The following is a 288,358-nucleotide window of genomic DNA, read 5'->3' as shown; positions in this document are numbered from 1 at the left end:
TTAATTTTGTTTTTTTTTAATATTTTAATTTTTTTAATAAATTATTTTACGTTAAAAATATATATGTTTTTATATTTTTTTTGTTTTTTTAATTTTGTTTATTTAATAATAATTTACTAATTAAAAATGCATCTTTATATAACTATTAATTTCTTTTTCTTGAATTATTCGCTCTGAGATAAAAGTGAAAATGATTTTATCTTTATATGGTTTTATTTGATTTGTTTCTAATTTTGTTCTATAGAATATTTTGATTCTCCTAGTGATAATTTGTTTTACTTATCGAAGATGGACCAATGGACTGTTTGTACGAAAATTTGCATATATCTGTCATGTTATTAGTTCATGACTATGGCATGTGACTATAAGAATCAAAATGGTTTGCTTAGCATTAGTTTAATCTGGTTAGTCCCTGCCCCACTGTGTACTTACCATAGCTTTGTTGTGCTCTGACCATATTACAGTGCACTTCGTCTTATTTGGCCTCTTCCTGAGTTGGAGAGGTTATAACCATATATAATGTGGATTTGTTTTTTTTTTTTTTTTGCGAGTGTAAACTAATGCTAACATTAGTTTATAGGTATTAAATGTTATGTTATTATAAGGAAAGACTCTACTTTAACGTGACCGTTGATAAACTTCCAGGTATGGTCAGTGCATGTTGTTGTGGTGTCATCTTTTGTTTCTTCTCTTTAGCTCCTTTCAATGCATTGTTTGCCTTTGGTTCCTCCTTGGAAACTTCTTCCTGCTGAACCTTTTTTGGAAAGGGATCTTTTATACCTAGCTCAAGTAATTTGTCTTTCATTGTTTCCGGTGCTTTCTTCCTAGCTTACATTTTGGATTGAACTTCTTTGAAGGTCAAAGATCAACAATGGGCTTCTTCATCAAACAAAATACCATGCATATAGGGCCACTGCAGGTCCACCTTAAAGAAAAAATATTTAACAACTCCAAGCAGATCATGGATCTTAAATATTCCTTACTTGAAATGGAAGGAACGTAAGGTCTTCAATTCCACTTCAATATCTTCTTCGGACTTGGAAAAATAAGATCAAATTGTGAAAGAAAGTTTCGACGACATTTTTATTTTCTCTCCTGATGAGCACAACTCCCACCCCATGTTCATATGTGCGATATAATATCTCTTGTAGCATGATTCGGTCAGGAACTTGTCTTGCCTCTTCTAACATGCATGGAGGATTTTGAGTCAGTAGAATGGACCAAATTGGGGCCAAAAAATAGTCAAAAATTCTCACATATTCATTCCTATACTTATGTTCCCATAATAAGTTATAGTACACATGCATTGGGGGATCACTAGTTGTCCACCTCCAATTCATGTTCATAAAATAATGACTGGCACAAAAGGCATCCATAAGAGAAGAAGACATGTAAAAATTAAGATAAGGACTCCCCATATCTCGATGAGTGAGTATCATTGCTTCATTGATGTTTTGGGATATTATATCACCCCAATTGAAGATTGGTCCCGTATAGGATATCTCTTCCATTAATGGTATCCAAGACTAATGGAAAGCTCTCGCAGTTTTCTTCCCATGTAGCCTACACATCAATGCAGCTAGAATTTGGATATGCTTTTGAAACAAAGAGGTATGGTATAGGCCTGATTGTGATGACCTAAACTTTGTATCTTTTCTCAGCCATTCCTGTAGTGTAGCTGCGATATTAAACTTTGTATGGGCTTTACTTAGTCATTATTCATCCATAGATTTCTTTGCAGGAGGGAAGAAATATATGTTGTCAAGGCTGGAAGGTTGATAGGTTGCAACATGAACTCCCTTTGAATTCGTGATCCATCTTTTCTTAGTATCTTTCTACCTGATCATGATAGCAATGATCTCTAAGCATGGAAAGATAACAGATTGAGCAACAATATTATGGTAGCTATGTTGCACTAATTTTTTGTATGCTACAATGGTTACACACTGATACTTGTAATTATGATTACTATTATTTCTAAGGAAATATGTAGTTGGCCATTGTTATAACCCTTCTAAGAATCATTGATACTTTACTGTCATAACATGCATTGAACTCATCCTCTTATCTTGTGTTCAATGGAGTATAGTGATGACATGTTTTCACTTTTGGACCAATGAATGTATGGCACCTTTGGGACAATTATTTAGAGTCATTCTATTGTTGTAAATGTGAACAGAGCTAAGTGATTCCATTCTTGCACATAAAATTAACTATTGACCTTTGTGAAATGTTATCGTTCTATATTTTTGAGGTTGAGGGAGTAAATATATTGGACAACATCAAACAACTTTTGAAGCTTGGATCTAGCCCTACCAGCTTCAGAGTGGGATCTCTCTTTATGATTTAGCTTGGTTTTTAAGTTGATTTTAGGCAAATTATAATTATGGTAGTTTGTTTGATTGAGTTTTTTTGATTGGTTTGGTTGGTTGATCTAATGAAATTAACTTCTTTCCATTGGGCTATGGAGTCAAATAAAGCTGGATGTTGCATCAAATATTTAAAAGAGTAATCACAGGGCAAGCTAGTTACGTTTACTAGATCTTTAAATTGAATTATGAAATGGACAAAAGTTGTGTTTCAGTGGTGATTAAAAAGCATTTAAGAATTTTTTAATCAAACTTTAGAAGAAAACATACAGATTATAAAACAATCCAAATAAGGTGCTCAATTAACAAATCTTATTTTTCACATTTCTTATTTTACAATTAGATTTCAGATGATTTACATACAAAGAACAACAGTGAAGACAACAATTACAATAAGAAAAACATCAGCAATAAGTCACAGCAAAATTGTCCTATGAAAAGTATTTTTATTAATGATTCTCTAGCAGCATGGAAAAAGTATAGTGCTTGATAAAAAGAGTTACAATGACCAAGAACCAACCCTCAATACTTCGAATGAATGAAGTATTTAAACAAAAATTTCCAAAAATATTACAATCAATGCCGCATTGACATGGCAATCTATAATTTATTACAAAATAACTAAACTGGCTAATATGATCAAAAGAGGTGAATTTACCGAAGTGATTTGGAGTTCTGGCACTATTTTGGTGGAGAACAGTTGTTGTGTTGCCACTATTTGGGTGTTGTGCTAGTGAAGCTAAACTTTTCTTTAGTCCTAAAATTCACACAATTTATCCCACCGCTCTTCATCTGGAATGGTGATTTTTGTTGCCTTACAGTAGATCTCATCTACCTCGGTATACCGAGAAAATGTGGGTTTTACTACAAAAATATGCTTTATCTCATGCTGGATGAAACTCATGTTGTTGATAGCTTCGAAAAAATCTCTTCCTATCATAGCACCTTTAATGTGGGAAGACTTGGCAGTATCCTTTGCAATGTCTTGAAGCTTCTTCTTATAATCTTCCCTGGTCATCAGTTTGTCATTGATTACAAATAAAGAAGGCATGCCCTTCTTATTTAATGCTTCTATTCTGGTGAAAAATCTATTGACTCCTATTTCCAAACTGTGACATTTTTCTGTAAGCTGCACAACCAAGTTCTTCTTTGTCAGAACTTTCTTCACTTCTAGGATTGTTTTTGTCTTGTCAACTATTCCAACATCATCTAGCTTATATATGTTTTTGGAATTGAGAAACTTGATGATGTTGTTGGTTGTGGCAGGCATATCTCCCAATTCATTGTTAATAGTGGAAATGGCCTAATTGGCTTTCTCAATCAAGTCTTTCTGTTCAAATATAATCTGGATACATGGCCAGATTTCATCCATTGCTTCAACAATATTGTTCCATATAATTTCTTTAACTTGGGCCAGTGTGTGGCCAATAGAGAACTTAGTTGTTGATTTACTCCATACTTCCATCTGGTTTTGAGCTCTCTGTAGCTCTGGTGCATGGAAAGTTTCAGTCTTTTCCTTCTAGTCTTGTAGAATATTGACTTGAGCCTGAAATATTTTGATTTCTTCTGTTTGGAGAGACATATTCTCCACTTCACTTTCCTGCAATATTCCCTGTGTTTTTTGTAGAAGATGTAGCTATAGGAATTGTTGTAAGAGGCACTGCTTGCAAAGGGACAATAGACATCCTGGAAGCTTGCTCCTTTTCTTTGATGATTTTCTCCATCTCTGTTTCCATTTGTTTCAACTGTGCACTCTGCTCCATGATGAGCTTCATCATGTCGCCTTCTGTGACTCTGTCTCTTCAATGTCTTTGGCCAGAGGGTCTTCTGTGGCCAGTAACTTTAATTGTTTTCTCAATGCTGCTATGTCAATATTCTTCTTTCTTACAAGTTCTTCTGTAACATTGATATTTGCAGGATCATATCCTACTTTGACTACCAAGTCTTCCAAAGCTTTGATCCTTGTGTCTTTAGCCAGTGAAGAGACTTTCTCCATCTTTAATTGTGACTAGACGTTAGCTAAAGTAACCTGCAATTTAGACAAACTCATAGTAGTGTTCATGAGAGTAGATGAAATAATTTTCCTAATCTTCTTGTGCATCTCCATTTGGTCAATGGGATGTATGTCTTTCACATCAAATTCAAATGAAGTCTTCTTGTAATCTGATGTTGCCTTGGGTTGTGGGATCTGTGCTTGGAGGAAGGCCATTTGCATTTTTCCTTTCTCTAAATCAAAGGCTGACAGTAATATGCTTTGAGAATTGGAAGTCTTCTTCCAGAACTGGTTATACGTGTCGATCTTCAAGGCCTCATTTCTCACTTTAATCTCCTTGAAAATATCAAATATACTCTTTTTTGTCTCCCCTGTGGTAGATGTGCTAGTTTGCATAACCTGTTGCTGATCCTGTGAAGTTGTCAAAGTAGTAGGAGAAAGTGTAGTCTAATCACCTACTAGTGAGGAAACAAGTGGCTCTTTGGTGGTGATAATGTTCTCTTGATCTGAATCCTTGCTTAGGCTTAGTTTGGAATTGAGCTTGGTCTTCTTCCTGTACATGATTTTGAAGCCTTCACTAGAAATCTCAGTCACTGAAGGTGACTCCTCTTCTCTGTTTCTTTTCTTTGTTTTCTCCTGTGTGACAGGAGTCTGTACTGTCGAAGTGGACACCAACTTCTCCTCTACCTCTTGTAGAGTGTTCTCAGTCCATTCTAGCTAGTTTTTATATTTTTCAATCTTTGGTCTGGATGTATGAAAGTAAGCAATAGATTTGTTCTCTACCCTTAACTTGGAGATGACCCCTAATGGATCATATGACCATGTGAAACTGAGACTGAACTGCATTTCTTTCAGCAATTTGTCTACTTCTTCCCCTACTGCCCTATTGTTGCAAATAAAAGGCCCTATTTGTGTTTTAATTTTGAATTGAGATTTCTTCTTGGTAGCTACAAAATGGATCTCATCCATATTGAGCATTTGCCTAATGTATTCTAGAGAAAAAATCCTCATTGGGAGGAATTTTGGCAGTTTGTAAGGGGCAAGTTCACACCCAAATATCCTTAGCTCTGTGTAATTCTGATAAAGGTACCAATCTCCTGTCTAGACTTGGTCTGATAACTGCAAGATTTTTCTGATTTCTTCACTAATTCTTGGTTCTAGAGTGCTACTTAGGAGACTGAGTGCTGGATGTACAAACATTTCTATGAATTGTTTGTATGAATACTATTTTTGTTCCTTCATTACCAGCGTAGTCTAGAAGATGATTGATTTTTGATTTCCCTCTTCATCCAATTTTTGTAAGGCAAGCTTGAGGTTGTCTCCCTGAAAACACAAAAACATGTATACTAACACAGAAGCATATTTGAATACTTCCCCAGTTTGGAATTTTACAAACTGCTCATGGATGGAATCTACAAGAAATTGGCTGAAGTTCAACAAGATGGAAGGCTTGGAATCTACAGAGAAAATGGAAAGAAATTCTATAATTGCCTCATCTACCCACTGATGTGAATAATAACCAAGTAGGTAGGAGATAATTGTAATTATTTTCTTGGCTCTCTTAGGGAAAATGGAGGATGGATAGGGAGGATTTTTCTTGGGTAATGGGGCATCTTCAGTGAGGAAAATCTCAAGGGTTTTGGCTCTTTTTGCAAAGTCCAGTTTCTGATATAATTCAATAAGTGCTTCATGAGAGAAAGGAGTGGCATTCTCTGTTGTAGGAGCTTGCATCATTTGGTCTATAGTTTCAAGATTTACGGTGAATATAATTTCTCTAGTAGGGGCAATAACAACTCTTTGGCTAGGTAGATAACAAGCATGACATTTCTTGATGAATTCAGGGGTGTTGTGGGTACGGGGAAAGATATAATGGGGAAAATTGGATTCCCACAGTTGAATATCATCAGACTTATCAATGAACTTGTCCTCCAGCCAACAATACATTTCAAATAGATCAAACTCGCATAGGGTTTCATGAATTTTGTAGTCTCTGTCTGCCAAGGGAATATGATGAAAATAAATGATACTGTGGATCAGAGGACTCACAGTTTCCTCTTGTCCCTTTTCTTTTGGAGGCATGATTGGATAAAGCTAATATCACTGGCAAAATATGGATTGTGTAGGTTTACAGAGAGCAGACTTCGGATTTAAGTAGAGAGGAAAATAAAGGTAATGGTTGGCATGGCAGTTAACTGGTGTGATGCTCGAGCAAGTGAAACAATAGAAGTTTTGATTGGTAAACTTGTAATAGAACAACGGAGATGGCAGTGTATGAAATCAGTAACCGGTGAATGGGTGAAAGGGGTGACTTTATAAAATTATGGCTTTCCCGTTGATGGTGGCGCAAGTCGGTTGGATTAACAGTTAAGTAATTTAATTACTTAACGGTTTGTTTTTGGAGGGATCATATGTGATTGGCGGGAGCAATGGGCAGACGAGGTGGCAAGAGGGTATTGGCGAGAGCGTAATGGACAGAGCAGTGGTATTGGAAGGCTGAGAAACCACTTTTCTGGGGGGGGAAGGTGGTTAATGGTTTCGGGCAGGGGGTGTGAAAACACAAAATGGTGCCACGTTGCAGTGAGGGAAGGTTTCAATACCGCCCATTTCAAAGCCCCTCGCACCCCCCCCGATGGTAAAGTTCGGACGGTGAGTGGGGGTTGAAACGTAATGTAGGCCTTTGGATTTTGAGAGGTGGGCACAAATGAGGGGAAATGTGGTGGGACATTATCGTGATGTGATGGGGCATATGGTGGGGTAGGGAGAATGTATTTAATGGGTTATGATTAGATATGTAGTGGGGAAGACAGATGGATGGAAAATATGAGCGGAGGGGTGATTTTGGGGTAACAAAACTTTGGGAATAGTGGAATAATATACCAAATATGATTTGATATACCGCAATTTAGGGTAAAACTTTAATCCTTTTGCCCTTTTTATGTGCATGAAAGTATATTTGAAATTAAACTTAGGATAAAACTTTCATGCTTGCCCTGAAATCATCATTGTGCTTCTATCTACCCTTTCTCATTTCAATTCTTTTTCTAAGCTAACATTTCTCTTCTTGCTTTGCAGAGTGCATTTAAACTAGTATACCCAAATCATTTTCCTTTATGAAAATCTACCTTATCCTATCACTTATCTCACCATTGATTCAAATTAAACTGTTGAATCATTTTTATTTCTACAGAGCTACTGACTTACCAAGATTAAGTTGTTTGTTAAATCTTTATTCACTAACCTATTCAACAAAAAATTAAATGTGTTCAGTTATGATTTAAACTAGATGATCTTAACATAATTTTAGTCATTGTGGCATTCAAAAACAATTTTCACACAACATTATTTGATAATAAACTAAAAGAACTAACTTATCAGTAGTGGCATTTATACTTGCAGCACTTTCTGTATTATTTTCTATTTTTTCTTTTGTGGGGTTCTTATTTCCTTTTTTCTTATTTATTTTTTAACATAACCTCTTCTTATTTTCTATTTTTTATATATTTTTGGAAATCATTTGAATATTGAAATTATGTACAATATGCAATCACAAATACAAAATACTCAATCACCTTGAGATCCTATAATTTATAGGACCCTAATAGTGGCTCAAGCTAGGGATGGCACTTCTGCAAGCGAAGTGTCAAGAACATATGATCAGTAGCCTTGAGCACTCCATGTCTGTAATGTCTTCATCTAATTTCTTTGCTATTTTAAGATACTATTGGTAGCTCATCAATCCAAGCTTAGGGCCTTCACTGTGGGCTTCAACCTTTGTTAATAAGTTACCCAATCAAAACCATAAAGACTATGATATTTACAATGATGTAAGAAAAATATGTAGGCTAAGAAAAGTAGTGCTTCAGCATCCTGCCATTTACAGGACCTCCAAGTATCTCTGCTCCATCTAGCTCTTTAAGGAAAATGCATTATTTCCCCTGAAAGAATGAACAATATATGGCCCTTTCCAAAGATTGTCAAACTTTCCATGTTTTCCTTTGTCCTCTCTCCTAGAATCCCATCTCAAAACTTGGTCCCCAATGTTAAAATCATCATCTTTTGTTCTTCTGTCAAAGATCTTTTTAATATTTTCCTGAATAACTTGGGTCCTGTTGTATACTTCCTCCCTGGACTGCTGTAACTGGATAGTTTGATTAATCCTTCTCTGTACATCATTGGGTTCAACTTGCACTTCTTGAATGATCTTCATGATTGGAAATCCTAAGGATGGAAAAAATTCACCCATTCAATAGACCAATTGGTATGGTGACATGCTAATCGATTTTTTTCGTAGTAAGTCTGTCAGCCCAAAGTGCATTGACCAACTTGTTATGCCAAGACTTTTTGTTGTCTTCTAACAACTGTTTCATGATATTTACCAAAATTACATTTGAGGATTCAACCAACCCATTACCCTAAGGGTAATAAGTTGTTGAATGTCCCAAAGTAATGTGGTATTTATGGTAGAATTCAACCATTTTTTTAGATTTAAAGGTTGCAGCATTATCAGTGATGAGTTTTCTAGGACAGCCAAATCTGGAGAGGATATTAGTCTCAAGGAATTTAATAATGACAACATTAGTAGCAGCTCTAGAAGGGGTGGCCTCTATCCATTTGGTAAAGTAGTTAGTGGCTGTGAGAATCCACTTATGTTGGGCAAAGGAAGAGGGATGAATTTCACCAATGAAGTCCAATCCCCATTGCTAGAAGGGACTTTCAACAGAGATAGGTTTTAATGGCAGGGGAAACAATTTTCTCTTTCCCTAAAAAATATGGCATTTATGGCATGAGGTGACTTGTTTGTGAATATCAGGGAAAAGAGTAGGCTAGTAGAAACTAGCTCTAAGGATTTTATTGGCAGTGGTTTTCCAATAAAGATGTCCACCGCAATCTCCTTCATGGAATTCCTGCATAAATTTTTCTGCATCATCCTTTAACAAGCATTTAAGTAAAATACCCCCAGCATCTTTCCAATACAAAACATTATCTATAATGCAAAATTTAATTGCTTTTAACTTGAGAAATCTTGCCTTTGTTTTTGTCAAACCAGGAGGAAAATTTAAATTAAATAAAACATAAAGCAAGTCTGCATACCAAGGTGAGTTCAGAAATGCCTCATCAATTTGTGGAGTCACTTGTTCCTCTTGATTATCTAATGAATCAATCAAGTTAATGTCTAATGCATGGAAATTTGATTCAGCCATCAATTTGGCTAGTCCCTGACCTTTGATTAACTTAATGGGCTTGATTTCTAAGTCATATTCAAGAATGACAACAATCCATTTGCCTCATTTTCCATCAGGTCCATTATGTGTCAAAATGTCCTTAACCACTGCATTAGGTACATAAGCAATAATATGGGAATGCAAAATATATACTCTAAAATCTTTTATTGATTTAACCAATGCAAAGGCCTATTTTTCCATAATTTTGTATTTCAAAGACACAACTCTTAAATATTTACTAAAGAATGCAATAGGTTGCTCAAAACCTTCACTATTTTTCTACATTAACACTACTGGAATAGTGTGTTCAGAAGCAAAAGAGAAGATTATGAAATCTTTTGTAAAATCTAGGTTGATCAACACTGGTGCTTTGGTCAATGCTTGTTTAACTAAGTCAAAGGATTGTTTAGCCTCAATACTCCACCTGATGAATCTTTTTTAAGCATGTTTGTTATGTTTCTAAGAAGTTCTGTCAGGTTAGGAATGAATCTCCTTAGGAAATTTATTTTGTCAATAAAAGATTGAAGCTCTTTGATATTTCTTGGGTGACTGATTTTTAATATTGCTTCAATTCTACTGGGATCAATCCTAATTCCATCCTTGGAAATGATGTGACCAAGAAGTTTCCCTTCCTCCAGGCTAATGTCTTCTTAGGATTTAGCGAGATGCCAAAGCTTCTACATTTTTCAAACACTCTTCTCAGATGTGCTAAATTTTCCTCATCAATTTTAGAATAGATAGTAATGTGATCTAGATAAATTACAATAAAATGGCCAATTTCATCAACAAAGGCAATACAATTGCTCTTTCGAAAGTGGCTCCAGCATTCTTTATCCTAAAGGGCATTTTCACATACATGAATGTCCCACATGGTGTAATGAAGGCAGTTTTATCCTAATCATCAGGCTGCACTAAGACTTGATTATAACCTAAGAAACCATCTAATAAGGAAATTCGACTAGACCCTACTATCTTTTTCAATATATGATCTGTTTTAGGTAAGGGGTAGTTGTCCTTAAGGGATACCTTATTAAGATTTATGAAGTCGATACACAATCTGATTTCTCTAGTTTTCTTTCTAGTAGGAACAATGTTAGACACCCATTTAGAGTATCTAAGAGGAAGTATAATTTTAGCATCATACATCCTTTTCACTTCTTTTTCAACCAAAGGCATCAGGACAGGATTTATCCTACGAAGTTTTTGTTTGAATGGTTTTTGATCTTCCTTGATTGGGATTTTGTGTTGTATGATACTAGTATCATATGCTTTTAGGTCCTCATAGCTCCAGGAAAAGACATCTATGAACTCTTTGAAAAGGGCTATGTATCGTTGTTTTGTGACAATAGGAAGTGATTTTGAGAGTTTTATCATTTTGGGATTTTGCTCACTACCTATATTGCATTCTTCTATGTTTTCCCCCGTGGCTTCCACTTTTGGCTTCTTTGCCACATCATTGAAATATTAAGTTCCTCTAACGGAGCCAGACCCATAGGAAAAAATTATCCTTAAGCTGAAGTAATTCAAATTATTCATTTTCTGGATCTGTTTCATGCAATTCTAATTTATGCATATCTTTACTAACTAAAATATTTACATCAGTATCATCAAACTGCTTATCTACATTAACATATTCAACAATTTGATTTCCTAATTCACACTCTAAATATATGCTACTTTCTTCATACTCATCCTTATATTGCAAAAAGTTTTCAATTTTCTTGTCACTTCCAAACACCGGCCAATATCTCATATTATTGGGTATAGCTGGACGGTGTTTAACTTCCACTGTATATTGTCTGTTGGGGTGAGGCATTTTACATGAGCTAGCTAAAAAAGCTAAACCATTAGCTAGGACATTCTGATTTCTAGGAATGACAACAAGATCATATTCTAAAAAGGTTCCTAGAAAGTCAAGAACAACATTTCTATAGGCTCTCATCCTAGTATGTTTTGCAGCATATTCTCCTTTAATATGTTTTAGAATTAATTCAGAATCCCCTTGAATTGAAATCATTTTAGCACCTAGTCTTTTCAATAATTGAAATCCCAAGAGAAGCGCCTCATATTCTGTTATTTTATTGGTGCAATGAAAGTTGAGTTTATAGGAATGACCTTCTGCATGATCGTTCCTTGAATTGGACACCCAAACCCTTGCCCCTGAACATGCTTTTCTATAAGAGCCATCAAAGCTCATGTTCCAAAAAGGTTCAGTTTCAGTATTTTGTTGCACAATTTGTGTTTGATTTTCATGTTTTTCATCAATGTCCTTTTCTGCTTTAGTAACCTGTGCATCAATGTATCCATGATTATAAAGAATGAACTATTCTGGGTCATAATGAACAGAGTAAAGAGGATAGTTGTGTGGTTTCTCTTGACTACTGACCATATACTTCATTAAAGTTTCCCTATACAGTCTTCTATATTGACCAAACACTAGTATAGTGGTGTAAGTCATGTCCATATGTAGGGTTCCTTGTAATTTTTCTCCCCATGATCATGAAAACAACATGCCATACTTAGGGGGAATGTCCATAACTGCTATATCCATCACTAGACTTTTAAAAAGGATTTGGGATAAAGTAACACATAGGTCTTTGATAAGACCTAGGAATCTAACTTTTCTTGAATCAAAGGAATACAAATCTTTGTATTGTCTAGTAATGTCAAGTCCTAATTTTTCCATGACTACTTTGGGCATTAAATTATGGGATGCACTTGAATCTAGCATAACATTATGGAGAATTTTATCATGAATATTCAAACTGACATAAAATGGAGGGACTCCTCCTTCTTATGGTTTTCCTTCTACTTCTGGCCCAAATAAGAGTTTAGGCTGATCATCATTCAAATTTACATCATTAGTTTTCTCCCCAATGTTTAATGCTTTCATGACCTGAGTCTTGTATGTATTTTTGTTCATTAATTCAGTTAAGGGGATAGAGATTTTCAGTTTGGCAAGTTCATTTTCTATACTAAATGGTGTTTGATTCTTAAGAAGATTTGGAAAACTAGACTTATCAACAACTACTTTTGTGGCCAGTTCTATTTGTTGACTAGTAGAAGGGAGATCAGTTTGAGTAGTTCTGGAAGGAGTATCAATGGTCTTTTTCATAACAGCTTCTGCTGGCTTTTTTCCAAGGTTTTCAATGGTTTTCTTAGGAAGATTTTCTACTGTTTTCTTGGAATTAGAATCAAAGACCTTTTTGACAGGATTTTCAACATTCTTTTTATTGGTAGTATCTTTATTTTTCTTACTCCTAAGATTATACTTCCTATGGACTTCCATTATGGAATTTTCAAATCCTAATTTGTATTCATCTGACTCTTCATATTCCATTTCAGTCTGGGCTATAAGAAAAAGCTTTGTCTCCTCTTGAGTGAGGAAAATTGTTTCCTCATCACTTATCCCTAACAAATTTATTTGATTATCATCCAAATATTCCACAATGTTCCCCTCATAATCTGTGTAATTTTCCTGAAAAGGAGGCCAGACTTGCTGGTCTGGTCCCTTTTGTTCTCTTTGTTTAATTTGGGGAACATTTCTTCTAAAGTTTTGGTTTCTAGTTTGTGGGACATTTTGGTTTTCTCTTGCTTGAGACTGATCATTAATGTTAACTATTTGCATCATTTGATTCACTACCTTGAATAAGTTATCAATCTTATGGTCAATAGCAGAAGTAGAAGGTTCTTCTTTTATGGCTACTCTACGTTCAAACTTTTGTTTGGCTTATTTGGCCAGGATGTTAGCTACAACTTTAATTGCATTTGCTTACATTTATTCCAAAGTTGTTGAGTCTCTTTCTCTAAGTTGATATTCCATGTCTACATTGAAACCATCTAGAAAATCAATCAGGGCTAGGCCAAGGGAGGGCTTGATGTCTTGTGGAATGGCATTGTAAACAATATTGAATCATTCATAATATTCTTCCATAGTTTCGTTGGGTTTTCTTTTTAACCTTTTATATTTATTTAAGAGTTGAAGTAGGTTCTTCTTGATCTCCCATCTAGCTAAAAATGTTTGATGGAAAGCCTCAAGGTTAGCTATGCTTCCTGCAGGTAAACCCTTAAACCATTTCTTGACATCACCTCCTAAGCTTTGGGCAAACAATCTCATTTTAACATCGGCTTCATCCACTTCTTGGAGGTCAAAAACATCATTCATCATATCCACGTGCTGTTGGGTAGTATTAGTATCGGTATTATCAAAGGTCACAATTTTGGATGGATAATCTGCAGGCATAGCATTTCGCTGGCCTGGTAACACCAACGGTGCATACCTTTCTGCCATAACTATCCTAGTAGATTGACTTGAGGATGGACCTAATGGAGGTGCATTTTTTATAACTACAGGGATAGTAGGGACAGTAGTTTGAGAAATCAACGGTAGGGAAGTTCAAACTACGGAATGAGTAGGACTGGGAGGCTGTAGATGTACAGATTAGGAATATTGACTAGACAAAAAGGCTGCTGCAATAGTCAAAGCATAGAATTCAACAGATTGTTGAATGAAAGCGTCTTCGATAGCTTGGTCCAACACTGAAACTAGATCTTGTAATTTGTCAAATTGTTGTATATATTCAAGATTAGGATCTGTTTCAAGGTCTTGGGTTTCGGGTAGATATGGTTACAATATGGCTTTATCTATGACAGATTGATCTACAAAAGCCTCAGACTTTGACCTAAACAAACATTGCTGGAAAGGTTTCAAATTTCTCTGGAAGAGAATTAGACCTTGACAGAGGAGTATTTTCCATAGGAGAATTGAATCTTGACAAGGGACCATTACTACCTTGACTCTTGGTAAATATTTTCTTTCTCACCAATTTCTCAAGGTCATCTACAATTTTAATAGGGTTGGGATCAGGATGAGATCTAATATAAATTCTTTTGGGATCCAGGGTTATGAAAAATCATCTCACAAAAATCAAAATCAAAATCAATGTTACAACATATATGTGCAAAATAACAACCTCAGATCATGTATTTCATATTGATAAAGCAATTGCTTACTGAAATATTGATTTTAAACCAGGGAATAATAATGTTTTGGATTGAAATGTATACAGTATAGTCACCACTATGTTATCGCTCTATATTTTTGAGGTTGAGGGAGTAAATATATTGGACAACATCAAACCACTTTTGAAGCTGGGATCTAGCCCTGCCAACTTTAGAGAGGGATCTCTTTTTATCATTTAGCTTGGTTTTTAAGCTGATTTTAGGCTAGTTATAATTATGGTTGTTTGTTTGATTGGTTTGGTTGGTTGATCTGATCAAATTACCTTCTTTCCATTGGGCTATGGAGTCAAATAAAGTTGGATGTTGCATCAAATGTTTAAAAGAGTAATCACAGGGCAAGCTAGTTACGTTTACTGGATCTTTAAATTGAATTATGAAATGGAGAAAAGGTGTGTTTCAGTAATGATTAAAAAGCATTTAAGAATTTTTTAATCAGACTTCAGAAGAAAACATACAGATTGTAAAACAGTCCAAATAAGGTGCTCAATTAACAAATCTTATTTTTCACATTTCCTGTTTTACAATTAGATTTCAGATGATTGACATGTAGAGAATAACAGTGAAGACAACAATTACAATAAGAAAAACATCACCAGTAAGTCGCAGCACAAGTATCATGTGAAAATTCTTTTTATTAATGATGCTCCAGCAGTGTGGAAAAAGTACAGTGCTTGATAAAAAGAGTTACAATGATCAGGAACCGACCCTCAATACTTCGAATGAATGAAGTATTTAAACAAAAAATTCCAAAAAGATTACAATCAATGCCGCATTGACATGGAAATCTATAATTTATTACAAAATAACTGAATTGACTAATATGATCAAAAGAGGTGAATTTAGCGAAGTGATCTGGAGGTCTGGCACTATTTTGGTGGAGAACAGTTGTTGAGTTGCCACTATTTGGGTGTTGCGCTAGTGAAGCTGATCTTTTCTTTAGTCTTGAAATTCACACAATTTATCCCACCGCTCCTCATTTGGAATAGTGATTTTTGTTGCCTTACGGTATATCTCATCTACCTCAGTATATCGAGAAAATGTGGGTTTTACTACAAAAATATGTTTTATCTCATGCTAGATGAAACTGATGTTGCTGATAGCTTCGAAAAAATCTCTTCTTATCATAGAACCTTTAATGTGGGAAGACTTGGAAGTATCCTTTGCAATGTCTTGAAGCTTCTTCTTATAATATTCCCTGGTCATCAATTTGTCATTGATTACAAATAAAGAAGGCAAGCCCTTCTTGTTTAATGCTTCTATTCTGGTGAAAAATCTATTGACTCCCATTTCCAAACTGTGACATTTTTCTCTAAGTTTCACAATCAAGTTCTTCTTTGTCAGAACTTTCTTCACTTCTAAGATTGTTTCTATCCTGTCATCTATTCCCAAATCATCCATCTCATATATGTTTTTGGAATTAAGAAACTTGATGATGTTGTTGGTTGTGGCAGGCGTATATCCCAATTCATTGTTAATAGTGGAAATGGCCTGATTCATATATATGTAGATGATCTTCTCTTAACAGGTGTAGAAGGTCGAATTGAAGAATGTAAGAAGAAACTAGCAACAAAATTTGACATGAAGGATCTAGGGCTGATGCATTACTATTTGGGACTAGAAGTTTGGCAAGGACCTGATGAAGTTTATTTGGGTCAAGGAAAGTACGTGATCAAGATGTTGAAGAGGTTTGACATGATGGATTGCAAACCTATGACCACTCTGATGATCACAAACTTGAAGAGACTAAGGAGTTCTGAATCGAGCCCTATGGATCCTTCCAAGTATAGACAATTGATTGGCTCACTGATGTACTTGGTGAACACTCGACCAAACATATGTTTTGCAGTAAACATTCTCAGTCAATTCCAAGTGGATCCAAACCATGATCATTGGACAGTAAAAAAATATATACTGAGATGTCTGTGAGGAACTATCCACTACTGCCTAAAATATTGTTAAATTATGGTATGTTCTATGCTTAGAGCAGTTTACTTATTTTTCTTCTTATTATCCACAGATTAGCAATCACATATACATTAAGTAAAGTGCAGATAGAACATTAAATGATCAATAGAAAACAAGCCAAGACAAGAGACACAAGATGTGGTGGCTAACTAAGGACAAACCCCAATGCGGGGAAACCCTTTGATCAAATCTTCTTTTATCTTCAATAGTTTAGCAGAGAGAAATAGTACAAAATCTGAATTCTATAATTTTATATTAGCAGCAGCAAACCCTAGATCAGCAAAGTCAAACTTGGTCAAACTAGTTGAAATTGACCTCTAAAATACTTGGTCAATTTTCGGTCAATTTGTCCTCGAACAACCTGAAGAAAAAGCTCTTGAACAACCCCAAAAGTTCAGTCAATTTGCAGATTTCTGAAATCAACTTTCAGCCCTAAACTAGGGCAATCAACACCGTTAAACCAGAGGTCAAATCACCTCAATTTTCACGCCAAAAATTGTGGCTTGCCTAGGAGAGGAAACCACACCCAATCCGCACTTCTGGATGGTCAACGCTTGGTCAACGCTGGTCAAAGAGATGACCTGCTGTCCTAGCGTCCTTTCTACGTCTTCCTTGCCCTAGGACTCTTCCTTTCAGCCACACGTGAGAGAGAGAGAGAGAGGCTCCTTTTATGCGTAGGAGAGAGAGAGAGAGAAGATGAGTGAAATGAAATTGTGCAAATGAGGAGAATGCTCCTTGTATTTATATGCAAATGTTGAGGATGAATAGACGTGATTGTTGGGCTTCTGAGCCTACATAAGTTTGTTGGCCGACCTTGACAATTTGTCCATAATCAAAAGAAATTCATATCTCCATAAATACTTATTGGAATCAGATTATCTTTAGATCAATCCTACACCTCTCAATGAGAGGAATCTAGGAAAAATATCAGAAGCCGTAAATAAGGTGATCCACATGGAGTTTGGCCCTAGTCGTCAATTTTAACACTCTCGCTCAACTGGGGAGAACTTCATCTGCAATCTGTCAGATCAGCGCTGTTATCCATCCATCAAATGTAGTGTCCTGTACAGCTTGACCCCACTCTGCTCTGCTCTGCTCGAACTATGAAGAAGAAGAAATGATCGAGGATGTATCATACCATCCTCCACTGACCCGAAGTCAGTCTCAGAGTGTGAACCACTCTCACTGATCCCAGATCAATGGACGTCATCCTAACATAGGGAGTATGGTAGATACAACGATGCATCCATCGATAGTACTACTATGGTCCCTATCCTCATTTCCCTGCTCATTGATCAGATGAGAGGTACTTTCCATGAGTCCTAGATTGCATGGGTACGATGCCTCGACAGGAGAACTAATCATCCTGTCCATAGGAGAATGAATCATCCTGTCCAGTGGATGCCACAAAGAACTAATCATCCTGTTCCACAATTGCCATGGAGAACGAATCATCCTGGCCCATAGGAGAACTAATCATCTTGTTCCACAGTCGCCACGGGGTGTCACAGGGGAAGGTTGAACCTTTCACCCTGTACATAGTGCACCACCAGGGGATGGTGAGTTGCCTTGTGGTCACATGTCACTCCAAGAAGTACCCTGCGCCCCCCTAGAGCTCCCAGAGCTCAATACATCATACTTGACTCTCATAAGAGGGTCTTTGAGTGACACCAAGTCGTTCTCGGAAAGTCAGGAATTTGACCTTTCCTAGGGGCTTTGCCAAAATGTTGGTGACCTGTTCATCTGTACCGATATGTTGGAGCCTTATTGCTCCTCACTGCACCATATCTCGAATATAGTGGTACCTGATATTGATATGCTTGGAGCAATCATGAAATATAGGATTATTTGATAAACGGATCCCGCTCTGGTTGTCAAACAGGATCACGGTGGTATCCAATGTAAATCCAAATAGCTCACTGAAGAGCTTTCACAACCTTGACAGCCTCACAGGAGGCCATGCTAACAGCAATGTACTCTACCTCGGCGATGCTCAAAGCCACTGACTTCGGTCCACCACACTGCCTGCCTAATCAGCATCAGTATACCCAAGTAGTCTCACATCTCTAGTAGTGTATCTTAACCCATGAGTGATTGTGCCACGAAGATATCTCAACAGATTCTTAGCACCAATCCAATGTGAGTGGTGAGGCTCAACCATATGTTGACTCAATGTGTTGACTGCAAAGCATATATCCGAATGAGAGTTCACCAAGAACATTAATGCTCTGACGAGTTGTCGATACTCGATAGCATTTCGTAAAATAGGTCCGGCAGCACTACCGCTTAACTTCTTGAAGTCAAGCTCCATTGGGGTAGTTACAGGCTTGCAGTCCACCATGCCGAATCTTTCCAATATCTTCACCACATATTTTCCTTGAGATAGGAAAATCTCCCCTGGTTTCTGCAGGACTTCTAGTCCTAGGAAATAGTGCATAAGTCCTAAGTCTTTCATCTCGAAATCAAAAGCCAGCTCCCTCTTACATTCGTGAATGAGAGGGTCTGCACCTATTAGAAAGAGGTCGTCAACATATAGCACCAGTATGAGAGGCTTGTCATCTATAACCTTAAAGTAAAGGTTAGGGTCAACTTCACTCCTAGTGAATCCCAACTTCATCAAGTAGCTATCGATCCTCTCATACCATGCTCGGGGTGCTTGCTTTAGCCCATAGAGGGCCTTCTTCAACCTGCACACATGAGATTCTCGATCATAAATCTCAAATCCTTCGGGTTGCTCCACATAGACCTCCTCTTTGATCGAACCATGAAAGAACGGAGTCTTGACATCCATCTAATGTAGGTTCCATCCTTGCGAAGCAACAAGGGATATGATCGAGTGGATGGTGGTATATCGGGCAACAGGTGCAAATATCTCATCATAGTCTATACCTTCCTTCTGGGAGAAGCCATGAGTGACAAAATGAGCCTTATAATTTTCTGCACTTCCATCAACTGCATGATTTATCTTGTAAATCCATTTTTAAGTGACAACTGCTTTGTCTTGGGGTTTGGGGACCACATCCCAGACATCGTTTTTCATAATGGACTCATATTCCTCAGTTATGAAATCCTTCCATACTTGATGCTTTATAGCATCTGTGTATGACAAAGGCTCATTTTGGATGATCGTGCTCATGATGGTCAGGTATCCCTGATACCTCTTCGGCTTCTTACTTTCACGAAAGGTTCCTCTAGGTGCAATGTGTCCTTCAACATCATCAAGTGTCCCCCTAAGCCATGAAGGCCTCTTCCTAGAAGAGGAAGGCTCTTGTGGAGGAGGATCAATAGGATCCATAGGTTCTTCCACATCAGGCATTGTCTCATCTTCCTTTTCCTTCAGTTCCCCGGTGTCAGCTTCTTTAGATCCCCTTAAAGTAGGAAGATTGTCTACTTTGCTAAGAGCCATATCTTCGTCAAAGGTGACATCATGACTAATCTCGACTTCCCTTTGACCAACTACATAGATTCTATAGCCCTTAGTATTTTCGCTATAGCCCACAAAGATTCCTTTCTTTCCAGATGCACCCAATTTATTCCTTTTCTCTTTAGGCACATGAAAATATACAGGGCTTCCAAAAATTCTAAAATGAGATACGTCAGGTTTCTTATCGGTGAACATTTCTCCGGGAGTCTTGGAACCCAAAGCTTGATGAGGGCATCCGTTTTGTACATATACAACAGTATTTGCAGCTTTGGCCCATAGAAACTTCGGAAGTCTTTGATCATGGAGCATAGCACGGACAACTTCCACAATTGTATGATTCTTCCTTTCCGCCACACCATTCTGCTCAGGAGTATATGGTGTAGTAGTCTCCCTCTTAATGCCAGCCTCTTTGCAAAAGTCATGAAACTCATTGGATTCATATTCAATCCCATTATCAGTCCTTAAGGTCTTGATCTTCTTTTCGGTTTGATTCTGGATCAAGGTTTTGAAGTGTCGAACCAAGGAGAACACTTCATCCTTCTTTTTCAAGAAGTATATCCAAGTCTTGCGAGAATAATCATTTGTAAAAGTGAGGTAATATAAATATCCTCCCAAGGAGTTCACAGGCATCATACCGAATATGTCTGAGTGAACCAACTGCAATATATTAGAGGTCTTGCTTTTCCTTGAGGGGAATGGTCCCCTTTTGAGCTTTCCTTCAGAACATCCTGGACATACACCTTCTTTCTCTAATCTGAACTCGGGCATCCCAGTCACCATTTTCCTTACATCGGGTAGAGATTTATAATGAAGGTGAGCAAACCTCTGATGCCATAGTTCGGACTGAAGAGATGTGTCACAAGACATGACACCCAGCGGACTTCTACCGACCTGATATAATGAATCAACTCGAAACCCAAGAGTAAAAGCATCTTTAAAGTTCTTTTTCCATACATGTACCTTGCCATTGTTGAAGGCCACCTTGTAGCCTTTGTCTTCCATTGTTGAAATGGACACCAGGTTCTTTTTGAGATCAGGTACATATAATACATCTTGTAAGTAGATAGTATCACCCTGATTCAATTGAAGAGTGACATTTCCTACGCCTTTCATGGGGTATTTTGAATTATCTCTGAGAACAATTTCCAGGTTGGTTTCCTTCTTTATCAAATTATAGAGAGCTTCTTTGTAACCAATGAAGTGCCTTGAGGCACCACTATCAATAAGCCAATTTCCCAGCGACTCCGAGGGAGCAGTAGTAGATAGAGTTGCTGGTAGATAATATTCATCTTTCTTATTGTTAACAGCGTTAGATTCATACCTGGAATTTCTTGCCTTCTTGAATGGTTTTTCTCTTCCTTGATTTCCAACACTTCTTTTACCTCTACCATTTGACCTGCCATTCCTTTGATTGCTTTGAGAGGGATTTTAATCATCGTCCCGGTGTGAGTCCCTTTTATCAGGGCACTCCCTTGCATAGTGACAAGTTTTATTGCAATTGTAACATCGTCCTTTTCTTCCACCTTTTGGTCCAGCATTTCCTTTGAATTTAGCCCTGGAATCGTTTCTTCTTTTAGTATGAGAAGAAAAGGTAGAGGGATGACCTTTAAGTATCAGCATTTCTTGTTCTTCCATCCTCGTTTCTTCTTGAATGCATCTAGCCATTAATTCCTCATATCCAGGAATTACTTTATTGTTGAGAAGAGTAGTCCTGAATATATACCATTCAGATGGTAGTCCTCCAAGAGTTGTGAGTGTCATTTCCCTGTCAGGAATTACTTCCCCAATAGATAGGAGATCATTCTTGATCTCGGTGATCCTTAAAAAACATGCTTTCATACTCTCATCTTTGCCCTTCTTAATTTCCTTAAGCTTATTTCTAAGAAACGAGACTTTATTTGCATCATTAACTTTAAATAAACTCTCCAGTCTATCGTAGATTTCCTTGGAGGTGTTCAGCTTAGAAACATAGGCCACCAAGCGCTTGTTGATAGAGTCTCGGATGATCTTCCTTGCTTTGACTTCTCACTTGGTCCATTTGTTCCTAGCAGCAGCGGATGCATTTGATGGAGGCTCAACAATTCCACCTCTCACATGGTCCAACACTTCCTATTTTTCTAATGTTAGATCGAGAGATATCTTCCATCCGTGATAGTCAGACTTCTCACGGAGTTTGTCTTTAATAGGGAAGTGTGTTGAGGACCCCATGATTTATTTCAGATAGCCTTGCCAACCTTCTCTTCGGTGATTGCTCTTGCTCTTTCTCTTGCTTGGGCTTTGTCTTCACCTCAGCTCTGATACCATGTTAAATTATGGTATGTTCTATGCTTAGAGCAGTTTACTTATTTTTCTTCTTATTATCCACAGATTAGAAATCACATATACATTAAGTAAAGTGCAGATAGAACATTAAATGATCAACAAAAAACAAGCCAAGACAAGAGACACAAGATGTGGTCACTAGCCAGGGAAAAACCCCAATGCAGGGAAACCCTTTGATCAAATATTCTTTTATCTTCTATAGTTCAACAGAGAGAAATAATACAAAATCTGAATTCTGTAATTTTATATCAGCAACAGAAAACCCTAGATCAACAAAGTCAAACTTGGTCATACTAGTTGAAATTGATCTCTAAAATACTTGGTCAATTTTCGGTCAACTTGTCCTCGAACAACCTGAAGAAACAACCCTTGAACAGCCCCAAAAGTTAAGTCAATTTGTAGATTTCTGAAGTCAATTTGCAGCCCTAAACTAGGGCAGTCAACACCGGTCAAACTAGAGGTCATATCACCTCAATTTTTGTGCCAAAAATTGTGGCCTTCCTAGGAGAGTCAACCACACCCAATCCAGACTTCTAGATGGTCAACGCTTGGTCAATGCTGGTCAAAGAGATGACTTGTTGTCCTAGCGTCCTTCTTTCTGCATCTTCCTTGCCCTATGATGTCTTCCTTTCAGCGACACGTGTGAGAGAGAGAGAGGCTCCTTTTATGCGTAGGAGAGAGAGAGAGAAGATGAGTGAAATGAAATTGTGCAAATGAGGAGAATGCTCCTTGTATTTATATGCAAACGTTGAGGATGAATAGACGTGTCTGTTGGGCTTCTGAGCCTACATAAGTTTGCTGGCCAACCTTGACAATTTGTCCATAATGAAAACAAATTCACATCTCCATAAATACTTATCGGAATCGGATGATCTTTAGATCAATCCTACACCTCTCGATGAGAGGAATCTAGGAAAAATATCAGAAGCCATAAATAAGGTGATCCACATGGAGTTTGGCCCTATTTTCCAATTTTAACAAATATGATAGGAGGAATGATGTTCACCTGATTGGATATACAAATTCTGACTGGGGGGCAATGAGCAGGATGGGAGAAGCACTACGGAAGGATGTTTCAGTTTGGGATCCTTTATGATCTCATGGATGAGCAGAAAGAAAGACACAATTTCTTTGAGTAGTGTTAAGGTTGAGTATGTTGCAACCTGTGAAGTAAGCAAAGAAGCGGTCTGGTTAAGGAAGTTGTTATCTGACCTATTCAAAGGATCGATGGACCCTACAATGATACATTGTGACAACACTAGTTGTATATGATTTTATGAGGACCCAATATTTCATGGAAAGACAAAGCATATAAACAACAAGTATCACTATATTCGAGAGCTATTACAAAATGGTGTGTTGCAGGCTGCAACTACAGTGTATCTTCACTGATGAGCAGGTAGCTAACATATTGATGAAATCTCTTCCTAACAAGAAGCTTGAGTACTTGAGAGACAAGCTTTGCTTTGTGGATATATCCTCCCTAGTTGAGAGGGAGAGATAGACACATCATTCTTGTCTTCAATTGGGAAGACATAATGGAGGATTAGGTAACCATCTAGCATCTGATACTCTTTGAGGATGAGGTAGGGCATCCAAGATAAGAGTAGTCGTGGACCGATATTATTTGATGACTAGCTATCCAAGACAAGAATATTCCAAAGAAGGTCATACTTGTTGAACACTCAAGTGGAGTATGTACCTTGAATACAATGATGATGGTGTCTATAAATCATTAGTCTCGCCAGCATTGTGCTCTGATCTTGTGGATAGATAGAATTGTTAGTAAAGGCCTTGCTATATGACAATGCTGATTAATATGATTCTAGACATATGGGTTACCAATCCAACTCTTCTTATGAGATAGCTTCAGATTGAGAATGTCCACGTACCTCTTATGCATACCTCCCTAGTTAAGAGGGAGCATTGAAAAAAATGTAACTAGGTTTAGTCTTCATAAGTATGAAATGTATTTTTTTCTTGTAAATATAAAATGAAAGAAAAAATTATTATTATTATTTTGGAGCATGGGTTTCATGCTCAAGGTATTTTATTTTATAGGTCAAGCACCCATTGAGTGCTTCTAGGGTTTGTCCTAGGTCAAGAAGTTAAAAGAGTCATTTTCATAAGTTGAAGACCCCATCGGGCACATTGTAACTTGTAAAGAAAAATATTTTTGTCTTAAAAGGTGTCTAGATACCCCAAGTCGGCCTGACTCCTAACAAGTCGACTTAATTAAAGAGCCACACCCACCCTTGAAGAAGCCTATAAATAGAAGAGGACTCGTTCTACTTGAAGCACATTCACTCACCACTCATTCTAGCGAAGGAAGAAGAGGGAGAAGGCAACGAAGAAAGAAAAGGACAAAGAGGATCTTTTGTTTGGGCTATTTTCTCTTATATGTGCTAAGTAGAGCTAGGGTTTCTGCAACAAGACCTAGGGTTTCTATCTTCAAGTTTGATCTTAGAGAAAAGGAGATAGGTAGGTCAAACGAAGGTCACCAAGGGTAATCCTCATGATCTTGAAGTGAGGGAAAGTCAAGCAAATGTCAAAGGAGGGCTCAAAAGGCGGATCGAAGCTCACATGTGTGGCAATAACAACTGTTGGGGGGGACGAAATTTCAAAACTCCAGTGGAGGACAAAATTTCTGCAAATGGAAGTCGAAGAAGTGCTACTAGAAGAGATTTGATTGGGTTGAGAGAATCAAGGTTAGCACATCATCCGGAGAGCTTGGTCTTGGCCTTGGAGGGTTTTGAAGTCAGTCTTAAGGTCTTGGAATTCGTCAATTGAAGAATCTACGAGGAAGAGGAGATCTGCGGGTTTTCTTCTCAAGTGGAGAGGTTTTGGCCTAGCTCATAGCCTATATTTTGAGTTCTTGTTCTTCTTGTTTTGGCAGTTGTTTGATGATTCACAAATATGATAATAAGTAACAAAGCTAATAAGTAAAATAACACCACAAGCAATTATCAAGTAGAGAGAATCAATCATAATTATTGCCCTATTGAATTCTCAACAATCAGCCACAGTTAAAACCTCTCCTCTTGAGAGGAAAACCCAAAAGAACTCTTCTCTTCTTATAGAACTTCAAATGATGAATTCCAAGACCTATGATGCTTGACCAAGACTACTCCAAGACCAAGTCAAACTTTTCATATTCTTGCGAAGACAAATCAAGTCAACCTTGCCTTGTAGTTGCTGCAATTTCTTCTTCGACCTCAACTTCAAACCTACAACCTTAACTATAATTTTCGGCCTCTTTTGACCTGCAACTATCAGTCTCTTTTGTAGAAACCCTAGGATGAAATGGTGAACTCTTCCTTCTTTTACCTTTGCTTGGTCTCCTTCTTTTTCCTTGTGAACTTGGTCCTCAAAACAAGTCTTATTGGCATCAAAGAATAATTTCTTGATGGTACTAAAACGCGACTTCCCCGCAATATATAGAAGCCCTAATATCTTCGCATGTGTGAGTTTTAGGTGACCTAAGAAACAGTCCCAAACTTTTTGTTTTCCTTCTCCTTCTTTTCGCTATCTAAGAGTCTCCTTGTTCTTCCTTTTTCGCATTTATTATTTTCTCTTGGATGTTGGATCGATGCTTTTTGTGTTGATTTTGGGTAGCATTGGGTGTGCTCTAGCCTTGACAATTGGTGGAAAGGCTAAGGCACATGAGATCTCCAGGACCCAGAAATCGTTTGGAGAAATTCCACCAGGATGAGGAGTTATTAAAATAATTAATATTTTTAATGGGTTCTCAAGTCTAAACTTAGGAAAATAATAATATTAATGTGTATTAATAAAATATGGGTGAGAAAGTTCTAAGTGGCGAGGATCAAGCTAGTTCTAATCTTAGCCATTGATTAGCGAGTTAATCTCGGTCAACAGGAAAAATATAAGAGGAGGCTTGAGGGTTAGTTGGAAATACACCAAGAGAGATCAAGAATTCGATTTTCTAGGGTGAGGTTTGCTGAGGAAATCGAGTTAGTGATTAGAGTTGCAGTAAGGGGCAATTCAACAAGGGATTTTCATCCGAGGCTGAAGAATACATAGAAGAGAGGCAATGAAGTGCCGAGAGAGACAACGCAAGCCCTAGAAGGGCTAACGTAGAGGGTCGTAGAGGTTGACGCAGAAGTCGTAGAGGGCTTCAGAGGCAACACTGGGGAGATTCTGTGGGGCAGACTGGAAGAAGATAAGCATATTCTGAGTCAGGATAGGGTGACACAGCTCCTAGAAGAGTGACACAGTTCCTGAGTAGTGCTTGGAGCAGCTTTCACTGTCTAGTATAGGGAACAACCAGAGTTGTTGTGGGGTTTGATCATCCGGTTGTTGATTTGCCGGAATATCTATCTCCAGATAGAGGTAAGATTGTCGAGGATATTCTCTATTGGGTGAGCCATTTTTGGCACCCTAGTTGTATTCACGAATATTTTTAATAATACAAACCCTCTATATGTTGCACCAGTTTTCCCGAATTGGGTTTTTCCGAGGACGATTGTCCAAAAAATAATGGTGTCCCTTGTGTTATTGTTTCTGTTTATTTCAGTGCATGATTTGTATTTCGGTGAAGGCTGCAATAGTGTTTACTTTGATGTTTATGCAATTAAATAACTTGTTAAGGTAAAGAACAAGTAGGAGATTGTAAACCAGTAATTGCAATAGGGGTTTTTGATGTGTTAGATTCAGGAATTTTCACATGGTATCAGAGTGATTGTAGATCATAGGCGACTGAAGACACCAGCCGAGAAATCTAAAAATTTGCAGCAGAGAAGCAGTTGTCCCGAGAGAAAATGTTGTTCGAGAGCTGAAGAGGCAAGAGGAGAAGTGATGCAGTGCATAGAGTGTGATGTAGAGGCTCACGTAGTGCCTGCGTCAGCGTTTTGAGCCAAGAGAGGAAGACGCAGTAGCTGGGAGGAGCCCACGAGTAGCTGTGTCCGTCATCAAGGCCAGCACAGAGGCAAAGGAGGGAAGAACATGCTCACGTAGAGCCATGTCATCCTTTTGAGCCAGGAAGGATTGACGCAGTTTCTTGGGAGGAGCAGATTCAACCCATACAGAGATTGCGCAAAGCCAGAAGGGCTCATATTCTTCAAGTTGCCAGGGCTAAGGGAGTTGTGCATATTTTGATTTGTGAAGCTGGTGGGACGTTGCTTCTATTAGTGCAGGACAGTGTCTAAGGAGACTGAACCAAGGTAGAGGGAAGCACTACCTCGACATATTTCTGACCAAGAAATCTAGATCCGGGTTGCAGCGACAAAGGAGGATTGGAGAGGAGTGATTCGACAGTTGGCCGAAGGATTTCTAAGAGGGAAATCAGGACTCAGAGGGAGTCTAGAGAAGAGGAGGAAAGATGGTAGTGGATGGATTGAGAGATCAGGACATATTGGATGGGGTGTCCAATTTTGTCATCTGGAAGGCCAGGATCCTGGCAATCCTAGATAGACATCGCATCAAGGACTATCAGGCCAAGAGGTAACTCCTCAAATGAAATTTGTTTATTCATTTAGATTGCTCATAGTTATATACATGAGGGAGTGACTCTTGGGTTCATCTCCCGATGACTCTTCCTTTTCCATTATTTATTATTTACACTATTTAAAATTGTTCACCCAATCCCCATGATTAGGTGTCAACATTCCCACCCTTAATCTGAAGGGATGTTGGTGAGTCCAAGCATCGTTATGAATCTTTCAAGTGTTTCTCTTCCAAGTGATTTGGTGAAGATGTCTACAATATTCTCATTAATCGAACAATGGCGTAAATGGATTGTCTTGGCCTCAACATGATGTCGAATCAGATGGTATTTTGTATTGATGTGCTTCGTTCGATCATGGAACTTTGGGTTCTTGGCCAACTTTATTGTAGAGGTGTTGTCAATCATGAGTGGAGTCAAATGTACTTGTTTACCTACAAATCTTCCAAGATTTTCCTGAGCCACACAATTTCTTTTGTTGCCTCAGCTGCCGCCACATATTTTGCCTCTGTTGTGGAATCTGTTGGAATTGATTGTTTGCGTGATCTCTAGGAGACAACTCCTGATCCAAGACTCATAGCATAACTAGAATCAGATACCCCAGTTTCTTTGTCTCCATCGAAGTCTGAATCAGAGTATCCAATCAAGCTGAAGTCGCCTACCTGTGTATACTTGAGCCCAAAGTCTTGAGTTCCCTTCAAGTACTTTAGAACTATTTTTGCAACAGACCAATGTCCCTCACAAGGCTTTTGCATAAACCTGGAGAGGATTCCAACAACAAACGAAATGTTTGGTCTGGTAGTAGTCAGGTAGTTGAGACTTCCTACAAGTTGTCTATACTTTGTTGCATCCTCAAATTATTTTCCTTCAATGGATGTGAGCTTTAAGTTTTGTTCCATTGGAGTAGTTAGAGGATTGCATTCAACCATGCCAAACCTGTTCAATAGATCTCCAATGTACTTATTTTGAGAAATGAATATGGACTTCAGATGTTGAGTTACTTCAATACCAAGATAGTAATGAACATAGCCCAAATTAGTCATTTCAAAACCTTTCCTCAATTCCTTCTTTATGGATGCAATGTAGCTCTCATTGTTCCCTATCATCAAAATATCATCTACATATACCACAAGATATACAACTTTTTTGCCAACTTTCTTGACAAACAAAGTTGCATCATCAAGATCATATTGTTTGAAATTGAGTTTCAGAAGATGCTCAGTTAATTTTTCATACCAGGTTCGTGGTGCTTGATTGAAGCCATACAAGGATTTCACAAGTTTTCATACTTTATGTTCATGTCCTTTCAAAGCAAATCCTTCAAGCTGGGACATAAAAACGTTCTCTTTTAGATCTCCATTCAAGAAAGCATTTTTTACATCCATTTGATGGACTTTGCAACCGTTTTGAGCTGCTAGAGCAAAGAGTGTCCAGATGGTAGCCCATTTTGATGTGGGGGAAAAAATATCCTCATAATTGACCCCTTCTTTCTGTGCAACACCTTTTTCCACAAGCCTGCCTTTGTTCTTGTCAAGTGAGCCATCATCTTTATACTTGTTCTTGTAAACCCACTTGCAACCAATTGGTTTTGTTCCCAATGGAGGATTAACCATCTTCCAAGTGCCATTCTTTATCAAGGCATCATACTCCTTTTGCATCGTTTCTTTCCATTCATCATGAGAAGCGGCTTCTTTGAAGGAAGTTGGTTCAAAATTTGTAGACAAATTCAATTCACAATCATAAGAAACATCCATATCTTTTTTTTTAAAGTATAGGGGGTTTACGCAGTGCATTATATTAGATATCATTTTTAGGATTCAACTGCGTTAAGTAAGTCATTCACGTATGACCATTTCCATGAGAGGTAGTCGTAAGTGACTAATTTCTCATGATTTGAATAGTTCACGTAGCACTCATTGCATTGGGTGATGCTCACAGGGGTGAAGAAGTGGGATTGAAACTGGTGAAATAAATCACATAGCGTCAATCATCACTTCCGAGGCTTGCACCCGGTAACCAGGACTTCCCGGGAGGTCACCCATCCTAGATCGCCTCTGGCTCAAGCACACTTAACTGTGGAGTTTTCCCCACAATCAAGCCCACTTAGCTTGCTACCCCATTTTCAAAACCTTAGCAAGTATTGTGCCTCATGAACCATTCAAGTAGAGATCCCTTCACTCTTTTTGAATTTAAGTATAGGGGGTTTACGCAGTGCATTATATTAGATATCATTTTTGGGATTCAACTGCGTTAAGTAAGTCATTCACGTATGACCATTTCCATGAGAGGTAGTCGTAAGTGACTAATTTCTCACGATTTGAATAGTTCACTTAGCACTCATTGCATCGGGTGATGCTCACAGGGGTGAAGAAGTGGGATTGAAACTGGTGAAATAAATCACATAGCGTCAATCATCACTTCCGGGGCTTGCACCCGGTAACCAGGACTTCCCGGGAGGTCACCCATCCCAGATCGACTCTGGCTCAAGCGCGCTTAACTATGGAGTTTTCCCCACAATCAAGCCCACTTAGCTTGCTACCCCATTTGCAAAACCTTAGCAAGTATTGTGCCTCATGAACCATTCAAGTAGAGATCCCTTCACTCTTTTTGAATTTAATTATAGGGGGTTTACACAGTGCATTATATTAGATATCATTTTTGGGATTCAACTGCGTTAAGTAAGTCATTCACGTATGACCATTTCCATGAGAGGTAGTCGTAAGTGACTAATTTCTCATGATTTGAATAGTTCACTTAGCAGAGGTAGTCAATAGGTGAATCAGAGTCATCTACATCACCTCCATTTTGTCGGGTAGAATTTCTTGTTCTTGTCTTTCCAACCTCATCAGGATGAACACTTTCAAGTGTCTTTGTCAGCCACTTTGGGAGACCTTTCTGAAATGGTCCAAGCTGCTCAGTTGATTGAGTTGGGACCGAATCAAGATTGAGTCTCCCAATTCTTCCAATCACATCACTCAAAGTATCATCAGTGATTGGAGTTTCATGTGGGGGAGAGAATGCTTCAGAAAAAGATTCCACAGATTGATCCAGTATAGGAATCCCCCCTTCAAGATGTGGAATCTGATTATCAAATTCTTGAAATGATTTTGCATTTGCGAATCTATCCAAGCGATCAAGTTGCTGCTCAACACCATTGTTAGTTTTGGAAGATTCAAGAAAGATTACATCTCTAGATACAACAGAATTTTTATTAACTTCATCATAGAGGTGGTATGCTTTGGAAGTGTTTGAATACCCTAAGAAGATACACTTACGACTCCTTGCACCAAGTTTGTTTCTATGTACTTTTGGTATCAAGGCATAACAGGTGGAACCAAAGACCCTAAGATGCTTTACCGAAGGAATGTGCCCATACCACATTTCATAAGGAGTCTTGTTTCTAATAGCATTAGATGGACATCTATTCTTTACATATACAGCACATAGAACTGCATTAGCCCAAAACATCAATTTTACATTCTTGAAAAACATCATGGATTGCACCATATTTAAGATTGTCCTATTCATTCTTTCAGCTACTTCGTTTTGTTGGGGATTATAAGGCACATTTGTTTGATGTTTGATCCCATGTTGGCGAATATAGTTTTCAAATTCATTTTAAATGTATTTTTTTCCATTATCAATGCAAATAGAGCCAATATGAGATTGTGCATCATTTTCAATCCATGTATGAAAGTTATTGAATGTTTGAAAAGCATCAGAATTGTTCTTCAATAAATAAACCCAACACATTCTAGTGTAGTCATCAATAAATGTCATCATATATTTATTTCCATTTGCAGAAGGAACAAGAATTGGACCACATAAATCTAAATGAATGACTTCAAGTTTTCTATGTGCTCTGGAATGTGAATCATGAAAAGGCTGTTTGCTATTCTTTCCTAGAATGCAAGCATCACATTGCTTAAGTTTCCTAGGAATTGTAGGAAAACCAATAACACCATTTTTCTTCAACAAGTGGAGGTTGTCATAGTTCAAGTGTCCAAATCTAGCATGCCATAATAAGCTTGATGGAAATGTACCTTCATCATAATGAGAATTGTATGAGAAATTTTGTGCACGATCAGAGGTACGTTGTAGCTTAAGAAGCCTTTCTTCTTCTATCCCCATCATGACAAGTGAGTGATCTAATGCTTTTCTCACCTCAACCTTGCCATCAAACATATGAATGGAGTGTCTTTGCTAGCGGATGTGGAACACAGACAACAAGTTTCTCCTCAGCTGTGGGAGATATAAAACATCATGCAAAAGAAAGTCTAGAAGACTATGCAATTTAAGCCTAATTGTGCAAGCCCTGATGGCTTGAGTTTTGATTTTTCTGCAAAGTATACTGCTCCATCAACATTGTCAATAAATTCTTCAAAAGAATCTCTTCTAAAAGTCATGTGGCAAGTTTACCTTGAATCAAGCAACCAACCATTTTTCCAATTACTCCAATATTACAATGTGCCACAACATTGTGAGCAACTCAGGTGCTTTACCTTTCTCTTTGTCATTAGCTTTACCTTTGGGTTGATTTATTTCCTGCTCAATCCTATCCTAAGGCAACTTGTATGTGGATGCATCATGTGATCCATCTCTATTACAACGTATGCAATGAAAATCTGACTTTTCTCCTTGAGAGTGTCTTCACCCCCTACCTCTGAAATTTCTTCTTCCTCTTCCTCTTCGACCACCTCTTCCTCTGGAAGAATCTTGAGCAAGATTCTTTTGTCTATGTGCAAGACACACAGCCTCTTTAGAAGACTAAGGAGTTGTCTTCTTCCCAAAATCTTTCTCTCTCTCAAAAAATTTATTCACAAGGGAGTTAAAGGTAATTTCTTTGAGGTTTCCATTTGCTTGCAATGACTCAAGATAATTTGAGTAAGTGGGATAAAGTGCCTTGACAAAAGCTATCAAAGGAATGTCCAGTTCAACATTAATGACTTTGATATCATGCATAATAGATTTTACTTCTAATGCAAGAGCAAGAGGATCATCATTTTGTAATTCAAGGCTGAACAATTTAGTCATGAGTTGAACAACTTCAAGTGCAGAGTGTGAGCCATAGAGTTCCTTCAGTTTTTGTAAGGCTTCGAACGAATTTGAAAATGGATAAATATGGCAACTCACCTCTTCATTTACTGATGCTGTAATCTAGGCATAAGCCTTGCTGTTCTTATTTTCCCAAATGGCGAATTCCTTGTCTAAGGTAGGCTTTTTTGGTTCTTTGCCTTCTTCTCCAACACACACTCCTTTCCACAGCTCATTAAAAATGAGAGTGTGTTTGACCTTCCGTGACCGTTCTGGATAGTTCTCCTTCCCGGTGAGAACCAGTCTCACAATAGATATCAATGAATTCATTTTAAAATTTGTGTACTATAAAAAAATACTTCTGGCACTATACTGTAAAAAAATTGTACTTTTGGTCGAAAACTCTGTTTAACTTCGAAAAAAAATAATCAGGGATAATATATCAGAGTTATTAACTAGGGGAGGGGTTATGTGGTGGAGGGAGTATTCAATGTATGGGGGAGGTATTACCACAGGAGGAGGAGCAATATGATGCCGGTGGTATGTCTGCAGGGGATGAATATAATCAACGTAGTATGTAATGCAGTATTGGCAGTATACTGTGGGAGTGTTAAAAGGGCTGCAGTGTTCCAAATAAACGCGAGTAGGACCAACAACACAGTTCTTCAGCAAGGGAATCGCGATTCTTCTCCAATGTAAGATGGGGCGGCACTCTACCTTCTCTCAACAAGCCTTTGGGCATTAGAAACCCGCAATTATCATAGTAAATGGCCGAGTCCTTCAAGCCACTACCATACTGGAATGAAGAAGAGCTTCAAGACATTATCGTAGCTTACTAGAGAAGCATGTGAGCCACAATTCAGGCATCGGCCCACATCAGACTGCAGCACTTGACAGAGCGGTAGTGTTTGTGCAGAGGTGGTGGTAAGCGGGCAGTATGGTGCTCAACGTTGTCTGGAATATTTTTAAAATGCATATGACAGCGTAATATGGGGCAGAGTTATCACAGTAAAATGAAATGTAAAAAAATTGAGAGTGGGAGTGGGAGCGGGAGTGGATTGGTATGGGCAGCGTGTGAAGCCGAGTGTGACACTCACAACAAAGGGTGCGAATGTTTTATAAACCAGTGCGTAGTACAGTTACAATATACAACACCTTATCACAGTCGCGATAGCACAACCAGGAAGAAACCACACCACAACACCTTCGGCTTCAATGCACCAACCACAACACACTATTCAACACAACAAAAATTGCCTCAATGCAACGAATCGACTCTTCAATAGTAGAATAAAATGCACAAAAGATGATGGTAGAGATGAGCAGATATGATAGACTGCAAAAAATAGCAGAAGAGAGTTACAAGGCAAAGAGGGAAGCCAAAAATGGCGCTTGCTCTGATACCATGTCAGGCCAGGAGGTAACTCCTCAAATGAAATTTGTTGTTGATTTGGGGTAGCATCGGATGTGAGCTAGCCATGAAATTTGGTGGAGGGGTTGGGGCACATGAGAACTCCAATACCCAAAAAGGGTTTGGGAAAATTCTAAATAGATCAAGAGATATTAAAATAATTAATATTTTTAATGGAGTCCCTAAGTCTAAACTTAGAGAAAATAAAATATTAATGTGTATTAATATGAATTTGTGTTAGAATGGTCCAAAAGACATGGATCAAGCCAGATCTAATCTTGGCCGTTGATTAGGGACTTAATCTCAGCCGTTGAGATTTCAACAGAAAAAGTATAAGAGGAGGCTTGAGGGGCACTTGGAGAACACACTGAGGGAGACCAGTGAGTTCAAATTCTGGAGCGAGGTTTGCTGAGAAATTGAACTATTGGTCTAGAGAGCAGTCAAGAGGCAGCAAGTATGGAATAGAGAGATGGGATATCAGCACAGAAGAGGCAGACGCGGAGCTAGAGGAAGCCACGCAGATGCAGTAGAGATTGTGCAAAGCTAGAAGGACCTACGTCATCCACGCAGAGGCTACAGGAGTGGCGCAAAAGCCTAGAGAGGCTGCGCAGAGCCTCGGTAGGTTGACACATAGGGTTTCAGACTAATGTAGAAGGTTTCAGACTGATGCAGAGGGTTTCAGGCTATAGCAGAGGTCAGTAGGGCCTATGCTAGGTAGGAAAGTGTTGGAAGTTTGTCTATCTGTGGATAACCCAGTTTGGCACCCTATTGTACATGAAAATTGCTGAATAATAAAATCCTCCCTTGCTGCACCAGTTTTCCCACATTGGGTTTTTCCAGGGACATTAGTCCAAAATAACTATGTCAATGTGTGCATATTTTTGTTTCTGTATTACAATGTGATAACTGCAGCAGTATTTATTTTAATGTTTGTTGAATTAATTTCATGAATAACTTATGATGAAATAAGTAGGAAAAGTAAATCAGTTGCTGCAGTGATAAAATTTTCACATAGTATCAAAGCAAGTAATCAGAGACAGAAAGGGAAAATTAGTTATGGGTCGAGACCATGATGCAGAGGCATCCACCTCAGGGGACTCACGCAGATTTTTAGAAGATTGCACAAGAGAGAGAGATTTCGATTTCTCTATGTTGGCTTCCAAGTTGGATGAAGAAGTGGCATGCATGAGTAGTGCTGCATCATCAGAAGTATGGTATATAGACAGTGGAGCCTCGTGGCATATGACAAGAATCAAGGAGTGTTACTCAGAACATTGAGAAGAGAAGATGAACTTTCAGATCACCAAGGGGAACAAGGCAAAGTGTACTCCAGTAACAAAGGGTACCATAGTTTTTCACACTGAATCAGGAGAGCGGTTCCATGCCACAAATGTGCTGCATGTGCCAGGATTTGGGATGAACTTACTTTCCGTGTCACAACTACAAGGCAAGGGCTATGACGTTTACTTCATCAAGGAAAAGGTATACGTCAAACACCCAAGCTAGGAAAAGAAAGCGCAAATTGGGATCAAAAGTAATAGGTTATACATATTACAACTAGAATCTCCAATGGCACTAATAGGCAGTCATGGGGACAAAGACTTGAACGAACTATGGCACAGAAGGATGGGTCACTTGCACCATGGAGCTCTGAGAATTCTCAGGAGCACTGTAACAGGAGTTCCGGATCTGAGTACGGAACGAGATGAAGTATGCAGGGGATGCGCCCTAGGAAAGTATGCCCAGGCGACCTTTCCTAGGAGCAACCACAGGGCCAAGAGTGTACTAGGATTGATACACTCAGATATTTGCAAACCTATGTCCGTCAAAGCTCTCAGTGGTGTCGAGAATTTCATTACTTTCATTGATGACCACTCGAGGAAAACTTGGATCTATGTTTTGAAAACCAAGGATGAGGTTTTCAGTCGATTCAAGGAGTTCAAGGCTCTCGTGGAGAATCTGACAGGTAAGAAAATAAAAGTCTTGCGCTCAGATAATGGTGGAGAATATGTTGATAAGGACTTCATTGATTTTTGCACTAAGGAGGGCATCATAAGAAAGTGGACAGCTCCCTACAATCTGGAGCAGAATGGGGTGGAAGAAAGGAAAAATAGGACTATTGTAGAAGCAGCTAGGGCAATGCTGTATGATCAGGATATGCCAAAATTCCTGTGGGTAGAAGCATGCAACACAACTGTCTACGTTCAGAACAAGACTCCTCATCGGGCATTGGGCAAGATTACTCCAAAGAAAGTCTTCACTGGGAAGACACCTGAAGTCAGTCATTTCAAGATATTTGGGAGTTTGGCATATTGTCGCATACCCGAAGAAAAGAGGAAGAAGCTGGATCAAACTGCAGAAAAGGGGTATCTGGCAGGATATAGCGAGAATGCTAAGGCATACAGGATCTATCTTCCAGGGAGTAGGAAGGTAGTAGTACGACGAGATGTAAAGTTCATGGAGGACAGAGCTTTCAGAAGATCTCACGAAATGCCTTCCAAGGCGCAGTCAAAAGAGGATCTGTTGGTCATGCCTCTTCAACCAATGGAAGTGAAGAATCCTTCCTCAGATCAAGAATATTCTCAGGATGAGGAACAAGAGCAAACAAAAGCACCTATTGGCAGAGGAAGAACCAGTAGGGAACTTCGTCAGATTCTGCGTGATGCAAAGAACTTCATAGGAGAGCTAGGGAACAATAAAAGGGAGCGAAAACAACCAAACAGGTACAGGCATTAGTAGCTCAAGATGGAGAGCTTGCCATCTTCAAGGAGGCAGCTCAGCATCAGGTTTGGCTAGATGCGATGTTGGAGGAGTATAACTCCATAATGTTAAATGATGTATGGGAGGTGGTTTCAAGGCCTCAAGACAGATCTTTTGTAGGTTCAAGATGTATCTACAAGATCAAATATGCTGCGGACAGTAATATTGCAAAATACAAGGCCAGGTTTGTGGCTAAGGGGTATGCTCAAAAGGAAGGGATTGACTATGAGGAAACCTTCACCCCAGTAGCCAAGTGTACCTCTATTAGGACTGTGATATCTCTTGCAGCCCAGATGGGATGGGAGATCCATCAAATGGATGTCAAGACGACATTTCTGAATGGGGTAATGGAAGAAGAAGTATACATTGAAAAACTAGAGGGCTTTGAAACTCATGACAAGAAGTCTCATGTATGCAGACTGAATAAAACCTTGTATCGGCTGAAGCTGTGGTATGGTCGAATAGATGGCTACTTGCATAAGATGGGGTTTTTCAAGAGTGACGCGGATCCGAATCTCTACTATCTGGTCATAGAGAGCGAGCCACTTATCTTAGTATTATATGTGGATGATCTCTTCCTGACAGGATCATCCAGACTCATTGAAGACTGCAAGAAGAATCTAGCCACAGAGTTCGATATGAAGGATCTGGGACAAATGCACTATTTTCTAGGGTTGGAAGTTTGGTAGCAGAAAGGAGAAATCTTCCTTGGGCAAGGAAGGTATGCTACAGAAATTCTGAAAAGGTTCGGGATGGGAGACTGTAGACCTATGGCTACGCCAATGATCACCAACTGGAAGAAGATTGATGCATCAGAAGACAAGGATGTTGATCCCACCCTATACCAACAACTCATAGGGTCCCTGATGTATCTAGTCAATACCAGGCCAGATATTTGCTACGCTGTCAACACCCTCAGTCAGTTCATGGTGGAACCAAAGAGGGCTCACTGGGTAGCAACCAAGCACGTTCTCAGGTATTTACAGGGAATAGTTGATTATGGGCTCTTGTACAACAAGGGGAAGGATATCAGGTTGAGTGGATTTACTGATGTAGATTGGGCAGGAAGTTCAATGGATAAAAAAAGTACCTCTAGGTATTGTTTCAACATTGGATCAGGAATAACCTCCTGGTGCAGTAAGAAACAGAAGTTCGTGGCTATGAGCTCGTCTGAGGCAGAATATATGGCAGCAAGCACAACTTCATATGAGGCCATATGGCTTAGAAAACTGTTGGTAAACCTATTCAGAAGAAATATGGAGGCGATCAGGATCATGTGTGATAATCAGAGTTGTGTCAAACTCTCTAAGAATCCAATATTTCATGATAGGTCAAAGCATATTGATATTCGGTGTCACTTTGTCAGAGATTGTGTCCAACGTGGAGTAGTACAGTTGAGCTACACTCCTACAGGAGAACAAGTGGCAGATATCCTCACCAAGGCCCTTGGAAAGTCAAAATTTGACTACTTCAGGGAAAATATGGGGATGGTAAAGAACCCCTTTCAAAAGTAGTGTGTTAGCAGCACGAATGAAGAGGGAGTTGCAATGCAGATGCAGTGTTGGGAGAAAGGACCAACATCAGCACAGATGCAAAGGGAGTTTCAGTGTAGATGCAGTGTTGGGAGAAAGGACCAACAGTATCACAGATACAGAAGAAGGTGCAGTGTGGATGCAGTGCTGGGAGAAAGGACCAACAGCAGCACGGATGCAGAGGGAGTTGTCGTATAGATGCAGAAGTGGCAATGGAAGAACCATGGGCAGCAGTATAGGATGCAGCAGTTCAGAGGATGTTGGGCAGGGAGGCCTAGCATCAGCACAGGTACCGATGCCGAATGATCAGAGTAATACTCAGTGAGGAGTATTGTTAGAGCACAGTCCTCACTAAGAGGGAGTGTTTATTTGGGGTAGCATCAGATGTGCTCTAGCCACAAAATTTGGTGGAGAGGTTGGGGCACATGAGATCTCAAATACCCAGAAAGGGTTTGGGCAGATTCTAAATAGATCAGGAGATATTATAATAATTATTATTTTTAATGGAGTCCCTAAGTCTAAACTTAGGAAAAATAAAATATTAATGTGTATTAATATGAATTTGTGTTAGAATGGTCCAAAAGACATGGATCAAGCCAGATCTAATCTTGGTCATTGATTAGGGACTTAATCTCAGCCCTTGAGAATCGAGATGTCAACAAAAAAAGTATAAGAGGAGGCTTGAGGGGCACTTGGAGAACACACTGAGGGAGACCAGCCAGTTCAATTTCTGGAGCGGTGTTTGCTAAGAAATTGAACCAGTGGTCTGGAGAGCAGTCAGGAGGCAGCAAGTACGGAACAGAGAGACGGGAGATCAGCGCAGAAGAGGCAAATGCAGAGCCAGAGGAAGCTACGCAGAGGTAGCAGAGACTGCGCAGAGCCAGAAGGACCTGCGGCATCCACGCAGAGGCTGCAGGAGTGGCGTAGAAGCCCAGAGAGGTTGCACAAAGCCTCAATAGGCTGACGCAGAGGGTTTCAAGCTGACGCAGGGGGTTTTAGGCTGTAGTAGAGGTTAGTAGGGCCTATGCTGGGTTTAGGAAAGTGTTGGAAGTTTTTCTATCTGTGGGTAAGCCAGTTTGGCACCTAGTTGTACAAGAAAATTGCTAAATAATAAAATCCTCCCTTGCTGCACTGGTTTTCCCACATTGGGTTTTTTCGGGGACATTAGTCCAAAATAACTATGTCAATGTGTGCATATTTTTGTTTATGTATTACGATGTGATAATTGCAGTAGTATTTATTTTAATGTTTGTTGAAGTAATTTCATGAATAACATATGATGAAATAAGTAGGAAAAGTAAATCAGTTGCTGCAGTGATAGAATTTTCACATCTGTTTATTCATTTAGATTGCTCATTGTTATATACATGAGGGAGTGAGTCTTGGGATTCATCTCCCGATCACCCTTCCTTTTCCATTATTTATTATTTACACTATTTACAATTGTTCACCCAATCCCCATGATTAGGTGTCAACAAGGACTATACCTTGAGAACAGTAGTTGTCCCAGTTGAGCCTAATGCAAATGAGAAGTATGAGGAAGCCCAGGTGAAGGTGAAATGCATGATCCTAGATGGGGTCAAGGACCATGTCATACCACATATTGCTGAGAAGAACACAGCAAGGGAGATGTTGCAAACGCTGACCACCTTATACCAGGGCTCTTCCGTGCAGCGACAGATGTTAATGGAGAATCAGCTGAGGTCATATCAGATGTAGAAAGGAAAGGGGATAGATCTGTTCCTTCTTAGGTTACAAGGGATTCGTGACCAACTTACTTCTATGGGGTCTACACTAGATCCAGAGTTCATGGTCAGGACTACCCTGAATGCAGTCTCCGAGGAGTGTGAGACATTTGTCCAAAGCATTTTGGGCAGAGCGACTCTCCCCAATTGTGAGGAGATGTGGGAAGCTCTTCGACAAGAAGAGCTTAGGAGATTGACCAAGGGAGTTCGAATCGAGAAGGAGGAGGAGGATTCAGCTCTCGCATCAGCGGGACAACAGGAGCTACAGAAAAGGAAGAAGAAAGATATCTCCAAGGTCAAGTGCTTCAACTGTGGGGAGCTGGGACATTATGCCTCTCAGTGCCCCAAGAAGAAAGGCAAGGGAGAAGATTCTAACTCAAAGGATGCTCTAGCAAAGGTGGAGAAGGATGTCGGGATTGATGACGATTGTGCCATGAGTGCTCATGCCTCTAGAGAAGAGGTGGGGAGACTTGGAGATATAGTCGAGAGGACTACAGAAGTGGGGTAGGATCCTTGAGGTGCCCAAACTTTTGGATCACATACGGCTACGAGAGCCCTTAACGATAATAGCATGATGATAGGTGTTAGGTGGAGCAAGGTTTGATGGAGCGACAAGGCAGTGCTAGAGTGAAAAAATTTGTAGTAGCGCAGTGGAGGTTGCAGCAGTGCGAGAGGCACAGAAAAGGTTGCAGCAACACAGTGGCAGCAGAGGGAGCACATGATAGCACAGAGGTAGCTTTAGCATCACAAGGCTTCTAGACTTACCAGGATATCAATGTTTGGGTGAAGTCAGTTACTTACTTCTCGGTAACTGAGTTGTAGTGCAGCTGTTAGCGGTGGCAGTGCTATGGGCAGCATGGGAAACATTTTGAGAGGGAGTTGGAGTACATATGTAGCAGTGACAGTGGTAGTGTCATGGGCAATAGTATAGGAAGCAATAGTCCAATGGATGTGGGGCAGCAGGCCAAGCATCAACACAAAGGACCGATGCGGAGGATGAGTGTGATGCTTCTATGGTGAAGCATTGCTAGAGGACATTCCTGTGAAAATTTCTAAATTGAAATTCTACTACTACAACAACTGATTTATTTCACCAACTTATTATTCACAATAAGTCATTTACGAAATCCCTTCAGTAAATATTAAAATAAATTCTACTACAGTTATCACACAATTACCCAGAGAAAAAATACATGCACAAGAACCAATCACATCAACACAGTTATTTTTGGACAATTGTCCCCCAAAAAACCTAATGTGGGAAAACGGTGCAGCAGATGAGGGCTTTATTAATATTCAACAGCAATTACTTTTACAAGGAATGATTTTACAAAGAAACTGAAAGAAAACACTCGAGACTTTCCCTTTGAGACCTTCTGATACTTTGGAGACCCTACTCCCACTTTTGCGTCACTTTGTGTGGCCCAGCGTGGCTTTGAGTGGCTTTCCATCCTCTGTGTCAGCGTGCGTAGGCTTCGCGTCTCTCATCTAGACTGTGGCTCTCTCTGCGATCTCTCCCATTGTCCCTGCGTCACCTCCTCCTCTGTCAATGCTTATTGTTGATGCCCTCCTCTTTCTCCACCCTGCAACTCTTCCTCTGAAATCGATCTCCTCTACTTGAAAATCGATTTTCCTTGAGATACTGAGTATCTGTTGGTGTCTCTCCAAATGATCCTCAAGTATTCTCTTATAATTTTCCTATTGACGAATCAACGGCCGAGATTAAGTCCCTAATCAATGGATAAGATTAAAACAAACTTGATCCTCGTCTCTTAGAAGCTTCTCACCCTTATCTTTGTTAATACCCATTAATATTTTTATTGTCCTAAGTTTAGACTTAGGAACCCATTAAAAATATTAATTATTTTAATAACTCCTCATCCGAGTGGAATTTCTCAAAACGATTTCTGGGTCTTGGAGATATCATGTGCCTGAGCCTCTCCTCCAAATTTCAAGGCTAGATCACAACCGATGCTACCAAAAATAAACACTCCCTCTTAGCGAGGAATGTGCTTTAGCAATGTTTAACTATAGAAACATCACACTGATCTTCTGCATCGGTACTTGTGTTGATGCTTGGCCTGCTGCCTTACATCCCCTGCACTGCTGCTTCATGTATTGCTGCCCATAGCACTGCCACTGCCGCACCTGTACTGCAGCTCCCTCTCAACATGTTGCATCATACTGCCCATAGCACTGCCACTGCTAACTACTGCACTGCAACTCTTGACACTTATCCATTTCTGCTACTGAAATGGATTCTTTACCATCCCCATCTTCTCCCTGAAATAAACAAACTTTGTTCTTCCTAGAGCCTTAGTGAGGATGTCTGCCACCTGTTCTCTTGTAGGAGTGTATCTCAACTATACTGCCCCTCGTTGGACACAGTCTCTGACAAAGTGACACCTGATATTAATGTGCTTCAACCGATCATGAAATACTGGATTCTCAGAGAGCTTGATGCAACTTTGATTATCACACATGATCCTGGTCGCTTCCATCCTTCTCCTGAATAGGTTCACAAGAAATTTCATAAGCCCTATGGCTTTGCACGAAGTTGTGCTAGCTGCCATATATTCTGCTTCATCTGAGTTCAGAGCCACGATTTCTGTTTCCTACTGCACCAGGAGGTCATTCCTGATCCAATGTTGAAACATTACATAGTTGTACTTTTCCGATCAATTGAACTTCCAGCCCAATCTGCTTCAGTGAACCTACTCAGCCTGATGTCATTGCCTTTGGTGTACAATAGTCCATGCTCAACTATTCCTCGTATATACCTGAGAACATGTTTGGCTTCTTCCTAGTGCACCCTCTTAGGTTCCACTATGAACTAACTGAGGGTGTTGGTAGTGTAAAAAATGTCTGGCCTGGTATTGACCAGATACATCAAGGACCCTATAAGTTGTCTGTACAAGGTTGGATCAATGTCTTTATCTTCTGATGCATCAATCTTCTTCCCGTTGGTGATCATTGGAATAGCCATAGGTCTACAGTCCTACGTCTTGAATCTCTTCAAGATTTTTGTAGCATATCTCCCTTGTCCAAGGAAGATCTCACCCTTCTGCTGCCAAACTTCCAACCCCAGAAAATAATGCATCTGTTCCACATCCTTCATGTCGAATTATGTGGCTAGGTTTTTCTTGCAGGCTTTGATGAGCCTGGATGATCCTGTCAAGAAGAGATCATCCACATATAACACTAGGATTAGAGTTTCATTCTCTACAACCAGATAGTAGAGATTAGGGTCTATGTTACTCTTGACGAACCCCATCTTCTGCAAGTAGCCATCAATTCGACCGTATCATGCCCTAGGTGCCTATTTAAGCCCATATAAGGCTTTCTTTAATCTACATACATGAGATTTCTTCTCATGTGTCTCAAAACCTTCTGGTTGTTCAATGTATACTTCCTCTTCTATTACCCTGTTCAAGAATGTCGTCTCGACATCCATCTGATGAATCTCCTACCCCATTTGTGTTGCAAGAGATATCACGGTTCTAATAGAAGTATACCTGGCTAATAGGGCGAAGGTTTCTTCATAGTCTATCCCTTCTTTCTGAGCATACCACTTAGCCACAAAATTGGCTTTGTATTTCTCCACACTGTCGTTTGCAGCATATTTGACCTTGTAGATCCATCTCGAACCTACCATTGATCTGTCCTGAGACCTAGGTACCACTTCCGAGACATCATTGACCATTATAGAATTGTATTCCTCCACCATAGCATCCACCCATACTTGATGTTGAACAACTTCCTGAAAACTAGAAGGTTCCCCAACCTGAGCTACTAAGGCATGGTATCTATTTGGCTGTCTTTGCTCCCTTTTATTATTCCTAGGTGCACCAATGAAGCCTTCTACATCACGTAGAATCTGTCGGAGTTCCCAACTCGTTATTCCACTGGTAGTAGGCACATTTGTCAACTCTTCCTCTTCCTGACATTCTTCCTGTTCTGAAGCTTTGTCTTTAGGAGAATTCTTGGTACTAGTTTCTACTGGTTGAAGTAGTTTGACCAATGACTTGTCTTTCAACTGCTCCTCGGAAGGCATTTCTCGGGATTTCTTAAAAGCTCTATCGTCCATGAACTTTACATCCTGCTGAACTACTACCTTCCTACTCCTTGGAAGATAGACTCTATATGCCTTAGCATTCTCGCTATATCCCACAAGATATTCTTTCTCAGCGATTTGATCTAATTTATTTCTCTTCTCTTCGAGTATATGATAATATGCTAAACTCCCAAATATCTTAAAATCACTGACTTCAGGTGTCTTCTCGGTGAATACCTTCTCCAGAGTGATTTTGCCCAATGCCCTGTGAGGAGTCATGTTCTGGACATAAACTGTCGTGCTGCACGCTTCTGCCGACAGGAATTTAGGCATATCCTGATCATACAGCATTGCCCTAGTTGCTTCCACAATAGTCCCATTTTTCCTTTTTGCTACTCCATTCTGCTTCAGATTGTAGGGATTTGTCCACTCTCTTTTGATGCCTTCCTTAGCACAAAAATCGGTGAAGTCCTTGTCAACATACTCTCCACCATTATCTGAGCGCAACACTTTTATCTTCTTTCCTATTAGATTCTCCACTAGAGCCTTGAACCCTTTGAATCGACCAAAAACCTCATCCTTGGTTTTCAGAAAGTAGATCCAAGTCTTCCTGGAATGGTCATCGATGAAGGTGACGAAGTATTCAACACCACTAATAGATTTTGTGGACATCGGTCCGTAGATGTCTGAGTGTATCAATCCTAGCACACTCTTAGCCCTATTGTTACCTCTGGAAAATGTTGCTTTGGCATATTTGCCCAGAGCGCACCCATTGCATACGTCATCTCATTCAATATTTAGTTCTGGAACTCTTGATATTGTTTTCCTGAGAATTCTTAGAACCCCATGGTGTAAGTGTCCCATCCTCCTGTGCCATAGTTCACTCAAATCTTTGTCTCCATTATTTCCTATCAGTGCCATTGGTGATTCTAGATGCAACCTGTACAAACTCTTACTTTTGATTCTAATCTTGGCCTTCTTTTTCCAACTCGAGTGTTTAACATATACTTTCTCCTTAATGAAGAAAATGTCATAGCCCTTGTTTTGAAGTTGAGATACGGAAAGTAAGTTCATCCCCAATCCTGGCACATGCAGCACATTGGTTGCTCGAAGCCGCTCTCCTACTTCAGTTTGAAAAACTATAGTACCTCTTCTTACTAGAGTACACTTTCCCTTATTTCCCATGGTGATCTAAAAATTCATTCTTTCTTCCTGATAATCTGAAAAACATTCTCAGATTCATGTAATATACCAAGAAGTTCCACTATCTATATACCAAACCTCCGAGGAGGCAGAGCTTGCTAAGCAAGCGACTTCGTCTTCCAATCTGGAAGCTAACGTAGAATAATTGTAATTTATGTCCCCTGTGCATTCTTCTGGAAATCTGCGTGAATCCCCTTGAGTGGATGCCTTTGCATCATGCCGTTGACCCATAATCGATTTTCCTCTCCTATTGTCGGATCTTTGCTCTGATACCATGTGAAAATTTCTAAAATGAAATTCCACTACTATAGAAACTGATTTATTTCACCTACTTATTATTCACAATAAGTTATTTACGAAATCCCTTCAGTAAATATTAAAATAAATTCTACTACAATTATCACACAGTTACCCAGAAAAAAATACAAGCACAAGAACCAATCACATCAACATGGTTATTTTTGGACAATTGTCCCCGGAAAAACCCAATGTGGGAAGACCGATGCAGCAGATGAGGGCTTTATTAATCTTCAGCAGCAATTTCTTTTACAAGGAATGATTTTACAGAGAAACTGAAATAAAAAAACCTGACTTTCCCTTTGAGACCTGTTGACCACTACATGTCAACTACCCATAGCAGTACACCCCCCGTTTTTTGCAAAAGGGATAGCGCTTGATCGATGTGTCCATGCCATTCAACTTCCATCATCAGCCTGATTGTGTTATGTTGTAAACCCAGTCTGCACGGGTAAATCGTAAATAATCTTAGCAGATATGAGTCATGTATGTTGCCTAGGTGGAACTAATTTTCTGGTGATAATCTACATTCTGGAAGGTTTTTTGTCTCACCGATCCATGATCGGCAGAGTTTTCCTTCAGCCTAACCCCAAAGTCGGAATGAATTTTGTCATTAGAATCTTAGGGGAAATCCTAGTGTGTTGATCTGCTAGATTATGTTTGGTCGCAGAACTGGGTGGTCTATGAGGGTCTATGTCAAATGGGTTTTCCCCCTTGAGATGTAAAATTGTAAAAGTCATGATGTAAAGTGTCTTGAGGGTTAGAAAATGTTTTAATCCCCTCATAAGTCTTAATTCCTAGGTCCTAGGTAATTTTTCCAAAGGCTAAGTTCGAGGATTGAAAAAATAAATATTAAAGAAATAAATTAAAAAATAGATAAAATAATAATAAAATTAAAATAATTAAAAAAATTAAAAAATAAATAAAATAAAATAATAAATAATAAATAAAAATAATAATAATAATAAGTCAAATTTTTGAGTAAATAAAAGCAGAATTTTAATTTTTAATATATTAAAATGGATTTAAAAATTCAACGGATGAGATTAAAAGAAATCTTGATCCTCATCGACGGTCGAGATTAGTTTGACATGGATCACTCGAACTAGCCGTTGGGATTTTTTCCTTTAAATAAGGTGCTAGGGTTATTTGAGATCATTTGATCTGTGAGTCTTGTGTTGAAGAAAGCTCTCTTGTAAACTTTTTTTTGTGCAAATAAAGAAAGACTTTGGGGTTGAAATCTTGCTGGTGTTACTCTCCTGAAGTGCTGTAAGCTGCTTTATTTTCTACATAATTCTGTTTTCAGCCATTGGTAATAGCTTGATGTAGAGTGATGTTTAACACAGGTATCTTGTTCACTTACTAGGGTTTGAATGGTAATAGAATTTCTGAAGTAATGGCAGGTATTTCCACTGGATCTGGAATTTAGTACTGTTTTTTTCCTCTTTATTGATGGTTGAAGTGAGTTGTGCAGGAAATCTAGATTGAGAAGATCAGTGGGCGTTTGGGGAAGTTCTTGGCTGAACCACCCAACTCCGCAAAGCATTTTCTTGAAGAGCCCAGCCAGTTTTAATTCTGGGTCTATAATTTTAATTTGTCTTTTGAATGCATGAGAAGTTTTCTGAAGTGCCTCATAGTAAATCTAAAGTTCTGAAAATATTTTAGTGGATCACTAAAATCTGGCTATTGGAGAGTCATAAAGCTGTAATTATTTAGTTAAATTATGGGTTTTGTCCTTGTATATTTTGCCTCTGGTTTTCCTGTTTTTGCAGATTACAGGAAGAGATTTCTGGTTGGAAGCCAGATCTGGGCCCTGGGGTAAGATCTGACCTCACAACCAATTTTTGCAGGTTACTGTTTTGTTGTTCGAGGGTTTCAAACTTCAGATCCGGAAATTTTTGTGGAATTTTCTAAGTTCCTTGGTTTTCATTTCAGTGGTTGAGAAATTTCAAATGTTTTAAGGCAAATTGTGTTCATTCACGCAATTTCTCCTTCATGTCCAGCCTGCGCACTATCCAATCTGCTCCATCCAGCCATCCCTCTGGCATCCTCATCTTCTCCTTTCAGTTACTCATCCACGCTGCCTGCATTCCCCCTCAATCGTTGTCTTACCATCACAAGTTCACATTTTCTCCAGCGTTCCAACCTGCAAGGAATTGATCTTTCTGCTCCATTTCTGAAACTCTTTCACCCTGCTATCCACGCAGCAAGCTTCGCCCCGTGCTTCCATTTCTCCTCCACGCAGCTGCTTACTACCTCATCCATCGAACTCATTCATCTGCTTACCCTGCATGCCAAATCTAGCCTCATCATCACCCTACCCATCTCGTTGTTGTCAAAGCGTTAATCCTTTGCTAACAGCGCATTCTTCTTCCACGCAGTAGCATTCTTTTGAAGCCCTTCTTCAACTTGTGTCTCCATTCCACGCCAAACTGCTGCTTCCATTCACGCTACCCTGTAGCACTCTCTCTCTGTGCTGCATTTTCCTGATCCACGCATTTTCAACGTGCTGCCCAGCATTCCCATCACTGTTCTCCTATTTCCATTTACCTGCAAGAAAAACCACCTACGTATTTCCTTGCTCTTCCACGCATCTTCTTCATCGATATCCTCTCACGCTGCCTCGTCCAGTTTTCTTCCTCAGCGTGCTGCTCTCCTGCTGCCGTCGAACGTCCAAACCTGCACACACAAAAACAGTGAAACTATATGCGTGGGTAAGATTTTAGGGTCACGCATTTTTTTATTTTTATTTTATTTTTTAATCTCAGGCTTGGATAGGTTTATTTCTATTTCATCGTTAGGTTTTAGTTTTAAATTTGAAGTTTAGTTTTAGGATTAGATAATTTTAATTTTAGTTTTGTCATATGTAAATTTCAAATTTAAGATTTTGATATAAAATTTTGTATAGCTTTAGAGTTAGACATTTTATTTTTTTTACTTTTGATTTTATATATTTAGATTTTAGAATTAATTTTTGTTTTCTTTAGTTTAATTTTTCTTATGATAAGCTTTAGTTCTGACAATTAGAATTTTCTAAAGTTTAGTTCTATTTTGATTTCAGAATAAATCAAAAAATCTCATATATATATATAATAACAAAAAATAAAATTTCGATTTCGTTCTTCTTTTTTTTTTTTAGTTTTAAATTTCATAAAGTTAGAATTAGATTTAGAATTAGAGTTAAGCGTTATTTTTGGTTTCTCTTTTAATTTAGTTTAGTTTGATTTTTATTTTTAATTTAGTTAGTTTTGCTTAAAGTTAGATTTTAATCATAAAAAAAAATAATAATAAAATTTGAGTTTCATTTTTTTTTAGTTTCGCTGTTAGTTTTGTTTCACTTCAAAAAAAAAAAAAATCCCAAAAAGCATACAAAATAATCTTTAAGCCTTTTTATTTTTTAGATTTAAGTTTCATCTATTTAAACTTTAGTTTTTGCTTAGCTCAGTTTTTTTTTATTTGAAAATATAAAAATACAAAAAATTTGGAAATATTTTGCCGGATTCAGTCTTGGCTCAAGGATTTGTCATATTTGCGATATATCTTTTCTGCTGAGGCTAAAATTTTGATGTGGGATTAATATCTATCATTTCTTTATGTAGTTAAACATGCTTAAATGTTCATTTGAAGATTAACTATATGAATGTGATCCCTGGTTAGCATTTAAAATTACGTGGTTATTTAAAGCATTTAATCTTTCGTATTTTTAATTGTTGGAATATCATTAAGCCATTGAGCATTCATCAATTATCTTGCATTTGGTAAAAGTTAATCTTTGTTTGAGTTATTTGATGGTAAATGATTGTTAATGAGCTCATATTTCTGCCAACATTTGATAAATAATCATTCAGTCATTAACTCTATAAGGCACTGGTCTATCAACTTAATAAAATCAATTAAGTGTTTGTTTCCCCTCGTGTCTCCCAACCCAACTGGTCCACAGTTGGTCATCCATTGTCCCATAAGGTCTACCCCCTTAGCCACGGGAGACAGGCTTAAACGGAGAGATCGAGGATCGGGGTGACAGCCCCCCGTCTGAGCGTTGTCGTGACAATCTGTGCGACAACATTTTTTGCAACCGTTGCTAGGGATAAAGTTTTTTCTATCCTTGGTTCTTTCCTTTCGAGCTTTTCCGTATATCACTTCTGGTCTGGGTGCCGACTCCACTTCATATATCATCTGCAAGAGTGTATACTAGAAGACATCCAAGTAGTCTGTGCAATCATGCTCCTGATCCTGGAAGGTCTCTCAGGGTATGATTACACAAACTCTCTTCTCGTACTCTTCTTGTTAACCTCAGACAAGAAGCCCTCTCTGATATCCATTTGCTTTTTACTAGTCCAGTTGGGCACGACATCATGGATATGTATGCCCCTTGTGATTTTTCTACTGTTTCAGGGTATCCCAATGATCTTCCATCACTTGGGATAGATAAGTTGCCTAGCTTTAAGGGAGATAATGCGATTAGTGCTAATTCGCATCTGAGAGATTTTAGTATATGGATGGCTAAGTACGCAAGGTCTACTGATTTTGATCATGAGGATGTTAGAATGACTCTTTTTATTTTAACCTTGGGGGGCGATGCTCATGAGTGGTTTACTAAAAAGCCTCGGAATTCATTTGATTCCTTACAATCGATCATTGATGCCTTTAAGGAAAAGTATGGAGATAAGAGAGAAGGAAGACACCTTGTAAAAGCTATTAGCATAATAAAAAATAGAGAGAATGAAACTGTTGAAGAATTTAACAAAAGGTTTAACGGTATTGTTAGAGAATTACCTCAAGTCTATAAACCTACCGACAAATCTCTTCGAGTTTTTTACATTGATGCCTTTAGTCCTGAGCCATCTTATGAATTGAGACGTGTTATACTTCATGATTATAGGGATTGCCAAGCCTTAGCTATAGAGCTTGAAAAGGACAAGGCAACATCTGGGAAGTCTGAGATCCCAGGTTTCGATAGGGCTGCTATGAAACTAAAAGAATCTAAAGGAAAAGCAGTTCAAGAGTCTGAAAGCGAACTTGTTCTCAAATTGCTCCAAAAGATTGAAACCATGGAAATTAATCATAATAAGGAGATAGCTACTTTGCAAAATAGGTTGGTCCAAATGGAAAGAGCGCAAACACAAAATTTCCAACCTCAAAATAATAATAATAGAAATAACAATTGGCAAAAGAAGGGTCAATCTAGTGAGCAAAGACCTCCTAATCCGTTCACTAATTTGGTCGATAATGCTCCTCCTTACTGTCGAGTTTGTGATGCTTTTCATGAAGAGGCCACTTGTCCCATCGTTAGAAGAATTTTAGATAATGGAATGTTTGGGGCAGGTGATCAAATAAATGTAGTAGGTAACAAGTTTCCTTTGTCTATGGATGATTGGATAGAGGTCAAGGAAAATAGTCGCGATGTTATGAATCCTTCATCAGCTTTTAGTATAAATAACCTTGAAAATGAAGATGACATTTTGGCTAGGTTATACGGTGAAAAACCCTCTCCAGAGCAAATCATGGAAATTGCTAGAGATAAAGGTTTAACCTATCAGAGAAGGGATAAATATCAGAGCAGGAATCAAATTCCCTCTCGAAGTTTTAACCCTGATTTAAACTCTGGATTAGATGTCGATTTGGGAAATTGGTTTAACAATGCGAAAATCTGGGTTCCTGTCTCCGAGATCGCTAAAATCCCTTCCCAAAGAGACTAGTTACTAAAATCTATTTAGGGTCCTCAAGTAAATATTTCTCAACAGAAGACTCGGGAAGTTGACTATCACGATGCTCCCATATATTTGCAAAGCTTAGATGCATATAACAAAGATCACCAACCTTTCTTTATCACCTTGTTAGTTAATGGATATAAATTGAATAATTGCATGTTGGATTCTGGTGCATCAGCTTGTGTAATGACTAAAAGGGTCATGGAACAGCTTAACTTAAGAGTTTCTAAACCCTACTATAATATATGTGCCATGGATTCTAAAAAGATTGAAGTGCATGGTTTGATCAAGATTTACAAGTTCATCTATCAGTTTACCCAGACATCATGATTGTTATGGATATAGTTGTTGTTGATGTGCCTGATGCCTGGGGTATGCTTTTATCCAGAAAGTGGGCCTCTGATCTAGGAGGAAGTATTCAAATGAATTGGTCATATGCTATGATTCCTTCTCCTAGAGGTGATGGTTTTGTAAGACTTAATAGAGAGCCCGAAAGAAAATTCCATGTTGAAGATCCTAAGAGACCTCACAACGAGATAATTAAAGAGCAATATGACATTGGAAATTACGCTATCACGTCTAATTTCATAATTCTTCCTGATGATAAGATTAAGGATCTCAATGATAGAGTTTGGTACATGTACTTTGATGGTGCATCGTCTAGGCATGGTAAAGGTGCTGGAATAGTGCTTAAATCTCCCCTTGATCACATTTTCAAGTTTGCCTATCAATTAGAATTTGAAGCAACCAACAATGTCGCTGAATATGAGGCTTTATTGTTGGGTCTTGAATTGGTGAAGTCTTTGAAAATTAAATTGCTTAGCATTAAAGGGGATTCTGATTTAATTATCATGCAGCTTAAAAATAAATTCACATGTAAAAATCAAAGATTAAGGAATTATCGAAATTCTGTGTGGGATACTATGGAGCACTTTGATGCCCTTGACCTCAAAGCTATCCCAAAAGAGCAAAATAGTTTGGCAGATGAACTTGCCGTAGCTGCTACTACCTTCCAGTTATCTAATGATCTAATTAAGGATAAGAGCAAAATGAAAGTAATATTTAGACCATCCATTCCAGTTAACTCAGAGCATTGGCAAGTCTTTAATGATTTAAAGCAAGTCATTCGTTTTCTTAATAGTTTGGATGAGTTTGAAGATTTCCAGATAGATTCTGAGGAGGATGGATCTTTAAATCACGAGCATATCATAAATCCTACTCCTAGGAATGTGGTTGCCTTAGAGCAACACTTTGATTGTCACAATGCCACGAAGTTGAGAGAGGAAAATAAAATGAACCCAGGCGAATATCTCGAGATAAACATTAGTACTTCTGAGAACCCAAAGATTGTTAAAATTGGTAAAGGTACTAGTGTGGAGGAAAGAAAAAAGTTAACTAATTTACTTCGCGAGTATCGAGATGTTTTAGTTTTTTCTTATGATGAATTAAAGGGCTATAGGGAAGATGTCCTGGAACATACTATCCCCTTAAAAGATGAAAATGCTAAACCCTTTCACCAGAAACTTAGGTAGATTAATCCCAAGTTAGCCCCTTTGGTTCAGAAAGAGCTTGCAAAAATGCTTGCGGCTGGAATTATAGCTCAAACAAGGCATTCAACATGGTGTTCAAATCTGGTGATTGTTAGGAAAAAGAACGGTACGATAAGGCTTTGTGTCGATTTTTGAAATCTTAATCTAGCTTGCAAGAAAGATTATTACCCTTTGCCAAACATGGAGACTTTATTGCAAAGAGTAACCGGTTCTGGAATGATGTCATTGCTAGATGGTTTTTCTGGGTACAATCAAGTATGGGTTAAAAAGGAAGATCGTCATAAAACCACATTCACCACACCATGGGGTACTTTTGAATACATTAGAATGCCGTTTGGATTAACCAATGTTGGGGCTACATTTCAAAGGGCTATGGATTGTGCCTTCAAGGGGTTACTCGAGAAATTTATTGAGATTTACCAAGATGATCTTACTGTATTTTCTAAAGATGGTATCAGTCATATAAATCATCTTAGGCAGGTTTTCGATAGATGTAGAGAATATGGGATTTTTTTGAATCCAACTAAGTCTGTTTTTGGAGTAACCGAAGGGAAATTACTTGGCCATATCATTTCTAAGGATGGAATCAAGATTGATCCTGAAAGAATTGAAGCAATCCAAAAGATTCCTCTTCCTCATAATCTTAAATCCCTTCAGTCTTTCCTTGGAAAGACAAATTTTCTTAGAAGATTTATTCCAAATTACTCAGAAATAGCTAAGCTTATTCAAAGTCTTCTGCAGAAAGATGCAAAATTTGTTTGTCAAGAAGACGGCAAAAAGGCTTTTCAAGAAATAAAATGCGCTATTGCAAGAGCTCCTGTCTTAGTTAGTCCTGATTATTCCAAGGAGTTCATGATTTTTTCTTTCGCTTCCGAAGATACCATTGCTAGTGTCCTGTTACAAAAGAATAAAGATGGTCATGAGCAGCCTATTGCTTTCATAAGTAGAGCGCTTCAAAATTCCGAATTAAAGTACAATACCATGGAAAAGCAAGCTTATGTACTGGTCAAGTCTCTTAAGCACTTCAAAACTTATGTGGGTTATTCTAAAATCATTGCTTCTGTCCCGCATTCTGCTGTTAAAGATATATTGACTCAAACCGATTGCTTAGGGACTCGCGCTAGGTGGGTTACTAAAATACAAGAATACGATTTAGAGATCAGACCCACCAAGCTAGTCAAAGGCCAAGGCTTGGCTCAAATGTTGACTGAAAGTAACGAAAAGACTCTTGGTTTGTTTTGTCTTAGCGATCTATCTTCGCCGGAATTGCAAAGATTAGGAGAGCATGAGTGGTACAAGGACATTGTTTATTACTTGATGAATCTTACATGTCCTAACCATTTAGCTGCTCATAAGAGAAGGGCTCTTAGACTAAAAGCCACTAAGTATTGCCTTATGAAGGATGGCCTTGGGTGGAGAAATCCTGAGGGCATAGTACTTAGGTGTGTTGATGAAATTGAGTCCAAGAAATTAATCTTTGAGTTTCATTCAGGATTTTGTGGTGGTCATTATGTTGCTAGAACTACCGCCCACAAAATTCTGAGAGCTGGTTATTATTGGCCTTCAATTTTTTCTGATGTGCATAAGTTTGTTAGAACTTGTCAAGCTTGTCAACTATTCACTGGGAAACAGAAGCTTGCTGCCCTGCCCCTACAACCTGTCATTGTAGAGGCACCTTTTCAGCATTAGGGTCTAGACTTCATCAGGAAGTTCCATGAAAATTCTAGCAATGGCTACTCATGGATTTTGACTGCGACTGATTATTTCACTAAATGGGTTGAAGCCATTCCTGCTAAGAATGCCACTGAAAAGGTTATTATAGATTTCATTGAAAATAATATCATTACTAGATTTGGTGTTCCTGCTAAGATCACTACTGATAATGCCAAGGCTTTTAGTTCTTCAGAGTTTTCATCTTTCTGTTTCAAATATGGCATTATCTTATCTCATTCATCAAATTACTATCCTCAGGGTAATGGTCTGTCTAAATCAAGTAGCAAGAATCTCATAACCATTATCAAGAAGATAGTAGGGGATAATAGGAGATCATGGGATAGCAAAATCAAGTATGCTTTATGGGCAGATAGGATCACTAAGAAGAAAGCTACTAGTAAATCTCCCTTTGAATTAGTTTATGGCTTGGATGTAACCTTACCTGTGCACCTGAAATTGCCAGCTTATCAGCTCCTTTAGAATTTTTCTACTAATAAAGATGTTGTTCAGAATAGAATAGATCAGATGGTGGAGCTAGATGAAACTCGTAGGACAGCTTTTGATGCTATATGTAAAAATCAATCTAACATTAAGAAAAGCATTGATAAATCCTCTCGATCTAGATCTTTGCAAGTGGGAGATATGGTACTTCTTTGGGATCGCAAGAATGAAAAACCAAGAAAACATAAGAAGTGCGACAGTTTGTGGCTGGGACCATACATCATTTGAGATACAGCTGGACCAAACTCATTCCACTTGAGCAGATTGGATGGGGCATCCTTTGTATTGTATTTCTAACCCTACTCCTTGTCATTTCAGCATTTTATTTCTGTTTTAGATTAGATTTACTTTCCTTGTTACTAGATAGCTAATAAATGAAGAGCTTATATCTTTCATGTGCTTAATGTTATATGATGATTCTTGAATGGACGCTACTTATTTTTGTTGTGTGTTGCGTGGGTGCAGATTATGAATTCTCACATTCCTACAGTGCAGCAACGTGTCCCCAAGTAGAGCTAGATGTTGACCACTACGTGTCAACTACCCATAGCAGTACACCCCCTTTTTTCATAAAAGGGATAGCGCTTGATCGATGTGTCCATGCCATTCGACTTCCATCATCAGCCTGATCGTGTTATGTTGTAAACCTAGTCTGCATGGGTAAATTGTAAATAATCTTAGCAGATATGAGTCATGTATGTTGCCTAGGTGGACCTAATTTTCTAGTAATAATCTACGTTCTGAAAGATTTTTTGTCTCACTGATCCATGATCAACAGAGTTTTCCTTTAGCCTAACCCCAAAGCCGGAACGAATTTTGTCATTAGAATCTTAGGGGAAATCCTAGTGTGTTGGTCTGCTAGATTATGTTTGGTCACAGAACTGGGTGGTCTATGAGGGTCTATGTCAAATGGGTTTTCCCCCTTGAGATGTAAAATTGTAAAAGTCATGATGTAAAGTGTCTTGAGGGTTAGAAAATGTTTTAATCCCCTCATAAGTCTTAAGTCCTAGGTCCTAGGTAATTTTTCCAAAGGCTAAGTTCGAGGATCCAAAAAAATAAAAATTAAAGAAATTAAAGAAATAAATTAAAAAATAGATAAAATAATAATAAAATTTTAATAATTGAAAAAATTTAAAAAATAATAAAATTTAAAAAAAAATAAAAATAAAAAATAAAAATGAAAATAAAAATAAAAAAGCATAAAAAATAATCTTTAAGCCTTTTTATTTTTTAGATTTAAGTTTCATCTATTTAAACTTTAGTTTTTGCTTAGCTCAGTTTTGTTTTATTTGAAAATATAAAAATACAAAAAATTTGGAAATATTTTGCCGGATTCAGTCTTGGCTCAAGGATTTGTCATGTTTGCGATATATCTTTTCTGTTGAGGCTAAAATTTTGATGTGGGATTAATATTTATCATTTCTTTATGTGGTTAAACATGCTTAAATGTTCATTTGAAGATTAGCTATATGAATGTGATCTGTGGTTAGCATTTAAAATTATGTGGTTATTTAAAGCATTTAATCTTTCGTATTTTAATTGTTGGAATATCGTTAAGCCATTGAGCATTCATCAATTATCTCGCATTTGGCAAAATTTAATCTTTGTTTGAGTTATTGGATGGTAAATGAATGTTAATGAGCTCATATTTCTGCCAGCATTTTATAGATAATCATTCAGTCATTAACTCTATAAGGCACTGGTCTATTAACTTAATAAAATCAATTAAGTGCTTGTTTCCCCTCGTGTCTCCCAACTCAACTGGTCCACAGTTGGTCATCCATTGTCCCATAGGGTCTACCCCCCTTAGCCGTGTGAAACAGGCTTAAATGGAGAGATCGGGGGTCAGGGTGACAACCCCCGGTTTGAGCATTGTCGTGACAATCTGTGCGACAACAAGACCTTCTGACACTTTAGAGACCTTGCTCCCACTTCTGCGTCACCCCTGCGTCACTCTGTGTGGCCCAGCGTGGCTCTGGGTGGCTTTGCGTCTCTCCTCTGGACTGCGTCTCTCTTTGTGTTGTCTCCCACTGTCCCTGTGTCACCTCCTCCTCTGTCGTTGCCTGTTGCTGATGCCCTCCTCTTCCTCCACCCTGCAACTCTCTTTCTGAAATCGATCTCCTCTACTTGAGAATCTATTTTCCTTAAGATACTGAGTATCTGTCGGTGTCTCTCCAAGTGATTCTCAAACCTTCTCTTATACTTTCCCTGTTGACGAATCAACGGTCGAGATTAAGTCCCTAATCAATAGTTAAAATTAAAACAGACTTGATCCTCATCTCTTAGAAGCTTCTCACCCTTATCTTTATTAATACCCATTAATATTTTTATTTTCCTAAGTTTAGACTTAGGAACCCATTAAAAATATTAATTATTTTAATAACTCCTCATCTTGGTGGAATTTCGCAAAACGATTTCCGAGTTTTGGAGATCTCATGTGCCTTAGCCTCTCCTCCAAATTTCAAGGCTAGAGCACATCAGATGCTACCAAAACTCAACAATTCCTCGCTAAGAGGGAGTGTTGATTTTGGGTAGCATCGGATGTGCTCTAGCCTTGAAAATTGGTGGAGAGGCTAAGGCACATGAGATCTCCAAGATCCAGATATCATTTGGAGAAATTCTACCTGGATGAGGAATTATTAAAATAATTAATATTTTTAATGGGTTTCTGAGTCTAAACTTAGTAAAATAAAAATATTAATGTGTATTAATAAAATATGGGTGAGAAAGTTCTAAGTGATGAGGATCAAGCTAGTTCTAATATTAGCCATTGATTAGGGACTTAATCTCAGCTGTTGATTCGTCAACAAGAAAAGTATAAGAGGACGCTTGAGGGTCAGTTGAAGATACACCAAGAGAGATCAAGAATTCGATTTTCTGGGGCGACGTTTGCTGAGGAAATCGAGTTAGTGATCAAAGTTGCAATAAGGGGTGGTTCAGCAAGGGATTTTCTTCTAAGGCTGAAGAATACATATCAGAGAGGCAGTGAAGTGCCGGGAGAGACAGCGCGGGCCCTAGAAGGGTTGACATAGAGAGTCATAGAGGCTGACGCAGAAGCCATAGAGGGCTTCAAAGGTAGCGCTGGGGAGATTCTGTGGGGCAGACTGGGAGCAGATCAACAAATTTTGAGTTGGGATAGGGTGACGCAGCTCCTGGAAGAGTGACGCAGTTCCTAAGCATGTTTGGAGCAACTTTCGTTGTCCAGCATAGGGAACAACTAGAGTCGTTGTGGGGTTTGATCATCTAGTTGCTAATTTGCCAGAATATCTGCCTCTAAATGGAGGTACTACTGCCGAGGATATTCTCTGTTGGGTGAGCCATTTTTGGCACCCTAGTTGTATTCACGAATTTGCTTAATAATACAAACCCTCCATATGTTGCACCAGTTTTCCCGAATTGGGTTTTTTCCGGGGACGATTATCCAAAAAATAATGGTGTCCCTTGTGTTATTGTTTCTACTTATTTCAGTGCATGATCTATATATCTGTGAAGGCTGCAATAGTGTCTACTTCAATGTTTATGCAATTAAACAACTTGTTAATGTAAAGAACAAGTAGGAGATTGTAAACCAGTAATTGCAGTAGGGGTTTCTGATGTGTTAGATTTAGGAATTTTCACACGTTGAATGAGGCTGAAAACTTCTATTTATAGGCTTCTTAGAGTGCCCTAATAGGATGACTTGTCCCTCTTGGTAGGTCGACTTGCTCCTTTTGAAGGCCGACTTGTTTGTAGCACAATGACAAGGTCTTGGAGGATCATTGACTCTAACTTTGACTCAAATAAATTTTCTTTACAATATGTAACATGCCCAAAAGGGTCTTGCATACATGACAATGACTCAATTGGCTCCATCAGAAACATGGAAGCACTCAATGGTTGCTTGACTTATAGATCAAATAATCTTGAGCATGAACCCATGCCTCAAGAATAACAATAATAATTTTCTCTCTTTTCATCAAATACATAAAATCATGATTACACATGTCATTACGAAGACCAAACCTAGTTACATATTTCAACACAAAGTGGATAGTGAAGCCTTCCACTGTAAAGGACATATTTGGAGGACTTCCAAGGATGACATAATAGTTGGGCGAATAAGTTACATACAATTTGGGGGCATTCTTACATAATGCATACAATTTGGGGGCATTTGGGGGCATTCTTACATAATGCAATCTTGGCACCTTGGGGGTAGGCTCAACACTAGGTTGAGGAATTTGAAAAGGTCCATTAGTGGATGGGAAAGTATCAACGGAATTAGTAGGTTTTGTCTTAGTTGATGTACATCACTAGGGATCATGTAATTAGGTTGATATTGTTTAGTTCCATGTAAAAGATTTGGTAAGTAACATCTCTAAGGGGTTTTGGTATAGGAAATTGTCCAAAACAAGTGGCTCCTAAAGTGGAAATAACTCAAGTTGGAAAATGGTTTCTCAACACAAATAGTTGTGATGAATAAGGCTACATGGGTGGGTTTTGAGGTTTCTTAACTACAACTTAAGCTTTTTCAATTACTTACTTCAATTTAAGCAAATTAGATAACAACAAACAATGATGGGTATAATGTCCATATGAACCACAACTAGAATAAGGTTCACAATTGTGGGATCTTTACTAGTTTAGTTTGGAGAGCATTACCTTAGCCTTCGGTTGTGGTTTTTTTATTTCTCCAAATATTGGCATTGGGTTATGGTTTTTTTATTTCTCCCAACATTGGCATTGGTTTGTTGGTTTTGATTCACCTTGTTTCCTTGGTTTTGGCCATTATATTTTCCCTTCCCCTTATTTTTTATTTTCATTATTATGATTGGGGTGGTTGGGAGCATTTGGTTGCACACACGCTTATCCTTGAGGAGGATGTGTATGGAGACCAATAGGGGCATGGAATACCATCACAAGGGGAATCATGACTACTCACAAAGCATCTAGGAAAGGGTAATACAGATTTATAGATACACCACTATAATATGAACTAGTACTAGCATGTTCGTGCACATGGTGAGGTGCATGGGATGACGCATATGAAGTGATAGTGCCTACTTGAGACGATGGATGAGATGAATCCTCAAGTGCGTTGGGGTAACTATAGGGTGTTAAATGACACCTTGCATAGGCTTGATGGTAAGGGGTATTAACACCACCATATGGGTTACTATATCCATGAGGCCCAGGAGGATTAAGATGTGGATGATTACAAGCCATTAACCCAATAACGCCATCAAATGCATGGGATGCCCCCAATACAAACAAGCCACTTGAGTGAGAGTGAGGGGAATCTAGGAGATGGAATATAATACCAAGATTAGGCATAAATGAGGTCATATTGTTGGGCCTTATGAATGGGTCCCCCATAATTTCTAGGTATAATCATGGTTACATCCTTAGCAATGGGAGGAAGAAAGGACTTGAAGAAACAATCCATATGGAATCCATCATTAATTTCAACTTTTCACACACCACATCTTATATGCCATTTATGAATGTGATTTGTCATATGGGTGGCTATATTTTGATGGAAATTGGTTAGAATTTCAATTCTTACGTCATGGTAGAATGGAAGTTAAAAGAAATTCAAGAAAACATTTTATATGGATTTCAAGGTTGTATGGTTACCAAGGATGGTCTATGTACCATTTGGTATGGTAGCTACACCTAGTGCATTGGAAAAATCTCAATCTAATTAAATCTTCCATTATGGTTTTGGACGAAGACCATAAGAGGAAGGATATAATGTGGTTGGAGGGATCTTCTTTAGGTTTACCATTAGTTTTAGGGATGACTAAGGGTAGATTAGTTGGCATATTGGCCAATTTGGATAATTATGGATAGGAACATTAATATTATTTGAGGAGATTCAAACCTGCCATATATGTAGAAGGCACTGGTTGGCATTATATCCTGTATTATATCTAGCATTGGTTCTAGCCATGATAATGACTAGTGTGGAATTTAGATTAGAGAAGGATGAATTAGATGAACTAGAACTAGTTCCAAAACTAGATGAACCAACTATCCTGGAGGGGGATGAGGATTCATAATTCAATGAAGATGAACTTCCCAAACCCAAGATGCAGGTAGTGAAGGTGGGCTCGAGCGAGGAGTAAATCAAACTCAACAAGTACATATAAAGAAGCCAATAATTAAAAAAAAACAAAGTTAAAAGGCCTTGTAGCCTTGTAGCCACCCACTTATTACTGTCATGTGATTATAACAATCCAAGTATTAATGAAGTTATTTTCAACTTAAAAGATTGGAGGCCGTATACTATATGCACTGTTAAAGCATGCACAGCACAGCTCAACATGATCTTTGACGATTCCTGATCTCTTTGTTTTGCCAAGCGTTCAATTAATAAATGAGATTGAAAAAATTTCTCATAATCTCCTCTCAATTTGACTTGAGGTTTATTTAATTTGGTAATCCAAGTTACATGTTCGATTATACAGATGTGAAAGTCACAGAGCCAAGTTGGAGGCTATTTCTGTTGGATTTGATCTGGTATTATACTATTTTATACAATCGATATCTTACTAGCTTGGCATATTATGAAAGAAACCAAGCAGAACGCCTATTTTACATCCGGAACAGTAACAAATATCATGACCCAAACAATGGTTTAGATATGTAATCATTCCACTCATCGGGCATCCTTTCTCGATACTTCAGCAGCTTGTAAGTTGCATATGTTAAAGGTATACCCCACGCATCATGATCTTTAGGTGCCTACATGGTCACTTACATCCCGTTAGAAACCTTTTCTGCCATGCATCAAAACTAACTGCAAAATGCTTCTAAGAAATAACAACCAAATAGTTCAACAGAAAGGGAATCTTAAAAACCTTAGGAGTCCTAATCAGTTTCATTTCTGCCTCCTCCAGGGTTTTGCGGCCTTTCTTTGAATTGCATTCGTTGCAAGCAGTAACCTGGTCAATAGATAAGCAGGAGTCCAGGCAGAATTAAACATAACTAGAAATACAAATATGATAAGCATGAATCCAGGCATACTAACTTCAATTGATAGCCGAAATATAAATGTAATTGTTCAATTCAGTCAATAAAACTTGCCGTAACATCAATGAAACTCAGCTGAAAAACATTCAAATGATATACTTTCTTCAATAATTACTTTGTTGGTGACAATCTTGAAAGCAGTAACCCAATCAGAATTTAACTCGCACATACCTCTATTATTTAAAAATAGCCTGGCTCAAAATCACCATCAAACCAAGCAATTTATAAAGTATGAAGCAGTTAAACCAGATTGTTTTTTAAGTTCAACCATTTGTTATGTTTATGAAGCTAAGCAAGTAGTGACCTTTCTTGCTAATAGAGCTGTAGTTGTTTTAGCACAGTACAAAACCAAAATGCTTAACAGATGGGGGATAGAGAAAATTATGGATATGCTCTACGTGAATGACCAAATAATTTTCCATAAGTTTATCACTTAAAGATGGATTAATATGCCTGCTGCAGATTGAAATGCCTGTCCAGACTATCAGTTCAAAAGCTTTTCCATTTTATAATTTATATAACAAACCAAGCATATAGAAATATCAGTTGTTCTATGCTTTTGACCTATCTATTGCAACCCAGGTTATTTCTTGTATATTATATCAAAAAGTAAGTGTACAAAATTACAAATATACTATTGTAGCTGCTTGCCTTCTCAAACTATTGGTTTAATGCATATGTTTCAGCCTACAATTACATACCTTTTACAATTATTATCTTTTGATGCAAACAGCGAATGAAACAATCAAATATGATTGAAAATGCAAAAATGTCATTTGTGTTGAACCAGAACCTCATGTGTACTTTCATGAAATCCATTTGAAAAGTTACAACATAAATGTTTTAACTTTCAACTTTTTAGTGGTCATTGTTGTGTTCAAAGTTCCTACATTTTAACTGTTATGAATAAAATATAAATATAATAATAATAAGAAATAGTTAATTAAATAGTAATTAGTTAATCAATAGGCATGTCCCTAAGGACATGACCATTCATGAAAGGGTACCTGCCTAGGTATATAAAGCAGACTTTCATTTGTAATTCAATCATCTCACTTGTATTCAAATATACTTTTATAATATATTATCGTCCTATCATGGATGTTTATATATTTCAGATCTTCTGAAGTAGTCTGCTGCGTATACGAACTTTGTTCGTTACATTGGTATCAGAGTTGTTCGATCCTCTGGCCGTTGAACCACTATAGTGAAATAGTCTGATCCGGTCTTTGACCATCAACTTTCGTCAACTTTGTTGCCATGTAATCAAGTGTTTCACTACATAGTTGGAGTTCTCCATTCTGCTAGTTTCCACCAATTTAAGCTTCTGGCTATTTAAAAAAAATAAAAATAAATAAAGTTTTATTTAAAAAAATTATAAAAAATAAATAAAAGGGAAAAAAACAATTCATAAATTAAGAAAATAATACTAATTAATTATATAAAAAAAACGAAGAGTCAAAAAAGCACACAGTCGTAACCTATCTTGTCATCTGCACTCGCTCCCAGCGCTGCCGCCAACAAACACCACCTAAACCACCATTTGCATCCGCACTCGCTACCCACGCTGCCTCCAATAGACACCACCTAAACCACCATCTGCATCCGCACTCGCTACCCGTGCTACCGCCAACAGACACCGCCTAAACCACCGTCTGCCCCTGTATCGACAGTTCAAAAAAACAATGTTGCAGACGCCCGTGCCATTAGCCAACCATTGCGTTGTCCTCACCCGTAGCAGCCATCTCTGCACCCTGACATCGACAACCAAAGCAATTCACAGTTGCGGTACACGCGTCAAATGTTACAAGCAACCTCAGTTGTGTTCGGTTTGTTGGTTCGTTTGGGTCGGTTCATTGGTTAATTTGTCGAGCATATTAAAGGTGTTTGAAATTCGAATGTAAATTGTGTTTCCGCCATATGAAAGCGCCTTTTGAATCATTACATAAATTTGTATCAGTCGTTCATTGAACTAGTGGTAAGTGTCAACTTCACCATTGAATTTTAATATTCCTAGATTATTCGAACAACAAACTCAATCTTTTGAACATAGCATACGGGTCATACCCTATTGTTTCCGATTCACTAATTCATTTGTCATCAGCCTTGATCATCTGTTGCCATTGTTCCTTTGAATTGACACAACTCCTCTAAACACACATAAAAAATTATATATATATATATATAAAATTAATTCGACAATAAATTAATTAAGTAAAAAGGGCAAAAGTAGCAACCCTTTGAAGTGAAAAGAAGGTGGGTGGAAAATTAATGAAATTTTGAAGCTGGGTCAAATATTAAGGTTGGTCAAATATCACACCTTCCCAAAGGTTAGTAAAGTCACCGTGACATTGAAGTGTAGTAGGTAAAGTTATTACAAACAACAAATATTATAAAACTACTTTATTATATTTTAGAAAATATAAATAGAATTCAAGGGATTGTTCAATAAAAAGACTTATTATATTTGGAAAAAAATAAATTTCTCTTACAAAAACTATAAACCCTTTGGTCAAAGTATCATTTGATAAAATTATCGACAACGACAAATGGGAGTAAATCTCTAAAGAAAAAGAAAAAGAGAAGTAAAAAAAATGATTTCCACAAAGAACAACGGTTTCTTTTCAAAATGTCCCTTTTGTTCAGAAGGATATTCTAATTGTCAAGAGTCATTCAGAAATCAAAATGTGGTTTGCAGAAAATGTTACAAAACTTTTACCTTAGTTGAATCTCTAAGTGATGCACAAAAACAATCAATCGCAAGAGATATAGAACAATTTATGGAAATATTTAAGCACAACATGCAGAGTTTAATAATGTAACAAAGAAAATGGAATCCAAATTGCAAGTGGAATGCCCATCATCACTCCTACAAAACAATGTAATCCAGTATACCGAGAAAGTGTAGTTGTAAGATCAAGAGAAATCCAAATAAACAAACTTGGCAAAACAAGAAAGCGTTACAACAAGAATATGAAGATCTTGTGGATATGCATTACAAAAAAGTAATGGAAAAGAACAAAGATTTCTCGCCTCAAGGACCACATTGAAAAATTAATTGCACAAGTCAAGAAGACTAAAGTCACAAAGAAGGAACTCAAGAAGTACTTATATGAACAAGAAGAGGAAAATTTACATTTAAAGAACCTTAATAAAAATCTAATAGAACAATCAAAAGTTTAAAAGATGAAGAAAAATATATTAAGGCTAAAGTCAACAATTCAGAAAATGAATAACTTCCACGTCTAAGGAATCATAATCAAAACCTTCTTACGCAAGTAAAGAAGCTTAAAAGTGACAAAAAGTCTATAAAAGACAAGTTAGAACAATGTACTTAAGAAGAAATATCGAAATCCCCATTCGTAACAATTCAAGTTGAAGATAATGGAACGAATATTGATCCAGTCAATATCACAACTCAAGAAGACAATATACTACTTGAAGTGAAGATGTACTCAGAAGTTGCAGTTCAAGCAATGGAAATTTCAAGTGAAGATTTTGCAATTAATCAAGCGAATGTCGTACCTAAAAGAAACCAGATTCCTTTAGTAAACCATGAAATTATCACAAACAAATTGAGAGATCACATCAGAACTCCTTATCGCCATCCAAACTAAAAAAGCAGATATCTCAACCAAAAGAAAGTGACTTATGTTCCCAATAATGTCGATGTCACCATAATTCAATCTTGTAATAAAAATCCATCTCAAGTTTTCAGTAACCTCGAGATTTGACAAAAGATTGATTTAGGATGGTCAGATCCCTTCTCAGTGCGACAATTTTGTTCATCTATTAAAAGATCCTATCATCTTGTATCAACAAAGATGACAACTCCAAGAATTCGAAGAGTTCCAAAAGATGCAAAATGATTAAAAGAAAAAAAACAGATGATACTCCTTGTCAACAATAAGCTTTGAGGACAAAGCTTTTTGAAGAGGAAAGCAATATTATGAATAATAAAGAATAGTTAATTAAATAGTAATTAGTAATCAATAGACATGTCCCTAAGGACATGACCATTCATGGAAGGGTACCTGCCTAGGTATATAAAGCAGACTCTCATTTGTAACTCAATCATCTCACTTGTATTCAAATATTCTTCTATAATATATTATTGTCCTATCATGGATGTTTATATATTACAGATCTTTTGTAGTCTACTGTGTATACGAGTTCGTTACATTATCTTGCATCAAAACCCATTTCAGAATGCAATCAAAGTTCCATTCCTCCTAATTTCTAAATTATATTTAAGAATGAAAACACACTCCCAAAACCTTCTCTCAAAACTACAAAATCTTTGAGCTCACTATTAAGTTAATAACAGAAGAACGGACATAAAAAAAATAGCCGTTATGCCATATAAAGTCACCTCAACTACCCATAAAGATATTTTTGTGTTGTACCAGAATTTCACTTGTATTTTTCTGAAATTAATTTGAAGAGTTACAACATACATATTTTAGCTTTTTACTGGTCAGTTCCTATGCTTAAAGTTCCTAAAAGTACTGCAACTATCCACAAAGATAATTTGGTGAACTTTTATTAATTAAATCATTATAAATATTTTATTACTCAGAATTATTGCTACATTGCACAAGCATACCTAACCAATCAAGATGTGTAACTTCAATAAATGGAATAAGCTAAAGCACATGCAATCTTACCAACATGGGATTATGATCTACATATATTATTAATTATAAAACCTCCAAGTCGACAGCTCAACACTACAAAAAAATCAAGCTACGTTGAACTCAATCAGCAAGAGAGTAAATTAGTACAAGACCACGCTATGAAAGGTGTATATGAATTTAGAGTTGTAACACCAATTGATGGATAATCTACTTTAGATAAATCACTATATATTGACAAGCTTGAGGAGTGGTTAAATTTGCAAGGGGGTGATGGTATCTATTTGGGCAAGTTTGTTATAAGGTTTTTTTTATATGTAGATGACCTTATTCTGATTACTAAATCTACTCTTGGTTTGCAAAAGCACTTACTATCCCTTAAGCATTTTTGTATAAGGGTGGGGATGCAAGTCAATATGAAGTCAATATTAGCAAAATGAAAGCAATGGTTTTCTCCACTGTTTTAAGATACGACCGAACTGACTCCGAAACGACCGAGCCAGACCAAGTCAAAGCCTGGCCGGGTTGGCTCGGTAACAACTCAACCGGATTGGTGGGTGCGGTCGAAAACTGGCTTTTTTTTGTTGTGTGATTTTTTTGGGAACCCAAAGCCCATTCTTATATGCCTTTGGGTTCTTTGGGGTCCATTTCCCTCTCCCAAACCCTATAAAAGCTACCCAACCCTTCTCATTTCCTCACAACCATCTCATTGCATTTGAGTGAGAATTTGTGAGGAGTTTGTGAAGAGTTGTGGAGTTTGTTTTTGGAGCAGCAGTGAGGAATCTTGGGCAAGAATTGGAGCAAGAGTGAGGAGCTTCTTGGACATCCATTGGAGCAACATTGAGGAGTTGGTTTGTTGGAGAAACTTTGAGGAGGCAGTTTGTGCCTAGAGGTATTTTTTTCTCCCTTCTAAAAATCTGTTTTTTTTTTAATTTATTTTTTTGTGCAAATCTGGAAATTGAAAAAAAAAATTGTGAAAGAAATGAACATTGAAGCAATGCTATTTTTTTTGTTTTCATTTTCAGAATTTTCCCTTTCATTTCCAAGTCAAAAAATAGCTCCTAGAGTGAAAGATGTTGCTTGGGCATATGCTGAAATGGTTGATAGTCAAATGCATTGCAAATTTTGCCATACAAAAATTAAGGATGGTCCTGGGGGCATTAATAGGCTGAAGCAACACTTGGCAGGGACTAGAGGCCAAATCACTCCATGTGAATCACCACAAATTGGGGAGATTAGGTAGGAGTTGTTAAATAGCTTTGAGAAGTTTCAAGAAGAAAAAGTTAGGCAAAAATAAATAGAGGTTGAAATTGGGAGGAAGAGGAGTATACAAAAAATGATGGCTAGCAACCCCCATTTTGATTTTGAGGGTTCTTCTTCTATCCCTTGTACTAATGCATCCAACCCCTTCCGCTATGTTCCTCCCTCTTTGGAGTCTATTCAAGAAAAGAATAAGGGTAAAATGAAAAAGAAGGGTGATATGAATATCAAAATTTATTTTACTGTCACACCCTCCTTTCCATTAGATGCACATGGTCATGAAGCTAGTAGAACTTTGCAACCCACTTTAGATGACCATTGGAAGAAAGAATTAAGGGAGACTGCTTGTGATTACATATGTAGATGGTGGTATGACGCTGATATCCCCTTCAATGCTTCCCATTCACCATATTATGAGCCTATGTTTGATGCCATAATTTCTACTGGAAAAGGCTTCAAATGCCCTACTATGCATGAGTTAAGGGGGTATCGTTTGCAAAAAGAAATTTCCTCCATTAATGAGTATTTGAAAGATTTCAAAACTCATGGGCAAAAACAAGATGTACCATCATGTCAGATGGATGGATTGATCAAAGGAACCGTACCATCATAAGCTTTCTTATCTTTTGCCCACAGGGTTCTCTTGGAAGTTTCTGAGCCTTCGACAAGGAAGCTCTAGCTGGCCCTTCAAGGGCAGCTCCTCTGGCACATTTCTTTCCATGGGAGGGCTCTGGGTCTAAGTCTGAAGATTCTTGGGTTGGTTTGTTATTTTGTTTTCCCTGTCCTGGGCGTCGGCTCTTATGGAATGCGTCTGAGTAATCCTTTTATTGTCTATGTCCCTCTGTTCCTCAATTCCGCCTTCCATCTGGTCTTCAATTTCGGAGGGAGGGAGATTGGTCTAGGCAATCCATCTGGTATTCTAAGGCATTCTCCCGGGTCCCCGCGTATTAGTTGTTCTGAGCTCCAAGCGCACTGCAACCTTCCCATTACCCCCTCTTCAATGGCTCGTCTATGTCAGAGAATGGGGTGCCGCAGAGGGCAACCCCGACACGCTCCAACTGGTTCTTCCTCGGACTCGCCCGCCCCCACCAGTGAACTCTTCACTAGTCGTTATTCGGGAACCCAAAGTGGGCGCAGGAGACGGCAGACTTCCAGCCATTATCGCGGGCCTCCATCCTCGACAGGCTCAGCCATTTTCACATTCAATAGCTCCCTGCATCGGCCTCGGATAACTGCCCACATTTCTGTGTTCTTCTATGAAACAACTCAGCTGGAAGGTTCTGATTCCCATCCGGGGGGCTCGGGAGCGGTTGCTGGTCCTTCCTCTGCGATTCAATTCGGCATTGGAGTGGCGCCACTGCAGGCTCAGGAAGCCCCAGGATGCAGCACGCAGGATGCTGAGATGGTGCCAGCGGATCCCGGACCCTCCAATCAGGTAGCTGCTCCTGTTGATGATGTGCCAGAGTTCGGTTGGTGCCAGATCGTGGAGGAAACGCCTGCTGACTAGTTTGTTCTCGCTGACGTGGGTTTGTCTTTTGGTTTTTGTAATGGTTTATTTCGGGCATGTCGACTATAGTTCTGGTGTAGAAAGGCAAAGGTCTGCCTATGTTTTTGTTGTTTGGGTTCATGTGGTTCTCCAGATAAGCTTCATCCCGATCCCCTGCGTGGGTTCTGCTACTGGTTTCACATCTGCTTTCTTGGGAATTTTGGCTCTTTTCAGAGCTTTGCACTGACTACGGTCCCTATGTAAATATTTTTCCTCTTTTTTAATAGATTTAGCCTTACTCAGAAAAAAATAAAAAAGAAATAAAAAAATAAAATTAAAAAATTAAAAAAAATAATAATTGTAAAAGTCATGATGTAAAGTGTCTTGAGGGTTAGAAAATGTTTTAATCCCCTCATAAGTCCTAAGTCCTAGATCCTAGGTGATTTTTCCAAAGGCTAAGTTCGAGGATCCATTTAAAAAATAAATTAAAAATTAAAAATTGAAAAGATAAAAAACAATAAAAAAGGAATATATATATAAAAGATATTAAAATATAAATAAATAAATAAATAAAAAATAAAACCTTAAAAATAATAAAATAATATTTTTGAGTAAACAAATGCAGAATTTCAATTTTTTAATACATTAAAATTTCGACGAATGAGATTAAGAGATATCTTGATCCTCATCGACGGTTGAGATTAGTTTGACATGGATCACTCGAACTAGCCGTTGGGAAATTTTCCTTTAAATAGGGTGCTAGGGGTCATTTGAGATCAGATTTAGATCTGAGAGTCTGGTGCTAAAGAAAGCTCTCTTGTAATCAATTTTTTTTGTGCAATAAAGAAAGACTTTGGGGTTAAAAATCTTGTTGGTGTTACTCTTCTGAAAATGCTATAAGATTGTTTTATTTTTCTGCATAATTTTATTTTCAGCCATTGAGGATAGCTTAATGAAGATTGATCTAGGCACAGGTATCTTGTCCGATCTTTGGGGTTTGAATGATAGTTTAGATTCTGAAACATAGTGGCAGGTATCTCCATTTGATCTGGGTTTCACTATTGTTTTCTCCCTCTATGTTAATGGTTGATTTTAAGCTGTGCATGAAATCCCTTTTTTCAGGTTACCGGGCGTTAGGGGAAGTCCTCGGCTGAACCAGCCAACTCCCGGATTGTGTTTTCTGAAAGAGCCCAGTTAGTTCTTGATCCCGGGCTTATCATTTGAATTTTTTTATTAATGCATGCAGGGTTTTCTGAAGCACCTCACATTAAGTTTGAAATTCTGAAAATATAACTGTGGATTATTGACAAATCTGGCTGCTAAAGAGCCTTAGATCTGTAAATATTGTAAATTCATAGCTGGTTTGTAGGGTTTTATTTTTAATCCTTGCATATATTTTCTGGGTTTTTTGTTTTCCATTTGCAGGTTGCAGGTCTGAGAAGAAATCTTGTGGGAAAATTAGTTTTTGCAGGGTCTCTGTTTTTGCTGTCCAAGGGTTTCAAATTTCAGTTGTTTTAAGATCTGGAGGGTTTCAATTGTATTGCAGGAAGAAATTTCTTGAAAATTTTTGTGACCTGGGCAAAGCCCTTGCCGCTTGGCCAACTACATGTACACTGCTGCCATCCGCAGCTCCACTCCCTTCCCTGCCTTCAGCAATCCCTTACTCTAAATTTGCCATCACTTCCCTCATCTCCACCTGCAAACACAAAGAAACCTACAAACACACAAAAAAAAAAAGCCGGCACTCTCATCCACTGCAATCCATTCCATCTTCACGCAGCCGACCCCACGTTAACTTGCAATCTTGTCGCTGTTGTCCCTGCGTACAGTTTTCTGCAGCCAATCCACCTACAAAACGCATCAAACTTGTTCACCCTTCCACGCTGTTCTTCCCACCTCTGCGTTTCCCTTACTGCTGCACATCCTCACGCTGCCTCATCCGCACTTGCTCATTGCCAAACCTGTAAATGTCCATCGTTATAACTCTGCAGCGTCCAGCATCCACGCGATTTCATTCTTCACGCCGCATTCCATTGTTCAGCTCCATTTGCAAACAAAACGTTGCAATCCCCGCCGTCACATCTCGTGCGTGATTCTCACCAGCGTACCTACAAACAACAACAATACACTTCTGATTTTCTTTTCTTTGTTAAGTATGCGTATAATTAGTTTAGCGTATTCCCTTTTTTACGGCTAGTTCTTTTTCTTTTTTTTTTTCATTTAGTGTTAGATATACATGTTTTAATTTTTGTTAAATTAATATGATATTCAAGATTCATTAGGTTCATTTAGAAATTTCGATTTGGTTCAGATTTTGATTTTAGTTAAGTTAGATTTTATTTATGTCTGGCTTTTGATTAATTTAGTTTCAGGTTAGCCTTTTTTTTGTATGTGTTAATATATAAAGATTTGAAAAAAAAAAAAAAATCGATTTTCATTTGAGTTAGTTTAGTTTAATATTTGTTTTTTTTTAGTTAGGCTTTTAGTTATGACCATTAGAAATTTTTTTTAAGTTTAGTTTCATTTTGATTTTAACATAAATAAAAAATCTCATAAAAAATATAAAAAGGTTTAATCTTTAGTTTTTATTTAGTTTAGGTTTAGTTATATTTTTGTTTAGCTTCTTTTTTTTAATTTTAATTTAGGTTTCATAATTTTTTAAAAAAATTTTGTTTTCATTTAAAAATATAAAAAAATTGAAAAATTAAAAAATGCCATAAAAGGTTTCTTTTTTAGATTTAACTTTTAGACTTTATATTGTTTTATAGATTAGGTGTTAGTTTAGATTTAATTAGTTTTGTTTGGTTTGAATTTTGACTTCAACAAATAACATTTAAAAAAATTAAAAATAAATAAAAATAAATAAATATAATAAAAAAAAGGATAATAATAAAAAATTAAAAATTAAAAAATATATATATAAAAATTAAAAAATATTTTGAAAAAGCTTAGCTAAAAATTGAAAAATCATTTTGGCGTCTTTTTGTGGTATTTTTCTATAGCTAAATGCACTTAAATGTTTATTTACAAGTTAGCTATATGAATGTGATCTCTGGTTAACATTTGGAGTTACGTGGTTGTTTAAAGCATTTATCTTTCAAAATTTTAATTGCTGGAATATTGTTATTGAGTTTTAATCGCTGGATTACTATTAAAGCATTGTGCGTTTGTCGAATATCTTGCATTGCTTGAGTTATTTGATGGTAAATGATTGTTAATGAGTTCATCTTTCCGCAGCATTCGATAGATAATCATTCAACGATTAACTCTATAAGGCACTAGTCTATTAACTTAATAAAATCAAATAAGTGCTTGTTTTCTCTCATGTCTCCCAACCCAACTGGTCCACAGTTGGTCATCCATTGTTCCATAGGGTCTACCCCCCTTAGTCGCGGGAGACAGGCTTAAACAGAGAGATCGGGGATCAGGGTGACAGCCCCCGGTCTAAGCGTTGTCGTGACAATCTATGCGACAACACTGTGTATACGTGCCTCCTTTGCTGCATAAAAACCTTTGTTGGCTGTGGCCTAGGGCACCCTTAAATGCGGTGGTTAGGTCTCTCCTTTAGGACTGCGTATGAAGCCTTCTAGGACAGCGGATTAGGGCATTCAATCTATGTCTTGAATCTTTCCTTTACTGCAGCAAGATCTCACTCAATTGCGGCTAGGATCCTCTCCTTCATGACTGTCATTTAGGGCTCCATTAATGACTGCGTTTAGGGCATCATCCAGCGTATATTTTAGGTGTCCCTCCTCCTCCAAAAACCCAAGACGTGGAGAGGAGGAGAACACATGAAGAGGATGTTTGTTGCAAATGATTTCAAGTCCTCTATATTTATACTAAAACGTAGATGATGAATAGACATGACTATTGGGCCTCTGAGCCTACTCAAGTTGCTGGTCGGCTTGATAATAATTCCATAATCAAAATTAATTCATATCTCCATAAATACTTATCGAAATCGGATGATCTTTAGATCAATCCTACACCTCCCGATGAGAGGTATCCAATAAAAATATCAGCTGCCATAAATAAGCTTACCCACATGGAGTTTGGCCCTAGTTGCCAATTTTAACAATGTGTCTTCCAAATGCCCATCAAGCCTCTTCTTATAATCTTTTCGTTCAGTAACCAACGGCCCAGATTAGATTCTAACCAATGGCTCAGATCATTTTATCTTGATCCTCGTCTTCTTCTAGAAGTTTCACCCCCAGTTTAATTAATATTGTTTAATTATTTTAATTTCCTAAGTTTAGACTTCGGCTTCCATTAAAAATAATTGATTATTTTAATAAAACCTTCTTCGGGTGAATTTCCCAAAACGATTCCTGGGTATTTTGGAATACATGTGTCCTAACCTCCCTGCAAATTTTGAGGCTTAGAACACATCTAATGCTACCAAAAATCAACAAGAAAGCATTTTATGCTTTTCAAAATAGGTGTAGAGAGGCAAAGTTATGGGACTGGAAAACCACTCAAATGCTTTTTTGGCTTCTAGTGATTCTAGTGATTATCTATGGTTGTGAACTGTGGACCAACAGTACATCCAACATGCAGTTGAAACAAATTGAGAAAATTCAGAAGCATTTGATTACAAAGAAATTCAAAATTAAAAGTGCAATTCCTTATGCTATCTTATTAAGTGAAATAGGGGTTGCTCTTATTGAAGCAATTGCTATGGTGTGAGTCATAAGGTATTTAAAAAAAATTGAGCAAATGGAAGAGGGCAAATGGTCTAAGATTGTCTTTAATGACATATTGTGCAAAAGAAAGAAGACTTGGATGCGGAAAAATAACAAATGGTTTAGTAAATGGGGTATTTGCTTGAATACGTGTCCCATAAATAGTAAAAAAATAAAAGCTTTTGTTATGGATAAGTTCCACAAGCATACTTGGGATAAGGAGCTAGGGAGAAATAAAAAGTACTATATTGAAGTGTTTAATCCCACTCATAATCATCAACAAAAAGCGTACATAGAGGCCAATATTTTTTGGAGAGCCAAAATTATTATTGCTCAATTAAAGACTAATTCTCATCAACTCCGTTGTGAAATAGGGCGCTAGAAAAGGCCAAAAGAAGTGTGGGAGGAAAGAGTATGTATTTTTTGTTCTTCTAGAAAAGTGGAAACAGAAAAGCATTTCATTTTAGAATGTGAGGCCTTCAAAGACAACAGGGAAAGTTATGCAGATATTCTGGCAACTAACTCTTGGGATAATATATTTAGCGAGGGGTTTGTTGAGAAGTTGGGAACGTTTATTGTGAGGCTTCACAGGAAAAGGGCCAAATACATCAACCAGATGAAAAAGCAATCTGTCCCATAGGCTATCTTTAGCCTCATGGATGTTAAAATAAATTTCTTTCTATCTATCTTTTCTTCTAATTAGGTAAACAAAGAGAAACAAACTGGAGCAGGCTCTACACCCACGAAGGTTTGAACCTGGGCTATTTGCATGGAAGCACCCCATCCCAACTCCTAAGTTTAATGTTTACAAATATTAAATAGTTTAAAATATTGGGACAAAATAGCCTTCTCTTGTTTTTGTATTAATTAAAGACAATTTGCTTCAACTATACATGTTGTGTTTGGACAACTGCCCAAGCAAATAAGTTGACATTCAAAAATTTGTAAGGTTGACGCTTAAAAGCAGCAAGATTGTTTCTTGTTGCATAAAAAATAAACTCTTTTACTAGAAGGAAAGCATCACACAAAACAAGCATCCCATCTGAGCCTAACATGTGTAAGAAGATGAAGTTGATTACTAAAAATCAATCATACTGGTTTCATTGATAGAATCTCTAAATATGTAATTTATTATTATGACATTCCTTCACTTACAGCATGATCTTTCCTCAATATTAAAATTAGGCATAGTCTAACCTTCTACATTCTGGTTTTTTTTGCCAGAATCTGGTGATACATTTTTGGGTAAAATCATGTTTTTTTTTTTAAATGTGTTTTTCAATGATAAATGGATTCAGTGCCCTAAAGAACCCCTGGAGCACCTAGATTATGAAAATTTTACAGATAAAACTTGTGATTTCAATAAATCACTACCTGCTTTTCTCCAAAATTGATCAGAAAATATGCCCTGAAAGGGTTAAAACGTAGGAAGAATTAGACTATGACTTAAGATTATATTGATTTTCTACTTGTGTAAAAAATTCAAAACCTATTTTTATATGCCCTTCCCCTATCCTGTAAACTAGTTTGCATACTCACCCATAAATTTTTAGTTGTAAGACATTTTTATTTTAGAATGTTGCATATCACCATCAAATTCAGCTCATAAATTTCCAGGGCTCTATGCCCACTAGGGTTTGAAACTGGTTTTTTAGCATGGCATTACCTTGTCTCAACAACTAAACCACAGACCAATGGACATTACAAGATTTTTCGCTATATGCATCCAAGAAGTAAATTCATAATTCAGCAAACATTCATAAAGAAGAAAAGATGACTCAGACTAAGGGGGTTTATTCATTTGGGTGGAGCGGTGGTGGTTTTGCAAGAGGTTTTGGGCCTTCGGGGTGTGCTACGACTACAAAGGATGTATTTGGATGGAAACGCTCATGAGACAAAGGGATTGGTGGTCCTGTGGGGGTTTCTGACTCGAATAATTATGGATTTTCAATGGGGGGTTTGTTGGTCTTGAGAGGTTTTTTGGCTTGAATCCTGGCGTGAGTCAATTTGGTGGTACATTGCAGCCTTTGACTAGGAAGAGCGATGGTGGTCTTGCAAGAGGTTTTGGGCCTAAAAGGTGTGCTGTGACTCTGGGCGGTTATACGGCTAGCGCTTGGTGGCTACATTCTTGGAGGTTCTAGTGTGTTGCTGGTTTTGGCACTCCCAGAGGCGGGTATGGCATGAGGGTGTTTCTTGGGGCCACGACACCTCCTCTTTGTGGTGGTTATGGGGGTGGGAAAGACCCCTTTCTGGCGACTGGTTTTTGGATTTCGCCTGCTATGCGTCCATAGTGCTTGTGGGAGGGAGGGGGTGCCATGCCGGCGTCAACCGTTTCAGAATGTTATCTGTCGGTTTTGGCCCAAAGGGTCTAATGGGTGCTGACTGTGGTTGGCAGTGTCTCATTAGAGTGTCTATCTATGGTGATGGACCCACGGCGGCATATCCTTTTGGCGATGGGGGTTACATCTTTGGTGCCCCTAGTGGTTTTGATCCTCTATATGAGATGTCGGTTGCACCTTTTTATATGGGATTGGTTGGAGGCATCAATGACTCTCTCAGGGCTCCCAGTGGGCTCCCAGTTTCTATTTGGGTGATAGAGGAGAGGGGTGACACTTCCAACGGTGCACCTATGGGTGGGTAGGGAATTGGTGGTGTCCGAGCTCCACATGCAAACGGGATTATGGAAGCACTTTCTGGCTATGGAGGAGAGAGCTATGGCACAACGTGGGATTATGGAAACACTTTCTGGCTATGGAGGAGGGAGCTATGGCGCAACAGGGTGACTGGGTCAGAGAGGTCTAGAACTAGTAATTTCTTAACCTACTTGGTTGTGATGGGCCTATCGGAGCATCTTCAGGCTTTTGTCGGTTAGAGTATCTTCCGGTTTGTTTCTTGTCGGTCAGAGTATCTTCCGCCATTGACAATGTAATGAGTGGTTGCGCGCTATCGGGTTATATTTGGTGCACCCTACGGGGTTCTTTGACGAGCCTGCACGCCCTGTTATTCGTCTTTTTTCACAGTTTTTGGTGCCCTTGGGCTTCTTGTTCTTTGGTTCATCTGTATGATGCTGAATATTAGTCATATCTCATATGGGGATATACTGGAAAATATGCTATATGCATACTATATGTAAACATCTTTTATTTAATAGAAAGTTGGTTTTTTCTTTCCTGAAAAAACTGCACAGTTGTCTCGCCTGTATGAAAAACAAGATAGAGAAAGCCCTTCATTACTTGAAATTAAAAATCAGCAAATTATTCTTTCAGATGTGGAAGTAATAAGAAGATAACTGCAACTAAAATGCATTTTACTGATTTTTCTTTGGTAAATTGTATTTGATAATTTCCATTGTAAAAGAATCTGTTGGTACAATCAGATATTTGTTTTGCAAGGCTAACTCAAGACATGGCTCTATGGATGAAGGAAAACCATAGATTTACTCAAAAAGAAACTATTTATGACTTTGACTTAGAAGACGGATGTGCTTTTTGAAAAACAATTTATCCGTTCATTTAAGAAAAACTAAACTCTTTAGGATCAGAATCAGAAAATGGATATATACCTTGAAATGCAACTCTTAATCTCTTGAAGGAACTATGGATGTATAATTGATACACTTAAAGTTGAATAGCCATGTATCAAGATGACATCCGTATTTCTCTGGACTGGAGCATATCTAAGGTCTATAACCCATCCTAGGGTTTCTCAATCTTCTGTTTGAACTTTGTGCTGTAATGCATAGACAATGGTGCCGAATCCACATGTTTTGTCCAAATGTTATTTTCTTTTTTGTAACTTGTATCGTATTCTTTTCTTGCAAGGAGTCATGGCTGGTTTTCATCCCCTCCACAGTTTTGTTGTTGACAAAACCCTGTCTGTGGGGTTAAGTAAGCAATCTGAGTAGCATGTTCTATAAAAAGAAACAGAACTGGGATATTGGAAGTTATCAATAACCATAAACTTTGCCATTCAATAATAACAGCTGATCAATCGTAGAAAGAAAACATACATAACTGGGAATACAAAAATGGTGTGCATCGAAAAGTTCTCCAAGCATGAAAACATTGTTTATAATAAGAGAATTATCAGTACCATAGGCAATAGCAAAATTGACTTGGTCACTGGACCATTTAGTTATAAGCAGGACTAATTTGAACCTCCCAAGCCATTGAGAGAACATGTTCATCTAATAAGTGCAAAGCTACGTTTGAGAATTGAGTCTCACCAGCTCAAAGTCAAAATAAAAAAAATAAAATAGTTACTAGAGGTTGCTGGACATATATCATCAACAGAGACTTCTACCAATTCTAAATATTTTAACCAAACAAAGCGGTCTGCTTTTTCAAGGTGTTTGTTGGTGCCTCTTTGGTGTACATCTCTCAGGATGTTGTCTTCTAGAACAGATATAACTTTATTTATTCAGCTCGTACATGAAGGCATCTCCTCATTAAGTTAGGGTTTTAAACATGGGGCATGATTTGCATCACGATATACTGGGAAATTCTTTACATGGATTTGAAAGAAAATACTCACCAAATTTTCCCAGATCCATTTTCCTCCCCGAGAAGCAGGAAAAACATGGTCAATTGTCAAATTATTCTTGGAACCACAATACCTGCCCAGATAAAGCAAAAAATGAATCCAAAAAAGTTAGCTTTTGTTTTTGTTTTTTCTTTCGTTTGAAAAAAAAAACCTTTTCAGAGCTTCTTTACAATTCTAGTTCTACCTTCGTTTTACTTATTTCTGAGATGCTCTTACATAGCAGTAGAGGCTATTGAGACACAAATGTAGAACCTTACCAAACCAGTGTGCATTAGGAATGAGGAATTATGTTGATCAAGGTTGTCTTAACAAACAATAGACTATCATGTCCCATGGATCCCACAGTCCATAGCAATATCATAAATACCATAATGCTGTGCCCCATTTCCATTTTCATCAAAGTACCCACGCTAGTTAATGAAGCTACATGAGTACAAATTACAAATACGAAGTTCCATAATATTAGCATATTCTAAGGCAATAATGTTAAAATCCAACTATAAAGGTCAAATAGGAAGCAGGTGCAAAGCAATCATATTGACAACTCTCCAGAGTTTTAGATTAGAGCTTCTTGGCCCTTGGGAGCTACTAAGACAGTTGTAAATGAATGCACTAAGCTCTCACAGCATAAGCTCATCACTAGTCCAATCTCAAAAGAAGCTTCCCCAGAGTATTGTGTAGTTGATGCTATATGGTTTTATGGTATTGGCAAGAGAAAGATAAATCAGTACATTATGGAATTCATACAGTAGCTCAGTAAAATGTCCCCGAGGGATGTCACCTCAAAGTTCAATGTATAATGGCCCCACTCCTTGTTGGTTAGATGGACAATTATCCAATATTCTTTCTTTGCCGGAAGCTGCCAAGTCGAAGTTGTTGTTGATGCCAGAATTGCCAGGGTCAAAGTGCTGCTGCTACTAGGTCAAAGGTTGGATCGAAGAAGAAGAGGTTGGCTTGGTGTGGAGGAGGTCTTTGTCTAGGTTGAAGAGTCTCAAGGAAAACTATTGAAGGAAGAGATTTTGATTGGGTTTTCCCCTAGATAAGGGTTTTGCCCTAGCAGAGTGCCTACATCTTGTGTCTTGTGTTTTTGTGATATTCATGCACACATAATTTGGTAATTGCTTGATGAAAGATAATATAACAAATAAGTAAAAGAAGCCAACATAATTCACAAGTAATTATCAAGAAAGAGAAATCTAACCCTAATCCTACTAGCATTGATTTCTCAACATGGTATCAGAGCTAAGGTCAAAGAAGATTGAAGATCACATCGTTGGCTTGAAGGAAATGATTACTCCCTCTATGATAAGAATGGGATTCAATACTGCAGGAAGCTGTATCAAAAAGATCTTCTACTACTTATTCAACAAAGTCAAAAGCCAAGGGTTCCTGGCTGCACTTACAAGTTCACTTAATAATGATAATGCATGGATTATTGACAATGAAGCATCTAGGCATATAAAAAGAAAAAGTAAACAACCTCACACTCTATCAAAGGAATCATCTTCTCATACAGTGGAATTGGGAGATAACAAAATCTATTAAGAAGCCTGGGATCAACATCATTAAAAGCTGGAGAATGGAGCAAAGGTAAAGGAGGAAAAAAAGACAGTTTTCCAAAAGATGGGGATCAAGCAAACTTTGCCAAAGAAGTTTCACCAAAGAAGAATATGATGGAAGGACTCGAAGTCAAAGACCTATTTTCTAGGAACTCTTAGGGACTCTATCCCTTGCATCCCTCAAGCATGGAAGGAGCCCTCACCAACTGCCAAAGATAAGTATCTTACTCCTTGTATTGTCTTTTATATTTGGTTTCCCTTACTTATCTAAGTTCGTTTAAATACTAATCACATTTCTAATCATATTTTTGTTTAGAAAAGAATTGTTGAATACTCAAGGAACATGGAAGAAGCCTTCACAAAAACAAAGCATTGGGTTTGTTAAGAAACAAGAGATATGTTTTGAATTACAAGTTTTTGATATTTATTCTTGATAAACTATTACTAACATCTTTTTGTCTAGCTTTCTTGAATCTTAAAGATTCTTGATTGGGTGATTCATCACTAGATAAATATACCATCCTTATATCTCTAATTATTCTTGTGGAACCCTAGAAAGGTTCATTGTGAAAACCCTAGCTTAAGGGTATGTCGATGATTATGTGTGAAACCCTAATATTCTTAGGGTTATTGTTGAAAGAAAATTTTTGATGTTTTGATGAAGTCATGTTTGGGATTTTGGTATGGTTATGGAAACCCTAACTTGTTAGGATTGAATGATAATGTCTGAAATCCCAAACCTTTGAAGTATTGGTAATTTAGGGCTTTCTATGTTTTGAAACCCTAGATCATTAGGGTTTGGTAGGGTGTATAAGAAAGACCCTTATAATGTCCTAGAAATGAAATCCTTGGCATGTGTGTGTTTGTCTAATCAAACCCTAGTCTGATCAAGTTTGTTATATGTCTAACTCTTATTAATATTTGATTACTTGGGTTTTACTAACACATGTTATGAGATGCCTATGCATGATGATGGAATCCTAGATGCATGAGTTGACCTATTTGTTGGTGGTCATGAAACCCAGGGTTTGGAACTAAGCCCTAGTTGAAATTTGATTATCTGATATATGATGACTATGTGATAATTTGCGATTTGTATAAGACTATTGAAATCTGAGATTTAGTTATGATTGTTTGAGAAAATCTAGGGTTTGCAACAAACCCTAGTGGAAGCTAGTCATGATGTTGATTGAGCTGTGATTGGTTTTGACTATTGAAATCTCATGTATAAAATCTAGGGTTTGTATCTAATCCTAGTAGGAAGTCTAACATGTGAATTCTGAAGTTGTTAGATACTTTGTAGATCTATATTTGTTTGAATTGTTTCTAGGGTTTGTTATATGTTGTAGTAGGGTATGTCATACCTTTGGAAGAAACATTGAAACCCTAGATGTAATGAAAGTTGTTATGAAATGCTCGAAGTCTTGATGAAGTAGTCTAGGGTTTATGACAAAATCCCTAGCAAGAAGTTGAAGAGTATGTGTCTCTTGTTTGTAATTAAGTTTGGGCATCTGATATATAAAGTTGAATGCTTCTGTGATTTTGATATGGTTAACTTCATGCTTCTATAGATTTGGTTGTACTTGCTATCTAAGTTGTGTAGGTACGTGATCTTCAAGATAGTGAAGATGTTCGTAAAGTAAAGTTGATGTGATAAGCATGATGTGAATAATGATGGTCATGACAACTCTAATGAGAAGGATGGAAGCCATGAAGGATTCTCTGATGTCATAGAAAATAAGTTGAGCCCCCTAAGTTAAGAGGGAGCTTGAATGAAAGGAATCTCCCTAGGATAAGAGGGAGCTTCGGTATATTCCTTGTATAGGAATGATTAGATCCTCCCTGACTAAGAGGGAGTGATGGATATGGTTCTCTACTTCATGTGTCATGCACTAGAGCAAGACTAACAGCCGTAAGTTTTAGTGAAGGCCATGAGTGAGAGAAGAAAATTGGAGAATATATTTTGAAGGGCTACTGAGATAAGAAAGTTCGGATCGGTTTGTGGAATATGTTGTTGCATGAGAAGTAGGAAAGGAAGTTGTATGGTTGAAGAGTTTTTTGTCAAGATTCATTGGGAAAGCTCTAAGTCCTACTATGAAAAGTTGAGAAGGAACATCAAGTTGTCTAGAAGACCCCGGAGGTTTGAATCTATTTATATACATTTGAAAGTTTGTTAATGATTGGGGTTGTGTTTACAGGTAAATCTCTCGGAAGTTTGATAGCATGTTTTACATGCCTAGAGTTGTTGATCAGTTTGATTAGGAGATGTTTGGTGTCGATCTGTTTAATCGGGGAGGATTTGTTACCAATTGAAATAATCAGGAAGTTGAGGCTTTGTGTGTGAGACATTGCCTGGGAGGACATCTAGTCAGCACTATGTGTTGATGTCTAGTTCCCGAAGTAGGGAGGGTGGCATTGGTCGTAGAGATCTGACCTCGAATACGCACCTAGATCCCTAAGTTGATGGTTAGTAAGTAAGCCTAATGGTACCTAGAGAGGCTGAAAGCTTTAGTCCATCTTATTCCCACTTGGATAGATTGCCTAGTCAGGAATCTAGTCTGTGGCATTGCGGTGCCTAAACTGTTGAGAGACCTTGGATAGATTGCCTTGGTCAGGAATCTAGTCCATGGCATTGCAGTGCCTAAACTCTTCATAGTTCATATAGTTTGAGATCTTCCATATGAATACCTCCTTAGTTAAGAGGGAGTGTTCAAAAATGTAACTAGGTTCTGTCTTCATAAAATGTATTTGTCAAAAGATTTTTTATTATTGTTACAATGACTTATTAAAGCATGGGTTTCATGCTTGGGTCATCATTTTATTAGTCAAATCCCCATTATGGACTTCTAGGGTTAATAAAGAGTCATTACTCATTAGAGTCATTGTATATTTTATGAGACCCTTCTTGGGCTTTCGAACGATGTAAAAATAATTATTTTTGAGTCAAAAACGAATTATGTAACCTCCACACCAAGTCGGCTTCAAGAAGATCAAGTCGACCTCAAGGAAGGCAATTCAACCTCATTGGAAGGCTATATATACAAGGCAGTTCGACTTCATTTGGAGTATCTCACTCACTCAAGCATAGTTCGATATCTGAAGCTGGGTGTTGGAAGCTGGAAAATTGCGAAGTTGAAGGGGCTTGTTGACCACTACGTGTCAACGACCCATAGCAGTACAGCCCCTTTTTTCGCAAAAAGGGATAGCGCTTGATCAACGTGTCCGTGCCATTCGACTATCATCATCAGCCTGATCATGTTATATTGTAAACCCTTTCTACATGTGTAAACTGTAAATAATCTCAGCAGATTCGTGTCATGTATGTAATTGCCTAGGTAAATCTAATTTTTTGATGACGATCTACATTCTGGAAGGTTTTTTGTCTCACTGATCCATGGTCGGTAGAGTTTTCCTTCAGCCTTACCCCAAAGCCGGAATGGATTTTGTCACCAGAATGTTAGGGGAGTCCTAGTGTGCTAGATCGAGTCTATGTAAAAGTGATTTGGGAATAATCCTAACTATTTGGTTAGGTTATTTTATTACAAATTGCTTGATCTGCTAGATTATATTTGTGTCACAGAAATGGGTAGTCTGTGAGGGTCTTGTTCAAATGGGTTTTCCCCCTTGAAATGTAAAAAATCATGATGTAAAATGCCTTGAGGGTTAGAAAAATAATTTATCCCCTCATAGGTCCTAGGTCCTAGGTAAATTTAAATTTTCCAAAGGTAAAATTCGTGGATCCTTTAAAAAATTAAATCTTAACAGGTCCAGGGACTAAGGTTAATTGATTATTTTGCTAAATTTTATGCCTTGGGTCCCTGGGGTTAAGTCAAAGTCAAAATTTTGAGGAAATAAATGCAAAATTTTAATTTTTGAATTTATTAAAATGCATTTAATTGAAAAATTCGAAATTTCCTCAATATTTAAAATTTCGACGGATGAGATTAAAAGAAATTTTGATCCTCATCAACGGTCGAGATCACTTTGACAAGGATCACTCGAACTAGCCGTTGGAGGATTTATCTTTAAATAGGAGGTCATTTGTCAGTCAGTGGGATCCGATCTTTTGATCGTGTACTAAGTGAAAAGCTCTCTCTTGTAATCTTTTTTATGAGCAATAAAGAAAGACTTTGGGGTTAACTTTTGTTGGTGTTACTCTTCATGGAAATGTTGTAAGATGTATTATTTTCATGCATATATTTCTTTTTTGGCCATTGATATAGCTTTTCTGAAGAGCGATTTGAGTACAGGTATCTTGCTCAGTCGCTGGGGTTTGAATGGTAATTTAAGTTTTGAATATAATAGCAGGTATCTCTATTAGATCTGAATTTTATTATTGTTCTCTCACTCTATGATTGACGACTGAATTGAGTTTTGCAAGGAAATCCTTGATTATCAGATCATCGGGCGTTCGGGGAAGTTCTCGGCTGAACCAGCCAACTCCCGATCCATTTTTTCTGAAGAGCCCAATTTGAATTTGATCCCGAGCTTATCATAAGATATTATTTTTATAGGTGATGCATGAAGGGTTTCATGCTTAGTACCTCCTCTAAAATTCAAAAAAAAAAATATCTATGCTAAATCGTTAGATCTGGCTGTTGAGAGCCACAAATCATCAGATCTGGGAGCGGAGTCAGACTCACACTCCCTAGATCTGATAGATCTGCCATTTTTGTACATAGATCTGTAATTAGTTTTGTTTTTTTGACTTAGGTTTTCTAGGGTTTCATTTATTTTTGCATATTCGGGTTCTGGCTGTTTATGTTTTCAGGTACAGGTTGCAGGTTGTGCAGAGTCCAAATCTAGGCCCCGATGGGTAAGATCTGGATCTCTGGAGGTCCATCAGCATCATTTTTATGGGGAATTAATTTAGTTTTCGGATCTGGAATTTCAGCGAGGGTTTTAGGGTCAAATCTGAAGCAGATGGAGTTAATATTTTATTCAAATCTGGAAAATTTTCAAGGGGTTCACTGAAAATCCTGAAACAGAAATGCAGCATTTTGATCAAGGTTTTATGGAAATTTCTAGGTTTTTATGGGTGTCATCTATCTAAGTTTGTTTTTTTGCTAGTTGGGTTCTTATCTCGTTGCAAATTTCTGAATTTTTTTTACGAAACCCTCGCTGGCAGCCATACCTGCAGCACTGTCGAAATCCCTTCTATCCTTGCAGTCCTCCTCTGCCTGTGCATAATTTCCTCCCTTCGCTCCTCGCTGCCTGGCTTTCTTCCTCTACGTTGCCATCAAACCTGCTTTGCTCCTTGTCTGTTGTCATACCTCTCCACGCTACTAGAGCATCGCTCCATCCCTGCTCTCGGCTATCCCTGTTCGCGCTTTCCTTCGTTCGTTGCTCCAGTTCACCCTTCATCCCCACCAACGTGCTGTCATCCCTCCATTCCTCGCTATTTTCTCCTAACCCGCAATCTCTTCATTGATCCTTCCTCCAGATCCGCGTGCCTCCCTTCCATCGCTACCCAAACCTGCATCCTTGCCTCTCTGTCATTTCCACGCTGCAAATCCATCCTCTCTACCATCGTAGCCTCCTCGACTGTTGCCATTCACCGCTCCTTCACCCTTCACTGCCCACCATATCACAGCCCTCTCTACCTACAAATCTCCTCAGCCACTACCCCTGCAGCTCATCCCTCTCCTCACAACAAACTTCTTTTCGCAGCCTCCTCCTTTCTGCCGTCAGAACCTGCAAACACAAACGAAAACATTCGAAACACTCTTTCTTTCTTATTTCTATGTACGTTGCATTAGTTGGTTCTGTTATCTTATTTCACTTGTATATATATTTAGGACTTAGGGTTAGTTTCATTGATTTTGATTTAAATTTGATTTTTTTTTTTTCGTTTTGATTTTCATGTGATATTTCTCTCATTCTATTTTTTTTTTTTGTATATACATTAATTCAGATTCTAATACTTTTTTTATTTTTTTTCATTTTGATTTTGAAAACCTTAAAAAATTAAAAAATCTAAAAATTAAATTTCTAGAATTAAAAAATTAAAACATCAAAAAAAAATTAAAAAAAAAAATCCTAAACATTTAAAAAAAAATCTAAAAATTTAAATTTGTGATTAAGGCTTTACATTAAGGGGTTTTCCGCTTAAATGTTAAAAAATTTAATGTGGCCTATGGCCCATTAAAATTTCGATTTTTGACCCGTTGATTAATTTTAAATTCCTTGGTGTCTCTGATGTTAAACGCTAAATCTTAAATTCTCTTATGGTCAGGGCACGATAGATCATATTGACTGTTCTAGATCTTTTAATTAATAGAAATCATTTTTAAATCTAGAATTTTCTTGCGCGCAGCAGTGTTGTGCATTTATATGGATTATCGTCACTTTTCGTCACATATTGAAAATTGTTCTGGGTCGCTTGTTTTATTGATGGTTAATTCAGATATCGAAGGCACTGGTCTAAAATTGTTTCTATCCTGTGGTCGTGTCTTGTTTACTTTGGCATCTAATATATCAATCTGATTTAATCATTTAAATTCATCAAGTTATCCATCATTAAAATCTCCTAGAGTCTGTTTTTCACAAGCTATCATCATCTTTTCACCTAGGGACTACCCCCTTGACTTGTCTAGGAGAGAGCCTAAACGGAGTAAGGATTTAAGAGTGACAGCCCTTACTCTAAGCGTTGTTGCACTACCTAGGCACTCTATGCGACAACATTTTTGGCGCTGTTGCCGGGGATATTTTATTCTCGGCGTTTCAACGACTTTTCATTTCTCATCTTTTCATTTGGGTCGGCAATGACAACATTTTTTGGCACCGCTGCCAAGGACCGATTTATTGGGCCTGGGCTTTACGACATTCATCATTTATCTTTCATCTTTCTATCATTCATTTGAGCCAGCAATGACAACATTTTTTGGCGCCGTTGCCAGGGACATTTTATTCTCGACGTTTCAACGACTTATCATTTCTCATATTTTCATTTGGGCTAGCAACGACAACATTTTTTGGCGCCACTACCAGGGACCGATTTAATGGGCATGGGCTTTACGACATTCATCATTTATCTTTCATCTTTCTATCATTCATTTGAGCTAGCAACGACAACATTTTTGGCACCGTTGCTGGGGAATATTTTATTCTCTGCGTTTCAACGACATTTCTTCATCATTCATCATTTCAATCATTTCATCTTTTCTGCCATTCATTAGCCTGTCAAGCGGCACAGCGTTTCTTGGCATCATTTGATCTTTTCATCGCCCTATCTTTCGTCATCTCGTTAATCTTTTCATCTGCACCTTAAGCACCTGGACTTCTCAGTTCATTTCTTATTTGGGTGGCGACTCCATTTCTTTTCATTTATTTTTTCTCAGACAGGAAGCCCTCCCTTATATCTGGTTGTTTGTTTCCTTTTGGATCCTAGAGTTAGATTCATGATCAAGTGGTGACTCCACTTCTTTCATTTCTACAAGAATTTCTACTCGAAGCTTGCTTCTTGTGGATCTCTTGATTTTCTTGAGCAGAGATCTCTCTCTATCATCCATTTGGCTCCTCGTTATTCATCATGGATTATTTGTTTACCCCCGTGTCATTTTACTGATGTTCTCCATGATATTCCGGAAGTGGCCATTCATAAATTGTCTTTGTTCTCGGGTGTTGATTTAGTCGATGTTAGAAAGCATCTATGCAAGTTTTCTCGTATAATGCTCATATATTGTAGTTCTCCCTAGTATGATCATGAAGATGTCAAAATGCGTCTACTTGCCTTTTCTTAGAGGGTGATGCTTTGAATTGGTTTAATAATTGTCCTGAAGATTCTTTCACTTCTTTACAAGACATCATTCATGCTTTTCAAGATAGATATGGTAATCAAGATAGCTTGCCTTGTGCCCCTAAAATTATGCAACGGAATGAAAGTGATTTTGTGAAGGATTCAACTGTCGATGAAAGATTTCAAGACAATTCTCCATATCAGAATGTGCCATCCACTTGTACTATTGCAGATCAAATCCATGACAGTGAAAAAACAGGAACAAGTTATCAAATCAGTGTCGACAATGAAAGGGAAAATGATAAGCAAATTATAGAAGAACTAATGCAGCTGGTAAAAAATATGGAGCTTAATCAAGAAAAATTTGTAACTGATTACATCAAGGATATGAGAATTTTATACACCCACCTGGAAAAGTGAGATAAGGAGATGGAAACCATGAAAGCTAATCATGACAGGGAAATTAATTCTATGCAAAACAAGTTATTAACTATGGATGAAGAAATGACGATCATGACATTCGACTATAATAATCAGTTGGCTACCATGCAAGCAAATCATAAGAAAGAGATAAACTATATGCAAAATTGTTTCATGGGCATGAAAGAAAAAAATGAAAAAGTAACAAAAGATGTGGAAGCTAGTCAAAAATGTCTTCAGAATAAGTTATTGATCATGGAGGAAAACATGCCAAGGAAGTCAGTGCTATGAAGCTTGAACACTCCAGCCAGATGGATGCCATAACAATACAGGTATAGAAATTTCAACAGAGGTCAGAGAATGAAAGAAACAAGGACATGTCGACAGATCAAAGCCTCTTTATCTGCTGCAAACAAGCTCCATCTTATTATGAGGAGGTCATTTGTTCCATTGAAAAGTGGTTAATTGAAGGTGACCCGAATAAAATTGACAACGATAAAAATCAAATGCAAAATGAAGAAAGACATGTCACGCATATCTTACATACTTCATCTAAGAGTTTTGAAGTAGAATGTTCCACGTCATCAATGATACAGCCTGCCACAAAGAAAAAGCACAAGAGAAGAGAAAGCGATTTGATGCATCAAATGGCCATAAGCAGTTTGATGAGAAAAAGTCCTACTTTATGCAGGATCGGACATGGCACATCCGAGAAACAGTCGACAGATTTTCCTGAAAGTAGGGAAATGCTCAGTATGCACTATATTGAACGCCTCTGATGCCATGGGGCATCTTTGTATTGTATTTCTAACCTTATGCCCTGTTATTTCAGTGTTTCATTTTGTAGTTAGATTTGGCTTTTCATGTTGTTAGACTAGTTAATAAATGAAGAGCTTATATCTTTCCTGTGCTTAACATTATATGATGATTTTTGGATGGACGCTACTTATGTTTTGTTGTGTGGATGCAGAGTCTGGATTCCCACATTCCTCCAGTGCAGCAACGTGTCCACAAGTAGAGCCAGATATTGACCACTACATGTCAACGACCCATAACAATACACCCGCTTTTTTCACAAAAAGGGATAGCAGTTGATCAACGTGTTTGTGCTGTTCGATTATCATCATCAGCCTAATCATGTTATATATTGTAAACCCTCTCTACATGTGTAAATTGTAAATAATCTCAGCAAATCCGTGTCGTGTATGTAATTGCCTAGGTAAACCTAATTTTTGATGACGATCTACATTCTGGAAGGTTTTTTGTCTCACCGATCCATGGTCGACAAAGTTTTCTTTCAGCCTTACCCCAAAGCCGGAATGGATTTTGTCACCAGAATGTTACAGGAGTCCTAGTGTGCTAGATCGAGTCTATGTAAAAGTAATTTGGGAATAATTCTAACTATTTGGTTAGGTTATTTTATTACAAATTGCTTGATTTGCTGGATTATATTTGTGTCACAAAAATGGGTAGTCTGTGAAGGTCTTGTTCAAATGGGTTTTCCCCCTTGAAATGTAAAAAATCATGATGTAAAATACCTTAAGGGTTAGAAAAATAATTTATCCCCTCATAGGTCCTAGGTCCTAGGTAAATTTAAATTTTCCAGAGGTAAAATTCATGGATCCTTTAAAAAATTAAATCCTAACAGATCTAGGGACTAAGGTTAATTAATTATTTTGATAAATTTCATTCCTCGGGTCCCTAGGGTTAAGTCAAAGTCAAAATTTTGAGGAAATAAATGCAAAATTTTAATTTTTGAATTTATTAAAATGCCTTTAACTGAAAAATTCGAAATTTCCTCAATATTTAAAATTTCAACGGATGAGATTAAAAGAAATTTTGATCCTCATCAACAGTCAAGATCACTTTGACAAGGATCACTCGAACTAGCCGTTGGAGGATTTATCTTTAAATAGGAGGTCATTTGTCAGTTAGTGGGATCCGATCTTTTGGTCGTGTACTAAGCGAAAAGCTCTCTCTTGTAATCTTTTTTATGAGTAATAAAGAAAGACTTTGGGGTTAACTTCTGCTGTTGTTACTCTTCATGGAAATGCTGTAAGATGTATTATTTTCGTGCATATATTTCTTTTTTGACCATTGATATAGCTTTTCTGAAGAGCGATTTGAGTACAGGTATCTTGCTCAGTCGCTAGGGTTTGAATGGTAATTTAAGTTTTGAATATAATAGTAGGTATCTCTGTTAGATCTGAATTTTATTATTTTTCTCTCGCTCTATGATTGACGGTTGAATTGAGTTTTGCAGGAAAATCCTTGATTATCAAATCATCGGGCGTTCGAGTAAGTTCTCGACTGAGCCAGCCAACTTTTGATCCGTGCTTTTTGAAGAGCCCAGTTTGAATTTGATCCCGGGCTTATCATAAGATATTATTTTTATGGGTGATGCATGAATGGTTTCAAGCTTAGTACCTCCTCTAAAATTCAAAAAAAATTAATTTTTCTGTGCGAAATCGTTAGATTTGGCTGTTGAGAGCCATAGATCATTAGATCTGGGAGCGGAGTCGGACTCACACTCCCTAGATCTGATGGATCTGCCATTTTTGTACATAGATCTGTAATTAGTTTTGTTTTTCTGACTTAGGTTTTCTGGGGTTTCATTTATTTTTTCATATTCAGGTTCTGGCTGTTTATGTTTTCAGGTACAGGTTGCAGGTTGTGCAAAGTCCAAATCTAGGCCCCAGAAGGTAAGATCTAGATCTTTGGAGGTCCATCAGCATCATTTTTACAGGGAATTAATTTAGTTTTCGGATCTGGAATTTCAGTGGGGTTTCAGGGTCAAATCTGAAACAGAGGGATTTAATATTTTATTCAAATCTGGAAAATTTTCAAGGGGTTCACAGAAAAATCTGAAACAGAAATGCAACATTTTGATCAAGGTTTTATGGAAATTTCTGGGTTTTTATGGGTATCATCTGTCTAAGTTTGTTGTTTTGTTGGTTGGGTTTTTATCTCGTTGCAAATTTCTGAATTTTTTTATACAAAACCCTCACTGGGAGCCATACCCATAGCACTGTCGAAATCTCTTCCATCCTTGCAGTCCTCCTCTGCCTGTGCGTAATTTCCTCCCTTCACTCCTCGCTGCCTGCCTTTCTTCCTCTACGTTGCCATCAAACCTGCTTTGCTCCTTGTCTGTTGTCATACCTCTCCACGCTACTAGAGCATTGCTCCATCCCTGCTCTCGGCTATCCTTGTTCGCGCTTTCCTTTGTCCGTTGCTCCAATTCACCCTTCATCCCCACCAGCGTGCTGCCATCCCTCCATTCCTCGCTATTTTCTCTTAACCCGCAGTCTCTTCATCGATCCTTCCTCCAGATCCGCATGCCTCCCTTCCGTCACTGCCCAAACCTGCGTCCTTGCCTCTTTGTCATTTCCACGCTGCAAATCCATCCTCTCTGCCATCGCAGCCTCCTCAACTACTGCCATTCACCACTCCTTCACCCTTCGCTGCCCACCATATCACATCCCTCTCTACCTGCGGATCTCCTCAGCCACTACCCCCGCAACTCATCCCTCTCCTCGCAGCAAACTTCTCATCGCAGCCTCCTCCTTTCTGCCATCAGAACCTGCAAACACAAACGAAAACATTCGAAACCCTCTTTCTTTTTTTCTATGTACGCTGCGTTAGTTGGTTCTGTTATCTTATTTCACTTGTATATATATTTAGGACTTAGGGTTAGTTTCATTGATTTTGATTTAAATTTGATTTTTTATTTTTATTTTCGTTTTGATTTTCATGCGATATTTCTCTCATTCTATTTTTTTTTTGTATATACATTAATTCAGATTCTAATACTTTTTTTTTATTTCATTTCACCTTTTTTATTTTTATTTTGAAAACCTTAAAAAATCTAAAAATTTAAAAATTAAATTTCTAAAAAAAAAAAAAAAACTTTTAAAAATTTTAAACATTTAAAAAAAATTCTAAAAATTTAAATTTGTGATTAAGGCTTTACATTAAGAGGTTTTTCGCTTAAATGTTAAAAATTTTAATGTGGCCTATGGCCGATTAAAATTTCGATTTTTGACCCGTTGATTAATTTTAAATTCCTTGGTGTCTTTGATGTTAAACACTGAATCTTAAATTCTCATATGGTCAGGGCATGATAGACCATATTGACTGTGCTAGATCTTTTCATTAATAGTAATCATTTTTAAATCTGGAATTCTCTTGCGTGCTGCAGTGTTGGGCATTTATATGGATTATCATCACTTTTCGTCACATATTGAAAATCGTTCTGGGTAGCTTGTTTTATTGATGGTTAATTCAAATATCGAAGGCACTAGTCTAAAATTGTTTCTATCTTGTGGTCGTGTCTTGTTTACTTTGGCGTTTAATCTATCAATCTAATTTAATCATTTAAATTCATCAAGTTATCCATCATTAAAATCTCCTAGAGTCTGTTTTTCACAGGCTATCCTCATCTATTCACCTAAGGACTACCCCCCTTGACTTGTCTAGGAGAGAGTCTAAATGGAGTGAGTAAGGATTTAAGAGTGATAGCCCTTACTCTGAGTGTTGTCGCGCTGCCTAGACACTCTATGTGGCAACAAGGCTAAAAGGAGTGCGAGTTTGGTCAAGAAGGAAGGGAAGAAGAAAATCGAATTTCTGGTGTCTGTATATCTCTCTCTCTCTCTCTCTCTCTTGTGGGCTAGTTTAGGAGATCAAAGTCTCCTTGTCAAGGTCAAAGTTGTTGTTGATGTTGGAAATTCGAAGTTGTTGCTAATGGCGGAAGCTGCCAAGTCGAAGTTGTTGTTGATGCCGGAATTGCTAGGGTCGAAGTGTTGCTGCTACTAGGTCGAAGGTTGGATTGAAGAAGAAGAGGTTGGTTTGGTGTGTTAAGTATGAACGGACTGAGGAATGTAATAAAGCATTCTTTGAACTCAAAAGACTACTGACCAGTGCACCATCTTACAAGTTCCTGATATGGACAAAGATTTTTCTATATGTATTGATGCATCCAAGCAAGGATTAGGTGCAGTGTTAATGTAGGATAGAGGAGTAATAGCGTATGCCTCAAGAAAGTTAAAGCCTCATGAAGAACTCTACGCCACTCACGATTTAGAGTTAGCCACTGTAGTACTAGTTTTAAAGATATGGAGACACTATCTAGTAGGACGAAGCTTTATGCTCAAAAGCGACCATCAAAGTCTACAGTATTTGTTTACTCAAAGAGACTTGAATGCTAGACAAAGATGATGGAGTGAATTTCTAAGTGAGTATGACTTTGGAATATCTTACATCAAGGGAAAAGAAAACGTAGTGGCAAATGCTTTAAGTAGAAGACCTCGAATATTTTCCCTCATACCTATCAAAGTAGATTTAAGGCAACGAGTACTAGAACATCTCATAAGAGATAGCTGGTATTTAAAGGTAAGATCTAGTCTTGATAGTAAAAAGTCAAAAGAACCTAAGTTTGAGGGGTATGAACTAGAAGATGATGGAATCTTGCGATTTCATGGAAGGATGTATATTCCTGATAATGGGGATCTTCGAGACATCATCCTTAAGGAAGCCCACAGAGCAGTGTATTATGCACATCCCGGGGTTAAGAAAATGTATACTGATACCAAGAAACTCTTCTTCTAAACAGGCATGAAACGCGATATTGTTCAATTCGTTGCAAAATGTCTTAAATGTCAGCAAGTGAAAGTTGATCATTGTCACCTAGCAGGTCTCTTGCAACCTCATGACATTCCTATGAGCAAATGGGAGATAATTTCTATGGATTTTATCATCGGACTACCTCTCACTCCACAAAGGCACAATGCCATTCTGGTTGTGGTGGATAAATTAACAAAAAGTGCCAATTTCATTCCCATAAGAGATACTTACGAAGTTGCCGACATAGCTCGAGTATTCATAAATGAAATTATCAGATTTCATGGAGTACCTAAGAAGATCATATCAGATAGAGACTCATGATTCACTTCAAGATTTTGGACTTGCATGCAGTCAACCTTAGGGACTCAACTAAATTTGAGTACAGCTTATCATCCTGAGACTAATGGGCAAACAGAAAGGGTAAATCAAGTACTAGAAGATATGTTGAGGATGTACATTATGGATCAGCAATCACACTGGGAAAAGTACTTATCCTTAGTCGAATTTGCATACAATAATAGTTACCACAGTTCAATCAGAATGTCTCCATTTGAAGCATTATATGGCAGACCTTGCAGAACGCCGTTAAGTTGGGACAGGTTAGAAGATCGAGTGATAATAGGGTCAAAATTAATCTAAGAAATGGAGGAACAAGTAAAACAAATTAGACAACAATTAAAAGAAGCACTGGATAGACAAAAGAGTTATGTTAATGCCCACAGAACTGATAGGAAGTATGAAGTAGGGGATCAGGTTTTCATCCACATCAAATTAAATAAAAGCACTATTCGATTCAAAAAGGGGACAAAGTTGTCACCCCGATTTATCGGACCATTTAAAGTCATGGAAAAAGTTGGACCTGTCACCTATCGTCTTGCACTGCCACCTCACTTGCATAAAGTTCATAATGTATTTCATGTATCTGTATTAAAGCATTATATAGCTGATAAATCTCATAATCTTCAATGGAAGAAACTGCAGGTATCGGACAAGGGAATCATTTCGGTCAAACCATTACGTATACTGGAACGTAAGGTTCGACAGCTCTGGAATCGTCTAGTAAACCAAATTAAGGTCCAGTGGGACAAGTATAGCCCTGGATCGACTACTTGGGAAGATACGGAAATCATATGTCAAAAATACCCCAACTTGTGTCAATTTTGAAGAACTTTAAGCCATATCTTGTATATATTTACTTTACTTTAAATTAGATACTCAAAACCATTTTTGGAAGGATCACATATAAACATGAATTTTTATGTTATTGAAATATGATATATGTTATCTGCTTAATTCTATTGGTACATGGATACCAAGATGAAATATGTTATTTAAATTAACCTTACTGAGTTATGGATACTAAGATGAAGTTCAATATTTGATTAACCTTGCTATAAAATCTAAATCATGAATTATGATAGGAATTAAGGTATTATAAATTTTGCTTCATTTATGCAATATCAATATGATTAATGTTGAAAATAGCAACAAGAAATGCTAAAAATAGAAATGTTATAAATAGCATTTCAGGTGCTAGTGTTGGAAATGGCAACGAGGAATGATAAAATAGAAATGCTAAAAATAGCATTGCTATAAATAGCATTTCAAGATAGGTTCCAATTTTAGTTAGTCCTTGAATTAAATTGAGAATTAAAATTCTAATTTGATCTTAGCAATTGTTTGAAAAATAATAAATTAATTCATCTTGATTAAATTAGTTGGAGAAAATCAAACATGAACTCTATGTGAAGACATGCAACAGTTATCCCTTTGATTAAGGAAGTTATCCATCAATTAAGGAGATAAGGTTGAGTTGTAATTAGTTAGCTCAGTTAACTAAGTTAAGTCCACTTAGATTAGTTCCAACAGTTGGAGGAACTAATTGTGAGTTCAGTGAGTTAATGCATGCATGCAACTAGTGTACTTCAGATAACTGAATATTCTCTCATAAATAACTCATGCATGTCAGTTCGGTCAGAGACCCAGTTGAGATCAGAGGAAGGGACAATGTACTATCAGTTGGAGGAATTTTCCTATATAGGAAACTCATCCATGCAGAAGGAATTATCTCCTTCAGGATTGCACAGTTAGATCAAAGGTCAGAGAGTGTGTGAGAGGTAATTCACACAGGTGGCAGCTTTTGGACCCCAAGAGAAACTACGCAAGGAAATAGGAGGCTTGGAGGACTGAAGGAAGGCATATGTGTTGTCTATTTTGTCTATGAGCAGAAGTGAGGGATTGTACTGAGAGTTGGATAGCTTGAGAGCTAAAGCTTTGTGTAATCTCTGAGATATTTCCACTTGTTTGATAGTACAGATAGCGGGGTTTTCTAGCTGAGGCTTTCCCCAAATTATGCTTTTGTGTTATGTGTGATTGATTTCTCATTCTATGTTATATGTGTTCTAAATTGATCGTGCTCAAATTGATTAAGCTTCCACAAGTTTGTTTGTAGAAGCAGATCTAGTATATTGCTTTAGTACATTGCATTTTCAAGTGATCTACAGTGGGAATTTCTACAATTAATGAGATAGAAATAAAAGAATGATTACAATTTCAATATGAAAGCCAATAACATGAGCAGGACATGACCAAATATGTTATACTGCAGATAACAACATGTATGAGCTATACAAAAACTGTTTATTTTATAAATATTGATGGATATGTTATAATATATGGACAAGTGTTTACATTGTAGGTTACCAAAATAACCACGGGATGACAAAAACTTCAGTACAATTAAGGCTAAATGAAGTTCCATGAAAGAGCATTAACTCAAGTCCCACTAGGAGGGGTGGAGGTATTGCCCACCATTTATCCTCCAAAACCTGAAGTCATGGGAGGACTGTACAAATCACGCTCCTCTAGACATGTGATGTTGACTGCGAGATGCCTACTGGGTAATCAGGTTGATATAATCGACGCTGATACCCTTAAGAGCCTATGAATGGTTAGTCAGTGTAGCTGATGCCATGTCACACTCTAGTAGAGGACGGATAGGAAGGAAGAGGATGAGATTAGGAAGGATAGGATGATTCTAGAGTAGCTTGGGGAACCAACCGGGGCAAAACATGAATATTATAGTTGTAAAATCTTAAAATATTCAAGAAAACAAATTTTAAGTACCCATATAAAACGAATTCAATCTTGAAATATAAAGACTTATATACTCACATTAATTACTATTATATTTTAGAAACCCTAACTTTGGGACGAAGTTTTTGAAAGGAGGAATGTATGTAATGACCCACCTATAACTATAAATAAAATACGAGTATTAGCATACATACGAGACCTCCATACGATACCTACATATGCATGGACCCGCATGTATCGCACTATATATAAGCTAGTTACTACAGGAGGAGATATAAATTAAGTTAGTGAATTAATATCTCACAAGAATATCATATATATGATAAATCCTTAAACTAATTTTACAAATTAAAATTTAAAATTTAAAATTAATAAAATAATAATATAAATTAATTAAAATTATAAATTAAATAAATCAAATTAATTCATTAAAATAATAAATAAACTTTATCAAATCAAATCTCCATACCCAAATAAAATCAACAAAATCAAATAAGATTTGATTTTATAAAATTACATGTAATAAAACAATGACACGAAGATAGAAGGAAGGCGGTGGATGAGGAATTAAAAGGAGGAAGGAAATCATGAGAAGGGGGGAGGAAAAATAGAGAAAAATTTTAACACAGAGATACAAACACTCTTGAGTTTTGATTGTACTTGAGTTTTTGGGCACAGGGGATCAAATTGCTTCAATTGGAAAGTATTCTGAGACTGAGTACCCAGGTTGTACCCAGTTCGGCAGGGTGGTTTTGGCCATTTTGGTAACGCAGTTGGAACAAGAATTGCAGCCAGAACAAGAACTGCAACAAAACAATTTGCAGTAGAGTTTCGCAGCAAAGCAAACAGGTTGGTATTCATTAGATAAATGAATTTAAATTCTTTAAATTTTGTGTTTAAATTACATATTCAAGTATTTGAATTTATGGGTTCTTACATTGGTGTGGAGGAGGTGTTTGCCGAGGTTGATGAGTCTCAAGGAAAACTATTGAAGGAAGCGACTTTGACTAGGTTTTCCCCTAGATAAGGGTTTTGCCCTGGCAAAGTACCTACATCTTGTGTCTTGTGTTTTTGTGATCTTCATGCACACATAATTTGGTAATTTCTTGATGAAAGATAATATAACAAATAAGTAAGAGAAGCCAACTTAATTCACAAGTAATTATCAAGAAAGAGAAATCTAACCCTAATCCTACTAGCATTGATTTCTCAATAGGGGCTTGGGGTATTTCTTGGAGCTATGAGCGACCATAGGGTGAGTGGTTCACCTTCCCCTATTGGTGCGCTATGTACATGGTGAGTGGTTCACCTTCCCCTGTGATACCCCATGATGGTTGACATGTGTGAAGAGTGAGAGGTTCACCTTCTGCTATGATTGATGACACGTGTGTAGGGTGAGTGGTTCCCCTTACCCTATGGTTGATGATACGTGTGTAGGGTGAGTGGTTAACCTTCCCCTACGATTGACATATGCATAGGATGTGTGGTTCACCTTCTCCTACGGCATATGAGCAGGATGAGTGGTTCACCTTCTCCTGCTGATCCCCTAGTATACATCCTACCCATGTAGTCCGGGAATCATGGGAAGTATTGTCGATTTTTAGTAGCTTGGGAGGTACTCCATGCCCTAGGATTCAGGGTTTGGAGGGTGGATCACCACAAGAGTCACTTGTGGGCTTGGAACGCAAGGTTGGGGTTTTTCACCCATCGGGATTTGGGCCAAAACCATGAAGAATTAGAGCATGAGAAAATTTGAGGTGATAGAGGATGGCGTGGTGAATCCAATGCTTCAAAGATCACTCAAATCGGAGCTCTAGAACTTGAGATATGAATTTTTGAAGTTGTCAATTAATTTTTAGACAGTCAAGTCATGTAGGCTTGAGGAGAATTCGTCCAATAGACATGACTCTTCACTAATTCAAGTAGCCCTTATTTTTGGTATAAATATAAAGTGAGGACAAGTCATTTGATCATCCAAGAGCATCAAGTCATCATCAATTCATCTCTGAACTGGCCGCAGACTAAGGAGCACAAGGCGTGGAGGATTAGGGTTGTTTAGGCAAGTTTTCTTCTTCATTGCAGGTCCAAAATAATTGCAAATGGAGGCCGCATTTCAGAGTGAGCTTGAAGACTGTTTTGAGTGCGGTTTTTGTGGATTTTTCTCTCCTTGCTAGGCCACAGCCCTAGCTTTAAATTCTGGGTAGGTCGCAGGCTTGAACTACTCTATACAAGAGGGCTGAGGGTGCAGTGGTAACCACAGTCAGCCGTAAAGGGTATAAGGAGGTGTTTTGGGCTTGTTTGAGGGTTGGTTTAAGCCCTATCCTTCAGCAAGTTGTGCAGCAAAGAGTGGGAGGGAGGCCGCATGTAATAGAATACTCTTTCGCCAAGTTTGGTAGGGTTGTTACCTAGTGACAAGTGCCCTAACCAGAAGCAGAACTAAATATCAATAAACAGACCTCAAACAAGGTATGTATTGATGAAGAGTTTTGTTGATTTGATGTTGGGGATCATATCCTAGTGTGGACAGATTGATTGCAACTTGTGGGAGCCAATTAGAGAGGTTGACTTAGAGAGTTAGAAGCCTTTCTTAGGAGCAGATCTTACAGTGAGTGGATTGGGCATCATTGGTTCATTGGAGGGCCTTTTGTGCATACCCCTTCGCCACGAATCTAGCCTTGTACTTCTCTACACTGCCATCTGCAGAGTACTTGATCTTGTAGATCCATCTGGAACCTACAACTAATTTGTTTTTTGGTCTAGGCACTACCTCCTAAACATCATTTGTTATGATAGAACTGTATTCTTCTACCATGGCTCCACCCACACCTGATGTTGTGCGGATTCCTGTAAGCTAGAGGGTTCCGTAACCTGAGCTACCAAAGCTTGACATCTGTCAAGTTTCCTGCATTGTCTCTTGTCTTCCCTACTGGCTCTACCACAATTAGTTGCCAGAGAGAGAACCAGTGAGAGTTGCGACAAACAAATGTCAGAGAAAGAGCCATTGAGATCGAAGCAGTGATTGAGGGGTAGGGACAATGAGCCGAAGGAAAGATTTTCTAGATCTGGGGAGGCAGCAACAAGTGAGTCGAATTATCCCAGAGAGGCAGCACAAAGGGACTGCGTAGTTCTTCAGTCAAGCAGATCGATTTGGTGAGGAGAAAAATTATTTCTCAGTTCCAAAGGCCGAGAAGGAGTCCCAAAGGGCCGGAGAGACGATTTTCTCAGCTTCCAGAGGTAGAACAACTTCATCTAAGCCCAGTCCAGAAAAAGTCGTCCAGCCAACTACGCACAACAGCGTAGAGGCTGACGCAATGCTGCAGAAGGCCAATTTTTTATAGGGAAAGTCCAGCCAGAGATTGCCTGTGGGCCAAGGGTAATTCCCTTCAGTATTTTACTCATATTTTCTCGCTGTTTGGATTCCTAGTTAGGTTTTTGCAAGACATTGGTCCAAAAAAACTTGTGTAAATTTATGTGTGCGCTAGCATTTATTCTTCCGCAGTTTTATTTGTGTAGGTTGCAATATGAGTTGTTCAGTATTTGATGTAGGAAACAGTAAATAAATTGTCAAATTTAATTGACAATTAGGAGATTAATTTAAAGTTGTTGCAATAGGATTTGGGTTTTCGAATTCTCACGTGGTATCAGAGCGCATATGATCAACCAAAGAGCTCAGTAGCAAAGGAAGAGAGAGTTTTGTTGTTTAGTGAGGGAAGCAGATCAAATCTCTTGGGGCAGCACATTCACCTTGGCCAAGAGGCCGAATTTCTTGAGGACATGCGATTTTTCTGTGTGAGGCAGAAAAATTTCCAAATCGAGGGATTCCAGAGGCAGAGGGAGCAGCCAGTTTTTTTCGCAGAGAAAATCTCTAGCTAGACGCAATAGTTTTGCAGCAATTTGCTAGTGCAGAACTAGAGTCAGGTGGAAGAAGAGCACACATTGAGGGAAAATTTTCCTCAAGGAACTTCTAGTCTTAAGAAGTTCGATTTCCCTTGTAGATCAACAGTCATTGTGTATAGATTTTCTCACCCCAGAAGGGAGTACGAATAGCTATGCAGCAGCTAAGAAGGGAAGAGGAGAATTTCGACATTGTTTGAGATGGCCACTGCGGGACTTCGAGATCAAGACAGGTTGTATGGTGCTTCCAACTATGTCATCTGGAAGGCAAGGATGTCCTTCCTTCTGGATGAATATGGCCTGAAGACATATATAGATGCAATGGTAGTTATCCCCACAGATGCAGATCAGCTGAAGGAGTACAGAAAGGAGATGGCATGGGAGAAGAGGTTGATCCTTGATGATGTTTGGGATCACATTGTTTCACAAATAGCTGGCAAAGGGACTGCCAGAGAAATGTGGGAGACTCTCACCACGTTGTACCAAGGCACTTCCGAGTAGTGGAAGATGTACTTAGAGGAGAAGATGAGATGAACCAAGATGCAGAAGGGGGAAGGCATAGACCCCTTCCTCATCAGGATTTAGGAGATCCGGGACCAACTTGCAGTTGTTGGGGTAGCGCCTCAACCCACGGAGCTAGTGCAATTGGCACTCAACAATGTCTCAGAGGAGTGCCAAGTATTCGTGCAAAGTATCTTGGGCAGAGACACCTTGCCAAGGTGGGACAAGAAGCGGATCGATTTGCAGTGGGAGTTGAGACGAGCTCTAGTAAAGAGCTCCATCAGTGGCAACAACAGTGGATCAAAGCAGGTGGAGGAAGAGGAGAATGTGGTCCTCGCATCGAAGGGTCCCAGTCAGGGACAGGGGGGAAGTGAAAGAAGAAGAAGGACCTGTCAAAGGTCAAGTGCTTCAGCTGTGGTGAGCTTGGACACTACAATACCCAGTGTCCTCTCAAGAAGAGAGACAAGGAGGAGAAGCAGGACCAACAGGAAGCATCAACAAAGATCAATAGGTTGTCCTCCAGGCTGGAGGAAGACTTCGCCATGTTTGCTGACATACCCCCAGGAGTGAAATGGGGTGATTTGGTGTTGTAGCCCCAGAGTGCTACAGATGGGCAAGATCCTTGAGGAGGTCCACCTCTTGGATCAGTGCCTTGCTACAGGAGCCCGCAGTATTCAGTAGCAAGATGAATCAGTGGCAGTAGATGCAGTGAGATGCCAAAGTGACAGATGCAAAGTCTAGTTGCAATTAGATGCTGAGAAGCGCAGTGCAGAGTTGGCAGCAATGCAGGTGGCACAATGCAAATTTAGCAACAGCACAGATGCCTCAGTGACAGCGCAGATACTAGCAGCAGTCAGAGACTCGGGTAACAAATGCATCGTACTGATGACAGTTGATTCAGTATTTAGGATGCTTTTCAGTTGCATATGTTACAATTGCAGCAACAACAGATGGAGAGGGAGTTGTAGTGCAAATGTAGTGTTGGCAGTTGTATGGCAGGGTCAGCAGAAGCAAAGATGCAACACATATCAGAGTTGCGCAGTGGTTGGTGGATAATAGCAGTCAGACATCAGCAGCGTGACAGGAGATGATGCAGAGACAAAGTGTTGCTATAGAAGGCAACAACACTAGAACACATTCCTCGCTAAGAGGGAGTGTTCTTTTTGTAGCATCGGATGTGTTCTAGCCACGAAATTTTGTGGAGAGGCTAGAATACATGAGATATCTAAAACCCAGAAATCGTTTCTAGAAATTCCGCCTAGAAATTATTTAATTAGATTATTAGTCAGTGTTTAAATATTTCCGAAGTCTAAACTTGGGAAATATGACTAATTAATCAGAATTAATTAAGTCAAGGTGTGAATGTTCTAGAAACTGACACGGATCGACTTCAAGTAAATCCTAGCCATTGATTAAGGTCTAATCTTAGTCATTGAAGTCTCAACAGACAATTATAAGAAGAAGTCGATGGGGCTTGGAAGAATTACTTCAGCAGTTCAATTTCATCAGCAGATCGATTTCCTGAGTAGCAACAATCAATTTCCAGAGAGAGAGTCAATGAGATCGAAGCAATGATTGAGGGGCAGAGACAGTGAGCCGAAGGGAAAATTTTCCAGATCCAGGGAGGCAGCAGCAAGTGAGTCGAATTATCCCAGAGAGGCAGCGCAGAGGGACTACGCAGTACTTTAGTGAGGTAGATTGATTTGGTGAGGAGAAAAATTCGTTCTCGATTGCAGAGGTCGGGAAGGAGTCTGAGAGGGCCGGAGAGACGATTTTCTCAACTTCCAGAGGCAGAACGACTTCATCTGAGCCCAGTCCAGAGCAAGTCGTCCAGCCAGCTATGCAGAGCAGCGTAGAGGCTAATGCAGTGCTCCAAGAGGCCGAGTTTTGATAGGGAAAGTCCAGCCAAAGATTGTCTGTGGGAGAAGGGTAATTCCCTTCAGTGTTTTACTCATATTTTCTTGTTGTTTGGATTGCTAGTTGGGCATCCATAGATGTACTCAAATTTCACTGTTGCATAATAAAATAAACCCTCACTATTGCACCGGTTTTCCCAAGTTGGGTTTTTCCGGGGACATTGGTCCAAAAATAACTATGTAAATTTATGTGTGTGCTAGCATTTCTTCCAGCGTTTATTCTTCCGCAGTTTTATTTGTGTAGGTTGCAGTGTGAGTTGTTCAGTATTTGTTGTAGGAAACAGTAAATAAATTGTTAAATTTAATTAACAATTAGGAGAATAATTTCCAGTTGCTACAATAGGATTGAGGTTTTCGAATTCCCACACTCCCATCATGACCTTGCAGCATCCACAAAACACAATATTAATGATTGTGATAGGGAGTTCTTGAGCTTGGTCATTCATTCATCCATTTTGTGTTTTCAATAAAAGCTCTGGACCTCTAAATTGGTATCCTTCCCCTCATCTAAGACTCCTTTCTACGTCATACGGATATCATACTTTCCTGCCTCCCACCAGCATCATCCTCTATGTGATTGTGTCTATGTCGGCTTTTGGATTTATCGCATGAGTAATCGTATAGGAAGGCATATTTATATTGATCTAATGATATGTTCATTGCACTAGCTCTATGATTACACTTAGTATTTGCTTGAAATGATATGCATGTTAGGGTAGGATGCATTGCATGCTGATTTTTTGCATTGAAAATAACAGCATATGGTATTATCATGTTAGAATAGCTGCATTTAGATTAAATTGCATAAATTTTATTTCCTGTTGATTTTTTTGGCTTAATACAAGCATGGCCTATCATGAGATGCTCCAAAAACATGTTGCCCATGTGCTTGGTCTTTGATATGTGCAGGCAACAGGTCTGTGATCCCAAGAGATTGTTGGTGTTCTCATGACCTCCCCATTCGAGTACGTTCGTGCACTCTTCTGAGAGATCATGTCCCAGTTGGAACCAGATGTTACGCACTACCTATGGCTATGGGTAGTATCCATAAGAGAACTTTTTTCTCCTAGATGGTCCTCAACCGGCAGACAACAGCCCTTTGTAGCCACCAAATAGCTCAATGTGCCACTATCTCCACCACCTGAGCCAGCCATATGCTCCCTCGCCCATCTATCATGATCGTATGTTTCAAGGTGGGACTTCCAACCCCAAAAGTATGGCTTTCCTTTGTATAGTTCGGTATTTTTGTTTACTTATCATGGACACTTTTGGGCATGGATTGGTGGGGGGATTTGGCGGAAAGAGTGGGATTGGTTTGTACTATTGTCTCCTCTGTCCAATTTGATGGTTAACCTTGTATACTAGCACTGTGGGATCTCCTTTATTGGCTACTAGCTTTAGGGGTGACACTACATGGGAAACCTTGATTTTGGATGTGTGGCCCTACACCCCGAAACCATATACATCACTCCCCTCTGCTCATTATAACCCCACTCACCATATTTCGCATCCGGGTCCACATTTGTCCATTGGGCCCACAAGGAGTTAGCTTCCCCATCCCCTTGTCCACACCTTGGGTTGGTCCTAGAGCGATGACCAAGAGTTCGACGCAGCTAAAAAGAAAGGAAAAAGCACAATTTGGCCACTCTCAATAGGAAATGTACCATAAAGTGCAAAAGATGGTCGTGACATACAAATTTAGCACGTGCGCAAAATCCAAACATGAGCTCTATCCCTATCATCATGGCCATCACCCTGGTTCCTAGGGCTCCCTATATTGGCCCCTTATATCATTAAGGAACACATGATTGTCCCAACCCCTGGTGGGCGATGAACTGCCCCACCTTAAAGGGTTATTCACTGTTATGTCTTACACATATGCTCTCATCTCCTGGAACCCCGAGTAGTTACAAAAGAAAAAACAATGAAAGGAAAAGGGCATATGAAGAAGGGTGGAAAAATGAAGGTCGGGGTAACTCATGTACCACGATTGATCCCTCCTACATTCATATACCCAAGTGTGGGCTTCTCTTATTATAGCTACCCTTGTACTGTGGCATGTGGCTTGGAGCCTTCCCCTGATGCCCCACTCCATTCCATCATTATATCACATGCCACCTGCCATTTGATGGATGTACCATGGACATGTCACTCCCTTTAGAGGCTGAAACCACCTAATAGGGTCCTTGGTTAACCTTCTTCTTGAACTTGGAGACACTTGTACGTTCTAAAGCCCACTATGGAAGGGCATGCCACTATGAAGTGTCCACTTGGATCCATGATTTGTAAGCTCATTTACTCAATTGCACTAATGTTTGGTTGTATTAGAAGGTGAGGGGACGCATTGGATCTTATACAAGATTGAAAATGGGTCTTCATCTGGGGTTTTGTCTCCCTATACGGTGTCCATGCCCTACAGAGGGTCATATGGGTTGTTGTAGGGTGAGCGTTGAAAGCCATGGGCCTCCACCATAGCAGAGAGTAGATTGCCACTTCATGGGATCCTTCAATTCCACTCATTGCTTGCTCGTGTTCCACCTATTTGACGATGATGATGCACTTGGACCACCTTGCCCAATCGACTACACTCTTACACCACACACTTGGAAGTTGATCCAGGGCCCAGATGAGGATGTGTCTCACCATTAGAGACAGTGGAAGGGATTGCATCATTCTTCCAGCCCTTATAGATGGGATACATGCTTTTTCGATCCATTTGGAGACCCATGAGGATGTTTTGTGCCCCCCAAAGCCACTTGGGGGCACCACATCTCATTTTCTTGGATATCAAGTGGCCACCCCCTTTATCACTATGTTTGGAGCTCACTCATTCATCTTGGCACACATTAGACTCCACTAGGCCTCCTCAACAACCTTTCAACCTATTGTATCTATCATTTTCCCTCTTGAGAGGCTTATTTTTGTATTATGGAGCTATCATGGTGGGTTTGTCACGAAGTTATGTTATTTTTGCACATTATTTTATTAGTTGGGGCATTATTAGGCCTAATGAGGCAAATCGAACCCCTTAGGGAGGATATATATTGATGTTATGATCATTTCATTTGATCATCACTTGGATTTGGAGTGGTATCTCTTCTTGAGAATTTCGCATTAGCTTATTAGTTTTCTGTCGCATTGAAAGTGCTCTAGCCTTGAAAATTGGTGGCGAGGCTAAGGCACATGAGTTCTAAAGAACCTAGAAATAGTTTGGTGAAATTCCACCCAGATTGTATTTTATTAAAATAATTAATATTTTTAATGGAGTTCCTAAGTCTAAACTTGGGAAATTAAAATATTAATGGGTATTAATCAAAATATGGGTGAGAATGATCTAGATGGCAGATCAAGTCATGTTTTAATCTTAGTCGTTGATTAGAAACTTAATCTCGGCCATTGAAGACTCAACAGGAAAAGTATAAAATGGAGGCTTTGGGTTCATTTGGAAACACACACAGAGAGATTGAGGAAATCGATTTTCTAAGGTGAGAAGTTCTCAGGAGAAAAATCGTTTGGGGATATCTTGCAGATGAGGGGCAGAGAGAATCCAGGAGGACTTTCCAGAAAATATAGAACAGAGAGGTGGAGAGAGCTTGTAGAGAGGCAACACAATAGTTGGGAGAGCTGACGCAGAAAAGTTGCACGTCATGCAAAACCCTGAACTGCCAGAATAGTCGAAACTACCTGGAACTGTCGGAACTGCCAAGAACTGACGGAACAACAGGGAGAGATGACATGGATGCAGCGCAGTAGCCGGGAAAGCTGATGCAGAAAAGCTGGCTATCACGCAGTATCTAGAACTACCGGAATAGTCGAAACCGCTGGGAACTGCCGAAACAATCAGGGGAGCTGACGCAGAGGGCAGAGAAGGTGATGCAGGGCTGACGTAGAGACAACGAATAAATAGTCGGGGTTAGCCAGTCTTGTGCTGGATCAGCCGAAATTCTGTGAAGTGAAGTGAGGTAAAACTCACTCATATTTTTCGCCAGTATTTTCTCTGTAAAGGATTGCAAGATGAGCATCCTAGATTTGTATTCAAATATTTCTCCTACATAATAATAAAACCCTCAGAGCTGCTACACTGGTTTTCCTGCATTGGGTTTTTCCGAGGACTATTGTGTCCAAAAATAAGTGTGTCCTATGTATCTTGTTCTTTGCTTTGTTTTCTGTTTCATGAGATCAAATATTTAATTAGTGTAGGCTGCAGAAATAATTTGCTTCATTATTCAAAAGAATAACTTGATGAATGTAAATTTAAAAATCAAGTAGATGAAGTAGATTCAGATTTGCTGCAATAGGGGTTCCTTCGAGTCTAGGAATTTTCACATAGCTATTGCGGACGAATTTGAGATTCTTGGATGCATTTTGATGTTTGGATTGATGCTATTCTATTTTGGAGCTTCTCTCTTGCAAATATAATGGATGGATATACTTTTTGTGCCATGTAAGTTTCTCTTTCATGCGAAATTTTCAATTTATGTTTAATGTATGGAATATTGCATCATGATGCTGCTTGTGCTCTAAATTTATGCGAAAATCTTGAATCACCTAGTAGTCTTGATCTATTGCATGCATTATTCATTGGGCATGAAAAGTGAATGTTCCTAGGGGTAATCATTGAAGGTTCAACCTCGAAACTCCATTAATTTGTCAAATCGAAGTATAAATCCTTGTTGTAGTTGGGTAGTTGCTTCACTAGGGCATGTGAAGCTGCAATTAGGCTCCTTGATAGAGAAAAAACCCTAAATCAATCTCATCCTTGACTCCATTCTCCCAATAGGCTAGGCACTGGTCTAGTCCTAGGTGATCACTAAAACAAAGATTTTTCTCACCTCCTTTTCTCTTTCCTAAGCCCTAACCTTAATAGGCTTCCTACGGCATCACATGAAATCCATTGTAGTCATCCAAAATTGATGAAATTTGGTCTAGAACTGCATTGGTGTGTCCTTGAGAGGACCTCCAATTTTCAAGCCATTCCGATGGTTGAATCTTGAGTTTTTCCAAGCCCTAGTTCAAAGACCATTTCTCCCTAGGTTTCCTTTGGTTAGTGGCTTCATTAAGGATCATTGCATTGAACATTAAACCCAAATCTCATCTCTTTGATCATTTTCTTGTTCCTCACTTGTTGAAGAAGTGTAACTAGGTTCGGTCTTCATAAATGTAATTTTGATCTTTGTACTTGTAAAAGAAAAGAAATATTATTTTTGTAAAATTATAAAATGAGTTTCTTGCTCATTACATAGGTCCAACACATGTTGAAGTGCTATAGGAAAGTCAAAGAGATCTTCTTGAGCATATATGTAATGTATATGAGTCAACCTAGAGTCTAGATCAACCCTCCAAGACAAGCACAATCCTCTTGAAGAAGGCAACAAGCTAAACGATGTAAAACACACTCATGTCGGCCTGCAAATGAATATAAATGTCAAGTCGACTCACATATGGAGACACAACCTTTCGATGGACATGTCAGCTCAAATGTGGGAGACTAACAACTATATATACGTCGCCAGAGTCACCACTGTTGGACAGAATTTTGGACAAGTGTCTGCAACTTCGGATGATGACAGAACCTTGGCATACCTCTGAAATCTCAGAGACAATTACAGTGATCTCCTCACATACTTCTTTGCAGTCTCGGCGTAGTTCAAGGTTACAGGAATCTTGGATGAAGGAGCTATATAGTGTTTCGGATTAGGAGAAAGGTCATGTCTCAGCAGTCTCGGCATAATGACAATAAGAAGAAGCTCGGAGATCCCACAGTGATGCATTCTCGACATACTAGACACAGTGCGAATTTCAGTAAAGTGGTAATCATATATCTCGATACAGATCTCATACAATATAGAGACCTTATTGATATGAAGATGATCTCAGTGAGAGTGCTGCAAGGATATAAGTGAAGGAGCAGCTATGGTGCAACAATGATGATCTCGTTATTATGGTAAAGTCCACCATAAAGATGTCGCAGCAATCTCAGTGATGACCTTGATACTACAGCAATCGTGAAGACCTCGGTAAAGCAGTAATGATGATGATGATCTCAGCAGTAAGAAGAGGATTGGTGTCTTGGTCTTGGAGTGGCCTAGTAGGTCAAGGGTCATGGTCTTGGTATTCGTCAATTGGAATCTCTATAAGAAGAATTTTGTGCGGGTTTTCCTCTCCAAGAGGGAGAGGTTTTGGCCCTGGCAGAAAGCCAACATCGTGTGTTCTTGTCTCTTTGTTTTTGGTAGCTATTTGATGAACTAAGAAGACACTCTAATAATAATAAGTGAAGATTGTGCTAAGAAGTAAAGTTAAATACATCACAAATAGTTATCATGCAAGAAGAATCTCATTAACTCTAACTGCCCTAGATTCTTCAACATGGTATCAGAGCTAAGGTGCTGAAGTCAAAAGAAGGGCAGCAAAAAGAGACATTCAAGGATCAGCTTCAAGAAGGGCATCAAAGCAAGTTGAAGGGATTTGTCAAAATTGAAGGATCAATCTACAACAGAAAAAGCTTTTGTCTATATAATCAAGGAGACAGTCTGCAACAACAAGAGATTTTTCATCATCAAAAGGTCACCAAGACCCTCATCAAGATATATACAAAGCAAGGTAGCTCAAAGGACCTCAAAATTGAAGATTACATCATCTTGGAGAAGGTCGAAATCCTAGAAGCAATCCTGTTCGACACTACAAAAGAAGGCAAAACATATTAAAGGAAACAAGGTATTGTCATTATCTTCAAGGCTATAAATCAAGCAAGGATCATCTCCTTGCCCTAGAAGAAGATCATCTGAGGAAGCAGCAAATCATCCTCATCATAAGGAGAAACCTTTTCTATTGAGGAAAGGCTCTCTCATTTAGATCATCCAAGAAGAAGCTCTAATATATCTTCTTCAACCATCATCAAAGCAATCAAGGTGAAGATTTCATCTTCACATGTCAAGTAAGTATCTTTCATTTTATAATCAAGTTTGGTTAAATGACTTTGTGTTTGCAAGGAGATCTATAAATCGGTTGGGTCATCAAGATTCCTTGCATAAGAAAGGAGGATAGATATAGTCCCCGAAAAAGAAGTCATATGAAATCAGTCCTAGGTCCTCTCATCCCTATGTAGCAGGAGAGGTGACATAAAAGAGAGATATGAAATGCTAGAAGATATACTCTCTAAAATATAGTGAAGAAGGTCATATCACTTAGACCTGATTGAAGGTATCAAAGAATGAAGAAATATCTTAATAAGATCTCAATTGGGAGATGAAGATAATCATCATTGTTCTAACTGATAGGAAAGGTAACAAATGTCCATGAACAAGAAGGTTACCTCATTCACCAATTTGTGGTCTCTATGCTAGATAGAGAAAGACAAGTTGATGGCAAAAGTATTGAAGGTTAAAGGACTAAATCATGTGTAGAAAGGAAAGAGAAGTTTGGTCCTCAAACAAGACAGAATAGTATAGCTAAAATTATGGAAAGATTATGGAAGCTCATATCACTGGATAGAAAAAGGAAGCTGAAGAAAAGGGCCAAGGAAAGGAGTAATAAATCTCTACTATGATTGAAATAATATCCCTCACAAAAGGGTCCTATCATAGGCTTCTGTTATAGATATGACCATGATAATAAGATGCATCGTGGCATCATGGAAGCATTAGAAACAAGATCTCCTGACATCACCATGGGAATCATGAAGGACAAAATCCATGTCAGACAAACATGAAGGATATAGCTCTTGGGAACCTCAGTGGACATCGATGGAAAGGAAGGAGTCATCCAAGACAAGGCTCATCATACATCAAGTCAAAAAAGAAACATTTCCTAGATGGGGATATACAAGATCCTCAAGATTCTATGAAGGGATCCTCATCAGAGGGTTCACTAATCTAGACAGGAAAGCAAGTGTTTCATTAGGAAATCCAACTTATGGAATTCGTGAGATGATGGTATGATGACATGAGAAATGAAGCAGATCAAGGGACTGAAGATCTTTTCAATCAAGGAAGTTGTTGGAAGAAGCCTAGATGACCTACAGGTAAAATGAGGTATGTATGCTTGTGTTTAATATTATAATGTCGTGTCATATGGTTACAGGTAACATGGATCATTACCTCTACCTCGAGAAGCATGATCAAGGGAAAAGGATCTCCTCCTCTGAAAGGATGCAGGGAGGCATAAGTCACACTAGATGAAATCACATAATATGTCCTCATATGAAGTATGAGGTGATTGACTACAATTAAGAAACTCTGATTGAAAGCTCCTGGGAATGGACTGTGTGAGGAAGGAAGAGATCATGAGATATGCAACCGTGATGAAGGCAATCAACATCCAAAGAACCAAGAAGATTTGACTAGGAAATCTCCCAGAAAGATATGAAGACTCTGATGGAAGTCTGAAAAAATGGAGACCCTTGACAATGGATATATTTAGGAGATGTGTCAACATGTATGAAGGATGTTGATACCTATAGGAAGATGTCATGATGAAGAGCCATCTCGAAAGGTACTATTTGATTTAATGTTATGTTTTGATTTCTTGAATAATATCTGGATGAGTTCATGCAAGGCTACTGGAACAAGAATTGTAAAGTGCAAATACAACTAGCATTCATGTGGTGGATGGAAATTCCTAAAATAAGCATGATGAGAAAGAAGTAGCCATATGAAGAAGGTTCCAGATATATACCAAGAAGGGCACTTTCCATGAAGAAAAGAATGACATGGCGAACCAAGAAGGAAAGTGATCGATGGCCTATGCCCTACAAGGAAGAAGCTCGAATAAATTTCATGACATCAAGGAAAGAAAGTGATCAAGCAGTTGAAGGAACCATGAAGAAGAAGCTGATGATGAAAAAGGAGAGTCCCTAGTAAAGAGGGAGCTCTAATAGGTCCCTGATCAAGAGGGAGCTTGGATTGGATCACCCCTGATTAAAAAGAAGTGACAATTGAGTTTTTCTATTTAATGTGTCATGCACTAGAACAGGACTAACAACCATAAGTCTTAGTGAAGGCCATGAAGAGAAATGTAGACACATGATAGATGTATCCTCCCTAATTAAGAGGGAGAGATAGACACAACATTCTTATCTTCACTTGGGAAGAAAGAATGGAGGATTGGGTAATCATTTGACGTCTGATTCTCTTTGAGGATGTGTAGGGCATCCAAGATAAGAGTAGGCAAGAGGACCAATATTCTTTGAGGGTTGGGAACCCAAGATAAGAATAGTCCTTGAAGGTCATACTCAGTGAACACCCAGGTGGGTATTATTGATTTTTGGTAGCATCGGATGTGTTCTAGCCTTGAAATTTGATAGAGAGGCTAAGGCACATGAGATCTCCAAGACCCAAAAATCGTTTGGATAAATTCCGCCTGAATGAGGAGTTATTAAAATAATTAATATTTCTAATGGGTTCCTAAATCTAAACTTAGGAAAATTAAAATATTAATGGGTTTTAATAAAGATAAGGGTGAGAAGCTTCTAAGAAACGAGGATCAAGTCCATTTTAATCTTAGCCGTTGATTAGAGACTTAATCTCAGTCGTTGATTTATCAATAAGAAAAGTATAAGAGAAGACTTGAGGATCATTTGGAGACACACTGGCAGATACTCAGTTTCTCAAGGAAAATCGATTCTCAAAGAGAAGGAGATCGATTTCAGAGGGAGAGTTGCAGGGTGGAGGAAGAGGAGGGCATCAGCAGCAATCCGAGACTAAGGAGGAGGTGACGCAGGGACATTAAGAGACAACGCAGAGGGATGTTGATATGGGGTATCAATGGATGTGCTCTAGCCATGAAAATTGGTGGAGGCGCTAAAGCAAATGAGATCTCCAAGACCCAGAAATGGTTTGGACAGATTGCACTTGGTTTGGGAGATATTAAAATAATTAAAAATTTTAATGGAGTTCCTAAGTCTAAACTTAGGAAAAATAAAATATTAATGGGTATTAATGTAAGTCACCTGACACAGGGATTCGGGATTCGTAGGATTCGGGGATTCAAGTGTCGGAGTCGAACACGTTGACCCCCCGGAACAGGACACGTAGGATTCGTTATATATTATTTTATTAAATATATATATATATATATTTAAAATATATATATATATATATATATATATATTAAAAATTAGATATTTCTTACACAAATTCTAATTAATGATACAAATTCATTGATTTCAAACATAGATCTTCATCTATAGCATGCATAGTACATACAAAATTCAAATACATGTCAGTGGTCACATAAATCATGATTCATAATTCATAAATGAAAGACAACTTACAAGTTTACAACTTCAAGATAGTAAGATAAAGACACTGACAACTGTAGTTTTCTCATTAAGTCATAAAATCAAAATGTGTTGCATAGGTAGTGCTGGTGCAATGCCAATGGCAAATAGAAATAGAAAATATAAAACAACTACAGGTATACAAACCTCAAAGCAATAGGTAGTCATCAATCCTCAGAGTCATCATCAGAATCAGCATCAATGTCCTCATCATCATGGCCACCATTGCTATCCTCTGCATCCTCCTCCTCCACTGTATCCATATTCGCCTCTGCATCTGCTGGTGTGGAGGATGACCCCTCTAAGTCATCAAATCTAACAAGCTCTAGCACTGGATCATTGAGATCCATGTTGGCCAATGCCAACTCAACACTGTTGTCCAGACCCATATCATCAGGAAAGACATCCCACATCTTTGTCTTTCCCCTCAACCACTCTTCCCTCTGCCTGTAAATAAGACGAAGGTTGGTGTGCACATACACCATTGTCTCTGCCTTGGACTGCTCAAGCCTGCTCTTCTTCACACTATAAAAATTCCCATATGTGCTCCAATTCCTCTCGCAACAAGAGGATGAAGTCACCTGAGAGAGGAGCCTCATGGCTAACTGTTGAAGAGAAGGGTTTGTTGCCCCATGATTTGCCCACCAAGAATAGGGCTTCTTAGCCCCCTGTCTCTAATCACATCATATCCTACAAATCGACCAGTGCCAGTGGAAAACTCTACAAAGGCATCCTCCACCTCATCAAGCAATGCACTATCCTGAAAAACCTGCCTGAATGCCTCTTTCCTCCCCTGTGAGATTTCACCATCCATGTGAGGAGGGAATTTGCGGGAAAGTCCACCATTCAACCACTCATGGCTGTAGTATTTTGGGTTCAATGAGTGAGCCAAACATTGTAAAGGTGTACAATTTTTGTCCCATCTACTAACAAGAATATCCTGTATAGTATCACAGAAGGCCTCTGGTGATGTCTCATACTCGGGGCATTCACTCTGTAGAATAATGCTCCTCACAGACTCAATCATGGAATCCCATCCCTCATAAGCCTCTCCTAGGATGGGTTTGTCTGTATCTGCAAATCAAAGCAAAGAAATGATAGAGTCCATGATCTGAATAATTAAATCTATCCTCTCCCACCAAGCATCACCTAGCACTGTGTCCTTCACTCTTTTAGAGGCTACTTGATCTGTCTTTCTCCAAAAAGACCAAACTTAGAAATAACCATGGACCCAAGAGCGGTCTTGACCTCCCTCAACCTCTTCAACATCATGAATGAAGAGGAAAACTGTGTATCAACAATCTTCAACAATGATAGATTGGTGTACTCCTTGTAGATAATGAGGGCATTCGTATGATTTTGCACAAAGTTACGGATATGTCGTGCATCCTCAATAATGTTACCAATCCAAAGCACATCAGAAGCAATGGATTTCAGTGCTAAGTTCAATGAATGGGCAATGCAAGGTGTCCAAAACACTTGTGGATATTTAGCTTCCACAATCATGCCAGCAGCCTTGCAAACACGTGCATTATCTGTAATGATTTGCACACAAGAATCAACACCTACATCTTCAATAACTTTAATAAATAACTCACCAATAAATTGTGCATCTTTGTATTCTCCAAGTGTATCCACTTCTTTCAAAAAAACTGGACCATTCAAGGAAGACACCATGAAGTTGATGATTGGGTGTCGTGCTAAATCTATCCATCCATTAGAAACAATGCTAACCCCAGATGTTGACCATGATGCTACAATAGGCTCAAGCATTTTTTGCGCCTCTTTTTTTGCCTTCGTCAACAATGTGGTTCTAAACTTCTTTTAACCAGGAGGCACATACCATGATGGAGACCCGTGAGTTAGAGCTCGACACATCTCAATAAATAAAGGTGAGCGTGCAACATTAAATGATATGAAGTTTTGATAGAAAAAGAAGGCAATAGTGAAATCAAGCTCATCCTGTTTCTCTTTTTGAAAAATCTTGTCCATTGGACCTGTTATCGCTCAGGTTTTCCCAAAAGTTGTAAGAAAGGGAAGGATGTCGAGGTAACCACAGAACAATCTTTTAGATGCAGAATCTAGCCAATCTGTATCCAGAGAGGGCTCTCTCTCTATGATTTAGCTTTGTTTTTTAAAGGTATTAGGCTAGTTATGAAGTTCAAGGGTTTTGTTTGAGTTTGGGTGGTGAGATTCGATAGAACAGAGAGGTAAGACAGAAGAGTTCAGTCCATTGGGCTAATGGAGTCAAAGAAGATGGCTTTCTGGATTTGGTTTCTTAACAGAGGATGGCTTCACAGGGCAAGGTAGTCAAACATGGAACAAATGAAAGACTTGAAGCAGATGGAATGGGCTCAAATGGGTGAAGGGCAGTTAAGAATCCTTCAACCTATTCAAAGAGTGAAAATGGATGATTACTGGTAAAGGGCAGTTAAGTATTCTTTAACAAATAATTAACATGAAAGAATCAAGAAATAGGAGCAATTAAGAGTTCACTGCTTATCCAAATTCTGAAGAAAACATAGAGAACAATAAAGACTGAAAACAGAGTGCAGTCAAGCATATTCTGAATTTAACCTTTTCTTTATCATTCAGATCATGAAACACAGATGATATAATAAACAAGAAAACAGTAAAACACAGGATATAGAGGACTTATTGATCTAGTGATTGATTCAAGAAGTCTGTGACAAGTCCTCTGCTTCAATTCTTCATCCAATAGGCTAAACAACAGTTGATTCCAAAAGCTTTTTTATTCCAAAAATTTTAGTATTACAGCACAGTCTAGGAAATCCACACACCACTATCAAAACTCTAATGGAGGAGATATTTATACGACAAATTTGTACAACAAAATATCTCATAACAGCTGTGAGATAATATCTAGGTTTAACTAAAAAGAGTTTACAAAAAATAGAAACAGCTAGTCTCTATGATAGGAAAAGGGTAGACTGGGGTTATGCTGGAGGCAGGCTCTTTAATTTGGCTGGCAACTGTCTTCTATAATAGCTCTGCGCTGACTACCTATCTTAACTGTGCTCTTTAATTTTGATCTGCTTTCTTTAATTCTTCTCTGCTGCTTTTAATTGTGTTCTGACACCTTTAATGCTGATCTGATACACTTTAATGCTGAACTAATTCACTTTGACTTGTTTTCCTCTGATCATCGTTGTCCCTCGGTGTTGGTTCGAACCGTGTTTGAAGAGGAAGAAACTGTAAAATCGCAGGTCGGCAGAGGCCACGAGCTCAATGCTGGAGCTTTTTCTGGTCAGGCAGCGGCTGAAACTGGAACAGTGGTCGTTTTCTCTGCATGGGAGTTCGGGCGTTGTATGCAACGTATAACACTGAAAAAACATGTTTTTGCCTGAGAGCGCGATATGCGGCAAAAGATAGTAAAAACGGTGTTTTTTTAGTTTTATTGGACAAAGTGGAGTTTTGGCGGGATTTTTTATTTAAAGGACGGATGACGTCAGTAGTACGGGGGCAAATGACATGGCGGTGACGTGGCAGGTGATGTCAGCAAGAGGACAGACGATGTCAGTGGATGACGTCAGCAGGGGGCGGTGGTAAGCGGTTTTGCCTGCACCGCTTTTGGGGTTAAGTGGTTTCGGGCAGAGGTCAAGCGATCATAGCAAGAGCGCGACGCGTGGCAAAGTATGGGTGCCAAAACCACTGGCCTCCCGCGAGTTAACGTTCGGCAATGGAGGGGGGCGCGATACGATCATCGACCGTTGGATGAACGGGCACAGATCTAACGATGGATGGGCTTTGAACTTGGCGGGAGGTTAACACTGCGGGCCCGATGTATAATAAACTGTGTTTTAATATATCGGGACTGTTTTAATTGGGCGAGGGGATTTGGTTATTAATTAACCAGGGGTTAATTAATCCCATATGGTGAAAATGTTTTTAATAAACTCCGGATAAGTTTATTAATCCTACTTTATACTATGACTATGGGTGTATTTCGACCAAGGGTGGGAATATATAAAAATCGGGGCTTTTACAATATATTTACATAAATACGAGATGGGAATAAGTGTATGGAATTTATATAATACATGTTAGCAATTAATATGAATTTGAATTGAGCGTTAATTTATAAAAATACTTTAACTTTTGTAGTTAAACTTAGGCTAGAGTTAAAAAAGGGTTTTTATGGAGAATTCTTGCCATTTTCCTAAGTGAAATAGGGTTTTACTTAGGCAATGTTTATGAAATGAGATGAGTGATTTATGAATGATATTAAGAACAAATCTTACTACTTTGGGGGGAAATTAGTAAATGATTGGGGAAAAGCATGAAGGGGAGTTAGTTATTCAACCTTGCCTCGCTTGAGTTGCTTCGAGTATAATGTCCGCCATTGCACTTGTGATAGAAGTGAAAATTAACACATTTTTAGAAACATAATCCATCACAAGTACCATTCCGCAACACCAATCTACCTACCCTGCCTACTTGGCCTAGCATTTTTCTTCTTTCTTTGGGTGCATTTGGATTGGCAAACCCTCATCAACTTTTCTTTTCTTTGCATGATAAACCTACCTAAGTCTACACTTATTACATCCAAGGGCTCAGATTTAACTGTTGAGCTCCTTTGCTTCTCTACCTATCTACTTATCTGCCAAGATTAAACAGTTTGGTCAAATTTTTATTCTCTATCTCTAAAACAGGAAATTCAAACATGAACTAGCCAAGATTAAGCTGTTTGGCCATTCATCAATTGTGGCATGAATTTAACAAGCTGCACACAATGCTTTATTTGCAGAAAATGGAAAAGTAGTGGCATTTTGGACTTGCACACTTTCCTGGTCTTTCTTTGTTTGGGGTTCATTTCTTCTCATTTTTTCTTTTGACCATTTTATTCTTTTTACCCTTTGATTTTTCTTTTAGGGCATACCCTCTTTACATTTTTTACATTTTTTGATTTTTTGATAATATGGAAACCCTTTGCAACAAGGAAAGGGATGAACATATTACAGAGCTCAACAAGTCAATCATGAAATATGACACCTATTGGTATAGGAGTATAACAGTGGCTCCACTTGGGGATGGCTTTCCCTGGTGGAAAGTCAAGAACAACAGGTCAAATAGCCTTCTGAATAACTTTTACTGTGCTCTGAAATTTCCCTTTGCTGGTTGCTTTATTGTATGTATGACAGCACACTTGTGAAGCTTAGGGCCTTCTCTTCGGGCTTCAACTGCAGCAAGTTACTATCCAATCCAAACTGTGACATTATCAAGGATATAGTATGTACATGTTAGAGTCAAAATACATTAAAAAACTGGATCAAAGTAATGTTTCAGCATTCGACCATTCACTGGTCCTTCTTCTGTTTTTGTACCATCCAGGCTCTTCAGAAAGTAAGTATTGTTCCCTTGCAATGCCTGGATGATAAATGGCCCTTTCCACAGGAAGTCAAACTTCCCATGTTTTCCTTTGTCTTCTCTCCTAAAATCCCACCTTAGAACTTTGTCTCCAAGGTAGAAATCTTCTGCTTTGGTCCTTCTATCAAATATTTTTTGAGTTTTTCTTGTAACACTTGGGATCTTTGGTGCACTTCTTCTCTGGTCTGCTACCAATGGATGGTCTGGTTTATTCTCCTTTGAAATGCATTTGTAAGTTTCTTGTGCCAGTTTTTCTTGTTTTCTTCCAACAATTTCTTAATAATATTGATCAATGTTTTATTGGAAGATTCAGCTAGACCATTACCTTGAGGGTAATAGGCTGTGGAATGGCCTAAAGTGATATGGTATTTGTTACAGAAATTGATCATTTTCTTGGACTTGAAGGCAGCAGCATTATCGGTTATGATCTTTTCAGAGCAGCCAAACCTAGACAAGATGTTGGTTTCTAAGAATCCTATAATCACTGTATCATTGGCTTGTCTGGAAGGAATGGCTTCTATCCATTTGGTGAAATAGTCTGTGGCAGTAAGAATCCATTTATGTTGGCCAGAAGAGGGAGGATGGATTTCTCTAATGAAGTCCAAACCCCATTGTTGAAAGGGCTTTTTAGTGGAAATTGGTCTCAAGGGTAAGGGTAACAGTTTCCTTTTTCCTTCAAAAATTTGGCATTTGTGGCAAGCAGTGACAAAATTTTTTACATCAGCGAACAAGGTTGGCCAATAAAATCCAGCCCTTAGGATTTTGTTTGTAGTTGACTTCCAGTAAAAGTGTCCACCGCAGTCCCCTGCATGAAATTCTTTGAGAACTTTGTCAGCTTCTTCTTTTATTAAACAATTCAATAGAATACATTCATGATTTTTCCAAAAAAGAGCATTATCTAAAATACAGAATTTTGAAGCTTTCATCTTTAAAAACCTTTTCTTTGTTTTGGATAACCCTAGAGGAGCCTGTAAGTTTAATAATACATGAATTATATCAGCATACCAAGGTGATTCTAAGAAGGCCTAGCTGATTTGTGAAGTCGCCATCTCCTGTTCATTACCCAGTTCATTAATATCCAGGGCTTGAAAGTTTGTTTCAATCATGAGTTTAGCCAATCCTTGTCCTTTTATAAGCTTTGTAGGTTTTATTTCAATATCATACTCCAATATATTAGCTATCCATTTACCTCGTTTGCCTTCAATTCCATCCTAAGTCGGGATGTCTTTGACAACAGCATTTGGTACATAAGTTATTACATGGGAGTACAGTATATAGATTCTGAAGTTTTTAATAGCTTTCACAAGTGCAAAAGTCTGTTTTTCCATGATTTTGTAATTTAGAGGTGCATATCTAAGTGCTTTACTAAAAAAGGCTATGGGTTTTTCACATCCTTGATCATTTTTTTGCAGTAAAACAGCGACTATAGTGTGTTCTGATGCAAATAAGAAAATTATGAAGTCTTTATCGAACTTTGGACTTGTGAGGACTGGTGTTCTCGTTAAAGCCATTTTAATTTCTTCAAATGCTTGTTTGGCTTCTACTGTCCATTTAACCTTTGAATCCTTTTTTAACATTTTGTTCAGCAATCTAATTAATTCAGCCAGATTAGATATGAATTTTCTCAAAAAGTTAATCTTCCCGAGGAAAGCTTGAATTTCTTTGACATTTCTGGGGTGGGGTATTTGCAGAATAGCTTTTATTCTAGCAGAATCAATTCTGATGCCATCTTTGGAGATGATATGGCCTAACGGTTTGCCTTCCTCTAGACCAAACAAAGACTTTTTAGGATTTAGTGAAATACCATACTTTCTGCATTTTAAAAACACTTGTCTTAAATGATCTAAATGTTGCTAATCTGATCTAGAAAATACAGTGAGGTCATCTAGATATACAACCAGAAAATCGTGAATTTCTTTTGCAAAAGCTATGTCCATTGCTCGCTAAAAGGTTGCCCCTGCATTCTTAAGTCCGAATGGCATTTTAACATATTTGAATGTACCCCATGGTGTTGTAAATGCAGTCTTTTCTTGGTCATCAGAATGAACCAGAATCTGATTAAAACCTGAAAACCCATCCAAAAGTGAAATCCTAGAAGCACCTACTACTCTATGTAAAATATGATCCATCTTAGGTAAAGGGTAATTGTCTTTCAAAGAAACCTTGTTTACATTTCTTAAGTCAACACATAATTTGATTTATCCTGTTTTCTTCCTGGTAGGCACTAAGTTAGATACCCACTCTGAAAATCTGATTGGAGCGATTATCCCTGCATCATGCGTTCATTTGATTTCTTTTTCTATTAAAGGAAGCAATATAGGGTTGATTCTTTTGAGCTTTTGTTTGAATGGTTTCTGATTTTCCTTGAGGGGTATTGTATGCTGAATTACGGAGGTGTCATAAGATTTCAGGTCTTCATAGCTCCAGGCAAAAACGTCCTGGAATTCTTTGATCAGTTCTACATACTTAAGTTTTTGATCAGGGGGCAAAGATTTGGACAATTTTACCATTTTTGGATTCTCTTTAGTTCCTATGTTGTAGTCTTCAATGTCTGTTTTTGGAAGTTCCATCTGAGGTTTCTTTGGAATATCGTCGAAATCAAAGAGATCTTCCAAAGGAGTTAATCCTTTGGGCAAATGATTGTCTTTTAAATTGATAGTTTCAAATTCTCCTTCAATAGTCTCATCAACATCTGTTTCTTTAAGATCTTGTATTTCCTCTTTGGTAAATTTCGTTGGATGAATCATTTGAGTTGCATTTTCTGCTAAAATGTCTGTTTCTATCTGATTTGTTGGATCAAACTCACTAACTGTATCTCCATTTACGTTAGTGCTAGAAAATTCTTCTTCTAGGGTTAAAAAATTGTTGATATGATTATCACTGTCAAACACTTGCCAGTTCTTCACATTATCAGGTATAGCTGGCCTGTGTCTAATTTCGGCTGTGAATTGATGAGTTGGTTCAAATAGAAATTTACAGGTGCTGGCAAACATTGCTAGGCTATGGGCTTGCAAGTTATGTTTTCTCAGGATTTTGGCAAGCTGAGTTTCCAGAAATGTGTTGAGGATCTCTATAGCTGTTCCTCTGTACTCTCTTAATCTGGTATCATTTGTTAAGAACTTCCCTTTTATCTGTTGAATGATTAAATCAGAATCTCCTAGGACTGACACTCTAGTTGCTCCCAATTTCTTGACCAGTTTAAGACCTAGCAGTAGAGCTTCATATTCAGCCATATTATTAGTGCACCTAAAGTTTAACCTGTAGGCATGGCCATCAGCATGATTTTTTTCAAGATTGTGCACCCAGACTCCTACTCCTGCTCCTAATTTGTTCACAGAACCATCAAATTCTAAGTACCATAGGATTTCATGTTTACAATTAGTATCCAGAGTTTCAGGGATCTATTCAATGGGGAGATCTGATTTTTCAGTTTCTTTTGGTTTATCTGATGTTTCATGATTTTCAGAGATTTTTTGGATTCGGACCCTAGACCTTTCATTTGCAATTTTTTCTATTTCATCTGCTAGAAGTTTTATTTCATGTGGGGGATCAATTTCAGCATTGTAAAGGATAAAAGAATCCATATCTAAATGTATTGAGTAGATAGGGAAATTTTGAGGTTTCTCTTGACTACTTACTACATACTTCATTAAGGTTTCTCTGTATAGTCTCTTGGGTTGACCAAACACTGAAATAGTAGCGTAAGACATGTCTAACTGTAGAGATCCTTGAAGATTTTCTCCACGAGATCTAGACAATAACATACCATATTTTGGTGAAATATCAGCTACTACTATGTCCATTAAGATAGTTTTGGCAAGATATTGGACTAGTGACACACATAAGTCTTTGATTAGACCTAGACATTTGACCTGACTTGAATCAAAAGAAAAAAGGTCTTTATATAGCCTGGTGATGTCAAGGTCAAGTCTCTCCATTACAGATTTAGGCATTAAGTTGTGGGAAGCACCAGAATCAAACATGGCATTATGAAGTATTTTATCATGTATGTTTAAACCTACATAGAAATGATGAATTTCTCCCTCAACTGTTTTTCCATTTACTCCAGGGCCAAATATCAATTCAGGTTGGTCATCAAAAACGTTTACTGAATCTTCATTCACAGAAATTTTGAGTGATCTACTGATTTGACTTCTGTAGACATCATGTTTAGCTAATTCTGATAATGGAATAGCTATCTTCAATTTGCCTACTTTTGTCTCAAGATTGAAAGGTTTTTCGGTCTAAGTTCTTGTATTTCGGACAACTGAATTTTCTATGTTTTTTTCCTCTTCAGGAGTGGGATTATGGGCTGAAGTTGTTTCCAAATCAAGTTCTAGAGGCTCTCCTACTTTTCCTTTAGCAGGAGTAGAAGTGGAAGGTTGTCTGTTAGGTGGTTGATTATCTGATACATCTTCAACAATTGGGTTATTAGGGCTAGGACCTGTTCTAGCAAGAATGTGTATGGGGGGGGGGGCTGATCTTACCTTTTTTAGGCTGCTTGGTATCTTTCTGTTTACTGGTTTCAGGGACATCTATTCTTCTGCTCCTCAGATTGTATTGTTTGTGGACTTCATAAATGGCTGTATCATATCCCTCCCTAAAGTCAAATGTTTCACCTGACTGAGTTTGGAATTGTTTAAGGATGTGAGCTTCTTGATCCTCTTGGGTCAAGAAAACTTGTTGTTCATTGTTGAGTCCCATCAGATTAATTTGAGTGTCTTCTGTTGGTTCATCAGAAGTTGAGGCTTCAGCATAATTTTCTTGAAATGGGGGCCTAATATTTTGGTCAGGCCCTGTCTTTCCAGTGTTAGGATTTTGGTTCTTCCTGAAATTTGGATTTCTCCCAGTATTGCTTGGTTGACCATCCCAAGGGGATTTTCTCTCAATTGTTTCTACTCTATCTCCAAGTCTATCCATTCCTTTAATAATAGCATCTAATTTTTGTTCAAAGGCAGAAGGTTCTTCTTTGAAAGGTGTCCTCCTTTCAGCTCTGGCTCTAGATCGTTTAGATATCAGGTTGGCCTCAACGCTGACAGCTATACTCTGCATCTCTTCTAAGTTTCGAGGAGCTCTTTCCCTAAGTTGGTATGCCATATTAGAATCAAATGCATCAGGAAATTTAATCAAGGCCAAATCTGGAGGAGGTCTGAGATTCTGAGGAATAGCATTGTAGACATTATTGAATCTGGTACAGTAGTCTTGGACAGTTTCTTGTGTGCCTCTTCTTAGTTTTTCATACTCTGATAAAATATGGAGAAGATCTTTCTTCTTTTCCCATCTGTTCAAGAAGGTCTGATAAAGAGCTTGTGGGTCATTGATACTATTTGCAGGGAGGGCTCTAAACCAGGTTCTAACATCTCCAGTTAAACTTTGAACAAATACTTTCATTCTAACATCATCATCATCAACTTCGTATCTTTCAAAATAGTTGGTCATTTTGTTGGTATGTTGTTGGGCTGTGTAAGTGCCAGTACCTTCAAAAGAAGGGATTTTACTTTGATAGTCTTGGTGCAGAGCCCCTGGATTGGCAGGTAAGAGCAGGGGAGTGTATGGGGAGTGTATCGATTTGCCATGGTTTGTAGAAAGGGTAGTTGGAGGTGTTGATGGTGAACTTGGAGAAGCTGTAGTAATCACAGAAAGGTTTGGTGTTCTTTCAGAGGTAAGCTCAGATTGAATGGAGTTCTGTAAATGTTTGTCAAGGTGTGAAGTAACAACTTCAGTCTGCAAATTTTCAATGAATATTGGATTTTGAACTGTGTGGGTTAACCCAGATTTCTGAAAAGCTCTCAAATAAAGAGTTTTCAAAATGCTCATCAATAGGTTCGTCCTCAGGGCAGATCCATCTCACAGGACAGGATTTTGATCTGTATAGAGGCCGAGAACTAGCATAATTTTCTTGGCTTTCTTGTCTTCTGAGAATCTTTGGAATCAGATTAGGATTTTCAAACACAGGTGGGGGATTTGGATCAGGATTTGATCTGGTGTAATGAATCCTTTCTGAAGCCAATTTCTAGGTGTGTTTTTTGGTTTTTTCTTTGAAATAGATTTGACAATACAACCTTAACAGTCTCTTCTAGGAGGTTTTAGATGTGGGAGTTTTGAACTTTCCTAATGATTTCTTTTTTGAAAAGAGGAATTGATCAAGTGTTTAAAACTGTTCAGTCCATAAACTAGACCAAAGATAGACTGAAGCAGCATTCATTTACTTCTGCAATTACAAAGCAAAAGCATTTCAAAGGCTACTTGGCTAACTTCAGGCTCCATCTGTAGCTTATGAAATAAACAATAGTAACAATTTATTCAGCTCCCCAACGGAGTCGCCAATGACGTTATCACTCAGGTTTTCCCAAAAATTGTAAGAAAGGGAAGGATGCCGAGGTAACCACAAACCAATCTTTTAGATACAGAATCTAGCCAATCTGTATCTAGAGAGGGCTCTCTCTTTATGATTTAGCTTTGTTTTTCAAAAGTATTAGGCTAGTTATGAAGTTCAAAGGTTTTGTTTGAGTTTGGGTGGTGAGATTCGATAGAATAGAGAGGTAAGACAGAAGAGTTCAGTCCATTGGGCTAATGGAGTCAAAGAAGATGGCTTTTTGGATTTGGTTTCTTAACAGAGGATGGCTTCACAGAGCAAGGTAGTCAAACAGGGAACAAATGAAAGACTCGAAGCAGATGGAATGGGCTCGAATGGGTGAAGGGCAGTTAAGAATCCTTCAACCTATTCAAAGAGTGAAAATGGATGATCACTGGTAAAGGGCAGTTAAGAATCCTTCAACCTATTGAAAGAGTGAAAATGGATGATTACTGGTAAAGGGCAGTTAAGTATTCTTTAGCAAATAATCAAGATGAAAGAATCAGGAAACATGAGCAATTAAGAGTTCACTGCTTATCCAAATTCTGAAGAAAACACAGAGAACAATAAAGACTGAAAACGGAGTGCAGTCAAGCATATTCTGAATTTAACCTTTTCTTTATCATTCAGATCATGAAACACAGATGATATAATAAACAAGAAAACTGTAAAACACAGGATATAGAGGACTTATTGATCCAGTGATTGATTCAAGAAGTCTGTGACAAGTCCTCTGCTTCAATTCTTCATCCAGTAGGCCAAACAATAGTTGATTCCAAAAACTTTTTTATTCCAAAAATTTCAATATTACAACACAGTCTAGGAAATCCACACACCACCATCAAAACTCTAATGGAGGAGGTATTTATACTACAAATTTGTACAACAAAATATCTCATAACAGCTGTGAGATAATATCTAGGTTTAACTACAAAGAGTTTACAAAAAATAGAAACAGCTAGTCTCTATGATAGGAAAAGGGTAAACTGGGGTTATGCTGGAGGCAGGCTCTTTAATTTGGCTGGCAGCTGTCTTCTGTAGTAGCTCTGCGCTGACTGCCTGTCTTAACTATGCTCTTTAATTTTGATCTACTTTCTTTAATTCTTCTCTGTTGCTTTTAATTCTGCTCTGACACCTTTAATGCTGATCTGATACACTTTAATGCTGAACTGATACACTGACTTGTTTTCCTTTGATCATCGCTGTCCCTCGGTGTTGGTTCGAACCGTGTTTGAAGAGGAAGAAACTATAAAATGGCAGGTCAGCAGAGGCCGCGAGCTCGATGCTGGAGCTTTTTCTGGTCAGGTAGCGGCTAAAACTGGAATAGTGGTCGTTTTCTCTGCATGGGAGATTGGGCGCTGTATCCAGTGTATAACACTGAAAGAACATGTTTTTCCCCGAGAGCGCGATATGGAGCAAAACATAGTAAAAATGGCGTTTTTTCGGTTTTATTGGACAAAGTGGTGTTTTGGCGGGATTTTTGATTTAAAGGACGGATGACGTCAATAGTACGGGGGCAAATGACATGGTGGTGACGTGGTGGGTGATGTCAGCAAGAGGACAGATGACGTCAGCAGATGACATCAGCAGGGGGCGGTGGTAAGCGGTTTTGCCCGCACCGCTTTTGGGGTTAAGTGGTTTCGGGCAGAGGTCAAGCGATCATAGCGGGAGCGCAACGCGTGGTAGAGTATGGGTGCCAAAACCACCGACCTCCCGCGAGTTAACGTTCGGCGATGGAGGGGGGCGCAATATGATCATAGACCGTTGGATGAACGGGCACAGATCTAATGGTGGACGGGCTTTGAACTTGGCGAGATGTTAACACTACGGGCCTGATGTATAATAAACTGTGTTTTAATATATCATGACTGTTTTGATTGGGCGAGGGAATTTGGTTATTATTAACTGGGGGTTAATTAATCCCATATGGTGAAAAGGTTTTTAATAAACTCTAGATAAGTTTATTAATCATGCTTTATACTATGACTATGGGCGTATTTCGACCAGGGGCGGGAATATATAAAAATCGGGGCTTTTACAATATATTTACATAAATACGGGATGGGAATAAGTGTATGGGATTTATATAATACATGTTAGCAATTAATATGAATTTGAATTGAGCGCTAATTTATAAAAATACTTTAACTTTTGTAGTTAAACTTAGGCTAGAGTTAAAAAAAGGTTTTTATGGAGAATTCTTGCCATTTTCCTAAGTAAAATAGGGTTTTACTTAGGCAATGTTTATGAAATGAGATGAGTGATTTATGAATAATATTAAGAACAGATCTTAATACTTTGGGGGGAAATTAATAAATGATTGGGAAAAAGCATGAAGGGGAGTTAGTTATTCAACCTTGCCTCGCTTGAGCTGCTTCAAATATAATGTCCGCCATTGCACTTGTGAAATAAATGAAAGTTAACACATTCTTAAAAACATAATCCATCACAAATATCATTCCGCAACACCAATCTACCTACCCTGCCTACTTGGCCTAGCATTTATTCTTCTTTCTTTGGGTGCATTTGGATTGGCAAACCCTAATCAACTTTTCTTTTCTTAACATGGTAAGCCTACCTAAGTCTGCACTTATTACATCCAAGGGCTCAGATTTAACTGTTGAGCTCATTTGCTTCTCTACCTATCTACTTATCTGCCAAGATTAGACAGTTTGGAGATTTTTATTCTCTATCTCTAAAACAGGAAATTCAAACATGAACTAGCCAAAATTACGCTATTTGGCCATTCATCAATTGTGGCATGAATTTAACAAGATGCACACAATGCTTTATTTGCAGAAAATGGAAAAGTACTGCCATTTTGGACTCGCACACTTTCCTGGTCTTTCTTTATTTGGGGTTCATTTCTTCTCAATTTTTCTTTTGACCATTTTATTCTTTTTACCCTTTGATTTTTCTTTTAGGGCATACCCTCTTTATATTTTTTACATTGTTTGATTTTTTGATAACATGGAAACCCTTTGCAACAAGGAAAATGATGAACATATTACAGAGCTCAACAAGTCAATCATGAAATATGACACCTATTGGTATAGGAGTATAACAGGACCAAGTGCAATTGCTCTTCTTTTTGTTGCTTGTTCCCCAATAGAACTCTCAAATGGAAATTTGGTGGTGCCTTTCCTCAAAAATGGAAGGGGGTCTTCATTCTTGGTTTTTCTTGATTTTGCAACCACATTTTCCATACCAACAGTGGACTCCTTTTCCATTTCTTTCCTCTTTTGTAAAGGAACAGCTTTACAAGCTCCAATCCCACAACCCGGTAAAGCCAACAAATGGCCTTTCACACGGAAATATGTGCTTTTGAAAGCAATGTGACAAAAGTTGCATCTCCATTGCACATTGCCTCCTCCCTTCCCCTTGGTGCTTGTCCCATCCTCTCTTATGACATATTTCCACAAGGGATATTTCTCAATGTTGTCTTTAGGTCCTCCTCTTCCCTCAACATTACTTGCAGCAAACTCTGATGATATTGGGGGAGGAGGGGCATCTCCAATGGAGACATTCTTTCCCTTCCTTTGCCCCCTAACTGCTGCCTTTGATTGAGCCATGAATACTGTAAAAAAAATAAACAAAAGATGCACAAATTTGTAAAGAAAAAATCATATACAAATTGCTATAATAGAATAAGAAATGCAAAAAAATGGAGCTGAAATGCACTTACCCAGTGTTTGAATCTCCTTGCCGAACGCTCTACTCCCTTAGCTCCTTGCTCCAAACCCTTAGCTCCTTGCCCACATCTCAAACTATGCAAAATGAAATGAGAAATAAGGTGAATGATAAAAAGAACAGCGTGCTTTTTAACTCGCGGAAGTCACTTTTTTGGGATACGAATCCCAAAATCATGATTCGTACGAATCCTATATGGACACGTCAAATCTTGTTCTAGGATTAGAATTCCTGGAGAATCATATCCGATTCACAGGATTCGGATTCGACAGGGGGTTTGGACGAATCCAGTTACTTAGGTATTAATATAAAACTAGGTTATAAAGTTCCAAAAGTCATGGATAGAGACAAATCTAATCTTAGCCATTGATTAGAGATTTAATCTCGGTCATTGAAAGACCAACGAGAAAAGTATAAGAAGAGGCTTGAGGGTCAGTTAGAGAACACACCAGAGTGATCAGTCATTCGATTTTCTAGAACGGGGTTTGCTAAGAGAAATCGAATTAGTGATCAGCAACGAGGGGCAGTGAATACATAGCAAAGAGGCAAAGTTAGTACCAGAGAGAGCGCAGAGCCCGGAGAGGTTGACGAAAAGGCAATTAGGTGCCACACAGAGGCAACTGGGAGTAGCGTAGAGCCAGGAGAGGCCAGCATGTGTGACACAGAGGGTCTGAGGGCTGACACAAAAGCTTCAATCGCTGCACAAAGGCTAGCAGCGCTGACGCAGGTCAAGAGGTAGCATTAGGAGGACTTTTGTGAGATAGACTAGGTGCTGGTGAGCCAAATAGGGTGATTCAGTCCCTATCAGAGTGACGTAGAGCAGTGGAAACTGCAATTGTTGCTGTGGGATCGTTCATGCAATGATTAATCAGCCGTGTTGTCGCACAGATTGTCACAACAACGCTCAGACCGGGGGCTGTCACCCTGATCCCCGATCTCTCCGTTTAAGCCTGTCTCCCGCGGTTAAGGGGGGTAAACCCTATGAGGTGATGAAGACCAACTGTCGACCAGTTGGGTTGGGAGACACGAAGAAAAAAGCACTAGATTGATTTTGTTAAGTTAAAAGACCAGTGCCTTGTGGAGTTAATGTTTAAACGATTAATTATCAGATGCTACAGAAATATGAACTCATTAAGAGCAATCATTTATCATCAAAACCTGAGCGAAGATTAACTTTTATCAAATGCAAGAAAATGCTTAACGGCTTAATGATACTCCAGCAATTTAAAATTTCGAAAGATAAAGTGCTTTGAACAATCACGTAAAATACTAACCGGAGACCACATTCATGCAGTTAATCCTCAGATGAAAATTGAATCATATTAAACACTAATTCCCACGTCAAAAAATTTTAGCCTCAGCAGAAAAGATAAAACATAACAAATTCCTGAGCCAAGACTCAAACTGGCAAAGAAATTCCAGAAATATTTTTATATTTTTCAAATGAAAATGAAACTTCTAATCCAAAAAATGAACTAAGCTAAAAAGGAAAAATTTTATCAATTTTTTTATTTTTATTTTTTTTTTACTTCTAACAAAATTCAAAACTTAAACTATACGAAAGGAAAATTTTATATCTTTTATAAATGTTTTTATGATTTTTTTAATTTTTATATTTTTTATGATTAATAAAAATAAAACTTAAACTACTTTATAAATTAAAATCTAGAACCTTTTTATAATTAAAAAAAAAAAAACACAACAACAACTTTGAAATCAAAAATTAAACTAAAACTAAAGTCTAAAAGGGACTTTTATTATTATTATTATTATTTTTTAAATGAACTTAAAACTTAAATCAAAGATAACCTGGAGTCTATACAAATTAAGCTAAGCCTAAAGGATCTAATGCTAAAATCAAAAGCTTAATAAAAATTTTCAAACCTAAGTCCCAAGAACATAAAAATGAAACATCAAAAAATCTAAAAAAAATCCTAAAGCAAAATCGATTTTTTTTTTTTTTTTTTTTTAATGAAAAACTAAACAAAATTAAATGAATCTAAAATTTAAAACTAAAAATTAAAATCTAAATATAACAAAACGAAAAATCTAAAAAAAGAAAAAACAAACTAAACTTTTATTTCTTTATTATAAAATAAACAAAGCATATAAAAAAGAACCAAAACTAACATCAAAACCATCTACGTTAATTCTCTACGCTAACCTCACTCATACGATTATACCAAAAATATCGATTTTTTGTTTCTTGATTTTTATTAAAACCTACAACGTAAAAAAAAATAAAAAATTAAAATCTAAATAAAAATTAAAAAACGTAAATTAAACTAAAGTATTAAAAGAACTAACGCCTAACTTCTAAACCTAAAACTTACGCTACTCATATCAAAACCCAACAAAATCGAATTTCGTTTGGTTATGTGCAGCTTCATGCTTGATGCGGGCTGGAGAGCAAGACGCCAGAAAGAGAACGATAGCGTATGAGGAGGCTGGACAGATGCAGGCAGAGAAGGGTCGAATGCTTGTAGCCTCCTATGACAGCGGCGTGATTTTATGGCAGCGTAGGGCAGCAAATGGATGCGAGTTTTGAAGAAGGAAGAGACCGACGGTTTGGGTGAGCTCAGAAAGGCGCAGGATGAAAATGAAGGTGGCAGCATGAGCAGTTAGATTGACACACAGGTGATTGCTTGAATGGATATGCAGCATACGAATATTTGTCCAACGTGATTCCTGCGGTTTTGATGATTCGGATAGCAGATGAGAAGACAACGATTTGCATCGGATAGGGTACGGAGCTGAGGGAAGGACGCAGGTGAGGAAAAATAGCAGAGATTCGTTGAAGCTGACGACGTGAGGAGAGGAGAGAAATGGCAGAGAAAATGTCTGCGTGAGGGCTTAGAAACGGCTAAAATTTGTTGCTGCGTGGGGAATGGTGGAGGTTTGAGGATTCGATTCTGAGTGGGCAGCAATGTGAAGATGGAACAGAATGCCTAGATTGCCCCGAAAAACCACTGAAGCTCTCCACAAAATCAATATTTGAAATTCCCTGCTCCAAATTTGCCTGATACAACCCTGAAAATTTCTCAAAACCTGCACCTGTAACCTGCAAAAGAAAAGAAAACCTAAAATAATAAGTGCAAGAAACGAAACTAAAAAAAACCCTAAACCCAGCAAAAAAAATTTACAGTGTTTACAATTTCTCGACTCTTAAACAGCCAGATTTATCAATAATCAACAATAATATTTTCAGAGTATAAGTTTAATGTAAGACGCTTCAGAAAACCCTGCATGCATTCATAAAAAAAATAAAAAAATTTCGAATGATTAGCCCAGGATCAAGAACTGGCTGGGCTCTTTCAGAAAACACAATCCGGGAGTTGGCTGGTTCAGCCGAGAACTTCCCCTAACGCCCGGTAATCTGAAAAAAGGATTTCCTGCACAGCTTAAAATCAACCATTAACATAGAGGGAGAAAACAATAGTGAAACCCCGATCAAATGGAGATACCTGCCACTATATTTCAGAATCTAAACTATCATTCAAACCCCAAAGATCAGACAAGATACTTGTGCCTAGATCAATCTTCATTAAGCTATCATCAATGGCTGAAAATAAAATTATGCAGAAAAAATAGAACAATCTTACAGCATTTTCAGAAGAGTAACACCAGCAAGATTTTTAACCCCAAAATCTTCTTTATTGCACAAAAAATGACTACAAGAGCTTTCTTTAGCACCAGACTCTCAGATCCAATCTCATCTCAAATGACCCCTAGCACCCTATTTAAAGGAAAAAATCCCAACAGCTAGTTCGAGTGATCCACGTCAAAATGATCTCGATCATCGATGAGGATCAAGATATCTCTTAATCTCATCCGTCGAAATTTTAATGTATTAAAAAATTGAAACTCTGCATTTATTTACTCAAAATATTATTATTTTATTATATTTAGGTTTTTTACTTTATTTTTTATTTTTATTTTTATTTTATTTATTTATTTATTTATTTTATTTATTTTTCAGTTATTTTTTAATTTTTTTTAATTTTTTATTTATTTTTAAATGGATCCTCGAATTTAGCCTTTGGAAAAATCACCTAGGACTTATGAGGGGATTAAAACATTTTCTAACCCTCAAGACACTTTTCATTATGATTTTTACAACTTTACATCTCAAGGGGGAAAACCCATTTGACATAGACCCTCATAAACCACCCAGTTCTGCGACACTACTATAATCTAGCAGATTAACACACTAGGATTCTCCTAAGATTCTAATGACAAAATCCATTCCGGCTTTGGGGTTAGGCTGAAGGAAAACTCTGTCGATCATGGATCGGTGAGACGAAAAACCTTCCGGAACGTAGATTATCACTTAGAAAATTAGGTCCACCTAGGCAATTTACATACATGACTCATATCTGCTAAGATTATTTACAATTTATACATGTAGACTGGGTTTACAACATAACTTATTCAAGCTGCCGATGACTGTCGAATGGCACGGACATGTCGATCAAGCGCTATCCCTTTTGCAAAGAAAAAGGGGGTGTACTGCTATGGGTAGTTGACCGGTAGTGGTCAACATCTGGCTCCACTTGGGGACACATTGCTGAACTGTAGGAATGTGAGAATCCAGAATCTGCACCCATGCAACACACAACAAAACATAAGTAGCGTCCATCCAAAAATCATCATATAACATTAAGCACAGGAAAGATATAAACTCTTCATTTATTAACTAATCTAGAAAAACAAATCTAATCCTAAAATAGAAATGAAAATGCTGAAATGACAAGGAGTAGAGTTAGAAATACAATACAAACGATGCCCCATGGCATCAGATGTGTTCAATATAGTGTATACTGAGCATTTGCCTGCTTTCAGGCAAATCTATCGGCTGCTTGTCAGATGTGCCATGTCCAATTCTACATATGGTAGGACTTTTTCCTATCCGAAAATCAAGTTGCTCGCGGCCGTCTGATGCATCAAATCTTCTTCTCATTCTCTTTCTTTTGCACTTTTTCTTCTTGGCAGGCTGCATCACTGATGACATGGAACTTTCTGCTTCAAAGTTATCAGATGAAGTATGTAAGATATGCGTGACATGTCTTTCTTTATCCTGCATCTGATCTTTATCATTTTTAATTCTATCTGGATCACCTTCAATTAACCACCTTTCAATCGAAACAATGACCTCCTCATAGTAAGATGGAGCTTGTTGCAGCGGATGAGAAGGCTCTTGATCTATTGATTTTTCCTGGTTTCCTTCATCTTTCGACTGCTGTTGAAATTTCTGAAACTGTATTTTAATGGCGTCTATCTGACTAGAGTGTTCAACCCTTATAGCACTGATTTCCCTGGCATGGTCTTCTTCCATGGTCATCAAGCAATGCTGCATAGAGTTTATCTCTTTCTTATGATTTGCTTGCATGGTCGTCATATTTTCCTCTAAGCCTGACATCTTGCTTTGCATAAAACTAATTTCTGTGTCATGATTAATCTTCATGGCTTCAATTTCCTTACTATGTTGATTTTGCATGATCTCCATCTCCCTATTACGCTTTTCCAGGTGAGTGCATAAAGTTCTCACATCATTGGCGTAATTAGTTTGATTTATCTCCATATTTCTTATCAATAGCAATAGATCTTGTATAATTTGCTTATGATCTTCCTTTTCATTGTCAACACTACTATGATCTGCAATGGTACAATTGGATGGCACATTCTGATATGAAGAATTGTCTTGGACAGCTGGACTTTTCACAAGATTACTTTCATTTTGTTGCACAATTTTAGGGGCACAAAGCGAGCTATCTGGATCACCATATCTATCTTTAAAAGCATCGACAATGTCTTGCAAAGAAATGAATGAATCTTCAGGACAACTATTAAACCAGTTCAAAGCATCACCCTTTAAAGAATGGACAAATAGACGCATCTTGACATCTTCATGATTATATTGAGGAAGTCTACAATATATGATCATTACACAAGTAAACCTGTTTAAATGTTGTCTAACAGCGACCGAATCACCACCTGAGAACTTAAATAATTTAGAAATGGCCTCTTTCGGAAAATCATGGAGATTATCAGTAAAATGACATGGTTTAAATGAATAATCCATGATGAATAATAAGGGATTAAATGGATGATAGAAAGAGATTTTTGCTCAAGAGAATTAAGAGATGAAAGAAGTGGAGTCATCACTTGAACAATGAATCTAATTCTAAGATCCAAGAAGCAACCAACAAGTAGATATGAGGGAGGCTTCTTGTCTGGGAAAAATAAGAAAATGGAGTCGCCACCCAAACAAGAAACAAATCGAAGAGAAGTTGCTGATATGACGAAAGATAAGGTGATGAAAGAGATCCAAATGATGCCAAAAAATGTTGAATCTGCCAGCTCAAACGCGAGATGAGAAAGAATGATGAGAAATGAGAATATGAATGTCGTTGAAACGCCAGGGACAGAAAAACTCTGTCCCCGGCAACGGCGCCAAAAAATGTTGTCGCACAGATTGTCACGACAACGCTCAGACCGGGGGCTGTCACCCTGATCCCCGATCTCTCCGTTTAAGCCTGTCTCCCGCGGCTAAGGGGGGTAGACCCTATGAGGTGATGAAGACCAACTGTCGACCAATTGGGTTGGGAGACACGAAGAAACAAGCACTAGATTGATTTTGTTAAGTTAAAAGACCAGTGCCTTGTGGAGTTAATGTTTAAACGATTAATTATCAGATGCTGCAGAAATATGAACTCATTAAGAGCAATCATTTATCATCAAAGCCTGAGCGAAGATTAACTTTTATCAAATGCGAGAAAATGCTTAACAGCTTAATGATACTCCAGCAATTTAAAATTTCGAAAGATAAAGTGCTTTGAACAATCACGTAAAATACTAACCAGAGACCACATTCATGTAGTTAATCCTCAGATGAAAATTGAATCATATTAAACACTAATTCCCACGTCAAAAAATTTTAGCCTCAGATGAAAAGATAAAACATAACAAATTCCTGAGCCAAGACTCAAACTGGCAAAGAAATTCCAGAAATATTTTTATATTTTTCAAATGAAAATGAAACTTTTAATCCAAAAAATGAACTAAGCTAAAAAGGAAAAATTTTATCAATTTTTTTTTTTTTTTTTTTTTTTTTAACTTCTAACAAAATTCAAAACTTAAACTATACGAAAGGAAAATTTTATATCTTTTATAAATGTTTTTATGATTTTTTTAATTTTTATATTTTTTATTTTTTTATGATTAATAAAAATAAAACTTAAACTACTTTATAAAATTAAAATCTAGAACCTTTTTATGATTTACCAAAAAAAAAAAAAAAAAAAAAAAAAAAACAACAACAACAACAACAACAACAACTTTGAAATCAAAAATTAAACTAAAACTAAAGTCTAAAAAGGGACTTTTATTATTAATTTTTTATTTTTTAAATGAACTTAAAACTTAAATCAAAGATAACCTGGAGTCTTTACAAATTAAGCTAAGCCTAAAGGATCTAATGCTAAAATCAAAAGCTTAATAAAAATTTTCAAACCTAAGTTCTAAGAACATAAAAATGAAACATCAAAAAATCTAAAAAAAATCTTAAAGCAAAATCGATTTTCTTTTTTTTTTAAATGAAAAACTAAACAAAATTAAATGAATCTAAAATTTAAAACTAAAAATTAAAATCTAAATATAACAAAATGAAAAATCTAAAAAAAGAAAAAACAAACTAAACTTTTATTTCTTTATTATAAAATAAACAAAGCATATAAAAAAGAACCAAAACTAACATCAAAACCATCTACGTTAATTCTCTACGCTAACCTCACTCATACGATTATACCAAAAATATCGATTTTTTGTTTCTTGATTTTTATTAAAACCTACAACGTAAAAAAAAAATTAAATTAAAATCTAAATAAAAATTAAAAAACGTGAATTAAACTAAAGTATTAAAAGAACTAACGCCTAACTTATAAACCTAAAACTTATGCTACTCATATCAAAACCCAACAAAATCGAATTTCATTTGGTTATGTGCAGCTTTATGCTTGATGCGGGCTAGAGAGCAAGACGCCAGAAAGAGAACGATAGCGTATGAGGAGGCTGGACGGACGCAGGCAGAGAAGGATCGAATGCTTGCAGCCTCCTATGACAGCTGCGTGATTTTATGGCAGCGTAGGGCAGCAAATGGATGCGAGTTTTGAAGAAGGAAGAGACCGACGGTTTGGGTGAGCTCAAAAAGGCGCAGGATGAAAACGAAGGTGGCAGCATGAGCAGTTAGATTGACACGCAGGTGATTGCTTGAATGGATATGCAGCATACGAATATTTGTCCAACGTGATTCCTGCGGTTTTGATGATTCGGATAGCAGATGAGAAGACAGCGATTTGCATCGGATGAGGGTACGGAGCTGAGGGAAGGACGCAAGTGAGGAAAAATAGCAGAGATTCGTTGAAGCTGACGGCGTGAGGAGAGGAGAGAAATGGCAGAGAAAATGTCTACGTGAGGGCTTGGAAACGGCTGAAATTTGCTGCTGCGTGGGGAATGGTGGAGGTTTGAGGATTCGATTCTGAGTAGGCAGCAACGTGAAGATGGAACAGATTGCCCAGATTGCCCCGAAAAACCACTGAAGCTCTCCACAAAATCAATATTTGAAATTCCCTGCTCCAAATTTGCCTGATAAAACCCTGAAAATTTCTCAAAACCTGCACCTGTAACCTGCAAAAGAAAAGAAAACCTAAAATAATAAGTGCAAGAAACGAAACTAAAAAAAACCCTAAACCCAGCAAAAAAAATTTACAGTGTTTACAATTTCTCGACTCTTAAACAGCCAGATTTATCAATAATCAACAATAATATTTTCAGAGTATAAGTTTAATGTAAGACGCTTCAGAAAACCTTGCATGCATTCATAAAAAAAATAAAAAAAATTCGAATGATTAGCCCAGAATCAAGAACTGGTTGGGCTCTTTCAGAAAACACAATTCGGGAGTTGGTTGGTTCAGCCGAGAACTTCCCCTAACGCCCGGTAATCTGAAAAAAGGATTTCCTGCACAGCTTAAAATCAACCATTAACATAGAGGGAGAAAACAATAGTGAAACCCCGCTCAAATGGAGATACCTGCCACTATATTTCAGAATCTAAACTATCATTCAAACCCCAAAGATCAGACAAGATACCTGTGCCTAGATCAATCTTCATTAAGCTATCATCAATGGCTGAAAATAAAATTATGTAGAAAAAATAGAACAATCTTATAGCATTTTCAGAAGAGTAACACCAGCAAGATTTTTAACCCCAAAGTCTTCTTTATTGCACAAAAAATGACTACAAGAGAACTTTCTTTAGCACCAGACTCTCAGATCCAATCTCATCTCAAATGACCCCTAGCACCCTATTTAAAGGAAAAAATCCCAACAGCTAGTTCGAGTGATCCACGTCAAAATGATCTCCACTGTCGATGAGGATCAAGATATCTCTTAATCTCATCCGTCGAGATTTTAATGTATTAAAAAATTGAAACTCTGCATTTATTTACTCAAAATATTATTATTTTATTATTTTTAGGTTTTTTACTTTATTTTTTATTTTTTTATTTTATTTAATTTTTCAATTATTTTTTAATTTTTTTTTTAATTTTTTAAAATTTTTAATTTATTTTTAAATGGATCCTCGAACTTAGCCTTTGGAAAAATCACCTAGGACCTAGGACTTAGGACTTATGAAGGGATTAAAACATTTTCTAACCCTCAAGACACTTTTCATTATGATTTTTACAACTTTACATCTCAAAGGGGAAAACCCATTTGACATAGACCCTCATAAACCACCCAGTTCTGCGACACAACTATAATCTAGCAGATTAACACACTAGGATTCTCCTAAGATTCTAATGACAAAATCCATTCCGGCTTTGGGGTTAGGCTGAAGGAAAACTCTGTCAATCATGGATCGGTGAGACGAAAAACCTTCCGAAACATAGATTATCACTTAGAAAATTAGGTCCGCCTAGGCAATTTACATACATGACTCATATCTGCTAAGATTATTTACAATTTATACATGCAGACTGGGTTTACAACATAACTTATTCAAGCTGCCGATGACTGTCGAATGGCACGGACATGTCGATCAAGCGCTATCCCTTTTGCGAAGAAAAAGGGGGTGTACTGCTATGGGTAGTTTACCGGTAGTGGTCAACAAGCCGGAATATCTGTCTCCAAAGAGAGGTACACTGCCGAGGGCATTCTCTGTTGGGTGAGCCATTTCTGGCACCCTAGTTGTATTATGAAAACTGCATAATAATAAAACCCTCTAAATAGTTGCACAGGTTTTCCTGCATTGGGTTTTTCCGAGGACATTGGTCCAAAAATAACATTGTCACTTGTGTGCTTGTTTTCTTTCAGTTGATGATCTGTAGATATTGATACTGTACTTGTGTTTATTTTCAGTGTTTACATGGTAAATAAATTGTTAAGTAATTAAGCAAGTAGGTGAGATAAACCAGATAGTATAGGAATAATTTCTAATGGGTTAAACTTAGAAATTCCAACAAGGGAGACGTAGCCCTCATGCAGGCTGACGCAAAGCTACACAGAGCCACGTTGAGCTACGCAGAGTGACGCAGAAGTGACGCAAAAGTGGGAGAAAGGTATCCAAGGTGTCAAAAAGTTTCCAGGGGAAAGTCTAAGGTGTTTTCTCTCAGTTTCTCTGTAAAATCATTCCTTGTAAAAGCGATTGTTGCTGAAGATTAATAAAACTCTCATCTGTTGCACCGGTTTTCCCACATTGTGTTTTTTCGGGGACAATTGTCCAAAAACAACTGTGTTGGTGTGATTGGTTTTTGTGTATGTATATTCTCTTTGTAATTATGTGATAACTACAGTAGAATTTATTTTAATATTTGCTGAAGGGATTTCGTAAATAATTTATTGTGAAGAATAAGTAGGTGAAATAAATCAGTAGCTGTTGTAGAATTTCAGGTTAGAAATTTCCACATGGTATCAGAGCAGAGATCCAGCAACAGGAGAATCGGCTATGGGTCAAGAGCATGATACAGAGGCATCAACTCAAAGGGACTCACGCAGATTTCCAAAAGATAGCACAAGGTACATGGATCACGATTATTCTATGTTAGCTTCCAAACTGGAAGAAGAAGTTGCTTGCCTAGCAAGCTCTGCTTCCTCTGAGGTTTGGTATATAGATAGTGGAGCTTTGACAGGAATTTGAGAATGTTTTTTAGATTATTAGGACAAAAGGATGAATTTTCAGATCACCATGGGAAATAACGCAAAGTGTACTCCTATAGGAAGAGGCACTGTAGTCTTTCAAACCAAAGTAAGAGAATGGCTTCGAGCAACCAATGCGCTGCATGTGCGAGGATTGGGGATGAACTTACTCTCCATATCTCAACTTCAAAACAAGGGCTATGACGTTTTCTTCATTAAGGAGAAAGTATATGTCAAACACCTGAGTTGGAAGAAGAAGGCCCAGATTGGAATCAAAAGTAAAAGGCTATATAGATTACAGCTAGAATCTCTAATGGAACTGATAGGCAGCAATGGGGATAAAGATTTGAATGAACTATGGCACAAGAGGATGGGACACTTACACCATGGAGCTCTAAGAATTCTCAGGAAAACAGTATCAGGAGTTCCAGAACTAAGTACCAAACGAGATGATGTATGCAAAGGGTGCGCTCTAGGCAAGTATGCCAAAGCAGCGTTTTCCAGAAGTAACAATAGAGCTAAGAGTGTTCTAGGATTGATACACTCAAACATCTGTGGATCGATGTCCACAAAATCTCTTAGTGGTGCTGAATACTTCGTCACCTTCATCGATGACCATTCCAAGAAGACTTGGATCTACTTTCTGAAAACCAAGGATGAGGTTTTTGGTCGATTCAAAGAGTTCAAGGCTCTAGTGGAGAATCTGACAAGAAAGAAGATAAAAGTGTTGCGCTCAGACAATGGTGGAGAGTATGTTGACAAGGACTTCACTGATTTTTGCGCTAGGGAAGGCATCAGAAGGGAGTGGACAACTCCCTACAATCCGAAGCAGAATGGAGTAGCAGAAAGGAAAAAAATGACTATTGTTGAAGCAGCTAGGGCAATGTTGTATAATCAGGATGTGAAAATTCTATCACTACAGCAACTGATTTACTTTTCCTACTTATTTCATCATAAGTTATTCATGAAGTTACTTCAACAAACATTAAAATAAATATTGTTGCAGATATCACACTGTAATACAGAAACAAACATATGCACACATTGACACAGTTATTTTGGACTAATGTCCCCGGAAAAACCCAATGTGGGAAAACCGATGCACCAAGGGAGGATTTTATTATTTAGCAATTTTCTAGTACAACAAGGTGCCAAACTGGCTTACCCACAGATAGACTAATTTCCAGCAGTTCTTTTGAATCCTGCGTAGGCCCTACTGACCTCTACATCAACCTGAAACCCTCTGCGTCAGCCTCAAACTCTATGCGTCAGCCTCAAACCCTTTGCATCAGCCTACTGAGGCTCTACGCAGCCTCTCTGGACTTCTGCGTCACTCATGCAGCTTCTGCGTGGATGACACGGGCCCTTCTAGCTCTGCGCAGTCTCTGTTGGCTCTACATGGCTTCCTCTGGCTCTGCATCTGCCTCTTCTGCCTCTGTGCTGATCTCCCATTTTTCTGTTCCGTACTTGCTGCTTCCTGAATTCCCTCCAGACCACTGGTTCAATTTCTCAGCAAAACCCCACTCCAGAAATTGAACTAACTGGTCTCCCTCAGTATGTTCTCCAAGTGCCCCTCAAGCCTTCTCTTATACATTTCCTGTTGACATCTCAATGGCTGAGATTAAATCCCTAATCAACGGCTAAGATTAGATCTGGCTTGATCCATGTCTTTTGGACCATTCTAACACATATTCATATTAAAACACATTAATATTTTATTTTCCCTAAGTTTGGACTTAGGGACTCCATTAAAAATATTAATTATTCTAATATCTCTTGATCTGTTTAGAATTTGCCCAAACCCTTTCTGGGTATTGGAGATCTCATTTGCCCTAACCTCTCCACCAAATTTCGTGGCTAGAGCACATCCGATGATACCCCAAATCAACACTCCCTCTTAGTGAGGACTATGCTTTAGCAATACTCCTCACTGAGTATTACTCTGATCATCTGACATCGGTACCTGTGCTAGGCCTTCCTGCCCAACATCCTCTGCACAGCTGCCTTCTGTACTGCTACTCATGACTTTGCTACTGCCACTGCTGCATCTGTACGACAGCTTCTTCTGCATCCATGCTGCTACTGGTCCTTTGTCCCAACACTGCATCCGCACTGCAACTCCCTCTGCATCTATGTTGTTGTTGATCCTTTCTCCCAACACTGCATTTGCACTGCAACTCCCTCTGCATCTGTGCTATTGTTGGTCCTTTCTCCCAACACTGCATCTGCACTGCAACTCCCTCTTCATTCGTGCCGCTAACACACTACTTCTGAAAGGGGTTCTTTACCATCCCCATCTTTTCCCTGAAGTAGTCAAATTTTGACTTTCCAAGGGCCTTGGTGAGGATATCTGCCACTTGTTCCCCTGTAGGAGTGTAGCTCAATTGTACAGCTCCTCGTTGGACACAATCTCTAACAAAGTGACATCGGATATCAATATACTTCGACCTATCATGGAATACTGGATTCTCAGAGAGTTTGATGCAACTCTGATTATCACACACGATCCCGATCACCTCCATATTTCTTTTGAATAGGTTTATTAGCAGTTTTCTAAGCCATATGGCCTCACACGAAGCTATGCTTACTGCCGTATATTCTACCTCAGATGAGCTCAGAGCCATGGACTTTTGTTTCCTACTGCACCAAGAGGTCATTCCTGATCCAATGTTGAAACAGTACCCAGAGGTACTTTTCCGATCCACTGAACTTCCTTCCCAATCTACATCAGTAAATCCACTCAACCTGATATCCTTCCCCTTGTTGTACAAGAGCCCATAATCAACTGTTCCCTGTAAACACTTGAAAACGTGCTTGGTTGCTACCGAGTGAACCCTCTTTGGTTCCACATGAACTGACCGAGGGTGTTGACAGCGTAGCAAATATTTGGCCTGGTATTGACTAGATACATCAGGGACCCTATGAGTTGTTGGTATAGGGTGGGATTGACATCCTTGTCTTCTGATGCATCAATCTTCTTCCAGTTGGTGATCATTGGCGTAGCCATAGGTCTGCAGTCTCCATCCCAAACTTTTTCAGGATTTCTGTAGCATACCTTCCTTGCCCAAGGAAGATTTCTCCTTTCTGCTGTCGAACGTCCAACCCTAGGAAATAGTGCATTCGTCCCAGATCCTTCATATCGAACTCTGTGGCTAGATTCTTCTTGCAGTCTTCAATGAGTCTGGAGGATCCTGTCAGGAAGAGATCATCCACATATAATACTAAGATAAGTGGCTCGCTCTCCATGACCAGATAGTAGAGATTCGGATCCGCGTCACTCTTGACAAACCCCATCTTCTGCAAGTAGCCATCTATTCAACCGTACCACGCTCTTGGTGCCTGCTTCATCCCATACAAGGCTTTCTTTAGTCTGCATACATGAGACTTCTTCTCAAGAGTTTCAAATCCCTCTGCTTGTTCAATGTATACTTCTTCTTCTATTACCCCGTTCAGAAATGTCGTCTTGACATCCATTTGATGGATCTCCCAACCCATTTGGGTTGCAAGAGATATCACGGTCCTAATAGATGTATACTTGGCTATCGAGGCGAAGGTTTCCTCATAGTCAATCCCTTCCTTTTGAGCATACCCCTTAGCCACAAACCTAGCATTGTATTTTTCAACACTGCCGTCCGCAGCATATTTAATCTTGTAGATCCATCTTGAACCTACCACAGATCTATCTTGAGGCCTTGACACCACCTCCTAGACATTGTTTACCATTATGGAGTTATACTCCACCATCGCATCTAGCCAGACCTGATGCTGAGCTGCCTCCTTGAAGTTGGCAGGCTCTCCATCCTAAGCTACTAACGCCTGATACCTGTCTCACTGTCTTCGCTCCCTTTTACTGTTCCTTGGCTCTCCGATGAAGTTCTCTGCATCACACAGAATCTAACGAAGTTCCCCACTGGTTGTTCCTCTGCCAACAGGTGCTTCTGCTTGCTCCTCTACCTCATCCTGAGAATCTTCTTGATCTGAGGAAGAATTCTTTACTACCATTGGTTGAAGAGGCATGACCAACAGATCTTCTTTTGACTACTCCTTGGAAGGAATTTCACGAGATCTTCTGAAAGCTCTATCCTCCATGAACTTTACATCTCGTCGTACTACTACCTTCCTGCTCCCTGGAAGATAGATCCTGTATGCCTTAGCGTTCTCGCTATATCCTGCCAGAGACCCCTTTTTTGCAATCTAATCCAGCTTCTTCCTCTTTTCTTAAGGTATGTGACAATATGCCAAACTCCCAAATATCCTGAAATGACTTACTTCAGGTGTCTTCCTAATGAAGACTTTCTCTGGAGTAATTTTGCCCAATTCCCGATGAGGAGTCCTGTTCTGAATGTAGACAGTTGTGTTGCATGCTTCCGCCCACAGGAATTTTGCCATATCCTAATCATACAACATGGCCCTAGCTGCTTCTATAATAGCCCTATTTTTCCTTTTTGCTACCCCATTCTGCTTCGGATTGTAGGGAGCTATCCACTCTCTTTTGATGCTCTCCTTAGCGCAATAATCGGTGAAGTCCTTATCAACATACTCTCCACCATTATCTGAGCGCAAGACTTTTATTTTCTTACTTGTCAAATTCTCCACTAGAGCCTTGAACTCTTTGAATCGACAGAAAACCTCATCCTTGGTTTTCATAAAATAGATCCAAGTTTTCCTCAAGTGGTCATCAATGAAGGTAAGGAAATACTCGGCACTGTTGAGAGCTTTGACGGACATAGGTCCGCAAATACCTAAGTGTATCAATCCTAGTACACTCTTGGCCCTGTGATTGCTCCTAGGAAATGTCGTCTTGGCATACTTTCCTAGAGCGCATCCCCTACATACATCATCTAGTTCCGTACTCAAATCCGGAACTCCTGTTATAGTGCTCCTGAGAATTCTCAGAGCTCCATGGTGCAAGTGACCCATCCTTCTGCGCCATAGTTCGTTTAGGTCTTTGTCCCCATGACTGCCTATTAGTGCCATTGAAGATTCTAGTTGTAGTCTGTACAATCGATTACTTTTGATCCCAATCTACACTTTCTTTTTCCAGCTCGGGTGTTTGACGTATACCTTTTCCTTGATGAAGTAGATGTCATAGCCCTTGCCTTGTAATTGTGACACGGAAAGTAAGTTCATCCCCAAACCTGGTACATTTAGTACATTTGTGGCACGAAACCACTCTCCCGATTCTGTCTGAAAAACTATGGTACCCTTTCCTACTGGAGTACACTTTGCCTTGTTCCCCATGGTGATCTGAAAGTTCATCTTCTCCTCTCGATATTCTGAGAAACACTCCCCGATTCCCACCATATGCCACGAGGCTCCACTGTCTATATACCATACTTCTGATGATGCAGCACTAGTCATGCACACCACTTCTTCCAACCTAGAAGCCAACATAGAGAAATCGAAATCTCTCTCTTGTGCAATCTTCTAAAAATTTGCAAGAGTCCCCTGAGGTGGATGCCTCTGCATCGTGGTCTCGACCCATAACTAATTTTCCCTTTCTGTCTCTAACTACTTTCTCTGATACCATGTGAAAATTCTATCACTACAACAACTGATTTACTTTTCCTAGTTATTTCATCATAAGTTATTCATGAAGTTACTTCAACAAACATTAAAATGAATATTGCCGCAGATATCACACTGTAATACAGAAACAAACATAAATACTGCCGCAAATATCACACTATAATACAGAAACAAACATATGCACACATTGACACAGTTATTTTGGACCAATGTCCCTGGAAAAACCCAATATGGGAAAACTCGTGCAGCAAGGGAGGATTTTATTATTTAGCAATTTTCTAGTACAACAGGGTGCCAAACTGGCTTACCCACAGATAGACTAATTTCCAGCAGTTCTTCCGAATCCTCCATAGGCCCTACTAACCTCTGTGTCAGCCTGAAACCCTCTGCGTCAGCCTCAAACCCTCTATGTCAGCCTACTGAGGCGATAAGCAGCCTCTCTCGACTTCTGCGTCACTCCTGCAGCCTCTACGTGGATGACGCAAGCCCTTCTGGCTCTGCACAGTCTCTGTTGCCTCTGCGTGGCTTCCTATAGCTCTACATCTACCTCTTCTGCCTCTGTGCTGATCTCTCGTTTCTCTATTCCGTACTTGTTGCCTCCTGACTGCCCTCTAGACCACTGGTTCAATTTCTCAACAAACCCCGCTCCAGAAATTGAACTGACTGGTCTCCCTCAGTATGTTCTCCAAGTGCCCCTCAAGCCTTCTCTTATACTTTTCCTGTTGACATCTCAACGGCCGAGATTAAGTCCCTAATCAACAGCTAAGATTAGATTTGGCTTGATCCATGTCTTTTGGACCATTCTAACATAGATTCGTATTAATACACATTAATATTTTATTTTCCCTAAGTTTGGACTTAGGGACTCCATTAAAAATATTAATTATTTTAATATCTCTTGATCTGTTTAGAATCTGCCCAAACCCTTTTTGGGTATTGGAGATCTCATGTGCCCTAACCTCTCCACCAAATTGTGAGGATAGAGCACATCCGATGCTACTCCAAATCAACACGGCAGTTTATGTCCAGAACAGGACTCCGCACAGGGCATTGGGCAAAATCACTCCAGAAAAGATCTTCACCAGGAAGACACCTGAAGTCAATCATTTCAAGATATTTGGGAGTTTGGCGTATTGCCATATACCCGAACAAAAGAAAAAGAAATTAGATCAAACTGTTGAGAAAAGATATCTTGTGGGATATAGTGAGAATGCTAAGGCATAAAGAGTCTATCTTCCAGGGAGTAGACAGGTAGTAGTTCAGCAGGATGTAAAGTTCATGGAGGACAGAGCTTTCAAGAAATCTCGAGAAATGTCTTCCAAGAAGCAGTCAAAAGACGATCCTTTGGTCCAACCACTTCGACCAACAGAAACTAGTACCATCAATTCTCCTAAAGGCAAAGCTTCAGAACAGGAGGAATCTCAAGAAGAGGAATAGCTGATAGATGTACCCACTACCAGTGGAAGAACGAGTCGGGAACTCCGACAGATTCTACGAGGTGTAGAGGACTTCATTGGTGCACCCAGGAATGATAAAAGGGAGCGAAGACGGCTAGATAGATACCAGGCCCTAGTAGCTCAGGTTGGGGAACCTTCTAGTTTTTAGGAGGTCATTCAGCATCAAGTATGGGTGGATGCTATGGTGGAGGAATACAGTTCTATAATGGTCAATGATGTCTGGGAAGTGGTACCTAGGCCTCAGGACAGGTCAGTGGTAGGTTCAAGATGGATCTACAAAGTCAAATATGCTGCAGACGACAGTGTGGAGAAATACAAAGCCAGGTTTGTGGCTAAGGGGTATGCTCAAAAGGAAGGGATAGACTATGAAGAAACCTTCGCCCCAATATCCAGGTATACTTCTATTAGAACTGTGATATCCCTTGCAGCACAGATGGGGTGGGAGATTCACCAGATGGATGTCAAGACAACATTCTTGAACGGGGTGATAGAAGAGGAAGTATACATTGAACAGCCAGAGGGTTTTGAGACACATGAGAAGAAATCTCATGTATGCAGATTAAAGAAAGCCTTGTATGGGCTTAAACAGGAACCTAGAGAATAGTACGGTCGAATTGATAGCTACTTGCAAAAGATGGGATTCATCAAGAGTGACGCAGATCCTAATCTCTATTATGTTGTCGTAGAGAATGAACCTCTAATCCTAGTGGTATATGTGGATGATCTTTTCCTGATAGGATCATCGAGGCTCATCAAAGACTGCAAGAAGAACCTAGCCACAAAATTCGACATGAAGAATTTGGAACAGATGCATTATTTCCTGGGATTGGAAGTTTGGCAGCAGAAGGGTGAGATCTTCCTTGGACAAGGGAGATATGCTACAAAGATCTTGAAGAGATTCAAGATGCAGGACTATAGACCTATGGCTACTCCAATGATCACCAATTGGAAGAAGATTGATGCATTAGAAGACAAAGACGTTGATCACACCTTGTACAGGCAGCTTATAGGGTCCCTGATGTATCTGGTCAATACCAGGCCAAACTTTTGTTAGGCTGTCAACACCCTTAGTCAGTTCATGGTGGAATCCAAGAGAGCGCATTGGGTAGCAGCCAAACATGTTCTCAAATATATACAAGGAACAATCGAGCATGGACTATTGTACACCCAAGGTAATGACATCAGGCTAAGTGGGTTCACTGACACAGATTGGGTTGGAAGTTCAGTAGATCGGAAAAGTACAACTGGGTATTGTTTTAACATTGGATTAGGAATAACCTCTTGGTGTAGTAGAAAACAGAAATCCGTGGCTCTGAGCTTAGCTGAAGCAGAATATATGGCAGCTAGCACAGCATCGTGCGAAGCCACATGGCTTAGGAAATTGCTTTTGAATCTATTCAGGAGAAAGATGGAAGAGACCAGGATTTTGTGTGATAATCAGAGTTGCATCAAGCTCTCTGAAAATCCTGTATTTCATGATCGGTCGAAGCACATTGATATCAGGTGTCACTTTGTCAGAGACTGTGTCCAAAGAGGGGCAATACAATTGATGTACACTCCTACAAGAGAACAAGTGGCAGACATCCTCACCAAGGCTTTAGGAAGAACATGTTGAAGTTTCTAAGTTTCCTTAGTTAGAAACCCTCCATTGACTTTATCTGATTTATTCCTACCTACTTGTTATTTTCCTTAACAAGTTATTTACAATGTAAATATTGAAAATAAACACTAGTGCATGCTCAACATATTACAGATCAGCAACTAAAAGAAACAAGAACAAACACACCACATGACACCATTATTTTTGGACTAATGTCCCCGGAAAAACCCAATGTGGGAAGATCGGTGCAACTATCTGAGGGTTTTCTTATTAAGAAATATCAGAGTACAATCTGGATGCCGAAACTGGCCTACCCAACAGAGAATTTCCTTAGCAATAATACCTCTCCATTTCAGATAAATCTACTGGCTGAAACCCCGGATAATCCCTTCGGCAGCTACTCAGCACCAATCTGCCCCTGAAACCCCAACGTCTGCCCAATCTAGACTGCGTCAGCCTGTCCTAGCCTAGCGCTAGCCCCGCGTCAGCCCCGCGTCAGCCCCAGGAGGCCCTGCGTCAGCTCTCTGAGCCTCTGCATCAGCTACACTAGCCCCTCTAGTGCTCTGCGCAACACTTAGCTGCCTCTGCATGGCCTTGCATGAGCACTGGCTACTCCTGCGTCTCTCTCTCTGGCTGCTCTGCTGCTATCCCGGCACTATCTTTGCCTCTCTGTCTCTCTATACTCAATGCCCCTCAGCTGCTCTCCCGATCACTGATTCTATCTCTCTTAGCAAACCCCGCTCTAGAGAATAGAATGACTGATCACTCTAGTGTATTCTCCAAGTGACCCTCAAGCCTCCTCTTATACTTTTCATGTTGACATCTCAACGGCCGAGACTAAGTCCCTAATCAATGGCTAAGAATAGATCTAGCTTGATCCATATCTTTTGGACCATTCTAACACAGATTCATATTAATACACATTAATATTTTATTTTCCCTAAGTTTAGACTTAGGGACTCCATTAAAAATATTAATTATTTTAATATCTCCTGATCTGTTTAGGATCTGCCTAAACCCTTTCTGGGTATTAGAGATCTCATGTGCCCCAACCTCTCCACCAAATTTCATGGCTAGAGCACATCCGATGCTACCCGAAATCAACACTCCCTCTTAGCAAGGACTGTGCTCTAGCAATACTCCTCATTGAGTATTACTCTGATCATCCGGCATCGATACTGTTGTCGCACAGAATGTCTAGACACCGCGACAACGGCTCAGATCGGGGGTTGTCACCCTGATCCCCAATCTCTCCATTTAAGTTGTCTCCCTACAACAAGCTAAGGGGGTAGACCCTATGGAAAAGTGGAATGAAGAACTAGTTGGAAACCAACCAGTTCAGGAGACACAGTGAAGCGATCAAGTACTTGATTAAGATTTAGTAAGACTTACAAGATTTTATTAGATTTTAAATGATTGATACCAGTGCCTTATGGAGTCAACGATCTTGCTAGGGAAATTAAAGCGAAGTAATCGATTAGCAACTGTTGCTTAGATGAATGACTATTTTATATGAAATTCAAATCCTAGAACTAATGTGAGATGCAAGAATCTTGGTTAATTTTAATTAAATGCCTATTTAAATGTGAACCCTTCAATCCTTTTTGTGTTGAGTCTGATTTTGTAGAAATTGGCAGAGAGAAGATCAGTTGAAGTACATTAAGGTGTGATTAACGATACCTCTCCTGAAAGTCTAACATACCCAGTGCCTTCGGCGCTGCAGAGAACTGTGACTCTGACCATTGCAAGGTCACCGGTTTAAGTACTATTAAAACAGGCTTCTCAAGAAAAGAATGGAGATCTATCTGTCTATCCACCAAGCTTATGCTTGGAAGTAAATTTTATCTATGCAAAGTTAACTTATATGCAAATGCACCGGAAGATGAGATGAAGAGATGAAGTTAGATTCAAAGATGAAAAGATGCTTATGTCGCAGAAACTTCCAATACCCAAATGAAATGTTCGCTTTATTAAATGAAGACTCAAAATTAAACCCTTGAAGATATTACAATTAGAACACAATCTTATTTCAAATCTTTCTAATGCAGTTATAGCTCAAAGAGAACAAAAACTTCTTTGCAATTAATATCAACAGATGCTCAAAAAATACTCAGTTTATGAAACAAAAGATATGCATTTTATCACAATTCCATGACAGAGTACTTAATTTTCATAAATTAATTTTTAGGACAGCAGTAAGAAAAACTTTATGACAGCAGCAATATGACAATGAAAACAGTAAGCTATCAATGATATCTTTATGCCAAAAATTTACCGAAATTTTTCCAAACTTGCCCACATGAATTATCAAAAAATTTCAGCCTGTTATGATGTGATTTCTAGAATTATATCAAATTTGATATACTTATTACAACCAGCAATTAAAACATGAAATAAGCCTAATGATGAATGCCCAACTCAAGAAATTAATTCCTTAATGTATTAGACAACTTAGGAACTGATTTTAGGCTAACCCACATGAAATTTTTCCACTGTTATATTTCAGACTTCAGAAACAGAATTATTTAGAGATAACAATGACCCAAAATGTAGATCTAGGCCAAATTTTTGATACACATCAAACATAAATGACTTATTAATGTATTTAGCAATTTTTTAGTTAATTTCAAACCACTTAGATGTGTTTTTCACCAGTATTAGAAAGGTAAATGACTGTTGTAGCAAACGGTGAGGAAAAATATGGTTTACATATCAAACCCTTAGGCCCTAAGCCTTGAAGATCACTTGTCCAAGTTGCCAAAAAAAAAAATTAATACCTGAAACATAATTTTTTACCAAATTTTCTGCAAAAACCCACCAATGATTAACTTCAGAAAATCAAATATTCAAATCAGAAATGGAGCAAGGGAATCTAGAGCCAATGAGAGCTAGCACTAAGCCCAATAGAACTAGCGTTGGGTTAGGAGAAGGCAGATCTAGGCTTAGGAGCCCCAAAACTTGAAACCTTTGTTTTGAAAAAAATTATTTTGCTTCAGATCTTCAAATTTATAGCAAAATCTTTAATGACTGGCCTTGTAAAAAGATTTGGGATAAGATATTGTCCTCCAAGGCCTAGATCTGTCTCAAAACCCTCAGATCTGCTTGAAAAATCTCAGATCTGAAGATTTACTTGGTTGATTTCTCAAATCTATTCCTGCAAACAATCTTAGAGCCCAGATCTTACCCTCTAGGGTCTATATCTAGCTCAGATCTGAAGATTTACTTGGCTGATTTCTCAAATCTATTCCTGCAAACAATCTTTGAACCCAGATCTTGCCCTCCAAGGTCTAGATCTAGCTCAGATCTGAAGATTTTCTTGGCTGATTTCTCAGATCTATTCTTGCAAACAATCTTTGAGCCCATATCTTGCCCTCCAGGATCAAAATTTAGCTCAAATATGAAGATTTACTTGGCTGGTTTCTCAGATCTATTTCTGCACAAATGAAAAAAGAAAAACCCAATACCCAATATGTACAAAACTCGAGAAAATCTCAAAAACCCAAGTGTTAAAATTCAAAATTATGTTACAAAAATTTCAGATCTACACAAGTAAATAACAGATCTATACAAATAAAATACAGATCTATACAAATAATTTACAGATCTATCAAATCTGAGGAGTATGAGTCCAACTCCACTTTTCGATCTGATAATCTAAGGCTCTTAATAGCTAGATCTATCAAAATTTCCCTAAAATATTTAAAAAAATTGAAATTTTAGAGAGGTACTAGCCCAAAAACACCCTGCATAAAAAGGATTATCGTTAGATAAATCTTTAAGCTTATATGAAGTAGGCTCTTCAGAAAATATGTGTAGAGAGTTGGCTAGTCCAACCGAAAACTATCCCCAAACGCTCAATGAGAACCCGAGAGATCTTTTGCAAACACTAGATCAACCATCAAATCAAGTAGAAAAATAGAACAATAAAATTCTGAAAAAATAGAGATACCTGCTACTTCAATCAAAATTAAAAATGTTACCCTAGATCCAACAAACTGAATAAGATATCTGTATTCAGATTATTCTAAGAGAGCTATTGATTGATAGTTTTCACATAATATTAAACAGAAATTAAAACAATGTTACCATAAATTCATGAAGAAGAACACTATAGCACGTTGAAACCCCAAAGACTTTTGCATTAATTCAAAAAAGTATACAAGAGAGCTTGAGAGCTTAGTACACGATCCAGAGATCGGATGAACTGACTGACAAATGACCTCCTATTTAAAGATAAATCCTCCAACAGCTAGTTCGGGTGATCCTCGTCAAAGCAATCTCGACCGTTGATGAGAATTAAAATTTCTTTTAATCTCATCTGTCAAAATTTTAAATTCTTGAGGAAATTCAAATTTTTCAATTAAATGCATTTTAATTAACTCAAAAATAAAAAATTTGAGTTAATTTCCTAAAAAATTTGACTTTGACTTAAACCCCATGGACCAAAGGCTTAAAATTTAGCAAAATAATTAATTTACCTCAGTCCTGGGACCTTTTAAAATTTGAATTTTAAGGACCCACGAATTTTGCCTTTGGAAAATTTAAATTTACCTAGGACCTATAATTAATTAAATTTTTGGCTTAGGATTTTAATTAATTTTTAGCCAGAAAATTTAATTAATTAACCTATGAGAGGATAAACTATTTTTCCAACCCTCAAAACACTTTACATTATCATTTTCATATCTTTTACATCACAAGGGGGAAAACCCATCTAAAATAGACCCTCACAGACTACCCATTTCTGTGACACAAATGTAATCCAGTAAACTAAGCAATTTGTAATAAAATAACCTAACCACTTTTACATAGACTCGATCTATAAAACTAGGACTCGCCTAAGATCTCGGTGAAAAAATTTATTCCGGCTTTGGGTTAAGGCTAAAGGAAAACTCTGTCGTCCATCCAAGAATGGATCGATGAGACAAAAAACCTCCCGGAATGTAGATCATCATTAGAAAAGCAGGTTTACCTAGGTGATTACATATACGACACCGACCTGCTGAGATTATTTACATTATACACATGCAGACTGGGTGTACATTATAAGATGGTGATCAAGCTGATGATGATAGTTGGACGGCACGAACACATCGATCAGGCACTATCCCTTTTGCGAAAAAAGAGGGTGTACTGCTATGGGTCGTTGACAAGTAGTGGTCAACAAGTACCTGTGCTGATGCTAGGCCTTCCTGCCCAACATCCTCTGCACTACTATATCCTGTACTGCTGCCCATGGTTCTACCACTGCCACTACTGCATCTGTATGAAAGCTCCCTCTGCATCCGTGTTGCTGCTGGTCCTTCCTCCCAGCACTGCATCTGCACTGCACCTCCTCTCATCATGTTGCATCGTGCTTCCCACTGTTGCACTGCAACTCAGTTACTGAGAAGTAAGTAACTGATCTCCCAACTGACCTCCCTATTGGGCTAGAAACACCCATTGATGCTGAAGCTCCCTCTGCCGCTGACAAGTGCTCCCTCTCTCTAACCTCTGCACTGCTGCAACAACTCCCTGCATCTCGCACCATTGCACACCTCTCTGTGCCTTCCTGCACTGGTGCAACACTCCTGTGCCTCTCGCACTGCTGCAGCCTGGTAGCTCTGCGCTGTCTTGGGACTCCTACAATGTAGCTCTCTCTGCCGCTCCATCCGCATCCATCTCTACCCACCCAGCTAGTCTTGCTACTCCTCGTCGGGGCTCCCATAGCAAGGTCTAATCCAAGAGGCTGGGTCCTTGAGGATCTTGCTCCTCATCGCCTGTAGTCTGCCTGACTACAGCTCGATGTCTCCCCACTTCCGCTCAAGTGATGCGTGTGCCCTCATGGCACAATCATCGTTTGTCAAAACTTCCTTCTCTGCCCGTGTTGGCACTGCCTTAGTCTCTGAAGACTCTCCCTTACTCTTCTTCCTTGGACACTAGGTCGCATAATGACCCAGCTCTCCACAATGGAAGCACTTGAACTTGAAAAGATCTTTCTTCTTCTGCTTCTCCTGCTTTCCCTCAGATGCTAGGGCCACATTCTCCTCCTCCAGCTTAACCTTGATCCCTTTGCTTCTGCTACCTATCTTCGACTGCCGTCTGATCTCTTCCTGGCGAAGAGCTGCCCACATCTCGTCCCAGGGTGGGAGAGTCACTCTGCCCAGGATACTCTGGACAAATACTTCCCAATCTTCTAAGACACCATTCAGGGTTATCCACACCATAAGCTCCTAATCTAGTGTCACTCCTATAGCAGTGAACTGGTCTCAGATCTCATTCAGTCCCCCAAGGAAGGTGTCAATCGATTGACCCTTCTTCATCTGATACAACCTCATCTAGTTCTCTAGCAGCATTCTTCTCTGCACAGAAGTATGATGGTACAGCTTCTTGAGAGCCTCCCACATCTCAAATGCCGTTTCCTTCTCGACTATATGTGGTACCACATGATCCTTGACCCCGTCAAGGATAATGCACTTGGCCCTCGTCATCACCTCTTTGTACTTGTCATTATAATTGGGGTCGACTAGGATAGCTATTATCTTCAAGGCGAAGTTCTTGACACGATTCCTATCAAGCACTGATAAGATTCTGGCCTTCCAGACTGCGAAGTTCGATGCTCCGTCCAGTCTATTCTGGTCTCTTACCCCGTGTAGTGCCATGATGCTCCTCTACTTCCCTCATGGAAGTTCTCTATTCGCCTCCTCCAAGTCTCTACTTCCCGTTTCGAAGTTCTCTTCTGGACTCCCTCTGAGTCCTGATTTCCCTCTTGGAAATCCTTCTGTCGCTTGTCAAGATGCCCCCTACTCTAATCGACTTGTGTAGCTGCACTTCTGATCCGGGTTCCTCGGCTAGAAACCCTCGGTAACAACTCCTCTGGCCCTGCTCTGTCAGGTACTGTTCTGACTATAATACCTCACCAGCTCCACTATGCAATATTCTTGTAGCCTTCTAGACCCTAGCAACTGCCTCTCTGTGAACTGCGTCAGCCCCTCTCTGCCTCATGCTGGCTCTGTGTCACCCTGGATGGGTCTGCGTCAGTCTTGGGATGCCCTGCGTCAGCCCTCTAGCCCTCTACGTCAGCAACGCTCGCCTCTCTGAGGCTCTGCATAGTTCTCAGCTTCTTCTACGTGGCTTTGGCTGGCTCTGCGTCACACTTCCTTGGCTTCTGCACTGCTAGAAACAGCTTCTGTCACCTCGGGACAATTGCTTTTTGTTGCTATTGCTTCGCTCAGCTGATTTCCTTTAGTCCTCCTGTGATCTGCAATCATGCTCTGATACCATGTTGAAGTTTTTAAGCTTCCTTTGTTAGAAACCCACCATGCACTTTATTTGATTTATTCCTACCTACTTATTATTTTCCTTAACAAGTTATTTACAATGTAAATACTGAAAATAAACACTAGTGCATGCTCAACATATTACAGATCAGCAACTAAAAGAAAAAAGAACAAACACACCACATGACACCATTATTTTTGGACTAATGTCCCCGGAAAAACCCAATGTGGGAAAACTGGTGCAGCTATCTGAGGGTTTTCTTATTAAGCAATATCAAAGTACAATCAAGATGGCCGAAACTGGCCTACCCAACAGAGAAATTCCTTAGCGGTAATACCTCTCCGTTGTAGACAAATCTACTCGCTAAAACCCTAGATAATCCTTCCGGCAGCTACTCAGCACCAATCTGCCCCTGAAACCCCAACGTCTGCCCAATTTGGAATGCGTCAGTCTCTCCTAGCCCAGTGTCAGTCCTGCATCAATCTATCTTGGCCTGCGTCAGCCCCAGGAGGCCCTGTGTCAGCTCTCTGAGCATCTGCGTCAGCTACGCTGACCCCTCTAGTGCTTTGCGTAACACTTAGCTGCCTCTGCGTGGGCCTGTGTGAGCACTAGCTGCTCCTGCGTCCCTCTCTGGCTGCTCTGCTGCTATCCCGACATTATCTCTGCCTCTCTGTCTCTCTGTACTCAATGCCCCTCAACTGCTCTCCCGATCACTGATTCTATCTCTCTTAGCAAACCCCACTCTAGAAAATAGAATCACTGATCACTTTGGTATTCTCCAAGTGACCCTCAAGCCTCCTCTTATACTTTTCATGTTGACATCTCAATGGCCGAGATTAAGTCCCTAATCAACGACTAAGATTAGATCTAGCTTGATCCACGTCTTTTGGACCATTCTAACACAGATTCATATTAATACACATTAATATTTTATTTTCCCTAAGTTTAAACTTAGGGCCTCCATTAAAAATATTAATTATTTTAATACCTCCTGATCTGTTTAGAATATGCCCAAACTCTTTCTGGGTATTGGAGATCTCATGTGCCCCAACCTCTCCACCAAATTTCGTGGATAGAGCACATCCGATGCTACCCCAAATCAACAAAACAAAGTTTGTTTATTTCAGGGAGAAGATGGGGATGGTGAAGAATCCATTTTAGTAGCAGAAATGGATAGGTATCGGGTGTTACAGTGCAATAGTTAGCAATGGCAGTGTTATGGGCAGCATGATGTAGCATGTTGAGAGGGAGCTGCAGTACAGATGCAGCAGTGGCAGTGGCAGTATCATGGGCAACGATACAAGAAGCGGCAATGGTAGTGGCAATGTCATGGGCAACAGTACAGGAAGCAGCGATGGAATGGATGTGGGGCAGCAAGCCAAGCATCAGCGCAGAGGACTAGTGCGGAGGATTAGTGTGATGCTTCTATGGTGAAGCATTGTTAGAGCACATTCCTCGCTAAGAGGGAGTGTTTATTTTTGGTAGCATCGGATGTGTTCTAGCCTTGAAATTTGGTGGAGAAGCTAAGGCACATGAGATCTCCAAGACCCAGAAATCGTTTGGAGAAATTCCACCCGAATGAGGAGTTATTAAAATAACTAATATTTTTAATGGGTTCTTAAATCTAAACTTAGGAAAATTAAAATATTAATGGGTATTAATAAAGATAAGGGTGAGAAGCTTCTAAGAAATGAGGATCAAGTCTATTTTAATCTTGGCCATTGATTAGAGACTTAATCTCGATCGTTGATTCATCAACAGGAAAAATATAAGAGAAGACTTGAAGATCATTTGGAGACACACCGGCAGATACTCAGTGTCTCAAGGAAAATCGATTCTCAAAGAGAAGGAGATTGATTTCAAAGGGAGAGTTGTAGGATGGAAGAAGAGGAGGGCATCATCAGTAATCAGAGACTGAGGAGGAGGTGACGCAGGGACATTGAGAGACAGCGCAGAGGGAGACGCAATCTAGGGGAGACACAGCCCTCACGGAGGTTGATGCAGAGGGCCAGAAAGCCACGCTGAGCTACGCAAAGTGACGCAGAAGTGGGAGAAGGGTCTCCAAGGTGTCAAAAAGTTTCCAAGGGAAAGTATCAGGTGTTTTCTCTTAGTCTCTCTGTAAAATCATTCCTTGTAAAAGTAATTGTTGCTAAAGATTAATAAAACCCTCATCTGTTGCACCAGTTTTCCCACATTGGGTTTTTTCGGGGACAATTGTCCAAAAACAACTGTGTTGATGTGATTGTTTCTTGTGTATATATTTTCTCTGTGTAATTATGTGATAACTGCAGTAGAATTTATTTTAATATTTGCTAAAGGGATTTTGTAAATAACTTATTATGAAGAATAAGTAGGTGAAATAAATCAGTAGCTGCAGTAGAATTTCAGGTTAGAAATTTTCACAAGTATGTACCTTGAGAAACAATGATGAAGGTGTCTATAGTCATTGGTCTCGCCAACATTGTAGCTCATGATCTCATGGAGAGATGGAGCTGTTAGTCAAGGCCTTGCACTGTGACAATGTTGGTTGATATGATGCTATACAGATGGGATTATCAATCTGATTCTTCTTATGAGAAATTCCTCAGATTGAGAATGACCAAGTACCATTATGAATACCTCCCTAGTTAAGAGGGAGTGTTGAAGAAAGTGTAACTAGGTTCAGACCCATGGCTACTCCAATGATCACAAACTTGAAGGTGCTAAGAAACTCTAAATCCAGTCCAATAAATCCTACCAAGTATAGACAACTAGTAGGATCTCTGATGTATCTAGTAAATACTCAGCCAGATATATGTTTTGCAGTAAACATTCTCAGCCAATTTCAAATAGAGCCAAGACATGATCATTGGATAGATGCAAAACACATATTAAGATATCTCAAAGGAACCATCCATTATTGCCTAAGATATGAAAAGGGAAGAAGTGTGAATCTAGAAGGATTCACTGACTCCGACTGGGGAGGAAGCAAGAAGGATGGAAGAAGCACTACAGGAGGGTGTTTTAACCTAGGATCCTCTATGGTCTCTTGGATGAGAAAAAAGCAAGAGACAGTGGCCTTAAGTAGTGTTGAAGCCGAGTACGTTGCAGCTTGTGAAGTAAGTCGAGAAGCAGTCTGGCTGAGGAAGATACTATCTTATTTGTTTGGAATAACATTGGACCCTACCACCATACATTGTCAAAAATACTAGCTATAAAAGAATATCTGAGGACCCAGTATTCCATGGGAAAACAAAGCACATAAACAACAAATACCATTACATTCGAAAGATGGTATAGGATCGTGTGCTGAAGCTGGAATATATCCCCACGGATGATCAAACTGTAGACATTCTGACAAAGTCTCTGCCTAATAAAAAGCTTATGTATTTCAGAAATAAGCTTGGTTTGCTTGACATATCTTCCCTAGTTGAGAGGGAGAGATAGACACATCATCCTTGTCTTCATTTTTGAAGAAAGGATGGAGGATTGAGTAATCATCTGGCATCCGATGCTCTTTGCGGATGTGTAGGGCATCCAAGATAAGAGTAGGCAAGAGGATAGGTATTCTTTGAGGGTTGGGACCAAAGATAGGAATTGTTAAATTGGCAACTAGGGCCAAACTCCATGTGGGTCAGCTTATTTATGGTAGCTGATATTTTTATTGGATCCCTCTCGTTGAGAGGTGTAGGATTGATCCAAAGATCATCCAATTCCGATATGTATTTATGGAGATATGAATTTATTTAGATTATGGTTTTATTATCTAGCCGACCAGCTCTTACGTAGGCTCAGGAAGCCCAAATGTCATGACTATTCATCATATATGTTTTAGCAGTGTTGATAATATCGGTATCGGGAAAATATCGGCGAGGGTCCGGAAAATATCTTATCGGAAATATCGGCGAAAATATCGGCAAAATATCGGCAAATATCGGCAAGCATAAAAATGCATAATATATTCATTTTTTTCAGATTTCTAAACATATAAAGCAATAACAACATGAACTAAACACATTGGCACATAAATATGAAGAAGACATTGATATATATGATGTCAAATAGAAATGATACATCAAACTTCAAAGGCGATACCAAATCCTGCTGATCCCTGATAATTGTCCAATCAAGGACTCAAACAAAATAAAATCACATATCCTGCTGATCCCTGATAGTGATAATTTTCCAATCAAGGACTCAAACAAAACAACATCACATATATAAAACTTTAAAAGTATTTCATCATCATGAGTTATAAACTTATATGTAGCAAAAGTTGCAAAACAAATACTAGCAGCTATCTATCTGAGACCATTGGCCTCTCCCTAGCAGCTTTCTTTTTGTCTTGTTCAGCAATTGCTTCACGAGTTTTTTGTATAACCTCTGCACTAGAAACCATACAAGGCATCACATCTGCATCATATGCAGGGAGTTTAGCCAGATGGTATTTCAATCGTGTAATCCCTCCTGACATCTTGGTCCCACACAAGTTGCATGATATATATGCCTGATTTGCCCCACCAACAGCCTCCCCATACTCCCAAAATGGGTCCAAGGCTTTTGGCATATTTGACATTTGTAGTGAACTAATTCAAACCTAGGGCACAAAAAAAACAAAAAATTGGCATTAAATGAGTATAACTATACAGTGCCCAGCAAACACTCTTAATAAGTAATAATAAATATATAATATTATAAGTTTTTATTAAACTTATTATATTTTTAAATTCAAAATTAAATCATATTTTTAAATTTAAATTAAATATAAAAATGAATTTTTTTAATTATTTAATTTTTATTTTGTATTTATAATTTTATAGAACTGTCCAGAGAATTTTTAAAGTATTAAATTAATAACAATAATAAAAACAAAATTTTATTTAAAATAAAATAATTCATTTTTAAAATAAAAAATTACAAATACACCTCCAAAATAAATCTATATTTATTATTTATAATTTTATAATATATATTTTTGAGTTAAAGTTTAAAATTTAAATATATATAGAGCATTAATTTTAACATAAGTCGGTAATAAATTATAATAATAATAAGATTTATTTAGTTTTGAATCTTGATTATGAATAGGTTCACCGTTCTACTGTCTTTTTCAATGGAGATACTTAGATAAAGATTTGCAGCGCCACATATGGCGATTGCAGAAGACTTGCAGTGTCTTTTTTCTCTCGAAATCGTCCTTGAGATACACAGTATTATAAGTTTTTATTAAAAATAAAGACAACGATTACAGACTACAGTCTTCGTGGATTTGTCGACGGTTATATATATTATATATTATAGTGGTAGCGGTGATTAAAATTTAAAACGAAAACTGGTAGCGGATTGCAGAGACTGTAGGTACTAGGGCCACAGACAGCGTGGTAATACGTTAACGGTTATGTAATATCAATATGTATTATGAAGTTTGAACTTTAAACTATATGCATTGTATACACTGCCATACAGTAAATGCAGCCGCACTGAACAGTGAAGAATGTGAAGAGTCAAGACGATGTCGGATTCAATGTTCAAACTTCATACCTTTTAAGATTTCTTGGCAGCCAAACGGTAAACCCTCCTTCGCAGCACCGACCGGTTCCGTCTCACTCTCCAGCTCGCACGAAAACAGAATGACGGGCATCGAAAACTCAAAAACCTTTTTATAAATCGATAAAACCTAACCTGGAGATATTTACCCTGTTCTCGCGATTTTTGCTAAAATATCGCCGAAATTTCGGAATTCTCGCGAGAAAATGAAAACATGAAAATATCGCGATTTTTCTGTGGCGATATTTCGGCTCAGAGAAAATATCGCGATTTTTGCGAATATCGCCAATTTTTCGGCGATATTATCAACACTGTGTTTTAGTATAAATATAGAGGACCTGAAGTCATTTCAATACACATTCTTGATGTGGTCTCCTCTCCACGTCTTGGGTTTTTGGAGAAGGAAAGTCACAAAAAGAATACGCTATCCTTGTTTGATGATGCCCTAGCCAACGTACGCTGATCCAACACAGGGACAAGGAGACTCCTTCAACGCAGTCATGAAGACATATATACACAGTCAAATGATGCTCTAACTCATTGCTAAGAAGAGGACTATTACGCTGCTCATGGAAACTCTCTTATATGTTGTTCATGGTAACGTTGTTCATGGAGCCCTAGCCGCAGTAAGTCGTAGGCTTATGAGGATGCAAACAGAAATCTTGTAAGCTGGACCCTATGCGTTGTCATGACATTTATACGCTGGGAATAATTAACACGCAGTTTATATATATACATGCTGTCTCATATATCAACACTGTCCAATGTTATATATATACACGTTGTTTCATATGATGTATATCAACGTTGTCCAATGTTATATGCACGCTGTTTCATATGATGTAAATCAACGCTATCCAATGTTATATGCACATTGTTTCATATGATGTATATCAACGCTGTCCAAAGTTATATATATACACACTATTCATATGACATACCGCTGTTCATAAAGATCTATATATACAGTTCATGAAGAGAAAATTCACGCTGTTCATTATGAGGATATTCCGCTGTAAATGGAAACATATACGCAGGTATATGTAGACTGGAGACATATACGCAGATGTATGTAGACACCTATTCCACTGTTCAATGAAATACTTAATACGCAGCCATATATTCGCATAGCATGGTGATACGCTGGTCTCCAAGACGCAGATGAAGGAAGATGCTCCCAGCCACGTGAAGCTCTAAATCATCGTAATGAACTACAGACATATGCAGCCCTAAATGCAAGTACCTATACGCTGTAGCCGCTGTATATGAAGGAAGCCACAGGTCATGATGACACATATGCAGATCATTGATGACATTTATAAGCAGATCATGGAGACTTATGGATGCTGAACATGATGACACATACGCAGATCATAAAGGACTTCATACGCAAAACTATATACGTTGTACTTGATATGTAATCTGGGCACATCTAAGATTAGTCTTGATGTGCTATGAAATGTTGAAGAGAAGATCTCAGTATCCTACAACATGATGTATGAGATCATGTGCATAGGCAGCATGAAGCATAATGATCAAGGGCAGCATGATGATGAACCAGATCATGGTCATGGACAACATCATGATGAATGTAATCATAAGCATGGGCAGCTTGATGATTAATGAGATCATGGACATTAAAGGGCAGCATGAGATCATGAACATGAAGGGCAGCAACATGATAAGATCATGGACATGGGGTGCATGATGATTATCATGATTAGTGTAGCATGGTGCAGTATGCTGTGGTGCAGCAAGAAGACCAAATGCAACATGATGATAGGTGAAGGAGTCATCTTGAGAATCAGTTGAAGCAGAATGTCTTCAACTGATCTCATCGTTATACAAAATGATCTAATGCTAGATCTAGATAAGTCAAAGTGTTGACTTCTGTTGTAAATGTACTATCTCTCTCTCTCTCTCTTTCTCTGCTGAACTTTGAAGAAAATAAAAGAAGAATTGATCAATGGTTTCCCCACACATTGTGGGGTTTGTCCTTGGCTCGCGCCACATCTTGTGTCCTCTTGTCTTGGCTTGTCTTCTGCGATTTATATTTATGTTCTATCTGCAGTTTACTTTATGCTGATGTGATTGCTAATATGAAAAGAAATTAAATAAATTGCTCTAGCATAGAACATACCAAAACTTAACAAGAATAATCCTAGAAGGTAATACTCGATGAACACCCGGGTGGGTTTGTACCTTGAGAGACAATGATAAAAGGTGTCTATCATCATTATCTCGCCAACATTGTGCTCTGATCTATTGAAGGATAGAGTTGTTAGTCAAGGCCTTGCTATATGACAATGTTGGTTATCATGATGCTATACAGATGGATTACTAGTCCGACTCTTTTTATGAGACCTCTTTAGTGATGAATAGCCTTGTACCATTTAATGAATACCTCCCTAGTTAAGAGGGAGTGTTGAAGAAAAGCGTAACTAGGTTCGGTTTTCATTATGACTTAAAAAATATAATATTATGAAAAATCATTTTGTTATTCCTTGTATCATGGGTTACATGAGCAAGATGTGTGACATAGGTCAAGAACATCTTCTTGATGTCTTTAGTTTTTTGTAAATATTATAGAAGTCATTAAGGATATACGCTTCAACAAATGAGTGTCATTATCCCTTGTGTTATTGCACAAAATGTCTAAGCACCGCGACAACACTCAAATCGGGGGCTGTCACCCTGATCCCCAATCTCTCCGTTTAAGTTGTCTCCCTACAGCGAGCTAAGGGGGGTAGACTCTATGGAAGAATGGAATAAAGAAAAGCTAGTTGGGAACCAACCAGTTCGGGAGACACAGTGAGGCGATCAAGTACTTGGTTAAGATTTAGAAAGACCTAGGATTTGATTAGATTTTAAACGATTAAAACCAGTGCCTTATGGAGTCAACGATTTTGCTAGGAAAATGAAAACCAAGTAATCGATTAGCAACTGCTGCTTAGGAAACAGAGATATGAAATCTATTTATAATTTCACGATAAAACTCTTTAACAATCGCTTGAAAATATTTGCAAGATGTCTAACATGTAACGAGCATTAAATAATCCAAGCAATGACGATAGGAAGATGCAAGATATTCAACAGATGCACAATGTCTTAGCAATTAAATTTTAAGAGATACAAATACTTTAAACAATCACGAAATTTAAATGCTAACCAGTTTAGATCCTAGAATTTAAATGATTATGCTTGGTGACCCAAATCTAGGAAATTCACCACTTTCCAATAGTTAATCTTTAGATATACAAATTTAAGCACTTTTAACTATAGAGAAATGACAAATATTAATACCACAAATGTTCACCTTTAGATCCTACCTTAGCTCAAAAGACACCAAGAAAGAGTTAAAAATTTGCAACTTTAGTGAGTCCTTTAGGAAATATTTTTCAATGTGCTAAATAAGATCAAGATCCTCTTTTAATGTAACCAAAGTAAATCAAAAGATTATATATATTTTAAATTTTTTAACTTTTTAATGTTTTTAGATTATATATATATATGAACAAAACCAAAATCATAAACTAAAAGATATATCAAACCTAACTAAATAAATTGAAGAGGGTAAATCTATCTCTAATGAAAAATAAAAATCAACCCTAAAACCTAACTTACCTCATGCATTAAACATAAAGTCGAATGTCCTTTTATTTTTTACTTTTTATGCATTGTATGCATCTGCAAGTCAAGGTAAGAAGGTGACGGCGGCAAGGGAGCTCGACATGTTTCGATGGATGAGGGCTCTGATGAGGGCAAACAGAGAGCGGATAGGAGACTTGCTGGAGTACGAGATGGGTGGGAAGCATGCTTGAGAAAGAGTTGCAGGCCGACGAGGGCAAGGAAATGAAGAGCAACGATGGGTTCTATGACAGCGAAACGATGGACGGATGGAGCTCACGCGAATATGGAGGATCAGTGATACAGTGAGAGGAGCTGCAGGTGCAGTAAAGAACGAGAAGCCAACAGATTGAAAGTTGGAGGGTGAAGGATGTGGGTCAACGCAGGGATGGCAGCGAGATGAAAAGATGTAGGTTTGGCAGCATACAGGTGATGAGAGTTGCGGATCGATGGAAGGTTATGCAAGCATGGTGTGGATGAGCGAGGGTTGCAGCAATGGGCGAGGGAAGACGCGTGAAGGAGAAAGGCTGTGTGGATAGGAGGGAAGGTCACACGCAGTAGGAGAGACGCATGGACAGCGAGGAGGGAAAGTCGAGAAATGAGGGAATATGCAGGATTTGTAAAGAACTGGACGGATGATTGATATTTCTAGCAGCGAGGGTTTGAAGAAATGCACGCAGGAGGAAGGATCTAAAGTCTCCAGGAAACCCCAGGATGCAGAAAAAATCGAAATTTTCGACCTCAGGCACAGAGAAATTCGAAAAATCCAAGCAGCAGATAGAAAAATTTAATTAAAATGTCGAAACCAATGCTTCAGATTTATTTGAATGAAAACCCTCAAAACTTTTCCCCAGAAAATACTTGAAAAACCCTTGGACTGCAAAAATAATGCCCCTGCAAAAGTTGGTTTTGAGGCCAGATCTTACCCTCCAGGGCCTAGATCTGGCTTCAAAATCAAACTTCACCTTCAGATCTGCAACCTGTACCTGAAAACACAAACACCCAGAACCCGGATATACAAAATAAATGAAACCCTAGAAACCCTAGTCAGAAAAGTAAAAACAAAAATTACAGATCTATGCACAGGAACAACAGATCTATCAGATCTGGCGAGTGTGAGTCCAACTCCGCTCCCAGATTTGATAATCTAAGGCTCTTAAAAGCTAGATTTATCAATTTAGCATAGAAAATTTTTGAAAATTTTAATTTAAATGGAGGTGCTTCGCCCAAAACCCTTCATGCATCAACAATAAAATTTCTTATGATAAGCCTGGGATCCAATCAAGTTGTGCTCTTCAAAAAATACTAATCGGGAGTTGGCTGGTCCAACTGAAAACTTCCCCGAACGCCCGATGATCCTAAAAAATCAAGGATTTCCTGCACAACTCAATTCAACCATTAACATAGAGTGAGAAAACGGTAATAAATTTTAGATTTAATAGAGATACCTGTTATTATATTCAAAATTTAAATTACCATTTAAACCCAGTGATTGAGCAAGATACCTGTGCTCAAATCACTCTTCAGAAAGCTATCATCAATGGCTAAAAGGAAATATATGCATGAAAATAACACATCTTACAGCATTTCCACGAAGAGTAACACCAGCAGAAATTAACCCCAAAGTCTTTCTTTATTGCTCATAAAAAAAAGATTACAAGAGAGCTTTCACTTAGCACACGACTCAAAGATCGAATGATCTCAACTGACAACTGACCTCCTATTTAAAGATAAATCTTCCAACGGCTAGTTTGAGTGATCCTTGTCAAAGTGATCTCGATCGTTGATGATGATCAAAATTTCTTTTAATCTCATCCGTCGAAATTTTAAATATTAAGGAAATTTCAAAATTTTCAATTACATGCATTTTAATTAATTCAAAAATTAAATTTTTGAATTAATTTCCTCAAAATTTTGACTTTGACTTAACCCCAGGGATCAAAGGCATAAAATTTAGCAAAATAGTCAATTAACCTTAGTCCCTAAACCTCTTAAAACTTAATTTTTTAAAGGACCCACGAAGTTTGCCTTTGAAAATTTTAAATTTACCTAGGACTTATAATTAATTAAATTTATGGCTTAGGATTTTAATTAATTTTGGCCAGAAAATTTAATTAATTAACCTATGAGGGGATAAATTATTTTTCTAACCCTTAAGACACTTCACATCATGATTTTTTACATTTTTTTACATCTCAAGGGGGGAACCCATTCGAAAAAGACCCTCACAGACTACCCATTTCTGCAACACAAATATAATCTAGCAGATCAAGCAATTTGTAATAAAATAACCTAGTCAAATAGTTAGGATTATTCCCAAATCACTTTTACATAGACTCGATTTAGAATACTAGGACTCCCCTAAGATCCCAGTGACAAAATGCATTCCGGCTTTTGGGGTAAGGCTGAAGGAAAACTCTGCCGACCATCCGAGAATGGATCGGTGAGACAAAAAACCTCCCGAAATGAAGATCGTCACCAGAAAAGTAGGTTTACCTAGGTAATTACATACACGACACAGATCTGCTGAGATTATTTATATCACATATATGCATAATGGGTTTACATTATAACATGACAATCAGGCTGATGATGCTAGTTGGACGACACAGACACATCGATCAGGTGTTATCCCTTTTGCAAAAAAGGGGGTGTACTGCTATGGGTCATTGACACGTAGTGGTCAACATCTGGCTCTACTTGGGGACATGTTGCTGCACTGTAGGAATGTGAGAATCCAGAATCTGCATCCATGCAACACACAATATAACATAAGTAGCGTCCATTCAAAAATCATCATATAACATTAAGCACAAGAAAGATATAAGCTCTTCATTTATTAACTATCTAGTAACATGAAAAGTAAATCTAATCCTAAAACAGAAATGAAATGCTGAAATAACAAGGTGTAGGGTTAGAAATACAATACAGAGGATGCCCCATGGCATCAGATGTCATCTTTGAAGAATAGCTTGAGCATTTGGCCATTCGCAGGTAAGTCAAGTGGTTCGCCATCCAATCTACTCAAGTGGAATGAATTTGGCCCAGCAATGTCTCGGATAATGTATGGTCCTAGCCACAAACTGTCAAACTTCTTATGTTTTCTCGGTTTTTCATTTTTGCGATCCCAAATGAGTACCATATCTCCAACTTGCAAAGATCTAGATCGAGATGATTTATCAAAGCTTTTCTTAATGTTAGATTGACTTTTACATATATTATCAAAAGTTGTCCTACGAGTTTCATCCAACTCCACAATCTAATCAATTCTATTTTGAACAACATCTTTATTAGTGGAAAAATGTTGAAGGAGTTGATAAGCTAGGAATTTCAGGTGCACAGGTAAGGTTACATCCAAGCCATAAACTAATTCAAAGGGACTTTTACCAGTAGCTTTCTTTTTAGTAATTCTATCTGCCCATAAAACATACTTGATTTTGCTATCCCAAGACCTTTTATTATCCTCTACTATCTTTTTGATAATGGTTATGAGATTTTTATTACTTGATTCAGCAAGTCCATTACCCTGAGGATAGTAATTTGATGAATGAGATAAGACAACGCCATACTTGAAACAAAGAGACGAAAATTCTGAAGAACTAAAAGCCTTGGCATTATCAGTAGTGATCTTAGCAGGGACACAAAATCTAGTAATGATATTATTTTCAATGAAATCCGTAATTACCTTTTCAGTGGCATTCTTAGCAGGGATGGCTTCAACCCATTTAGTGAAATAATCGGTAGCAGTCAAAATCCATGAGTAGCCATTGCTAGAATTTTCATGAAACTTCCCGATGAAATCCAGATCCCAATGCTGAAAAGGTGCCTCCACAACCACAGGTTGTAAGGGCAGGGCAGCAAGCTTCTGTTTCCCCATGAACAGTTGGCAAGCTTGACAAGTTCTAACAAACTTATGCACATCAGAAAAAATCGAAGGCCAATAATAACCAGCTCTCAGAATTTTGTGGGTAGTAGTTCTAGCAGCATAATGACCACCACAAAACCCCGAATGAAACTCAGAAACTAACTTCTTGGACTCAATTTCATCAACACACCTAAGTACTATGCCCTCAGGATTTCTCCATCCAAGGCCATCCTTCATGAGGCAATACTTAGTGGCTTTAAATTTAAGATCCCTTCTCTTATGAGTGACTAAATGGTTAGGACATGTAAGATTTATCAAGTAATAAACAGTGTCCTTGTACCACTCATGCTCTCCTAATCTTTGCACCTCAGGTGAAGATGAATCGTTAAGACAAATCAAACCAAGAGCTTTTTCATTACCTTCGGTCATCATTTGAGCTAAGCCTTGGCCTTTGACTAATTTGGTGGGTCTAATCTCTAAATCATATTCTTGTATTTTAGTAACCCACCTAGCACGAGTCCCTAAGCAATCAATTTGAGTTAATATATCTTTAACCGCAGAATGTGGGACAAAAGCAATGATTTTGGAATAACCCACATAAGTCTTGAAATGCTTAAGAGATTTGACTAAGGCATAGGCTTGCTTTTCCATGGTATTGTATTTTAATTCAGAATTTTGAAGTGCTCTACTCATGAAAGCAATAGGCTACTCGTGACCATCCTTATTTTTCTGCAATAAGACACCAGCAATGGTATCTTCAGAAGCGAAAGAGAAAATCATGAAATCCTTAGAGTAATCAGGACTAACTAAAACAGGGGCTTTTGCAATAGCACCTTTGATTTCCTGAAAAGCCTTTTTGCCATCTTCTTTCCAAACAAATTTTACATCTTTTTTTCAGAAGACTTTTAATAGGCTTAACAACTTTCGCGTAATTCGGAATAAATCTTCTAAGAAAATTTGTTTTTCCAAGAAAAGACTAAAGGAATTTAAGATTATGGGGAAGAGGAATATTTTGGATTGCCTCAACTCTTTCAGGATCAATCTTGATTCCATCTTTAGAAATGATGTGACCAAGTAATTTCCCTTCAGTTACTCCAAAAACAGACTTAGTTGGATTTAAAGAAATCCCGTACTCTCTACATTTATCAAAAACTTGCCTAAGATGACTTATATGACTAATACCATCCTTAGAAAAAATAGTAAGATCATCCTGATAAATTTCGATAAACTTCCCAATTAAACCTTTGAAGGCATAATCCATAGCCCTTTGAAACGTAGCCCCAGCATTGGTTAATCCAAACGGCATTCTAATATATTCGAAAGTACCCCATGGTGTGGTGAATGTAGTTTTGTGATGATCCTCCTTCTTAACCCATACCTGATTATATCCAGAAAAACCATCTAGCAATGACATCATTCCAGAACCAGTTACTCTTTGCAACATAGTCTCCATGTTTGGCAAAGGGTAATTATCTTTCTTACATGCTAGATTAAGGTTTCGAAAATCGACACAAAGTCTTATTGTACCATTCTTTTTCCTAACAATCACTAGGTTGGAACACCATGTTGAATGCCTCGTTTGAGCAATAATTCCTACTGCAAGCATCTTTGAAAGCTCCTTTTGAACCAAAGGGGCTAACTTAGGATTTATTTGCCTAAGCTTTTGACGAAAGGGTTTAGCATTTTCATCTTTCAAAGGGATAGTGTGCTCCATGACATCTTCCCTATAACCTTTTAATTCATCATAAGAAAATGCTAAAACATCCCAATATTCACGAAGTAAATTGGTTAACTTTTTTCTTTCTTCAACATTAGTACCCTTGCCAATTTTGATAATCTTTGGATCCCTAGAAGTACCAATGTTTACCTCGATGTATTCACCTGGATCCATTTTATTTTCCTCTTTCATCTTTGTGGCATCATGCCGATCAAAGTGTTGTTCTAAAGAAACCACATTCCTAGGAGTAGGATTTATGATATCTTCATGATCATCAAATCCAACCTCCTTAGAATCTATTCGAAAATTTTCAAACTCATCCAAATTATCAAGAAAACAAATCACTTTTTTCTCGTCATCAAAGACTTGCCAATGCTCTGAGTTATCTGGAACAGAAGGCCTAAATATAACTTCCATTTTTATCTTATCCTTAATCAGCCCATCAGATAACAACAAAGTAGAAGCAGCTACGGCAAGCTCATCTGTCGAACTATTCCGCTCTCTTGGGATAGCCTCAAGGTCAAGGGCATCAAAATACTCCATAGTATCCCATACAGCATTACGATAATTCCTTAACCTTTGATTTTTACATGTAAATTTATTTTTAATTTGCATGATAATTAAATCAGAATCCCCCTTGATGCTAAGCAACTTGACTCTTAAAGCCTTTGCCAACTCAAGACCCAACAACAAAGCTTCATATTCAACAACGTTGTTGTTTGCTTCAAATGTCAACCGATAGGCAAACTTGAAAATATGACCAAGGGGAGATTTTAATACTATTCTTGCACCTTTACCATGCCTAAACGATGCACCATCAAAATACATGTACCAAACTTTATCCTTGAGATCCCCAATCTTTTTATCAACCTTATCATTGGGAAGAACTATGGAATTAGATAGGATAGCATAATTCCCAATGTTAGATTGTTCTTTAATTATCTCATTATGAGGTCTCTTAGGATCTTCAACATGGAATCTTCTCTCAGGCTCTTTATTAAGTCTCACAAAACCATCACCTCTAGGAGAAGGAATCATAGCATATGACCAGTTCATTTGAATATTCCCTCCTAAATCAGAGGCCCATTTTCTAGATAAAAGCATACCCCAAGCATCAGGGACATCAACAACAACAATGTCCATAACAATCATAATGTCAAGGTAAATTGATAAATCAACTTGTAATTCCTTGATCAGACCATGAACTTCAATCTTCTTAGAATCCATGGCACATATATTGTAGTAAGGCCTAGAAATTCTTAAATTAAGTTGTTCCATGACCCTCTTGGTCTTGACACAAGCTGACGCACCAGAATCTAGCATGCAATTGTTCAATTTATATGCATTAACCATCAAAGTAATAAAGAATAGCTGATGATCCTTGTTATCTAAATCTAAACTTTGTAAATATATAGGAGCATCTTGATAGTCAACCTTTGGTGCCTTCTGTTGAGAAACATTCACTTGAGGAGCTTCAATAGCTTTTAGTAACTTAGCCCTTTGGGAAGGAATCTTCGCAATCTCGGCGACAGGAACCCAGATTTTTGCATTATTAAACCAACTTCCCAAATCGACATCTAATCCAGAGTTTGAACCCGGGTTAAAAATTCGAGGGGGAATTTGATTCCCGCTTTGATCTTTATCCCTTCTTTGATAAGTTAAACCCTTATCTTTAGCAATTTCCATGATTCGCTCTAGAGAAGGCTTTTCACCATATAATTTAACCATCATATCATCTTCATTCTCAAAATTATTTATACTAAAAGCTGATGTGGAAGGCATAACATCTCGATTGTTTTCCTTAACTTCCATCTAGTCTTCCATAGATAAAGAAAACTATTTACCCACTACATTTATTTGATTACCTGCCCCAAACATTCCATTATCCAAAATCTGTCTAACTATGGGGCAAGTAGCCTCCTCATGAAGAGCATCACAAGCCTGACAATACGACGGAGCATCATCAACCAAATTAGTATGTTCAAGTGGATTAGGTGGTCTCTGCTCACTAGATTGACCTTTCTTCTGCCAATTATTATTTCGATTATTATTATTATTTCTAGGTTGGAAATTTTGCGTTTGAGCTCTTTCCATTTGGACCAACCTATTTTGCAAAGTAGTTATTTCCTTAGCATGGTTAGAGGTTAATTTCGCTTGGTTAATCTCCATGCTTTCAATTTTTTGCAGTAATTTCTGAATAAGGTCGTTATCAGATTCTTGAACCTCTTTCCCTTTAGGTTCATTCAATTTCGTTAAAGCCGTATCAAAACCTGGGATTCCAAACTTCCTAGATGCTGCCTTATCTTTTTCAAGCTCTACCGCTAAAGCTTGACAATCCCTATAATCAGGAAGTTTAGCACGTCTTAACTCATAAGAGGGCTTAGGGCTAAAGGCATCAATATAAAAGTCCCGAAGAGATTTATCAGTAGGTTTATAATCTTGAGGTAATTCCTTAATGATATCATTGAACCTCTTGTGAAATTCTTCTGCGGTCTCATTTTCTCTCTTTTTAATGATACTGATAGCCTTTACAAGATGCCTCCTTTCTCTCTTATCTCCATACTTTTTCTTAAAGGCATTAACAATCGATTGCAAAGAATCAAATGAATTATGAGGCTTTTCCGTAAACCAATCTAAAGCATCCCCCTCCAAGGTAAGAACAAAAAGGGTCATTTTTACATCTTCATGATTAAAATCAGTCACCCTTGCATACTTACCCAGCCATGAACTAAAAGATTTTAGATGAGAGTTAGCACTAATTGCATTATTGCCCTGAAAGATAGGCAATTTATCCATCCCATGCTTTGGAATATCATTGGGATAACCTTGAATGTTAGCAAAGTTACAAGGGGCGAATATGTCCATGATGTCGTGCTTGACCGGGTTAGTAAAAAGCAAACGGATATCAGAGAGGGCTTCTTGTCTGAGATTAACAAGAAGGGTACGAGAAGAGAGTTTGTGTAATCGTACTCTGAGAGCCCTTTCAGGATCAGGAGCAGGATTAACCAAACTACTTGGATGTCTTCTAGTATACACTCTTGCAGAAGATAGATGAAGTGGAGTCGCCACCCGGACAAAAAGTCTAACTCGGAATAACCCGAAAGCAAGGAGCCAAGGACAAGGAACTTATCTTGGCAAGAGATGAAAGGATGAGAGGAAAGAAATGAGATGAATGTCGAAGAAACCAAGGACAGAAAAACTCTATCCCCGGCAATGGCACCAAAAAATGTTGTCGCACAGAATGTCTAGGCACCGCGACAACACTCAAATCAGGGGTTATTACCCTAATCCCAAATCTCTCCGTTTAAGCTGTCTCCCTACAGTAGGCTAAGGGGGGTAGACCCTATGGAAGAATGGAATAAAGAAAAGCTAGTTGGGAACCAACCAGTTCGAGAGACACAACGAGACGATCAAGTACTTGGTTAAGATTTAGAAAGACCTAGGATTTGATTAGATTTTAAATGATTAAAACTAATGCCTTATGAAGTCAATGATTTTGCTAGGAAAATGAAAACCAAGTAATCGATTAGCAACTGCTGCTTAGGAAACAAAGATATGAAATCTATTTATAATTTCACAATAAAACTGTTTAATAATCGCTTGAAAATATTTGCAAGATGTCTAACATGTAACGAGCATTAAATAATCCAAGCAATAATGATAGGCAGATGCAAGATATTCAACAGATGCACAATGTCTTAGCAATTAAATTTTAAGAGATACAAATACTTTAAACAATCACGAAATTTAAATGCTAACCAGTTTAAATCCTAGAATTTAAATGATTATGCTTACTGACCCAAATCTAGGAAATTCACCACTTTCCAATAGTTAATCTTTAGATATACAAATTTAAGCACTTTTAACTATAGAGAAATGACAAATACTAATACCACAAAGGTTCACCTTTAGATCCTACCTTAGCTCAAAAGACACCAAGAAAGAGTTAAAAATTTGCAAATTTAGTGAGTCCTTTAGGAAATCTTTTTCAATGTGCTAAATAGTATCAAGATCTTCTTTTAATGTAACCAAAGTAAATCAAAAGATTAAATATATTTTAAATTTTTTAATGGGCCAAAGGCCACATAAAAAATTTTAATCTTTTAACGCTAAAATTCTACTTTTGATATAAAAAATTTAGGATGTCTCAAAATCACATAAAATAGGAATTTTTTTACTTTTTAATGTTTTTAGATTTTAGATTTTTTTTTTTTAATGAACAAAACCAAAATCATAAACTAAAAGATATATCAAACCTAACTAAATAAATCGAAGAGGGTAAATCTATCTCTAATGAAAAATAAAAATCAACACTAAAACCTAACTTACCTCATGCGTTAAACATAAAGTCGAATACCCTTTTATTTTTTACTTTTTATGCATTGTATGCATTTGCAGGTCGAGGGAAGGAGAAGGTGACAGCAGCAAGGGAGCTCGACGTGTTTCGATGGATGAGGGCTCTGATGAGGGCAGACAGAGAGCGGATAGGAGACTTGTTGGAGGACAAGATGGGTGGGAAGCATGCTTGAGAAAGAGCTACAGGCCGACGAGGGCAAGGAAACGAAGAGCGACGGTGGGTTCTATGACAGCAAGAACGAGGAGCTAGCAGATTGAAAGTTGGAGGGTGAAGGATGCGGGTCAACGCAGGGATGGCAGCGAGATGAAAAGATGCAGGTTTGGTAGCGCACAAGTGATGAGAGTTGTGGATCAATGTAAGGTTATGCAAGCATGGCGTGGATGAGCGAATGTTGCAGCAATGGGCGAGGGAAGACCCGTGAAGGAGAAAGGCTGCGTGGATAGGAGGGAAGGTCACACGCAGTAGGAGAGACGCATGGATAGCGAGGAGGGAAAGTCGAGAAATGAGGGAATACGCAGGATTTGTAAAGAACTGGACGGATGATTGATATTTCTGGCAGCGAGGGTTTGAAGAAATGCACGCAGGAGGAAGGATTTGAAGTCTCTAGGAAACCCCAGGATGCAGAAAAAATCAAAATTTTCAACCTCAGGCATAGAGAAATTCAAAAAATCCAAGCAACAGATAAAAAATTTTAATTAAAATGTCGAAACCAATTTTTCAGATTTATTTGAATGAAAACCCTCAAAAATTTTCCCTAGAAAATACTTGAAAAACCCTTGGACTGCAAAAATAATGCCCCTACAAAAGTTGGTTTTGAGGCTAGATCTTACCCTCCAGGGTCTAGATCTGGCTTCAAAATCAAACTTCACCTTCAGATCTGCAACCTGTACTTGAAAACACAAACACCGAAAACCTGGATATACAAAATAAATGAAACCCTAGAAACCCTAGTCAGAAAAGTAAAAACAAAAATTACATATCTATGCACAAGAACAACAAATCTATCAGATCTGGCAAGTGTGAGTCCAACTCCGCTCCCAGATCTAATAATCTAAGGCTCTTAAAAGCTAGATTTATCAATTTAGCATAGAGAAATTTTGAAAAATTTAATTTAAATGGAGGTGCTTCGCACAAAACCCTTCATGCGCCAACAATAAAATTTCTTATGATAAGCCTGGGATCCAATCAAGTTGGGCTCTTCAGAAAATACTAATCAAGAGTTGGTTGGTCCAATTGAAAACTTCCACGAACGCCCAATGATCCTAAAAAATCAAGGATTTCCTGCACAACTCAATTCGACCATTAACGTAGAGCGAGAAAACGGTAATATATTTCATATTTAATAGAGATACCTGCTATTATATTCAAAATTTAAATTAACATTTAAACCCCAGTGATTGAGCAAGATACCTGTGCTCAAATCACTCTTCAGAAAGCTATCATCAATGGCTAAAAGGAAATCTATGCATAAAAACAACACACCTTACAACATTTCCACGAAGAGTAACACCAGCAGAAATTAACCCCAAAGTCTTTCTTTATTGCTCATAAAAAAAAAGGATTACAAGAGAGCTTTCACTTAGCACACGACTCAGAGATCGAATGATCTCAACTGACAACTAACCTCCTATTTAAAGATAAATCTTCCAATGGCTAGTTTGAGTGATCCTTGTCAAAGTGATCTTGACCGTTGATGAGGATCAAAATTTCTTTTAATCTCATCCATCGAAATTTTAAATATTGAGGAAATTTCGAAATTTTCAATTAAATGCATTTTAATTAATTCAAAAATTAAATTTTTGAATGAATTTCCTCAAAATTTTGACTTTGACTTAACCCCAAGGACCAAAGGCATAAAATTTAGCAAAATAATCAATTAACCTTAGTCCCTCGACCTCTTAAAACTTAATTTTTTAAAGGACCCATGAATTTTGCCTTTGGAAAATTTAAATTTACCTAAAACCTATAATTAATTAAATTTTTGGTTTAGCATTTTAATTAATTTTGGCTAGAAAATTTGATTAATTAACCTATGAGGGGATAAATTATTTTTCTAACCTTCAAGACACTTCACATCATGATTTTTTACATTTTTTTACATCTCAAGGGGAAAAACCCATTCGAAAAATACCCTCACAGACTACCCATTTCTGCGACACAAATATAATCTAGCACATCAAGTAATTTGTAATAAAATAACCTAATCAAATAGTTAAAATTATTCCCAAATCACTTTTACATAGACTCGATCTAGAATACTAGGACTCCCCTAAGATCCTAGTGACAAAATGCATTCTGGCTTTGGAGTAAGGCTGAAAAAAAACTCTGCCGACCATCCGAGAAAGGATCGGTGAGACAAAGAACCTCCCGGAATGAAGATCGTCACCAGAAAAGTAGGTTTACCTAGGTAATTATAGACATGACACACATCTGCTGAGATTATTTACATCACATATATGCAGAATGGGTTTACATTATAACATGACAATCAGGCTGATGATGATAGCTGGACGACACAGACACATCAATCAGGTGCTATCCCTTTTGCAAAAAAGGGGGTGTACTGCTATGGGTCATTGACACGTAGTGGTCAACACCTTGCACGTCAACCTAAATAATAACAATAAGCTCCCTATGTCGGCTCAGTTCATGAGTCACTCGTCGGCCTATCCTCATATCAACGCTGACTCATACATATAACTTGTATTGCGGCATCACAAGCCTAGATCACGGACATCTCTGAAGCAGCAACGAAGTAAGGTAGACACATAACCGCAGGAGAAGCTCGGATAATACTCATTGTCTCTCAGTGCAATATATCTCTCGGTGGAAGCACTAAACACAGTCAATGAAACTATGAAATACGCACTGTAATAACTGTCTCTCGGTGGAAAATTGTTTCGCATACGAACTAGGTTCTCTAGCTATCAGTTGGTTGCATCATTTCCAGCTCACTGAAGATCTTTATACACAGTCAAGTAAAGGAGTGTAGTAGCCAGAAAACAAAGAGTTGTGCTAAGGAATCGAATGCATAAGGAAGTCGAGACAATATGCAGTAGAAGCTGAAGACTGTGAAGCTAAAAGTCAGACAGTGCAAGGGATAGTGACAACATATATTGAAGGTAATCCTAAATCTGTAAAAGGTCTTGGTATTCATACACTAAACATTCATAAGAAGAGATTCAAGGGTTTTACTCTCAAGAGGAGAGGTTTTGCCCTGGCTTGGAGCCAACATATTGTGTACATGTTCTACTGTTGATCTTCTATTTGATAATTGTTTGAAAACACTCTAACCTAACGAAGATAAGCATAAGAAGAGAAAGTCAACACAAACATTATCAATCAGATTGAAGAAGAATCTCTAAATCAGCATTTGCCCTAGATTCTTCAACAAGAGGCACATTGCACCAAGGGGGACTTTCGGTGAAAGCAAGAAGCCGAACACATATCAAGGATATTTGATCGCCATGAGCACTATCATTAAAAATGAGCCTTCATCATTCGAAGAAGACGCGAAGCAACAAGTATGGAAGGATGCTATGAATGAAAAATACAAGTCAATTATGAAGAATGATGTCTGGGATGTGGTCCCTAAACCCCAGGACAAATCGGTTGTCACCTCTAAGTGGCTCTATAAAATCAAGCATGGAGCTAATGGAAGCGCAGAAAAGTTCAAGGCTCGCTTTGTTGCTCGAGGATTCTCTCAAAAGGAAGGTGTAGATTATGATGAGATATTTGCACTTGTTGCCCGGTACACCACCATCCGCTCGATCATAGCCCTTGCTGCCTCGCAAGGATGGAACCTACATTAGATGGATGTCAAGACCGCTTTCTTGCATGGTTCAATCAAAGAGGAAGTCTATGTAGAACAACTTGAGGGGTTTGAGGTTCATGATCGGGAATCTCATGTATGCAAGTTGAAGAAAACTCTCTATGGGTTGAAGCAAGCACCCCGGGCTTGGTATGAGAGGATCGATAGCTATCTGATGAAGCTGGGATTCACTAGAAGTGAAGTCGATCCAAACCTTTATTTTAAGGTTGAGAATGATAAACCTCTCATTCTGGTACTTTATGTGGACGATCTCTTTTTGACAGGTGCGGACCCTCTCATTCACAAATGTAAGAGGAAGTTGGCTTCTGAATTTGAGATGAAGGACCTAGGACCGATGCACTATTTCCTAGGGTTGGAGGTTTGGCAAAAGCCAGGTGAAAATTTCCTCTCTCAAGGAAAATATGTTGTGAAGATATTGGAAAGATTTGGGATGGTGGACTGCAAGCCTATGACTGCCCCGATAGAACTTAACTTTAAGAATTTATGTGGCAGTGGTGCTAGACCTGAATTGGGAATGCTTCTGAGTATTGTCAACTCATAGGAGCACTGATGTCCTTGGTGAACTCTTGTCCGGACATATGTTTTGCAATTAACACATTGGGCCAATATATGGTTGAGCCCCATCATATACATTGGATTGGTGCCAAGAATCTTCTGAGATATCTTCGGGGCACAATCACTCATGGACTGAGATACACTGCCAAAGATGTGAGGCTGCATGGTTATTTTGATGTTGATTGGGCTGGCAGTGTGGTGGATCGCAAGAGCACTTCTAGATGTTGTTTTTCTTTGGATTCTGCTTCGATATCTTGGATGAGCAGGAAGCAGAAATCGATTGTAAGCACCACCGAGGCCGAATACATAGCTGCTAGTATGGCCTCATGTAAAGCTTTATGGTTGAGGAAGCTCTTTAGTGAGTTGTTTGGACATGTGCTGGATACCACCATGATCCTCTGCGACAACCAGAGTGGGATCCGATTATCAGAGAATCTCGTGTTTCATGATCGCTCCAAGCATATACATATCAAGTACCACTTTATTCGGGATATGGTACAACGGGACCAATAAGGCTACATCACATTGAGACTAATGAGTGGGTTGTCGATATTCTGACAAAGCCCCTGGGGAAGATCAAGTTCTTGGTCTTCTGAGAACGACTTGGAGTCGTGGAGAGACCCTCTTATGAGGGTCCTGTATGAGATGGACATTGAGCTTTGGGAGCTCTGAGGGGCTTGGGGTACTTCTTGGAGCGATAAGCAACCATATGGTGAGTGGTCCAACCTTCCCCTATTGGTTTGTTGTGTACAAGGTGAGTGGTTCAACCTTCCCCTACAATACCCCTTGGCGACATGTAGGCAGGATGAGTGGTTCATCCTTCTCCCGCTGAGACATCCTACCCATCCAGTATGGGACTCATGGGAAGTACCTTTCATCTTGCCAATGAGAAGGGAAATGAAGATAGGGACCATAGTACTACTGATGGACGCATCATGTACTACCGTACTCCCTATGCTAGGATGACCAATATTGATCTAGGATCGATTGGAACTGGCTTCAGGTCAATAAGAGTGGTATAAGACACTCTCTTTTGATTGGAACTGACTTTGGGTCAGTAAGAGTGGTATAAGACACTCTCTTTTGATTACAACTGACTTCGGGTTAGTAAGAGTGGTATGAGACGCTCTTTAGATTGGAACTGACTTCGGGTTAGTAAGAGTGGTATGACACACTCTCCTTTGATTGGGACTGACTTCGAGTCAGTAGAGAATGGTATGATACATTCTCGATCACTTCTTCTTCATAGTTCAGTAGAGCAGAGCAGAGCAGTGCATTGATGGTAGAGATAGTACAAATTGGCAGATGGATTAGCAGATGGAGTTCTCCCTAGTTGAGAGGGAGTGTTAAAATTGGAAACTAGGGCCAAACTCCACATGGGTCATCTTATTTATGACAACTGATATTTTTCTTGGATTCCTCTCTCCGAGAGGTGTAGGATTGATCTAAAGATCATCTGATTCTGACATGTACAAATGAAGTTATGAATTTATTTTGATTATGGTCAAATTGTCAAGGTCGGCCAGCAAACTTATGTAGGCTCAGAAGCCCAACAGTCACGTTTATTCATCCTCAACGTTGCATATAAATAGAAGGTGACTTAGCCTCATTTGGACACACTCATCTTCACACTTCTCTCTCTCTCTCCTCATTGATTGGGTACGAATTTCTAGGCCTCTCTCTCTCCACACGTCCGAAATTTTAGGAGAGCGAAATTTCAAGAGGCTGAAATTTCAAGAGAGCGAAATTTCAGGAGGCCAAAATTTCAAGGGGCTAAAATTTCAAAAGAGAAAAATTTCAGGACACCGAATTTCTGGGTTGTTTGACCAGACTTTGACTGGGCTGAATTTGATTGTTTTGAGGGTTGTTTTATCTTGCTGTTTGGAGGCTGAAGTTGACTGAAGTTGACCGATTTGCTGAGGGTCAAATCTTCCCTATTGACCAGTGTTGACTTTTCTGGTTAGGGCTCTTTTGCTACTGTTATAAATTATTAAATTTGTAAATTGTTCTCTCTCTCTCTACTGAACTAATGAAGACTAAAAGAAGAATTGATCAAGGGTTTCCCCACATTGGGGTTTGTCCATGGCTGGTGCCACATCTTGTGTCCTCTCGTCTTGCTTGTCTTCTTCTGTTTATGTTTATGTTTTATCTGCATTCTACTATCATGTTGATGTGATTGCTAATCTGAATATTGATACTGGGCTAATAAAGAAATTGAAATAAAATTACTCTAAAGCATAGTACATAGCATTGTTGCCTAAAATTAACACTGCAAGAAAGAAATGGCGAAGGCAAAGAGGTTGATTCTCGATGGAATTCGAGATCACGTGGTATCTCACACCGCTAACAAAGATACTGCCCGATAGATGTGGGAGGCACTTGCTACGCTATACGGGGGATCTTCCGAGCAGCAAAAGATGTATCTTGAGGAGAAGCTGAGATGCACGAGAATGCAAAAAGGGGAGCGAATAAACCCTGTTGTCGCGCAGATTGACACGACAACGCTCAAACCGGGGGCTGTCACTCTGATCCCCGATCCCTCCGTTTAAGCCTGTCTCCCGCGGCTAAGGGGGGTAGACCCTGTGAGATGATGAAGACCAACTGTCGACCAGCTGGTTGGGAGACACGATAGGATAAGCACTAGATGGATTTAGAAGTTAAAAAGACCAGTGCCTTGAGAGATTGTTGTAAAAACGATTACTTGTTAAATGATATAGAAACATAAACCATGAACAGCAATCATTTGTCATCAAAAGGTATCATGCTAAATCACAATGCCCAAAACGATATCCAGCAACTGAAAATTTTGAGAAGATAAATACTTTAAACCACCACGAGAATCGTAAATCATTAACCAGATATCGTATTCATATCTCGACTTGAAAATTTTAGATCTTAGCATGAAAGATGATAAATCCCGAAAATGACTGGATCTGACGAAGAAAATTTTCCACAAAATTTTTTTATACTTTTTTCGAATTTTTTTTTTTTTATTTTTTTTTTTTTATTTTTTATATAAATAAAATCTAAAAATGAAAACTAGAAATCTAACTAATATCTAAAATTTTAAGAAATAAATTAATATCTAAATTACGAACTATAATTACAAATTAAAATGAAAATTTAAAACATTTTTTTTTTTTTTTGAATCTACATTAAATGAAATGAAACTATTTTAAAAGAATTAAAATCTAAAAATCAATGAAATACGTGACTAAAAATAAAACGAAACTATACCAGATTTAAATCTAAAGAAAACTTAACATAAAATCTATTTTAAACATAATACAAAACTATACAATATTTTAAATCTAATCCTAAAGAAACATGAACCAACACTAACCTACGCTGACCCTAATCGCGCAAAACGTATTGCGTAACGATTTACCTGGCTGCCGACGTGAACGCATACTGTCTAAAAAAATAATACCCTAAACCCTCAACTACGTAACAAAAAAAAAATCGAAAAGCAGTGAGAACGACTTTTCCCTAGCCGCAGACTTAACCACGCAGAGAATATACCTGTTCCGTCGTTGAGAAATGGGCACGATGCTGGATTTCTGATATGCAATGATTGATAGCTGCTCGGAAATTGATTTTGCAGACACGTAAAATTTACCTCAGCCGGTGGCCGATAATCTTGCGTGGAAATTGTTGATTTCCTTTGCCATAATGGAAACACCTTCGTGACAATCGAATATGCGGACCTGAGAATCCTTCACGCTGGCATTGTGATCTGAGACTTGAATCATTTTCTACGTTTACCTTGACGGCGGACAGAGAGAGAAAATCTCAAATGTTTGCAGGTGCTTACGGCAGCTCTTCAGCTTAACTGTGGTCTCCAGCTCTTGACGGCAGAGTGAGCATAGGCAGCGGCGGCTGAGCGTTTGAAAACACCCCCAATCCTTGCCACGCAGCAGATCATGAGAACATTGGCGATTATGATTTTGGAGGATGCTGGCTTATAGTGTGTTTTGTTTCACTTTTGTACGCATGGTCAACTGTCTACATGATTGGAAACTGGGCACGCAGGGAGCCTTCAGGAAGTACAGGTTTGCTGTCTACGGGCTTTGAATCGTTTTGCTGCCTGAGTGATGGCCTCCAAAGAAATATTCACAACTAGACTCTTCAATATTGTTTCATGCCAAATACATCAACGCGTTTTCTTGGATCTGTTCCGGCAGCGTTCTGAGTTCTGTCTGCTGGCTCAGGTCACTATGCTGCAGGCTCTCACAGGTTCATGTCATTATTTTTTGGCAACCTGAAAAGGACAAGCTCACTGAAAACCCTAATAAAAAAAACCTAATGAAAACTGCGAAAATAAATTTGAAACCCTAGAACAGCTTATTAATGTACAGATTTGGCCCCTTAACAGCCAGATTCAGCAATAAGAACAGAAATATCTTAAAGAATAAAAATTTAAGGTTTTCACTGTGAAGAACTTCAGAAAATCTCTCATGCAAAATTTCAAAAATAAACTGAATGATAGACCCAGGATCAAATCCAACTGGGCTCAGCAAGAAATGCTTGCGGGAGTTGGCTGGTTCAGCCGAGAACTTCCCCGAACGCCCACAAAATTCCTTCAGAAAATGTTTTCTGCACAGCTCAAAACAACCATCAGTAAAGAGGGCAAAAATGCTGTTAGATCTCAAAAAGTAATGGAGATACCTGCCATTACTTCAGAAACCCTAACAGCACTCAAACCCTAGCACGTGAACAAGATACCTGTGCTCACAATACTCTACAAAAAAGCTATTATCAATGGCTGAAAATACAATATGCAGAAAATTAAACAATCTCACAGCATTTCCAGAGAGTAACACCAGCTAGATTTGGACCCCAAAGTCTTCTTTTATTAACCAAAAACAGATTTACAAGAGAGCTTCTTCAGTACCAGACTCACAGATCTTATTTCCTCTGAACTGACCCCTAGCACCCTACTTAAAGGAAATGATCCCAACGGCTAGTTCGAGTGATCCATGTCGAAATGATCTCGACCGTCGATGGAGATCAAGACATCTCTTAATCTCATCCGTCGAATTATTAAAAAATAATATTTTGCATGCATTCACTTAAAATATTATTATTTTATTATTTTAGGGTTTTTGCTCTATTTTATGATTTTTTTATTATTTTATTATTTTTTAATTTTTTTAATTTTTTAATTTTTTAATTTTTAATTATTTTATTATTTTATTAAATGGATCATCGAACTAAGCCTTCGGAAACATCACCTAGGACCTAGGACTTAGGACTCATGAGGGGATTTAAAACATTTTTCAACCCTCAAGACACATTACATCATGACTTTTACAATTTACATCTTAAGGGGACAAACCCACTTAACATAGACCCTCATAAACCACCCAGTTCTGCGACACAACTATAATCTAGCAGATTAACACACTGGGATTCTCCTAAAATTCTAATGACAAAATCCATCCCGGCTTTGGGGTCAGGTTTGAAGGAAAACTCTGCCGATCATGGATCGGTGAGACGAAAAACCTTCCGGGACGTAGATTACCATCAGAAAGTTAGGTCCACCTAGGCAATTTACATACATGACTCATGTCTGCTAAGATTATTTACAATTCATATATGTAGACTAGGTTTACAATCAAAATGATTAAGCTGCTGATGACTGCAGGATGGCACGGACACGCTGATCAGGTGCTACCCCTTTTTGCCAAGAAAAGGGGGTGTACTGCATGGGTAGTTGACCAGTAGTGGTCAACATCTGGCTCTACTTGGGGACACGTTGCTGCACTGTAGGAATGTGAGAATCCAGAATCTGCACCCATACAACACACAGATAAAAATAAGTAGCGTCCATTCAAAAATCATCATATACATTAAGCACAGGAAAGATAAAAGCTCTTCATTTATTAACTAATCTAGAAAAGCAAATCTAATCCTAAAACAGAAATGAAAATGCGGAAAAAACAAGGAGTAGGGTTAGAAATACGATACAAAGGATGCCCCATGGCATCAGATGTGTTCAATATAGTGTATACTGAGCATTTGCCTGCTTTCAGGCAAATCTGTCGGCTGCTTGTCGGATGTGCCATGTCCAATTCTGCATATGGTAGGACTTTTTCCTATCCGAAAATCAAGCTGCTCGCGGCCATCTGATGCATCAAATCTTCTTCTCATTTTCTTTCTCTTGCGCTTTTTCTTTCTGGCTGGTTGTATGACTGATGACACGGAACTTTCTGTTTCAAAACTATCAGATGAAGTATGTAAGATATGCGTGCTATGTCTTTCTTCATCTTGTATCTGATCTTTATCATTTTTAAGTCTATCTGGATCTCCTTCAATTAACCATCTTTCAATCGAATCAATAACCTCCTCATAATAAGATGGAACTTGTTGTGACAAATGAGAAGGCTCCTGATCTGTTGATGTCCCCTGGTTTCTTTCATCTTCCAATTGCTGAAACCTTTGAACCTGTATTCTAATGGCATCCATCTGACTAGAGTGTTCAACCTTTATAGCATTGATTTGTCTGGCATGATGTTCTTCCATGTCTTTTATTACTTTATCATTCTTTTCCTTTATGTCCATCAAGCAATGCTGCATGGAGTTTATTTCTTCTCTATGATTTGCTTGCATGGTGGCCAACTGATTATTATGATCGAATGTCATGATAGTCATTTCTTCGTCCATAGTTAACAACTTGTTTTGCATAGAATCGATTTCCCTATCATGATCAGCTTTCATGGTCATCATATTTTCTTCTAAGCCTGACATCTTGCTTTGCATGCTTCTAATTTCTGTTTCATATTTAGTTTTTATGGCCTCAATTTCTTTAGCATGCTGATTTTGCGTGACCTCCATCTCCCTATTACGTTTCTCCAGATGGGTGCATAAAGTTCTTACATCATTGATATAACTAGTTTGATTGCTTTCCATATTTTTCACTAGCATCATTAGATCTCGTATAATTTGCTTTTGTTCTTCCTTTTCATTGTCATTTATCCCTGATTTTTCACTATCATGAACTTGATCTACAATATTTTCGGTGGATGACACATTCTGACATGAAGAATCGTCTTGGGATATTTCAGCTGGACCTCTTATCTTATTACTTACATTCTGTTGCACAATTTTAGAGGAAGAAGGCAAGCTGTTTGGATAACCATATCTATCTTCAAAAGCATTGATAATGTCTTCCAAAGAAGTGAAAAAATCTTTAGGAAAATTGTGAAACCAATTCAAAGCATCATCTTCTAAAGAAAGGACAAATAGAAGCATTTTGATATCTTCATGATTAAACTGAGGGGGTCTGCAATATATGATCATGATGCGAATAAACAAGTCTAGATGCCTTTTAGCAACGATTGGTTCACCATCTGAAAAAATAGGTAATTCAGGAATGGCCTCCTCCGGAAAATCATGGAGACGGTGAGTAAAACGACATGGTTTACATGAATAATCCATGATGAACAATAAGGGATGAAATGGATAATAGAACTAGATCTCTGCTCAAGAAAATCAAAAGATGAAAGAAGTGGAGTCGCCACTTGAACAATAAATCTGATTCCAAGATCCAAGAAGGTACCAGCAAGCAGATATGAGGAAGGCTTCTTGCTTGGGAAAAATGAGAAAATGGAGTCGCCACCCAAACAAAAAACACACCGAAGAGATACTGATGATATGACGAAAAATAAGGCAATGAAAGATCCAAATGATAACCCCAAAGGTCAAATCTGCCAGCTCAAATGAGAGATGAGAAAGATGAGAAGATGAATGTCAATGAAACTCCAGGAACAGAAAAACGACGCCAAAAAATGTTGGCGCTGCCGGGCCAGATGAAAAGATAAAAATGAGAAGGATGATTGTCATTGAAACGCCGAGAAAACAATTTCCCCGACTCAAAAACGAATGATAAAAAGACGCACGATGAAATGATAAAAAGTCGTTGAAAAACCGAGAATAAAGTATCCCCGGCAACAGCGCCAAAAAATGTTGTCGCACAGATTGACACGACAACGCTCAGACCGGGGGCTGTCACTCTGATCCCCGATCCCTCCGTTTAAGCCTGTCTCCCGCGGCTAAGGGGGGTAGACCCTGTGAGATGATGAAGACCAACTGTCGACCAGCTGGTTGGGAGACACGATAGGATAAGCACTAGATGGATTTAGAAGTTAAAAAGACCAGTGCCTTGAGAGATTGTTGTAAAAACGATTACTTGTTAAATGATATAGAAACATAAACCATGAACAACAATCATTTGTCATCAAAAGGTATCATGCTAAATCACAATGCCCAAAACGATATCCAGCAACTAAAAATTTTGAGAAGATAAATACTTTAAACCACCACGAGAATCGTAAATCATTAACCAGATATCGTATTCGTATCTCGAATTGAAAATTTTAGATCTCAACATGAAAGATGATAAATCCCGAAAATGACTGGATCTGACGAAGAAAATTTTCCACAAAAATTTTTTATACTTTTTTCGAATTTTTTTTTTTTTTTTTAATTTTTTTTTTTTTTTTTTTTTTTTTAAATAAAATCTAAAAATGAAAACTAGAAATCTAACTAATATCTAAAATTTTAAGAAATAAATTAAAATCTAAATTACGAACTATAATTACAAATTAAAATGAAAATTTAAAACATTTTTTTTTTTTTTTGAATCTACATTAAATAAAATGAAACTATTTTAAAAGAATTAAAATCTAAAAAATCAATGAAATACGTGACTAAAAATAAAACGAAACTATACCAGATTTAAATCTAAAGAAAACTTAACATAAAATCTATTTTAAACATAATACAAAACTATACAATATTTTAAATCTAATCCTAAAGAAACATGAACCAACACTAACCTACGCTGACCCTGATCGCGCAAAACGTATTGCGTAATGACTTACCTGGCTGCCGACGTGAACGCATACTGCCTAAAAAAAATAATACCCTAAACCCTCAACTACGTAACAAAAAAAAAAAAATCGAAAAGCAGTGAGAACGACTTTTCCCTAGCCGCAGACTTAACCACGCAGAGAATATACCTGTTCCGTCGTTGAGAAATGGGCACGATGCTGGATTTCTGATATGCAATGATCGATGGCTGCTCGGAAATTGATTTTGCAGACACGTAAAATTTACCTCAGCCGGTGGCAGATAATCTTGCGTGGAAATTGCTGATTTCCTTTGCCATAATGGAAACACCTTCGTGACAATCGAATACGCGGACCTGAGAATCCTTCACGCTGGCGTTGTGATCTGAGACTTGAATCATTTTCTATGTTTACCTTGACGGCGGACAGAGAGAGAAAATCTCAAATGTTTGCAGGTGCTTACGGCAGCTCTTCAGCTTAACTGTGGTCTCCAGCTCTTGACGGCAGAGTGAGCATAGGCAGCAGCGGCTGAGCGTTTGAAAACACCCCCAATCCTTGCCACGCAGCAGATCATGAGAACATTGGCGTTTATGATTTTGGAGGATGCTGGCTTATAGTGTGTTTTGTTTCACTTCTGTACGCATGGCCAACTGTCTACATGATTGGAAACTGGGCACGCAGGGAGCCTTCAGGAAGTACAGGTTTGCTGTCTGCGGGCTTTGAATCGTTTTGCTGCCTAAGTGATGGCCTCCAAAGAAATATTCACAACTGGACTCTTCAATATTGTTTCATGCCAAATACATCAACGCGTTTTCTTGGATCTGTTCCGGCAGCGTTCTGAGTTCTGTCTGCTGGCTCATGTCACTATGCTGCAGGCTCTCACAGGTTCATGTCATTATTTTTTGGCAACCTGAAAAGGACAAGCTCACTGAAAACCCTAATAAAAAAAAACCTAATGAAAACTGCGAAAATAAATTTAAAACCCTAGAACAGCTTATTAATGTACAGATTTGGCCCCTTAACAACCAGATTCAGCAATAAGAACAGAAATATCTTAAAGAATAAAAATTTAAGGTTTTCACTGTGAAGAACTTCAGAAAATCTCTCATGCAAAATTTTAAAAATAAACTGAATGATAGACCCAGGATCAAATCCAACTGGGCTCAGCGAGAAATGCTTGAGGGAGTTGGCTGGTTCAGCCGAGAACTTCCCCGAACGCCCACAAAATTCCTTCAGAAAATGTTTTCTGCACAGCTCAAAACAACCATCAGTAAAGAAGGCAAAAATGCTGTTAGATCTCAAAAAGTAATGGAGATACCTGCCATTACTTCAGAAACCCTAACAGCACTCAAACCCTAGCAAGTGAACAAGATACCTGTGCTCACAATACTCTACAAAAAAGCTATTATCAATGGCTAAAAATACAATATGCAGAAAATTAAACAATCTCACAGCATTTCCAGAGAGTAACACCAGCTAGATTTGGACCCCAAAGTCTTCTTTTATTAACCAGAAACAGATTTACAAGAGAGCTTCTTCAGTACCAGACTCACAAATCTTATTTCCTCTGAACTGACCCCTAGCACCCTACTTAAAGGAAATGATCCCAACGGCTAGTTCGAGTGATCCATGTCGAAATGATCTCGACCGTCGATGGAGATCAAGACATCTCTTAATCTCATCCGTCGAATTATTAAAAAATAAAATTTTGCATGCATTCACTTAAAATATTATTATTTTAGGGTTTTTGCTCTATTTTATGATTTTTTATTATTTTATTATTTTTTAATTTTTTTAATTTTTTAATTTTTTATTATTTTATTATTTTATTAAATGGATCATCGAACTAAGCCTTCGGAAACATCACCTAGGACCTAGGACTTAGGACTCATGAGGGGATTTAAAACATTTTTCAACCCTCAAGACACATTACATCATGACTTTTACAATTTACATCTTAAGGGGACAAACCCACTTAACATAGACCCTCATAAACCACCCAGTTCTGCGACACAACTATAATCTAGCAGATTAACACACTAGGATTCTCCTAAAATTCTAATGACAAAATCCATCCCGGCTTTGGGGTCAGGTTTGAAGGAAAACTCTGCCGATCATGGATCGGTGAGACGAAAAACCTTCCGGGACGTAGATTACCATCAGAAAGTTAGGTCCACCTAGGCAATTTACATACATGACTCATGTCTGCTAAGATTATTTACAATTCATATATGCAGACTGGGTTTACAATCAAAATGATTAAGCTGCTGATGACTGCAGGATGGCACGGACACGCTGATCAGGTGCTACCCCTTTTTGCCAAGAAAAGGGGGTGTACTGCATGGGTAGTTGACCAGTAGTGGTCAACAGACCCATTCCTTACCAGGCTTCAGGATATCCGAGATCAGTTGTCTGCAGTAGGGTTAGCACCTCATCCTACAGGGTTGGTGCAATTTTCTCTAAACATCATTTCCAACAAGTGGCAAGTCTTCGTCCAGAGTTTTCTGCGCAGAGAAAAGTTGCCACAATGGGATCATATGTGGGCAGATCTGCAGCAGGAGGAGATGAGGCGAGATTTGGTGAAGACCACCATCACTGGCAGCAGCAGCAATAGTGGGACGAAGCAAGTAAAGGAAGAGGAAGATGTGGCCCTCGCATCAAAGGGGCAGCAGGAGCAACGCAAGAGGAAGAAGGACATTTCCAAAGTGAAATGCTTCAAATGTGGTGAGCTTGGCCACTACAACACTCAATGTCCTCTCAGGAAGAAGGACAAGGAGGAGAAGCAAGATCAGCAGGCTGCATCCGCAGAGATTGACAGGTTGTCCTCCAGATTGGAGGAAGAGTTTGCCATGATCACCGAGATACCTCCAGGAGTGAGGTGGGGTGATTTGGTTTTGTAGCCCCAGAGAGCTACAGGATGGGCAGGATTCTTGAGGAGGTCCACCTCATGAATCAATACCTTGCTACGAGAGCCCAAAACATGCAGTAGCAGGATGGATCAGTGGCAGTTGGTGCAGTCAAGTGCCAGAGTGACAAATGCAATAGCTAGTAGCAGCTCAAATGTTGGGCAACACAAAGCAAAGTTGGCAGAAGTGCAGTTGGCACAGAGCAGAGTCAGCAACAGCACAAAGGCTTCAGTGACAGCGCGGATTCTAGCAGTAATTAGGACTCAGGTGACAAATGCATCATAATGACCACAGTTGGTTCAGTATTTTGGATGTTTTTCTGTTGCAGTTGCTGCAGTTACAACAGTAGCAGATGGAGAGGGAGTTGCAGTGCAGATGCAGTGTTGGCAATAGTTCAACAAGTCCAGTAGCAACACGGATGCAGTGTTTATCAGAGTTGCGCAGTAGTTGGTGGGCAATAGCAGCCAAACATCAGCAATGTAACAGGGGGTGGTACAAAGACAAGGTGTTGCTTCAATGGGTTGTAGTGCTAGAACACATTCATTGCTAAGAGGGAGTGTTGATTTTTGTAGCATCGGTTGCGTTCTAGCCACGAAATTTGGTGGAGAGGCTAGAATACATGTATTCTCCAAAACTCAAAAATCGTTTCTGGAAATTCCACCTAGAGACGACTTAATTAAAATAATTAATCTTTTTTTAATGGTGCCTAAGTCTAAACTTAGGAAAACTGATTAATTAAAGGGTATTAATTAATTCATGGTGAAATCTTCTAGAAGAAGACATGGATCGAGTTCTAGTTAATCTTAGCCATCGATTATGTTTTAATCTTGGTCGTTGAAGCCTCAACGAGAGATTATAAGAAGAAATTCAATGGGGGTTGGAGAACACACTTGGAGCCACCAGAAATTCGATTTTGCTAGGAAATCGATTTCCAGAGTAGCAGTTGTGAGTTGCCGGAGGTGATTTAGTAAAGTCGAAGCAGTGAGAGAGGGGCAGGGATAGTAAGATTGGAAGGAAGTTTTTCCAGTCCAGTGAGTGCATAGCAGAGAGACAGAATTCCACATGGAGGCTGACGCAGTGCAGAGAGGCAGCGCAGAGCTTCAGAGGGAGATCCGTATTTTGCTGAGGAGAATTTGAAATTCAATGCCAGAAGCCAGAGTGGGAGCCCGGAGGCCAGGAAGATTGAGTTTCTAGAGTAGCAGTTGATCAGTCAGCAAGAGAGACGTTGGTCTGAGTTGGGTGACGCAGAGGCAGCAAGGGGCAGTGCATCTTGAGCCAAGGTCAGTGTTGGATCACCGGTGGAAGTGAGATATTTCTCACTAGACTTCAATTAGTCATTTTCTCTGTATGGATTGCTAGATTTGAGCATCCATAGTCTTGTACTCAGATTCACTACTGCATAATAATAAAACCCTCAGCTGTTGCACCGGTTTCCCAAGTTGGGTTTTTCCGGGGGCATTGGTCCAAAAATAACAGTGTATTATTGTGTGTGCATCTATTCTTCCAGTGTTTTTATTTCTTCCGCAGCATTTATTTTGTGAAGGCTGCAGTGTATATGTTTCAATATTTGCTGTAAGAAACTGCAAATAATTTGTTTGATTAATTTAACAAATAGAAGAAACATTAGCAGTTGCTGCAGTAGGATTCAGGGTCACCAAATTTTCACATGCTAAATATGGCAGAACCCTTCCCTCTCTAGCTACATTTAACAAATATGTGGTGGATACTTATCACTCAAGCAAATTTGGAAGCATCTCATCTAATCTTCTTCTATTTTTCCCTAGCGTAAATCCTGATATAGTAGTGTGACACATATAAAACAGAGGTACTACAGCAACTGCTCATACTTCTATGCAACAATGAGGTACTAGAGCAACTGCCCATACTTCTATGCAACAATGAATATAATTATACATTATTTGGGATACTTACTGACAAGTGAAACGGTCACGACCAAATACATTTTTCCGACTGAGCTGTACCTTAATCCTTCTTGTCTTGGGAAAATGCACTAGATATGTAACCTGGAGACACAAACAATGACCCTCAATAGTTAACCAAAACAAATTAGCATTTTTTGAATAAATAAATAAAAAGAATAAATATCAGAAGAACATAAATAATGTTGGCCAAAAGATATCTGCAGTTAATTCACCCTGAAAGTTGAAACAGTGCTGTTGGAGCTATGGATTATCTGCATGATTACATTACCCTCAAAACAGCTGGAATATTAAAAGACCCGCCAGGAGAAGAAACAGTCTGGTCATAATACTCTAGAACATCCGCCTGAAAACAAAGGACAGCCAAAGGCTTTCAAGTTTTCAACACAATGAGCAAGGAGATTTACTAAGATATGAAAGGAATCTTAAGGCGGAAGATGAAAAGCAAATCCAAAACAATATGAATTACACCAAATAACTCATTAATAAAAGCAGTAGGAAGAATTAGAACGCCACGTCAGCTTGTTTCTATGCATCATTCTAGACGAACAAATGTTTAGAAAGAAACGAAGAAAAATATACACATCGTAATTCAGGAACAGTGAACAAAGAAAGTTACCATGTTGTTAAAGACAACCATTTTATAAATGAATTAGCAACATTATGGACCAATACATTCACAGGTTCATAATTTAAGATGAGTAAGCAAACTGTCTCTCAGAGATAGACTCCAGATAGTACAGTGAAAAAAATGAAAATCTAACCTTCTCAGATAGCCATCTCAGTTTGTTTCTATCTATCAATCTAGGTGAACAAATGCTTAGAAAGAAAAGAAGAAAACTATACACCTCAGAATTCAGAAACACTGGACGAAGAAATCTACTCTATTGTTAAAGCAAGCCATTTTAGAATGAAATTCTCTGTTCACTTAGCAACATTATGGACCAAGACATTCACAAGTTCATCATTTGGGACAAGTAAGCAATCTCTGTTGCTCAGAGATCCACAAATTAAAATGCAAATCTATCCTTCGCATAAAGCCATCTCAGTTCATTTCTATCCATCAATCTAGTTGAACAAAGGTTTTACGAGAAGAAGAAAATTATACACATCATAATTCAGAAACACTGAACAAAGAAAGCTACCCTTGTTAAAGCAAGCCATTCTATAAATGAAGTGCTCTATTAAATTAGCAACATTATGGACCAAGACATTCACAAGTTTATCATTTAAGATGAGTAAGCAATCTGTTGTTCAGAGATAGACTCCAGAAAGTACAGTGCAAATCTAACCTTCTCCAAGAATTCCATACAAATAGCACGCCTCCAACAAACAACATTGATAGGCCTACACAAATCCACCATGACATAGCCACAATCAATCAAATTATCTTCAAGCAAAGGTAACCTTAGAGCCAGTTCACTGTTTTCCACATAAACCTGAAATGTTTGAGATGCTACAACTCTTTTCTACACATTACACAATGGAAAAAATTCTGGTTCTAAATAGTCCTGCATAACAGAATTTAAGCCAAATACTGTAGATCAAACAAAAATAGATCCACAATAATCAATGCCATGTAAAGCCGATACCTTCTGCTGGTTGTTTTTATACCGCTTGTTTTTATTGCAATCAGCCACTAGTTGCATCATAGTTCACACGCTATACATAAAAGCAGTGCACGGTGTCTGAATTGATATGGATCCTAATTTTAATCACAGAATGAGAAAAACATTTAATGGGGCAGAAAAAATAGGTAATGACATCATAGATATATTGTTTGGAAAATTATCCCTTTATCTGGATTCTGGCCTTTATGGAGACACCTAAAATCAACAGAAAGAATAATATCTCCACTCTTTTTCTTGACAGGAACTCAATTTACAATATGATACTGATAGGAAATATTATCCCTGCTAAAATCATCTTATCCAGCTCTATTTTACTGGCTTCTTCCAGCAAGGAGTTTATCATGCATTATTTCTTTCTAAAAGGTTTGGTGCCTAGAACTAGCGGGGATGATATCTTATAATATTCCTTGATCAAAGTGCCTGAGCCATTTCTTCATAAAATTAAATCTTCAAAATATTTAAATAAACTGTTGGACTGCAGACCAGGAAAAAAGATAATAACGTTTCATATCTAAACTGCATCACACTTTACAAACAAGTAGAATCATCAACACCACTTTAAGCCAGGAAACCACACATGGAATCATAATAACTGGAAGAAATGACCATGGAGTAGTGTCTGCTAGCGCATATGAAACAAAGTGTCTGAGAAGCAGGAACTAATATCCCACTGCAGAATAAATCTATAGCACATATGTGTGATGGAGTGGAGGAGAAAAGCAGACATAGATCTGAGGAACTGGAACAAGAAACTTGTACATGCAGCAGCATCACACTCAGCAGAGTGTGCCTCTAAGGTAGTTACCACAAAGGGGAAACACAAACTAAAAACATTTTTACGGCGGCAACAATTTCCAGCCTACTACACATAGAGGGATACCACATGCAATGTATAATAGCAAGGTTTATGACATAGGTTGAGCTTGCACGAACAACTCCCCGTATGGACCTCCCCACACAAATACATATGTGTAAAGTATAGCATAAAGTAGATTTGATTCTAAATCAAATGAGAATATATATCAACAAAACATGAACTTATCATGCAATCACACAAACCCAAGAGAGACCCATACACACATATAAATATGTACTTCATTGATTGAGGTGGATATTGGTGGCCACCCGCCAATTCCACTTGGACCCCCACCATTGTTTCTTTTAGTTTTTCCGTTTCCTTAATTGTAGCACAATGTACTATTTTTAGCAGTTTTTCGGGTCCTAAACTTCCGGAGCCGTTTTGAGGCCCTAAACGACGTCTTTTTGGCAATCTACCGTCAACGACTATTGATAAGTGGTTTTTTCATTGTAGTCCTTAGAGAGATCTTTCCAACAAGATATCATGCGCGTCAAAAGGAGATAATATGACCAAGTCACGACCCTGGGAAGTTGGCTGCCCAACTAACCCCAACAGGGCCCATAAACTCTTGGTGTTATATCTCCTCGAGTTAGGGTTCTGGTTGCTTAGGGTTTGCTTTTATTGTTCAATAATAAAAAGGCCCTTGAGCCTCATTGTAACACAGTTCAACGACATGTAGCCACCACATCTCTTCTCAGAGATAAGCTATTATCGTCGACCTAGTCTCATTTCCATACTATTTGTAAGCATATTTCATTATTTGATATTAATCAAAAGGAAGTGTTATTTCTGTTTCACCTCTATATCTATGGTTATATCTGTAATTTGTTGCATCCCTGTTTAAATTCGGATCATTCATATCCCTACATACATGTTACACAAATTTGTAGAGGAGAATCACCTAATCAACAAAGAGTCATTATCACTTCATCCCACGTTGTGTGTTCGAACCCCTTGCTTTTGCATGCAATTTTGGCTGAGCTTTGTTCTGTAGAGGTTAGATCATGTAGAGTTGACCACTAGGACATTCAAAGCTACTTACCTATACCTTCTGGCCACACATGGAGTCCTATTAGTGTTAATTGAGTCCTCAAATTAGGGCCTTATAAGGTTCACATCATTTATCTTATAGATACACATATGTGCTTCATATCCCTACATAAATGTTGCACAAATTTGTAGAGGAGAATCACCTAATCATCTAAGAACCATTATCTCCTCATCCCACTTTGTGTGTTCTAACCCCTTGCTTTAGCTAGCAATTTTCGCTGAGTTTTGTTCTGTAGAGGTTATATCATGTAGAGTTGGCCACTAGGACATTCAAAGCCACTTACCCAGACCTTCTGGCCACACATGGAGTCCTACTAGTGTTAGTTGAGTCCTCAATTAGGGCCTTATAAGGTTCACATCATCTGTCTTATGGGCACTCCAGCAGACCCTAATGTGCTAGCATTATGGGCACCCCATATTTTTGGTCCATGCCCCTTGTACATCATTCAAATCTACTCTTTGCTTCTATACTTTTGTTCCCATTCTTTAGCTTAGATCAATGCTTTAATTTCTGCATCTTTTTATAGGAGCCATCTTTGGGTTTACTTTCTACATCTTAATTTTTTAGGAGTCATTTTTGGGCTCCCACTTTGGATTGACATCATTGTATTTGGCAATCCCATTGACCTACATCAGTGGCCATTAGTTGGACATTAATAAAATTATCTCATATTATATTATCTTATCTTAGCACCATCCTGTGGTCTCAAATGCACCAACATTTTATTTTCACTCGCCTACACTAAGTCACATTTCTACACATGAACACATGACTCCATCTCTATTGCATACAACAAAATTCTTTTACCAATAGGATAGCATGATCCTTCCAAGACATTGTGTTCCTAATCCTCGCCTGTAAAAAGAAAAGAAAAACTTTCATTTTCCACATCAAAAATGATTGTCACAAGAGTCTCATACCATGTTGCAAAAAGGTTACCTACTAGGAAATGTTTCCAAGATGAGAAACACATTGAGTATGACAAGAAATGTCATCCTATCATACCATTTTTTAGAATATGGCTGGAAAGCCAGTGTTTAAAGCTTTAAATGTAGGAAATGCGATTTCTTCATTTTACAGTATGACATGGAGACCGTAGACCCTACCACTAAAAATTTATGAAAATAAGTGCCCAAAAATGCTTAAAATTGTTAATATGGAACTCATATCTGTTGATTGAACAAGATTTTGCAAGTAGATTTTTCTAGTGTTGATAATATCGGTATCGGGAAAATATCGGCGAGGGTCCAGAAAATATCTTATCGGCAATATCGGCGAAAATATCGGCAAAATATCGGCAAATATCGGCAAGCATAAAAAATGCATAATATATTCATTTTTTCATATTTTTAAACATATAAAGCAATAACAACATGAAATAAACACATTGGCACATAAATATGAAGAAAACACTGATATACATGATGTCAAATAGAAATGATACATCAAAGGCGATACCAAATCCTGCTGATCCCTGATAATTGTCCATTCAAGGACTCAAATGTGGAGAACCAATACAAAATAACATCACATATATAAAAGTATCTCATCATCACGAGTTATATGTAGCATAACAAATAAAACTAGCAGCTATCTATCTGAAATCACTGCCCTCTCCCCCTTTTATGGGAAAACATGATGGGCTGTTTGCCAGGCCTGCCCCTAGTAGTAGGAGACCCTGACCCTGCCTCTGCACCTAATGTCAAATAATGAGTGCTAGGTATGGGGCTATGCTCTCCTATATCTATAGCAGATGGTGTTGATGCTGATGCTCCCGCAGTGACCTCCTCCTCCTCCTGCTCCTCCTCTGAGTGCTGCTCCTCCTCTGACTCCGAGTCCTCCTCTTGTTGCCCCTGCTCTAATGGATCATCTGCCACTGGCTCTAACCATGAAGGTGACTCCTCCAAGAGGGGCTCCTTAGACTCCACCCTCCACGAAGACAATACATCAATATTGTCTAAGCTAAGTCACATGACACGAGGACATGAGACACGAAGGACACGTAAATACGAGTATTCAATACGAAACGCAACGACCTGGAAACAAGACATGAGGGACACGTTTTATATATATATATATATATATATACCGAAATATAGTTTTTTATCCATATCAAATTGCAGGTTGCAGCTTATCTAATCAAATTAAAATATAATTACTTCTCAAAGTTCATAGTTCACTTTAAAAAAATAAATAGAATCAAAATTTACTATTTAGAAATTAGAATGTGATATGCTTGGTCTTGATTCTTGAATATTCAATGTTCATTGTTCATGTACAACTTACAAGCACATAAGAAAATAACTAAAGTCTAATCCTATTGATTTCCTCTGCCCCTCTTGCGAGAAAATGCCACAGCGTTCCCTTTCCCTCTAGATGTAGATGTTGGTGCTGGTGGAGTTGGCAGTGGAGTTTGCTATGCTCTAGAAGTTGAAGAACTAGAAGTAGGAGCTATAGGAGGTAGACCACGTCCTCTACTAGTGGCAGGGGTAGCCTGGGCAGGTGGTGTCACCTGGAAACATTACAATCTCCCAATCCTGAAATCCTAAAAAACTGATAAGTCTGCTGCATTTTGAATGAAATCTAAAATTCTACTTTCTCCATATGAAATCCAATGAGGCCGGAACCACTTTCAAACATCCTGAGTCATTTCATGGTAATGCTAAAAATTTAAGTAAAAGGTTGAAAATGAAGATTAAGGAGAATGTCACTTTTACTTTAAGAATTTAACATTACCATGAATAGCATATCAATACTAGGGCCTAGAACGCTCAAACCCTCCTTGGCAGCAACCACATAGCTCTTCCCTTCCTTCTCCAGCAATCAAAAATGAAAATGATATGAAAAAAAACCAAAATCGGATTTTTATAGGCCATGCGGAATTTTTTTATAGTCACCGGGCGATATTTTCGATCGTCCTGCGATATTTTCGGAAATATCGCGATATAAAATATCACCGAAAATATCGCGATATTTTGTCGGCAATATTTCAGCTCGCCGAAAATATCGCGATATTTCCGAATATCGCCAATATTTCGGTGATATTATCAACACTGGATTTTTCTATATAAATACTATGTAGCTTAGAAAATATCAAAACGACTAAGTCAACCTTTATTTAAGCATGTGGGAAGCTTCCACAGTCCAACATTATAAAATATCGCTTTTCAAGATTAACTCCGTAGATTGTTTAATAAAACCAAATATGACCCATCTCCCATGACCATCATTCACTAATGACCAACTTCTCATGAGTTTGAATAGTACACTTAGCTCATTAGAAAATGGTCATTTTCGAATGAGTGCTAAGTGGACTATTCAAGTTTATAATCAAATGGTGATTAGTGAATGACACTCATAGGAAATGGGTCATAGTTTACTTGAAAGTTGAATAGTAAACACTCCACATAGTTTATCCCAAATATTGATATTAGTAAGTCGACATTCAGTGCAAGAGGTGCTATTTTTATGGATAAACCAACATAAATCCATCTTAACTCAAGCTATATCAAGCATCATGAGGGATCAAATCCCTCAAGCTGCAAACCTTCCTAAGTTTTGTTCCCTCAAAACGGTTTTCACTGCCACATATCTTATCCCTTTTACTGCTTGATATATCCAAAGTTAATATGGATCTACACAAATGGCCCTTCATTGTAGCGAATTCAATCTACTATCAAATGTTGCCGTGAACTGCAACTATATTGAAGGATATTTTTCTGAACCATTATTAATTTGTTCAAATCTGCCTTGATATGCATTATGTTATTATTTCATTATCCACATTGAAAACATATTAAGAATGTGATCAAAAGTGTAATTACTTTAGAAGCAGTGATAATGTTGAAGCTGGCAATGAGCAACCAAAAAAATGCTTCTCTCTTTGTTGTTTATCTACACCAAAAGAAAGACAAAAATTCTATATCTTCCAATCTGTGAAACTTTATATTTGCTAATATGTAAGGCTTGTTACCTCCTAGATCTGCACACAAGATAAGTCCAAAGTACAAACCCTAGGGAAACTTAGAAGTGCCATCCACTGTCACCTTAATGGCCACTACTGTCACTTTAGGCCAGTTCTCTTCTGGCACAATGGGGATTTCCCTAAGATCAAATCACTAATATGTCTATTAGCACCTATCTGAAATTCATATTAACGTTTTCTATGTTTAATAATCTTCTTCAAAAAAACGAGAAGGCAAGCAAGACTAAGCACCTTGTCTATGGGTAAATGAAGGCAAAGCACAACTTGATGAAGAAGCTGCTGATACAAAGGGAAATCACCAAGAAATATCATACATAAACATCACCAATTATCTCAACCATACTACTACAAGGAACCATATGATAAGGCCATTAAGATATGATGTCATCACCAACTCAAAACTAACCAGCGCATGATGCAACCAATACAATAAAGAGAACAGAAAATGTCATCAAATGAGAGTGACTAGAAGCCTTAATCTTCATTAACAACATTGAATATATTATGGAAAAAAAGGGCATGAATGCTTCTCCATAATATCCTTTTAAAACATAAAAGCGTCCACCAAAAAATGTATGAACAGATCTGAAAATAGAGATCTACCAGCAGCTTTTGATGTGGCAAGCCCAAGCATAAATATGATCTATGGCCCAACACAAGACAACAACATACTTGACCAAAGATTTTCTTCCCTTTAACCAACAAAATTATAATATCTTGGCCTTCTAAAGGCAGATTACCCCCATCAATGTTCTAAAAAATGGTTGACTCAAACTCAAACTCAGCTGATTTGACCATGTCAACCATCGTCTGCATGGACTTAACCTCCTTAATGGATTGAGGATTGGCTTGGTATCAAACCAATCAAGTCAATGTGCAACTCAAACAATTTGGTACCTGTTGTTGCTCAGATTGTACAAGCACTGCGACAAGGACTGAGGTCAGGGGCTGTCACTCTAATCCCCAACCTCTCTGTTCTAGCTATCTCCCAACAACAAGCTATGGGGGGTAGTCCCTATGGAAATGTGAAGGCGAAGGACAAGTTGGTATCCAACAAGTCCGGGAGACACAGTTGAGTGGCCTAGCTACTTGGTTAAATTTAGCAAGATCTTAAGGATTAGATTAAATTCAAATATGAGACCAGTGCCTTATGGAGTCAAAACTCTTGCTTATTATTAAATTAAGACCAAGTAACCAGATGGACAACTGTTGCTTAGATGCTTCACTAACCTATATGTGATGCAAATCCTAAGACCTAGGTGTGATGCAAAGATCTTGATTACTTTTTAGTTGAATGCCTAATCTAAGCATGACCTTCCCTTAACTATTTTGAAGCTAGGCTCTAGGGTAGGTTGTGGGAAGGAGGCCAACAGAAAGCAAGCAAAGGCTTGACTAACTAGGCTCTAATCACTCAATGCCACCAGCACTCGTGTTAACCACCAAAGGGTTGCTAAGCTCCTCAAGCTAGATGAGAAGGGTGGCCATAGATGTCTATCAACCAAGCTTATGCTTGGAGGTAAATTATTAATGCAACTAGGCCTAGAATGCTTATGCAAAGGATGTGAGTGAACCTTGAGTTGAGATTGTTTAATTGTTTAAGTACTTAAGTTATGATTACTTATTATGACAAGAGTACTTAATGATGAATTATAAAACAATCCTACAACCAAGAATGTGCCAATTTTCTTAGTGCCAATGTAAACAATATACCAATCCACAAGATGCTTAACCAATGATAGCAATTAAAACAATTAGCCAATGATTACCAATCACAATTGCTCAAGATATTCCAATGATGATTATCAACAATCTTATGCCAAAGATAATGCCAGAAATTATGTTCTTTAGACAATGCCACTTATTTAAGAGATATTTGATTAGATTTAAATGCCAAAACAACCAAATAGATTCTTCAATGCTTTAGATCACAATTAGAACAAGATGCCAATTTATCGCTTTCCAACTCAACACAATTAGATATCAAGAAACAATATGACTTAGATCACAAGATATCAATATGCCCAAGGAGACTTAAGATGTTCAACAAGATTAGAGCTTAGATGAGTGATTTTAGTGCTAAGTTAATAATTCTTAGATCTAACACAAGACAAGTAAACGTTAGATTTCAATAGCATAAATCACAATGAGCCAATTAGAGCATGAAAACCACTTATGTGACTTATAGGACAACGACAAGTAAATCACTCTAGATCCAATAATTGACAAGCATGCAAGAACCAAAATAGATCAATGAGACACTAAATGACTTGCCAAGCAATTATATGAAATACTTAACCCTCTTATGATGAAGTATTTGTGAAAATTCCTAAATCTAACACATCAGAAACCCCTACTGCAATTACTAGTTTACAATCTCCTACTTGTTCTTTACATTATCAAGTTATTTAATTGCATAAACATCGAAGTAAACACTATTGCAGCCTTCACGGATATGCAGATCATGCACTAAAATAAACTGAGACAATAACACAAGGGACACCATTATTTTTGGACAATCGTCCCTGGAAAAACCCAATTCGGGAAAACTGGTGCAGCATATAGAGGGTTTTAAGCAGATTTTGTGAATACAACTAGGGTGCCAGAAATGGTTCACCCAACAGATAATTTCCTCGGCAATAGTACCTCTATCCGGAAACAAATATTCTGGCAAATCAGCGAACGAATGATCAAACCCCACAGTGACTCCAGCTATTCCCTATGCTGGACAGCGAAAGCTGCTCCAAGCACTGCTCTGGAACTGTGTCACTCCTCCAGGAGCTGCGTCACCCTCTCCCGGCTCAGAATCTACTGATCTGCTCCCAGTCTACCCCACAGAATCTCCCCAGCGCTGCCTCTGAGGCCTAGCGTCAGCCTCTGCAACTTTTGCGTCTCACTGCGTCAGCCCTTTGAGTCCTCTATGTCAACCCTTCTAGGGCCTGCGCTACCTCTCTGTTATGTATTCTTCAGCATCGAATGAAAATCCCTTGTTGAACTTCCCCTCACTGCAACTCTAATCACTAACTCGATTTCCTCAGCAAACCTCGCCCAGAAAATCGAGTTCTTTGATCACTCAGTGTATCTCCAACTAACCCTCAAGCCTCCTCTTATACATTTCTTGTTGACGAATCAATGGCCGAGATTAAGTCCCTAATCAACAGCTAAGATTAGAACTAGCTTGATCATCGTCACTTAGAATTTTCTCACCCATATTTTATTAATACACATTAATATTTTTATTTTCCTAAGTTTAGACTTAGGAACCCATTAAAAATATTAATTATTTTAATAACTCCTCATTCGGGTGGAATTTCTCCAAACGATTTATGGGTCTTGGAGATCTCATGTGCCTTAGCCTCTCCACCAATTTCATGGCTGGAGCACATCCGATGCTACCCAAAATCAACACTCCCTCTTAGCGAGGAATGTGCTCTAGCAATATTTCACCGTAGAAGCATCACACTAATCTTCCGCATCGGTCCTCTGTGCTGATGCTTGGCCTGCTGCCCCACATCCACTGCACTGCTGCTTCCTATACTGTTGCCCATGACACTGCCACTGCTACATATGTACTGCAGCTCCCTCTCAAAAAGCTGCCCATGCTGCCCATACCACTGCCATTGCTAACTGTTGCACTGCAACTCAATTACCGAGAAGTAAGTAACTGACTTCACCTAATCACTGACATCCTGGTCAGTCTGGAAGTCTCGTGATGCTGAAGCTACCTTTGCTGTTATCCGGTGCTCTCCCTTTGTTGCCACTGCACTATTGCAAACTGCTCTGTGCCTCTCGCACTACTACAACATCCACTGCGCTACCTCAGATTTCGGCATTCTAGCACTGCCATTGTTGCTTCATCACACCTTGCTCCACCCGACACCTTTCATCATGCTATTGTCTTTAAGGGCTTCCGTAGTCGGATGTGATCCAAGAGTTTGGGCACCTCAAGGATCCTTCCCCCACATCTAGTCCTCTCCACTACAACTCTATGTCTCCCCACCTCTTCTCTAGAGGTGCATGAGCATTCGTGGCACAATCATCATCGGCCTCGACATCCTTCTCCGACTTTGCTGGAGCAGCCTTTGAGTCGGAAGCTTCTCCCTTGCTTTTCTTCCTAGGGCACTGAAAGGCATAATGTCCCATCTCCCCACAGTTGAAGCATTTGACCTTGGAGATGTCTTTCTTCTTCCTCTTCTGCAGCCCCTGTTGTCCCACTGATGTGAGAGCTGCATCCTCCTCCTCCTCCTTCTAGACTCGAACTCCCTTATCGCTACTCCCTGCCTTGGTCAATCTCCTGAGCTCTTCCTGTCGAAGAGCTGCTAACATCTCCTCCCAACTGGGGAGAGTTGCTCTGTCCAAAATGCTTTGGACAAACGTCTCCCACTCCTCGGACACTGCTTCAGGGCAGTCTTGACCGTGAACTCTGGATCCGATGTAGACCCCACGAAAGTAAGTTGGTCGCAAATTCCTTGCATCCTGAGAAGGAATGGATCTATCTCCTCTCCTTTCTGCATCTGATATGCCCTCAGCTAATTCTCCAATAACATCTTCCACTGCACGGAAGAGCCCTCGTATAAGGTGGTCAGCGTCTACCACATCTCCCTTGCTGTGTTCTTCTCAGCAATATGTGGTATTACATGATCCTTGACCTTGTCTAGGACCATGCATTTCGCTTTTGCCTGGGCCTCCTCATACTCCTCATTTGCATCAGGGTCACCTGGGACAGCGACTACTCTCAAGGCATAGTCCATGATGCGATGTTTATCCAGGATTGCCAGGATCTTGGCCTTCTAGATGACAAAATTGGAAGCCCCGTCCAATATGTCCTAATCCCTCAATCTGTTTACTGCCATATCTGATCCTCTTCTCTAGACTCCCTCTGAGTCCTTATTTCCCTCTCGGAAATCCTCTGGCTAACTATCGAATCACTCCTCTCCAATCCTCCTTTGCCGTTGCAACCCGGATTTAGATTTCTTGGCTAGAAATCTGTCGAGGTAGTGCTTCCCTCTACCTTGGTTCAGTATCCCTAGACATTGTTTTGCACCGATAGAAATAGCATCCCACCAACTCCTCAAATCAAGATCTACATAGCTCCCTTAGTCCCGACAACTCGAAGTATCTTAGCCCTTCAAGCTCTGCACAATCTCTTCGTGGGTTGAATCGTCTCCTCCCAGCCAATTGCGTCAATCCTTCCTGGCTCCGAAAGATGACGTGGCTCTGCATGAGCCTGATCTTGCCTCCTCTGCTTTTGCGCTGGCCCTGATGGTTGACGCAGCTACTGCGTGGGCTCCTCCCATCTACTGCGTCTCCCTCTCCTGTCTCAGAACGCTGACGCAGGCACTGCATGAGCCTCTGCGTCACCTCTTCTATACTGCACCACTCCTCCTTCTGCCTCTTCAGCCCTGGAACAGCGTTGTCTCTCGAGACAGTTGCTTCTTTGCTGCAAATTCTCAGATTTCTCGCTAGTGTCTTCAGTCACCTATGATCTGCAATCGCTCTGATACCATGTGAAAATTCATTAATCTAATGCATCAGAAGCCCCCACTACAATTACTGGTTTACAATCTCCTACTTTTTCTGTACATTAACAAGTTATTTAATTGCATAAACATTGAAGTAAACACTGTTGCAGCCTTCACAGATATATAGATCATGCACTGAAATAAACTGAGACAATAACACAAGGGACACCATTATTTTTAGACAATCGTCCCCAAAAAAACCCAGTTCAGGAAAATCGGAGCAGCATATAGAGGGTGTTGATTTTTAATGTACCTTGGACAAGTGGTTTCCCATGGGTTACTCTCTACCTAGGGAAAAGTGTCCAAAATAATTCTTTTCCTGATTGTGACTTTATAAAGTGAAAGTGACTTTATAAGTGGTAAAAGTCAATGTTAAATTATGAAGTGAAAAGTGACTTTAGACATAAAGTATAATGTGGCTACTTTATTTAATGGGTGAGTTAAAAAATAGAAAATGAGATTTAAATGCACATTTATTCTCATCCCTTGATCTAAATGAATTTGAGCCATTAAATCTTAGGGTTGCCTAAAAGTCATTTAGGGAAACAAAAGAGGGAAAAGAAAAGAGAGACTGCATTCATTCTTCATGAGCAGATTGGAGAAAGGAGGTTGAAAGCTGGAGAAAAGTTCTAAATGAAAAATTTGTTGTAGCAAGCTGAAGGAATGATTTTTGGGCAAAGGTGGGCATGGAAATCAAGGTTTAGAAGATAGCAGAAGGTACAGTACAAACAACATTAAATGATGTGAGTTGCACGCCGTTCGAGAGAATTTTTAAAAAATTGAAAAAAAAAATCTTACAGTGTGTACAGTACATATTTTCAGCTTCAAGTGGGCACAAAAATTGAGGCAAAGTGGGCACGGTTTTCAAGAAGTTTTGGGTTGAAGAGATAAGTTGTATTTTGTTGTTTTGTTTTGTCTGCAAATGTATTTTCTTGAACTTGAAAGATAAGTAAATTTGAAGAGCTGTCTAACAGGTTTTCCTCAGAGAAAATTGAAGGGGTTTTGCCTGGGTCTAAGTTGACCAAAAATCCGTGTATTTTTATGTGTGTTGCTGGTCTGGTTATGTTCATATTTATTTTCATCATGTGCTGACAGTCCCATGTGTTTTAATTTGAAAATTTCATTTCCAGAATTCTATATGTTGAATGTATGTTTATGGGAAAGGGCATTTAACTGAATGGGAATGATAAGGTGAAATTAAAACCGGGTTGGGATTGTTGGAAACTTTTTTTAGTCGTCAAATTTCAACATGGTATCAGAGCTACAGGCTCAAAAATTGCAGTTTGAACAACAAACGGTAGTTTGGGACAGCAAACGGTGGTTTGGACAACAAACTGAATTTTTGGACAACAAACTGATATTTTGGGACAGCAACGTGAAATTTCACACACGCTGAACTTTTGGGATATCAAGATGTGCTAGAAAGTTCATTTCTCCATTTTCTTGGTTTTGTAAATTTTGGACAGCAGTCATGGCCATGTTCTTAAGGATAGAGGACAGACTGGATGGGATATCCAACTATGCTGTTTGGAAGGACAGAATTCAAATAGTGTTTGAGGAGGCAGCAGTTTGGGACATAGTGCAGCAAGTGGTTGTACCTCCTACTACTGCAAATGAACTTGTTGAATTCACAAAAATAATGCAAAGGCAAAAAGGATTTTGATGGACAGTCTGAAGGATCATGTGGTTCCTCAGGTGAGAGGAAACACATATGCATATTAGATGTGGACAACTCTAACCACTCTCTATCAGAGTACCAATGAGAGCAAAAAGATGGTACTCAAAGAACAATTGAAGAACATCAAGATGACAAAGGCTAAAAGTGTAGTTCATTATCTTGGCAGCGTCAAACAAGTACGTGATGATTTAAATGTTATTGGTGAGACAGTTGCACCTACAGAGTTAGTCAAGATAGTTGTAGCAAGACTTCCTAAGTCTTGGGAGGTCTTTGGAGATGTTACTTCTAGGGAGAATCTTCCCAATTGGGATGGATTCTGGGATGATTGTGTGCAGCATGAGATACGGAAGACTGACAGTGGTGGGGGTGAAGATAGCAGATGAGGACGATGTATCCTTGACAGCCAGGGGGAAGAACAAAGGGAAGGCCAAGAAATGGGCCTCATCAGATGGGGCTAAGGGAAAGGAGGAGAAGAAGAAGAAAGATACGGATATGTCCAAAGTCAAATGTTGGGCATGTCAGAAGATGGGACACTATGTTGCTACGTGTCCTGAGAGGAAGAACAAGGGGAAGAAGGGTACTGCAACTTCAGCAGAGGTGGAGCAGTTTGCTTCATAGTTTGACCAGGACTTTGCATTTATTACTTCTACATCTAGTAGGAGTACATCATCCGATGTGTGGTACATAGACAACGGGGCTTCCCGCCATATGACAGGTGCACGGGAGTTCTTTTCAGAGCTTGCAGAGAAGGCACTTGATATTGAGATTGTACTAGGAGATGACCGCACTGTGAGAGTTGTTGGTGTGGGGACTGTGACCTTTGAGAAGGAGTCTTTGCCTCCTTTGAAGATCATGGATGTTTTGTATGTTCCGGAGATGAAGAAGAACTTGATTTCAGTGTCTGCTATGGAAGAGAAGGGGTTTGACATCACCTTCTCAAGAGGGCAGGTATTGATGCAACCCAGGGGAGCTTCCATCATTTCGGCCAAAGTGATTGGAGTCCGCTCTGGGAAACTATATAGGTTCAGTTTTCAGTCGGTAGGAGCATTGGTGAGTAGCACATCTGGTAGCACTCACACTAGTACCACCAGCAGTAGAGACTTGTGCAAGTTATGGCACCGGAGGATGGCGCATATGCATCATGGAGCTTTGAGAGTACTGAGGGAGATCACTACTGGAGTTCCTGATTTCAGTGTCGAGCATTATGAGGTTTGCAGAGGGTGTGCTTTGGGCAAGTACACCAAGTTACCATTCCCAGTGAGTGACAGCGGATCTATAGGTATACTATACTTGATTCATACTGATGTTAGTGGCCGTATGTCTCATGTGTCTTTGGGTGGTTATGAGAATTTTGCTAATTCATTGATGACTACTCTAGTAGGACTTGGATATATTTCCTGATGACCAAGGGTGAGGTCTTCAGTCGCTTTAAAGAGTTCAAAGCTCTTGTGGAAAATAAGACAAGTAGAAAGATTCATGTCTTGAGGTCAGACAATGGTGGTGAGTACACCGATGGTGGGTTTTCTGACTTCTATGCACAGGAGGGCATTAGGAGAGAGTTCACGGTTCCTTACAACCCCCAGCAGAATGGGGTGTCTAAAAGGAAGAACAGAGCTATTGTTGGGGCTGCTAGAGAGATGATTCATGATCAGGGGTTGCCTTTGTTTTTGTGGGGTGAGGCCTGCAATATTGTTGTTTATCTTCAGAACAAAAGTCCTCACAAAGTATTGGGGAATGTTGAAATTTCTAAGTCTGACATGTTAGAAATCTTTACTGCATTATTTGGTTTAATTTTTCCTACGTGTTCATTCCATTAACCAGTTATTTATAAATATAAATACTGAAATAAACACAAATTCATCCTTAACTCATATACAGATCAGCAACTGTAATAACTGAGACAATCACACAAGGGACATCGATATTTTTGGACAACCATCCCCAGAAAAACCCAATGCGGGAAAATCGGTGCAGCAGATTTAAGGGTTTTATTATTATGTAGTTTCTAAATACATCTAGGGTGCCAAAAATGGCTCACCCAACAAAGAATGTCCTTGACAGTAGTACCTCTCCTCGGAGACAGATATTCTGGTTGATCAAACATCGGATGAACAATCCCACAATAACAATGGCACCTCCTTAGCTGGGCAGCAAAAGCTTCTCTGTTGCTCTGCATCACTCTACAGGGACTGCGTCACCCTTCCCGGCTTACCAACACTCAGTCTGCCCAACAAAAATTCTTTTGGCACTGCCTCTTGGCCCGACGTCAGCTCTGCTAACCTTTGCGCAACTACTAAAGCCTCTAGGTCAGCTCTCAAACCCTTTGCGTCACCCACGTTGGCCTCTTCAGCCTCTATGTAGCTCCCAGCTACCTCTATGTAGCTCCCAACTGCCTCTGCGTCAGCCTCTCCAAGCTCTGTGTTACCTCTTTGGCACTATCTCTGCCTCTCTACTATGTATTCTCGACCTCTTGCCAAACTTCCCCTTGCTGCAACAGATCACTAGCTCTCGATTCTCTCAGCAAAACCCCGCTCCAGAAAATCGAACTAACTAATCAATTTGGTGTATCTCCAACTGACCCTCAAGCCTCTTCTTATACTTTTCCTGTTGATGATTCAATGGCTGAGATTAAGTCCCTAATCAACGGTTAAGATTAGATTTGGATTGATCCATGTCATTTAGAACATTCTCATCCAGTTTTATATTAATACTCATTAATATTATAATTTTCCTAAGTTTAGACTTAGGAACCCCATTAAAAATATTAATTATTTTAATATCTCTCCAACCGGATGGAATTTCCCCAAATCATTTATGAGTCTTGGAGATCTTATGTGCCTCAGCCTCTCCACCAATTTTCATGGCTAGAGCACATCTTGATGCTATCAAAAATCAATACTCCCTCTTAGCGAGGAATGTGCTCTAGTAATGTTTCACCATGGAAACATCACACTAATCTTCCACACCGGTACCTGTGCTGATGCTTGGCCTGCTGCCTCACATCATCTGCACTGCTGCTTCCTGTACTGCTGCCCATGACACTGCCACTGCCCCTGCTACATCTTCACTTCAGCTCCCTCTCAATATGCTGCCCATGTTACCTCTAGTACTGCCACTGCTAACTGTTGTACTGCAACTCAGTTACCGAGAAGTAGGTAACTGACTTCTCCCAAATACTGACATCCTAGTCAGTCTGGAAGCCTCGTGAAACTAAAGTTTCCTTTGTTGCTATTCTGTGCTCCCTCTACTGCTACTGCGCTATTGCATACACCTTTGTGCCTCTCGCACTGCTGCAACCTCTACTGCACTGCCTCAGATTTCTGCACCCAAGCACTGCCTTGTTGCTCCACTACACTTTGCTCCACCCGACCCCTGTCATCCTGCTACTGTCGTTAAGGGCTCCCGTAGCTGGATATGATCCAAGAGTTTGGGCACCTCAAGGATCCTGCCCCTAGTTTGTAGTCCTCCTAACTACAACTCGATGTCTCCCCACCTCTTCTCTAGAGGTGCATGAGCACTCATGGCATAGTCGTCATCAGTCTCGACCTCTTTCTCCGCCTTAGCTGGAGCTTCCTTAGAATCGGAAGCCTCTCCCTTGTTTTTCTTCTTGGGACACTGGGATGCATAATGTCCCAGCTCCCCACAATGGAAGCACTTCACCTTGGAGATGTCCTTCTTCTTCCTCTTCCCTTGTTGTCCTGCAAATGCTAGAGCCGCATCCTCCTCCTCCTCTTTCTTGATTCAACTTCCCTTGCCACTACTCCCCGCCTTGGTCAATCTCCTGATCTCTTCTTGGCGAAGAGCTGCCCACATCTCCTCCCAACCTAGAAGAGTAGCCCTGCCCAAAATACTTTGGACAAATGTCTCCCACTCCTCGGAGACTGCATTCAGGGCAGTCCTCACCATGAACTCCGGATCCGGTGTAGACCCCACGGAAGTAAGTTGGTCACGAATCTCCTGCAATCTGAGGAGGAACAGATCTATCTGCTCTCCCTTCTGCATCTGATACGACCGCAGTTGATTTTCCAATAGCATCTTCCGCTGCACGGAAGTGCCCTGATACAAGGTCGTCAAAATATCCCACACCCCTTTGTTGTGTTCTTTTCAGCAATATGTGGTGTTGTCGCACAGAATGTCCAGGAACCGTGACAACGGCTCAGATCGGGGGATGTCACCCTGAGCCCCAATCACTCCGTTTAAATTGTCTCCCTACAATGGACTAAGGGAGGTAGACCCTACGGAAATGGAACGAAGGAGGACTAGTTGGGAAGCAACCAGTCTGGGAGACACAGTTGAGTGACCAAATACTTGTTTAGATCTAGCAAGACTATGTCTCCCGGACTGGTTGGTTTCCAACTAGTCCTCCTTCATTCCATTCTGTAGGGTCCACCCCGCTTAGTCTGTTGTAGGGAGACAATTTAAACAGAGAGGTTTGGGGATCAGGGTGACAGCCCCCGATCTGAACCGTTATCACGGTGCCTGGACATTCTATGCGACAACATTTTTTGGCGTCGTTGCTGGAGATAGATTTTTTCTGTCCTTGGTTTCCTCGACTTGTTTTAATCATCTCATCTTTATTCTTCCCGTCATCCGACACAATATTTTTTGGCGCCGTTGTCGAGGATAGAGTTGTTTCTGTCCTTGATCCTCACGACATTTTTCTAATCATCTCATATTTTCTGCCATCCATTAGCCCGTCGAGCAGCACAACATTTTTTTGGAATCGTTGTAGGGGATATTTTATTCTCGATGTTTCAGCGACTTTTCCTCATCGTTCTTCTCATTTCTCATCTCTCATTCGAGCCGGCAAAGCCAACACTTCTTGGCATTGCCACCAAGGACCTATTTATTGGACCTTGGCTTTACGGCATTTCATCTCATTTTTCTAGTGTGATTTCTTCTCTTCATCCTAACTCTCATCATCTCTCTCATCTAATCCTTTCATCTTCACTTTCTGCACCTAGACATTCCGGTTGGTTTCGTGCTTGGGTGGTGACTCCACTTATTCATTCATTTAATCCCAGACAAGGAGCCCTCCCTAAATATCCATCTGCCTCCATCCACTAACTTTTTGGTTTCGCCTTTGGAAACTTTATGAGAGATTCATGCTCAAGTGGCAACTCCACTTCCATTTCTTACAATAATTTCTACTAGAAGCTCGCTTCTTGTAGATGTTTTGATTTTCTTGAGCAGGGATCTCTCTCTCTGGTATCCATTTGACCCATATTTTTCCCGTTAGGTAGGTCATCATGGATTTTGACTTGTTTGCTCCTTGTGATTTTACTAACATTCAGGGAGCTCCGCGTGGTTATCCTTATTTTTTTGGTGAAGCCATCAATGAATTTCCTCATTTTCAAGGTAACAATGCTTTTACTACCGAGACTCACCTTCGGAATGTCAACCTTTGTATAAGCAAGTGCCGTCCATATTCTAACTATGAAGATGTGAAGATGAAGATTTTCATTCTCACCTTATTTGGAGATGCTTTAGATAACACTTTTGATTCTCTACAATCAATCATTGATGTCTTTGAAGATAGATATGGAGATAAAGAAAAGGTCAAAGTGAAAGTTGAAGTAAAAGAAACTATAGAAGTTGAAAATAATTCAAGGAGTTAATTCAAATGGTTAAAGACATACAGTTAAATCAAACTCAAGTAATCAAAAATGCAGAAGTTAATCAGGCTCAACTTATTAAAGATATGGAACTTAATCAAGCAAGATTAACAATTGATCATGGGAGGGAAATGAATTGTATGCAAAGCAAGTTATTAGCCCTAGAGGAAAAGATGACGATCATGGAATCCAATCATTCAAATCAAGTGACTGCCATGGAAGCAAGTTATCAAGAAGAAATAAGTTTGATTCAGAACAGATTGTCAACTATGGATGAAAAAATGACCATAATGAGATTCGATTATAATAATCGGTTAGCTACCATGCAAGAAAATCATAAGAAAGAGATAAACTATATGCAAAACTGCTTCATGGGCATGAAAGCAAAGAATGATAAAATTATAAAAGACATGGAAGTTGGTCAAATATATCTTCGGAATAGATTATTGGCCATAGAGGAAAAGAAGGTACCATGTGTCATAGATATAGAGGGAATAGATATCATCGAAAACAGATTTAAAATAATGGAAGTTAATCATTCTAATCAGACGTCCATTATTCGAAATCTAATAAAAGCTATGCAAGCTAATCATGATCATTCTTGACAAAGAATATGCAGAATGAAGAAAGACATGGCATGCATATCTTACATACTTCATCTAAGAGTTTTCAAGCAAAATGTTCCACATCATCAGTGATACAACCTGCCACAAAGAAAAGGCGCAAGAAAAAGAGAATGAGAAAGCGGTTTGATGCATCTGATGGCCGCGAGCAGCTCGATTTTCGGATAGGAAAAAGTCCTATCGTGTGCAGAATTGGACATGGCACATCCAAGAAACAGCCCACAGATTTGCCTGAAAGCAGGCAAATGCTCAGTATGCACTATATTGAACGCATATGATGCCATGGCTCATCTTTGTATCGTATTTCTAACCTTATACCCTTTTATTTCAGTATTTCATTTTGTAGTTAGATTTGTGTTTTTCATGTTATTAGAATAGTTAATCAATGAGGAGCTTATATCTTTCCTGTGCGTAATGTTATATGATAATTTTTGGATGGACGCTACTTATGTTATATTGTGTGTTGCGTGGATGCAGATTCTAGATTCTCACATTTCTCCGGTGCAGCAACGTGTCCCCAAGTAGAGCCAGATGTTGACCGCTATGTGTCAATGACCCATAGCAAACACCCCCTTTTTTCGCAAAAATGATAGCGCCTAATCGATGTGTCTGTGCCGTCCAGTTATCATCATTAGCCTGATCATCATGTTATAATGTAAACCCATTCTGCATGTATATGATGTAAATAATCTCAGCAGAACCATGTCATGTATGTAACAACCTAGGTAAACCTACCTTTCTAGTGACGATCTCCATTCTGGGAGGTTTTTTGTCTCACCGATCCATTCTTGGATGGTCGACAGAGTTTTCCCCTCTAGTCTTACCCCAAAGTTGGAATGGATTTTGTCGCTAGGATCTTAGGTGAGTCCTAGTGTTCTAGATCGAGTCTATGTAAAAGTGATTTGAGAATAATCCTAACTATTTGGTTAGGTTATTTTATTACAAATTGCTTGGTCTATTGGATTATATTTGTGTCGCAGAAATGGGTGGTCTGTGAGGGTCTATTACAAATGGGTTTTCCCCCTTATAATGTAAAAAATATGAAAATCATGATGTAAAGTGTCTTGAGGGTTGGAAAAATAATTTATCCCCTTATAGGTTAATTAATTAAATTTTTTGTCCAAAAATTAATTAACATCCTAAGCCAGAAATTTAATTAATTCTAGTTCCTAGGTAAATTTAAATTCTCCAAAGGCAAAATTTGCCGGTCCTAAAAAATTAAATTTTAAAAGGTCTTGGGACTAAGGTAAATTAATTATTTTGTTAAATTTTAAACCTTTGATCTCTGGGGGTTAAGTCAAAGTCAAATTTTTGAGGAAATTAACTCAAAATTTCTATTTTTGAGTTAAATTTAAATGCATTTAAATAAAAATTTCGAATTTCCTCAAAAATTAAATATTTCGACGAATGAAATTAAAAGAAATTTTAATCTTCATCAACGATCGAAATTGCTTTGACGAGGATCACTCGAACTAGTCGTTGGAGGATTTATCTTTAAATAGGAAGTCATTTGTCAGTTGAACGATCTGACCTTTGAATCATGTGCTTAGCCAAAAGCTCTTGTGTAATCGTTTTCTGGATAATAAAGAAAGACTTTGGGGTTAAGTCTTGTTGGTGTTACTCTTCATGGGAATACTGTAAGATGTGTTGTTTTCATGCATAATTTTTTCTACAACCATTGATTATAGCTTCTAAAGAGTGATTTGCATATAGTTATCTTGCTCAGTTGCTGGGGTTTGAATAATAATCTAAATTTTGAACGTAATAGTAGGTATCTCTATTTGTCTGAGTTTTATTATTATTTTCTCGCTCTATTTTTAATGGCTGGATCGAGTTTTGCAGGGAAATCTTGATTTTAGATCCTCGAGCGTTAGGGAAAGTTTTTAGTTAGACCAGCCAACTCCTGATCCGTGTTTTCTGATAAGCCCAATAAAATTAATCTCGAGCTTATCATAAGATTTTTTGTTGGTGATGCACGAAGGGTTTCGAGTCAGCACTTCCTTAAAATTTGAAAATTTAAAAATTTAATTTTTGTGTGGGAAATTGATAGATCTGGCTGCTGAGAGCCTTAGATTATCAGATTTGGGAGCGGAGTTGGACTCATACTCCTCAGATCTGATAGATCTACCATTCTTGTGCATAGATTTGTAAAAAAACATTGGTTTTCTAACTTGGGTTTTCTGAGTTTTAGTTTTTTATCATTGTACATATAATTTGGTTGTTTTCTTGTTGTCGTTCATCTACAGATCTGAGGTGGAAATTTGTGTAGAGTCCAGATCTAGGCCCTGGAGGGTATGATCTGGATCTTTGGAGGTTTATCAACATAATTTTGTAGGGATATTATTCGATTTTTTTCAATTTTTTGCAGTCTAAGGGTTCCAAAATTTTAAATCTAGACATTTTTATAAGGGTTTCAAGGATTCAACAAACACTCAAAAAAACAATTTCTCTTTTCTACTAGGTTCGCGTAGGGTTTAGTTAGTTTCCTTTTCATTTTTTATTTTTTTTAGTTTTGGTTAAATGTTTGATGTTTTATAAAAACAAAAGAATAAAAATCTACTTTTTTGGTTAAGTTTCATTTTGATTTTGTTTTAATTTGATTTTTTTTATTTTTTTTTTGCTTTGGTTAACTTCTAGATTCAAAGTTTTTATTTTGATGCTTCTTCTTTTCCTTTTATTTGTTTTTTATGATTTTGTTTTTTTATGTTTTGGGGTTTTTTTGTTTTTCATTATTTTGATTTTGTTTTAAAACATTTAAAAATCAAAAAATTTAAAAAACATTTAAAAATCTAAAAACTTTAAAAAACATTTAAAAAATCTAAAAAGTTTTAAAAATTTTCATGTTTTAGGACTATGAGATTACTAAGGAGTTAAATCATAATAAGGCCTACACTTTTGCATTTTTTTTAAAAAAAAATTATGTTTCCTATTGCCCATTAAAAATTTTAATTTATTAAAGTCCTTATGATTTATTATTTTTGGTCACATCAAAAAATTTAATTTTTTCATTTTTACCACATTAAATTGATTGCCTAAGGGATAATTAACATTCAAATTTAAAGTTCCTTGGGGTCATTGGTGTTAAGTGTAAAATTTTGATTTTTGTGGTATTGATTTCTCTATTGGCAAGTGCAATTAATGTTTTGAAAATTATATTGGCTATAGGAGAAAGATAATTAATTCTAGATCTAGGTTATTGAAGAAAATCATTTTTAATCTAGAATCATTGCTTAGCATTTAATTTTCATAATTCTTCATGGGATTTAATTGCTAGAATATATTGCAGTTTTGGGCGTTTACATTTAATCGTTCATGATCGTAACCTTTGCCACATTTATAAATTGCTCAGGATATCTTGTTTCTGTTTAGTCTATTGATAATTGAATATAAAGGCACTGGTCTATAATTATTTTTATCTTGTGGTTGTGTCTTATTTCAATCTATCCATCTCAGTTGACCAAGATTACTTCTAATTTCATCAAGTTGTCCATCTTTAAGTCTCCTAGAACCTGTGTTTCATAGGCTATCCTCATTCATTCACCCCAAGGACTACCCCCCGTGATGTGTCTAGGAGAGAGTCTAAACGGAGTGAGTAAGGATTAGAGTGACAACCCTTACTTTGAGCGTTGTCGTGGTGCCTAGACACTTTGTGCGACAACATGTGGTATGACATGATCTTTGACCCCGTCTAGGATCATGCACTTCGCCCTCGCCATTGCATCCTCATACTTCTCATTATCAATGGGGTCGACTGGGATAGCCACGGTTCTCAAGGAAAATTCCTTGATGCGATGTCGATCCAGGACTACCAGGATCCTGGCCTTCCAGATAACAAAGTTGGAAGCTCCGTCAAACCTGTCTTGATCCCTTAGTCCGTTCACTGCCATTTCAGCTCCTCTTCTGAACACCCTCTGAGATTCGACTTCCCTCCTGGAAATCTCCCTCTAAGTCCTGATTTCCCTCCTGAAAATCCTCTGGCCAATTGTCGAACCACTCTTCTCCAATCCTCCTTGCAACTGCAACTCGAATCTGGATTTCTTGGCTAGAAGTTCGTCAAGGTAGTGACTCCCTCTACCTTGGTTCTGTCCCCTTAGGTACTGTTCTGCACCGACAGAAACAACACCCCACTAGCTTCTTAATCACAATCTACCCACAACTCCCCAAGCTCCGGCAACTGAAGAAACTGAGCCTTTCAGGCTCTGCGCAATCCCAGCAACAGTAGAATCTGCTCCTCCTGGCCACAGCGTCAATCCTTCCTGGCTGAGAAAGATGACCGAGCACTACATAGGTCTGATTTGCCCCTCTCTGCCTCTGCGCTGACCCTCCTCCTAGCTCGAAATGATGATGCAGGCCCTCTGCGTCACTTCTTCTCTGTTGCTTCTGCTCTGGAATAGCATTGTCTCTCAAGACAGCTGCTACTGCTGCAAATTCTTCAGATTACTGTTGGTGCCTTCAGTCCTCCTGTGATCTGCAATGCTCTGATACCATGTTGAAATTTCTAAGTCTGACACGTTAGAAATCCCTATTGCATTATCTGGTTTAATTTCTCCTACTTGTTCATTCCATTAACAAGTTATTTATAAATATAAACACTGAAATAAACACAAATGCAGCCTTAACTCATATACAGATCAACAACTGAAATAACTGAGACAATCACACAAGGGACACCATTATTTTTGGACAAACGTCCCCGGAAAAACCCAATGCAGGAAAATCGGTGTAGCAAATATGAGGGTTTTATTATTATGCAGTTTCTGAATACATCTAGGGTGCCAGAAATGGCTCACCCAATAGAGAATGTCCTTGGCAGTAGTACCTCTCCTTGGAGACAGATATTCCGACTAATCAAACACCGGATGAATGATCCCACAGCAACAATGGCAGCTCCTTAGCTGGACAATGAAAGTTGCTCCAAGCTTCTCTGCTGCTCTGCATCACTCTGCGAGGACTGCGTCACCCTTCCTGGCTTACCAACACTCGGTCTGCCCCACGAAAATTCTTACAACACTTCCTCTTGGCCCTGTGTCAGCTCTGCTAGCCTCTGCGCAGCTACTGAAGCCTCTGTGTCAGCTCTTAGACCCTCTGCATCACCCACGCTGGCCTCTTCAGCCTCTATGTAGCTCCTAGCTGTCTCTGCGTCAGCCTCTCCAAGCTCTGCGTTGTCTCTCTAGCACTATCTCTGCCTCTCTACTACATATTCTCGGCCTCGTGACGAACTGCCCCTCACTGCAACAGATCACTAGCTCGATTCTCTCAGCAAAACCCCGCTCTAGAAAATCGAACTGACTGATCAATTTGGTGTATCTCTAACTGACCCTCAAGCTTCTTCTTATACTTTTCCTATTGATGATTCAACGGTCAAGATTAAGTCCCTAATCAATGACTAAGATTAGATTTGGCTTGATCCATGTCATTTAGAACATTCTCACCCAGTTTTATATTAATACCCATTAATATTATAATTTTCCTAAGTTTAGACTTAGGAACCCCATTAAAAATATTAATTATTTTAATATCTCCACAACCCGATGGAATTTCTCCAAACCATTTATGGATCTTAGAGATCTTATGTGCCTTAGCCTCTCCACCAATTTTCACGGCTAGATCACATCCGATGCTATCACAAATCAACAAGGAATATGACTCTGGAGGAGGCTTTCACTAGAGAGAAGCCTCGTGTGGCACATTTTTGTATCTTTGGATGTCTCACATATTCTTATATCCCCAAGGAGCAAAGGATGAAGCTGGAACCCATGGCAGAGAAGGGTATCTTTATGGGTTACAACAAGACTTCGAAGGCCTATCGGATCTTCATTCCTTCTAAACAGAGAGTGGTGATTAGGAGGGATGTGAAGTTCGAGGAGGAGAGGGCCTATCGGAGATCACGGGAGTATGATGAGAGAGAGTCACAGACTTCTCCTCAGCAGGGAGGTCAAGTACAGGGAGCAAGACCTCAGGGTTCTGGATTGACTGGTATAGGAGGTACTTCAGTGTTAGTGACATCTGGGGCACCAGTGGCGAGTTCACCGAGCACTTCTTTAGGGAGTCCACTGGTACAGAGTTCACATGGCACTTCAGCTGACACAGGCACAGGTGTCAGTACAGGTTCTTCGAGGACAGGTGTTGGTACAGGCACACCAGGGTCAGTTGGCAGACCTTCAGGTTCACCAGACTAGGGGGCAAAGGATGAGGTTCCCTATGGGGAAGCTTCTTCAGGGAAGAGGAGGCCCAAGTGGCTTCAAGACACCTTGAAGGAAGCGGAGTCCGTTGGTCCTCCGAAGAGGGTGAATAGGGAGAGTGTGCCACCTAAGCGGTTTTGTAGTTATGTAGCCAAGGCTACCAGCATTGTTGACTCTGAGCCTACTAGCTATGAGGAGGCTGCCAGCCAGGAGGTATGGAGAGAGGCTATGGTGGAGGAGTATGCCTCTATCATTAAGAACAATGTCTGGGAAGTGGTGCCTAGGCCTGAGGGCAAGTCAGTTGTGACTTCTAGGTGGCTCTACAAGATCAAGCATGCTATTGATGGCAGCATTGAGAAGTTCAAGGCAAGGTTTGTGGCTAGAGGGTTCTCACAGATGGAGGGAGTTGACTATGATGAGACCTTCGCTGCCGTAGATCGGTACATTTCTATCCGGTCCCTTATTTCTATTACTACAGAAATGGGTTGGCAAATCCATCAGATGGATGTGAAGACCGCATTTCTGAACGGAGTTATAGAGGAGGAGGTGTATGTTGAGTAACCACAGGGCTTTGAGGTACTTGGGCGGGAGACCCATGTATGTCGGTTGAGGTGAGCACTCTACAGACATAAGCAAGCTCCAAGAGCTTGGTATTCGAGGATTGATACTTACTTGCAGCATATGGGTTTCACGAAGAGTGATGAAGATCCGAACCTATACTACATTGTTGTATGGGATGATCCGCTCATTCTTGCGTTACATGTTGATGACCTGTTCATTACTGGGGCAAAGAGACTGATTAGTGGTTGCAAGGAGGATCTTGCTATGGAGTTTGAGATGAAGGACAAGTGGCTAATGCATTACTTTTTGGGGCTTGAGGTGTGGCAGGAGGAGGGGCATATCTTTCTAGGGCAGGGGCAGTATGTTGTGGATGTGTTGCGCAGATTTAACATGGCAGACTGTAGACCCATGTCTAGACCTATGATCACCAAGTGGAAGAAGTTTCATGCTTCAGATTCTAATTTGGTGGATCCCACACTGTATAAGCAACTTATTGGGTCCTTGATGTATCTGGTCAACACTAGGTCAGATATATGCTTTGTAGTGAACACACTTAGCCAGTTCATGGTTGAGCCCAGGAAGGTGCACTGGGTAGCTGCAAAGCACATTCTTCGCTACGTGCAGGGGATTGTTGATTATGGTCTGGACTATAGGCGGGGAGATGGAGTGAGGTTGGCAGGTTACACAGATTCAGATTGGGCAGGTTGTGCTTCTGACAGGAAAATCACTTCAAGGTGTTGCTTCGGATTGGGTTTGGCAGTTGTGTCGTGGTTTAGTCAAAAGAAAAAGTCAGTTGCTTTGAGCTCTTCTGAGGCTGAGTATATGGCTGCTAGTCAGGCTAGTTGTGAGGCCATTTGGCTTTGCAAGTTGTTGTATGGCCTATTTGATCAGGAGTTGAGACCGACGTTATTTATTGTGATAATCAGAGTTGCATTAAACTCACAGAGAATCCAGGGTTTCATGACAGGTCAAAACACATTGACATCAGATATCATTTCATCAGGGACTAGGTTCAAAAGGGGGCAGTGAAGCTAGAGTATATATCAACAGATGAGCAAGTGGCCAATGTTCTCACAAAGTCCTTGCCAAGAGGCAAGCATGTCCATTTCAGGGACAAAATGGGTGTGGTGAGAAACACTTTCCTCGGTAAGAGGGATTGTTGATTTTTAATGTACCTTGGACAAGTGGTTTCCCATGGGTTAGTCTCTACCTAGGGAAAAGTGTCCAAAATAATTATTTTCGTAAGTGTGAATTTATTTTCAGTGTCGAGGTTCTATTGGAAGTACGAAGGAGAACAAAGGAACGGGATGGCGTGGGAACAGGGTCGGGCAAATCAGATAGGGCGCCGAAGGCCGTAAAGGCTTGCTTTGTGTTTACTGTACTTGGACTCTGTGATATAACCGGGAGCTTTTAAGTCCAAGAGGCGTTTCGTCAAGTCCAAACAAGAATTTCCTTGAATTCCAAGCAAGAATTTCCTTCAAATTTTGAAGTGCTTGCAGCCAAGAGTGCGGGAAGAAGAGTAAAAATGTGTACAAAGAAACTCACATGTCCGTCGCTGGAGAAATGACAGGTATGGACCTTTCGAAAATAGATAGAACGGGGTTGGAACAGGTAGAGACCAAAGGGATGGTGGCCTCAAGAAGCGAATATTTCCGTTAGGTCTGCGAAAATGGCCATGAACATTTGACAATTGGTACAGCAATTTCTGTTGTCAGAAAATTTTCCCGAAATGTTCTTACACATAACTAACAACTATATCAATGCTAATAGCCAATCTATTCATGATTTATAGTGGTGAACGAATGGATCATGAGGCGGTGGTTCGATTGCAATGTTGAAGAAGAGTTTACATTATTTTCGGGACGAAATTACCTAAGTTATTATGTAATCGAAGTTCGGGCACCATCTTCAAATCTCTGAACCCATCTTCGCCAAGGAGAAACAAAAGGTTCGGGCACCATACTCACTTCTCTTCTCAACACGGTACTCACTTCATATCCAGAGCAATGATATATGCGTGGATTTTGGATGGATTCTGCGTGCTAAAACTTTGTAAACGACTTTGTTTTTACTTACCCAGTTTTGACATCGAAAGCCATATAACACGGTGAATAGCGTTACTCTTACATACACACTGTGCACAGAAATGACAATGGAATTAACTATTCGCAAGCAATGCAAAGGACATCGCTAAACCATAAAAAATTTCAAGAAAAAAATGGAAGAATTATTGAACAATTGGGTTTGAATTGGCTGGAGGTTTTTGTCCAACCATTGAGCAGTGTGAACAGTTGTGGTCAGCAGTATGAGCAGAGCAGTGTGAGCAGCAGCGAGAGCAGCGAGCAGTGAATAGTGAGCAGTGAGCAGTGTGAGAGCAGGGAGTTTTTATGCAGCAGAAGTATCGAGCAGCGAGCCAGCAGCAGCTAATGCATTCAAACATGACAAAGGAACCAGAAATTTCAGAACATGTGGAGACAAATGATTTAGGACAAGAGAAAATTGCCTCATCAGCCAAAGTTGGAAAGTGGGTTTGGGTCAATGCCAAACAATATCGGGGCATTTTAAAAAGAAGAATAGCCCGTCTAAAATGGGAGCAAGCAAGGAAGAAACGGTCTCAAAAGAAAAGTAATCGAGCCCTTCGTAAAATGCACTCAAACAAGTCTCCTCCACAAGCACGTGGCAACAAGAAGTCCAAAGGAAAAGTCATTGATGATTTTGTTTTATATAGTTCCACATCCACACCTCTCACTTGATCATCTGATCTTTATATGAAAGAATTGTTAAATGCAAAGCAAAGGTTGGAGGTTTTAGAAGATAAAGGGCAGGAAAGAGATCATAAAATTCATATAATAATGGCTGAGAACAATGCGTTAGCAGAAAGCAATAAAATTTTAAAAGAACAAGTGGCATTGCTACAGGAAGCTCTCTTGATAGGGAAGATAGAATGGCAACGCATGAAGGTGGATGTGAAAAACATAAAGAAATCTGTAGTGGAAAGTACAGAGGTGGTGAATGTGAAATCATCCCAGGATAAAGGGAAAATGATTGCCCAAATAAACAACCATGAAGAGAACGCAAGAGAAGAAACGAAAGGAGATTCCACCAAAGTTTCCAAAACTTGGGCTCAAGTTATTATCAATTCTGCTAATAAGGAAGGAGAAACAAATATTGAGGTTGATAACATGCAAGATAGTGAAGGCAAGGAAAGACAAAATAGGGCAGCAAACATAATTATTAAAGGGGTGAAAGACTATGGGAAAAATGAATGTACTCTTGACCTTGCAAGAGACTTCTTGAAAGACAAGTTGCTATGGCAAGGACAAATATGTCAAGCATGGAGGGTGGGTAAGTTTAACGGGGAGAGAGCCAGGCCCATAAAAGTCATTATTCCTAGTTTGCGTGATAAATATATTATTCTAAGCAAGAAACATCTCTTGAGGGGTTCTCGTTTTTTCCTAGAAGAAGATTTAACTGTAAAACAACAGAGGAAAGAAGGGAGGAAATTTTAAAGGTTAGGGCAGCAAGAGATGAAGGAAAGAGAGCATGGATTTATAAAGGCAAGCATAGCGCAATTTGGACCTCCTTCCAGAAGAGAGCAGCAAGATGGTAATAAAGAAGAGGCAACAACTCTTCAACAGGAAATCAGAAAGCAAGGTCGGTATGGGAAAACAGGGACAAAGACTCAAATGTGAGTCTTGCATGCCAAAATAAATAGCAATCAAGTCATACCCAGGTTTCCTTAAGATTAGTTTGTTGGAACTGCAGAGGTTACCCATGGAGACGAGGACCTGGGTTAGGGCCTATTGCGGAAAATAGAGACATAATTTGCCTCATAGAAACACATGAGCATGAAGGGTGCAAGACACCTTTGTTTGAAGGATACTAGAAGATGGCAGTGTGGAACAAGGCAGCAGGGAATGGCAAAGGGCACGGGGGTATCATGGTTTTAGTAAGGGAGAAAAAAGGTTGTCTTATTCAGTTAGAAAAAGAAGACTCAAATAAGCAATTCATTTGGTTTAAAATATCAAAAATGGAAACCACATCAAAATTGCAGCATGTTATTTTGCGCCACAGGTTTCAAAAATATACAAAGGTAGAGGGCTTGACCACAAAGATCCATTTGCAGCTTTAAAAGCGAATATTGCAACATATTTGCAGCTAAGTGAAGTCCTTATGGTGGGTGATTTCAATGCTAGAACTGCAAGTGATCAAGCTAGCATTCTTTGTTGTAAAGATGATTGTGACCCTATTTGGCTTACAGAAGAAAGTAATCATCAGCGGGAAAGAATTTCAAAGGACAAGGGCTGCAATCTCTTTGGTGAACAGTTGCTTACTCTATGTGGGGCCTTTGATTTAGTCATTTGTAATGGCTTGACTAGATGGGCAAAGTCCAGTAATTTCACTTGCAATGCTTACAATGGAGCAAGTGTGGTAGATTATGTAATTTGCTCACATGGTTTGAGTGAGAACATGGAAGAAGTTTTGGTTGGAGATCAGCTGTGGGATTTGAAATCAGATTACAAGCCAATTTATTTATGTTTCTCTTGGATTGGAAAAAAACAATTAGAGTCAAAAATTCAGCATGTCCAACAAAGTCTCCCACAGGGTAGAATTCTTTTGATGCCAGAAAATTGTAATACCTTCAAAATGACACTAGAGAGGCTCTTTGAGAATGAGAAAATTACAATTCACAGCCTTCATAGTCATGAATTAACACATTTAATTCAATGCGCACTTGCAAAGTGCAAAAGAACAAAAATTAAGAAGTCTGAAACAAATTGCTTTCCGGTTAATGCTTGGTTTGACGAGGAATGCAAAAAGGCAAGGAGAATGTGGAAAGAGTCAAACAAGGATAACATAAAGCTCAAATCGTACAAGCAGTTATTAAGCAAGAAAAAGGCTGATTTCATGGTTTCAAGGAGAGAAGAACTAATCTTCCTTGGGAAAAATAATCCCAAATTATTTTGGAAGGAGCTCCAACTGAAAAAGATACAAATTGGAAACAATATTACAGCTTCTAAATGGTTTGATTATGCAAGACAACTCTATGAGCAGGTTCCCAAGGTTGACCCTCCCCCCTTGGTCAACACTGATACTGAACTCTTCACAGTACAAGAGGTGGAAATTGGTATCAAGAAGTTGGGCGTTGGAAAAGCAAAGGACTTAGCTAAACTCCAAGCAGAATATCTAAAGTGGGGCTCAAAGATTCTGCACCTCACATTACAAAAATCTTCAACAACATCATACAATAAGGGCTCCCCACAAATTGGTCAACTAATCTGGCAATACCTCTTTTCAAGAGCGGTGACGTCAATAATCCCTCCAATTATAGGACCATCATGATAAACCCTTTGTTTGCAAAGCTATTTGGAAGCATGCTAGAAAACAAAATTAGCAAGTGGGCAAAAGAAAGAGATAAGTGTGCTAAAGGGCAAGCAGGTTTTAGACCTAAACATTCCACTGTTGATCATTGCATAACTTTAAGGCACATCATTGAAAAAGTTTGGGAGAAAAAGAAAGAAGTCTTTTGTTGCTTTGTTGATTTCATAAAAGCGTTTGACTCGGTTCCTAGGGATAAACTTTGGCAGAGAATGGAGGAACTTGGGGTTCCTAAACATTTGAGAGCAGTTGTGCATAGGTTGTATGAAGATGTGAAAGTCAAAATTAGAACTTCAGCAAGCATTTCTGAAAGTTTTAGAAGCGATATCGAGGTCAAGCAAAGTTTCCCACTATCTCCTACCCTTTTTGGTTTATATATCGACAAGCTTGAGGAGTGGTTAAATTCGCAAGGGGGTGATGGTATCTATTTGTGCAACTTTGTTATAAGGCTTCTTTTGTATGCAGATGACCTTATTCTGATTGCTAAATCGGCTCTTGGTTTGCAAGAGCACTTACTATCCCTTGAGCATTTTTGTAAAAGTGTGGGGATGCATGTTAATATCAGCAAAACGGAAGTAGTGGTCTTCTCTAAGAAAAGAAAACATAACCAGCATTAGTTCTACTTTGAAGGCAACATTCTGGAAGAAGTTGTGGATAACAAATACCTCGGGATTGACTTCAACAAAAATCTAAGCTTGAATGGTTATAGAAAGAAAAGAACTTTGGAGGGTTGGAAAGCATTTTATGCTTTTCAAAATAGGTGTAGAGGCAGATTTATGGGACTGGAAGACCACTCAAACTCCTTTTGGGCTTCTAGTGATTCCAGTGATTCTCTATGGTTGTGAACTGTGGGCTAGCAGTACCTCCGACATGCAGTGGAGACAAATTGAGAAAATTCAAAAGCGTTTGATTAAAAACAAATTTAAGATGAAAAGTGCAGTTCCTTATGATATCTTGTTAAGTGAAACAGGGACTACTCCTATTGAAGCAATTGCCATGGTGGGAGTCATAAGGTATTTAAAAAAAATTGAGCAAATGGAAGATGGTAGATGGCCTAAGGTTGTCTTTAATGATAGATTGTGCAAGAGCAAGAAAACTTGGATGCAGCAAAATAACAAATGGTTTAGTAAATGGGGTATTTGCTTGAACGCGTGTCCCATAAAAAACAAAGAGATAAAATCTTTTGTTATGGAAAAGTTCCACAAACGTACTTGGGATAAGGAGCTAGGAAGAAAGAAAAATTACTATATTGAAGTGTTTAATCCTACTCATAATCATCAACCAAAAGCATACATAGAGGCCAATATCTCTTGGAGAGCCAAAATTCTTATTACTCAGTTAAGGACTAATTCTCATCAACTCTGTTGTGAAACAAGGCACTGGAAAAGGCCAAAGGAAATGTGGGAGGAAAGGGTATGCATTTTTTGTTCTTCCGAAAAAGTGGAAACAGAAAAACATTTCATTTTAAAATGTAAGGCCTTCAAAGACAACAGGGAAAGTTATGCAGATATGCTAGCAACGAGCTCTTGGGATAATCTATTTAGTGAGGGGTTTGTCAAGAAGCTAGGAGCACTTATTGTGAAGCTTCACAGAAAAAGGGCCGAATACATCAAGCGGATGAAGAAGCAATATGTCCAATAGGCTATATTTAGCTTCGTGGACGTTAAAATAATTTCTTTCTTTCTTTCTAAATAAGGTGAAAGTGACTTTATAAGTGGTAAATTCAGTGTTAAATTATAAAGTGAAAAGTGACTTTAGACATAAATTACAATGTGGTTATTTTATTTAATGGGTGAGTTAAAAAATAGAAAATGGGATTTAAATGCACATTTATGTTGATTTGGGGTAGCATCGGATGTGCTCTAGCCATCAAAACTGGTGGAGAGGATAAAGCACATGAGATCTCCAAGACCCTGAAATGGTTTGAGGAAATTCTGCCCAGTGAAGGAGATATTAAAATAATTAATATTTTTAATGGGTTCCTAAGTCTAAACTTAGAAAAATAAAAATATTAATGGGTATTAATATCAAACTGGGTTAAAAGGTTCTAAATGACATGGATCAAGCCAAATCTAATCTTAGCTGTTGATTAGAGATGTAATCTCGGCCATTGAAGACTCAACAGAAAAAGTATAAGAGGAGGGTTGAGGGTCAGTTGGAGATACACTAGAGTGATCAGTCATTTGATTTTCTAGAGCGAGGTTTGCTAAGAGAAATTGAATCAGGGATCAAAGTTGCAGTGAGGGGCAGTGAGTACGAGGCAGAGAGGCAGAGATAGTGTCGGAAGACCAGTGCAAAAGAAGAGAGGCAGACGCAAAGCCGAAGGGAGCCACGCAGAGGCCAGCAGTGACTACACAGAGGCCAGAAGGGCCTGCGTCATCCACGTAGAGGCTACAGAAGTGACACAAAGGGCCAGAGAGGCTGCGTAGAGCCTCAGAAGGATGACGCAGAGGGTTTCAGGCTGACGCAGAGGCCAGGAGGGCTAACGCAATGCTTCAAATTGTGTTAGAGAGGGTTTCGTGGGGCAGACTTTTAGAATATCTGCTTCCGAAGAGAGGTATTACTGCCAAATTTTTTATCTCTGTCGGGTGAGCCAATTTGGCACCCAATGTACTCAAGAAAAGTTGCTTAATAATAAAACCCTTAGAATTGCTGCACCAGTTTTCCCAAGTTGGGTTTTTCTAGGGACGATTGTCCAAAAATAATGGTGTCCCTTGTGTGTTTGTTCATTTCTTTCAGTTGTTGATCTGTAGATGGTTGAGACTGTATTGTGTTTATTTCAGTGTTTATATGGTTAAATAACTTGTTAGTAATTAAACAAGTAGGCGAAATAAACCAGAGAATACAGATAAAATTTCTAACGGGTAATACTTAGAAATTTCAACATGGTATCAAAGCGTTGCAGATCACAGGAGAGCTGAAGGCACCAACTAAATCAGAGAATTTGCAGCAGAAACAGTTGTCCCGAGTGACAGAAGTTGTTCCTAGGCAGAAAGCAGCAGAGAAGGGTTGACGTAGAGGGCCTGCATCATCAGTTCGAGCCAGAGAGAGGCCAACGCAAAAGCAGAAGAGGCTCACAAAGAGCCACGCAAAGACCAGGAGGGTTGACGCAGTTGGCCAAGGGAGAAAATCAGCCTTCCCGGGATTGCGCAGAGCCTAGAGGCTCAGTTCTTCAGTTGCTGGGGCATAGGAAGTTGTGGGCAGATTGCGGGGAGTGAAGCTGGTGGGGTGTTGTTGCTGCCGAGACAGAACAGTACCTAACGAGGCAAAACCAAGGTAGAGGGAGTCACTACCTAGGCGGATTTCTAGCCAAGAAATCTAGATTAGTGTTGCAGGTGCATAGGAGATCGGAGAGGTGCGATTCGACGGTTGGCAGGAGGATTTCTAGGAGGGAAATCGAGACTCAGAGGGAGTCGAAGAGAGAACTTCCAAGAGGGAAGTAGAGACTCAAAGGAGTCGAAAAGGAGAGCAGAGAGATGGCCATGGACAGACTGAGGGATCAGGATGGGCTGGGCGGGGTTTCCAACTTTGTCATCTGGAAGGCCAGGATCCTATCCATTCTAGATAGACATCGCATCAAGGCCTTCGCCTTGAGAACTGTGGCTATCCCAATCGACCCAGCAAATAACAAAAGGTATGAGGATGCGATGGCCAAGGCGAAATGCATAATTCTTGATGGGGTCAAGGATCATGTGGTCCAACATATTGCCGAGAAGAATATGGCAAAGGAAATGTGGGACACCTTGACGACATTATATCAGGGCACTTCCGTGCAGAGGAAGTTGTTGTTGGAGAATTAGTTGCGGTCGTATTAGATGCAGAAGGGGGAGCAAGTAGCTCACTTCCTCAGCAGATTGAAGGAGATTCGGGACCAATTGACTTCCATAGGGGCCACGCCGGATCAGCAGTCAATGGTGAGCACCGCACTGAACGCAGTCTCCGAGGAGTGGGAGACGTTTGTCCAAAGCATTTTGGGCAGAGAACATCTTCCAGATTGGGAAGAACTGTGGGCAGCTCTTCACCAAGAAGAGATCAGACGGCTGACCAAGACGGGAAGTAGCAGCAAAGGAGCCCAGGTCAAGAAAGAGGAGGAAGAGGATGCATCTCTAGCATCTCCGGGGCAAGGGAAGAGGAAGAAAAAGGACCTCTCCAAGATAAAGTGCTTCAACTGTGGGGAACTGTGCCATTATGCAAACTAGTGTCCAGGGAAGAAGAATAAGGGAGAGGCGTCTGACTCCAAGGCAGCGCCAGCAAAGGCGGAAAAGGAGGTAGAGGATGATGACGATTGTGCCATGAGTGCTCATGTACCTCTAGAGAAGAGGTGGGGAGACATCGAGCTGTAGTCAAGAGGACTACAGGCAATGAAGGGCAGGATCCTTGAGGTACCCAAACTCTTGGATCATTCCTGGCTATGGGAGCCCCGAAGTGAGAGTAGCAGTATGGCGGATGTCGGTAGAAGCGAATGCGGATGGAGTGGCAAAGAGTGCTAGAGTGCAGTAGTCCCTGACAGCGCAAAGAGGGTTGTAGCAGTGTGAGAGGCACAAAGGATGTTGGAACAGTGCAGGATGGCATAGAGAGGTTTGCAGCAGTGCGAGAGGCACAAAGTTGTTGCAGCAGCGCAGAGGCAGCAGAGGGAGCACAAGATAGTGGCAGAGAGAGCTTCGGCATCGGGAGGGTTTCTAGCTTGACAAGGAATCAGTTACTTACTTTTCAGTAACTGAGTTGCAATGCAATAGTAGCAGTGGTACTGCGATGGGAAGCACGATGCAACATGATGAGAGAGAACTGCAGTGCAGATGCAGTGATGGGAAAAAGGACCAGCAGCAGCACGGACGCAGAGGGAGCTGCCATACGGATGTAGCAGTGGCAATGGCGAAGCCATGGGCAGTAGCACAGGATGTAACAATGCAGAGGATGTTGGACAGGGAGGCCTAGCATCAGCACAGGTACCAGTGTCGTATAATCAGGGTGATGCTCAATGTGAAGTATTACTAAAGCATAGTCCTCACTAAGAGGGAGTGTTGATTTGGGGTAGCATCGGATGTGCTCTAGCCATGAAAACTGGTGGAGAGGTTAAAGCACATGAGATCTCTAAGACCCAAAAATGGTTTGGGGAAATTCTATCCGGTGAAGGAGATATTAAAATAATTAATATTTTTAATGGGTTCCTAAGTCTAAACTTAGGAAAATAAAAATATTAATGGGTATTAATATAAAACTGGGTTAGAAGGTTCTAAATGACATGGATCAAGCCAAATCTAATCTTAGTCGTTGATTAGAGATGTAATCTTGGCCGTTGAAGACTCAGTAGAAAAAGTATAAGAGGAGGCTTAAGGGTCAGTTGGAGATACACCATAGTGATCAATCATTCGATTTTCTAGAGCAGGGTTTGCTAAGAGAAATCGAATCAGTGATCAGAGTTGCAGTGAGGGGCAGTGAGTATGAGGCAGAGAGGTAGAGATAGTGCCGGAAGACCAACGCAGAAGCAAAGAAGCAGACGCAGAGCCGGAGGGAACCACGCAGAGGCCAGAAGTGACTGTGCAGAGGCCATAAGGGCTTGCATCATCCACGCATAGGCTACAGAAGTGACGTAGAGGACCAGAGAGGCTGCGCAGAGGGTTTCAGGCTGACGCAGAGGCCAGGAGGGTTGACGCAATGCTTCAGATTGTACTGGAGAGGGTTTCGTGGGGCAGACTTTTAGAATATATGCTTTCGAAGAGAGGTATTATAGCCATAATTTTTATCTTTGTCAGGTGAGCCAGTTTGGCACCTAGTGTACTCAAGAAAAGTTGCTTAGTAACAAAACCCTCAGAACTGTTGCACCGGTTTTCCCAAGTTGGGTTTTTCTGGGGAAAATTGTCCAAAAATAACGGTGTCCTTGTGTGTTTGTTCATTTCTTTCAGTTCTTGATCTGTAGATAATTGAGACTGTATTGTGTTTATTTCAATGTTTATATGGTTAAATAACTTGTTAGTAATTAAACAAGTAGGCGAAATAAACCAGAGAATACAGATAAAATTCATAACAGGTAATACTTAGAAATTTCAAGAATTTATTCTCATCCCTTGATCCAAATGAATATGAGCCATTAGATCTTAGGGTTGCCCAAAAGTCATTTAGGGAAACAAAAGGAGGGAAAGAAAATAGAAATTGCATTCATTCTTCATGAGCAGATTGGAGAAAGGAGGCTGAGCGCTGGATAAAAGTTTTGAAGGATAAATTTGTTGCAGCGTGCTGAAGGAGTGATTTTTGGGCAAAGTTGGGCATGGAAATCAAAGTTTAGAAGACAATAGAAGGTCTAGTACGAACAACATTGAATGTTGTAAAATGCACGTCGTTCGAGAGAAGTTTTTGAAAAAAATAAATTGAAAAAAAAAACCTTACAACAGTACGGAAATATGTACAGTCGTATCCGTACATTACATATTTTCAGCTTCAAGTGGCATGGAAATCGAGTCAAAGTGTGCACGATTTTCAATGAGTTTTGGGTTGAAGAGATAAGTTGTATTTTGTTGTTTTGTTTTGTCTGCAAATGTATTTTTCCTGAACTTGAAAGATATATAAATTTGAAGAGCTCTCTAACAAGTTTTTCCTAGAGAAGATTGAAGGGGTTTTGCCTAGGTCTAAGTTGATTAACAAATCTGTGTATTTTTATGTGTGTTGCTAATCTAGTTATGTCCATATTTATTTTCAGCATGTGTTGACAGTCCCATGTGTTTTAATCTGAAAATTTCATTTCCAGAATTCTATATGTTGAATGAATGTTTATGGAAAAGGGCATTTAACCGAATGGGAGTGATAAGGTGAAATTAAAACTGGGTTGGGATTGTTGGAAACTTCTTTTAGTCTTCAAATTTCAACAGAGGTTGTATTATTAAGCAGATTTCGTGAATACAACTAGGGTGCCAGAAATGGCTCACCCAACAGAGAATTTCCTCGATAGTAGTACCCCTATCCGGAGATAGAAATTCCTGCAAATCAGCAAACGAATGATCAAGCCCCACAGCGACTCCGGTTGTTCCCTATGCTAGACAGCGAAAGATGCTCCAAGCATTGCTCTAGAACTACGTCACTCCTCCAGGAGTTGCATCACCCTCTTCCAGCTCAAAATCTGCTAGTTTGCACCCAGTCTGCTCCACGGAATCTCCCCAACGTTGCCTCTAAGGCCTAGCATTAGCCTTTGCGGCCTCAGTGTCAACGCCAACGGAGGGTTCCCATATACGAGCAAGATTCTTGTTCTTTGGACCAACCCATGATCATCAGTGTATAAACAAGAAACTCAATAAGGTTTTTTATCAACTCTTGGACACCCCATATTTTACTTTTTTCACAAGGATATTTTTTTGATCGTGGGACAGTCCGGTTGGTTTTTCGCACCTAGTTTTGGTGTAGCAGCTATTTTCCATTTTATCCTCTTCTTTCAAGGTTTTCATAATTGGACCTTGAATCCATTTCATATGATGGGAGTTGTCGGAGTATTGGGTGCTGCTCTTCTATGCGCTATTCATGGTGCTACCGTGGAAAATACGCATCTTCTGCATCAGATTTACGGCCTCTGCGTTAGCCCTTCTAGGGCCTGCACTATCTCTCTCAGCACTACTCTACCTCTATTATGTATTCTCCAGCCTCGGATAAAAATCCCTTGTTGAACTTCCCCTCACTGCAACTCTGATCACTAACTCGATTTCCTCAGCAATCCTCGCCCGATCACTCGGTGTATCTCCAAATGACCCTCAAGCCTTCTCTTATACTTTTCCTATTGACGAATCAACGACCAAGATTAAGTCCTTAATCAATGGCTAAAATTAGAACTAACTTAATCCTCTTCACTTAAAACTTTCTCACTCATATTTAATTAATACACATTAATATTTTTATTTTCCTAAGTTTAGACTTAGGAACCCATTAAAAATATTGATTATTTTAGTAACTCCTCATCCAAGTGGAATTTCTCCAAACAATTGCTGGGTCTTAGAGATCTCATGTGCCTTAGCCTCTCCACCAATTTTCAAGGCTAGAGCACATCCGATGCTACCCAAAATCAACAGTATTCAGAGATATATCAGATCTGGAAACACTTATAACAGCAGTAAGAAAGATATGTAAACAGTGAGCTACCAATGTGAAAGTGTGTGCCAAATTGTGTCCAAAAATTGCCAAATGCTAGAACAAGTTTGCCAAATTGAAAAATTAGATTTTTAAGCCCTTTAAGATGTGATCTTCAGATTTATATCAAATCTGATCTACTGGTTATGCAAAGATATTTTAGTCACCTCAGCTAAGACTCCCTACTATTTACAGACTTTCACGAATGGGAGGAGACCCGATATATTATGGAGTCACCAATGAAGGATAAATCAATGAGTCGATATGGAGTGATTTTTTAAGATTTGTTTAATTATGTTCAGTCGACACACACAAGACCAAGTCCCACTGTCACCTCAGCCTAAGTCCCCACTCTTTAAGCCCAACTCCTATCGAAAAGGCTATGGGAGGTTTCCTGTGGAGGACTCCCACTAATTAATACAAGCCCAGTTCCTTGTAATGGGGTTGAATGGATCAAGGGGAGGAGTTTTTAATATTGTCCTGCTGATATATTATGAAACAAATGTGTAAAGACAATAAAATAGAGGTACATCAAATACTAACAAGATATGGTAAGTAGTCAAATTTGATATACATAAAATATGCTAACCAAATATGTAGAGATTTCTATGATTAAACAATTAGTTATGGGGATTGTTGTGTAAAACAGTTTGCTGTCCTATTTTTAAAGGTCTGTAATTTATGCAGAAAACAATTCTAAGCTACATATTTAAGATATATACTTGTTAGATCGATCTGAGCTAAAACAAGGAAAATTAAAGTACTTGTATAAGTGGAGTTTTTTTGAGTGAAAAATCTGCAGTAAAAGTTTGTTATAGCTATACCCTTTTGTATATTTGCACCAATAAACTAAGATATGCCGGTGTAAAATAGTTCTTAAACCAATATGAGACAAAACAAGGAAAATTAAAATACTTACTTGTATAAGTGGAGCCTTGTAAATGAAAAATTTGCAGTAAAAAATTGTTATAGCTATGCCCTTTTGTATATTTGCACAAATAAACTGAATATACCCACGTAAAATATGACAAATAAACTCAAGAAAATAGATATATCAATTCCTTGGTTGTGTTGACTCTGTCGCCTACACCTACCTACAAGTTAGTGAAAAAAGTCTTCAACCTCACAAGGTGTGGTTGGTGGCAGAGAATTCAGAGAAGGCACTGTCACACTAACCTCAACTCTCTCCGTCTGAGCTATCTCCAAGTTAGCTAAGGGGGGTGGTCCCTAATGAAAAGTTAAGTTAAAATATGTGATTTTCTAGGAGTGTTATAGTGAAAATGGATTTCTATTTATGAGGAAATATGAAGTTAGCAACTTGAAATAACAATGTCAATGACAAACACCATAAAAGCAATGCCTTATAAGGAATTTGCTCAACAATTTAAAGATATATTTGTTCAAAGTAAAATGCAATGCTCTCAAAAGAGAAAGCAAAGTAACCCTGAAATGTAAACAAAAATTGTTAGCACAAGATATATAAGATACAAAATGCTTTTGAAATAATCAACTTTATAAATCAAAACATGTGCAACATATCTTGCCAAAACCCAAAAATAAGTAACTAACTTGGAAATGTGAAAGAAAAGAAGTGTTAAACCAAGACATCAATATGCAATTAGACTTGAAGTATGAAAACAAAACACTTGTTTGAAAGGATTACAATACTTGCTTTTGGAATAGACTTTGCATATGAAAACTCAAACCATCAAGAGACAAGTAAAGTAAATGTAATGGAAAGTGCTCTTGGTTAATTTTATTAATTATCTCTACAACAAGATTACAATTTAACTCTTCAATCCTCAAACCTCACCCTCGCCCAAAGATATGAATCTCACAGTGAAGAGTCAATAGAGGATCCCTAAGATGTCTACTTCAACCAACTTATGTTGGAGGTAAAATTTTAATGAGGCTTGGGGCCTTCCTATACTAAAATGCCTAGATGAAATGCATGTAAGTTTTTTCCCCAAAATAAAATAATGCTACATGCAAATGCTTCAAAGAGATTGATTTGCAATGCTTGAAAATGAAATAGTGTTCAACATAAGTTGCAATTATAACTTCAATTGGAGGAATAAAATTAGCTTACAAGTGTTGCATGTGTCTCATCAATGAATTAAAATGATACAAGTAATTTGCTTGAAAGTAAAATTTGTTTCAAATAGACAATGACAATAAATTGCTCCAATATTTAAGATAACAATGTAGCATAAAAATGAAGCATGTATTCAAGTGCCCAGGAAACAATTTACCAAGGTAAATGGAAACGAATCAAAGTTTGTTAAGAATATAAAATGCTTACATGTAAAAGATGAATTATCCAAAGTAAAGTGTAAGCTTGTAGCTTCAAGCAACAATGAGATAGAGAATGCAAATCTCAAATGAAATTGTAACAAACTTTAACTTAATGAAATGTGATAGTGAGGTTGTGTTAATTCCCAATTAAAGCATGCAAGTGAATGAAGTATGAAAGCTGGTAATTGAATGGGAATAGATTTTGTGATTTGGAGGCAAGCAGCGAAGGCGACTAGGGTTTCAGGTTTCTGAAGAGTTTTTTCTCCATGGATGGGCGCAGAGGAGGGAGCTCCACTCCCTCCTACAAAGAGGCGGTGGCCAACAAGGGTAAGAAACCTCCAAAAAGAGGCAGAGGTAATGCGGAGGAAGGAAGAAAAAACAGGGAGGAGGAAACAGAAAGCACCAAATCGAAGGAGAATGAGGGCGCAAAAGACAAGGAGGAAAATGACAAAAAACAGGGAATAAAAGACAAAAATCAGAAGGGTCTGTGCAAACCCAAAGCTGAAATCACTCCTAGAGTAGTTTTAAATGATCCAGCACTGCAGGCGCACAGGGATCACATGCGGACTTATGCAATAATATGCAAATTCATGGGGCTATGGCCCACTGAAAAAGCTTTACAAACTTGGATCAGATACCACTGGAAACCTAAAGGTAGCATTGATCTTCATCTGGGGTCAAAGGGATTCTTTACTGTGGTGTTCGCGAATATTGAAGACAAAGACAGAGTATTTGAAGGCGGGCCCTACTTCTATGCAGCAGCAGGGCTATATATGCGGCCATGGATGATGAACTTCGTACCGGAGCAGGAAACTTTCACTTCAGTCCCAGTCTGGGTTAGACTCTATTCTCTACCTCTGGACTATTGGCAAACAGAATCGCTAGCTGCCATAGGCAATAAACTAGGACGGTTTGTCAAAGCTTCTAAAGCCACAAGGAGGGGAAAATATACCTCCTTTGCTAGGATCTGTGTGGAGATGGATCTATCCGGAGCCCTTCCGGATGAAGTCATCTTGGAGGTTTTGGATGAGGAATGGGTGCAGACTGTTGACTATGAACATATTCCATTTAGATGTCGTAAATGCCATGAACATGGACATCTTCTTAGAGACTGCCCCCTCAGTAAAGCAGAGAACAAAAGCAAAACTAACACAATGAAAGACGCAGATAGCTTTCATAAAGTTGTTCATAAAGGAAAGAGTGGTAGAAAAGGGACAAAGCAACACCAAAATGAAGGACAAAAGGTTAGTCAGAACCAGTTCCAAGTTCTTGAAGAGGAGGAAGAATTATCAGTAGAAGATCAAGTAATGAACGAAGGTTACGAGAAGAAGGAGAAGGAAGAAGAACAAGATCGGACACAGGAAAACGAAAAACAGAAAGGGATCATGCTGAGTGAATCAGAGCTGGAAATGGATCAGGAAATGACCCAGAGTGAGATGGAAATGGAGGATATTGAGCTACAGGAGATTCTTGACAGAGAAAACCTGGATTTAGAAGGGTTCTTGATTCAGGGAGCAACTGGCGGGGTAGAATCACTACCACAAGAAGAGTTCAATCGAATACAACAGTTATTCTTATGGAAAACTCAGGGTATGGAGGGAGGAAACAACATTGAAAGGCAGAGTATTGAAGGGGTGAAAGTCGTAAAGATGACTCCGAGGTTAGCACCGAGAAATCCAGGGAAAAAAAGAGGCAGGAAGAAGCAGAACGAGCTACTGATGGAATGTGGAAAGCTTATGGTAGACTCAGGTAAGATGAAAGATCTAACCAGTTACTCCTTTACCAATCTTTAATTATGAAGTTCACAACTTGGAATATTAGAGGTCTAAGAAGCAAGAGAAAACAAAGAATGTTGAGTAATAGAATGAAACAGGCAGCTCTAGATATAATTTTTGTCCAAGAAACGAAATGCTCCATTGAAAAAATAAGGCAAATTCATAGTAAATGGCTCAATAGATTTGAGTTTCTAAAAGTCAAAGCAGAAAATACAGCGGGGGGTATCCTAACTCTTTGGAATCCACAAAAATTGGAATAATTGATGCAGAGGCATCAAAAAATTATTTATCAGTGGTTATACAGCCAGTAGGAGATAGGGACACTTATCTAATTACGAATGTTTACGGCCCTCAAAGGTTAGATGACAAAATCAAGTTCATAGAATCCTTGGTGGATCTCCGAGTCAGACATGCAGGAATACCTTGGGTATTAGGAGGGGATTTCAATATGATAAGATCTCCCTCGGAGAAAAAGGGGGGTACAAGAGCTTTAAATAAAGGTTCCTTAGCCTTTCAAATCTTTTCAGAAGACATGAAGCTTGTTGATGTTGAGACAAACAATGGCCTCTGCACATGGAACAACAAAAGAGGAGGGGATTCACAGGTAGCCTCCAAGTTAGATAGATTTATGATCTCTGAGGATCTCATGCTTCTTGACAAGGATTTAATAGCAGGAATTCTTCCCTTTGGAGGCTTAGATCACTGGCCGGTTCAAATGGAGATAAAGGGCGTTGGTACCCCAAGGAATAGACCGTTCAGATTTGAAAATATTTGGCTTTCTCACCCAGAATTCACTAGCAACATTGAAAAATGGTGGGCGGAGGATTTGCAGACTCAGGGATCAACAATGTTCCTACTACACAAGAGGTTAAAGCACATCAAGCTGAAGTTGAAAGCCTGGAACAAGAATGAATTTGGTAACATTTTTGCAGGAAAGAAAGCGGTGGAAAATAAAATTTTGGAGCTTAACCAAGCCTTGATCAAGGAAGGCTTTGATAAGAACAGAAATGATCAAGTAGAAAAACATCAACAAGAATGGGAAAAGTTGTGTAATCAAGAGGAAATTTTTTGGAAACAAAAATCAAGAGTTCAATGGCTAAAAGAAGGAGAGTGTAACACTAAATTTTTTCATAGATCAACCATAGCAAATAGGACTCACAACAGGATCTCTTCGATCAAGGACGAGGATGGGCAGATACATCAATCCCATGAAAAGATAGAAGCAGTGTTAGTTAAGCACTTCCGAGGTATTTCTCAGGAAAACACTTCAGTAAGGGAACCTTTCATCAAGGACCTCATTAAACATATCCCTAGGTTGGTATCCAGAGAGGATCATTGTAATCACAACAAACCTGTAACTGAAACGGAAGTCAATGAGGTCCTCAAGGAAATGAAAAATGGCAAGGCTCTGGGTCCGGATGGATTCAATGTGGATTTCTTCAAAGCTTGTTGGAATATTGTCAAAGAGGATATTGTTAGGGCAATGGAAGATTCCAGGCTGAACAAAACTGTTTTGAAAGCTCTCAATACCTCCTTCATCTCCCTAATTCCAAAACAGGATAACGCTCAAACGCCAAAGAGGTATAGACCCATATATTTATGCAATGTAGTTTACAAGATAATTTCCAAGGTTATAGCCAATAGACTCAAACCTTTGCTACCTACACTTGTTTCAGGGGAACAATCGGGTTATGTGGAAGGTAGACAAATTCTAGATAACATCATTCAAGCTCATGAGGTGGTCCACTCGTTAACCAGTAAAAGGAAAGTGGGTATGATCATGCAACTGGACATAGCCAAAGCCTATGATAAAGTGAATTGGACATACATCAAGAAAGTGCTCACAGCGTTTGGTTTTGATTATAATTGGGTCAGATGGGTCATGGCCCTGGTGACTTCCTCCAACTTTTCTATTTTAGTTAATGGCTCTCCCTCAGAAATTTTTCTTCCTTCTAGAGGACTCAGACAAGGAGATCCGCTCTCTCCTTTTCTCTTCATCCTCATGATGGAAGGGCTGGGACGGTCCATTAAGCATGCTAGAGCAGCGGGCAAAATTCAAGGACTCCAACTTTCGGAGAATGGACAAGTTCTGACTCATCAACAATTTGTGGATGATACCATGTTACAGGGAATTCCCACAGTCAAGGAAGCACTAGCCTACAAACAAATTTTGAAGGACTTTGCTTTAGCATCAGGTATGGAAGTTAATCTTTCCAAATCAAAAATATTTTTCTTTAACACCCATATAGCCATTCAGAGAAATATCTCTAGAATTCTGGGCTTTCAAAGAGACTCTTTCCCATCTAAGTATTTGGGAGTCCCTCTAACGACTAAACCTTTACTCAAGAACATTTGGGAACCATTAATCATTAAGATGCAAGATAAGGTCAGGAAATGGGCAATCAGGTCTTTAAATCTGGCGGGCAGACTGGTTCTTGCAAAGGCAGTGCTCCAAGCTATCCCAGTCTTCATGCTTTCAGCTCTCCCAGCTCCAAAAGGAGTCTTACAGTAGTTTAGAAATATCCAAAGAGATTTTCTTTGGGGAAAAGAGGAAACAAGGAAAAAATGGGCTTTAGTCTCATGGGAAAAGATCTGTAAACCCAAGAACCAAGGAGGACTAGGATTGGATGATCCAGAGATCCTAGATAAGGTTCTGGGGGCCAAACTTTGGTGGCGGTGGGTTAAGGACCCTAAGGCTCAATGGGCTAGCATATGGAAGGAAAAATATGCCAGCTCTTGGCCTTCTTTTGATATCATAAAAATGTCTGGAAACGAGAAGGCCTCTCCCATATGGAACAAGGCCTAGGAGAACAGAGGGGTTGTTCAAAAAGACAGTTTCTGAGAAATTAGAGAGGAGGATCTGGCACTATTCTAGGAGGACAAATGGCAACAAGAACCAACACTATTGAGAGAGGAATTTTTGGGCCTCAAACATGAGACAGACAACCAAGGATTAGTAAAGGTAAAAGACTTTTGGGAGCATTCTCACAATACAGGAAAATGGAGAACCTAGAGGAAACTAGATGGCAGAGAGGACAAAACCCTCAATAGCAGAGCAGAGACCCTTAAGAAGATGTTGGATCAGAGGATGATTTTAGTTACTAAAGGGCAGGATCAACTAAGATGGGGTAACAACAAAGAGGGCAACTTTAATATTAAGGAAGCAAAAGGTATTCTCCTTGGGCTGGATTCCCAAGCTTCGGATAGTACTTGGCAGAAGCTATGGAGGCATAAGGGTTGGATGAAGATCAAACTCTTTATGTGGCTGGTTCTTCAAAGAAAAATCTTAACCTGGGATAATATTAGAAAAAGGGGTATGCTGGGACCCTCCAGATGCTAGCTTTGTGAAGCCCAAGAGGAGACCATTGAACATCTTCTCAATAGCTGCATTTTCACCTCCAAGTTATGGGATTTTTTTGCCACCATATTTAAACAGTCTGACAGAGACAAAGAAAGTATCACGAATACCCTCAACAATTGGAGGAATAATTTTTCGGATTATGAAGTTCTTAACTCAGCCTGGGCTCTTTTTCCAAGCTTCATTATTTGGAATGTGTGGAAAGAAAGAAATAAAAGAATCTTCAAAAAAGAGAAGAATTCCTATCGGAGCCTGTTGGAGCAGATCTTAAAACAGCTTAAGGAAACAGTTAGTACTACAGTAAGGGATCTCCCCAAAAATCATCCCTTAGAAGCAGAGTTAACAATGATCAGGCAGTTAGGCATGCAGGGGCTAATTCCACAAGGACTAGATAGGAAAACAATTATGAGGGAAAAGGTTAAAGATTTCTAGAATCCTCCCTAGGAAGGTTTTTTGAAGTATAACATCGATGGAGCTTCAAAAGGTAACCCGGGAATGGCAGGCTATGGAGGAGTTCTTAGGGATGATACAAGAAACATTATCTCCCTCTTCCATGGTCATCTAGGAAAAGCCACCAACAACATGGCGGAATTAATGGCATTGGAGCAAAGCCTTGAATTTCTGAAACAGAACAATTGCCAAAATGTGATAATAGAAGCTGATTCAGAGTTAGTCATCAATGCGGCCAAGAGAATTAGTAATGGAACAGGGCCGGAAAAAGTCACAAAACATTGGAGGTTAATTCGGGTTCTCCATAAAATTCAAGGACATCTTCAAGGACTACGCACTCTCAGATTTATCCATGTGCGTAGAAAGGCCAACAAGTTGGCAGATATTCTTGCCAACCAAGGTGTCAGCTGTAAGGATAGCAAAATCTCGATGGAATGGCTAGCTATGCCGCATAGCAAACTAAGAGAACTTTGCCATCATCAGGCGGAAGAGGACAAAGAAGTGTATAAGAACAAGACGGAGGAAGCCAATTCTCAATGAGCAGATTTCTGCAAGTACCACTTTTTTGGACAGTCAGGCCTTCGGTGGAAGACTGGTCAGGGGCGGCCTCAGTAGCCATGGCGAGCACCTCCCTGAAATTCCCCGGAGTTGGGCGCAAGGTTTTCCCGGGAAGAAGAGAGGTTGAAAGCAAGAATCGACGGCATCCGTTGGGGAGGCATCATTTCCCAATTTTTCAGTGGCGAGATTCAAAACCGCTTCCAGAGTGGTTTCGGAGCGATCGCACCACTTCCCAGCCGAAGGCGGTTTCTAAAATTTGGCAGCGATACCATACATCTCAGGACATGTGGATGAGGGTCGGGTCCGAAAACCACCCTCATCACACACTAAAGGTCGATCACTTCAATCGTGCGATATTCAGTTCTGCCGTCCAATTTTGCAAGGCAGATCGACGATCTAGATTGAGCGAGCGGTTTGGTGGGGTCCGGAGGTTAACTATCTTGCTTCTTCATGACGCAATATGTATCTTCGACATCAGATTAGATAAGAGGAATGAATGGCAGCGATTAAGAGGCAGGTTTGGTTTTTGCTGGCGCGGTTTTGTTGGGGGAGAGTTCACATGCCCTAGATTTCCCGTTGCAAATTTTTGTTTGTACTCATAAGGGTGGGAAGAGTTTTCTGTTGGGGTTTGTAGGCTTGGATTCTGTCGGGCATTCTCCTTATTGGCATTAACCCACACAGTTTGGTGGATTGGTGTATATATTGTAAATTTTGTTTGATTTAATGATATAGAAAGCACGACTCTTGCTTTAGCAAAAAAAAAGAATGAAGTATGAAAGATTAAACCATGCAAATGTCAATCCACCCAAGCGAAGCCTCCCTCTAAATGGGGAGATAGGATACCATGGGAGAAATCCCAAGCTCCCACAAGCAAATTAGATCTTTTATTAATATTACAATGAGAAGAGGGCCCTTCAAAGTCCTCAACTAAACTTCAAGAAGAGTCCTCACAATAATTGGTTGAAACTTGGACACTAGACCTCCTTTCTTGAGAAAGTAATGACAAGATCTCACAAAACTTATGCAAGGGAAACAAGGTGTGAGTTTCCTCCTAATGCCCACGGCTGAGAGAGGAAAATTGGAAGCCCTCTAGTGCACTCGACTTGGCCAAAATAAGCCTCAAAAGGGCTCACGACATCCTTGGAAATAGAACCCCCAACGTTTGCCAAAGACCCTGCAAAACACTTGTTAGATGTTGCGGGAGGTTGCTCTTCAAAATCTACCACACAAGAGTTAGCAAACAATCCAAACAATGACTGCAAAATAAGTTAAGTATTAGTGAAAAAATCAACAAGATAAAATGTATATGTAGAATTATAATTTACAAAAGGCTAAGCCTAAGAGTGAGAGTAAACTTCGTCTTTGCTTAGCCATTTTCAAACTCTTAGATAGAAAATGAAAGAAATGAAGTACAATATTTTTTAAAAGAGATTCAAATTTAGAAGTGCTCAGCTTGTGTACAAGCTATGTGCCAAAACCCCTACAAAACCACTTTGTAAGATAAGACTATGAAGGCTCAAAGAACAAATGAGAGCTCCTTTAAGAATGTATCAAGAGTGGGTTGGTCTCTCCAAAGACTTCCCCTCACGCTTGATTTTGTGATCCCAACAAGATGTTCCCTCTACAAAACTTCAATCAAGAATTAGTTCCATATAGATTTAGCAATAAACAATAATAAGAAACTCTAGAGATTTATTTAAAACCAACTAGAGCATTCTATACCTAGAGCATACTTCTAAATCAAATGTCAATGCAAGATAGCTCTACATTAACAAATCTACAAGAGTGTATGAAAACAAATTAGATAAAAGCATGAGTAAAAGGAATTATACCAATAATCAACAATTCATCACACTCCCAAAGGAGAAACACCTCATGAATGAAACCCCAAAGTCTTTATTGATATTTTTGAAAGTGTACAAGGCACCAGCGCTTCCGCAAGCACAATAGCTAATAACAATATATACAAATGAGAGCTCAAGACTCTATTATATAGAACTATGGGAGTCAATCCCAATGTAGAAGTGATTAAACAAGTGGCATGAAGTGACAATCCCAAAGAGAAATTTGAATTTGTTGAATGGAGCTCCAATGCCAAGTGTAAAAATCGAATTCTGGCAAGTGGACATCATTTTCTTGTTCCCTTATATGCCAAATTAGAATTTTATGATGGAATGACTAGTGTATATGAGTGGTAACCCATGTGGAGACAATTTTCCACAAAATTCTCTACCAAATATTCTCCCAAATCCTCCCAAATGTGCATTAACTTCACAAATTCAAATTTCCAAGTAAGCAGCTTTCTCATTTAATGCCATAAATTCGATTTTATTTGAGCACATATCCTTTCCTTGATTTTAGGGGTCCACGTCACCTTGAGGCTTCACTTTAACTCCCCCATAATTTTCCACTTCATTTCCACAACATTTAGCATGTGTGGATATTTATTTTTCTCCATTTATTTAATTTTTGGCTTAATTAATTGTCAGATTTCCCACTAAACTTAGAAAATGTGGGTTTTGAGGATTCAAAACACATTTTTAACCCCTCAAAGTGTGTCATAGTAGAAAGTTGAGGGTGAGAGGTGAAAATTTCATTATTCATGCCCCATACAACTTCTCTAAACATCACTTATTACATTACAAATACAATTTTATTAGCAATTTCCGCAGTGCGGAAAATTTAAAAAATTAAAAGATGACTACCTAGACCTAAATTTTTGTGTGATCTAGTATGGTAATATACATCGACTCTAGATACTAAGATGTGTTAGGGGCTCAACCTTCAAACCGTCACCCAAGCTTTGGGGTAAAAAATGAGTGAAAAACCCAGAAAATTATCTGCCTCTGAAAAAGAAGGGATAATTAACGAGATAAAAAAAAGAACACTCCAAGGTGTACTCATTTGTTGATTGAGTCCCAACATCCTAGGCCTGTTACAGACTCAAAAACTCATCATTACTAGTATCACTTATTACAATTCCCCGCAGGGTGTGGAATCTGGGTACAAGAAAGATGATGAAAAGATAGAAGTAGAGTTAAAAAACTCTGTTGACAGATTACATCTGATGGTACAAGTTTCCTCTGGATCATCCTTGGGCATGGAGTCTTCATATAATCATCAGGTGCCACTCCAGTGGTCAACAGGTTGAAATATAAATATTTTTTTCTTCAAGAATTACTAGCTATTTAAAATAGGAAATTTGCAACAAACTAGTAAAAAAAAATAGAATTTTTGAATATGAGATGGTTGAAGAGTGGGGCTTACCTTTGCCCTTTACCTTACCAATTTATAGATTTACGATCACAACCCTTCCTTCGTGAGTTTATCACTTTTGAGACTAAATATGAGTGAAGAGTTGGTAAAACTATCACACTCTCTTAGCCTTGAACTATCTATAGGAAGGTTGATCTCACTAGGAGGATTTGCACACTAGAGATGCCCCAATCAAAATAGCAATAGTGGTGCCTATAGCCCACAATTCCAGATGGAGATTCCACCTAGAGGGCTTGTTTAACACTAGGAATGTGTATTTTTGGACACTATCAAAAGTTGAGGTGAAGACTTGGGCCTTGATCTCCCAATGATCACTATCTTGATCTTCTAATGAAAAAAGTGCAAGCTAAGTAGGAAAAATATAGAAAATTTAACTCAATACACACAAATGTTTTTTGCAAACTAGTTTCTTTGTATTATGGCATCAAATCATCTTATAGTCAACAACCTCAAATGGGGGGAGGATCTTGCAATTTATAATTTTCATTGCTAACGATTAGTTTCCTCATTCCATTAAAATAATAATATCTTGACTTGTCATTCACAAGTTGGAGACTAAGTCTACTTACGAGAAAACAATTTTACTATAATGAGTTTGCCCACAAAGGTGGGTCAAATTGCCTAACAACTCCTAATAGGGCTCAATGTTCCATTGGCAAATGGTCTAGAAGGTCAAAACATGAAGAATAGTAACCATACTTGCCCCAATGTTCCTCTTGAAGCGTCCAACGTTCCACTTGCTAAGTTTGACTTGCCTTATGAATTAGCTTGGTCCCCTCATAACTCGTACCACTTGAAGTAGACTCATTCCTTGACTTTGTAACAACTTTATTTCTTTCCACAACTTTATTTTCTCTGTCAAAGACACATCCAACATCCTAATTGACTTTTCCAACAACGATCTAATCCATTCCTTGACTTTTCATGCATAATAAATCGACTTTTTGACCACCTTTCTCTATCTCCAGTTCCTAGTTAATTTGGCCAAGTGTTCCACCTCAGTAGGGTATTTGCTAAGTTGTAACCTGTAGTGTCCCCTATCAGCTCCAAAAATTGGCACATAAGCTCGGGCAAACCTCCATAATGATGGTCAAACTGAAGATCTCTAATTCCCTTGAGGAACACAAAAAACTAAAACATGTGTTTTGTTCCTCTCGTTTAATAGTCCACTTTGAACATAATGCATAGCCAAAATAGCCTAATGCTCCACCTATTTTTCCTCCTGCAACCCTAAAGTTCCTATTGACTAGCTATGACCAGTCATATCTTGAGCACACCTTCACCAAATGAAAAAATTCCACATGGCATGTCATCCTATCATCAAGCTCTGCAATCTGAGATCATGTTGACTTTTTGTCTTTTGAGACCCCTTTGGATTGGGGACTGTGAACTACCTTGAAAGGCATGAAATGTCGCTAACTATGAGACTACCATGTCTGAAAAACATCTAAGGGATATTACACCAAATCTAAGGCCACCTACAAAATCAATACACTCATAACCATGTTGAAAGACATAAGTAAACCAAACATGGGTTGGACTATCCTTTACATTGGTGATCACCCCTACAAAAGGAAGGCTCCTCTAAAACCATGAGTCCTCAAATAAGCCCATCAAAGGTCCTCCAAACTTATCTTGAATGAACGGATGAAACATGAACCCAAAGGGATTGGCCATGGCCTGACCAACAAGGTCCGAGATGTCTAATACAAGGCTTCATATGGTTGTTACATGACTTTAACCTATGACCTAGGGCTTACAATGGTGTAAAAAATGATGCAACGAATATTTAGGTACCCTTGTTAGTATAAGGGGTGACGGGTACCATCCTCTAAATGAGAGGAAGTGTCGAGCAAGTTTCCCTAGGAAGTATATTTCACGAATTTAAAAATGGGGGGGGTGAGGGGGACTCTTTATAATATCAACATAAATCCATCCTAACCTAGGATCTATCAAGGGTTGAGAGGGATAAAATACCTCTAACATCCAAATCTTTTTGACAAATAAATTTGAGGAAAGGTTAACACCTAAATGTTATAAAATCATAAAGGTAGAAAGATTTTCTTATATAGATAATTACTTGTGACTTTCTTATCTTTTAGTTCATCAAGCAATTACCAAAACCAATAGCACAAATATCACAGACACCAGATATAGGCAGGAAACTAGGGCAAAACCCCTATCTAGGGGAAAACCCAGTCAACAACTCTTCCTTAATAACTTCTTAAGATAATCCAAGACTCTTGACCTAGACCCAAACTTCCTCCACACCAAGTGAGCCTTGTCTTCCTTCTTGCAGATGATAACTCTTCAGCAACAACTTCGACCTAGCAACAACAACTTGCAGCAGCAACTTTGACCTAGCAACTGGTAGCAGCAGAAGCAACAACAACTTTGATTTATCAAAAGAGGCTTCGATCTCCCTGAGGACTCCACACGAGAGAGATATAGATAGCCCAAAATTTCGATTTTCTCTTTCTGTTCTTCTTTCTCCAACTTCGCACTCCTTTTGCCTTCCTTTCTTACTTCGCACTTTTCCAACTCTTTCTTCTAGATATCAGACTTGTGTGTGTGAGAGTGAGTTCTCCAAATGAATTCAAATTGCTTGTATATATAGACTTCTGGTGAGGTCGAATTACCTAGATTGAGGCCGACTTGATCTTCTTGAGGTCGACTTAGTGTGGAGGGGACAAATAGCCTATTTGACTCAATATTAATACTTTTTACATGATTCAAAAGCCCAAGAAGGGTCTCTTTTAATGGACAATGACTCTAAAGACTCAGAATAAATTAGGGCTTCACACATTATCATTGATATGCCCTTAAGATAGGGTTTTACAAAGAACCTTTTTAAGGTTCCACAAGAATAATAAAATATATGAGGAGGGTAGATTTATCTAATGATGAACCACCCAATCAAGAATCTTTATGATTCAAGAGAGCTAGACAAAATAATGTTAGTAATGTAGAAATAATTATAATTTTATCATGAAGAGAGAAAAATTTGTAGTGTAAGGCATAACTTTTGTTTCTTAACAAACCTTGTAATTTCAATGCTTTGTCTTGTGAGGCCTTCTTCCATAATCCATGTGTTCAACAAGCCTTTCCTAAACAAGGAAAAATATGAATAGAAATGTGATTGGTATTTAATGCAAACAAACTTAGATAAGGAAATCCAAAAATGAAAAGGTAATACAGTGAGTAAGATACTTATCTTTGGAAGTTGGTGAGGGATCCCTCCAAGCTCGAGGGATACCTACAACCTCATAAAAGCAATTCAAAAATGTTTTTTCCAAAATATGTTAAACCTACAAATACTAGAAATCAAAAATGAAATAACTAAAGCTTAGAGTAAAGGATTTAGTAGTGTAAGTCTCTTATATGTAATTCTTTGGCTTTATTCTTCTTTGGAGATCCTTCTTCAACAACATTACCTCGGTCCCTATTCCTTTTCTTATTTTTCAGATTGTCAGGACAGTCACTTTTATAGTGACCCATTTTATGACATTGGTAGCATTCTATTTTGGACATGTCTACCTTCCTTCTTGGCCCTTTTGACTTCTTGAAGTTTCCTTTCTTGTGATAAGCGGAGTATGCATTTGAAACTTTCTCTTCTTCATTGTTGGTTACTAATGAGATTCTCATCTCTTCTTGGCTGGAGGCATTCCATAATTGTTCAAATGATGGAGTTTCTTTCTAGCTGTTGAGTCCTGAAGCAAAAACACTCCATGTAGATGGAAATCCCAATAATGCAGTAAACACTAGCTCTTTTTTTGGTACAATCTCATCTATGGCTAGAAGGTCATCTCTAATGTTAGTTATCCTTACAAAGAAGGAAGCCACGGGGTCATCTTTTGTCATTTGTGTGGTCCTTAATTCATTCTTAAGACTTGCTACTTGACCGATGTTCTTGATAGTGAACAATTTTGATAAGGCTTCATACATTTCTTGAGCAAGGTCTATGTTAGAAATGTATGGGACAAGATTGTCCTTTATACTTTCTACCGTTAGTGTCATAGCCAATATTTCTAACTCTCTAAACTTCATTTTATCTACATCACTAGTTCCTTCGGTAGGTTTCTTCACTTTTCCTCTCACGAAATCCAAGACTTTGTTCTTTCCAAGAATGAGATCAATTCTCTTCTTCCATGACCTGTAATTTGATGATCCTTCTAATTTGTTCTCTCTCTTTATTGTGTTAGACATTGTCCTTGAAGGTAGTAAGCTTCTTTTCTTATATGATCCCTTGCTCAATCCTTTTGAGGTTTCTTAGTCTCCTTTCAGTAGATCCTTAACTTGCCTTTTTCCTTCTTCACCTTAGCTCTAATCCCATGTTCGAAAATCAGAAAGGCAAAAAGATTTTCTTATATAGATAATTACTTGTGACTTTTTTATCTTTATGTTCTTTTTATCTTTTAGTTCATCAAGCAATTACCAAAACCAATAGCACAAAGATCACAGACACTAGATATAGGCGGACAGCGAGGGAAAAACCCCTATCTAGGGGAAAACCGATTCAACAACTCTTCCTTGATAACTTCTTGAGATAATCCAAGACTCTTAACCTAGACCCGGACTTCCTCCACACGAATTCAACCCTCTCTTCCTTCTTGCAGATGATAACTCTTCAACAACAACTTCGACCTAGCAGCAATAACTTGCAACAACAACTTCGACCCAGCAACTGGCAGCAGCAGCAACAACAACAACTTTGACTTATCAAAAGAGACTTCGATCTCCTAGAGGAATCCACACGAGAGAGAGAGAGAGATAGCCCAAAATTTTGATTTTCTCTTTTTCTTCTTCTTTCTCCAACTTCGCACTCCTTTTGCCTTCCTTTCTTACTTCACACTTTTCCAGCTCTTTCTTCTGGATATCGAACTTGTGTGTGTGAGAGTGAATTCTTCAAATGAATTTGAACTGCTTGTATATATAGACTTCTAGTGAGGTCGAATTATCGAGATTGAGGCCGACTTGATTTTCTTGAGGCCATCTTGGTGTGGAGGGGACAAATAGCCTATTTGACTCAATATTAATTCTTTTTACATGATTCAAAAGCCCAAGAAGGGTCTCTTTTAATGGACAATGACTCTAAAGACTCAAAATAAATCCTAGAAGTCCTCAATGGGGACTTTGACCTAAACATGATGACACAAGCATGAAACCCATGCTTTAATAAGTCACAATAAAAAATTCTTTTTTATTCTCTTGACAAATACATTTATGAAGACCGAACCTAGTTACATTCTTCAACATTAAAGGGATTTGATACTTCCTACACTTTGATATATCCATGGGTAAAAGTTACAAGATGCATCCCTCAAGGGCTCTGTGTTTGTATCTTGCATGTCGAACACATGACACAGTAGGACACATGTCCTAAAACATGACACTTATGAAATATGGGTTGAATACATGCCCTAGACATGTCCCAATGTGTCATACACTATGCAACAAAAAGAAACTTGCAAGAGGCTTAAAAAGTGATTTTCATTTCATTTGTCACTTGAAACTATAGATAAAAGAATCTCATTATCTATTGTTGTGTTGGTGAAGGATAAAAATTTGAAGGGACTCCAAGTGATTGAAGGCAAATCAACAAACCAGATTTCACATTTCTCCAACACTAGAGTTTTTCTTAATTCATTTCATAAAAAGTATGGCTCAGCCATCAAAGGTCATTGGTAAAGGTCAAAGGAAAGGGAAGAATGTCACTATTGGCATTACCCACCTTCCTTCAAGTTCATCTATCCCACTGCTCCATCATCTAAAAGTGGAGTTGCAGACACAACTGCCAATGCTCAAATAACCCTACAATAGCAAGACAACAAGTTAAGAAAAAAAATCTATCATGGAAGTATGCAACAAGAAAACAATGGCTCAGGACAAAGCTTGGAAGGAAATATTCTTAGGACACGTAATCACCGTAATAATGAATTCAGGAGCACCTACTACTGTGTTAATGCCCATTTGTTGGGCCTCCCCGATGAACTTAGCATGTAAAGCAAAGAATGACACCCAATGAAAAAAATATAGAAAGAGTGGATGGCATTGACTTAGGGAAGGTCCTGATAAGAATTAGGAAACACAAAAATGAGGATCCTCTTTCATTCTGCATGAAGCCATCTCACAGATTTGGGGAAAGGGGGCGGTAATTCAGCGAACAAGAAAGAGGCCAGCTCCAAGTGGCAATTCAATGGATAATATCTTTCAACAAGAGAAGCAAGAGGACTTGATCTTACCATTGGTTTCTTTTTCTTTCTCAACTTCATTTCATTTAATGTTGCACAATCTCTTTTATTTATTGAGAAGTGTCAAGCTCTAGTTGAACGAGCTCCAATTGCCTATGTGCCTCCCAATACAAATAACATTAGAACCACATTGTAGGTTAAGGCAAAGGTGGAGGTGGATAAAATCTTAAATCCTATTAAATCACCATGGCCCTCATTCAGTGTTAGTATTGTTTCTGATGGATGGATGGATGGATGCAACATGCCATCCACTCATCAATTTCATGGTGTCTTCTCAAAATAAACTAGCCTTCTTGAAAGTAGTGGATGCTCTTCGAAAATACGAGGATGTGCAAGATATGGCTGAGTTGTTCACTAAAATCATAGAAAAGGAAGGCATTGACTCTTTTGTGAAAATTATCACGAATAATGCACCCATTTGCAAGGTTGTGGTTATGATTGTGGAAACTAAATATCCACAGATATTATGGACACCTGACATTGTTCATTCTTTGAATTTAGCACTTAAATCTATTGCTGCAAATGTGACATGGATGAGAATTCTTATCACTAATTCACACTAGATCCACAATTTTGTACAAACCATATCAAGACCCTTAAAATCTATAAAGAATACACACATTTATCATTGTTGAAAAGTGCAGATATTTAGTTTGTCTCTTCATCTGTCATGCTTAAGAGGCTGAGGGAGGTCAAAACCACTCTTTGGGCCATGGCTATTTCAATGTTTTTGTCTTTTTAGAGAAAGATAAGTCAAAATATGTTAAGAAAGGTCAAGGATATAGTGTTAGATGATGGTTAATGGGAAAGGGTAGATCTTACCATTAAGATCATGCCCGTATCATTTCTTTGTGGCAATTTTTGGACACAGGGAAGCCCTTATTAAGAGATATCTATGAGTGGTGAGATTCCATGATTGAGTCCATGAAGACCATTATTTTGCAAAACGAGTGTCTTGAGAATGGGACATCAACAAAGAACTTGTTCACCACCATATGATATATTCTTATCATTGGAGGAGATAAGAATCGGTATTGCACACCTTTCCATTGCTTTTCTTACTTGTTGAATATAAAACCATGTACTATAGTAATGATTGGCTCAATAGTGGCCCTTCACACATATTCCCTCCTCATATGGACAAGGATATTTCACAAGGTAGGAAGGAAGCATTTAGAAGGATATATCAAAATAGAGCATCCCTAGATGAAGTTGGGGAGGGCTTTGTAGATTTTTCCATTGGCACTAGGAGATTTGGAGACTATGATGTGCTCGAAGGCCAAGGGGTGAAGAAGACCTATGCTTGGTGGGAAACTCATAGGGAATCATGCCCTATTCTATAGTATTTAGCCATGAGACTCCTCTCTCGAGTTACTCCATCCTCTTGATGCGAGAGGAATTGAAGCACATATGGGAATTTGTATAATGTGAACTTGTGAAGAGGTGCAGGTTTGAGCAATCTAGAGTAGAGACAATGGTGTGAGTGCACTCCAATCTCCATCTTATTTACAAATGAAGAGAGGAGTGGTTGAAGCGAAAGACATAGACGAGGGATGTATTTTTTTAATAATATGGGTTAAGACACCAATGTTGAGTTGGTATTGAAACTTGGATCTTAATGAACCAACACTAGAGCTGGTCACTTTTGATGATGGCAATCCTCTAAGGGGTCATCCTTCACACCAATAAATGCAAATCTTAGATTGGATATATAGAGGAGAATGGAGGAGAGAGCAGTGGTAGTAGTGGTGATTTTCATGATTTTGACATGGAGGATGACTATTGATAATGATGAGCTATGGGATTCTTTCATCTACAGTTTTAGTGTCTACTCTATTTTGTATTTTCCATTGGCATTCTTTCCTATAGTATTAGTGACTCCGAAGTCCATATATATGTGATACATTGTGATTTTGGTGACATCTAATGAATTAATGAGAAAGTTGTTACTTATGGTTCTAACTTCTAAGCTTCTATTGTAGGTGTTAATTTTAGATAACAATGGTATGTTCTATGCTTAAGAGGAATTTACTTCAATTTTTCTTATTAGTCAATTTCCATACTAGCAATCACATTAACATAATAGTAAATGCAGATAAAATATAAGTAATAAACAGAAGACAAGCCAAGACAAGAGGACACAATATTTGGCAAATGCAAGGGAAAAACCCCAATGTGGGGAAAACCCTTTGATCAAATCTTCTTATTATTATTTAAAAGTTCAGCAGAGAGAGAGTACAATATGCAAAATTTACTTGCCCAAACACAGTGAAATCTATTGAGTCAAACTGCAGCCAATAGGATGCCCTAACCAGAAAGTCAACACTGGTCAAATCAATACAATTATTCCTCCAAATCAGCCTGGTCAAACCTAGTCAATACGGCCTCCAAAGACAACCCAAATCAGCCCAAAACAGTCCTAAAGAAATTGGTCAAACTTGGTCAACGCACAGTCAAAACTGCAGTCAAAGGGCGTGCAGTCAACATTGGTCAACCTACCCAGAAATTCTCAAAATCTGTGCCAAAGAATGCGGCCTACCCAAACAAGAATTCTCCCAAGAAAAATGCAGTCAAACAAGGTCAAATGCTACCCGGTCAATGTTGGTCAAACTTACTGCAACTTGGTCAACGCAAGAAAACAGAAAACACAGTCAACCCTTCGCACATGTGGAGGAGAAGAAGGTTGCCCTGAAATTCGTATAACCCAATCAAATGAGGAGAGAGAGAGAGATATGTGTGAGATGATGAATGTCCAAATGAGGTAGATGCTCCTTCTATTTATATGCAACGTTGAGGGTGAAGAGACATGACTTTTGGGCTTCATGAGCCTACATTAGATTGCTGGCCGACCTTGACAATTTGTCCATGGAAGAAATAAATTCATAATTCCATTTATACATGTTAGAATGAGATGATCTTTAGATCAGTCCTACAGCTCTCAGAAAGAGGAATCCAACAAAAATATCATCTTCATCATATGAGTTTTCCAAGGTGGAGTTTGGCCCTAGTTGCCAAATTTAACACTCCCTCTCAACTAGGGAGAACTCCACCTGTGAAACCATCTAACAATCTATACCATCCTTATCATCCCTGCTCTGCTCTTCTCTGTTGAACCATGAAGAAATAATGAAGAAGAAACAAACGAGAGTGTATCATACCACTCTCCACTAACCCGAAGTCAGTGTCCATTGATCCCAGATCAATATCAAACATCTTAGCATACGGAGTATGGTAGTACACGATGCGTCCATCGGTAGTACTATGGTCCCTATCCTCATTTCCCTACTCATTGGCCAGATGAGAGGTACTTTCCATGAATCCCGGACTGCATGGGTAGGATGTATCGACAAGAGAAGGTGAACCACTCATCCTGCTCATATGCCATAGGAGAAGGTGAACCACTAATCCTATGCATTATGTATCAACCATCATGGAGTATCACAGGGGAAGGTGAACCACTCACCCTGTACACACTGCACCACTAGGGGAAGGTGAATCACTCACCCTATGGTCGCTCATCGCTCCAAGAAGTACCCTAAGCCCCCCAGAGCTCCCAGAGCTCAATATCCAACTCAAATGGGACCCTTATAAGAGGGTCTCTCCACGACTCCAAGTTGTTGACGGAAGGTTAAGAATTTGACCTTCCCCAGGGGCTTCATAAGAATATCCGCGACCTATTCATCAGTCCCAATGTGATGGAGCCTTATTGCTCCTTGTTGTACCATATCCCGAATAAAGTGGTACCTGATATCAATATGCTTGGAGCGGTCATGAAACACGGGATTCTCAGAAAGACGAATCCCACTTTGGTTGTCGCAGAAGATCACGGTGGTATCCAACACATGTCCAAACAGCTCACTAAAGAGCTTCCTCAACCAAACAGCTTCACAAGAGGCCATACTAGCAGTAATATATTTGGCCTCAACGGTGCTCAAAGCAACCGATTTCTGCTTCCTACTCATCCAGGATATTGAAGCAGAACCTAGTGAGAAGCAACATCCCGATGTGCTCTTACGATCCACCACACTGCCAACCCAGTCAGCATCAGAATAACCATGGAGCCTCACATTCCCGGCAGTGTATCTCAGTCCATAGGTGATTGTGCCTCGAAGATATCTCAGAAGATTCTTGGCAGCAATCCAATGTATGTGATGAGGCTCAACCATAAATTTACTCAATGTATTCACTGCAAAGCATATGTCCGAACGAGATTTCACCAAGAACATCAAGGCCCCCATGAGTTCATGATACTCAGAAGGATTTCCCAAATTGGGCCCAACAACACTTCCACATAACTTCTTAAAGTTGTGTTCCATTCGAGTAGTTACGAACTTACAATCCACCATCCCAAATCTTTCAAGTAGCTTCACAATGTATTTTCCTTGAGAAAGGAAAATCTCACCTGGCTTTTGCCAGACCTCCAACCCTAGGAAATAATGCATCAGTCCTAGGTCCTTCATCTCGAATTCAAAAGCCAACTCCCTCTTGCATTGATGAATAAGAGGGTCTTCACCTGTCAGAAAGAGATCGTCCACATAAAGTACCAGGATGAGAGGTCTATCATTTTCAACCTTAAAGTAAAGGTTTGGATTAGCTTCACTTCTTGTAAATCCCAGCTTCATCAGATAGTTGTCAATCCTCTCATACCAAGCCCGGGGAGCTTGCTTCAACCCATAGAGGGCTTTCTTCAACCTGCATACATGTGTCTTACGATCTTGAACTTTGAACCCCTCAGGTTGTTCAACATAGACTTCCTCCTTAAGTGAGCCATGTAAGAAGGCGGTCTTGACATCCATTTGATGTAAATTCCATCCTTGCGAGGCAACAAGGGATATAATCGAACGAATGGTGGTATATCGGGCAAATGGTGCAAATATCTCATCATAGTCCACACCTTCCTTTTGAGAGAAGCCTCAAGCAACAAACTTGGCCTTGAACTTTTCAACACTTCCATCAGCTCCATGCTTGATCTTGCAGAGCCATTTCGAGGTGACAACAGATTTGTCCTTGGGTCTAGGGACCACATCCCGGACATCATTCTTCATAATCGACTCATACTCTTTGTTCATAGCATCCTTCCAAACTTTGTGCTTCACAACTTCTTCGAATGTGCAAGGCTCAATTTGAACAATCGTGCTCATGGCAGCTAAGTACCTTTGGTATCTATTTGGCTTCTTACTTACACGAAATGTCCCCTTTGGTACAACATGTCTCTCGACATCTTCAAGAGTTTCCCTAAGCCATGAGGGTCTCCTTTTTGAGGAGGAGAGCTCATGAGGAGGTGGATCAATGGGATCCATTGGTACTTCAACATCAGGCATTGACTCATCCTATAGTTCTCCCTGGTTTCTTGTATCTGCTTCTTTGTCCTTCCTTGGAATAGGAAGGTTCCTAATCTTCCCAAGGGCAGCATCTTCATCGAAGGTGACATCATGACTTATCTCCACTTCTCTTTGACCAGGCACATAGATTCTATATGCCTTAGAAGTTTCGTTGTATCCCACAAATGTTCCTTTCTTCCTGGATGCATCCAATTTTCTTCTCTTTTCTTTCGGCACATGAAAATACATGGGGCTACCAAAAATTCTAAAGTGAGAAACATCGTGTTTCTTATCGGTGAAAACTTCTTCAAGAGTTTTGGAGTCCAAGGCTTAATGAGGGCATCTATTTGAACATACACAACAGTGTTGGCAGCTTCTCCCCATAGGAACTTTGGAAGGCTTTCATCATGAAGCATGGCACAAGTGGCTTCTATAATGGAACAATTCTTTCTTGCAGCAACTCCATTTTGCTCAAGAGTATATGCGGTAATATTCTCCCTCTTAATGCCAACTTCTATACAATAGTCATTGAACTCATTCGATTCATATTCGGTTCCATTATCAGTCCTCAATATTTTAATCTTTTTCCCTATTTGATTTTCGACCAAGGCTTTGAAAGAGCAGAACCATGTGAACACTTCATCCTCCTTCTTCAAAAAATAAATCCAAGTTTTGCGAGAGAATTCATCCACAAAGATAGCATAATATAAATATCCTCCCAAAGATGTCACGGACAACATACCAGATAAATCAGAATGAACCAATTGCAAAATATCGATATTCTTGTTATCACTTGAGGGGAATGGTCCCCTTGTATGTTTTCCTTCGGCACATCCTTGACAAACACCTTCATGTTCTACTTTAAATTCGGGCATACCTGTCACCATCTTCCTTGCATCAGGTAGGGCTTTATAATGAAGATGAGCAAACCTTTGGTGCCATAATTCGGATTGAAGAGATGTGTCGCAAGACATAGCTCCCAATGGACTTCCTCCAACTTGATATAGGTTGTCAACCCTGAATCCAAGAGTAAATGCTTCTTTGAAATTTATTTTCCAAACACGTACCTTTCCATCAATGAATGCCACCTTGAATCCTTTGTCCTCCATTGCCGAGATAGATACCAGGTTCTTCTTTAGATCGAGTACATATAGTACTTCTTGTAGATGAATGGTGTTGCCTTGATTCAATTGAAGAGTAACATTCCCAACTCCTTTCACAGGATAGGTGGCATTGTCTCCAAGAATGATTTCCAAATTTGTATCCTTTTCTATCAGATTTGAAAGAGCTTCCTTATACCCAGTGAAGTGCCTTGAGGCACCACTATCAATCAACCAATTTCCCAAGGTATCTGGAGGGGAGGCAGTAGAGAGGGCAGATATAAGATAAAATTATTTTTGCTTGTTATCTACAATATTAGATTCATCATACCTAGAGTTTCTTGATCTTTTGGGAGATCGACCATTTCCATGTTGAGTAGCAGGAGCATTCCTTTTTCCTTTGTTGTTGAACTTGTCATTCCTTTGATTGTTGTTGCCCCTGAAATTGTTGCAGTTGTTGTCATCATCCCGAGGTGTATCCCTTTTATTAGGACACGCCCTCGCATAGTGGCCAAACCTGTTACAAATGAAGCATCTACCCTTTCTTCCATCTTTGAATCCCGGTCTTCCTTGACATTGCTTCTTTGAACCTGCATTGTTCTTTCTTTTAGCATGAACGGAGAGTGCAGTAGGATCATTCCTATTTGAAGGCATGTCTCTCTCCATCATCCTTGTCTCTTCTTGAATACATCTAGTCAACAATTCATCAAAACCTGAAATCCTGTCATTGTTGAGGATAGTAGTGTTGAACACATGTCATTCACGAGGGAGACCTCCAAGGGCCATGAGAGTGAGCTCCCTATCAGCAATAACTTCTCCAATTGAAAGAAGATCATTTTTTATCTCAGTAATCCTCATGAAGTAGAATTGGATGTCTTCACCTCTTCCCTTCTTTATGTCCTTCAACTTGTTTTTGAGAAAGAGGGCTTGGTTTGCATTGCTAATTTTGAACATGCCAACCAACCTATCATACATCTCCTTAGATGTGTTCAAATCCGAGATGTATGCAACCAAATGCTTATTAATAGAATCCCTAATGATCTTCTTAGCTTTGACTTCACCTTTCTTGTACTTTGTCGTAATGGCAGCCGGTGCATTTGAAGGAGGTTCAACAATCTTTCCCTGCACATGGTCCATAGCATCATGCTCTTCCAAAATCAAGTCAAGAGACATCTTCCATGCATGATAATCAAACTTATCATTGAGCTTGTTATCAGATTTGAAGTAAGATGAGGAGGCCATTGAATCTTGTTCTTGTCCAACAAATCTCAGTGATTGCTCTTTTCACTCTTGCTTGGGCTTTGTCTTCACCTAAGCTCTGATACCATGTTAATTTTAGATAACAATGGTATGTTCTATGCTTAAGAGCAATTTATTTCAATTTTTCTTATTAGCCAATCTCTAGATTAGAAATCACATTAACATGATCGTAAATGCAAATAGAACGTAAGTAAAAAAAAAGACAAGCCAATACAAGAGGACACAATATTTGGTGAATGCTAGGGAAAAACCCCAATGTGGGGAAAACCCTTTGATCAAATCTTCTTATTATTCTTCAAAAGTTCAACAGAGAGAGTACAATATGCAAAATTTACTTGCCCAAACACAGTCAAATCTGTCCAATCAAACTACAGTCAACAGAATGCCCTAACCAGAAAGTCAACACTGGTCAAATTAGCGGAATTACTCCTCCAAATCAACTCAGTCAAACCCAGTCAATGTTGGCATTATGTTTCTGGTATGGCTATATATTACAAATGTTGTACTTGATGGCAACTCCCGTGGCAAGGCCCTCATTTTGTTGAAAATATAGAAGTACGCAGGAAATCAGATCATAAGGTGCATACCCGCAGGTACACCATGCAGGGACCGCGTCCAGATACGCAGGCCAGCCGTTCAGGAGGTGCGTCCCCCCAGTGCACACATTTCAAGGCAGAAAAAAGCACACCTGGGGTTTCTTATGTTTTACTCTTGGTATTTAGCCGACGGTTTTGGGTTATTATGGTGTCGGCTCGTGGTATTGTTCCATGATTTTAGGAGGAGCTTGCCTATATAAAGCAAAGGAGATCATTTGGCTTGAGCAAGTTTTGGGTTGAATATCTTATGAGGGCTAGATCTGGTCTAGATCTAAACAAGGCGAATCTACTAATGGACCGAGATCTCTTCGGCGCATGTTCAGATCTGTAGATCTGACTGTCTGGGTTATTTCTAAAGTCTTGAAATCATCTATGCCCGAAGGTACGCAGGTACAGTGAAAGAAAAGTGCATACGTACGCAGGAGCGAAGCGTTTCAGGTGCACCGGTACGCAGGCAAAAGGGGTGCAGGTGCGGGGTATGCAGGCACAGAAGGGCTGCAGGTGCGTACATACGCAGGCAGTTCAATAGACTCAGAGCGAGGTACGCAGGCTAGCAATTGAGCAAGGTGCGTCCGGGACGCAGGCTAGCAGTTGATCAGGGTGCGTCCGGGACGCAGGCTAGCAGTTGAGCAGGGTGAGTACAGTAAGCAGGCCAGCAGTTGAGCAGGGTGCTTACGTAAGCAGGCAAGCAGTTGAGTAGGGTGCTTACTTCTCTTAAAATCTTTGTTTATCATTGTTGTGTTCTGAGTTTGGTCCCATTATTGTTGATCTGGTTACTACAGTTGATTGGGTGATTCTCTTACACTTGATGATCAATTGATGCTTATGGATCCAGTTTGAAAATTTATGAAAAGTGGTCCTTGTATGAAAAGAAGTAGGGGGTTGTAGCTCCCTTCCAGGAGAGACTAGAAAACGAGAGAGAGTTGTAGCTCTCTGCAGGTTGCAGCCTGCGTACTGGTAAAGGACTGCACCAGTACAAAACCATTGTAAAAGGAGTTTCTAATTTGAAAGAAGATAGAGACATATTGCAGCAGGTGGTTTTCACCCACATTGGGTTTCCACCTTACATCTTGTGTTCTTTGGTGTGACTATCTGTTTTCTTTTGTTCATGCTCATTATTTTATGGTACTGACATGCAAAAATAATTCAAAGAACAAATAAAGAAGATTTATTAAAAGAATTATATAATACTGATTCACCCCCCCTCTCAGTATTATTTCCAACAATTGGTATCAGAGCAGGTCCTTCAGAGAAGCTTGATCGCTTGAAGGTAGATCGTTCATCATGAGCAACTACGAGAGAGAAGCATCAATCAGGCCACCGGTTTTTGATGGGACAAACTTCAATTATTGGAAGGTAAGAGTTACTGCCTATCTTCAATCTCTTGGTACAGAAGTTTGGGACATCGTAGAGACAGGCTACGCTTTTCCTTCAGCTACTCCTACAGATGCAGCCGAGAAAAAGAAGTATGAAACAAATGCGAAAGCAGTCAGTACTCTATTAGGATGTATATCTCAATCAGAATTCATGAAGGTAATGCACTATAAATCCGCAAAAGAGATATGGGACAAAATTGTCACAAGCTATGAAGGAGATGAACAGGTAAAGCGTGCTAAACTTCAAACTCTCAGAATTCAGTATGAGACTCTCAAAATGTATAATGATGAAAGTGTGGCTAACTATTTTCTTCGGGTAGATGAGGTTGTTAATTGTATGAAAAATTTGGGTGAAGAAATAAAAGAGGCTATTGTGGTTGAAAAGGTTCTAAGATCATTGTCCCCCAAGTTTGAATCTAAAGTATCTGCAATAGAAGAAAAGGAAAATCTACGAATTCTTACTATGTCTCAGCTACATGGAATTCTAACTGCTTATGAAATGAGAAAGGGAGGTCCATCAGACAGAAGAGAAGCTGCTTTCAAGGCATCAGGCAAAGGAGATTATTATGAAGCAAGCCACGTCCCAGAAGAAGAGGAAGAAGAATCAAATTTTGTCAGAAATCTTCAAAGGGGTTCTGGAAGGTTCAGAGGTAAGTTACCTTTTAAATGCTTTGCTTGTGGAAGAGTAGGTCATTATGCTGCAAAATGTCCTTATAAGGATAAAGGAAAGGAACCTGCTAGATGGAACAAGAAACAGAACGCAAATAAGAAAAGCTACTACACTCATGAAGATAGTGATGGTCTATCAAACAGTGATGAAGATGAACAAGGTAATGAATATAAGTTGTTAATGGCATTTGAAGATGATGATTATATGGATGCTGTAGATGTGGATAACCTTTATGATGAAATTACTAGACTCAAGAGATGTATAGAAGAAAAGAACATGATCATTGATACTCTACAATTTCAAATTGATGAAAAGGAAAAACATCTTGAAAAATTAGAAGGTGAAATTGTTGGTCTTAGAAAAGAGATTGAGAAAACAAAAGCTATTAATCTCAAGTTTGTCAAAGGATCTGAAACTTTGGATGAGATTATCAATGTGCAGCGGTCTCCTCTAAACAAGACAGGTCTGGGCTATAATGGAGAAACTTCTCAAGCATCCACCTCAAAAAGTTATCTTGATGCAGCAAGAAGAAATGAGCAAAAGAACAATGAAGATCATCAGGTAAAGCAGGAACGAATTACAAACAGAAACTATCAAGGGCAATCCATCTTAAGGGTGAACAAAAGCTACAACCAGCCACAGGTAAAATCTTCTCAATTTGGTTCAAGAATAGATGAAAATAGAAATTACAATCAGTTGGCTGGTAGATTCAATAACCGCAGAAGTTTCTTCAATGGACAATGCTTTTCTTGCCATAACTTTGGTCACAAAGCAGCTCAATGTGTTGCATATAAAACGATCATGACTAGGGAAGCTCAAAAACAAAGAAGTATGACAGGGATTACAAAAAGGACCTATAACAACTTTTCGGTTCTTGAAAATGAAGTTGAATGTTCTATTTGCAATAACTTTGGTCATGAAGACTCTGAATGCAGGAGCAGGTTTCAGCAGAAAAAGGAACAAGCCTCAAGCACCAAAACATGGAGAATAAAGGAACCTCAAACAGAAAGATGTGGGATAGCATTTTATGCAGAGGGACAGGAAAATCTATGGTACATTGACAGTGGATGTTCGAAGCATATGACAGGTGATAAAGAAAAACTTGAGTCTTATTCTGCTCTAGAAAAGGGAAAGAAAGTCTCTTTTGGAAATGATACTCCTGCAACTATAAAAGGAAAGGGCATTGCTCAGTTAAAAGAAAAGGTCAAGGCTGGAAATGTTTTGTATGTTGATGGATTGAAGCATAATCTTCTAAGTGTCAGCCAGATGTGTGATCAAAGAACCGAGGTTATATTCAGATCAAATGGATGTCTTGTTCGTGATCTTGATACAGGTAAAACAGTGATCAAAGGCAAAAGAACTCCAAATAATCTGTACATATTTGAAGAAGGACAACAACAATGCTATCTGAGCAAGGATGATGAGCACTGGTTATGGCATCGGAGGTTGGGGCATCTAAGCTTCTCACAAATAAGGAAAGCATGCAAATATCAGGCAGTTCGTGATCTTCCAGATATCAAAATTCCTGACAACACCATATGCAAATCATGTCAGTTTGGAAAACAAACCAGAACTAACTTTCCAGAGAAGGAAGGATCAGCTAGCATGCCTCTTGAGCTAGTTCATACAGATACATGCGGTCCATTCAGGAAAAGAACACCTAGAGGAGAAGAATACTTGATATTATTCATTGACGATTTCTCCAGGTTTGTCTGGTTAGGACTTATGAAGCACAAAGATGAAGCATTCGAAAAATTCAAATCCTTCAAAGCCTTGGTTGAAAATGAATCAGGTCACAAAATTAAGTGCCTCAGATCCGACAGAGGTGGGGAGTTTACTTCAAATGAATTTTTCGATTTCTGTGAAGAACATGGGATAAGAAGAGAATTCTCTACAGCTAGAACTCCTCAGCAAAATGGAGTTGTGGAAAGAATGAACAGAACAGTCCAACAAATGGCTCGTGCTATGCTTGATGAATCAGGAACTCCCGCAACTTTCTGGGGTGAAGCTGCACATGCTGCGGTTGTTATTCTCAACAAAACAAATGTCCGGGTGAACAGCACTCAAACTCCTCATGAGCTCTGGAGTGGTAAGACTCCTTCGGTAAAGCACTTCAAAATCTTTGGGAGCAAATGCTATATCAAGAATACTGATGAGCAGCTTGGCAAACTTGAACCTAGAGCAGATGAAGGCATTCTTCTTGGTTACTCTCCACATAGCAAAGCATACAAATGCTACAATAAAAGACTTGGCAGAATTGTTGACAGCATTGATGTAGTGGTTGATGAGAAGGGATACATTCCTAGGCAAGTACATCATGAAGACATCGAAGAAGATGAAGGCTACCCTCAAAGACAGAATGATGAAGAAGAAGAATCTCAAGAAGAACCTCAAGAAGAACCAGAGGAGCAGACAAGAATAGAAGAAAAGACTCCATCCAGATATGTTCAGAAGAATCATCCAGAATCTCAGATTATGGGGCAGAAAGAAGCAGGTGTACAAACAAGAAGAACAGTTGCAGAAGCTTCAAGCTATTTGGCATTACTCTCCTCTACTGAACCACAAAATGTGAAAGAGGCATGCAAAGATGAATGTTGGGTGAAAGCAATGGATGAAGAACTTGAGCAAATCGAAAAGAACAACACTTGGGAGCTGGTTCCTAGACCAAAGGATAAGAATGTTATCGGAACAAAATGGGTCTTCAAAAACAAATTGAATGAAAATGGAGAAGTAATTAGAAACAAAGCCAGACTTGTTTGTAAAGGGTATGCGCAGCAAGAAGGAATAGACTTTGAAGAAACCTTTGCTCCTGTTGCAAGACTTGAGGCCATCCGAATGTTCCTTGCTCTCTCAAGTTTTCAAAACTTCAAAGTATTTCAAATGGACGTGAAATCAGCCTTTCTGAATGGAGACTTGGAAGAAGAAGTGTACATTGAACAGCCAGATGGGTTCATTCTTGGAAATGATCCAAATCTTGTATGCAGATTGAAAAAGGCTCTCTATGGTCTCAAACAAGCTCCAAGGGCTTGGTACTACCGTTTGGACAAATATCTTCATCAACAAGGTTTTTCAAAAGGATCAGCAGATAGCAATCTTTATATAAAAGTTGAAAATGACAAATTGCTAATACTTGTTGTGTATGTAGATGACATTATTTTTGGGAGCAATGAAGAAGCTATGAGTCAAAGCTTTGCCTCGGTCATGCAGAAAGAATTTGAAATGTCCTTGCTAGGAGAACTGACATATTTCCTTGGTTTGCAAATCCAACAAAAAGAAGGAGGAATCTTTTTATCTCAAACCAAGTATCTCAAACAGATTTTGAAGAAATATGGTATGGAAGATGCAAAACCAGTATGTACACCCATGGTCACAGGATGTAGCCTCAGTGCAAATGATGAATCTGCAGCAGTACATCAACCAACCTACAGATCTATGATTGGAAGTTTACTTTATTTGACAGGTACCCGACCGGACATCATGCATGCAGTTGGAATAGTTGGAAGATTTCAGGCAAATCCGAAGGAGACTCATCTTCAGGCAGTGAAGAGAATTTTCAAATATCTTCAAGGGACTCAAAATTATGGCTTATGGTATCCTAGAGATACAGATCTTACACTTCATGCTTATACAGATGCAGATTGGGCCGGAAGCGTGGATGACAGGAAAAGCACAAGTGGTGGTGCGTTCTTTATGGGTTCCAGACTGGTATCTTGGTTCAGCAAGAAACAGAGTTCGATTGCCTTGTCTACAGCTGAAGCGGAATATGTTGCTGCTGCATCTTGTTGCACTCAACTCCTTTGGATGATGCAGACTTTGCAGGATTTTCAAATCACTTGTACACCACCTATCCCCATCTTATGTGATAACACAAGTGCAATCAGCATCTCAAAGAATCCGGTTATGCATTCAAAAACCAAGCACATACCAATCAAGTACCATTTTCTCCGGGAACAAGTACTTGAACAGAAGGTCAAGTTGGAGTATGTTCCTTCTAAGGAACAAGTTGCTGATATTCTCACCAAACCATTGCCCAGGGACACTTTTGAATACCTCAGGCAAAAGCTGGGGGTTGTTGATGCATCATCTTATTGTTGAACCTTTCTGATTGATGGTACAGGTTCAGGGGGAGCATATAATGCATTGTTGGCATTATGGAGGATGGTCAGAAGGAGATCTTGGAAATAGCTGCAATATGTCTCTATCTCTTTCATGGTGGATTATGGTTCTTTGCTGCAGATCTGGTTCATTTTCAGGGGGAGCATGATCGTAGGGGGAGCATACCCCTTTGCCCTTGATGTCAAAGGGGGAGAATGAAGCTGAGGTTTGTGAGGTTGCCATCAAGTCCAAAGGGGGAGATTGTTGGCATTATGTTTCTGGTATGGCTATATGTTACAAATGTTGTACTTGATGGCAACTCCCGTGGCAAGGCCCTCATTTTGTTGAAAATATAGAAGTACGCAGGAAATTAGATCATAAGGTGCGTACCCGCAGGTACACCATGCAGGGACCGCGTCCAGATACGCAGGCCAGCCGTTCAGGAGGTGCGTCCCCCCAGTGCACACATTTCAAAGCAGAAAAAAGAACACCTGGGGTTTCTTATGTTTTACTCTTGGTATTTAGCCGACGGTTTTGGGTTATTATGGTGTCGGCTCGTGGTATTGTTCCATGATTTTAGGAGGAGCTTGCCTATATAAAGGAAAGGAGATCATTTGGCTTGAGCAAGTTTTGGGTTGAATATCTTATGAGGGCTAGATCTGGTCTAGATCTAAACAAGGCGAATCTACTGATGGACCGAAATCTCTTCGGCGCATGTTCAGATCTGTAGATCTGACTGTCTGGGTTATTCTAAAGTCTTGAAATCATCTATGCCCGAAGGTACGCAGGTACAGTGAAAGAAAAGTGCGTACGTACGCAGGAGCGAAGCGTTTCAGGTGCGCCGGTACGCAGGCACAGAAGGGGTGCAGGTGCGGGGTACGCAGGCACAGAAGGGCTGCAGGTGCGTACATACGCAGGCAGTTCAATAGACTCAGAGCGAGGTACGCAGGCTAGCAGTTGAGCAGGGTGCGTCCGGGACGCAGGCTAGCAGTTGAGCAGGGTGCATCCGGGACGCAGGCTAGCAGTTGAGCAGGGTGAGTACAGTAAGCAGGCCAGCAGTTGAGCAGGGTGCTTACGTAAGCAGGCAAGCAGTTGAGCAGGGTGCTTACTTCTCTTAAAATCTTTGTTTATCATTGTTGTGTTCTGAGTTTGGTCCCATTATTGTTGATCTGGTTACTACAGTTGATTGGGTGATTCTCTTACACTTGATGATCAATTGATGCTTATGGATCCAGTTTGAAAATTTATGAAAAGTGGTCCTTGTATGAAAAGAAGTAAGGGGTTGTAGCTCCCTTCCAGGAGAGACTGGAAAACGAGAGAGAGTTGTAGCTCTCTGCAGGTTGCAGCCTGCGTACTGGTAAAGGACTGCACCAGTACAAAACCATTGTAAAAGGAGTTTCTAATTTGAAAGAAGATAGAGACATATTGCAGCAGGTGGTTTTCACCCACATTGGGTTTCCACCTTACATCTTGTGTTCTTTGGTGTGACTATCTGTTTTCTTTTGTTCATGCTCATTATTTTATGGTACTGACATGCAAAAATAATTCAAAGAACAAATAAAGAAGATTTATTAAAAGAATTATATAATACTGATTCACCCCCCCTCTCAGTATTATTTCCAACAGTCAATACAACTTCCAAAGACAGTCCAAATCAGCGCAAAACCATCCTGAAGAAATCGATCAAACGTCATCAACGCACAGTGAAACTTGCGATCAACGTTCGTCAACTTGCCCAGAAATTCTCAACATCTGTGCCAAAGAATGCGACCTGCCCAAACAGAAATTCTTGTTAGGATATTCTGACACATAGAAAATAGTTAAGTATAATTTGGTCTAGTGTAGAGTTAGGTAAAGTGTGTTTCTTTACTATGTACTTTTGTAACTTACAATCCGACTGTCACGATATGTAGTGATCCGACAGTTCATTCTCTCCTCGGTATTACTGACACTTGATCTGTGGCTTAACACCCGATTGGTCCATGATCTCTATTTAAAGAGCATGGAGGGTCATTTGCAGGGTAACCGTTCATGAGAGAAGCTTATGTAAATTTTCATTATTTTATTAACAAATTCCCTGAAGTGGCCACGTTGGTTCAGGTAGTGGATTGTTTTCCTCTTTGGGGGTTTTAACCATGTCAAGAATATTGGTGTATTGATCTGTGATCTATTTGTGAACGGTGTCCTTTGGTGTTCTGTCTGAGGAACTTACCCTGTAAATTCTTACATGGTATCAGAACTATTTGAGGGCCGCATCCGTTGGTGATCCAAATCTGAAGCCGATACAACTGCATCCGACTGTCGTTTCCTAGATCTACTGTTTCTGACTGCTTTCGGGCTGAGAGGACTGCTCTATTGTGTTAGGAGCATCTGTTCCAGTGAGGAACCTCTTTCGTTTCACACGAAAAGGTTTCTGGTAGCCCTAGCTACGTCATTTTTAAGATTTGGAGGTATATAGTCTTTATTTGCAGTTCTAACTATTCATCTCTTTGTTTATTTTAGTTTATTTAGCTCTCTATTTTTTTATTACCAGATCTATACCTTTCATTTATGCATATGCTCTTTGCCCCGCGACTCTGTGCGATCTGGGCAAATCAGAAACAGAAAGGAAGGATTTTTCTCATGCGTATGCTCTTTTCCGCCGCGCCTTAGTGTGATCTCGGAAAATCAGAAACATTGAAGAAAATATTTAGTTTCTGGCTAAAGCTAACTTCAAGCCGTAAGGTTTTTTTTTTTTTGTATGTCCGTGTTGGGTTTTGTGGTTTTTGTTTTGTAGGCAAAAAAGAGATTTTTCAAGTAAGCATGCACCCCAAAGCTTCAGTGACTAAAAATAACAACAAAAGAAACCCCTTCCTCTTTTCCAAAAATTACTAACCTTTTAAACTAGCTCACTTGGTCCAAAGTTACTTTATGAGAATAGAGGTCTTGAGTTCAAGTCTTTCTTTTTGTTGAGTTATTTTTTCAAAAAGCACATGTAACTTATGTTTTAAAGTTACTTTATGTAAAAGTGTTCTCACCCATTATAAAAAGTGAGTCACTTATAATTCTAAAGTCTCTTTATCTTTTATTTAAGTTACAATTTAGTGGGTAGCTCAAAAAGTACAATTGTAAAAGTAACTTTCACTTATTTATAAAAATGAGTCACATAAAATCTTTTTTTTAAAGTGAGCTAATTAGATTAAGTTTGGAAGGGACGGGGGGGATTTTTTTTAAATATAACATTATCATTCATTTCCACACATTCACGCACTTCGCCAGCATCTTCAACAACTTTTCTTCAAAAAGCCATAACTTCTTCATCCGAAAGCCGTTTTCAAAGCCGTTTTTTTTAATCAGCCTAATTTTTCGAAATATTTCCATTGGAACACTTAGTTTTAGAATCTACAAATTCAATTTCTGTTAAAATGGAAAGTCCATGCCAAATTATTCTTGACAACACCAACTACTTCCAATGGTGATCCTACATTGAGGATTTACTTAGAAGTAAAGGTCTTTACAGAATAGCCTCAGGCCAAGAAACCAAACCTCAAGATGAAGATAAGGCAGCCAAATGGGAAAATAGGCAAGATCAATCACGTGAGTTGATAGGGATGTCTATTTCTCCAGACCTTAGATTCCATATCGCAGAACTTGATACTCCTAATGAAGCAATGAAACATCTCACTAAAGTTTTTGGAATTAAAAATGAAATTAGAGCCCATCAACTCGAAAATGAGTTGCTTACATTGGACCCCAATAATTTTTCTTCTATTGAAGATTATTTGTCCAAGTTCAAAACTCTTAGACTTATCTTGGAAGGTGTTAAAGTTAAGAAAGAAGATGGTAGCCTTATCTATTCCATTCTTACTAAGTTGGGACCAGCCTACTCTGTGTTTGTTTCCACCTTCCATTCTACTAGAGAAGCCTTTATTTCTCAAGGACAAGACTACAAGTCCCCCTCTTTTGATGCCTTTTGTGATTCTTTAATAAGAGAACAAAAAAAGATCTTATATCTTGGTCTTCTTAATCTTGGAAACTCTTCTAAGAAAGCCTTAGCTGCCCAACAGCAACCAAATTCAAAGAATCCTAAGAAGCAATATCCTAAAAAGAATGGTCCTAAACCAAACAAGGGTCCTAAACAATTTCAGTCTCAAAATGAAAAATCATTTCAACAAAATGATAAGGCAAATAAAAACAAAGGGAAGAAAACTCATAGACATTGCCACTTTTGTAATTGAGATGGCCACTTAGAATCCAAATGCTTTAAGAAGATGGAAGCCTTGGAAGTAGCAATGAAGAAGCATAACATCCATTTGGAGCACTTTTCAGCTTCAACTTCATCTTCAGGAATAGCACTTTCTACATGTGGTTGTCAAGCATCTCTGTCTGGTTATGCACTAAATGTATCTTCTTCTTCTCATCCTCATGAGTGGCTCATTGATTCTGGAGCTTCTTATCACATGGCCAAAAACAAAGCCATGTTTTCTTCTTTAAATGATTGTAACACCAAAAATATATATGCTGGTGATGATAGATCTCTTAATGTTGTAGGGACTGGAATTGTTCATCCAAACAATGGTCAATTTAATGATGTATTATGTGTTCCAACCTTATCCTACAACCTTCTATCTATATATCATATAACTCATTCAAGTGAAGGTAAAATCGTTGAATTTTCACCTCACGATGTTGTAATTAAGGACCTAAGAGATCCTAGACAGATTTTAGCTACTGGCATTGCTGATGATTCTACAAGGTTGTATAAGTTTAACAACTTTGGGTCATCAAATATTCCCTTGGTATTTGTTGCTCATAATGATGAAGTGAGCAAACTTTGGCATGAGCGATTTGGTCACTTAAACTATCACTCCCTTCAGAATCTATGTAAAGAAAATATGGTGATAGGTCTTCCAATGGTATCTTGCAGAGATGGTGTTTGTTCCGGATGTGTACTCGGAAAACATCATCAGGATAGTTTTGAAAAACGTGCCTCTTGGCACGCCTCAGCCCCTTTACAACTTGTGCATAGTGATTTATGTGGTCCACTTCCAGTTGTTTCATTCTCTGGCTACAAGTATTTCTTAACTTTCATTGATGATTTCTCCAGATGCACTTGGGTATGCTTCTTAAAACTCAAGAGTGAAGTATTTAACATGTTCTTGGCCTTTAAGGCCTTTGTTGAAAAACAATCTGGACATCAAATTCTTAAGCTAAGATCTAATAATGGCGAAGAATATGTTAACAACAAATTCATCAACTTTTGCACTGAGAATGGAATTCAAATGCAACATACTGTTCCATATACTCCACAACAAAATAGTGTAGCTGAAAGGAAGAATCGCACCTTAAAGGAAATGGCTAATTGTATGCTTCAATCTAAAGGACTTAGTCTTAATTTTTGGGCAGAAGCAATTAACTATGCAAATTACATAGTAAATCGCACTCCTACTAAGGTTTTAAAGAATATCACTCCAAAAGAAGCATGGAGCTCAATTAAACCAGATGTAAGTCACTTTCATGTTTTTGGAAGTGAAGCATGGACCCATATTTCAGATGAGAAACATAAAGCTTTAGAACCTAAGAGTGAAAAATGTATTTTTGTTGGATATTCTGAAGATGTCAAAGGATATAGACTTATTCCACTTAAGTCCAAAAATGTTAACATTAGAAGAGATGTAAAGCTTGCTGAAAATATATCGGCCTACGAGCCTAGTTCAGCAAATGTGCCACCTCTCTCTATCCCTTCTACTTTTGAAAATATTTATTCTTCAGATGATGACAAGTGAGGATGACAATCCTCCCCCACCTTCTCAGGATCCTCCTTCAGCTCCTCAGCTTCCAAAATGGGTCTGTGCTACTCGGGATGCTACAGGTGCTCTTGTCAGTGATCCTACAGATCAACGACGTACACGTTCTCAGTTCGATAGAGCCTCTTCTTTACTGGCTCAAGCTTCAGCAAATTATGATCCTGACACCTTTGCAAAAGCTTCAGGCCATCCAGATTGGGACGTAGCTATGAATGAAGAATATCATTCATTATTGGCAAATGATACATGGGATCTTGTTCCTCTTCCAAAGGGACGAAAACTTGTTAGATGCAAATGGGTTTACAAAACCAAGTATGGACCAGATGGAAAAGTTGATAAACATAAAGCTCATCTTGTTGCTAAGGGTTTTTCACAAGTTGAAGTCATTAACTATACTGAAACCTTCTCCCCTGTTTCCAAAATGAACTCTATCCGCCTTGTTCTTTCCCTTGCTGCCTCTTTCAAATGGGAAGTCCATCAGATGGATGTTAAATCTGCCTTCTTGCATGGGGACTTGCATGAAGAAATCTAAATGGAACAACCTACTGGCTTTATACAAACAGACTTCAGCCTTGTATGTCGGCTTAAGAAATCCCTTTATGGTCTCAAGCAAGCCCCTCGGATTTAGTATGCCAAAATGGATAGCTTTGATTAAGAAATTGGCTTTTCTAGGTGTCATTCTAACAATACTGTCTACACCAAGAAAGTGGGCAAGTCTCTTATCATTCTTGTTCTTTATGTTGATGATCTTATCCTTACTGGTAGTGATCCCAATCTTATAAACCATGTGAAGTCCAACCTTAAAAAGAAGTTTGAAATGACAGACTTAGGACACTTGCATTATTTTCTTGGTCTTCAAGTCTTGCAATCCAAGGAAGGTATTTCCCTTTCCCAGTCCAAGTATGCCTGTGATCTTCTATGCCATTTTCACATGGAAGACTGTAATCCAGCCCCTTCTCCCTTTCAGTCTGGAGCCAAACTTTCAGTCACTTGTACCTCCCCTGAAGTTGATGCTACCTTATACCATCAACTTGTAGGAAAGATTTTGTATCTGACTCATACTCGTCCTAACCTTTCCTTTGTTGTTGGCCTTCTTGCTCGGTTTATGCAAAACCCACATGAAAGTCATTAGAAAGCAGCTAAAAGAATACTTCGTTATGTTCGAGGTACAGTTTAGTTTGGGATTCATTACAATGCAGAAGCATCTCCTTTATTGGTTGGTTTCACTGATTTTGATTGGGCTGGTGACCCTGATGATCGGAAGTCTACTGCAGGTTATGTGTTCACTCTTGGTTCAGGACCTATTACATGGGCTTGCAAGAAACAAAGTGCCATTTCTCTTTCTTCAGCAGAAGCAGAGTATCGTGGTGCCGTAGAAGCTAGTAAGGAAGCCCTGTGGCTTCGTCAGATCCTGTCAGAGTTTGGCTTTCAGCAGCAGCATCCAACTACACTTTAGTGTGATAATCAAAGTGCCATTCAACTATGCAAAGATCCAGTCCAACATCAGTGCAACAAACACATTGAACTGCACATGCACTTCATCAGAAAACTCATTCGTGACCATATTCTTGAAGTGCAATATTGTTCAACAGATGATCAAGTTGCAGACGTCTTTACAAAGGCTCTCACAGAGGCGAAGTTTACTAAACTTCGATTTATGGTTGGAGTTCAGGAAGTTGTCACTAAGGGGGGATAGGCTCTAATGCCTCATTCCTTCTCCTATTGTGTCATATTTGTACATCCTTCAATCCTATCCCAAGTTGTTCTTAGGGGGGGGTGTTAGGATATTCCGACACATAGGAAATAGTTAAGTATAACTTGGTCTAGTGTAGAGTTAGGTAAAGTGTGTTTCTTTACTATGTACTTTTGTAACTTACAATCCGACAGTCACGATATGTAGTGATCCAACGATTCATTCTCTCCTCGGTATTACCAACACTTGATCCGTGGCTTAACACCCGATTGGTCCATGATCTTTATTTAAAGAGCATGGAGGGTCATTTTTAGGGTAACCGTTCATGAGAAAAGCTTATGTAAATTTTCATTATTTTATTAATAAATTCCCTGAAGTGGCCGCGTTGGCTCAGGCCATGGACTGTTTCCCTCTTTGAGGGTTTTAACCACGTCAAGAATACTGGTGTATTGATCTGTGATTTGTTTGTGAGCGGTGTCCTTTGGTGTTCCGTCTGAGGAACTAACACTGTAAATTCCTACAATTCTCCCAAGAAAAACACAGTGAAACAAGGTCAAATGCTACCCGGTCAATGTTGGTCAAACTTGCTGCAGTGAACACAAGAAAACAAAAAATACAGTCAACCCTTCGCACGTGTGGAGGAGAAGAAGGCTGCCCTAAAATTCATACAACCCAATCAGATGAGGAGAGAGAGAGATATGTGTGAGATGATGAATGTCCAAATGAGGTAGATGCTCCTTGTATTTATATGCAACGTTGAGGGTGAAGAGACATGACTTTTGGGCTTCTTGAGCCTACATTAGATTTCTGGCTGACCTTGACAATTTGTCCATAGCATAAATAAATTCATAATTCCATTTATACATGTCAGAGTGAGATGACCTTTAGATCAATCCTACACCTCTCGGAAAGAGGAATCCAACAAAAATATCATCTCCATCATATGAGATGTCCAAGGTGGAGTTTGGCCCTAGTTGCCAAATTTAACAGTAGGACATATTTGTATTGAATATTCTAATTTCTTGTGTATTTGATTAGCATTGATGTAGTAAGTTTTGATGACATCAAATGACTTAAAGAAAGCTATAGTTTATGGTTCAAATTTCTAAACTTCTATGTTAGACATATGTGTATTGAATATTCTAATTCTTGTGTATTTGATAATTTGATCATCATTGATGTCGTAAGTCACAACTAATTTTTAATTTGAAGAAAAAAAAATTGTTATGTCTATATTTCATTTGTGTGTAATGCTATTATTTATTTTTTCCAAACTCCAACCTATTAGGATGTAGAAAGTACCTCTTAATACAATTAAAGGATTTGAACCTTAGTGTGTGTATATATATAATGCTATTATTTACATTTTTCCAATCTAAACATATTAGGATGTAAAAAGCACCTCTCATGCAATTAAAGGACTTGAACCTCAGTTCTTATTTATGGTAAAAAAAAATCAATGGCAGAGCTGGTTATGAGCCTTCTCTACAAAAACAATGTATTCTGTTGATAAGTGACTAGTTGTACTTCCAGAGTAGCTGAGCTGGTTATGAGCCCCCTCTACAAAAACAATGCATTGTGTGTTGATAAGTGACCAGTTGTACTTAAAGTCTTCAAGAGTAGTTGAGCTCGTTATGAGCCTTGTCTACAAAAACAATGTATTGTGTGTTGATAAGTGACTAGTTGTAGTTCAAGAGTAGTTGGAAATTTCAAGAATGGTTGGTGATAACAAGAGTAGTTAAAACTTAAAAGAGCCTTTTCTTGAAAAAACGATGTATTGTGCATGTATTGTGTGTTGATAAGTGACTGGTTATGTTTCAAGAATAGTTGGAGATAACAACAGTGAAATAGGAAAAAAAATGGAGGGTCCATATAGATATCACTGTAATTAAGGGTTCAAGTTATTTTTAAAATTCAAAGAATGAAATAAAAATAAAATTTACAAAATTCAAATTTAGATTAAATTGGCTCGCACCTGTAAGAGAGATCTAACACCAAACCTTTGAAGTAAGATAAATTGGGATCCATCTCCAAACCGTATTCTTCTTCTTCTTGGTCTCCTTCTGGAAAGGTGGAAGGCGAGGACAGCCGTGTAAATTTTGCCGATATCTTTGACAATTGTTTGTGATTTGTCTCAAAACCCTTGCCAAATTTGTCGGGTGCATGCCTTCCCAACTCCATGGCTGCTGCACACCTGGAAGTGCCAATTCTTCCACCAAAGTCATATAAAAGGGGCAACCTCGAGCTATAGGCTGACAAATTGGCCGCTCCATGGGGAAACAGAGGCTCTCGGTAACCTCTACCAGCTGAGTGCAGGTGCGAAAATTTCATTTTATTAATTTATTGCAAATGCTTCCGATGGCGATCTGGCTGCCGAAAGAAACAATTGGGTAGCGGCTTCAGGCATAATTTAATTTGCGGGTCAGCAAATGATTACGCTTCTGTCTTTAGGTGTCCTTTCAAATATATCCAAATAGGACTCTCTGCTCAACCAAATGGATCACATAAAATGAATAAAAACAGGATTCTCTGATTAACAATATGGATCACATAAATGGAATAAATTAAAAATAGGATTCTCTGAGTAACAATATGGATCACATAAATGAAATAAAATTTATGAAATAAAATTTATGGTTATTTTTACCAAGTCATCATTTGGACGTGGTGGAGTTTCCAGATTTGTATTTTCCTTTTCATATGATATCATGTGAAAAAAACATTCATATGTAGCAGTTTATCCCGGAAAAGGATAAATATCATACCGCGGTGAGGACATGTGATACACCTGCTCGCAATTTAGTGGCCTTGTTGATGCGTGGCACGGTCATTGTCACTTCGTTCAAGCAAAGCATTTTGAACGGATTCTTTGACAGGTGGCATATATATAGACGATGTCACTTGCGCACATACTACACATCCCCAGGGTACCCGCTTATGATTTTTATCAGTACTTTTTTCTGAGTGGACAGCATGACATGCTAATCAACCTGAGCAGCAGTTCCCTCTGACATAAGCGTCACCTTTTCTGGCCGGCCTAAAAGCTCTCTAGGGCCAGTTATAGCTCCCTATTTTTTCTCAAAAGAAAATCCTAGAGTTAACTACAGCTCCCTACTAATAAGGGGAAAAAGAATTACAGCTCCCTATATTTAAGTGGGTTAGGAACCCACTCCTATAATATGGTTTTCAGATTTTTTTGTGTACTTAAAGTGAAATTATTTTGTAAAAAGTAATTTTGATAAACACTATTGATTTGAGGTATATTTTTTTCCGAAAACAATTTTGATAAACACTATTATCATCTTTATTTGAGATATTTTTTTTTGAAAAATATTTGGATAAAGGATATCATCATTTTCATATGATTTGATATGTTATCATGTGATAGAATTTGTATTATTAACTAATCTAGATTTATCTTAATTTTAGATCTACTAAGTGTTGAGTGTTGAGAGAGATCAAACTCATTTTATTTTAAAAGAGGTTTGTATCTTAATAAATTTGATTGGCACTAGATAGATCTAAAATTAAAATGGATCTAGATTAGTTTAATTATTAATTATAAACATAATTATTAATTTTATGTGGTTTTTTTTTTGTAATTTGACCCATATAAAATGTTTTGTTGATCATTATAATTATTAATTTTTTAATTTATTTTATTTTATAATTATTAATTCTTTTCATTTTGACCAAATCAAAATGTTAAACAAGACATTACAACATTTCTATCATACTTGATTGGAGTAACAAGACAATATCTCTTGCATATTGGGCTGGAGAGCGCTTCTCAATGCAATTAAGGTAGTCTGTCACGAACTAAATAATTATTACAAAGATACATATTTCATAAAAAAAAATCAATAAATTTTTATTTTTCACCTTTATTATGACCAAACTCCTAATGAAGACCAGACAAGTGCGTGTGGAAGAGGTGATCATGTTACTTAAGGGAATTAACTTTGGTGGAAACAATAATCATATTTAATCATACTTTCTTTTTGTTTATGATAAGAAATATATTCTCCCAAAATCTCAATAAACTTGCATTTGTAAGATTTTGTATCCATCTTAAATTTGTATGGATCAAGTTGGAAGTTAAGATAGATTTAAGTTGGTATTCTTGAATTTCATAATGGATTTCCTCAAGCCTTTAAATAGGTTCATTATAACATTATAACAAATATTGTGGTCTTGTAAACCACTAAAATTTTAGATAAAATTATTATTATTAATTTTAATTTTTTTAATTTTAATTATCAAGAGATTTGTGTGTCTTATTTTTTTATTTTATTTTATTTTTCACTAAGTCAAAATGTTTAGGTTTACATCATAACATCTCTTCCACACTAGGTTGGAGAGTGCCTCTCGATGTAATAATTGGGTGTTGGGTGTTGAAGAGGGCTCAATTTTGATAGAAACAAGAATGTCAATTTGTTTTTGTTTATGAGAAAGATTTTTCTTATAAATTTATATTGATTTTAATTTTTTAATATTTTAATAGTGATCATGTTTATAAAGTATTTGTTAATATTTAGCACTATAAATGCAATTTTTTGTTTGAGTGCAATACTTGAGGAAAGATTTGCACATTTATAGATTTGATTCTTATAAACCCTTCATAGATCCAAACTTAAAATGGATCTAGGGTAGGTAGGTATATATAAGCGTAGTTTAACTTATAGAATAAATAAACCTTTTCACCTGAATCCTGTAAAATAATTTCAAGAAAGAATGTGATTTTTTGTTATTTAAAATGCATTTTTGAATGCATAAATGGATTCAGTGCCAAAAAAAACCTCTAGGGCACTCAAATTCTAGAGATTAAACAACTTAAACTCAAGTTTTTAAAAATCTTAGCAAGATTTTAATTAAAATTAACCATAAAAAATAAATAAATAAAGTGAAAAATGTCATTTTGTTTATAAGTAATACCATTGGAAAAGCCATGGGTTGTCAAAACCTAGAGCCCAAAAACTGCCAACGATTTAAATTAATTTAAATAATTTTATTTTTAATTTTATGTCTTTAGACCGAGTCAAAATGTTTATGTTATCATTACAACATCTCTTCCGTATTGGGTTGGAGCCCAAAAACCGCCAACGATTTAAATTAATTTAAATAATTTTATTTACACTAAGTCAAAATGTTTATGTTAGCATTACAACATCTCTTCCATATTGGGTTGGAGCGTAACACAAAAACTCTAATAATACATATAATTACATATATGTGCTACATTTATCTTTGACATGTTTTATAATTTTTTAATGTAATATGCACATCTAACTCCAGATCTACTAAGCCTCGAGGAATCATTAGAGCTTGTCATATCAAGAGATTTGATCCTTCTCAATGATCTACTAATCCCCGAGGAATCAAATCTATTTTCACTCTAAAAGAGGAGCTTGGCATATCAGGAGATTTGATCATTCCCGAGGAATCAAATCTATTTTCACTCTAAAAGAGGAGGTTGGCATATCAAGAGATTTGATCTTTCTCGATGCTTGGTAGATTCCGAGTTAAGATGGATCTAGACTAGTTTAATTTCCCCCTTTAAATAGGTTATATTCTATGATCCCCAGTTAAGATGGATCTAGACTGGTTTAATTTCCCCCTTTAAATAGGTTATATTCCACATGAATACCTTGGGTCATTTCTATTTTTATTTTTATTCTATTTTTATAGGTTAACATTACACTACAACCTCTCTACCATACTTGGCTAGAGATATCTTAACTCTCGATCCACAAAGGGCTGAGATTGATCAAATATATTTTCACTCTAAAAGAGATTCGTATATCAAGAGATTTGATCCCTCTAAGTTCTTGGTAGATTTAAAGTTAAGATTGATCTAGGTTGGTTTAATTTTCCCCTTTAAATATGTTATATTCCCATGAATACCATGGGCCATTTCTATTTTTATTGGGTTATTTATTTTATTTTGACGTAGTTAAAATGTTTATATTACATTATATTAATCTTTTTATTTATTTTAGTTTTATTTTTATTTTTATGTAATTCGACTTAGTCAAAATGTTAAACATTATATTATAACATATTTTTTATTTTATTTTTATTTTTAGTTTTGTGCAATTTGACGAAGCCAAAATGTTGTAATGATAATTATAATTATTATTTTTTTACTTTATTTTATTTTATTTATTTTGTTTAATTTAAATTTTATTTATTTCCACGAGTCAAAATATTTACGGGCATTCCAACATCTCCTCATACATGTTTGCTCTCATATTTAATTTAGAAGATATACCAGCCTAGATCCATCTTACCAGAGGGATCAAATCTCTCTAGATGCAAACCTCCTTTTTAGTGCAAAACTTGAGGAAAGGTTTGCACCTCAAGAGATTTTATCCCTCTGAGGGCTTTATAGATCCAAATTTAAAATGGATCTAGGTTGCCGTGTGTGCGCCCAAGGAAATATGATTAATTGCACCGAGAGGCACTCTACAGTCCAGTATAGGGCACATGTGTAGATGTAATGTAAAAAAGTTTGTAAACATGTGTAATGTTTGTTCCATTGTAATCAATATATTTGTAATAATTAATATATTTATAATAATAAATAAATGTAGGCTCTCTAATAATTAAAAAAAAAATCAATATATTTATATATATGACCGAAATCTCTCACTTGCTTAATCTCAATCTGTGGAAATATCTAAGACATTATATTCTATCTATGGTATGGTTTGTGTGGCAATATAATTTCATTACTATGCTCTTTTGCTGGAATTTCTATCTAAAGTTCAATCTCAATTTGTGGAAATATCTAAATCTGTGGTATGGTTTGTGCGGCAATATAATTTCATTACTATGCTCTTTTGCTGGAATTTTTATCTAAAGCTAACGGACAAGGTATGTTCTCAATTTTATTCTTAAAATATTTAGATCGGTCGTATTTAAAAATCAATCTAATTATTATTATTATAAACACAAAATAAATTTAAAATATAAAGAGGTTTAAGAACACTCAAAAAAGAAGCATGGTAAATAAATAAAAATATAAATAAAAGAGAGGTATGGTAAATAAATAAAACATCTTTTTATTTTTACTCCATTAACCTCTTTATATTTACAAAAACTCAAAAAAATTGTTTTATGTAGGTGAAGCTTATGGGCCAAATACCATGGGAAAAATTATTATTAATACCTTGGGCCAAATACCATATTTATAAAAGAAGTATGGTAAATAAATAAAAATATATCAAATAGGATTAGAAATCAACATCTAATCATATACCAAGCCTATGGGCCAAATACCATGGTAAATAAAAGAGATATGGTAAATAAATAAAAATATAAATAAACCAGAGGTATGGTAAATAAATAAAACCTCTTTTTATATTTACAAATAAACCTATTTATATTTACCAACACTCAAAAAAGAAGTTTTATTTAGGTGAAACCTATGGGCCAAAAATTATGATAATACCATGCAAAAAAAACCATTATTAACCATAATATTAATATTAAAATAATAATAATAATAATATTATTATTATTATTAAATCTAATATTCATATTAATATATTATAATATTAATATTATTAAATTTAATAACTTTGCATTAATACAATATTAAATTTGCTTTATTATAATATATATTAATATATCATGATATATATTAACTCTAGATATATATGGGAGGGAAGAACAAAGACATAGAATGATAGAGGTGGAGAGATAGGGGGAGTGACAAGGGAGATATGGAGATAAAGTGAAGGAGAAGGGAGAGGAGGAATGAAGAGAGAGAGAGGGAGAGGAGTGAGAGAGGTAGAGAAGGATAAGAGAGGGAGAGGGAGACATAAAGACGAAGGGGGAGAGAGAGAAGGAGAGAGGGAGGGAGATAGTGAGAGGATTAGAGGACAGAGAGAGGGGGGGGGAAGAGAGAGGGAGGTAGGAGAGAAAGGGAGAGAGAGGAAGGACGAGAGAGAGGACTTGAGAGAGTGGAGGAGAGAGGGAGGGATAAAGAGTTGGATTTGGGGGGGGAGAGAGGGAGGGAAGAATAAATACATAGAAAGTGAGAAGTGGAGAGAGAGAGGGAGCGACAAGGGAGAGATGGAGAGAGAGTATGTATGTTTAGGGGTGAGATAAAGAGACAAAGAAGGAGAGATAGAGAGAAGGGGGGAGAGAAGGAGAAAGGGAGGGACATAGTAACATAGTTGGAGAGAGAGAGAAAGTGATGTGGGAAGAGAGAGCATTAGAGAGAGAGAGAGAGAGAGAGAGATGGGGGAAGAGAGAGGATTAGAGGGAAAAGAGAAAGAGAGTGATGGGGGAAGAGAGAGGGAGGCAGGAGAGAAAGGGAGAGAGAGGACTTGAGAGAGAGGAGGAGAGAGGAACAGATAAATAGATGGAGTTGGAGGGGGAGAGAGTGAGGGAAGAAGAAATACATAGAGAGTGAGAATAGGAGGGAGAGAGGGAGTGGCAAGGAGAGATGGATAGAGAGTGTGTATGTTTGGGGTGAGATAAAGAGAAAAAGAAGGAGAGAGGGAGGGATATAGTAACAGAGTTGGAGGGTGAAGAGAGAGAGAGAGAGAGGATGTGAGAGAGTGGAGAGAGGGAGGGAAAGAGAGATGGAGTTGGTGGCGGGGGGGGAGAAGGAGGTAAGAAGAAATACATAGAGAGAGAAAGGTGGAGAGAGAGAGAGAGAGAGAATGAGGGATAAGGAAGATGGAGAGAGAGGGAGAGAGGACAGCGAGAGGGAAGAGAGATAGAAGCGGGGGAGAGGGAGAGAAGGGGAAGAGAGAGAGAGAGGGAGAGGGGGGAGAGGATGAGGGAGTGATACATAGATAGATTGGAGAAAGAGAGTGTATGTTTTGGGGGTGATATAGAGAGACAGAGGAAGATAGAGGTATAGATGGAGGGTGAAGAGAGGGAAGAAGAGAGAGATGGAGAGAGGTAGGGAGGGACAAAGAGATTGATAGATATGGAGTCAGAAAGTGTGTGCGTTTGGGGGGGTGAGATAGAGAGACAAAGAAGGATAGTTGGGGGGAGATATAGATATATATGGAGGGGCAAGAGAGGGAAGAAGATTTATTGCACTAGATGCATTGATTTCAGTGTAGATGGTGATTCCTAATCCAATTTGATTGCTTGCACTAGATGCATTGATTTTAGTGTAGATGTTGATTTCTAGTGATATTTGATTGCTTGCACTAGATGCATTGATTTCAATGTAGATGATTTCTAATCCTATTTGATTGCTTGCACTAAATTCATTCATTTCGGTGTAGACAGTGATTTCTAATCCTATTTGATTGCTTGCATTAGATGCATTAATTTCAATGTAGATGTTGATTTATAATTATATTTGGTTGCTTGCACTAGATGCATTGATTTCAATGTAGATGATTTCTAATCTTATTTGATTGCTTGCACTAAATGCATTGATTTCAGTGTAGATGGTGATTTCTAATCCTATTTGATTGCTTGCAATAGATGCATTGATTTTAGTGTAGATGTTAGTTTCTAATCCTATTTTCTTACTTTCACTAGATGCATTGATTTGAGTGTAGATGTTGATTTCTAATCCTATTTGATTACTTGCATTAAATGCATTGATTTCAGTGTAGATGCTGTTTTCTAATCTTATTTGATTACTTGTAAATGATGCATTAATTTCAATGTAGATGTTGATTTCTAATTTGATGTAATTGAATGTATGATGGTACATTAATTTAAAGTGATTGGATTAACAGTGTGCATTGATTTCAGTGTAAGCACAAAAAATTATTGACAATGTACATTGATTTTTGTGTTATAGTAATTCAACCTATTAATATTGGAGAGCAAGAGAGACAAGGTATGATGTTTACTACAACAACTTGAGCTAAATATTTAAATGGTTTACGATTTCAACTGTCCTTTTCATTTAATCAATATGAAAATATAACAAAACTAACAAGGGTGAAAATAAAAATAGTAGAAGAAAATATTTTGAGATTGATCACAATGAATACTATTTGTAATTGACTACATTCTTATTATTCACATTTTTTATCATTCAACACTATTACATTGTCACTTTGCATTCAAAGTTTTTATTTCATCATTTTTTATCATTAAAGTTATTAACGATATTTATCATCTCAACAAACTGAGGTAACTAAGCAAATTTAAAATTAAAATGACCAGATAAATCTCAAACATATTTAGCTTATTTTAAATGATTATATTAATATTAGATGTATTTACATATTATTTCACTTGCATTGAAAGCAATCAAATAAGGTTAGAAAACAACATCTACATTGAATCAATGCATCTAACGCAAATCAAATAAGATTAGAAATCAACATCTACATTGAAATCAATGCATCTAATACAAGTAATCAAATACTATGCAAGTGCAACATTAGATGTAAATACAAGAAAGAAACATGGAAGACTAGATGTACACATGAAGATGGGGGAAACTCCAATTTGTAAGCCATACTTCCAATCCTCTATAACACCTTAAAGGGGCCATGATACCTCAATGGTAATTTATTGTCCTAGTTTTGTTGTTTTAGGGGTACTTATTTAATATGGTTGTAGTCTCAGAAATACCCAATTCGCCACTTCAAATTCCCTTTCACCGTGATGTCGATATGCTTGTTGTTTCATCTTATCTTTCTATAACTAAATTTTCCTTCAATAGTTTGATAGCCTCTTGTTGTGTCATATGTGGTTCTCTTTTGTTTGACCCTTTATAGTCCCTTTCAAGGGTGATGTGATGGATGGAGGATGATATCCATAAAGTGCCATAAATGGTGACATTTTCTGTGAACTATGGAAGGATGCTTTGTATCACCATTCTGCTAAGGGAAAGCACTTGATCTATTGTGTCTATTTATTAAATGCAAAGCAATGTAGATATCCTTCTAAACATTTATTCACAAACTCATTTTTCCCATCAAATTGAGGATGGTAATACGAACTATGATCCAATTGAGTGCCTAAGCAAGAAAATAATTTAGTCAAAAAATTTCTAAAGAAAATTGGATATCTATCATTTGCAATAATATTTAGTATTCCATGTAGCTTTCGAATCGTTTCCATGAAATGTTATGCCACTATACTTGCTTTAAATGGATGAGAAAGGGAGAAAAAATGGGTATACTTTGGTACTCGATCTATTACTACCATAATGACACTCTTTCCTTTAGACTTGAGTAAATATGTAATAAAATCTGCTGAAACTTCTTCCCAATGTTGGCTTGGTATGGCTAATGGTTGTAGGACCCCTGGGGTCTTGATTTCTCTCCCTTGTTTTGTTAGCATGCCACACATTCAACCACAAAATTTTGCACATATTATTTAATACCCTCACCCAAGAAAACTTTCTTAATCATATGGTATGTCTTCAAGAAACCTAAATGTCCTCTTACAAGAGAAATGTGTAATTCCAAAAGGATCCTCTGTTTGAGTTGAAAATTCCTACATAAGTATAAGTGACCTTGATACCACAACAAATCATTCTTCCATATAAATTTTTGGAATGCATGACAAGATATTGTTGGAGTAGTCCCTTTGAACTCTAGATCTTGTGAGGGTTCCACTTTTTGATCTTCTTCATCTTCACAATCTATATGGAGTAGTTTCTTCTCACTAGATTTATGCCCCTTAATGTACTTTTTGTCATATTTGAAACATGGTTTCTTTGCTCTACTTTCATCCATTTGTAGAGTTGTCAACCTTGTTGGTTCTAAAGAGGACTTTTGTTTATATTTATTAGTGACCAATTCTAGTAGCCATATTTTACTTTCAACTTTCCTTGCTAGACTAAAAGAATGCTCTAGAGATTTGGGTTCAAAGAGATGCACCTCATGTTGGATGCTTTCCTTTGATGTTCCCATAAATAGGTCTAATGAATTATCTTGTAAATGCTCTTTACATTAAGGCTCAACTTTTAGAATTGTTGAATGTTCTTTGTAACTAGACCTATTTTTTGAAGATTTACCAATTGAATAAAGAATCTATTGCTCTTAATATCCCCATAATGTGTTATCAATTCCTCTATATAAATGGACCAAGATACAATAGAATATTTTTCCTTTTAAAAATCCATTAATACCATACATATTGATCTTGCTCTAAATGAAATATTTACCTTTTTTAAGGCTACAAATTAGTGTAGATCAAAGTATTGCTCCATTTGGAAAATCCAAGTTATAGGATCATTCCCATAAAACTTCCTCATATTGATATTTGAAATGTAGTATTTCCTTAATGCTAACTTGAAGCCCTGATGATTTGGATCTTGGAGTGAAAATTAGTGATTATGATTATATGATTCAATGTTTGTTCTCTAAAATTATGATAAAATACTTGTCATAGGTGATTGAGTTCCAACACAAGTGTTCTCCTTATTTTCATGATTTCCTTGGATCTCAATATCCCTTTTAGGAAGCCTCTCCAAGAGAATCTTTTCCATGGTATTCATGGAATTTTGTATTTATTCCTTATTTTAATTCATCTTATTTTCCATTTCATCCATATTCTATTTTCAGGTTTTCTTGAGAACCTGATAAAATCCGCCTTTTTCAACAAACTACCACCCATTTCATTAACTCTCTTCTTTAATTGGGAGAACCTAAATTTTAGGTCTTCACTTTCTTCATGAACCTTGGAGGAGCCTTCAAGAGGTTTAATTGGTGTAGTAGCTTCATTTAGAGGCATAGTAATAGTACTTTTATTTATTACAATTTTTAATCACACAAAAAAATGATCTTCTAAACAAAAGCTATGTCACTTGTAAGTTGCATACCTTTAAAACCTTAATTTTGAGAATATCTAAATGGTTGATATTTTTCTTGATATATGTTTGAGAATTGAGCCCTTCTGAATTTGAACTTTTTTCCGATAATATTGTGATATGTCTTCTTTGCAATTCCACAAGTTTGGCCATAAATTAATGTTTTAGTTGAAATTTATGGCAACTTTCCCAAAACTTGTTGATTTTTGGCTTCCTCTCAAGAGAAAACTTATATGGAGTGTCACTTGTCCAATTCATTTTTTATCTAAGGTACTCTGTTACATCTCCATGGATCTCTTAAAATTTCACAATCTAAAGTGTTTTAGAAAAAAATATTGTGAAAATGCCATGATCACTCATTTGAAATTAATTTCAAGACCATTCACTAACCCTAACTCCCATAGGGGATATCACAGAAATTGTAGTGAACCATAATCTAAAAATTTTATCAGGTGTACCTTGTGATTACTTTGTAGTCTCCTAAAAAATTCACAATATTTAACATCCCAAAAAGACAATTATAGTGAAAATTCCAAGATGGCTTATTTGAAATAGATTTCAGGACCAATCACCAACAACAACTCCCACAAGGTATATATCAAAAAGTGTAGCAAACCAAAACATGGAATTTTAACCAGATGCTCTCTAAGATCTCTACTCAATATGCTCAAAATTTCACCATCTAAAATGTCCCAGACAAAATTTATAGTGAAAATGCCAAGATGACTTGTTTGACGTAGAAAAACCCCAGGTTCGTGATGTTATATGTGGGAAATAAAGTTGTCCATCTATGTCTCGATCTTAAAGAATTTCAAATATTGTGTTAGGTCCCTATAATAATGGTGTATCCCCCATATTGTTATTTTTTTCCCCCATATTACCCCATATTGTTATTTATTTCCCCCTTATAAACCCACTATTATTATTGTTGAGCCCTTATATTATTATTGTTATGTAGGCCATAATTATAT

At 38.5% G+C, this 288,358-nt stretch overlaps 1 protein-coding gene across 3 annotated transcripts; it reads right to left on the bottom strand.

The window, feature by feature from the left end:
- Positions 1–61,598: 61,598 nt before the first annotated feature.
- Positions 61,599–277,293, bottom strand: LOC149183443 (uncharacterized). 3 transcript variants are annotated; one of them, XM_089417122.1, is made up of 8 exons: positions 277,278–277,293; positions 276,606–277,113; positions 194,874–194,928; positions 193,853–193,927; positions 193,574–193,665; positions 78,902–78,983; positions 62,135–62,218; positions 61,599–62,018 (listed from the first exon to the last, which is right to left on the bottom strand). In XM_089417122.1, exons 2-8 carry the CDS (start codon positions 276,959–276,961, stop codon positions 61,893–61,895), a joined length of 870 nt encoding a protein of 289 aa, XP_089273248.1. In that variant the 5' UTR covers positions 276,962–277,113; positions 277,278–277,293; the 3' UTR covers positions 61,599–61,892. The 3 variants fall into 3 exon arrangements, 2 of the variants coding, with proteins under 2 accessions (XP_089273248.1, XP_089273247.1); XM_089417121.1 differs by lacking the exon at positions 277,278–277,293 and having other exon boundaries at positions 276,606–277,202; XR_016257183.1 differs by lacking the exons at positions 61,599–62,018; positions 277,278–277,293 and adding an exon at positions 77,931–78,243 and having other exon boundaries at positions 276,606–277,208.
- Positions 277,294–288,358: the final 11,065 nt, after the last annotated feature.

This window comes from Pinus tabuliformis, chromosome 3_2, assembly GCF_031772625.1.
Source record: "Pinus tabuliformis cultivar Carrire ecotype Pingquan chromosome 3_2, CPIR1, whole genome shotgun sequence".
Taxonomy (NCBI): domain Eukaryota; kingdom Viridiplantae; phylum Streptophyta; class Pinopsida; order Pinales; family Pinaceae; genus Pinus; species Pinus tabuliformis.
This window is presented reverse-complemented; position numbering and strand designations above follow the sequence as displayed.

What these genes read in the sequence shown, in the direction of transcription:
- LOC149183443 (XM_089417122.1), bottom strand. Translation starts at nt 276,961, where the DNA reads ATGAAATTTTCGCACCTGCACTCAGCTGGTAGAGGTTACCGAGAGCCT. An exon ending in GTGTTAGATCTCTCTTACAG is followed by an intron (nt 194,929 to 276,605) that starts GTGCGAGCCAAT and finishes GGATTTGTGTAG; the next exon opens with GCCTATCAATGTTGTTTGTT. An exon ending in ATATTCCAGCTGTTTTGAGG is followed by an intron (nt 193,666 to 193,852) that starts GTAATGTAATCA and finishes TTGTGTCTCCAG; the next exon opens with GTTACATATCTAGTGCATTT.